The sequence below is a fragment of the Halichoeres trimaculatus genome, unplaced genomic scaffold (genome assembly GCF_033239565.1).
Source record: "Halichoeres trimaculatus isolate MK-OKI-2021-1 unplaced genomic scaffold, fHalTri1.1 fHalTri1_scaffold_15, whole genome shotgun sequence".
Taxonomy (NCBI): Eukaryota; Metazoa; Chordata; class Actinopteri; order Labriformes; family Labridae; genus Halichoeres; species Halichoeres trimaculatus.
In genome coordinates this window covers 26913994-27202351 of record NW_027437193.1, presented here as the reverse complement: position 1 = coordinate 27202351, position 288358 = coordinate 26913994, and the positions used below count along the sequence as shown (strand labels likewise).

The 288358-nt window shown below is 41.2% G+C and overlaps 1 protein-coding gene across 2 annotated transcripts; it reads right to left on the bottom strand.

Moving 5' to 3' along the window:
* Window positions 1-105469: 105469 nt before the first annotated feature.
* Window positions 105470-253278, bottom strand: epha4b (eph receptor A4b). Of its 2 annotated transcripts, none has more exons than XM_074689205.1 (19): window positions 253074-253278; window positions 227112-227176; window positions 216966-217166; window positions 215316-215423; window positions 213191-213542; window positions 180262-180417; window positions 174141-174476; window positions 172342-172454; window positions 168515-168677; window positions 164548-164656; window positions 140199-140266; window positions 137461-137586; window positions 137081-137266; window positions 123430-123491; window positions 117077-117286; window positions 113452-113601; window positions 113112-113305; window positions 109675-109815; window positions 105470-109453 (listed from the first exon to the last, which is right to left on the bottom strand). In XM_074689205.1, the coding sequence occupies exons 1-19, from the start codon at window positions 253186-253188 to the stop codon at window positions 109354-109356; spliced, it is 2955 nt and encodes a 984-aa protein (XP_074545306.1). In that variant the 5' UTR covers window positions 253189-253278; the 3' UTR covers window positions 105470-109353. The 2 variants fall into 2 exon arrangements, with proteins under 2 accessions (XP_074545306.1, XP_074545308.1); XM_074689207.1 differs by having other exon boundaries at window positions 109675-109812.
* Window positions 253279-288358: the final 35080 nt, after the last annotated feature.

The following is a 288358-nucleotide window of genomic DNA, read 5'->3' as shown; positions in this document are numbered from 1 at the left end:
ATATATATATATATGTATATATGTATATATATATATATATATATATATATGTATATATATATATATATATATGTATATATATATATATATATATATATATATATATATATATATATATATATATATATATATATATATATATATATATGTATATATATATATATATATGTATATATATATATATATGTGGGGGTGCCGATCACAATTTATTGGCCGATCACCGATCTTTAAAAAGCCTGACCTGCCGATACCGATTTTTTTTTTTTTTTTTTATAACTGACAGCATATACATTCAATGTTCTAGTCTTATTTTATTGAAAACCATTGAACAATACCTTTGAAACAATAAAATCTTTATGTTTTAACTTAAACAACTAATAAAGTTTCCTGAGTTTTAGGTCTCAGAGCAAAAATCAACAATGTCTGGCTGTCAGACCTTCCTAGAGGAATATAAGATCAGTTTCAGATTGTAAGGATGGGCTGATCACCGATCTCTGATCACTGATCCCCCAAAATTAAGGAAATCAGCACCGATCGATTGGTGCATGTCTAATATACATGTATACATATATGGCCACGCATGTTCATGGTAACGGCATTCTAGCCGACCTAAATCACAAACTTTTGAAAACGGCCTCCAGAGTGGAACTTTTCTGAAACCCTGCTACAACCAACATTGCCGTGTAAACAGCAAGCCGGCGTTTTCAGTGGAAACGCTGACGTCATGCTAAGCTTCGCGCAAGTGCATACAACAGTACTGTTGTTACGACCATTGGGGACTACTGTGTTGTGCCTTCACTGCAGAATCTGCTGATTGTCTTTCAACAAAATGTTCATCTGTTGCTCCACTTTTGCACTTATTTTTCTCCAATACACCAGATGATCGGCTCAACTGTACTTCAGTGGAAAGACAGTTATAGCGCCAACTACAGGCCTGGCATGCTTACTACAGCGTTTTCAGTCCCTCAGTATTTCTGTGTAAATGCAGTTTTTTTTCAGTGTGTTTAGCCGTTTTTGGATGAAACGTTGTTGTGTAAACTGGGCCTAATACTGGTTGGTCGATACCAAAACAGTATCAGTATCGGTATTGGGATTGGGTCATAAAAGGTTAATTCAGTGCATCCCTAATGTAGTCCACCATGAGAGAAACAAGATGCAGTTATTTCTATGACAGTAAGTTTTCACCTGAGTTATTATTGGCCATTGTGTGCACTTATTGCAAAAGCTACTTATTCTCCAAGAACACTAATATACTTACAGTCATCACACTACAGAGTCAGATGATTAGTCATGGGTTGTCAAGTATTTGACAAAAAAAAAAACAAGCTGTAAAATTTCTTACTAACTTCCTTATTTAATTTCAAAAAAGTAACCAACCTACACAATTAATATCTGCAGCATAAAGTGAAGTTACACTCAGGCATTGCTCAGTAATGAGTTACTTGTAACCATAACCTCTCTTCAGGTAGAAGTGAGGTGATTTCACTGAGACAGCGACCATGTTTTTTTACAGTCAGTGCATGAATCTGAAAGGACCACTGCTTTTACAGACTTGCGGTCGGCTGGTGTAACCCCTCAACGCGTTGTGCCTGTGCCACTTCAATAATTACAATCTAAGTGTTTCTCCTTAACTGTGCCCATGACAAACATCATCACCACTGACACTGCCATCACTAGAGTGACTAGCACGCACCCCGTGGTGGTGATTCAACATCATTAGTGAACATGACTGGCTATGGGCATTAGAGACGCAACATTACACTGCACCATGCCGGTTACTAATGTTCTGGAAAACTAGATACCATCTCCTGACTTTCCGATACCATTCTTCACTTACTGAATCCTGTTAGGAAAAAAAAAGTTGAAGACTGGCAGAAAGGAGAAGGCAGAGGAAACAAAGAGGGTTTAATATAGATGCTCAGGTTTGTTTAAAATGTGTACACACACAAGAACAGATTGAAAAACAACAACCAACACATGCTTGGGGTTTGAAGTAATCCAGAGATGCATCCAGTCTTCGGTGTTTCCGTTTTGCTGAATGTTTGCTCACATTTCTCCATCTTATCCTTTATCTTCCTCAATCATAATGGATCACACACAGGTAGCCTCCCATAGAGCCAGCCTGCTGTCTGATAGATCTGCCTTTAATGTTGCTCCTCCCTGCCACTAGATGCAACATCTGTGAAATAGACGAAATGGTGGAAAATCCCATTTTCAAAAAGACATCACAGCTTGGGCTCACTTATCTGTAAGGACTGATACAGCAAAGGCATTTAAGCGTGCACGTTCGTGTGCTCGTGTGTGTCTGTGAGAGTCTGTGGGCACTTCGTACTGTTCATTTTCGCCAAACCCAGCTTGTTTGCATGTGTGCTCGCGGGTCCGTCTGTGTGTGCATGCATGTGTGCACAGGAGCACGCCTCAGCAGCTCACAGTAAGCACTCTCACGTCAAAGCTATCATCATCTCACCTCCTGCTATTATCACCACTTCTGACAGCCCACTCCCAGCTAAATTAATTTCCCCTCGTCCAAGTGTTCGGCCCCTTTCCCTTAAATCTCTCCCTCTTTCCATCAGCACCCTGACCAACGCATTTCTCTGGTATTTGTCCCCGTTTTCTTTCCTCTTTGTAGTTTCCTCTGTGTCTGACAATTCAAAAAAAGTCAGTTTTCCACTCTGTTTTTCCTGCGTTTGCACCCCGCCTAAGAGGTTGCTACGCTTTATTGAGATGTGTCAGTATCGGGAGTCAAACAGTACCTGCTGGACACGCTCCTCACCAACAGACACCGAGGGAAAAAAGAAAGCAGAGACAGAGATTGGAATGGTGACAGGGATTGTTTGGGAATCATTTGGTTGTCTTGGCTATGCTGAAAGCCATTTGCACATCATTTCCATTAAAAAGCCGTAGACAAAGACACGGATGGTGGCTACACAGTTGCTTGAGCTTTTATAATTTACATGTTTTCAAGGACTCTGCGGAATAGCTTTTCATTTCTGTCACATGCATATTCTACTGGAAAACCCACTTATGACCGCTACACGTGCAATTTCTAAGTAAAAATTAAGTCAGAGATGGCTAAGAAATGGGATCCAGCTCAGACAATTAGATGCACCATCTGCCTCGTCTTCCACAAGTCCCCCATGTGATACCAGTAAATACCAGCCAAGTTATTTAAGTAAATGCCACAGACTCACTGGTTTATGCTCAGAATGATCAGCTGAATATGAATAAGGCTCTATTTGTTGGTATGTTTATATGAAGCAAGAGTGTGTTTGGTTGTATTTAACGAGATGGGGCGGAGGAGATCGTTAGCTTGATTAAGCCGAGCCATATGTTCCAGTCATGACGGAGGATCCAAAAAACAACCAAAACCAAACAACAGCCTTGAATCATAATGAGGATGCACTCAGTCCATGTCTGCTCACAGTGGATTCACTGTACCCGTCCAGGTCTCATTGCTTTTCTGTACACTTCTATTCGTGGGGTTTATTTTTGAGCTTGTACGTAGCTCAGATGTAGCTTTGTTCCAACAGAGTAACATTTTCCTGAGGCTGCCCAGTGTTGCTCCTTAGTGTTCTTGTGACTTTACTCCTGTCCACCAATTTGGGGGATGAAGCACTGTGGGGACTGTGCCAGAGGCTCACTGTGGTCTTATGCCATGGTGAATCAATGTTTCTGCTAACTGTAGCCCTGCTGCCCGGGGTGAGTCAGCAGGACAAAGCACATTGTGAATTCTTGTATTAAACTGCTGTCGTGGAGTTAAAGATTTGTTTGGTAAAAATAAAATAATGATAGCAGCAATTACTATGAGACACATGGCAAAAGAGTAACTATAACTCCTGTTGTCTGGTTAAGTTTACAACTGTGGCTCCACTTTCTCTGAATACTGTTCTGTTTAAGCCTCTTTACAAACTGCAGCGATTTTCCGATCTTTTTCGTTGGGAGGGACAAGGCTTTTGTTTAACTGGAAAAGAATGCCCTTAAAGTGAAGTTGCCTGTCACCGATTAATGAACATCGGCCAAAATTTAGCCGATTATTAAAAATTTTGCTCCGCAGAGATTCTGACACTCCTGTTCCTGTGTGTCTGTGTGTTGGGCTGCAAACTGCCCGAGTGCCCGCCCCCTCCGTCCACCATTATCTAATGTAAGACTATAGAATGGCGTTTCAACGTTGTGCTAGTTGCTTTTTTTGAGAGATAAACAGAGATAAATAGTACTGTTATTTCACACGTCCACCATTATCTAATGTATCTAGTGTAGTGTGGACCATGAGTCTGGAATAAAGTTTATCTATCTATCTATCTATCTATCTAATGTAAGACTATAATACCGCGTTTTAACGTCGTGTAAATTGCTCATTGTGTGTTAACAGTTTGACTTTTTTTTCTACTTTGTTTAAAGTTTGACTTATTTATTTATTATTGTGTTTACAGCTTGTTCTTATTTGTCATTGGTTAACACTACAGTTCTTATGTTGACAGTTTTAGTTCATTGTTTTAATTTAATAGTGTTCTCTCTGTCTTAAATCATATGGGTATTATAATGATTTGTGTTCATATACAGTATATATCCTGTGTATATCAATGAATTCATTATATATACCGGTCGATATATCGAATATCGGTCGACATATCAGATATCGGCTGATATATTGGATATCGGCTTCTTTTTGCCCCCAGTATCGGTATCAGCATCGGCCCCAAAAATCCCATATCGGTTGGGCTCTATTCAGAATGTTCAAAAGGATCAGTGTAAGGGCTGTTTATGCAACAGTTTAGGATGAAATGCGAAAGTATTGCTGTGTTTTGTCTGCCCGTTTGCACAGAAACAGGCTGTTTTCTAAACTGCCTACTACACTAGTAGTACCTACTATTTAGGCCAAAATTCACTATGTAGTAAGCAGTATGTGAAAACTTGCAAAATCTGGCATACTGTTTCCCACAATACACGGTGCTGACATTGTTTGTCAATGCGGGTGGCAGGTTTCGGTGAATTACTGCCATCTACTGGAATGAATCAGCACCATAACTACAACACAACAGCACTAACATTACACGGTTCGTGAGATAAAAGTGAAGTGATAAGAAAGAAACACCTGTAAAACTTGTCACTTCTAGTTTTAAAGCGGTGTTTCCTTCTACAAATTCATTAAAGCCCATATAAACCAGTATTTACCTTTTTTTTAACCATACTTGGATTATATGGAAGTGGTTTTTCCATCAGCTGTAACAATAAAAAGTGAATGCCTTCCAGATTTATCTAAATAAATGATCTAAATTTTGCTGAAAGATTAAAAATATAATATGATGTTTCTGTTGTGATATGATTAACAAAATAACTAAAATGTCACGCTCTACCCAGAGTTTGTTTTGTGCATTTTTAATCAAGGTGAAAAAAATAAAATAAAAAAAATCATCAGCTGTAGTTTAACCTTCTGAAACTGAAAACCAGAGTAGTATACTACAAAACAGACCCAACAGAACAGTCATACTACATACTACATGCAAAAGCAGTGGGCAGTATACAGTGCCTGCTACATACTACATTCACATGTAGTATGTAGTAACAGCACTTGGGCAGGGACTGATGATGTGGATGCCTGCCCACGCCCACATCAGACCAAGGCAAGGCAAGGTACCTGGGCTTTGGGAAACAGCCCAGATAATCAGCTCAACTGAACTTCAGTGGAGATCTATCAAAAATCGAAACAATTATAGCGCCAACTACAGGCTTGGCATGCTTATTGCAGCGTTTTCAGTCCCTCACTGTGTAAAAAGATTTTTTTCACTGGGTTTTAGTGTTTTTGGATGAAGTGTTGTCGTTCACACAAGTCTAAGTAATGACGTACAGTGAGAAGGTGGTTTAGTGAATTAAAATCCTGAGAGGTTAAACATGACCCCAAATCAAGCTGCTTACAGACTGCTTTTGGTGGTAGGTACGGGTTAAATGTGCAAGACTTTTCTCTGTGGGTAGATTTGAGCTGACTTGTGTGATGATGCTGTCCCTGGCATAGCTTTGGCTGTGGAGAATTAATTTATCGTGTAACATGCTTATGACCAATTAAGATGAAGTATCTAACACAGCCAGGTAATGAGACATGATCAACACACAGCCAACATGTAGTGTGTAAGAGATAAACTAAAAAACATGTGCACAGCTCATCATCTCATTTCCTAGCAAAATAGAGACATTTGAAAAAAAAAACAACAACCACGTTCAATTAAGGTGGAGAAAATGTTAAGATATTTATAGAACCATCTTGCCTGAAGCCATTCAGGCGCTGGGCAAAGACTCGGGAGATATGTAGTTCTTGGAATAACAAGGCGGCCTGACTCCTCAGATCTTTTTCAAGTTTCTGAAAAATCAGATAATGTTTTTTTGAGTCAGAAGCTTTGCTGTAGGATGTTACCCAGCATACACATCTCTCTCCATTATAGATCCATCAGCACATCATAATGTTCATTGCTCTAAATGTATAAAATATCTGATCCTAAATGGGAGGTGAAATATCTGATTTATTATTCTCAGATGACATATTCCTCCCTATCCAGCTCACGCTGCAGGCAGGATTTTCAGCAGCTATGAAAATGTCAAAAATAGATTCCCCAGTGCACTGCTCTGTGTGCTATTGTATTTGCCTGATGTAGTATGTGCCTTGATTTATGTAAATAAGGAAAGCGTCTCCCTCTTGTCATGTGGTTTTAGTCATGTTGTGTGCTTGTTAGAGAGAATACATTTTTTCTTTTACAACCTGAATGTAAAACCTGAGTTGTGGCATCAGTTGATACACAACACTGAAATGGTGCCACTGGGAGACCCAAAAAAATACCTCATGCATACTGTTGTCTGAAATATATTATAGGGGCAACAGAAAACTAAAAAGTTGAGAGATACTGACAGGGAAAAAATACCTGGAGGGCAATCTCCAGACTAATCAGCTGGATCAGTAACAGGTTCTTTACATTACTGAGGATTGAAATATGACCTCAGAGAGGCTCTCCCAGAACTAAAGATGGGAAGCTGTTCATCACTGTGAGAAACTGTGGGGTAGGGTTGCCACCTTTGAGGCTGAAAAATAAGGGACACCCTTAGCAGTGGGAGGGGGATAGTGGTGGGGTATTAGTAATGTAAATTTAAAAATATTTTTGCAATCATGAATGCTACTGGTTATCCATATTGTATTGAACATTTTTCATGTACCAATGAAATGTCTGTTTTTTTGATGGATTGATAAGAAATAACCAATCTGAGAAAATATATTCAGTAAAACACTGTGACAGCTTAAAAATAATTTATACCTTTTTAAATTCTCATTCTGTTGATTTTTTAGTAGGATTAACTTTTCCAAATTTATCATATTTTCTTAGTAAGATTACTGTATCTGGAGGTGCTTCAGGTATGAAAAACTGTGAGACTGACATTTCTTTGTCCTGATGTTGCAGTATTATTGCTCTGTAGCTACATGCTGCCCCATGTCCGACAGGCCACCATGTAGCACAGAAAGCAGATTTCAGCTTGTCCTTTGAAACCGTCTCACTCACACTCAAGTCTGTGTTTCAGCATCTTTTGCTTTTTGATGGGGCATGGGGCGGAGTACCAGATGCAGCCACAGACTGTTTACTTCTGACTTCCCGTGACTTTCTCTCACCCAATTAAATATGATCACTCGTTCCGCGATTAAAATCAACCAACCAGCTGCCGTTTTTAGTAGTGCTGCACGATTTGGGGAAAAGGTGCAATTTGCGATTTGGTGGACAATATTGCGATTGCGATTGTGCTTGTGATTTAATAAAAAAAGTTGTGTCATGATGAGTCTACAGACTTGCTTGGTTATCATGGAGAAAAATCTGATAATCGTGCAGCCCTAGTTTTTAGTGGGCGAACGTTTGTTAAATTTAGGCAGAGTGGTGCTGCCTTCAAAGCAAACTGGAAATACCGGACAAATTGCGTCACGTATTGATTTAAAACGGGACACAGCGTTTAAGTGCGAAATACGGGACGATTCCATATTTTACGGGACGGGTGGCAACCCTAGTGGGGTAGTTCTGTAATTTCAGAATAATGTCCCTCAAACTGTAAGAGATTTCCAGGTATTCATCCTTTATAGTACACAATGTTATCAAAAGATTCACAGGATATAGAGAAATCTGTGTATAGAAGGTACAAAACCGATAATGGATGGCACTGCCCCTCAGCGCCCAGCTTGCATTGTGGTAAAACCAGACAATGTTTGGGAGTGGTTGCATGGATTCAGAATCAAGTCTAAAAGTCAATGTGTATAAACACAGTTGAATGCTGCACCCTCAGGTATAGGTTAGAACTAGGGATGGGTGAGTACTGGTATCGGTGTCAGGTGTCAGGCCGACACCAGCATTTTTTCAAGGTATCAGTAATAGGGAAGGCTGCAGATACCAGCACTTAAGGCAAAAAAATGTACGTCCAGTAAGTCCGACCCACCAGTAGCTGCTGCTACATTGCTGTGGTTTGACACCATGGGGTACATGCGTCAGATCCTGTTCAGACAACATGAATGAACCAGGGAGAGTTGACAGTTGAACTGTTTTATTTTGCTCTTCAGTTTATTTTAAAAATACTAAAACTCTGGCAGTTGCTGATTTTATTTTGCATTTTTACTAATTTATGAAAACAAATTGTAAACTCAGAGAGTTTTTTATGTTTTACTTTGGACTTAATGTCAGAATGACTGTGCTGTCTATGTTCAAGATGACCGGTCACTGTTAATTAAAATTTTAAGTATCAAAAGTACTAGTAGTATTGGCACTTGGTATTGGTGAGTACTCGCACTGGTATTGGTCTGAATAAAAGTGGTATCGAGCACCCCTTGTTAAAACCAGTAACCATTATGAACGTTATCCAGAAAAGAAACTCTTGACTTTGTGATTGTGATTGTGATGATCTTATTTAAGGAGGACTCAGGTGAAGTAGGAAACTGTCCTGCAGTCTGTTAACCAAAATCTTAAGGGTAAAGTTTTTGGTGTACCACTCTAAGCCTTCATCCATCTTAGTATATGGATGAATTAGAGCCCATGGCTGGTCGTCTTTGAATGCACTAAAACACATGGTCATTGATTGAATCCCCTCGTTGAAAGCGAGATCCAACTGCCAGATATTGAACTAACAGCATGTTGAGTTATTACTGTGTTTCTGAATTTTCATAGCTCTAATCTGGATTGGGATTTTCTTGGCCCTTAAACTCAATATCTGTGTTTGATTGCACAGAAAAAGAGTACCTCACTTAGTCTAACGTCAGTGATTGAAGGGCTAGGGGTAAAACATTGTTGCTTGCATCAATATCAAAAAGTCAATGAGCATGTAATTTTCATAAAACAACAAAAATAATCTCAACATTTGATTTCTCGTATATTTGCACTTTTTCCAATTGAGTCGCCTTAAATAGGTTGCAGTCCACCTACACCTGTCTTTGCTTTTTTTTTTTACATCTTAAACAGGATCCTAAACTGTTTGCTGTAGATGATTATATTGTAAATAATTTTCACAAGATTACTGTATTCCTTTTTGCTATTGTGGGAAATATTGGAATACGAGCTAGCCTACCCCTTCCTCTCATAGCTATGGTAGCATAATGACAGTGGCATACTGCAATCTGATGCAGTCAGCTCTATTCTTTTTCTTTCCATTGAATGTTTACCCTCTGCTTTGTCTCACTGTTTTTTGTGCATTCATATGGTTCACTGTTTTCGTTTTTCTACAGCGATACGTTCTCTTTCCTCATTTTCTGTCTTTTTCTGTAGCTCTACCTTGACCTTCCTTTTGTCCATCACTTTATGCTGATCAGGAACGTATGATCCTCCTGTGGAACAGTCTCATTGTTTCGTCCCACTATATGTTTGCTTATGCTCTGGCTTGTGTGTAAATGCCACAGTGTGACTGTGGGCGTGCAGTCACACAGACTTACCAGGGGGAAAACATGGTTCAAGCCCTTTGTTTTTGCTCTTGTTTCAGATTACAGTTTTCTTTATTAATGTTATGGTAATCTGTTTTCTCCTCCTCCTTTTGTCCCTGCTCCTTTCAAAATGGGGGAAAGCTCAAAGGACGCCCATTGATCTAAGCTGCTCCAGAGACCCAGTGCCACTCAGCCAGATTCTACCGTGTCAGTCTTTCATGAATGCTGCTGGAGGAAAGTGGCCGCTGGGGAACGGCAGCATACAATACGCTCAAAACAAAGAGGCGGGGATGCAGAAAATCCACCTTTGGAATGGTGAGGCTTCTGCATACCTGCTTTGCCAGCTTGTTTCTAATTATATGCTTATTTTACACTGCAAGCTTCACTTGAATGGCTGGTTTACAAAAGCTAAAAATGAGATGTACAAGGTTTTTAGGAAAATGACCTGCTTGTGCTTCTTTCCTCATCATGGAGATAAACCCTCTGAGAATCAGTTATTCGACATTATGGATGAAGGAAAAAGTAACCTCGAGAGAGAGCTGTATTTGACTTTTAAACTTACTTGTCTCCGTGGGTTTTAGCACGAGTCGTCTTCATTAATTATGGAGAGGGCGTTAGAGAAAGGATCCCCATTTAACCTCCTGAATATTCACACACACACACCCACACACAGCTGTATGAAAAGAAAGAAACACCTGGAGAACACAAGAGGACATAAAGATGTGCACGTGCACACATAAAACCACCTCTGCGTATTTGTCCCTCTTTATCTACTTATCTGTTGCACTAAAGCATCTCTCCATCTTGTTTTCATTTCCCCTCACCTGCAGAGGAGGGCCGATGAAATATTAATTACGATGCACTATCAAGATGATGTGCTTCGCCTGCTGAGGAGCCCTGTGTGTGCGTTTGCATATGTGCCTTCTCGGGGGCTTGTGTTCTGCCTGCTAATGACCACTGTTTTCAAGACCTCTTGCCCTTTCTTTCCCTCCTCTTGTCTGTCTTTCCCTTTTTTCTGCTCCTCTCACCTCCAATCGTGTACCTCGGCCTCCTGTTTCTCCCACCACTCCCCCCGTCTCCCCACTCCCCCACCATCTCCACCCTCGACTCAAGTTTAAACAACTCGCTTTGAGCTCTGCTGACACCTCGTCAATGCAAATTGAATCTCCTCCAACTCCCCGTCTCTCTCATTTCTGTCCTGTCTCACGCTCTTGCGTTCGCTCTCTTTCAGAGATTATGTGGTAATGAGGGTGTCGTGCTTGTACAGCAGGACCTTGCTAACCTCCCTTTCTTTTGCTCTCACACTTGTTTCTCTGGCTCGGTCTCTTGCACTTGTCCTTGTTGTCACTCTTCTGCTCTCCTCTCCATCTTTCTCCTTATTGTTACATTAATTAGGAGTGAATGTGGCCCACACATGACCTCGTGCTCCTGTGAGGAGGGAGGCCATGAGATTGACTAAAAATTTTTATGTAAAGGGAACTGACAAATAAGCTCGTAACTATAAAAAATAAAAGGTTGTAATATGTTTGCTGTGTTTAAAAAAGCTTTACGATTGGGCGGAAGAAAAAAAAAGCATTGAAAGAAAATACTGTGCTGCTCTAAATATGAGACAACCCTGAATTTGATTTTTTATTTTTTAATTAAAAGAGAAAAAGAAAAAAAAACTTTTAAGTGAACTAAATAAAACAAGTAATGTTATTTTAAGTGTTTTTTTCTTCAATAAAACTATATTTTCAGTTTCATGAAAAGGGACCCACAATTTGAGATGTTCGCTGATATCCCATCGGCTGGGGCTGTTTTCTAAATGAGTACCACTGAGTGACTAAACTCAAGGCTGTCAGGTTCCCACCAGGTGGTGAGAGCAGACAGCTAAACCTCTTCACTGCTGACCCTTTCCACAGGAGCACCACAGGGATGTGTCCTCGCCCCTCTTCTGTTTTCACTGTACACCTTTGACTGCGTGGCCACACAAGCTTCTGACACCATTTGCAGGCACGCACCACCTGCCACCTCTCGCTGAATGTCTAAGGGTACGGTCACACTGGCCATCCAAACCGGGCTGTACCTAAGCATGATTGTTCCCCCCAGCACCTTTCCCCTGCTGGTTCCCCCGTACAGTCAGCAGTCACACAACTCCAGTATGAACTAAACTTCAGCAAGTATCACACACATACGCATGGCCTGCCTACGTCATTGTGAAGCATCTGTTTGCAAGGAGCACGATCTCATCAGAGGTAGATATAGCACAGTGGCTACGTTTACATGTGGGTGAAGGTCACTATTACGGTTTCTAAAACATTAGGAACAACCCGTTTACATGTGTGAACACTCTAAGTAATTTAATTTTACATAGTATGCCGATCAAAACAGCATCGCACGGACAGCATCTCGATGCACAGAGAACGTAATGACACAATCGGCATCATCTCCACTTTGTCTTGCTGTATTCATAGCAAAAACAACAACAGCAGCAGCAGCAGCACGGCGGACTTCCTGTGCTCCAAAGACTAAGATTCCAATCATATGTCATGAATCATACACGCTGTTGTGTGCTTGTGCATGAAGTGAGCCGTGCAGAAGCCCACCTCTTCAAACGTGCCAAAGCAGAGAAGTGACACACTAGCCAAACAAACTGGGCTTTAGAGTTGAAGAGTGCTTAGCATGGTATGGTTTGCCAGTGAGACCACGTCCGTAAAGAGCAAGGTCATTGTGCAGAGACAGTGATACAACAATACAAAGATTTAGCATGGACCAACCTCCCACTGTGGTTGTCATAAAAGCCCAGAAAAAACTATTTGCCCTCAGATGTCTTAAGAAATTTGGCTTTAGATCCAAAACCTTCAAGAACTTCTGTCAGTGCACCACAGAGAGCCCCTAGGTAGACTTCTGCACCACCCAGCACAACAGCTGCAGCAGCATTTTGTTTTCAGTGAAATGTATTGAAAATATAATCAGATGTGTACATGAGGTGATTTGGGTCACAGCATTTTCCCATGATACCATAAAAATGAAATTAACATGAAGTTTATTTATGAATGGGCCATCACTTCTTGTGGTGAGCTCCAAGTCTTTCCGCTTAGTGACAGCTCTGGTAGTGAGCATAACCTTCGTTGAATAAATGTAATTGAATAATTTGCTGGTGTTTGCACCACTTTGCTCTGAACTATCACTGTGTCTCTCCATCTTTTGTCCTTCTTGCACTGTGGTTGTAAGTGATGGCTGGCCACAGTCTTGAGGGGTATAATACTTCACAGATGGATGTGGCCATGTACAATGGTAATAAAAGTTGCCCCTCAACTGTGTAGACCAGAGGTCGCCAACCTGTCGATCGCGATCCACTGGTCGATCTTTGAAGCTCCCCCGGTAGATCTTGAAAATTATAGAAAAATGAATCACTCCTCATCATGCATGATGAAATTCCGCCATGTAGCTCGCACATTATAGACAAATGCAGACCATGGCTGGAACAGTTGCTTGAGGAAGTCAAATCCACACTTCTTATGATCATTTACCAGTGTTTACAGACGTGCTTTCACGTGCCTCTGTGTTTTCTATGCTGTAACGATTCAAGTCACAACCTAAATATCCCGTGAGTTGTAGAGAAAACTTCCGTTCTATGCTGTCCAGATTTCTCAGATTTAAAAGCATAATGCTGAGTGCTGTGCTCCGGCACTTGGGTGTATTTCGCATCAGCTGATCGTTAATCCTTCTGGCGCTCATACAGCAGACACCTTTCTGCTCCCTTTGGGACAGAAGTTTTAGTTTGGCTATCTTTACGCTCATTCTTTAAAAATCAACAGAGGAGTTTTCGTCCAGCCTTTGGTTATCAAACCTGAAAGCCTGTCAGCTTTCATATCACACTGTTACTGTTTTTCTCTGTGCAGGGGCGTGTCCAGACTTTCAGACTGGGGTGTCTCAAAGAGGGCAGGATGTGCACACTTACAAATTGTCACCATTTCTCTTATTTAACTTCACTCTCTACTGTAAGAACTAAGAATCAATTGTAGAAATTAAATCCCAGTTTGTGGTTTTTGTATAAAACAGTTTTATACAAAATGTGCGTCAACCAGTCTGTTATTTCAAAGCAGTACTTTTGAGACAAAATTGATAAGATAAACGTTTGAATTATTACAAAAGGGGCATTTAAAGCAGTAATGACTAGAACATATTTATGAAAAATCCTGTATGTGCAAAATTCCTTATTACTCAATTAATCATCATATTAATTTGATAGACACAGAGTCACATGCAGACAAATCAAAGTACAGGAGTCATCTTATTGTCAGCCACCCTACTGAGTGTCTCAGACTGGCTGTAAGTAGCTATTAGCCAGACTACAACACATGTTAAAGTTCCATTTATTCATAAAAGAGTTTCAGCAGGTAAGCAAAACAGCTTCTAACACTTAAATACGAGGGGCTTGAGTATAATTCATACATCTGGGTTTACTAAAACTGGAAGTACATAATGTGTTTTCCAGTTTTCCTTCAATACGTAGATCTTGCATTCACGCTGGTTGGGTTTAGAGATCTTGGGCTCAAAAAGGTTGGTGACCACTGGTGTAGACCCTACAATACAAGACAGTCTCACTCCTTCAGGTTTAAGGAACTTAAAACTTTCATCTAATTTTCACACCAGGATGATCTTCAGTTTTGAGTTGTGAGTTTCAAGGTACTTCTGGTATGTTTGAACACTGCCTTGTATTGGTTTTGTATTGCTTGTATAAATGTGTTGTTAGGTTATGAAGTGCTTGCCTCTTTGGTAAGGAAGTGATTTTCACTGGCTAATCTTCCTTTTTGTTAAAGTTCTTTTTGGCCTGTTTTTGAAGGCTCTCTTCTCCTTCTAAACTCAAGGTTTCTTTGCAAAGAGACATTTTCTTCTCATTTCAACCTGTGTGAAACTATGTCCCAATAAAAAGCCCATTACCAGCCTCCTATTTACATCTAAACACACTCTGCATGATATTCACCAAAGCTCTGAAACGATAACCAGCAGATTTTTGAGTGCCGACTGGAGTAAATGTTTTTTTTTCGCTTTCTCTATTATCATGCATTTGAATCCTAAACAAGAGGCTGGCTCAGTGTAGTAGAAAATGTCACCTGTCACGTTAGATGATAATTGTACAAAGATGAAGGCAGCAGAGGCAGAGGCCCCGCTAAGCATTTCAGCTCTTATCTCCAGCGGGGCGTCATTAGAAATGTAGGGTGAAGGATTTGAAAATTGCTCCCCTTGTAGAAAATGAAACTATAAGATGATGATGATGGTGGTATGGAGGGGTTTGGTGCTGTGCGTCTGAAAGAGATGAGACTGAATGGGGGCCATGTTTTGAGGTTATCTCATGTCATACAGCCTCTGAGTGTTCAGGCCAAGCCATGCTGCCCTCTCACTGCAGAGCAGAGGATTCCCATCATGATCAGGGTCACCCAACGGTCACTGTCGTCAGCTGACGTATGGCTCTCAAATGTGTGAATATGTGTGTGTGAGATATGTTGGATTAATTTAGGTCATAACCATCTGCAGAGGAGCTGTCACAACATGAGCTGACAAGAGAAGAAGGATTTGTTACGTATGCATCTTTGGGTGTTTAATATACTGCATGTCATTTAATAGCCATACCTTCTTTCCTTTAAATACATCCCAGTGATTCAGCACACGCTGCTAACATGCAGCATTAGATCAGAGTCCTGTCTTACTCTACTTGACGTCATTATTCATTTGTTAATGTATGTTTCCTGCTAATTCAGCAAGCTATCCTCTGACTGATTCTCTCAGGGTTTTGTGTATGAGTAAAGAGCTCGAGTCAAATGGGTTCACAACTTGTGAGACCACAGTGAGCATTTTTCCACGAAAACAAGTTTAAAAGACGTCTATTGATACATTTACAAAGATTTTAAAATAGGTTGAAAGGTTTTTTTTTTCTCCTAGAATTTATATTTATGTTTTATCCGAGGGAAATCTGCTCCTTTGTCAAGAAACTATGGAAACTAACTAACCTATCCATATAATGGTCCTCAGGGTTATAACTATGAGCCTGTTAGGAATGATGGAGACCAGGAACAGGGCAGGTATAGGAGGAATCAAGGCTGTAGGAGAGCAGTTGAGTTGTGGTGTGAGGAGAACCAGAGGAGAACGGAGCAGGTGTCCCAGTGAGTGAGCGCTGTTAGCTAGTGATATGTAGCCTAATGTTGTGTTCACATCAGCGTGTTTAAAGTTTGAAATCAGAGACACCAATTTAAAAAAATAAGTAGTATGTGTAAGAGCTGATCGTAAAGCAACAGGCTTTGAGCCGTCATGATAAAGCCCATAGAGAGAAAGACAGAGGGGTCTATCCACTGATCTATAGTCCGAAAACCAAGACTTGGCAACGGTGCTCAGCTCACGTTTCAGCCGGGTTGAATCCCATCCCATTCCGGTATCCCATCCTGAACTTCATCCATAGACTTTATAAAATAGACTCCATCATATCAATGTCTAGAAATGGGCACCATGGACGACTGCGTTTTTTTGTGACCAATGCAGAAATAAAGTCCCGTCTTGTCAGCTGCACAAAACGAAACTAAGCACGAAAGCTAATGAAAGCTAGTGGACTGGATGTGCTGTTGAGCTAGTATTTCTGCATCCGTCCATCCAAACACATTTTGATCATCTTGAAGAGCGGTCAAATTACAGTAAATAATACTTTGGAAGAAACACAATAAACACGACCCAAAATGCCCGATCTCACTTATGACAACCTGTTATTTACATTGACTCAAAGCGAGGCAAAAGAATGCAAGTCCCTTTTGTTACGTAAATAACGCAATGCTGAAAAAAGAGAAAAAAAGAGCTACACTGAAAACAGCCACTTCTTCCTCTTCCTCTAAGTTTGTGCTTTTTTTGTTGAATAACATATAAAATTAGTGAATGACTTATTCTACTTCCATTAACAGATATTAATAAAAATAATTACTACTTGCAATATGCCCGTTAAATCCAGTTTTATATAACTTACATGTTTAGTTTACAATGTGAACTGTAATTTTGCTTACAGATAAAATAATAACACATAGCACATCTGAATGAAAACAAAATATAGCTTTCCAAATAGACTCTCATGGGACACTGTAACTTTCCCTGTTTGTTTGCAGCAGTGCTCTAATCAATCAGTATGTAATCTGTTTCTCTGGGTGCATGTATGTATGAACAGACAGGGTACTCTCCTTTACAGATGGAAAAAAAAACAATGTTTATTTATCTTCTGACTTATCTATTCATTCAGTACAAGGCAACCATACATCCTTTTTACATTATTACTGGCAGAATCACCTTTATTCATAGAACCTTGAAAATCTAGTGTTGTATTTATGTATTCAGTGGTTGTGAATGAATAAAGCATGCTGAAAAAAAATGCAGTGTGTGCACACACGTCTGCAGCCATTCTCTATTCATATTTAACATATACCCAGTGGTGTTGAAAACCTGAGTTTACCCATAAGCCCTGTGAGCACCGCCTGGCCTTAGGGCAATCTAAAATACATCTCAGTAAGAAATTGACTTTTCCAGATGATACCAAACACAGTTTGTTTGACACAGATGCATGTGTAGTGATTTTGCTTACCATCGGAAAATACTGTCATGAGAGCATTGCACAGAGATTGTGTTAATGGTGTAAGGGATACATTATTATTGACAGTAAATTAAGACTTAAATGATGTTTCATCTTTTAAGCAGCTTAACTTCTCAGGGCAGTTGAGGGACAATGACCCATACATCACTGCCATTAATCAAAGTGTTCTTCAGTTATGACCTCGTGCTTGCATTGCGTCCCATGTTTGGTACTTGTACTCTCATGAGTATTTTTTCAAGTGTCTAGTTTTACTCATACTCAAGTACAATTTAAACCACGTTATCTACTTTGATACTTTTAGAATCACAGGTGGCCACTTAGAACGCCCACCATTTGAACCAATGTTCAGATCTTTCATCTGTACATTGTGGTCAATAAGGCCGTCCAATCACAACCACGCCAGTGACTTAAGGAAAGGAAAATTCAGCCACTGCAAACGCAGGTGTATGGAGATAATATACAAACACAACAAAATATCTGAAACACTGGTGGAAATGCAGCATGTCCACATGTGTGCATACATTATCAATACTTTTTTGTACAGAATTTAGAGTGTGTACGGAAATAGATTATTTGCAATGATCCAAAATTTGTTTACAGTTGTGACTTAATACAGTATTATATCTGCAAAGTTTAACCAGATTTACTAATCATTCACACTATACTAAACAATCAAACGTTATCTCAAATTGTTTCTCTGGCTGAATGAGTTTTTAAAAATATGTTTTCTTTTGCTGGTAATGGCAGTGATGTGATGAAGTAATGTTTGAACATGTGCGATAGTATACTTCTCTTGTTAGAGGAAACATCCATCAAAGATTGAGCGGTACCATGACATCACAGCAACATCTCGTCAAATCCATTTGAATGTCTGTTGCTGACAACACAATAAACATACCTAGTTAAAAGTAACTAATACCTTGAGTGGATTTCGAGTTATTTGTAATTTTACTTGTGTTTTATTTTAACACTAGTACTTTTACCTGCATTAAGTACAATTTAAGCAATGTATCAGTACTTGTACTTGAGTATAAATATCTAGTACTCTTTCTACCTCTGCTTATAAATAGTAATAAGTAGTATGCACTATGAACTGTATACTGCCTTTGAATGTAGCATATCGTTTGACAATTCTGCTGTCCATAGCTTCAATGTATGGTTAGAAATAAAGTTAACGAGTACTCAATATGGACTTTCATAACTCTCAAAGAAATGAACAGTTAGGAGCGCAGATGGCCTGAGGTTTAGGTCACGCCCCATGGGGTTCACCCTCAAACAGGTGGTCCAGGTTCAAATCCACGCTCAGCGCCTCTGGGGGTCTATGAGGCAGTGGGCTGGCCTGGACGCTGGGCTTCTGCATGATGATTGGATGATCTGTCTGAGGCCAAATCCCCTTTTGATTGACAGTGAAATGAGCCAATGAGCGATCTTGAAGTATAACTCTCCATCTGAGCATCTTCTCAGTTGTACATTTAGTTGTTCTGGACTGATCCAGAGGCTTTATCGATCCCCAGCGAGTTTACTTTTCTTAAAGCGTTGTGTTTAAAGTTTCTCTCTCTTTTCACCAATAAGCAGCTACAGCTACAGCTGCGGAGCTTCTTCCCCTGTCACTCACACTTACAGCGTGTTGTAGTCTCACATAACAGCTCCAGATGCTAGCAAGGGCAAAAATTACGTGTAAAGAAATAAATGAACAAATGAAATAAACAAATTTATGATGTAGGCCGGAAAAAAAATGAGCTTCCCGTCCTTGACTGACCAGCAGCCGCCACTGTCTACAAACCATCTATTGTCTCAATAAATTATCTAAAGCTCAAAAAATAAGAACTGATATCAATGAGCAGAAAAAATGCCAGCAGGACGGCCGGACTAGGTGTAGGAATCATGAGGTAACATGTGGTATCTAAAATATTTCCTGTAATCACAAAAATATTACAAACCAATGATTTTGAAATAATATAAGCATATCGAACAAACCAAAGACTGCACAAGGTTGTGTGGGATTTTTATCAAAAAAGCTGCCATAGGGAATAATGAAGTTGTAATATTTCAAAACATTTTTGGCATTGGTATTGGTATTCTTTTGGCACCAGCGCTACAGCAATGAACTGCATGAATCAAGAAGACAATTTCAATCAATAACTCTTCAATAACTTGTTTCACCTTGACTGTAGACCTTAAACAGTATATTTTTAAAACCCTGTTCATGTGCTCCGTGTCCTCTGATCTAATCCTCTGTTTTCAACAGACAGTACGAGACAAGAACAAATGGACGCTTGAAAAGCAGGAATGGCTGAAACATTTTAAACAAACTTGGAAGAAGCTCCTGTAGCATAATGAGCATTTAACTCTGATCTGTTCACATCAAATGGCCTGTTGCTGCGTTTGCTTGTCAGGTGTCAGGACCACAATCAGACTTTTTATCATGCTGCCAAAGAGTCACAATAAGGCTTTTTTATTGAGCCTGAAAAGAGCATGAGAGGCACTGATGGTCACATTATGCAGACATAGCTCTGTATAAAGTTATCAGACAAACCAATCACAGAAACAAACGTGAAGAGGAGCATCAGCTAATCACTTAGACTGCAGGAATAATTGGCCAACATTGATTGTTCTTATCTGGCCTTCACTAAACTCAGCTACAAAGTGTTTTCTGTGTGTGTGTGTGTCTTTGTGTGTGTGTGTGTCAGAGAGTGTGTGTTATTTCCCTTGAGTTTCAGCTTATTTGCATGATTAATCTGTTTGTTGTTCCACATTGAGGCAAAAGGTCAGAACACAAGGAGGATATTTCAATTTCAATTCACTTTTACTAGATTCCCACACTTAATATGGAGCAGTATTAAACTCAAAGAATAATTTCAGTTTATTACAAAGTTAGTTTCCTTATTAGAGTTTTCCTTTTGGAAATAATAGTAATGCAGTCTCTAAATTAACTGCTGAGAGCTGAGAAAATGACAACACTCATTGTTCTTGACGCATAATTTGACAGAGATGAAAAATATAATGCATATTTTAATTGTAATGGAACACATGTATACTTTCAGTTAGGGCTGCACGATTATCGCAATCGCAATCGCAATCGCAATGTCAGCACACGCAATTATGTAATCGCAAAAGAGGATATCGCAATCGCAATCGCAGTGTCAGCACATGCAATTCAGATTTTTCTCAACGATAACCAAGCAAGCGTGTAGACTCATCATGACACAACTTTTTTTATTAAATCGCAAGCACAATCGCAATCGCAATATTGTCCACCTAATCGCAAATCGCACCTTTTCCCCAAATCGTGCAGCTCTACTTTCAGTATGTCTTAAAGGTAACAATCTGAGTTGCTATGATCTCTTTTACAGCTCCTTTTTTTCTGTGTCACTGAATCATCTTCATTAAGAGTTAAACCAGGTAAATATGGTTGTCCTGTGTCATGTGATACAACTACCTTTTACTGACTCTAAATGTTTAAATTAAAAGAAATATTCATTGTTTTACCAGCCATATCAAGCACTGTTGTGGAATTTACCAAGACAGTGCAATTTTTCATCACAGGAGTTATTCTTCCTTATCTGAATGGTTATTGAAAAATGTGGCTTTTCATTTTGCATTTCTTCCTGGAAACAGAGAGAAACAGAAACTGAATAAGAAGCAACAGAATAAATACGTCATGGTCATCCTGCTTTTACTCCCGTTGCTCGGGTGATTCATGAGCTGGTTTCACCCCGAACCCAGGCTCCGTATTTGCACCCCTTGAAGACATCTTGTGGTTGCCTGCGTCCACTCCCTGTAATGTGCAGTGAATAACTGCATTGATGGCTGGTTCAGGTGTGCTGATAGAGTGTAGGAGGTTGAGGCGGCTGGACCAGGAGGCCAGAGGATGCAGGCAGGAGGAAGACTCATGAATAATGGATGGAGACAGAGAGCCTGTGTTGGGCTTGAATATGAATGGCCTTCCCTGCAGTCACCTGGCTTCATCGTAGCTCATACTTAACCTGAGAGATGTGCTTTGAATGTTAACTCCCTCTTTGTTAAAGACCATTACACTGAATGTGATGATGTATTGGTCCCTGGCTGAGGGTAGCAGTAGTCACAGTCGGTCTTACTCTGTAAGTGGACCCTTCAAATGGTAAATTACTTCTTTGGAGTTGGAAGAATGCTAGAATATTCTTGTATGTTAAATTACAGTTACTTTGATTACAATTTTTACTACTACAAGTCTGTTAATCTACTAGGCAAGCTCAAGCCAGTGGCTTACTTTGAAAGAGCCGACAGGGTTTGTAAAGTCAGTTATGACCCATCAAGAATAATCTCAGGGGCTGTTTACGTGACAGCGGTTTTAGAATGAAACGCCAGAGTATTGTTGTATTTCAGCTTCTCGTACGAGGGAGCCGTACGGCACAACAGAAAGAATCCACAAGAAGTCAATTTTTCTCAGACGCCGGAGAGGGTCTGCGCATACTTGCCAATCTTGAGACCTCAGAATTAGGGAGATTTTCAAAAGGGGGGGTCATATACAAACAAACAAAATGTGCACGTAGCATATCCCGTCCCCTTCATGCTGTCCCGGATAAACAGGAATTCTCTTTTCCACTCATTCTGGAATTTACACGAGTACTTTCTCTTCTTACTCATTTCTTCTTCTTGTGTTCTGTTTGCTGCTCTTGACTTCGAGCCGAGGTGTAACCGTTATAAATGTCCAGCCGGAAACGGCGCCCAGTCAGAAGAGGTGGTGTAACAATATTGTTGTCCGGGTGGAAATTGGGGGAAATTCATGAGAATTGTGGGCCCGGGAGATTTTCGGGAGGGGCACTGAAATTCGGGACTCTCCCAGGAAAATTGGGAGGGTTGGAAACCTTGGGTCTGCGTCAAGCTGAATGAAATATGATGAGCTATACTGGAAGTGAATTCCCATCTGGCATGGAGATCTGTTGTTTTTCCAAATGACACCAGTGTACAAATAAATGTAACTTGGCTCTTCTTTGACAGCACAGTCAGTCAGCTAGTAGTAAATGTAAACATGACATCACACCTGGTGACACGAGGTCGCAAAAGTGAGCAGCACAGCATCCCCTCACTCATTTTGACGACAACAATGGACCACGAAAGACTCATCCTTGAAGTGGAAAGTCATTCCATCTTATCTAACACATCCCATCCTTATTATGAGGATAATACAAGAAAATAAAAAAGTAACATTGTTTAAAATGATAAACATTAGGAGGAATAAAGTTTTGTGTATTTACTCATTGTGGAAGGAAATAAAAATTCCAAAAGCACTAGACAACATGAGCATGCAGTGTTACAGGCAAATACGTTTGACTTGTTCTTGCGTACAAGAACGTGAACTCACGTGAGCTTCTACTCTCGTGAGTGCCCTTTCCGCACCCAGCACCGGGGCCAGCCCCAGCCTCTATCTGGAGCTGATGTGAGAGGCAGCTTGCGGAAAATCAACACGGAATCTAGACTGCAATAGTCCAATGTGAGCGCTGCGTAACAGTACTGCTTTTATGATCATCACAGACTGCCGTGTTGTGGTTGTGCTGCTGAATCTGTTTAATCTGCTGACGTTCTTTAAAAAAAAAAGGGGATCTGCAGCACCACTTCTGGAATTAGCATTTGCCAGTTATCCAGATGATTGGCCCAATAGGCTCTATGCACAGATTGCTTCCACTTGGCGTGCGGTGGCATGGTCTGGTTACCAAAAGAAGCAGTAGAAAGTGACAGTAGACTGTGTTATGATGGCAGAGCTTAAGAAAATACAGTGTTTGCTGGAGTTGCCTAAAGTTTCTGTTAATGACATACAGAGAATTGTCTGGATATCTCATACAACACTTAGCAAGTCATATAAAATAGGCTTTAAAATTTCTGTTTTTATTTGTTTGGAGCTTTGAAAGTAATTTGCTAACAGTGCTAAAAGACTTGCTTTTGTGTGTAAAGTTGAGAGCTTCAGGTCAATCATACTTTAAAGTAAGTTAAATATGTGTGCATATCTCTTACTGCTTGTGTTTGTACTTTCATTAACGCATAAGGTAAAAACGGGGCTACAAGAGATCTCCCTGAGAGCTCACTGATACATAACTCTCTTACAAGATATATGCTAGTTGGTGGCATACGCCGATAAAACTTTTTCCAGCAGAATATCAACTTTCATCACTGAACACACAATTAAATGCACATAACTTCCTCACAAGAAATTAATTTTCTGTCCATTCATCATGTTATATCTCTCCTACAGCAAACAGCAGTGGTTTAGAGATGGCTGAAACAGCTGTTATCCCGTCTTGAAAAGGACACCTATGTACAATCACACGTAATCTCCTTGAGTGCGTAAAAAATTGTGCCACAACTAAGAACATGAACATAGATATTCATATTTACCATACAGCAACGACAATAATACACTGTTTTGCATTATTTGACAACAATATTTGATATTATCATTTGGTAGCATGGCATTTCCATGTCAACAAAGATTTTTATTCATTGCATTTTTTGTGTGTTTTGGATTGAAACATGTGAATGAGACCTCAAATTAATGCTTACAGAATTACCAACAGAAGACACTTACTGCATGTAGGAATCTCATAGAAACTTCTTAAATCCTTGGACATTCAAATATTTTTGTAGAATGTTTTCTGTATGGCACTTTTTGACTTTACCTCTGCCCTCAAGTCTGGCCATGCTGTGTGTATCAGCCAATGATAAGTCAGGCTATGGCTGTTTGACGAGAGGTACTCCCTTTACATAAATGTAGTTAAAATGTTTATTATAATATAAACAATATTATAATAATTATAATAAAATGTTTAATTGGGAATAATCTATGGATTAAAGTTAAAAGTGAAAACATTTTAGAAACCCACCGTTTATCCATTCCAGTGTGTTTGGTAAAAAACCTCCTCTTTGCTGTAACTTTACCGTTCTCCAAACCACATGAACGTGTTGTCTCCTTCTTTAAGTTCTCTGTTCACACTGTGTGCTCGTCTTGAAGTGTCGCTGCAAGAATAGTTTCAAAAACCTGAGTGTTTGCAGTTTGAAAGTCGAGTATGTATAGCAATAGGTCTTCTGAAGATTTATTATTTGAACAGTGCAGTGTTCCAGACAGTCACCAGGTTGTGAGTCACGGTATAAAAGAAATAAAAGAAGATATGCAGACGAGTTAAGTGGTTCAAGCACCGTCAAAGTGAATCTTAAAACCCAGCAGTGTTACATTGACATTCCTCTACCCAACGCTGTCTCACGAAGAAGAATAAAGGGGAGACAAAACATATATATGAAATAGATGTTAAGTTAAACTTTATCAAGAAAGAAGTTGCGGAGAAAGAAGTCTTTGTGAGATATTAGGTAAAGTTAAACTTTAGTTTATCTTTAATAAACAGGTCTTGACTTGTAGTGCACGGACTGAAAGAAAAAAACGGAAGTGGTTAAGGGACTAAACTGAGGAGAAACCCAAGAGGCCTGGGGTGTCAGAGTTTTTTTTTTTCTCTCTGAGGAGCAGATCTTAAGCCAAGAAAAATAAATTTTTGTTTTGTGTCACAAGATTAAAAAAAAATGTGTACTCTCCATTTAATCACCTTTCTAAATTCTTGATTAAAAGTTGCCAGAATTATTGATAATTACATACTTAACTATTCCACATGCTTCGAAACAGTACAACTTCTGTTATTCTTTATGTCTGATGGTTTTAAAAGCATTGAAGGTCACAAAAAATGGAATCTACAGTATTTTTTTCACTTATAGCTCATGAAAGAGAGAAAAAGAAAGCAGTGGTGGTTGAATAAGAGAAGAACTTCAGAGAGGATTCTGGTAAAGAAGCAAAGCAGTCAGATAAAAGATAAAGATGTAACTTGAGTCACGACAACCCTACCTCTAGCTGCGTTTTCTTTTTTCTTTTCTTTTCCTTTTTTTATTGTTCACAAGTTTTTATTTTGTGAAATTATACTTGGTAATGCTGCATAACGAGATGAAGCGGCTAGTTGATTCCTCTTTTCCCAGAAGGTGCACATGCAAGTACACAAACAGCAGAGACACAGGGATTAGTTTTTTTCGGTCAGAGGCCCCTGATTACAATATGTTTATTACACTGCAAGCCCACTGCAGAGCCCTTATCAAACACACACACACACGCACACACACACTCACGGTTTTTCCGCTGCTTGTGAACTGCAGAGTTCTTATTAAAAATTGATCTGCAAGCTGTTGTGTGTTGCCGCTCTGCTGAGGAATTCATTACCACTTTGCTGTGCACTGCTGTGTCTCGCATACACGCGTGCACACACACATAAACACACACCGTCCACACGCACAGAATGCCTGCAAGCAATCCCGACCTGTCGAATAAAACAACACCTCACGTTTAGAATATTTGAGATGCAAACAAACAAATGCTCCGGTGGGAGAGAGGTAGATAAGAGACTACAACAGAGTTTGGCTGCAGAGAGGGGAACAAACAGGCAGACAGGTAGTGATGATGAAGAGGCTGCTGGAAAATTGGTGAAGGAGAGAAGGTGTTGAAAGCATCTCTTAGTGTCATATAATTGTTGAATGTGTCTGTTTTAAAGGTAAGATTGGTCAGAGTGTGAGAGCATACACCTTTCTCTTTGCATTTCACCCCCTCATCATTCTCCCATAGCCTCTATACCTCACTTTCATCTTCTAAACCCTCTACTCCTAAATCACTGCTCTATCTTCTTCAATCATGTTCTTCTCTCTAACACTCTCCCTGTGTCAGTCTACTCTCTGTCTCTGCCTGGACTGCCGTCACTCTCTTTGCCTTCCTTGCCTGTTTACTTTAGCTTTATTTTCCAGCCTCCAAGCTGCGATCGTGTATAAACAAGATGGAGCTATAGAAATTGAATTCTGCTTGAATGATTCCCTCCATCTTTTGCCTCAGTTCTTGTGCATTAACTAAGACAGCACTGATTGAAATTCAGCCCCATGCCTGGGAACCTGCCAAGTGTCCCTGAAAACCTTGTTCAGAGTGGAGTGCAGATGAAGACACAGAAAGAGAGAGATAAGGGAAACGGAGAAAATGAGGAGAGAGACCAGCCGGTTTGTCTGCCTGTCTGCTCCTCTGTCTTTGAGTCTGCCTCCTTTGGCTGGTGTGACCTTTCCCTCTGATCAACGCACCTCAAAGACTAGCCGTTCACCTTCTTGTGGCGCTGTCATTTTCTCTCTGTCCTACACTTCGAAGTCACTCCACTGTTTCTAGTTGCTCTGCAACCGTTCTGCTGTTTTTCTCTTATCCTCTGTCCTTTCCCTCAGTGAGCCCCTTGTCCCTTTACAACCAAGAAAGCCACATTATATCTCAGAATCTACCTGCTTCTCTGTAGTCTAACAATTCTGATTGTAAATTCATTTATTTTTTTTCTATAAACTTTTCTGAATTGATAAGAAATAATTTCACATATTGATGCTGATTTGATTATTTGATGAAGCTGTATGAGGAGACATGAACCTTGTTGTCCCTGCTACAGCCAGGGGCACTAAATCAAGCACAGCTTCAAGTTTGCAAACAGGACTACCAATATGAAAAACCTTGGATCTAACTACAAGGATAAAGAAAACTGACCCAGATGGTGTCTGGATTTTGGTGTTGGAGATTCAAGTCTTTGTTACCTTTGCCAAGGAGCAAGGAGGTTACATTTCTGGGAGAGTTTATCTGGATGTCTGAAAACAACATAACTCAAAAAGTAACAAACGGATCTCGATGAAATTTTCCAGAAATGTTCAAAACGGGATAAAGAAGAGGTGATTAAATTTTGGAGGTGATCCAGATCAACGTTTGGATCCAGGATACTTTTTAAAGGATTCTTTATCGTTATGAGATAGGGCTGTTTTCACAGTATGTGTATATAACTCCACCATAAATGGTCGGATCGCTTTGCAAAACAATACAAGACAAGGTCACCATTATTTCTGACAGATGTAAAAGTACGATCCAGATCCTGCCAATATTCTGGATACTAAGATCCAGAATATGATATATGTACTGGGTTATCATAATTTTCAACACTGTCAGGAAACAAATTATCGTACAAACCTGTAGCTAACACCAAATTGTAGCAGACAGTCTGCTGAAAGGGAGTATAACATTAAAGTAGGACTAAACTGTTGGTGACAATCACAATATGCTTGGTGGAGGTTTCGTGGTACTTTTACTTATTGTATAGACTGGGTGATTTGACCTTAAATCTGTACCTCTGTGTAAGATTCTGTGTTACCCTTGTACAGGAGGTACAGTTGAGGAGAACTCTACTGAAGCTCAAGGTTGGAGACAATGCTGAGTGTCTGATTATCCACATCTACAGCATGGCACCTGACAAAACGGCCTTGGTTAATACCTTCAATGATAATTTTTAGTCCACAACAAAAGGGGAAAATGGCAAGACCAATTCAACTCTTTAGGCTTCAGCTCAAAAGTCTTTCAGTTGTAGAGAGTATTCAATTCCATTTCACAAAGTGGACTCTTCAGTGCCCTCCTGTTAGGCCATCAATTTGTAGCTCAGTTATTGGGGTGCGAAGCTGGATCGACAATGCATTTGGTGAATCTAGGCCGTAAAGACTAACACCTTTATCGACACACTGATGGGCTCCAGCACTTTCACTTAACTGGCGCAAGTGAGCCAAAATTATAGCTGTGTGGTAAGAAATCAGCAAGTTCGGTCACTCTGGACTGTGAGCTGTGTTTCAGATCAAGGTTCCAAGTGTTAAAATGACATTGTTTGCGGTTGAGGACTTTGTTATGTCTTTGATCAAAGCAGAACTTACTCTGATTTTGTCTGTGGTGAGCAGTTGCAGAGTTGCAGTGAGAAGTTTAGCTTGGGAAGTTTCAGATTATTCTGAATTGTTTTTGTTAGAACTTAATCGACTTTATGTTGTCCTCAGCTGGTGCCTTTAATGATCTTGTGCTGTGGGTATCATGCAGTGTATGTAGGGAGTGTGGTCTCAGTCGCCTTGCAGTCAGCAAAGTGCTGCTATGTGGTCAAGGAATAACATAGATGTTCAAGTGAAATTGCTTTAATGTAGTTGTTTTAGTCAACATGATGCTACGATATACATCCCTTAGCTGTGTTTAAAGGTAGGGTCTGCAGTAGGGATGTCTGGATACAGATTCTTTGACTGAAAAATCAGATTCCAATTTTTTCACGATATGTTTTGCTGATACTGATCTGATACTGATACCTTTCTCTGATAAATCCTGTACTCTGTTGAGTGATTCCATTGTAAATGATCAATCATATTTGTTGTATTAAAGTGAGCCCTGTTGGTACCTCCTTGAGGAACACTCACTTTACAAATGTTTTACGATCATTGCTTCCCAAAGAGAAGTAGTCCCACACAGCGGACATGTTTGCAATGTGGTTTGATTTTCAGCAGCCGTACAGCGTGATCGGTGCTAAAAACACATGAAAACTGTCAGTAAACACAACATTTAAACTAAGCTCCTCCTCCTCGGCTCAGTGCCAGCAGCATCACACACCCACTGCCTCTGACTGTGACAATACGTTAACAGCACATCCCAACAACCACCTGTACCAACACGTTTCTAAGTGGGAGAGACTCCAGAGCGATGCACCTGACTTGACATGTTAGTGCAAGCTAATCACGGGTGTTTGACGCGTTATTATGGAACCCACATCAGTTCTAGGTAAACCCCACCCCCGCTGCTCTCCAGCCCTGGTGACGCATTCAAACCACGCCTGCAACACGCTCACGCGCGGGCGCAACAAAACAAACTGAGATGTCAAATGCTAAATTTGTCATGCAAGACGCAACGCACGGAAAATACACTAGTAAAGAGCTCCGGGGGACTCTGCTCAACCATCTGTGGTTCAAGTGGTTAAATAAATAAGCTGATATTAGTCAAAATTAACTTGATATTTGTGTTAAAATTGCCTGTTTGTCTGAATTTACTTGCATATGCAATAGTGTTGATTCCCGCGCAATAATGTTGATTCTCGCTCACTCATATTGATGTCTTGGCTTTGCAATGGAGTGGAATAATGTACATTTATGTGATAAGCATTCTGTTGGGATGCTTGCATAAATATATCCCACTTCTCTGCCTTGAAGGTAGGCTACTCATACTAGCAAAGCCAAAACATTTGACACAAAACTGTTCATTCAATCACACACACACACAAACACATCATCTTAACTTTAAATTTGTAATAAAAATACAAAAGTCAATGTAACGTTCAGAATGGAGGTGTGTTCTGCTACGGTCATGCAGTGTGAAAAATTTCCTTTCAGAAAAGATAAAAGTCCTAACAAATGTATCAGATGCTGAAGTCTGTATGAGCGTCGGTCATAACCATAGACTGTAAAAAAATAAAAAACACACATAAAACATAACACATAACATAACACACGAGTGGAGTTAGGCTGCGCCAGTCACAGCGTGGGCGGGGTTTGGCTGCGTCACTAGGCCTTTCGGCGCAGTGGGGGCGGGGTTTACCTAGAACTGATGTTGGTTCCATAATAACGCGTGTTTGACACATACCTGGTTAGCAGAAAGCCAACACGCACACACATACACACACACACACACGCACGCATACACACACGCACACACACCCCTACGCCCCTCCCTCCTGCTGCTCTCTGACTCTGACAGGCTCACAGCGGTCCTGATCCCTTCACAAGTGACATTAAAAAACACAGACAACCCTAAAATAAATCTAGAAATAAGAGCAGAGCTGATAAAATATGAATCTGGGGCAGTGGACATGTACGAGGAGGTAAAGGAGGAGCACTGTTAAGACAACATTCTGAAAAAGGTGTTTCCATTGCACTTGTGCGACAAAGTCTAGTATCGAAATGTCTGAAAAGAGAGTGTAAGAACTTTTTATCAAAATTTGAGAGGTTTTCCGAAAATGTGGTGTTTCCGTTTCCGTTTCTCTATTGCAATATTTAGGTTTTGCACAATTCTAGGTGTAATAGAAACCCAGCTACTGACACACTTGTGGTATAGAGGCCCAGAAGTGACAATTGAGCAGGATTATTCCTGTTGAAGTTGGCGTTTTATTTTGCAGGATAATCCCGCAGAGTCTGCCTTTAAGTTACTCATTGAAAACACTCAGTCTACTCCCATAAATTCCTGTGCTAAGTGCCCGACTGCAACTGTTTGTGTTCCAGAGGGGTTTGTCCCTGAATGCACAACCAGTAGAAACAATGACAACTTGACTCCTGCGTTCACTGGCTCCATTGTTCACACAGTTACACAGCTGTGACTGAAAATCAACACTCAGATCTCCTTTTGCAATAAACCAGCTTTGTAAATGCATTTTCTACAAAATAAGCAAAATAATCTTGATCACATGCATATTCCACACTCCCACTGGATTTCCACAGCATGCTTTGATTTGGAGCTGATTAGGAGCTTATGAAATGGATGTTGACGCTCTTTGGTATGTATTCTTGTTACACATTGATCTGTAGTGCTGGCTGCATGCTGCATTAGAGCCGCTGCTTATCTACAAAGCCAAGGGCATGGGAAAATCAGTGAAGTCAACCTCCAGCTGACTTCCAGTGAGAGTGGAGAGGCCTCGCCGTGCCATAGCGCTCTGCAGTTTAGAAGTCTGTCTGTAACAGAGTTGTTGAATCCTAAGTGACTTCTTCAGGGTATGATTTTTATGGATGATGAGTCATCATGCAGAATTTTAAAAAACTAAATTTGAGTTGTTTTGGATCATCAGTATTCCAAACAACTGAGTTGCTGTGCACTTTTTAAACTCCTTTCAAAAAGAAGCAAAACTTCAATTTTTCTCTACAGTTTCCTATCTGTGTGCCAGAAGTCTGATTCCTACCTTCCTGGCAATGAATATTCCCAAATTTTGAAGCAGTGGCCTCATAAATATTCCACACTGTCATTGATTTTAATTTCACAGAGTGTGAGGTGCCATTTAGCGTCTTTGTACACAGATGAAGGAGCACACATTCTCAAGTTTGGAGACTTTCTTTCTCCAGTAAACAAAACAGCTTTTCTGTCTCTTAAAGAAAGATGGAAATCACCCAAAGGAGAGGCCCTGGCATGCTAAGATAATAGGATCTCTACTCGCCTATGTGCTGGTCTTTGGTCTTCACATGAGCCAAACCTGCCACACTAAACACTTCTGCCTTCCCCCTCATGAAATATGGATTTGTGTACAGCCAGGCACAAATGCTAATCGTCCTGTGAGGATGTGCGCGTTTCTTTGTGTGTGCCGCTTAAATACGTGGGACTTTGTGTTAAGTAGATGCATGCGTACGTAGATGCACGTGTATGTGTGTGTTTCGCCGGGCCGAATTAGATTTGGGTTCCGAGGCGAGAAAGGAAAGAGACGCATGGAGGAATTTAGCTGTGAGGCTCATAAATAGTTTAGCCACCCAGAGCAGATTCATCAAGTAGCGTGAGGGATAAATCATATTCCTCCCCTCCTCCTTCACCCCTCCTCCTCCATCCTTCGCCTTCCTCTCACCCTGAGAGAGGGAATGAAGGATGCTGGATGGTAATCCTGAGAATTGAGTGAATCTAATACCTACCGACACTCCTGCTGTTGTGATCTGAGATATATGTCTAATTGCATACTTCGATCAGCTCAAGTGCACATGTAAAGCGCGTATATGTTGAAGGCTATGCATCCACAACTACACATGTATCGCTCAGAAGGATTAGTGCACCTTCTGGCCGTGTAAAGCCGTATCAGGGAATAAGATCAGGCAAGATTGGGAGTAATGAAAAAGCATCATCATCAGCATATAGGTTAATATACTCCCACTGCTGCTCCTGCACACATTAGAGCTGACACACAGACTTCACACAGCAACTCCTTCCTTTGAGACGTGCCACATTAAACCAAAGCAGACCAATCGATTGTGATCTGTTGCTCTGCATCATCCTGTGACGTGACAAATATCCTCGTAGGCTGCCGCAAGCAACAATTTCCCCCAAATTGAAAGGCCCTGAGGCCGTTTGGGCTCTGGTGTTATTTGGCTGCTGTTTTCCCCCTCATGGCCATCCATGAAGGATGAACCTCTCTATATATCATCTCTGTCTCTTTGGGTAGAGCCCAAGCTCCATCACCATAGCAATGGGCGCTTAGCCTACGCCCCAAGAGACACAGTCATTCCACAGATTGCCTGAAAGAAAGAGATTGTACGTGTGGCAGTGGATTTTGAGGCTTTCAAAGAAAGTGTGTGTGTGTGTGTGTGTGTGTGGACGCGGCTCTTTGTTTCTTCTGATGTTGTCTCCATTTGTTGGTATGAATTATGGATCAGACTGGGTCTAGATTTATAGTGGAACTTAAAGAGTGTGCCGGGCACACACCTGAGCCTTCGCCTCTCTTTTGAAGCAGAAACAACTTTAATGCAAACACTTCCAAGAGAATAACGTCCATGTGGCTGCATGCTTTAGCTTTCTGCGACTCTTCAGCTCTCCTGCTCCACCCTAAATGTGTAATACATGCAAATGTCTTTACATCCATCACGGCACCTGTCTTCCCTCTATCTCCCTCCTCTCCTCTCCTCCCTTCTGCACTTTGTTCTTGCAGTATCCCTCTTTCCTTAGTCCTCCAGAGTCACCTCCTTTTCTCCCTCCAAAGCGTGAGCCTCTGAGCTGTTTGCTCCTTCTTTACTTCATTACTCCACTCCCTCGCTCCTCTCCCTGGCTCTGTCTCTCTGAGGACGGCTGCAGTGGGTTTTCATTACCCAACGAGTCAATCTTCATCACGGTGTCCTCTGTGTGCTCGCGTTGACTCAAACACACAGTCACTCACCTCTCCATACAGGTGCACACACCCTGCATTCCCTATACCCAGGGCCTGACATTAACTTTTCTGCTCACCAGCCACTGTGGCTAGTGGTTTCCCAGAGTTAGTAGCCACTCAGCATTTTCACTTGCCACAATTTTGTTAGATAATTATGTTTAATGAGATTGAAGCAAATGACGACATCATTAATGTACTTGAACTAAATTTAAAACCTTTTTAAATGTAAATGACCCCTGTGCACACTCAAAGATTACATAAATGTTTAAAGCCACAGGTCATTATCAGGCAGGCATGCAAACAATTAATGGATTATTGATTAATTGCTGATAAGAAATTACTCGATTAAAATAAATAAATTGTAATTAATTGCGTTTTTAACCCCGTAATTCCCTGCCAGCCTGCATGAGGGCGCACTTTTTGCCAGACGTCCTTGACGCACATGTGAGAACACAAGAGAAGCAGACCTCTGACCACAACAAGACAAACGAAAAGAAGTGGATGACTTTCTTAAAGATCCACCACCACTTCTTGACTCAATGGTGGAAGGTAAATGAAGGCATGGTTCCAAGAGTAGCAAACCTTGCACAGAAATACCTGGCCATACTTGGCACGTCTGTCCCTGCTGAGGGAGTGTTTTCAGCAGCTGGCCCAACTGTGAACTGGTTGCGCACAAGGCTCACTGACCAGTGTTTCCCCTACCACTGTATAGGGGGGTGGCCTGATCTCTGGAAGCCGAGTTAATTTTATTTTCCATAGAGTGCCAGATCACAGCAGAAGTGATTCAGAGTGTCCTCTCTCATAAATCAGGTCAATACCTTGTTGTTTCTAATTTGACAGACTAAAGAGCCATATTCATCCAATTTACATGACGTGATGTCATTTGTACATCGTTGCGTTCACATTTCTCCTCGTGCTGTTTCCAACACTCCCAACGTGTTGACAGACACACAAACACGTGCGCATATCTACACACACAGACAAGCTCATTCTTTAAAGTAAAACCACCACAAGAAACATCAGCCAGCGCCTTCTCTGTGAAGATCTGACACTGGCTCTCCTGCCCCCAGCTGTTGACAATGTCACCCCCTCGAAGGCCGTACATCATTACAGCTCAACTGTTTTTGTATTTGTTTTTTTCGCCATCTCCTTACTCAGTTTACTGCTTCTTCTTCCTGTTTTTGACTGTGCATGCTCATTACGTTCTTCTTTTATGGTTTTTCACATTTTGCTAACCCGCCACCTATCGGCCAGGCATGGCATTGCATGCTTCAGAGACAATCGTTTTGAGTTTTGCTTCTTGATATGGACTGTGATATTTCTGTTGTGTGGACAGAAATTTTTTTCAAACACAGACAAAAATATACAGTCAAGCAAATATTCATATACATGTGGTCCAGGCCTGAATGAACTCCATCTAATAGATATCCTCACTCTTAAAAAGGAACAGGAGTTTTGACACTAGTTTGTGACTCAAATCCCGGAATCTGTTTACAATAGAGAGCCTAAAAGATGCGGGTGAACTTTTAAAATCATGTTATCAGGCGCTGAACACAGGGAGTTGTCTCAGTGTCCGAGCCGGAGGCTGGAGATGAAGTCTGTCAGCAGTTACATCCGCAAAAGACTTGGTGAATGGACCAATGAGTGAACACTGTGTGCAGGCAGTGCTCATGGGAGTTGTAGTGTCTTAGTCTCATAGCTTTAGCTATAGCTTTAGTATTTCAGATGCCGTTTCAGAAAACTACAATTAAATAATTCAAACCGCTAAAGTGGCGAGTAGGAGTGGCAGTGTTACCAGCCACAGCTGGAATTCACCCGCATTTGGTGGGTTGGCGGGCGTCAATGTCAAGCCCTGCCTTTACCTGAATGTAAAGTCTGACCTGCTGACTTTGTTTCATCTCTTGGTTTAGATTCTGTGCACAGGGGATCCAATCAAAGCAGGCAAATAGGTGAGAAAATGAAAACAACACGCAGGTGTGTGTCAAACCTCACACCCTAAGAGCGGATAGTATGCTAATACTGAGCTTGATACCTTCTCCCTGAAATATATTGTGCTGCTGTTGCAGGTTTGCTTATCTGTGGTCCTGTGAGTTGTAGCCGTGGGTCTGTGGGAAGGTAAAGATGCCACATAGAATATCAATGCAGACTCAACCTCATGTAAACACTCAGTCCTTTTCTCTGCCTGCACCCCAGCTTTGTCATGTGGGCTTAGTGTGGAATCTGGGAGCTGATTTCAGGAGCTGTATTATCATCTTTTTTTATATTTGTGTGTATATCTGTGAGTTCTTCCTACAAACACACACACACACATAAACACAGAGACACTGTGCTTATTTAAAATCTGTGGTATATTTCTTTTCTCCGACCAGAAATGACTGGAAAGAGAATAAAATCTCTTCTAGCCTGCACCAGAGAATCTTCTGACAAAGAGCCTGAGGTTTGAAAATGGGGACAAAATCCGGCTACACACACACACACACACACACACACACTGACACACGCGCAGGCATCAATTGTATGTCCCCTTGTTGAGTGGCTCTGCAGAGGAGACAGTCTGCAGCCAGTGGTTTACTCCTGAGACAGATTCTTGTTTAGCATTTAGATTGGCTTGATCAACCACCAGTTAGCCCATACACTGTGTGTGTGTGTGCATGTGTGTGTGTGAAGGAATTCAGTTCGCACATGTGATTGCACATGTTGCCTTCTTGTGTGTGTGTGTGTGTGTGTGTCCTTGTGGCACATATTTTTTTGTCCATTATGCCATTTCTGCATTAATGGCTACTTCTTTGTGTATTTGTGTGTGTTTGTGTGTGTGTGTGCTTACATGTGTGTGGCGAGCCATGGCTAACAGCTCTCAGTGAACACTGGGGACCTACTGTACTTTGCCAATGAGACTTAGTGAGGCAGTGAGCTGGGGTCACACAAAGTTACACATTAATCTTTGATGGGGAGCCCCACTACCATCATTACCTACACTAACACCACACTGTACCACAGATTCCCCACACAGCAGTCTTTGTTTTTCTAGAAACACGTCATGTTTTTGTCTGGTAATACTTTGTTGTGGTAAATGTTTTTATTTTTGCCGTGTGTCCTTGAATCTGCTTGACGTATCATGCGTCGGATGTGTCGGCTGAAGGAACCCCGCTGTCTTGTTCTACTCAATAATTAAAAGGGGATTTCAGACACACTCAATCAGTCAAACTGTATTTGAGCAGGGGGTGCTCTGAAAAGGTTAATGGAATTCTGACTGTGAGCTCTGACGTCACGTGTGTGTGCAAACACACTCATGCGGGGTCAAACTGAGGGGCCGTTTCCGGCCTCACCGGGTGTATTTTCAAATCAGTATCACATCATTTGAGATCAAATTGTCCAACACCATCTGCATTTTGTCTCCAGGAACCTTTGTGCTTAGTGTGTGTCACTGTTTTTGTGGTACTGCTCTGTGGTGTGTGTCTGTGTGTCCGCTCGTGCACTGTCTCTCACCTCTCTTTTACCCCGAGTTCAACCAGAGTTCAGCGTCTCCCCTTCACCAGCGCTTAATGTGTGTTAGAGAAGAGAGGAAGACACACACATACAAAGTGTGTGTGTGTGTGTGTGTGTACACTTCATTGCCTGGAGTCTCCCCAAAAGCCACTTATGGCCTCACAAAGTTATGACTGTGCGGAGAGAGACAATTAGCGTGTGAGTGTGTGTGTGTGTGTGTTCACATGTGTATTTATGTCCTGCATGGTGTGAAATTGTGACAGATGTCCAGTCTCTTATGACTCGGGGTTGTGTGATCTGTGGTGCCTAGCAGTGTGTGTGTTTTATGGCCCAATGTGACATTAAGGTTTCAGCTCTATTTCCTGAATGATGTGTGGTGTTGTGACAAACTACATTAGCTTTTATCCTGTACAACTACAGCAGCATTGAACCCGCTAACTACATCAGAATCAGCCACCCTTCCTCCTTCCTGATCGTGTAATGTTCTGCCACAGGGTACGTCGTGTGTGTGTCTGTGTGTGTGTGATAGCACTTTGTAGCAGAGCGACACAGAGAGGTGAGGATAAATTCATTTATTGTGTGTGCACGTTTGTCTGTTTGGGTCTAAATAATTCAGCCCAGAGGTGTTGTGCTGATAATGGTGCCCTGAAAAGATACCTGCCTTTCAGAAAAACACACAGTCACACTGATGCACACCTGTTGTTGCCTGTGGGGAGACAGACAGCTTGTGTTGATGTGTGTGTGTGAATGTGTGTGTGTGATGACAGTAGTGTGCAGACAGGACGGAGAGCCAAAGCAGATTTGACAGGCTGTCCTAGGCACTAACTCTACAAATGGCTGCCTGGATGGAAATATCTTCATCATCCCCAACAAATAGGATGTCTGTCAACGCTCCAAAGCTGCCATTTCTTTTCAGTCTCTGCGTCTCAGGCCCTTCTGCACATGCACTTTTTAGTGATGTCATCACTTCTGCTATTTTTTTACTCTAATGTCATTTTTCTCCTCTGTCCTCTGTAGCGGGAGCAATCCCCCTTTCTGTGTCTGTGCATGTGTGTGTGTGTGAGGGAGAGCATAAATGAGGCTGATGCTTGGCCTTTGTTTGAAATATGAAACTGCTTTCAGCAGTACAATATAACAGCAATAGAACGGCAATCAGACGTTAATTGAATCTGGGTTATGGCTTTTCTGTGTTCTCCCTCAGCTGAGTATCTCCCCCGCGTTCCCCACTTTGTCTTCCTCTCCCCCTTTCTATCCGCGTGACTTTCATTTTCTTATTAATACTGTAACCCAACTAACCCACTATTCATGAATGTACCATAACTCTCGTGACACATCTCACCAAACGCTGCCTGTCGACGCCTCCCTTCCTCTTTCTCAGCGGAGGCCAAAGCTTGCAGCAACACCCCCCCCGCTTCACATACGCCATTCACGTCTCATTAAAAAGCCCTCTGGTGAAATGCCACCATCGTAACACTGCTTCGACATGGGACACTGACCTTCAGATCTAGAAAAGTGATGTGTGTCTGTGTGTGCATGTAAGGGTCAGCATGTGTCACTGCCACATTTCTGTTACTGTGCCAGCACCAAAAGTAAGATCATTAGTGTTTGGTAGTTTATTTCTTCATTGGAACAAAAGCCCCATTTTAATTAAGAAGTCCGGCTTCGATCAGTACGGTTTGACTCGGTTAAGCCTGGTCTTGTTTGAGTTTCCACAACCAACCATGCCCCCTCGTGATAGATGGCGTGTAAGCAGGATGCCAATAGCTGCATCAGTTAGATGATAGCATGACCCCATAGAAGCGAGATACAGTGTACCCTGCTAAATCCAATAGAGAAAAATGCGACACAGGAAAAAAGAGTAATGATGGGAAACATCCCGAAATTTGTCTTCTTTGTGATTTCCATGTAGCTCTTTGTTACAAAAGCACAATCAAGTTTTGTTTCAGAGAAGGCTGTGTGCCACGAGGACAAATACAGCTGCTGTGGCATGGTGACGACTAGGGATGGGTACCTTTTGCATTTGAAACAATACAGTACCGGTACCTGGCAATCGGTATTGGTACTCAGCAGTACCAATTTTTGGTACATTTTGTGTATTTGTGCTTTAATAAATATTATTTGTTTAATATTGAATTATAATAGTTTTTCAATTTAACACATACATTCTTCAATATACAACCCTGCAATGCTGTGTGCATGTCCAGCATGATAAATTGCCTACTCCTCCTCTCTCTAACAATCACAAGGGTGTTCAAGTACCTAAACATGGTACCCTTTGATTTTACGTGAATCGGTACTCGGTACTACAGATGGAATTAAATCAGTACCAATAAAAGTGCACAATTCACAATAGTGACAACCAATCAATGGTCTGCAGTGTTGTACCTCAACCTTCCGGGATCAGATCAGTTTATGGCTTTGTGCGGATGAATGACATCATTTTTACACCTACGCCCCCTGGCGCCGTCCCTTTCATTTGTAAAATGTACGCACCTCCCCCACTCGAAAATTTCTAACCTGCTGGATGGAGACGCGCAGACAAGATGGCAAAGAACGGGATCCTCTAATAGTCCAAGTGCAGAAATACAGGCATCTGTATTCTTCACTGAGAGATCACCACGATAACAGTGTGGTAAATAAATCATGGCATAAAATTGCAGCCCCTCTTTGCAGAGAACAGGAATCCGTTAAAATAAGCTGGAAAAATCCCCGGGACAGATATGTCATGTTGTAAACCAAAGGCAAGCTTCTTCAACTTTTGTTCAGTTCTCTGGTAGATGTACCTTTGTGATACACCGCCCCCTGCAGTTTGGGATTGGACACCAGTGGACGCCATGCGGGGTGATAAAAGCATAAAAGCCCCATGCGTTCTTTCGCTAAATCTCGTGTGTCTGATTTCCGTCACGTTCGTGCGGAAAGCATAACATAGCCTTTAGCCTGGAACCTGTATGGAAGGGTCCCAAAAAGTGGGACAGCTCAGGTCAGGTATCTGTCCCTGGATTAGTCAGTGGAAATGTCACAAAATTTGTGCAGCACTGAGATGAACCGAACTGAACCCCTTGACGGAAACAGGGCTAAAGCTCCTTGGCAACTCTTATGCTGTTAATAAATATTCCTGATCAGTTCTCTCTAAAATGGTGTCACATTTGTGAGGAACATGCATTGGTGTGATGAGTATGTGGGATGTGCCCATGAAAAATTAGCCAAATCTTCTCTGCCAAACAGCTTATTCTGTTGTTGCTATGGACTCTTGTTTTGAGCATCTGGTACCCCCAGGTGCTGCCAATCAGGTGCCTGGTTTGAACCTAGGATAGGGCCCATGCGATGGGGCAACTTCAAGCTGGTGTTACATGGACACAAAACCAAGTTGCAGCATTATTTGTTGGTATTTGATGGAGTTGGCAGCATCTTCCACAACAGAGAAACCAGGCTTGTCATCATTGAAGGCGATCTCAGTGCAGGGAGATACAGAGATGGAATTTTCTGCAACCAGGAGGAATCCTGTTTCTCCACAGTCCAGGACCAAACTCTATCCTCAAAGATTTCAACTTTTGCCCCCACAGGCCAGGGTTTCTCAAAGACTACATCCAGAATTTGGATGAGACAGGATGCCCTGCCAGCAGTCATGACCTCAAACCCAGTGAACACTAGTAGGATAAGCCTGGGTGTGCTGTTCATGCCAGAGTGACCATCACTACCAGGTTGGCTGACTTGTGTCAAATGCTGGTTGGAAAATGGGAAACAAGCATGAGGAGGAGGAGCCGGGCTGTTGTGGCTGTGTTTAGTTCTACCACACACACTTCTTAGTCTCCTGTTTGATAAATGAACAGCTTATTAAATCATCAATGTTTTGTGTCTTCTGACTTCAATCATCCAATTCACCAGACAACACAAAACTAGAGTCAGTGATAGAATAAGCTGTTTGGCATCAGCAGAGAAGATTTAGCACATTTTTCCTTGGTTCAACACACACACACACTCAGCTCTGCTACTCATCACACAAATGCATGTTCCTTACAAATGTGGCTTTTAATCCGGAAATAAACGGGCTTTTCAACAGTATAATTATTGCCAAGAAGATTTTTTACAACAAAGAAATGACAAAATGATCTACATTACTATTGTTATAAAATGATATGAGTCAATATAGAGTATCTACAGCTAATTTGTTCCCCATGAACCATGCTGGTGAGAAAAACATTGAAATAAAGCTTAAAGTACTTATTTTCTGATGATGATATACGCCTCTGGGAGGGAAAGCTAACTCTTTTCAGCACTCTGCTGCAGCACATTAACAGCTTATAGGAAAGACTTCTGGCTTTGTTTGTCGTTCATAGTTTAGTGAACAGCTTGAGCAGCCAGTGTGTTTGGACCAGAAACAACTTGAATCTCCTCCTCTTGTCTGTTTCTGTCTCTGTCTGCAAAATAAACACTATAACTTCTCAGTTCATAGCATCTTTCTGTTGAGTCTCAGTTTCACCCATAGACTGCTTATAGAGTGGACAGCGTGTCTCCACCATTTAGGTTTTGAAGCCAAAATACCCTCATCACAGATGTAGCCATTGTAGCAGTTGTGCAGCCAGAGTCTGTGCAGTAGAGACTGTGAGGGATTCTGGGAGGATCTAAGTGGAGCTTGGTGACAAAAATAATATATATATTTTTTTTCTTTCAAGAGTCTAATCACTTCTTGACTTTACCTCCCAACATATTTTACAATCCCTGAAAAAATACACAAGAACGGCAGCTGTCAATCATCGATAAACATGACGTAAAACCTCATTTTAACCTCGTATTACTAATGTAAACAAAGTTTTTCTAAAAAAAAAAGATGACTTGAATACAAAGCATCCAAATGATATCTTCAAACCACCACAACACAAGGTGTATAAATTCTTTAAAGTTTGACAACAGCCCATCTGGAATGACTGGAGAGACAATTTTTTTTGACCTATACTTCAGCCAGCCACCAGGGGGAGCAGCTTTTGTGGCGACCTCACTTTGAACTGAGTAAGATGACATTCATTTTTGTTTACAGTCTATGGTTTCACCATAGACTGTAAGTCATGCTTTCACCTCAATCTGAATGAGAAAACATTTTTCTTTTGGTTTCCTTGCATTACTTGGTTCCTAAGCTTGCTGAAAGAACATCATGATGGTAAAGATTCCTGCATATAAAGGATATGAAATCACTGTGCACTGTTATCTTTACGTACATCAAAGATTGTTGCTATTTAAATGGCCAAAGCACTTCAACTTCAAATCCACCAAATCAGAAACAAAGAGACTTCTCAAGATACAATTATGAGTCCTATAAGGTATGTTATATATATATTTATATTTATAACCTTTAAATAGAGATCATATAAATGGTAAGATTTAGGCTAAAATTGCTGTGTAAGATTTTAAAGTCAAACTTCTTCGTAAAAGAAGTCAATGTATTCACTGACCCTCCTGGTACGTCTTGTAATGCCTCTCATTACAGTATATGCTGAAGTGTGTGTGTGTGTTCCCTCACTTTCTTGAAATGCGAGGCTATCTATCCAGCCTGACCTTTTCCTTAATTGCTTGGTTTGGGTTCTGTCTCTGCTCTTTCAGGAACAGCGGTCCCCCCTGAAACGACTGCTGACTCCAAATTGTCTCTGGCGAAAACCTCACTTTACCTGTCGCAGCTGACAACCCACAGACCCACTTCTAAAATTGCACACATTTTGCCAGAGGTGCAGAGACACTTCTGCATCAGCTGTTGCCTGGGAAACTAGGAAGTAAGGCAATTTTGTTGTCAATGTCACTCAAGGTCAAAGAGAAGAAGGAAGCACAGCACATTGCTTTATGTAAGGAGGGATCGATGTTTTCCCTCCTTCCTGCTCATCAAAGACCTGTCCTTGTCATTAGAGCGTCTTTATCTTTGTCATGTCACACACTCAAGTCTCTTAGACTAAAATACAGATTCAACATTTACTGCTGTGGGAAAAATCTGTGATGAGATAACGTTCATCGAAGCACTGCTCTACATTAGCCATTAATCTGATACAGTTTCTTTGTTACAAAACCTTCTTAAAGAGCCCAACAAAACTCTCAGTTGTTGGCTGTGCTGCATGCTGGGAGGGGGAGTAAGGGTCATTTGATTACTCCTGCCAAGCCACAGGGTTACCATCTGAAAACTTGGCTCAGCATCGTCAGAGGCAGAGCCGTGGAGAGATCCCTGACATTATTTTTCATACCAGAATATTTCTAAATTCAAGCCCATCCTCAGAAAGGAAAGGTTTGAACTGTTTTAAAATATGAAGCACTTTTAATAGAGGGTATGGATGTGATGTCACAGAAAGGGGAAGTCACTATAGATATGCCCATTAAGTGGCAGGAAAGAGGGAGATGAGTGGCAGCATTGGCTAAAAACAGTCTAAACTTAAAAATGATACCAAAAAATGGAGAAGGGCTGTTGTGTGATTGTTGAACAAATGAGTCTGAAAAGCAATTTGAGCTATCCTTTGACAGGCTACTACAAGACTAACAAAAGAGAAACTGATGGATCGTTGAAATTTACAGAAACAATCTGCGATAGCTAGATGTGTGGTTCCTATTTTGTGTCAATTAATGTTAATTTATTGTGTTTTTGGGTTAAATCATTCCTTAATTTACAAAATCTCTAAATTGTGGCACATTTCATTCTGCTATATTTTTTATAACTGATTTTTTTTTCTTCCTTAGTGTGATTGTGAATGTTGTATAAAGTATATGATATTAACTACTCTTCAATACTGTTGGAGAGACAGTCTGCGTTAAATACCAAAAGTACAAGTAGATAATGTATTCCCTTGGGTCAATGCTGTTAACTGTAAAGTGAATCAAATAAGCTGTGTTTCCATAACACTTTTTTGCTAAATCAAAACGATATTTCTGAAGTTTCGATAAAGAACAATTTGGCCTCGCTGATGTTTCCATTATGACTAGAATTGTCTGGAGGCTGCACTCATGATGATGCAGATTCACAAACATTAGTGTTTTTATTGACTGGTCAAACTGTCGGCCGTGATCGCGCTAACTCAAAACCGTGCAGGAACAAAACACTGAATGAAAATCATCATGTCCAGCTCACATACTCTCCTACTCACGCACACACACATACACACACACACCTCAGCCTCTCCTTTCTGCTGCTCTCTGACTCTGACCCACTCTCAGCTGTCCTGATACCTCCACAAATGTCAGTCAAAAACACAAACTTCTGAACTGAACATATAAATAAAAGCAGATAAAAGCTGGTAAATGTGAACGCTGGAGTCTGTATATGTGGCAGTGAACACGTACAAGGAGTTAAGGGAGGTGCGTTGTTGTGATAATGTGACATGTATTCGCTAAAAAGGTGTTTCTTTTGCACTTTTCTGACAAACTCCGGAATTGAAACTTTTAAAAAACCATCTCATGAGATCGTAAGACACTTTTAATTGAAATTTGAGAGGTTTTTCAAAAATGTGGTGTTTCCATTACCATTTTTTATTCCGGTATTTATGGTTTGCGCAATTCTAAGTATAGTGGAAACGCAGCTAGTGAGGCTCTCGTAGCTTTTTACTGTGTGTTTTCCTGGCGTTAGAATCAGCTACAATTAAATGTCAGGATACGATTTCTGGCCACAAGGGGATGTCCATGGACTGCTTATTCTTTTGCGGCTATTAAAAATCAATGTTCAGCCCAACAGTCCTTAATTTAACGTCATATTCCACATATTTCCTGGTCTCGCTGTGTTACTGCCTTTGCCGCAATGCTAGGTGAAGTTTGTTTTGCTGCTCTGTTCGACTGAGGGGAAACACGTAAACACATCTCTGTAGACAGAGTGAGATAAGACGAGTGATAGCAATGTTTTCAGGAAAACTGTTAACTCTTTTATAACTTCAAGTCCTTTCTTCTCCATGGATGCTGACTAAGTGTTTTTAAATAACCTCTAAATACCAGTACTGCACAAAAGCTAAGCTATAAAGGGCTAATGTAAGCTAAATGTATTTTTTTCTGGGGGTGAATAACAGATTACAGTTTTTTATTATGTATTTTTTTAAATAAATGGTATAGAGATTTGCTGAATCCTGGAAAACATTTTCTTGAAGGAGTAAAAATAAATGTCTTTGTCAGCTGCTCTACTGGAAGAATATGTGCCGAACTGAAACCAAATCTGCAGGCTCCCAGAAGACGTCACTAAAAGGTACTGAGATTCTGTGAAAACTGGAGCAGCCTGAAAGCAGCAAGGTCAGCTCAGCTGGCTGTAGACGAGAGAAAAAAGCTGTGACTTTACTGACCGTGCTTCATCCTCTGCTCATATAATCATTATCCCCTCCCTTTAGCTCTGATCAGTTATTACTTGGAGAGGATCTTTCCTGTCCTCTTCTGAAGTGAGCCTTAAACCTTTCACTCCTCTCTGAGTCCACACAGGAGCCGCTCTCTAATCGGCTCTCTCTTTATGAACCATATTAGCTGCACCTGTAGCCTGCTGCCTCCAGCTTTTGGCATTGATGCCAACTTTTAAGCTGCAGAAACCCGAACCAAGTCGGGGTGCAGTGTGTCTGCTGATTATGAGGTTCATCTGAGATTATTAGCATTAATCACAGACTGAGCATGTGCCAGAAAAAGTAATCCAACCAACATCAACCATGTTTTACTTGTTGAAATCGATCTTTCCAGACCTTCAACGCGCAATGAAAGTAATCCAGTTTATGTACTGTGGATCTGACTTGATTACCTGTAACGATGTGTTTGATTTCTTTAATGTAATCCTGAATAAGTCTATTTTAAGTCTGAGCTGAATGTTTTCTGGAAAGACTACACTGAACTGAGTAAAGGGGAATTGTCTGGGCTTGTGTTCACCTCCCTAAATGAGCATTTCAGCACTGCCACCTTACCTGAGCTGTGTGTTCACTATCTCGTCTTCCCCTCTTCCTCTGTCTGGCTGACAGTCTAATTGTCATGTGGGCAGCCTCCGCCGCATGGATTTAGTGTCGCGCTTGCCTTAATTTAATTGAAAACCCGCGGAAAGGGAGGAGGAGGGAAAGGAGGGAGGGGATGAAAAACAGATAAATAAAAAGTGGAACCAATCTTTGCCGGGTGCGTTGGGCGGTAAAATGGCTGTGTGCGGTGAATAATGCATAGGGGAGATGGATAGGTCTGCGTGCTTAGAGCCCAGGACTGCTGGCGCTTCATTACCGAGGTGTTTGTATGCTGATGCTGTGATGCTGGCTCCCTCGCTCCCCAGAAGTGGCTGCAGAGGTGGCACCTCCCTGAGCTATCTCTCACTTTTTTATCCACTTTTTCTTTTCGGGCTCTTTCTCCCTCTCTCCTCTTTTAACACTCCGGCCCCAAACACACTTTCCTCTTATCTTTTTGTGTTTGTGTGTGTGTGTGTGTGTTTGAGTCATCCCTCTTGTGTTAGGATAGCAGAGCACAGAGGCAGATGGTATTTAAGCCTCCCTCTTGTTGCCAGTGGAACCCACACGCACACACAAACACACACACACACACACACACACACACACACACACACACACACACACACACACACACACACACAACCGCACACACGCACGCACGCACGCACGCACGCACGCACGCACGCACGCACGCACGCACGCACGCACACACACACACACACACACACACACACACACACACACACACACACACACACACACTGCTAGTTTACTAGAGAGATAACCTCTGAGACAAGACACAACTTCTGTGTTTGACCTTTGGCCCATGCACCTGTCCTGTCCTCCCTCCAGCTGTCATATCAATATTAATCTCTGCTCACTATAATTGTTGTTCATTCTCTTGTAGAAGACAGATAAAAAAGGGTTGTTGAGTTTGTACAGGGCTTAAATCTTTTGATAGCGCTGCACACAGAATCAAATTACAGAAACATTTAGAGTCTGTGTTAAGAAATCTCTTCAAACTTAAATTTAACTACCCTCTGATTAACTTATTGGTAGTTCTGATTTATTTATAGTAATTTCTTTTATGATGTTTTTAGATTTTCCCAGTTTTACTCTTCTAACTTCTGTGGCAATAGCTAGCTAGCTAGATAGCTAGCTAAATGAATAGATAGATAGATAGAAAGACAGATAGACCTTTATTGTCCTTAACAGGAAATCTGTTGCCACTGTCTGTACAAAGCTCCTGCTGAAATGTGCCTGTTTCTAGGTTATGGACTTGTTTCTGCGTCCTGATGGGAGCAGTGTGAAGAATGAGTGGAGGTGGTGGCTGAGGTTAAAGTGTTACGGTGCGTGCTCTGTGTGTGATGGCTTTGTTGGTGTTGTTGAGTCCAGAAAGAAGAGGTAGTTTGGTTTCTAAGTCTTTTGTGCAACAAAGTTTCTGCCATTGTCATAGAAAAACTGTGTAATTCAATGGAATATCTCTCTAAACTTTAGATTGGCTTTTAGATAACAGAAACTTATTGCATTTTGATTTCCAATAGAATAGAACAGAATAGAAGAGAATAGAAAATATTTTATTTATCCCCAAGGGGAAATTCAGGAGGAGTCACAGCAGCTATCAAGAAAACAAAAGTAAGAAAGTGTAAAGAAAGTGGAAAGGTCCATAAGAAAATAGACGATGACAGCTTGTCCATCATTGTCCAGTTCAGCCAGTCTCCACCTCCACAGGGTCCAGGACTGAGCTTCTTCAGCAGTCTGTTCAGTCTCTGTCTCCTGGATCCTGTCTGCTCACAGCAGGTGAAGCTCTTCCAACGTGGTGTTGGTGTCTGATGTTAGCTCTGTTAGCCATGTCTGTGAATAGCATGATGCTACTCTGCACTCTGGTATTCCCTCCGTTGCTGGGTTAGCACAGCTAGCTCATCCATCTTATTGGATAGATCTTACGTTCCCAATAACGATGGATGGAAGGGCAGGTGCAGGAAATTAGGCCTGCATGTAAACAATGCAGCCATGGTTACATGTAGGATCTCCAGACAAACACAGGCGCAAAAATAGTTACGAAAAATGATGAAATGATGAAAAAAATTTGCAAGAAACAAACAAAGAAGAGAGAGCTGTTATAACAGGCAGCCATAACACAACAGTGCCTAAGTGTTCTCTAAACAGATGGGTCTCCAGAACCTTTGATTTTTCACCTCTTTTGATTAGGGGTGGGCGATATAGCATCAAAATTATGTCACGATATTTTAAGAAAATATTTTTGTTGTTATGTTGTTACGACATGAGGGGAAAAAGTTAATCTTGCAGGTGAAAAACTTCATAATTCTCTACGACACAACACATTATGGTGCAAGTACTTTGTCATGAGTGGATTCCAGCAGGAACATGTAGTTCTCCTGGAATCTCGGGTATCCAGCTGCTATGGGCGCTTCCCTGCACTGTGCCAAAAACCGTGGAATTGGTGGGGCCCCATCGATGATAACATAGTTTTCACGTCCTCCTGACGTGTCTTCATAGCCTGTTTGTATTCGGCCGTGTGTTTCAGCTTAAGTTGGAGGAACATGTTTGTGGTGTTGCTACCCTTCACAGTAATAGTTCTCCTGCACATTTTTCATTCAATGTGTTTTGCTGCGTGTCTGATCTTTGATCAGCCAAACCACCTCAACATCACTGAGGTAGCTCCTCTTTTAGGCTCTAAATCCTCATGTGAGGATGAAGTTGATGCTGCAGTGCTTCTTTCACTCTTATCCATTGTTGTTTTGTACACAGCAGGAAGCATCAAACGTCATTGCATCTCTGCGCTGTACATAACGCGAAATGACAAATTTATATTGTAGTAGAAAATAGCATGGAACCTGGTACCTTTTTGGTGCTCTGTTAATGTTAATCCCCAAGAAAAAATCATTAAAACACAACTGGCATTTTTCCCACCACATTTCTCTTTGGAGCAAACAAGAGGGGATGTGATCACCCAAAGCACAACATCAACATCACCGACCGACGTTAGCTTGCTGCTGAAGCCTTGAAGAATGATAAAGAAATGTACTCTCTTGGTGTGAAATGCTGCAGCAGCAGGTCTCTGGAAGGCCCGGCCTATGGCGCGCCGGCATCCTGTGTAATGTATTCAGTTTCATTATATTCAACCTCCCAGCCTGCTCTCATCAGTGGATCAGGAGTGTGCCGTCTCACAGGCAAACTGAGATATAATTACTTTCTAACACATGAAGAGCAAAGAGAGGGAGAGGCAGGATGAAGGAATGAACAATGAAGTTTAATTATGCTTTATGGCAACAATTATGGAACGAAAACAGAAAGTCAATAGGCAGAAACATCATCTCATTTTCTCTGCTGAGGTGGACCGGGTTTTGCACGAGGCCTGAGGCAAACAAAAATAAGAAACAGTGAAGAGGAAACAAAGAAAAGAGGGAGAATACGCCTGATTATATTTACTGAAGCACGAAGGGATCTGGTGCAACTCCAAATCCTCCAGTGATTTTCCTCCTCTCATATTTCCTCGTGCAAACCCATCACACCACTTCACTAATTGCAACCTTTGCAAGTAATTAGGAGACTATAATGGATTCCACTTGTACTCCCTCCACCTTGATAATTGCAGATGCCTGGTTTTAGCCTGCTCTGCATTCAGAGGTCAGAGAAAAGAGGAGTGAGGAATTCAAGGAGCTCCACGTGTGCAGCGTCAAACTCAGCCTGACAGTTTTGTTTTTCGCTCACTCACTCAGACTATCAGGATCAGTGGGATTAGCAGTCTGATTACTATGCCTCATTGGCACTGAACACACACATCACACACACACATCACACAAACACCCGCTCAATCAAGAAGAGATTGATTAAAAGGAACAGTCTAATTAGTGTCATTAAGGAAGGAATAATAAAAAGGCTTGAACATAGAGACAAGAACTGAGGCAGGCTGTCTCAGTGTTTACACAAATACACACATATATACACACACACTCCTACAAGAACACAATGAGGACGTCATCAGGGTCCTTAAGAGAGAAAGAAGCCTGTATCGACTTGTTTAATGGCGTTGAATCATATTTGGTCACTGAACCGTTACATCGAGCACAAAAAGCCTCCTCTTCTCTCTTTGTGTGTAATCACGTCTTTTCAAGTCAGAAAAGAGCAGACAAAAGTGGACACAGCTGAGTTGCCATGAGCAACAAGCCCTCATTGGAAACCCAGAGTTACTCAATCGCCAAAAAAAAAAAAAAAATGCCTTGGGTGGCTTTTTGAAGAGAGGAGCTACAGGAACCAATCGTTAATAGATTAAAATTCACAAGGACACAAACAGGGAGACGTTACTGCACAAAATACAAAGGAACATGCACACACACACACGCACACACACACACTGGGGTTACAAGAGCCAAACCAGAGCCAGTGTTGAGATGCCCTGTAGCTTTGTACCTTGAACACTCTTACCTTCTTTTCTTCCCTACTTGTACTCCCTCTTAGGCAGCCAGGAGCAGGTACACACACATGCACACTCATGCACACACACACACACTCACACACCTGATTTTATGCTAGAGGCTGCATAAATATGAATCAGGGGTGACAATGACGTGCAGAGTAGAGCCCTGTGCATCCTATTTTCATCATTTACCCAAGGCTAAATGGATTTGGAACACTGTTGGATAGCTCACCTCTCACACTGGTTTGCCTACTTAACTGTGAAAAATGGTACATCTACAACCTCACCTCTATGTTCTTCCATTTTTCCCCCAGCACTCTCACTCACCTCTGCTCCACAGCTCCCTGCTTGTGACTCGAGGACTTTTTGTAAAAAGAGAACCAAAAAATTACAGTGATGTTACACAACCTAAGGACGTGTTCCTAGAGAGTAAAATCGTTTCTTTCAACAAGATTTCTCTATTCAAAATGAAAGTTTACGATGAGAAGTTGAAGAAATGAAAAAAAAAAATTGTATATTTTCTGTTTGACCCCTACGCTTCCTCCCAATGCTGCATAGCTTGACTTTATTTGCCCTTATGTCTTAGTATCTGTCCTTGGATGTACTTCTTTACGCCAGTGCAGTCGAGGTGTGGTCATTTTAATTTGCTTGAAAGAAAGACTTTGGACAGTGTGCTGGGACGAATGTACCGTACTAAACACCACCACCAACTAAATTGTATAAATGTATGGAAGTTATTACATTTAGTCCGGCTTAACAGGAGAAAAAAATTACAGTGTGGGATTACACTGTTGAAAACAGAGATTAAAACATGGAGGGCCAGCCTGAACTTAAGATAAACCATAGACTGTATAAAACATAGCTGTAATCTCCCCGACGTCACCCGTCTGTTTTTGAAACAAAAAATTAAGCACATCAGCTATAGCGACCATATTGGTATTAGCAAGGGCTTCGCGTACAGCTACAGGGCACCCCATACAGTGTGCTGATAGTAAAGTTAGCGACTCAGACAGGAGACGTTTTTTGAACCAGACTGTAAATATGTTAATTCTGCTTTGAAAACAGCTTTTTTTAACAACTCAATTAAAACTCAACCCAGTCAGTATCGTCACATTCATGTATATGTGAGCTCTGTGTAGTGACAAGTCGCATGGGTCGAAAAAGGCATGAAGTTAGCGCTTACAACTCGGCAAAGATTACTTTTATATTGCTTGTTTCTGACTGTCTGCTACACAGAGTGTGCTCGCCTTTCTCTTTCTCTTTCTGTGTCTGTGTATGTGTGTATGTGTGTGCATGTGCACATGTGTTCGTATGTCGGATCTCTGGCACGTGCAATCCGGAGCAGGGGAGGAATATAAACGCACTAACATGAAGCAAAAGTGACATCCCGTCATGTAAATAAGATTAATAACATGAGACTGTTTAGTCTGTTGAATAAAATATATAAGGCATAGACCTGACCGACAAGGGACAATGCACTGCTGCTTCGATTTCACCTCCAGTTAAAGTTATGAATGAGTAAACGCCAACAAAGGACAACTCACTCAGCAACTTTCGATTATAAGAATGATAAAAAAACATGAGACTGTTTAGCCCCTTTTAAACGACAAAGTTTCATCTGAAAACGCTGAGACGCAGTGAAAACAATCTGTGTTTATATGGAAACGCAGAGGGACTGAAAACACTGTAGTAAGCATGCCAGGCCTGGAGGTGGTGCTATAACTGTTTTCTCCAGAAGCCGCTTTTGGGAAATCTCCACTGAAGTAGAATTGAGACGGTCATCTGGTGTATTGGTTAATACTAAGTGCAAAAGTGGAGCAACAGATGCACATTTTGTATGAAGACAGTCAGCAGATTCAGTAGATTGAGCAGCACAAGCACAAGACTGTAGTTCGCAACAATTGTAACAACGGTACTGTTGTCCTGTTGTATGCGCTCGCCCAAGGTGGAGTGTGACGTCAGCGTTTCCACTAAAAACACCGGGTCACTGTTTACACAGAAACAGTGTCGGCAGCGTTTCAGAAAAATCCCACCCTGGAGGCCATTTTCAAAAGTTTGTGTTTTTGGTCGGCTGAAATGCTGCTTCCATATAAACATGAGGCTGAAACGCAAGAAAACGTTTGCATTTCACCCTAAAACCGATGTCGTGTAAACAGCCCCTTAGTCTGTTTCAAAAATGGGGATAGACCTGATCTTTGAGAGGGGAAAAGTATTAGTCCTCTAACTTTGCCTCCATTCAAATCATGAATGAGGAAACTAACAAAACAATGGACGACTCGCCAGTTTTCCTTTCTAACAATGACTGTTTTTCTCACTGATGGTTGGTCACTGTGGCCCCGCCCCTGGCCCCCCACGTAGTCAGTGCTTAGCCAGTGCTCAGCTCTGGCCCAGCAAAGAGTTGATGCTTCCCAAGCACCAGTTTTAAAAACCTGGAGCCAGTTCTTGGTTGGTGGAAACACAAAGAACCAATGCTTAGCCAGGCATTGGCCTGGAACTAGCACCAGCACCAGTTAGGTGGAAAAGGGGTAACAGTGGTGGGATGTCACTTCGTGGGTAATATAATCGGTAGGTCTTATAGGGAACAAAGTTAATGGTCAATGCACCTTTTGACTCATGCATTATAAGACAATCAGACCTCTTGAGCTCTTGCAGGCTACATAAAATGGCCCTTGAGTTTGACACAAGTGATTAAGTGGTCAAAGTTAGTGGTTTTGGATTCAAGAGGAGAATGATGTCATAGTGGGTATTTATAACATGAAGAACAGCAAATAGACATAAAACGTCTTTTGTTGCATCAAGTCAGTGGTCAAGGGTAAAAATCCAGAGTCAGCTTTAAAAGGTGATAATGCAGAAGTATAAGCTTGCATGGATGTTTTTTTTTTGAGTCATTGGAGTCATTCAGAAACCGCAGAAACAGATATATCCTGGGCAGATAAAATTCAACCTCTCTGCATGCAAAGATACCACTGAAAATAAGAATGTTTCCCTAATTTGGGTAAACTGATCCTTTAAAAGCAGATGCCCTTGACGCTGTGCACGTCTCCTCTCACTCCTCCGTGGCTCTGAGTGTAACTGTTTTTCTCATCCCTCCTGTTCCCATCAGCCTCTCTCCTCCCCTCTCCTCGTGTCCTCAGTCCTCCCTGTTTACCCTCTCTTTCAGGTCCTCTCTTTCGCTCTGTCTCCCTCCACGTCTCTTTCTCCTTCAGCTCCTCCTGATGGCAACATGTTTATCTATTATTGATATTCTGACTGGGCTCACTTCCCGCCCCCCTGTCGCCCCACTTTCCTGCAGCCTGCCCTACTTCACTGGAGCCCTCATGAGACACACTCACACACACGTAGATGCAAATGTGTGTGCGTGGAAGACAAAAGTTGTGTGTGTTTATTGAGATATGTGTGTGAGAGAGTGTCTTAGTGAGAGTCCACACACAGCAAGAAGAGCAACTCTATATTTAGCTTCATATAAGAGACTGTTCCCAGAAACTACCTCTGCATGTACGTTACACACTCCCTGGTGTTCACTCACCATCCATACAGCTTTATGATGCTGGATGTGTGTGTGCACCTTCTGTCCTCCACACTGCACTAAAGAAAAGCAGCTTTTAAACAAGTCTTTGCTAAGTTTTAATTACCCTCATACCACTGATCTCCTCAGCGTCTTTTACTTTGAAAGGAATTAGAGTTAAGTGCAGTTCACAGAGTGTCCTTCATTTGACTCAGTGTTCTTTGGAAAGCTTTCCCAACATCAAGTGTTTGCTCGTTTTCTGTTTTCCAGCCAATTAGCATTCCCAACTTTTTTTTCCCTATTACATCCAAGTCCCCTGATATCTTTTATACTACAATATGTGTGTTTTTTTTCTGTGTGTGTGTGTGTGTGTGTGTGTGTGTGTGTGTGTGTGTGTGTGTGTGTGTGTGTGTGTGTGTGTGTGGTGCTCAAGAAGCAAAACCTGCAGAAAAACACTTACACATGTGCAGAGACACATGAACACGCTGCACACACACACAGACACACATAGTGACTCACACGCGCACACACTCACGCAGAGTTTCCTAGCTTTGATATGGCAGACTGTGGAGTGTATTAGTGTGTGATCCTTTGAAGAGAAAACATGAAAACGTTAGTTGTGCTTGGAGCAAAGGTTTGTTTGGTGTGTCGCTCGACTCGGCTCCATGGGGCCCTCGCAGTAGTAGCGTTTTTTTTGAAGCAGTTATCAAATGAGATTTCTCATCTGCCGCCTTCCTTCAGCACCAGATTGGCTCAGAGCTCTGCTGAGTCCTCTTCCACATTATTATGTGTTAACGCTTTGTTTGCATGTGGGCAATGCAAAGCCGTGGTCTGTCTCCTTGTGTGTTATTGTGCATGCATGTTTGCTCATCATATTCATTAGTGTGATCTACATGCCTGTGCACTCATGTCAGTGTTGCATGCCTTGGCCGTTTCAGGTGTGTATGTGTGTGTTTCCATGTGTGTGTGTGCAGAGTTTTCCCCTGTGTTGCTCTGTAATTGTTTAGTGCTTCTGGGAGTGTGTGTTCAGTTTAGTCTCCAGCAATTGATCCTGAGAATAGTGGTCAGAGGATGGCCCCGGGTCTTCAGAACCACTGTCTAAAACCCCTTGTAATTACCTCTGAGACCACCTGCGAGGATGAAGACGGGGGAAGAGAAAGGTAAGATGATTGACAGGGAGACGAAGGAACCAAACAAATAGATATTCAGCAGCAGTATAAGAGCAATCCAGTGAACGCGTTTGACTCGTTACTTGGCTGGGCAAATTTAACATGGTTTAAAAAACAGCAGATGGTCTTCAACAGACTTTTGCCCAGATTTGAGGACACTTTATTATTTTATTATTTTGTCCTAAAAGAACACACTTATTACTACAGTCCATGACTAATAAGGTCTCAGTGTGACAAGAAATGCCCATAAAAGGTTCCTGGTATTAAAAATTAACATAAAATTGCAGAGAAAAGGGCAAGTAGTGAAATCACTTGAAAAAAGAATTAAAAGAGCAAAATGGTTTGACTGCAGATTTGTTGCTCTCCTAAAACTTTTAAAGAGGACATATCATGCTTATGCCTTATTAAATACTTACATATAATATAATGAATTTGAAAACAAGACCTTTCACCCCCTGAATTTTCAAAAAATAAGATATTGTATTTTTTCTGATATCCTTGAACGAGATCTGATGCCTCTGAAAATAGGTCATTGCCAGTTGGCTGCGAGATTTCGACCTTCGTGACGACATGGGGATCCTTTCTTTTTATTGGAGTAATCTGATAAAGCAGCTCCTCCTCTGTGATGTCAGTTAGTCACACAACCGCCACCGAGGGATACACCCACCAAGAGCTGACTGACTGAATGCTGGACGCAGGGACTCTGCTCTGCTGAGCAGCTCGGCTTTACATGGTGAATTAGCAGTTAAAACACTGTAGTTTTAGCAGACGCCGTAATACTTGTGAGACTGTGATATTTGCATGCTTGTTCCGACATGCACTGTGAACCTGGACCACAATAATGCGACGGTAATAACATAGTAACGAACTGACGGTAGAGGCGATCTTTAGACTACACTTTCAGCATGATGGATAAAACAGACAGAGAAAAGTGAAGGAGCAGGATGGAGCCCTGTTATAGAAATAGTTTATTGGTGAAGTCTGCCTATATTTCCATGTGTAAATTATACATGTTACAGTACCGGTTTGACTCACCACACTGGAGCATCCTGAGATGATCTGTGTCGAGGTGGATTTTCTTCCTCCTGAGCTGCAGAACCGTCCGGGTCTGACTCGGGGTCCAATACAAAAGGACGTATCCTACACTCTGCCATTTTATTACTGCTATCAATACCTTACGGTGAAGTTTTGGCAAACAGCAAACTCGCTTGGTCTGCCCAACAAATATGGCGATTTTGTAAATACTGCCACAAACTCCCTTCAGTGAAGGGATCTGATTGGCTACTTCAGGTCAAGAAGTGATCCTGACCAGAGCTGAGAGAAGTGCATTCCCCTGGAACGTTGAATCAACCTTGTTTAGAAAACAACAAATTTAATTTCTTCATTCATGCATTTCTAAAGACAAGAAATCTTCCTCAGTGTTGTAATCATGACTCAAAGTCAAATTTGTGTGGGCAAAGAATCCTAAATCACAATACAAACACACACACACACACACACACACACACACACACACACACACACACACACACACACACACATACATTATCATACACATCTTTATACAAAACAATCCACCAAGATGAGGGAAAATAGAAAATTCAATAGAAACAGTTCAAAGATCAACAAGTTAAAAGTATTTGTAACATTATGCACTCTGTAATGTGAAAAATAACATCTTATTAAAAGCACAATTATTGTTTTTTTTTTATTTGCTCAACACAGTAAACAACATTTGAGGAACATGGACATATGGGAAATAATGTGTTGTCGTTGTCTCATCAAAGGTTATAAAGAGACACAGACCACACAACAACAGACATGGAGGTCAGTTAAAGAGGGAGGAAAGGGGGGGTTTCATGTTTTAAGAGTCAGAGTGGGAAAGGTTTGAAGCATCTGAAGTGAAGAGGTCACTCCTGATCACTTGGTGTTCTGTTCCACCAGAAAAGACCCAGGAGCCTCTCACTCAGTGACACCTCTGGACTTTTAGGTGTTTCAAATGCTGCTGCTGCTTCTTCAGCCATCGGCCCATCAAGGGTCTCCACAGCATCCTCCTTGGAGGTTGTTGTTATCAACTCCTCTTCCTCCTCCTCTTTCACAGCAGCCTGCTGCATGTCACTGATGGTCTCCAGGAGAGTGGCCTTCTCCTGCTGCCACTGGGCCTGTTGTTTATCCAGGTCTTCCTGGGCGAGTTTCAGAGAGGCCTTCAGCTTGTAGGCTTCTCTCTGCTCTGAGAGGAGCTGTGACCTGTTGACCTCCTGCTGACTTTTGAGGAGCATCAGCTCCATTTTGGCCTGTTGCAGCTCATCTGCCACCCTGTTGTTGTCTTGTTTTTGTTTTTCCAGGAGTTGAGCTCTTTCCTCCTGCCACTGGAGTCGAGAGTTCTCCATGTCTTCTCTGGCGTGGCAGAGAGCAGCCTCCATCCTGTGAGCGTCCCTCTCTTTAAGAGCCAGGATGTGGGACCTTTCCTCATCCCACGTGTGTTGGAGTTTCTCCATTTTGTCTTGGATCTGCTTCTGGGCTGCCTGCATGATGTTTCTCTCCTCTGTCTGTTTTTCTAGGAGAAGAAACCTCTCTCTCTGCCACTCAGCCTTGATGTTATTTGTGGCTTCTTGGGCTTGTTTTTGAGCAACCTCCATCATCAGGGTGGTCTTCCTCTGATGTTCCAGGAGACAGGACCTTTCCTCCTCCCTCTGCTGCCTCTGAGTCCTCAGCTCCTCTTGAGCCTGGGACAGAGAAGCTTTAAGTCTGGAGGTCTCCTCTTGCCCCGACAGACGAAGAGATCTCTCCTCCTCCAGTTTCTGTTCAAAGCTTTTCAGGTCCTCTTTGGCCTGGCTCAGGGCAGCCTTCAATCTGCTGGATGTCTCTTTTTCTGAATGATGGTTAGATCTTTCCTGCTCCAGCTGCTGCCTCTGGGTCCTCAGGTCCTCTTTGGCCTGGGACAGAGAAGCGTTAAGCCTGTAGGTCTCCTTTTGCTCTGACAGGCGAAGAGACCTTTCCAGCTCCAGGTGCTGCCTCATGGTCTTCAGGTCCTCTTTGGCCTGGGACAGAGAAGCTCCGAGCCTGGAGGTCTCCTTTTGCTCTGACAGGCGAAGAGACCTTTCCAGCTCCAGGTGCTGCCTCTGGGTCTCCAGGTCCTCTTTGGCCTGGGACAGAGAAGCTCCGAGCCTGGAGGTCTCCTTTTGCTCTGATAGGCGAAGAGACCTTTCCAGCTCCAGGTGCTGCCTCTGGGTCTCCAGGTCCTCCTGGGCCTGGGACAGAGAAGCTCTGAGCTTGCAGGTCTCTTCTGTTCTTAAGGCCAGGCTCTTTTCTGTTTCGTCATGCCTCTGCTTCTCAGTATCAAGGCTGGCTTTCACTTTGTCCAACTCACATACTGCGTCCCTTGCTTTGGCCTCATGAGTTTGAATCTGACCCTTTAGGTGCTCTACCTCATGAAGTAAAGCCATTTTCTCTTCCTCAAGTCTTGAGACTTGTTCCCCTTTCTTCCACTCTGCAGGCTGTGAAGTTGGAGGTGCAGCAGAGTGCTCTTCCTCTTTTTGGCAGCCCTCTGCATTCAGCTCTGACGTCAGATCTGATGTCAGGGTAGGAGAGGATTGTGCAGAGCTGTCCTCCGCCTGAATTTTGTTCTTCCTCTTCTTCTTTTTTTTCCCGAGGTAATAGTTGACAACCTCCTGGTCAATGAGCTCGATAGTTCTCTCCTCAGGTTGAGGTTCAGGCTGAGGTTCAGGCTGAGGTTCAGGCTGAGGTTCAGGCTGAGGTTCAGGCTGAGGTTCAGGCTGAGGTTCAGGCTCATCTTGGGGCAGAAGCTGTGGTGACTCTGCAGGCTGTGATGTTGGAGGCGCCGCAGAGTGCTCTTCCTCTTTTCTGCAAACATTTGCATTCAGCTCCTCCTGAGTGAAATCTGACACCAGGAGAGGAGAGGATTGTGTAGAGTTGTCCTCAGCCTGAATTTTGCTCTTCCTCTTCTTCTTTTTTTTTCCAAGGTAATAGTTGATAACCTCCTGGTCAATGACCTCGGTAGTTCTCTCCTCAGGTTGAGGTTCAGGCTCAACTTGGGGCAGAGGTTTTTGTGACTCTGCAGGCATTGATGTTTGAAGCACTGCAGAGTTCTCTGTTGGTTTTCTGCACCCCTCTGCATCGAGTTCCTCCTGGGTGTAATCATTTATCAGGAGAGGAAAAGACGATGCTAAGTTGACCTGGGCATGCCTCTTGTTCTTTTTCTTCCTGTAACTTCTCTCATTGTAGAAGTTATCCAGCTCCTCCTCAACAACCTCGATGGGTCTTGCCTCAAACCGAGGTGCCTGTGCTTGGGGGTATGTGGGAAACCTTTGGAAGGTCTGATTTCTGCCTTTTCTGTCAGACCTCCTTGTCCATTGAGGTTTTCCTTCCATTGAGGCTGGTTGAGGTCCAGGCTGAGTTTCAGGCTCAACTTTGGGCAGAGGTTTTTGTAACTCTGCAGGCATTGATGTTTTAGGCACTGCAAAGTACTCTCTTGGTCTTCTGCACCCCTCTGCATCAAGTTCCTCCTGGGTGTAATCATTTATCAGGAGAGGAAAAGACGATGCCAAGTTGACCTGGGCAGTCCTCTTGTTCTTTTTCTTCCTGTAACTTCTCTCATTGTAGAAAATATCCAGCTCCTCCTCAACAACCTCGATGGGTCTTGCCTCAAACCGAGGTGCCTGAGCTTGGGGGTATGTGGGAAACCTTTGGAAGGTCTGATTTCTGCCTTTTCTGTCAGACCTCCTTGTCCATTGAGGTTTTCCTTCCATTGAGGCTGGTTGAGGTTCAGGCTGAGGTTCAGGCTCAACTCGGGGCAGAGGTATTTGTAACTCTGCAGGCGTTGATGTTTTAGGCACTGCAGAGTTCTCTGTTGGTTTTCTGCACCCCTCTGCATCGAGTTCCTCCTGGGTGTAATCATTTATCAGGAGAGGAAAAGACGATGCTAAGTTGACCTGGGCACTCCTCTTGTTCTTTTTCTTCCTGTAACTTCTCTCATTGTAGAAGTTATCCAGCTCCTCCTCAACAACCTCGATGGGTCTTGCCTCAAACCGAGGTGCCTGTGCTTGGGGGTATGTGGGAAACCTTTGGAAGGTCTGATTTCTGCCTTTTCTGTCAGACCTCCTTGTCCATTGAGGTTTTCCTTCCATTGAGGCTGGTTGAGGTCCAGGCTGAGTTTCAGGCTCAACTTTGGGCAGAGGTTTTTGTAACTCTGCAGGCATTGATGTTTTAGGCACTGCAAAGTACTCTCTTGGTCTTCTGCACCCCTCTGCATCAAGTTCCTCCTGGGTGTAATCATTTATCAGGAGAGGAAAAGACGATGCCAAGTTGACCTGGGCAGTCCTCTTGTTCTTTTTCTTCCTGTAACTTCTCTCATTGTAGAAAATATCCAGCTCCTCCTCAACAACCTCGATGGGTCTTGCCTCAAACCGAGGTGCCTGAGCTTGGGGGTATGTGGGAAACCTTTGGAAGGTCTGATTTCTGCCTTTTCTGTCAGACCTCCTTGTCCATTGAGGTTTTCCTTCCATTGAGGCTGGTTGAGGTTCAGGCTGAGGTTCAGGCTCAACTCGGGGCAGAGGTATTTGTAACTCTGCAGGCGTTGATGTTTTAGGCACTGCAGAGTTCTCTGTTGGTTTTCTGCACCCCTCTGCATCGAGTTCCTCCTGGGTGTAATCATTTATCAGGAGAGGAAAAGACGATGCTAAGTTGACCTGGGCACTCCTCTTGTTCTTTTTCTTCCTGTAACTTCTCTCATTGTAGAAGTTATCCAGCTCCTCCTCAACAACCTCGATGGGTCTTGCCTCAAACCGAGGTGCCTGAGCCTGGGAGTACATGGGAACCTTTTGGAAGGTCTGATTTCTGCCTTTTCTGGCAGACCTCCATGTTCCTTGCGCGTTTCCTTCCATTGAGGCTGGTTGAGGTCCAGGCTGAGGCTCAGGCTCAACTTGGGGCAGAGGTTTTTGTGACTTTGCAGGCGTTGATGTTTGAACCACTGCGAAGTCCTGTCTTACTTTTCTGCACCCCTCTGCATCGAGTTCCTCCTGGGTGTAATCATTTATCAGGAGAGGAAAAGACGATGCCAAGTTGACCTGGGCACTCCTCTTGTTCTTTTTCTTCCTGTAACTTCTCTCATTGTAGAAGTTATCCAGCTCCTCCTCAACAACCTCGATGGGTCTTGCCTCAAACCGAGGTGCCTGAGCTTGGGGGTATGTGGGAACACTTTTGTAGGTCTTGTTTCTGCCTTTTCTGGCAGACCTCCATGTTCCTTGCGCGTTTCCTTCCATTGTGAAAGTAACAAGTTTGCTCGGATTCACCAAGTGTGTCTCTGCGTCTTGCTCTGCTGGCTTGACTGAAGATACTGAGCTTCTGGTTCTGATACACTTATACCCCTCAGCCAAGGCCCTCTGTGACATCACAATGTACTGTGATGTCACAGGGGAAAGGGCTCATAGAGGAATTTCAAATTTGAATCAAAACAGTCAGTGGACTCTGTTTTGTATAGATTGTTTTTATTTAAATTCAAGACCCATGATGGCCTGATAGCTGAGAATAGAATAGAATAGAATAGAATTGAATAGAATTGAATAGAATAGAAAATACTTTATTTATCCCCGAGGGGAAATTCAGGAGTCACTGCAGCATTTAAGAAAAACAAAAGTAAGAAAGTGTATAGAAAGTGCAAAAAGGTCCACAAGAAAATAGATGGTGACATCCCGTCCACCACTTTCCAGCCCAGCCAGTCTCCACCTCCACAGGGTCCAGGACTGAGCCTCCCCAGCAGTCTGTTCAGTCTCTGTCTCCTGGATCCTGTCTGCTCACAGCAGGTGAAGCTCCTCCAATGTGGCGCCGGCGTCCGATTTCAGCTCCGTCAGCCACGTCCGTGAACAGCACGATGCCACTCTGCCGCTGGGCTAGCACAGCTAGCTCGTCCATCCATGTGAGACAGATCCCACGTTCCCAACAACAACGATGGATGGAAGGACAGGTCCACGTCGTCACCTCCCTGCTCACACCTGCGAACCAGCACGTCGTCCTCACCTCCTCTTCCTCACCTTGAGGGAAGTCATCAAGCCTTACACCTGTTAGCATTGACATGCTACAAGCTGCTAACAGCTAATTTCACATGTAAACAATGCAGCCATGGTTACATGTAGGATCTCCAGACAAACACAGGAGAAAAAGTAGTAAAAATATCACTGAAGCCACAAAAAGTTTGGTGTCATGACCAACAAATGAACCATACAAAGTAATGATCCACTCCAAATACAAAGATTACAAAAAAGAGACAAAAAAATTAAGAGAAACGGACAAAGAAGAGAGAGATGCTGCAACAGGCAGCGACTTGGGCAGCGCCTAGCAAAGAAACGAAAGGAAGCAGAAGCAGCAGATGATACACCAAAAAGACTGAAATATAATTTTTTTCACATCAAAGGGTGCATAAAGGTACAAATACTTTTGAACTTGTTGATCTTTGAACTGTTTCTATTGTATTTTCTATTTTCCCTCATCTTGGTGGATTGTTTTGTACAAAGATTTGTGTGTTAATGTGTGTATGTGTTTGTTTGTAATGTGGTTTAGGATGCTTTGCCCACATAAATTTGACTTTGAATCAGGATTACAACATTAAAGGATTCCTTGTTTTTAGAAATGCATGGATGGAGAAATTAAATTTGTCTTTTTTTCCTAAACAAGGTTCATTATAAAAGTTATTCAGTAACAGAAAGTTTACAAATGCCAAGGGTTCTTTTTTTGTTTGTTTCTGTCTTTTTTTTTCTTTTCACATTTGTGAATCCTTCAAGTGCATTTGTAAATATTTTACATGTTACCATTTTTTTTTAACATTTATGGTTCAGTCAATGAAGTTGCCAATCAATAAGAAATGTTTCAATCCATCGCTAGCGTTAGCCTTTATGCTAAACGATTCTCTTATCAACTCTTTACATGTGAGTAGTCTGCTGCAGCTACCTTAGCTTAGCAGTTAGATAACATTTCTCAAGAAAACTCTGGTTCAGGATTTCAGTTTGAAGTTTTAATGAAGAACTCAACATACAGAGAAATGTTCATTTTTATCTCACCAGAGATTCCCGTCAGCAAATTAAATGACTGTGTGAAGGAAAGTAAGAAATGTAGCCCAATATTTCATGAAGAGTGTGAGGAAAAATACAATGGCAAACATTGTAATTCCCTGAGATGCACATTATTCCTGTTTTCTGTTTGACGAGTTAGGGGTTCGATCCAAAAGGAGGGCCGTCCTTCAGTACAAAAAACCTGCGGCCTTGCTGTGTTGTTCTGTCTGTCAAGATTCACTTCACAACAGTCTTAGCCGTTTGTCTTGGAAACTGGGAACAAATCAAACAAGCCTTCTCACATCATGCCTTTGCTATGTGTTTGATATAGAATTGTGGAGTTGTGGATATAAGTGTGGTGTATGAGTGGAGGAGGTGGTTGACAAATAGCTTCAGTATCTGCTGTACAAACTTTATTCCTACTGGCCTAAGTGTGTTTTTTTATCGTTTGTTTATTGTGGTCAACTGGCCACACCACTTGGTGAGAGGCTGTATGAGAAAATAGTCAATTTCATCTCAAATGAAACTATCTCGAAAGAAATTGGCAAAAAAAAAACTAGGTTTCATCATTTACCATACATGAGTTAAATTTTTTTTAAAAAAGACCTGTTCTCTGAGAAATCTGACAAAACTTTTCACCTTCAGAAAATCACAGACTCCACATCCTTGGTTTTAATGAGGACAGAGACCACAAGTCCTCATCTAAGTGTACAGTTAAAAAGTAAGCGTCCCTGGTGGTATTGGTGGCTGGTTCAGCTCAGTTGGTAGAGCAGACGCCCCATGCACAGTGAACGGTTTACAAAATCCACGGTTCGATTCACATCACGGTTTTGTGGTCACAACTTCGGTACGGCGTACATTGTTGTTGTTTTAACACCTTTATTTTTACCATATACCCCAATAATCCACCAATAACAGATTATTTTTAATCAATTCTGTCATATATAGTCATACAAAACCTGAAAGAATGAGGCTGTTTCCCGTTTCAAACATCATTAAAGCTGAGTGAAACATGCTAATTTCAACATGCCAACTCCTCAGTAAGGAAAGTCACTGCTCCCAGACAGCAGAACGTCACTCAACCCCACAGGTTCACCCTCTAACTCTGTCTTCTCCACTCGTAATGTCCACAACACACACACACCTCCCCACAACTGTTCTGATGTATCCTTAGCCTCGCATTGCACATGTGTATGATCGGAGCCACTCACTTGCTTCAAACTGAGCTGTAAAACGAAGAAAAAAGAAAAACACGAACCAAAAATTTTTCATAAACCGTTCCATGCCTAACGGAAACTACAGACTTCACCGCATTGGCCAAAAGGTTGTCATTGAAACACAGAGCAGCAATAGTCAGCAGCGAAGCATTTAAAGCAGGGGTCACCAACGTGGTGCCTGTGGGCACCTGGGTGCCTTCAAGAACCACTTAAGGTGCCCGTGAGGCACGTTTCAAAAAAGCACTGGTCACAATGGAGTTACAATGAAGCTCATTGTTCTGCAAATCATTGATGATAACTGTGAAATAATAACATTGACCTGTGAGCAGCTTCTTCACGTAGTATTACCACTGCTGTAATGATTTATGTAATTAAAATGTGATGCAGTTCTGTTCAGAAAGTTTTAATCAGACAAGTAGCCCTTTGTGCCACTCATTTGCTGTGAGGTCACCCTTGGTCTCAAAAAGGTTGATGACCCCTGATTTAAAGCAATCCTTTCTTTGCTTTTTTTTATTCTAACAACAGTGGTTTTAGTTAAAAATGGTACAGTAAGAAGTCCCAGCGTGTCTGAGCCTTTCTTAACCTTAAGAGTGCAGAAACTACACGTTGTTAAAGATGCTATGAGGAGGATCTATTTTAAATAGACTGCCTTGCCACCTCCTGGCCTGGAGTCTCACGCACACTGTTGTAAAGATGTGACTTTTAACGAGTTGTGTGTTTGTTCTGTAATTTATTTTCTTTGTTCACAACAACTTTTGACTGGATACAACGTGACAAGGTAAGGTTTTTATCAGTACAGTTATGTTGTGCCACGGTTTGAAACACGACAACAAGCAAATTTAACTTTGTACATCAGTAGCCAGCTAAATGTAGCCCTACAAGCAGCCCCAGTTCCAAGACGTTTATGTAGGCTAACATGTTAATAAGCAAACTGTCAGATCTCTCTTCTCTCTTCTTAACTTTGTCAGTCGGCGGGTAGTTGTCAAAGAGACTTGGACATGCCACTAATCAATCTGATCTTGCTCGACCCGATCGGGAAGCTACAAAGAAGCTATAAAGCAGCAATTCTAAATAATCTATATTTGCGCTGATAACCTCATTTGACTGCTAAATTATGAAAATTTTAAAGCTATCCTTATCAAACATCAAAAACAAGCTATTAGTCATAATCAATACAGACTCACAAAAATAATATTGTGTATCATCTGTGTGTGTGTGTGTAAGTGTAACACACTTGTTTGTAAAGGCAGCGCTAGCTTATCAATCTGTTAGCGCCATTAAAGTCAGAGTCAGGGTACCAGGAAGTCCATTTAAAGATTCTCCTCGTCTTCAGTACATTGGTCTGTTCCTCAGGCTGTTGCGTGTGTGTGTGTGTGTGTGTGTGTGTGTGGTGATCCAAGCAACAGGAGACATGCTTTTTGCAGGCAGAGGCTGGACACAAAAACACAGGATTGGTGTTATCAGTGCTAACAAGAGAGCGGCTGTAGCCAGCTCCCAGCAGAGTTGCAGCCTTTGGAAAAATCGTTTAAGGTCATTGTTATTTCTTTGTCTGCCTGAACATGCTGTTTTCATCCTGCAGCACAACATTCAAATCTGGGCTGATTCGAATCTAACAAGAAAAGGAGGGAATTGATTCAGTGTCTCTCGCAGAGTAGTGATGCTTGTTTCAGGAGTATAAAAATAGACACAAACACCAGCACGCACAAGGACGCACAAATGAAGTTTTCACCTGCTAAAATGAACATCATCAGTAAGTACAGCTGCACAGCAAACAGCTTTGTGCTGTTTTTGAGGTTTCATCATTTCTCTTTCTCTTTCACTCCGCAGCCACAAAAAGATTACATCTGAGAGAAAATGCGGAGGGAACAGGGGAACAGGGTGGCAGAGGGATGGAGCCAGCGACGGTGCTGAAATGAAAACAGGAGATTACTGATCAATGCATAACTCAGGAAGAATATTTAATTTGGCTTTATGTGATGTTTTCTTATCTAAAAAACACATAATGCAGTTATATTGGTGTGCTCAGAGCACGCAGGTCCAGGGTTCAACGCAGACAAAAAAAGGATTACTGTCGGACGGGACATAAAAGCTGGCAATTCTCAGAGTTACTACGGGTGAGGCTGCTCTGGAGGCATCATAGGGAAATTGCATTTCATACCATAGAGATGTATCAGTTAGTGCTTTAGCTCCCCTCTGAATAAAGAAAGCCTTCTGGGTCTTTGAGTCACTTAACGCTGAATCTCCTCAACCAGCAGAATGCAGCTGAAATCACTCGCGCCAATGTGAGAAATATTCACTAGATTGGTCTAATAAAGGAGACTGTGCTGTTTTGGGGAGGTTTTATCACACTTAATATGTGTGTGAGAGTGTGTGGATTGCATTAGATGGATCAGGATTATGTCCTTGTACAGGAGATCATCAGTAAGCAGCGGTGCATGTCCTCGGGCTGATAGCGTTTTAAACATTGATGCGACTTTGAAAATACCGCATTAGAAGTTTATTGGCTTTGAGAGGTAAATGCTGGCAGGTGTGTGCGTACCTACACACACACACAAACACACACACACACTCAGTAGATAGCAGCGTCCTTGTAATTGCTCCTCTCATTGCCGGGAGGCAGCGTGAGCTGGCATATAAGCTATATAATAAAGCATATTATCCCGGCTGGTAATGCATTTCTGCCTCCTCCAGCCTGATGACAGCTGGAATTGAGCTCTGCATGTTGCAGAAGGTGATCCATACTAAATTCCTCCAGGCAGCATGGAGCTTTGTGTCACAGCCTTGACCTTCTGCTGACAACTAGCATAATGAGTTTTGAAACAGCAACGTCTTCCATGAATGAGGGGCGTTGATGTTTAGGTTTACTTCGATGTTTATGCATTCAGGACTAGAGTGTAACCCGGCAACAGCTCCAGGAGGTATTTACATTTAACAGCTGATGTGAAGCTTTACCTCTTCTTTTGGTTTACTCTCAATAAAGAGAAATCAGAGCTTTTCCCCCATCTGCGTTTAGTGCTGCTAATATTTACAGGCAGCAGCAAGCAGATGAACAAAGTTAGATATCCCGCTCTGCTCTTGTCTATTTGTTGCATCAGGATCAGCGCCAATCCACCTGCCAAGGTGTGAAGGGAGTAGAAAATAATGTTCTCCTGCCACTCACTCTGAAATCAGCTGTACCAACCAGATGTGCTCTGACACACTACAATACTTTTCCAGGGAATAAAAAAGCCTGCAGCTTGGCGTGTCTTTGATCTGAGTGAAGAAAACTGTCAGATGTGCCAGGATGACGTGTTTGGGAGTGATACAACCGTGAGACAGGGGGAATCAGCTGGAGATGGTTAGAATAATGGCACAAAGAAACCAGTGAAAGCTCCTCTTTAACCAAGACAAATTGTACAAATTATCTTTGCAAACATTGAGTGTGTGAATCTTTCCTCTAATGCAGGGGTCTGCAACCTTTACTGTCAAAGGAGCCATTTTGCTCCATCTCGCTTGGATTCATGTCATTCTGAAGCCATAAAATCTACTTTGTCTTCCCCAAAAGCTATTGGTGTTTAAAAATTTTAAACACATTTTAAATATATTGCATTTTTTTAACAATATTTTTATTAAAGTTTTAGATACATATCAAACTTTGTATCAAATGTACAAACATTTTCATTTTCATTTATGTCCCCTCAAACAAGTGCTCACTCACACATACACACACACACACACACACACACACACACACACACACACACACACACACACACACACAAATAAATTAAAAATGAATAAATAAATAATAATAAAAAAAATAATAAAATTATTATTATTACTATTATTATTATTATTATTATTATTATTATTATTACTATTATTATTATTATTATTATTATTATTATTATTATTATTATTATTATTATTGTTGTTATTAATAATAATGATAATAAGAATAATAATAATAATAACAAATATATTGCATAATTACTTAAACAAGAAGTTTTTGAAATTTTGAAATTGTTAAACTACAAAAAGAAGACCTGAATTTGATGGCATAGCCTATATTGATAATGTTGTTCTACTCATTATTTTTTATTTTCTGCTAATTTCTTGCCATCAGGCATGTATAAGCTGGCAAGTTGACAGTTAAATTAATCCATTCACACAGAATCTAAATCTGTATTTTTTTCCAGCTTTGTCTTTTTGTAGATTTAGTTATCTTGCCAGGGCTGTAAAACTTGAGGTTAGCCACAGGTACAAGGGAAGTTGGTGGGATGTTGATGATGTAGGACATAAAGTAGAGAGGTGGTAGGGTTTATTGCGAGACATGATGCATATTGAGTTCATTAGTAGTGGTAATGTGTTTTAGGGTTAGGGTCTGTGTGCTCAAGGATAAGTTTAGGGTTATCACGATTTTGTTCAGTGTCCGGGCATCATAAAAGGAGCTGTCTCCCGTCTAGATATACACCTGGTCATAATCCACACTTTAAAATGAGATTATCAGCACCAATATTACTGGTTACAGGTTATTTCAAATCTCTACTTGGGTTGACCAGGACTGGGTTGATTTACAGCATATCTGGGTCTCTATGACAACACTATGCCGGCTGATGAAGTTTAGTGGTAAGAAGAGATAAAACACAGAGATCTGTGTTTGTCTCTGCTGAAAACGATTTATGTGATTAATTTTGTAGTGATGGTGGACACAGGAGCCTAACAGACAGAAAAAGAGCAGAAGAAAGCTTAATAAGAGAGTGACACAGCCCGAGCTAAAGGCTAATTAGCCTTTAGCTCGGGCTATATCATTCTATAACACAGGGGCTAAACTGTTTGTGATAATGATCATTCCAACCCACAGTCAGCAGTTATTCTGCAGTGGTCTGTTCAAACTTGAGAGTCTATCAATAAAATGAAGAGTGAGGTTACGTTAGCTCTGCTTGGTAGATGACTGGCAGGACATAACCAGGATTCACTAACGTTACACATTACAGACATGTCTTAGAGCACCGGACTGCCAGCTGCAATAAATATAATCAAACTGACAGTGTTTACTTTACTTCGTGTCATATTAGCCTACAGATACGTCTGCGCAAAAGTAATTTATGACAGTGTGTGGAGACTCCAGGCCACAAGGTGATGAGGAAGTGCAAGTAAAACAGATCCTCCTCATAGCATCTTTAATATCCTTTGTAATAAAAATAAAAATTCCTCTCATCAATTATATTTATTCAAAGCTACAGGGAGCAACTGCCAAAGAGTCAAAGAGCTGCATGAGGCTCCAGAGCCACAGGTTGCAGACCCCTGCTCTAATGTCTCACTATTTTCAGGGAGGGGATTTCTGAGGGGAACTCAGGATGTAATACAGCAGTATTTAATAGACTGGAAGACAGTTTAAAACAAAGCATCCTTACAATCTGATTAGCTGAAGAACAAAAAATACCCCTGAAAAAGCAAAGTGCAGGATTGATGGAATTATTTACTGCACTTTGGTAAAGCTTCACTAAATGATCTATGGATTAAAATCATGCAACCTTAGAATAACTGCAAAAATACACATTTCTTAAAAAATAAGGCACATTAAAAAACACACATTAGAGCTTCACAGACATCATCTTATTATGGAGACGCAACAATTTGTACTTACTTACTTACTTACTTGATGTCAATCCAGCTGAGTCTCTTTACTCTGTTTCTTTTAGAAAACTTTCACTGTGTGCATTATGTCAGTTTGATGCATGTTGTAGTGCATTTCCTACTTGTTGTCAGTAAAATGACAGTAATTATTACAGAGCACTCCAAAGTCCACCCATCTCAGGTGATGACACTCTCTCTGCAGACTTAAGTGCATCCTCCACCTCTCCTCTTATCAGAATAAAGGGCTGGAGGACTTTTTCCCTCCTGCCTTTTGGATCTGCACACCTCTTGGCTTCTTTCACTGCTGTCATTCACCCTGTGGTCTGCTTTCTCCACATCACCCTTATTCACACCTTTGGAGTCACAAAGAAGTAATGCTGAGAGTCCAGTTGGCAGGAAAATGTTATTAAAATGATTTTTTTCCTTAAACAAAAGGGTCAGAATTTGGTACTTGCACATATATTTGTTCCACATAAGTTGGGGAGTTGCCATCTCGACTTGTCTCACTTCTGTTTCAAGCCACTGTACATTTTGTGATTAGTGGCTCATCATTATATCAGTTTAACAGATTTTATAAATCCCCAGTTATTGATATGAATACATTTTGCTTACCTACCTTTATTTCTCTTATGTATCTACCCTGTATCGCTGCTTAACCTATCAAAAGACAGATAAATCAACAAAAAGAAAACAACATTTGCTTGGTTTGCTTGTTTTTCCTGTGAGTATGTGAGTCTACTCAGCGTATTATAGCTTCCAGTCATGCTCAAAAAGTTGATTGGAATCTTAATTGCCTGTAGGTGTGAGTGAGTGTTGATCGAGGGGCAACCTCAGGTCTAAGAATATGACGATGATGTGGAAGGGCTAAAATCTGCAGTTCATTGAGTGTCTGCTTCAACTGGCTTTGGAAGTACCGTAAACCACACTCACACAAGCCAAAATAATTTTAAAAAAGCCATTTTCACAGCAGGAATAAACATGTTTACAGCCTGGTACGAAAAAGATGACAGCAACCTGAATATCAAAATTCTCTAAAGGCTCACTCAATACAGGGGTTAGTTTTTTCTAACACAGCAGTTTAGAAGATGTTAAGATGACGAGTTTACCCAATCAGAGGCCCAGCTCAGCTGATTGACAGGCAGGTGCCCTGTAGCTGTTAATGTGAAGCTCAAAGCCTGCCCCATTTCCAATGTGGCTTCTGTCGATGTTTCGCTTTAAAACTCAGTTTCAGAAACAGACAGGTGACATCATATAGACTACGTTAAATCATTACACAGTCTATGGTGTTGATTAGCTGTCTGTCTCTATGTATTGGCCCTGTGATAGACTGTCGATCTGTCCAAAGTGTACTCTGCCTTACACCAGATGTCAATTGGGACAGACCCCTGCTATCTGTGACCCCTAAAAAGGAAAGCTACACAGATAATGGACGGATAGATTTGATCATGGTTTCCCTCATTTTTCTCAGCTGACAAAGCAACAGTTAAAAACCATTACTTTCTTTGTCTTGAACTTCCTCCCATAAGTAAGGTGTTGTCTTAAAAGCTGAATTTATAAATTTATTCCAGCAAATACGTAATTTTTATAGAGATGTCCTGTGTATCTGATCCGTATTGTCACCCAATATGGCTATTTTTGGAGGATTGGATAGTATAAGATTTCGTTACGCGATCATGACCGATCCAGTTTTCCCGTGTTTTTAGCACCGTCACTCTTTACAACTGCTGTAACTCAGACCATGTTGCAAACGTCCGCTGTGTGGGACTACTTCTCTTTGGGAAGCAACTATAGTGAAGCAGCTTCTTGCAATATTTGTAAAGTGAGTGTTCCTTGAGGAGGTACCAACAGAGATAGCATTAATACATAAATATGATTTGTCATTTAGAACAGAATCACTAAACAGAGTATGGGATTTATCAGATAAAGGTTTCAGTATCGGATTGGTATCAGCGAAACACATCATGAAAAAATTCGATCAGATCAGACGTCAAAAAATCTGTATAGGGACATTCCTGGTTTCTATCTTGGTCAATTACTTGTTGAAGTTTTGAACAAATTACTTAGCAACACAACTGAACTTCACTCACCAGCCACTTTATTAGATCCACCTTGCTGGTGCTGGGTTGGACCCCCTTTTGCCTTCAGAACTGCCTTCATCCATGGTGGCATAGATTCAACAAGGTACTGGAAACATTCCTCAGAGAGTTTGGTTCATATTTACATGATAGCATCACAAAGTTGCTGCAGATTTGTCGGCTGAACATCCATGATGAGAATCTCCCGTTCCACCACATCCCAAAGCTGCTCTATTGGATTGAGATCTGGGGACTGTGGAGGACATTTGAGTACAGGGAACTCATTGTCATGTTGAAGAAACCAGTCTGAGATGATTCCAGCTTTATGACATGGAGCGTTATCCTGCTGGAAGTAGCCATCAGAGGATGGGTACACTGTGCTCATAAAGGGATGGACATGGTCAGCAACAATACTCAGGTAGGCTGTGGACTTTAAACCAGACTCAGTTGGTACTAAGGGGCCCAAAGTGAGCCAAGAAAATATCCCCCACACCATTACACCAGCAGCAGCAGCCTGAACCGTTGATACAAGGCAGGATGGATCCATGCTTTCATGTTGTTGACGCCAAATTCTGACCCTACCATCTGAATGTGGAGCAGAAATCCAGACTCATCAGACCAGGCAACGTTTTTCCAATCTTCTATTGTCCAGTTTTGGTGTTGCTGTGTGAATTGTAGCCTCAGTTTCCTGTTCTTAGCTGACAGGAGGGTCACCCGGTGTCGTCTTCTGCTGCTGTAGCCCATCTGCCTCAAGGTTGGACGTGTTGTGTGTTCAGAGATGCTCTTCTGCAGACCTCGGTTGTAACCAGTGGTTATTTGAGTTACTGTTGCCTTTCTATCAGCTCCAACCAGTCTGTCCATTCTCCTCTGACCTCTGGCATCAACAAGGCATTTTGTCCCACAGAACTGCTGCTCACTGGATATTTTCTCTTTTTGGGACCATTCTCTGTAAACCCTAGAGATGGTTGTTGGTTAAAATCCCAGTAGATCAGCCGTTTCTGAAATACTCAGACCAACAACCATGCCACATTCAAAGTCTCTCAAATCAGATTTTACATCCTGTTCATGTTTTTGGTGGTTTAACTTGTATTACTCAGTTATATCTAACAGCCTACAGATCATTTAAGCAAAAATTGTGTGATAAAACTGTTGAAGAAGTTTCCCCATTTGACCTTTAGAATAAATCCATTCCCTGAGTAAATTTGTCTCGTATGTCTCAGAGTGTTATCTGTTGCTCTGAGCCTTTCTGGTTCTCCAGACGTGTTAAAAGCAAAGTGAAGATAGTAATACAGAAGGTGTGGGAGGAAAAAAAAAATCCCAGTATGAGAAGAAGTGTGGCTGACACCAAGTGTGCTAAATTTTCATAAAGTGTGGAGGGGTGTGAATCAGTGTGGGCTCGTTTTAACGGAGCAAACTGATACTAGAGTAAACTTCGAGAGCGTGTTTTTGTGTGCGGGAACTCTACGGCGCATTTTAAGTGTGTGTCATATGAAAGAGATACAAAGACAGCGAGATGAAGGCATGAGGGGGAGTGTGTGTCTCTATCTGTGTGTGTGTGTGTGTGTGAGAGGGGGAGAAGGAACAGGGGTTATTTAATGATCAGAGCAGTGTAATTACCTCCCAGTGAGGTTCAGCCTTTTAGACAGATGATTATTCAAGGGGAGAAATCTCATTTGCATCTTGTACAGTAATATGTAAAAGTGTTCACTCTACACTAAATTAAAATGCCACATTTCTTTTTTTCATCCTCACTAAAAGTACATTTTTGTCCTCTTTCAGCAGAATTATGGTTTTACACGCAAATGAATTTATCTGCGAGACATAAAAGAGAAGATAGTCTATCTCTGTCCCGGAGTTCCTCTATCCAGCCGTGTCTCTGCGGCTCATGCAGATCATTAACAAGGTGTTAAACACTCTGCGCTCTGTAATAAGAAGGCAGGAGGCCAAGCAGTGAACAGTGTCTTCTTTAGCCGTAGAGGGAAGTATCACTCTGAACGCGCGTTTGCTTGATGTAATTATCCAAACTATTGCAACACTTAAATCTGCATTTCGTCCTCTTTAATCTCTTTTTTTTTTGACACACACAGTGCACACACACTCCTCTCTCGTCGAACACACCGCTGGCTATCGCTGTCTTCAAAGTATGAAATCAAGAATCGTGCTTTCAGACTTTGCACCTCCAATTACAGTGGGAGTAAAATAGCAGAGGGAGGATAATGACAGCAATCTACGGTGTGTGAGGAGGGGAGACGAACACCTGACTGAGCTCCTGTCACATCCAGTGCTGTACACATGGAGGGTAACCACGGGAGATAGGAGATATACAGTGGGAGACAAAGGAATGAGATTGTCATGATGGGATAAGAGAGTAAATAGAGATGGAGAACAGAGACAAACTCCAAAAGATGATTGACAGGGAGCCATCTGTTGATCTTCATGCTTATTTGTGTTGCTTTGTGCCTTTACCCTACCCAAATAGTCCCTCGCATAGCTGACTGGGGGTCAGCTGTGACTGATAGTCCCCGCTCCTGTTTTCGGCTGACAGATGGGCGCAGGGACCGACTCTGGTGCGGCTTGAAAAAAGGATTCTCCATGCCTCTGTGTGCTGCCACAGCCATTTTACTCAGCTGTCAGTCACAGACGGCACGGTTGACGTTATCAGTTGTACCCCGCTTAGCGGTGGAGGTCTGCTTCTGCTGCGGCTGGGAAGGAGCCGGCGGGAGAGGAGAGGAGAGTGAGGAAGGAAAGATGGAGACAGGGAGTAAATTGGTGGAGGCATAAAAATAAAGAAGGGAAAATGGAATCTGCTGAGGTTAGGAGCAAGAGGCAGGGAAATAAGGCAAGGAATAATGAAGAGGAGGGAGGAGAGGTATGGCATGCTAGGGTAATTAAAATGACATTGGTTGAAGGGCCCCTAACACCTTCTCAGCCTGTGGAGGGACACTTAATGAAGATGGCTTCCACGGCCCTTGGCTCGGCACCAAGAGCAAGAGCAGAGAGGCTAAAGATGAAGTGCAACAAGAGAATCAATCCTCTCCTCCCGCCTCTCCTCTTCCACTCAGGGAGAGATTTACGGGCCAAGTTATGACAGCGCACAATAACGACAGCCATATTTTACTCCGGCAGTCTGACAACAGCATCCGCAGCCAATCAAATCTAGTGCAGAACAAAGTTGTTATCTCCTCTGTGCGTGTTGAAAACTGCTTGTCATCGCTAAATGTGATTGTGCTACATTGAGTTGATCCGCTCAATTTATTGCTCTCAGAGATAAGGGATTCTGAGGATAGCTAAGATAGACTTTTATGGGAACTACATTAGGAAAATAAACAACCATAAAAGCAACAGTTTCAGTCACTCAGAGATAAACAGCTTAGAAACATAATCAGGAAATACTGCATGCTCTTAAGAGTTCACCTAACTCCTAAAATAGGGGCCTGGGGAAATGGAGAAAGTAAGAAATATGAGAGTGAGAGATGGAGTAATGGATGGTTTAAGCTTAGGCAGCCACGGCAGAGTGATGAGAAAACAAAAAAGGAGAAGTGTAGAAGCTGGAAAAAAAGGAATAAGGAAACCAGAGAGTTACTTAAAGCTGGATTAAAGTATGCACGGATCAATAGATATGGATGAGAACAGGGAGACTTTTAAATAAGGCTCTGGCTCGTGTCCTCTGATCTTGTTTCACAAAGAAACTCTAACTCTACAGATCAATACTCGGCTCGTCTCCCTGGCCTGTGTCCTGTACAGCCTGTAGGCACCGACTCCTCTTGTTGCCACTGTCTGTGTGTCTTTGTGTGTGTGTCTGTTAACAGCACTGAAAACCCACTCAAACAGCCTTTTTACCCCCGAGGCCCAGGCTTCCCTCAGCCTCTACACTACCTTTGCCACCACTTGGAAACCTGCTTGTTTATCTTTTTTTAAATCCTCCAAATCACTGCCAAGTTACAGTCTGCCAAATTTCCCTTCCAAATACATAACAATCCTGCTGCTCTATATTTGTGCTGCATTATAACAGAAGCAATAGGAAGTCATTCTGGGCCAATCAAACAAACAGCTAGCATTTACTGGCTCAGACATGTCTTCAAAGGTCATTTGACCGTTTCTTTCTACATTTCCGACAGAAGTGTAAACTGAAAGTGGAGGAGCTAAAAATGTTCTTTTACAAGAAATGCTTTGTTTTAAAAGAGAGCTTCCACTCACTTTGTCTGTGTACACAGATGTAGATGAGACATCATTAGCTAGCTGTGTTAATCTTTGTCAAGAAATATTGAAGTTATAAGTCACAGCTGCATCATTGCAAAGTTTGTCGCACCCACTGGAGTTGTCCTTTTGTAGGTTTTTAGATTGTAAAGGAAGCCAAGCTTGCTGCTAAGTCACATACTTTGAGCTGGGCTAAAGCCTGGTTTACACTTTTGGGTTGACTCTACGCCATAATGGCCAATTCGCTTGTGAGCTCTAATTACTTTTTTAAAAGATTTTTTTTGGAGCTTTTATACCTTTAATTGGATAGTAGAGAGGGTAGTGTATAGAGTAGAAACAGGGCAAGAGTGGGGAGTGTCATGCAGGAAAGAGGCCACGGGTAGTCGCTACCGTACAGTCGCTACACAGTACAGCGCGCACGCACTGGGACTGGGCCACACGACCGTTAGCACGGCCATGGCAGGCAGCCAGACACACAATGCATGGCGCACAGAGAGAAAAAATATATGCATCTTGCCTTCACCTCTGCGGCCTGGACAAACAACGTCCCGTACGGGATGCGCCTCTTTTGGCCAGTTGGCAACCCTCGCTGGATCCAAACCTGGGCCACCTGTGCAAGGCGACCCTCATGAAGCGCGTCCTTAACTAGGGCTGCAACTAACGATTATTTTTAGTGTCGACTAATCTATCAATTATTTTTTCGATTAGTCGATTAATCACGATTATTTTGAGTTTCAACCTAATTTGGCCTTTAAAAGGTGCAGACCTTTATAATTCAACCTGTGTTTTGCATTTTTACTGCATTTACCCAGAGTTAGGTTCTCACCTCTGATTGGTCAGCACACTGTCACGTTTGTTTGTTTGTTTGTCTTTATTTCATTCATGATGACGTGAAAAAATATAAGTACTAGGCTATACAAAAAATAAATAGGCTAAATCTCAAACTGAATGAAGCAGGTAACAGGGAAATTAAGTTGTTGTAGGCAGTGTTGGACAGACCGCTTATTAGTGACTTTGGGCTCGTTTTCTAATGTTTATTTGCTCATTGGGGCTTGCTTTGCTCTCTGTGCGATCCCGTCTGACTCTCTCCCAGCTCTCCATAACAACGCGTTAAGTTTCGTTTCTCTACATGCGCTACTTCCACTTCGCTCATGCGCACTCCGCCCCTCCTCCTCCACGCTGAGTGTTACCGCTGCAGTGTGAGCTTGAGAGTAATAAATGTCCTCTCTTTTCTAAAGTTAGGGGAGTTTTGACACTAGTTTGTCGCTTAGATCCTGAAAAACTGTCTGTAACAGAGAGTGAAGGGGACCCTCTAGATCACGTTATCAGACGCTAAACTCCGGGAGCTGACAGGCTCCGTCAGAGCCTCTGTCAGCTCTCTGGAAGTGGAGATTTTTCCTCATCAATATTCCTCACGTATGAACTTAGTGATCTTTTCCCTTAAAAGTATCCAATAACACAGCACCTCATGGTGTGAACTGAAGTTACAAATGAGTATTACCCCCTGGTATTTGATTTCACCATGCGACAACAACAATAAAAACAATAATACGACGCGTCGACTATTAAAATTTGCGTCGATGAATTTTTTTCGTCGACGTAGTCGATTATGTCGACTAATCGTTGCAGCCCTATCCTTAACCACTAGACCATCTGTGCTCCAGCTCTACATACTTGATAGTTATTGTGTCCGATTGTGTCCACTTGAAAATGTATGTTGTCCATAGCCCCCATTTGTACCAAGCAGCTCGGTTTATACAATAAATTGAATTTAGAACAACATCACAATGTAATAGAGTGCAATTTTCAAATCGCAAAGGCTGCAATTGAAAAAAAGAATAAAAAAATTACAGTGCATTTACTTAAGTTTGTGTTTTGTAACTGATGAGAGATCGGCAAGATTTTTATACAATTTATAATTATATTTATGTTCATACAGTGTTTCTTTTTCATTTTATAAAAACGTGCACCCCACATGTTGACACATTTCCGTGGTTGAGCCAGAGATTTTGTCTTATTTACATTCCTACTCTCTATTTGATGTGATATTCATAGAAGAGAGGATTCATATTCATTTTTTATATCATTGTTCCCACCAGGCCTCTTGTTCTGTAGAGCTTTGTTCCTTTCTCTGATTTTATTTTAGGTAATTAATGATAATTTTATTGCACATCAACAAGGCTTGAAGTTAAATCAGTCAATATTCCATTGAGATTTTAATAGTTAAAGATATGTTATTTATATTAATTCATGCATCAGTTCATCTCATTTCATCATAACATGTAGGCCTGGCCTCCAGGAAAAAAAAAATGTTTGTAGTTTATTAGCATTCTTTGTTGTGTTGGTCATATTATAGAACAGGTTATTGCCATGCTAAATCGCTTGCTAAATTGCAATCACAATATAGGTCCAAAAAAAAAAAAAAAAAAACTATTAAATTGGTTCAGCCCTAGTTTGGTTCATCTTGGTATGGCTAACTAATTCTTGGATAGATTCGCTAATGAACTGTTCCGTCGCTCTTTTTGGGAGCCTTCACCAGAAGTTGGGGCTACAACACTGCACACGGTTGATTGGATCGTCACTTACTGTGCAACAGCTGCTGTATTTCTCCTCACGGTGCACAGCCTTATCTGAAACAAAGCTTGTTTGTGTTTTGTAACAAAGAGCCACATGCCAATAATGAAGAAGACAGATTCCTGGATGTGTCCCATCGTTGTTTTTTGTTTACTGTGCCGTGTTTTTCATCCTTGTTGGATTTATTAGATTGGTACACTGTGTTAGGCTGCTATGGCGTCACACTATTACGCAACTGTTGCAGCTATTGGCATCCTGCTTACACGCCACCTACCATGAGGGGGCACGGTTGGCTGTGGGAACACAAACAGGATCAGTCTTAACCGATCTAGCAGGTGCTGAATTGTACTGATCTAGACCGGACTGCTTGGTGGAAACGGGGCTAATGTCACCCAGTGCTTAGCCTAAACTTATGTAAGTCAAGTGGTTTCCCATTACCAGGTTTTGGTCCTGCTACATTTTCTGTTTCCTTCTTTCAATTTTGATTCTGATTCTGATTTCTGACAAGAAGGAAAAGGTGGAGCTTTGATGACTGAGTGTACCACGTTAAACACCAGTTGATAAATGTTATTGTTGATCATACACCAGTTATTACAAGGGAGAACAGAGTAGACATCTGAAGAGATTGAATTTAAAGTGGATCTATAGAAATGCAGTTCCCATTGTTTCAGTTTGTTGTTACATTTTGGTTGTCACCTTTAATGCTACCTGTAAGGCCTCTGCATAAGAAACCAGTGAACACAGACGTACAGCAAAGGCTATAGTGTTGATTCAGTGCAGAAGTATTTCAAAGTGCCAACAAGCTCCTCAAACGTAAGTGTCTTCACAGTACTTTCAATTCCCTCACTTCTTTCTTCATAAACACAATGTAAAACCTTTTTTTTCCCTAAATACCTGAACTGATTTTGTTGAGTGAAAAGGACTTACATGAAGGACACTTTATTTGCAAAAGCCTTTATAACAGAGTCTCACTGTGATCTGATCCTTATTCTAATTCTATAAAAAATGTAAACTCCAAAGTAGATTCTGCTTCTGTTATAACAAATCACAAGTTAATAAAAATAAAAACGCGTTTTTCACTCCTTAAAAGCCAGTGTGAGTAATGGGCAGCCGTGGGACATGTGTCACTGAGCTAATGACACAATGCCAGTGGCTGGTTTAAACAGAGACTGCGCTTCATTGCCTCACACCAGCCTCTGGTTAAGAGTGTGTTAATGTGCAACATCAGTGTTTTGTTTGATCAGGGAGGCTTTGAATTTGTATCTGCATAAACTACAGTAGTTTGTGAACACTGTGAGCATCCAGTGCAGGATATGAGCGACTCAGTCAGACTCTCAACCATAGCCATGTGAACGGCAGGCTGCCCCACAGTTCTCACCTTTTCTTCTATTTCTCTTGTTAGAGAAATAAGACTTTTACTGAAGACCCCCCACTGAGAAAATGTCACTGTAGTCCTCTCCCCATGTCACCTCTGTCTGCTCCCTGCCGGCCCCTTTAACACCCTCCCTGACCTTTTCCTTGACAAGGAGCTCTGTTGGTAACACTCTCACACTCGCAGACACGCACCCATACCGGCAGACACACACACACATGTTAAAAATCACACACACAGGTGCGCACAGGAAATAAACTGAGAAAAACATCTGCAGAAAGAGAAACATACATCACCACAACAGACACGTAAAAGACAGGTCATGTTATGCTTCTGTGTAGGGATGCAACGACGAATCGATAAAATAATTGGAAATGGATTAGTAAAAGTGTTGACGTTTTTCCTTAATCGATGCACTGTGCTGCGTCATTACTGTATTAGTTTCTCTTCAGTTTATTTGTCTTCTTCCTTTTTTATCAGATTGTTTAGCGGTTGGCAACTAGCTGAAGATGTATTACCGCCACCTACTGGACTGGAGTGTAGATGACCTGGGCTGTGGGGCTGTATGTGTCACATGTGAACAGATCGGCGTGGCGGGGGAGAAGCAGAGCCGGCAGGTAAGGGAAACAAGTAGAGCCGTTCGTCCAAGAGATGCCAGAGTTTGGGAATATTTCACAAAACTGACCTCAGATAGCACAGCAGTACGACTGCAATGATCCAGCACTTAAACACAAACATGTTGGGCTCATCGATGATGAGCTCAACAGCGAGACGAGTAGCTACGAAATCCCACATACACTCCTTTTATATGTTGTGAAATGCATGGTATATCTTTGAGGACTCGTTTTGTCTTTTTATTAAATCGTCACCCCCTTTGAAAACCACAAGGGGTTCATTAAACCAACATTAGCATTAGCATTAGCTGCTACAGATCGTGGTAGGGCAGAGGGGATGTACTGTTTGACCTGCAGGTGAAAAGATTGAGGACACATTTTTATTTGCCTTTTTGGCCCCTAAGTTCTTAATCTGATGACATAACAATATATTTTCTGTTATTTTGCCCAAACCGTTGATTCTTTAGGTCAAAATACATTCATATCACTTTTTATAATTTATAAATGTAGCATCTGGTCAGTTTAATAGTGTTTAAATATGATGTTTCTTTGTTTATATCATCTAGCACAACGGTCCCCAGCCTTTTTTGTGCCATGGACCAGTTTAATGTAAGTCAATATTTTTAGGACAGGCTATTCTTCTGTCTCCTCACTGGCTCTTTTACCCTGCCTTAAGAAACTTTCCAAAGATGTTTGTTTTTTGTCCATTTTGCAAGCTCGGGGATTTGGCATCAAGAATGAGTCATAGACGGGTATGACTGAGAGAATCTGGTAATTTTTCAAAATAAAACATTCAGAATCAGAAAATAAATCAAACTGAAATAATGTAAGTTGATTATTTTTTTAAAGTTTGGCCCGGTACCATTTGATCCACTGGTACCAGTCCACGCTCCGGGGGGAGGGGACCACTGATTTAGCAAACAATCATCATCAACTAAAATAACAACACGTTTGGTTTCGCAAATTTTACTATTATGCGTTCTCATCCTTTTTTTTCCGATTCACTTATTAATCGTACATATAAGCCTGAGAGTAATCGATAACTAAAAGAATCATTAGTTGCAGCCCTAAATTTAAGACACTGTATGATGACAGGAGCTGCTGCTCCTCTATTCCCAGATTTGTGATATAACTCTGATGTCCTTTTCCCTGAAAAACCTTGTGTTAAAATATGTAGAGAGCAGCATCTTCATACCATGTGGTAATCAGTTGATTGCAGCCGAGCTGGATAAGTGTAGTATGGGCATGGATTTACAAATGGTCTTTCAATTACACGGCAATACAGCACTGAAGCACGTTGTACTGTGCATGGGATAATGTGAAAGCCACCGTTTATGTAACATGCTAGTTTATACAAAATGCAGGATTAAGATATTCATAGAAAAACACCAGACTTTCTCTAAATGTCAAGTTTATTTCTGTAACTCTTCCCACACTCACAGGCTCCAAGAGCTCTTCATGGACGCTCACAGTCTGATGGCAGTAAATGAAAATGCTTCTACTAATGTTACACCGGCAATGACAACAAGAGAACAAACACTCCCACGATATTCTCAGCTCGAAACAAACCTTACCTTCTGATTTTTCTTTTTACAAGAAGGCACAGAGAGCTATTCTTATTGTACAACTGGTGTTTACATTCAAAGCATGAAAAGCTTTTTAAAACCAGTGTAAACATTTAACCCACATACTTTGTTTCAACAGACAAACATCACAGCGAGTCGTTTCATTAATGCTCATCCATTATAAACTCATTTTCCTCATTAAATTTGATCACAGAATTAGATCTGGGAGATTTACTTTTATTATATCATATTGTTTTCCTCATGGTGTTGTTTGTAATGCAGCAGGCGTTTGCTGCTGCGGGTAAGGAGTGAGAAGGAGGAGATACACCTGGGTCGTCTCCCACTGGTTGCTAAAGGGAGATAAGTGTGTTTGACTCAGACAGCTGATCAAAGCCTGGCTGCTGGGTAGCATGCCCTTGCAGTAGTCTGGAGTCTTTCCTTCCATCTTGTTCATCTCGGCAGTGAAGCAGCTGCTCAGAGCAGAGTACTGAAGACAAGAGAGCTGTGGGGGGAAATCTTGCTTAGAGCGTTTGGAGCTGTGGGAGAGCGGAGTTGGACGAGAGTGAAGATTTAGATATGTGTGGTGAAGAGTTCATTGACGGAAGAAGGATCAGAGTTTTAACGTGAATGAATGGGGTGCTTCTTTCAATGTGATCTCTTAGTTTCTGGTAAAATCAGTCTGTCGTCTCTAAAGCCCTGTTTCCACCAAGCAGTCCAGTCCAGATCAGTACTGATTGGTACAGGTTGGCTCGGTTAAGCCAGGGGCCTGTACTACGAAGCTGGATTAAGGCATCCAGGATAACTCTGCGACACCTCGCTTAGCTCCACCGGATCTCCGTCATCTAGATCTGCTGTACTACGAAGCTCGTTATCAACTCAATCAGTGAATCCGGCTGGGATCTGTACGCGCACACATAAAATGGGTGTGGTTAGCGGCCCCAGAGCATTTTCCACAATGGAGAAGAGAGCAGCCGGCTTTACGGCGGAGAAGCAGCAAATAATACTGTAAAAGTACGAAGAGTACCGCAGTATTATCCAGGCCAGGAGCAACACGACTGCAGCCGCGAAAGGCCGGAGGGATTGCTGGCAAAAAATCGCCGACTCTGTGAATGCGTAAATTTCCAAAATGCTGATATTAATAGACCTATCTCATCATGTGACGACACGGGCAGTCAGGTCCTTATTCATTCATGTTGTCAGTCAGTGAGTGTGTGATCAGCATCATATCCGAATTCATAATTAGAAAGAGTCCACTCTCCTATAAATCCCAAGGAAAACGCTCATTATAGGCAGTTTGTATTGCAGATGCAATAGCAGTGGGGAAAAAAGGACGTGGGAGCAAATAAAAAATAAATACAAAAACATCCTTCAAAGTGGTCAGTATGAAAGATTCCATTAGCACACATTTCTACTTTTCCCTGACAATGTCTCAGTTATGATGATCAGTAAGATATTGTTTATTCACAGCCCATAAGAAACAATGTTGGGCCAAAAAGACGGGGTGGTCCCACAACGGAGGACTTCACTCCGGCTGAGCAAACTGGTGACTGAGTGGTTTTTTATGCCAGCCAAAGAGAAATGATTGGTCAGCGGGCGGTCTGTCACATCCGATGAGCTCTTATCCTGGAACTTAACCTGCTCCGGACCAGGTTTGGCGTTCAGCATCAGTTACCGGGGCAACGTGTCTGGATAAAAAGAGATCCACATTTGTAGCGCGGAAATCCCAAAACTTATCCAGGAAGTTATCCCTCTAAGAGCTAATCCAGCTTCGTAGTACAGGCCCCTGGTCCTGTTTGCGTCTCCACAGCCAACCGTGTCCCCTCATGGTAGGCGGCGTGTAAGCCGGATGCCGACAGTATCAGTGTATCATTGGTTCATTCCATATCCGTTTTAGAATCCAAAATAGGAAAACAAATAACAGCCTATTTTTCGCAGTTTTGATTTTGTTTCCTGAGAAAAAAGTCAACAACTTCCAGGTCACAACACATGAAAAATGATACAAACTAAAAACGAATAGAACAAAAATCCCATGATAATTCCATTCTCTCATATTTTATTTTTACTTTCAAAACAAAATCAAAACTGCAAAAAAATAGGCTATTTGTTTTTCAATTTTTGATTTCAAAACGAGAAATGAAATAACAAGTCAATACCTGTTTTCCTATTTTGGATTCTAAAATGGATATGGAATGAACAAATGATTCACTGATACTGTCCGCATCAGTAACATAATAGCATGACACCATAGCAGCACTACACAGTGTACCCTGCAAATGAATCCAACGAAGAAGAAAACGCGACACAGTAAACAAAGAGCAATGATGGCAGACATCCAGCATTTCGTCCACTCTGTGATTGACATGTGGCTCTTTGATAAAAAGTGCAATCAAGTTTCGTTCAGAAAAGTCTGTGTGCCGTCAGGAGAAATACAGCCGCTGTTGCGGTAAGTGACGATTCTTCCGACCAATCAACAGTCTGCAGTGATGTAGCTGTAGAAAAAAATATCACAGAAAAATCCACCAACAACAGCAGGTGATCATGGAATAAACAAAAGTTAAAGTGAGAGAAGAATCGACACCAAGGTAGTGATAGATTCCTTTCAGAAGAATGGCTAACTGTTTCTTTTTTTAGCTTCCCATTGTCTTCTCGTACCAAGTCAATACTGTTTGTTATCTGTGACAATAACAGCCAAATGATGTCTGTACTTACAGTGATGAGTGCTACAGAAACTGTTGCCCTCAACTAAAAAGGATAAAAAGAAAGAACGCAGTAATTGCTGGTGGTCTGCTGGGGGTCAATTATCCCTCATAGAGTGAGCATGAAGAGGAAACAACAAAGGAGTGATTCCTCGTCCTGTTTAATGGCGTATTAACCTTTCACCTCCAGGCAATTATGAATTTCCTTGCCATGTTTAATCAATGTTATCGATCGCTGTCGTTAGGTCTGTATTAATTGGACTTGTCAAAACGTATAATCCTGGTCACCGTCTGCCCAGGAGAGGTTATCAGCAGGAATCAGACTGAATGGTAATGAGGGTGTATGGGAGCGGGAGATAATGCCAGAGAAGTGTGTGTGTGAGTGTGGAGAGGTAATCTGCGTGTGTCTGGAATTCAAATGAAGTCACCAACTAATGAAGACGGCACTATTATTATTATTCACAAACACCAAGTTTCCCCTGGACTTTTTCCATTTTCTCATTTTCAGTGAGCGTGTTGCACTTTTTTTTCTTATTCTTCTTCTTTCATCTGGGAAGGGCTGCTATCTTTAACTTACTGAAAATATTATCCCTTAAATGTTAACTAGTCTGTTACAGCTTCCAAGGCACGCAGGAGAGAAAAAAAATGGTATAGTGAGATGATGGTGTACTACCATCTGATAAATATTTTTTATTAAAACAAACAAGTGTGACTGAGGGTGAACTTACGAAGTATTTCCCCCACCATTCCATAACCATCAGTGGCCTACACATCTTAGCTTTCAGTGTCAGTGTTATTCTGTTGGCTTATGTCTTTTTATTGTTGCCTCCGCCAAAAAGGTTATGTGTTTGGGAGTTTTTGTCTTTTTGTCTGTAAACAACATAACTCAAAAAGTAACAAACAAATCTTGATGAAATTTTCAGGAAATGTTTAAAATAAGATAAGGAAAAAGTGATTACATTTTGGTGGTGATCTGGATCACCATCTGGATCCAGGACTTTTTCTATAGGATTCTTTATCATTGTGAGATAGGGCCGTTTTCACCATATGTGTATATAACTCCATGATAAATGCTCAGATTGCTTTGCAAAACAATACAAGACAAGGCCACCATCATTTCTGACTGATGTAAAAGTACGATCCTGATCCTAGAAATATTCTGGATACTATAATCTAGAACATGAAATATGTACTGGGTCATCATAATTTTCAACACTGCCAGGTAACAAATTATCATATAAACCTGCAACTAACACCAAACTTTAGCAGACATTCTGCTGAAAGGGAGTATAACATTAAAGTAGGACTTAAGTGTTTGTTACAATCACAATATGCTTGTTGGAGGTCTGTGCTCTCTGACTGCTTTTCTAGTTACTATTATTATTATTGATATTATTATTATTATTGTTATTATTATTATTATTATTATCATCAGTAGTAGTAGTAGTAGTAGTAGTAGTAGTATTTTCTTTAACCAGTTGGAGAGTCTTTGAGATTAATATCGCTTTTCTAAAGGGCCATTTACACAACAACAGTTTTAGGGTGAAACACAAAAGTTTTGTTGTGTTTCAGCCTCACGTTCACACGGAAACGGCGTTTCAGCCGACCTTAAACGCAAACTTTTGAAAACGGCCTCCAGGGATTTTTATGAAACACTGCCGACACTGTTGCTGTGTAAACAGTAAGCCGGTGTTTTTAGCGGGAAACGTTGATGTCATGTTCTGCTTCGCAAGAGCACATACAACAGTACAACAGTACCGTTGTTACAATCGTCCCGAACTACCATGTTGTGCTTGTGCTGCTTAATCTACTGAATCTGCTGACTGTCTTCATACAAAATGTGTATCTGTTGCTCCACTTTTGAACTGATTATTCCCCAATACACCAGACTCAACTCGGCTAAGCTCTTCTTTGGTTGAGATCTCCAAGGCCTGGTATGCTTACTACAGCGTTTTCAGTCCCTCGGCGTTTCCGTGTAAATAGATTTTTTTACACTACGTTTTAGCGTTTTCAGTTGAAGAGATGTCGTGTAAACAGGGCCTAAAAGTGTCCTGGCTAAGACAGGGAGCAACACAGCTAAGACACAAATATACATCACATTCAAATTAACAAGTACAAAAAGTACACAGTAACCACCTTCAGGATTCAAAACATCATGAATTAGACAAAACATCTACAGACATTATTGATGAACCAATACGTTTGTTATCCATTTCAAAAGTTGTATCTGGTCTGTTGAGCCTTATACAGTGTTTAATTTATTTCCTACTCTCTACACGGCGTTAAATATGAACGTGTTGAACAAAGCTGTACAAAAAATAGCTTAATACCACTGAACTAGAGTTGTCTGAAATGTATGAGACCTTGATACCAGCAGTGAGGTTGTATTGACAGCATTTAAACACAATAAGGTGTGAAAAAGGAAGAAGGGGAGGGAGAAACATGTACACACATTGATTTTCCTTTTCAGCTGGTGGTATATATGGATTGATGCTACTTAATGCACAACGCTCCCTCTTGCTGTTCTCATATTGGCTCAAAATTATGATTCAATGCCTTGTGGGAAATAATATCCCTGGTGTTTTGTAGATTTAGTGTTAAGAAGCTGATATTCATACTTCTGTGTTTGTCATTTATTGAAGGGAGTAACTGCAGAGAAGTTTATCTTCAGGCTTTGGGGCCTGTAAAAGTCTCCTTCTCCCTCATTCTTCAACACTTCTTGACTCATTCACACACAAAGACGTAGGTACATAAAATCATGCTTAATTATACTGATGCTTACACACCAAACACACAACAGTGTGTGCATGACTGAAACTGGATCAGGTGTCTTTAAACTCCAGCTCCAGCTGCAGGGCCCTAAACTCAGCTCGGACCATCCATCATGCTTTACAGCACATCACTCGTTACGTCATGAGCGCAGCCTGAGAGAAGGAGGCAAGTTGTGAAGCAGCTACAGAAGGAGGCCTGTGTTACAAAGAGCCGAACAGCAAGGGAGAGATGGAAAAAAAAGGAGTGTGGAAGAGAAAAAAAAGAAGCATCAACCTTTTCTAATCAATATCCATTTCCCAGGGCTGTCATGTTGTTGCGAGAGTGGCTGTTGCATTACCAAACAGCAGGCGTCTGATCCTAAATAAAATATCACCTTCAATCCAAACGATCCCATTCATCTTCATTTAACAAACGCTCAGCTTTTGGCAATACCTTTTATGCACCCTCTTTGCCATAGTCAGGATGAATATGTCAGAATGACAGAGCTGGCACCTGCACACAGGCACTTTCCCCCCAGCAGACGCTCTACTGTTGCAGGCATTGTTGCACTGCACAATTCAGAAAGGTGATTCCACTGCAGCGGGAAGCAAAATGCAATTAAATTCACAGTTTATGGCTCATTAGTTGAGGACAAAAGAAATTCCAAGAGGGTGATTTTTAGACGACATGACGACGAAAATAAAACCAATAGAAAAGACAGAAGAGCATTTAGTAAAAGTATGTATTCAGGGCCTGTTTGGAGGAGGAGTGTGCTGCGGTTGTGTAAAATGAAATGTGTGCAAGATTAAATCAGCTTCAAAATCAGTTTCTGCATATTGCAGCGAATGTGTCTGTTTTTGCGTATCTGCTCCTTTAAATAAGCGGAGACTGACAGCTGACCTTATCAGCAGAAAGCAGGACCTAATTTGTGTGATGATAAGTCTGAGGAAAACATGTGAATGCACAAATTGGCTTCCCTCTCCTTTTCTCCCTATCTCTCCTCAACCCTCCTGCTTTTCTCCCCCGCGCTATTCTTCCTCCTCTCGCTGGCTGTCATGAGTCTGCATTAAGTAAATCATCTGACTGTGTACCAAATGATAAAAGAACAGTGTAATGTCATTACTGACAGTCAGTACTGCTCCTTCTCCTGATTCCCACGGCTCTCTATCAATAGACACTTTTCTACATAAGGGAGAAAGGCTGGAGACTGACTCCTCTGAGACTCATCATATTTCCTGCTTGTTTTGGACAAACGTCAATTCTCTGGGAAACAATGATTCTGTTTTGTTGTCCTCAAATGTCTCTGATCACTCATTTTGTCTGTGTACCACGCCAAACCCAGCTGTTTTCATCACATACATCCATACTCTTTGACAGACTCTATCTTAATGGAGCCATAGACATAATTTAATTGTTCTTCTTTCCATTTTTTCCATATTCTGCTGTCAAACCATTCAATGAGCATCAAAAATTGATTCAATTTCGGCTCCACTTGCTACCTTTGAAGCTGTGTTGTACTTAATGCACTGTAGCAAAGACATATCAATGGTATCCTGACTGAATCAGTGTTTTAGGCTTGTTTAGTTGCCTGACAACAGAAGCAGAAGCATCCATCAAAGAGCACAAATAGGATTAGAGCCAGTGTTTAACATTGCGTAAGAGGTGAAATGGAGTTTTAATCAGCTGAGACTCACTAAAGTAACAGCACCATGTCTGTTCCTCTATTTACCAGATGTTCTCTGTGATTTGTCAGTCGTAAGGAGAGAGGGTTTGTCTGTTTTCCTCTTGGGTGGGTGTCCTTGGTTTGTCTTAGCTGTGGTGTTTCCAAAGAGGATTATGCCAAATGTGGTAGAGATGTGAAAAAATATTGATATGGCAATACATTGCTAACCTTTGACCTGTAATAAAATATCAATATTTCAACTCTTAATATCAATATTTTAGTTTAAAATAAAAATTGGAAGTACAACATGTCTTCTGCACCTCTGTTGCGGTGGATGGCGCCAAAGAGCAACTCCACTGTATGTTTCCCATAAACCGTATAGAAAATAAATTCTCTAAGTATATTCAAAAATTTCATAACTAAACTTGATGATGTGGGTTTTGATGCTGTAAACATCAATGTTTTCTCTCTATTTTTGGGTCATGTAGTTTAAAGATGCGATAAAGAGGACCTGATTTAATTGCACTCCCTCGCCACCTTGTGGCCAGGAGTCTCCACACACTGTCATAAATTGCTTTCAGTGAGGCGTGTGTTTGTTTTGGAATTAAATGGAGATCTGATAAAAACAAATTTTCTCTGTTCAAGACAACTTTAACTGTATTCAACACGCTGAGGAAAGGTATTTATCCGTACAGTTACGTAGCGTTAAGGTATGAAATGTGACATCGCAACCGGCTATATGTTAGCCCGGTGCTCCGACATATCTGTAGGCTAATGTGACAACAAGCTAACACTGTCAGTTTGTAAGAAGTTTAGTAGCGGTTTGTATTTAGCTCAGCTGGCAGCCTGGTGCTCTAAGACACGTCTGTAATGTGTAACGTAGTGAATCCTGGTTAGCTATGTCCTGCCAGTCATCTGCCAAGCAGAGCTAACGTAACCTCACTCTTCATTTTATTGATAGACTCTCAAGTTTGAACAGACCACTGCAGAATAACTGCTGACTGTGGGTTGGAATGAAAGTTATCACAAACAGTTTAGCCCCTGTGTCATAGAGTGATACAGCCTGAGCTAAAGGCTAATTAGCCTTTAGCTTTGGCTGTATCGCTCTCCTGTTTAGCTTTCTTCTGCTCTTCTGTCCTTTTTCTGTCTGACAGTTTGGCTGCTGTGTCCACCATCACTACAAAATTAGTCACAGAAATCTCTACTAAACTTTGTCAGCTGCTGTGGTGTTGTCATAGAGACCCAGATGTGCCGTTGATCAAACTGGTCCTGGACGACCCGAACTGGAAGCTAAAAAGTAGCAATTTAAAATAACCTGTAACCAGTAATATTGGCGCTGATAATCTCATTTTAAAGTGTGGATTATAATCAGGAATATATCTAGAAGGGAGACTTTTTCAAGATCACTTTCAAAATCCTCACAGCCCCTTTAATGATCATTTTAAGTTTACTTTTTACAGTGTAGTCAACTGATAGAATAACCATATTCATGTTTTGTGCAATATTAGAAGCTGTTTTCAATCGAATAGTTAACTGTGTAGAAAAGGGCAATAAGTCACAATATTGTGATATTGTGATATTATTGTATCATGACCTGAGTATCATGATAGTATCATATTGTGTGGTTCTTGCCAATACTCAGCCCTAAAAAGTGTCTGAACAAACACTTTGCTGACTCATGTCATTTTTCACAGAAAGAGGGAGAAAAAAAGGAGAACTTGTGGGGAAAGGTCTCATGTCATCGCATTTGTCTGTCTTAACCCTCTTCTCCTCCTCCTCCACCTCCTCCCCCTTCTCCTCCTCTCCCATGGCATCCTGTTGCTCTGTGCTCTGATCTGTGCAGCCGTGACAGGAGCCTGATCCTTAGAGCTGCTCCTCCACTTCAAACACCGAGGCAAATGACCCGCCGCAGCACGGGAGGGTGGCACACAGGATTATATGCAGGCAGGCAGACACACACACACACACACACACACACACACACACACACAGGCGCACTCACACACCTTCACACAGATATATATGAGTGCTTGGGATGTCTTAACTCGTCCTTCGGGGGTCCGCCTGAGATGTCATCTCCTCCAGCAGCTGCTAACAGTCCATTTCAGCCTCTAACCCTGCCCGGGGCCACAGCCTTACAGCAGACTGCTAATGATCTCTCTGCTGCAGTCTGTCCCGCCTCCTCCATCCGTTTATCTCTCACACTTTTCTCACTGCCTCTATCACCATACAGTATCTCCCTCATTTACTGCCCCATCTCCTCATTTGTGCCCGCCAGTACCTGCACTTATTTAGTATTCCTGCTCGGGAACATGCCTGTAATTGCACACACGGCTTTTTTGGCAGCTTAGCACGTCTTTGTTAAGCCTGTCCATTAACGCGCTGTTTACTGTCTGTGTATCATTAAGATCCAGGGACGTGTGTCCTCGTGGAAAGACGAGGACATAAACTGAAGTGATGTAGCCACAGTCAGAGTCACATTATTCTCTGTTCTATTTCCAATGCTGCCTGTGAGCCTAAAAGCCTTCATAAATTACTCTGTTATTTGGGTCAAACCTCTGTTAGTGGGCACGTGGCTGATTTAGAGCCTGCCAGTGTTTGTGCACACAACCACACATGCACACACACACCTTCATATAAAAACTCCTCTTTTGTATCATCATATAAACCATTCTTTTTCCTTCCTATCACACAGAGTATGGCACTGCTATCTATGGGAAAACGTCTTAGACTCTTTTTCTGCACAGACCACAAGATAAGTTGAAGCCTGCTGGAGCAGGAGCACGTCTTGTGTGGTCAAACATCAACTATCCCAGTGTGTGTGTGTCTTCACTGCGTGTGGTTAGGGATAGTGTTTGCTCATGTGTGTGTCTCTGAAGTTACTGTTAGGTTTCTATGACATCTCACAAACCATGTGATTGTGGTTTTACACGACAGAAACCGACCAGCTGGTTTCTCTCTTGTGACTGTAATTTAACTGTGCTGCTGGTTTTCTCTGTTTATCTTCACCACTTCTCCCCAAGAAAGTCAGACTACTGCTTTTATGTTAAGTGTCTTTATGACAGGTTTGGTTTGTGTTATTCAGTTCCTTCAAATTTACTTTACAGTTTCCAGCATTTGAACATTTTGTTTAGTAACTGTTATTTCCCCAAAACAAAATGCAATCTTAAGACTTACTTAAGGAATTTTGATGAGTTTCTACATGATCTTGACAAAGTCTAACTTCTTTATATGCCTGATAGTGATCTACAGTTCAAAATGAAATTATAAGTGCCAAATGCTCTTTCTCGGGCTGGGTATCCATTAAAAATGTTCAATTCTGCTACCAATAACAGTACCCTTACAATTATACCTTGACTTTAATACCTTCACTTTGATACTCTTACTCTAATACTCTTACTTTGATACCCTTACTTTGATACCTTCACTTTAATACCTTCACTTTGGTACCCTTACTTTGATACCTTCACTTTAATACCCTTCCTTAAATACCCTTACTTTGATACCTTCACTTTAATACCTTCACTTTGGTACCCTTACTTTGATACCTTCACTTTAATACCTTCACTTTGATACCCTTCCTTAAATACCCTTACTTTGATACCTTCACTCTAATACCCTTACTTTGATACCTTCACTTTAATACCCTTCCTTTAATACCCTTACTGTGATACCTTCACTTTAATACCCTACTTTGATACCTTCACTTTAATACCCTTACTTTGATACCCTTACTTTGATACCTTCACTTCAATACCCTTACTTTGGTACCCTTACTTTAATACCTTCACTTTGATACCCTTACTTTGGTACCCTTACTTTAATACCTTCACTTTGATACCCTTACTTTGGTACCCTTACTTTGATATCTTCCCTTTAATAATTTTCCTTTGATTTTTTTCGCTGTGATACCTTTACTTTGATACCCTTCCTTTGATACTCATACCTTGATTCCTTCCTTTGATACCTTCACTTTGGTATCATTACTTTGTATCCTTACTTTGATACCTCTACTTTGATCATTTTACTTTGATACCCTTCCTTTGATACCTTTTTACTTTGTACCTTTACGCTTTACCTTCACTTTGGTACCCTTACTTTTATTCCTTCACATGTAAACCCTTTCTTTCATACCTGCTTTTGATACTCTTACTTTTATACTTTACTTTGGTACTGGCTCCTGAGTAAGACTTTTTTTTTCGAAACCAATTTTTTAATGTAAATTTAACAAAAAGAAAATGTCATCACACATTACTAGAGCTGGGATGATCTTCTATTCTTGTGAGTTGAGTCTGTAATGATTTTTGAGGTGCTGATTTGATTTGAATTGAATTGCGATTCTTCAATATTTATGATTTTTGTGATTTTTAGTTTGCTTTTTTGACACCATACCATGTGAAATAGTTAAATGATGACGATTAAGTCTACAGACTATATCTGGAGCCACATTTTCCCATGAAATACACATCACGTGAGTCAGAGAAAAACATTTCACCCTCTGCTGGAGAAAAGTGGTCACTTTCTCACAATCCAGTTTATAAACAAAGACTTTGACTTTGAAAGATTCTGGTATTGCTAAACAAAAACAAATCTCAATATATTGAATTTCTTTTTTTCCCACCCCTACACATTAAGATACAGATCTTGAGTCTTATTTTCTCTGAGCAGTTTTCTTATGAAAAATAAACAACAAATAATTCCTCTCTGCAAAGATTAGTTGCAAACAAGTGACAAGTCAGTCACTGAGTGCACCTTAAATGCATTTATAACTGTAAATCTTAGAGGTCTTAGCAATAAGAGGGAAAGGGGGTTTTGACGGGGGAAGCCTGAAAGAGACAAGAGGCTAAAAAAAAGCACTTCAACAAGAGGCTGAAATAAAAGTTTTCTTCTACACAAAATTGAAAAGGGGAATTAAAAAACTGTAAATCATGTAAAGTTATTACAGGGAAGCCAGAGGGACAGTTTAATAATGAAAGAACGATAGCCCCTCTTTGATTAGAACAGTCATGCCATTGTAAATTTTTCGCCCATTATACATTCCAAATGCAAAGATCCTGGACTAAATAAAATGGGTTCTTCAGTTTGATTCCAGTATTTATTTCCATCTTCATCTTTAATAAGTCTATTTTACATGAATCATATCATAAAAATATGCAAATAATTTCTAACTACCATTCAATAATCAGCATTGCCTCAGAAGTGGCAATTTAAATGCAGATGAAAAGTCAAATGACTCAGTTAGGTCATTGACCCTTGACGACCAAAATCCTTCTCATCAACTTTAACTCATCGACCTGCCCGTCACACACTGATTGATCCTTCGCTGTACCCGCCTCTTAATTCACCACTTCTTCTGAGAAGAGTCAGCGCTGGCTACTTGTTTACAAAACTAGATGTCACAACACAAGGTCCGACAATACACCAGTTCAAAACGTTCAATTTTCCCTTTTTTTCCCTTCATGTGAAATTTCCTCCCTGGCACCCTGTAATTTTCCAAACACACCCACACATATTCAGAACAGCTCTGCTCAACCATGCTCTGTTTCCTCTTGTGTCACAAGTCCAATCCCCTGTGACCACCAACTAATCAATGCCAAGTAGACATGCCCACTAGTCAATGGCAACCATTACCTAGATGACAAACAGGCGGGAGGACGTCGAGGAGTTAAAGCAGATGAGATGAGTTGATTGAATAGGAAGAGATGGAAAACCAGGAGATGAGTGTTTGCAACCATTTTTAGCTATTCTCCAAACTGATTTATGAGGGTTTTAGCATTGGTGACACAGCTTTCCTAAACTTTCCTTCAAAATATGTTGCCTTGAGGCATTTCTAAAAGCCTCTCCAGCTGTGGAAAGAAAAAGAAATCCTCCCCACTAGTGTTTTTGAATAATCTTATCACAGAAAAACAAAAAGTCCTCTCTGAGGCATCAAAGCTGTGATTGAAAACAGATCAGATTCTTATTGGAGGAAAGTTGTGAGGAAATAATCTTTTGAATTTGCATTTTTAATCCTTGGTACACATGTATGGCCTTTTTTCAGAATGAAGAAAATGAATTTTAGAAGTTAAGTGCTTGATTTTAGGAAGATTGGTTTGATTTTTTTTCCCAGAGTAAATTTTCATTAAAATGGGAGATCCCTTAAGAGTTTGTTCTGAAACTTTTGGTTTGGGTTTTTTCCATTTACTCTAACTATGGCTAAATAGATGAAGTGGGTTTTCCTTAAAATGAGAAATGACATTCAAAGCTTCTCTTTTGTCACTTAATGAAGAAGGGGACCTGAACAACAGTTTGTTATAGTGCTACAGCCGGTTTCTGTCACCTTCACCTTGATATTTATTTTGGTATTTGTGGTACAGGTAGTTTTGTCCATGAGCATTGGCTGCCAGGTCCATGTGAGTTGCTGAAGGGGGGAAACACTATTCATCAAGCCTTCAGCTGATGACTGATAAAGATTTAGATTTAGATTTAAATTCAAATTCATATCCCTAGACCATAGACTGTACAAAGAGTGGATAGCGTGGCTCCACCATTTACCATTGTATGGTTTTGAAGCCAACATTCCCCCGTCACAGGCGCAGCCATTGAAGCAGTTGTGCAGCCAGAGTCTGCGAAGTAAAGACTTTGAGGGATTCTGGGAGAATCTGAGTGGAGCTGGGGGACAAAAATAATAATTATTCTTTTTCTTTCAATTCTTGACTCTACCTCCCGACATATTTTTACAATCCCTGAATAAAATACGCAAGATGGCAGCTGTCAATTATCATTAGACGTAACATAAAACCTCGTTTTCAACCTTGTATAACTCAGAATAAAGAAAACCTGAATACAAGGCAGCCAAACAATATTCTTAAACCGCGGACGTGAGAAACATTTCTAAGAGGTGTATTACTTTTCTAAAGTTTGGCCACAGCCCATCTGGAATGACTGGAGCACCAGATTTTTGACCTAGACTGCAGCCAGCCACCAGGGGGAGCAGTTTTTGTGGCGACCTCACTTTGAGCTAAACAAGATGACGCCTATTTTTTTTTTTTTTTTTTTTTTTTTACAGTCTATGCTCTAAACAGATATCTGCATGTCAGTACAGTCAACAATTGGCTCCTGATGTGATTCCTTAACATCAGCTCCACTCCAGTAGTTTACAGTTTGGTGGATAAACTACAAATAATTGCAACCCACAGAAAAAAATGCAAAAAATGCAAAAAAAAAACTCCAAAAACGTCACCGCCTTATTAGACTCAGTACAAGTAACATTCATCAGACAAGTTCAGAAAAATGACTTCGTACAAAATGACACATAAATTATTGCCTGAATAGTTAGTGTCGAGTAAAAAAAATCTGACAATGGTGTAAGAGAAATTCAATGAGGACATTTTTCTTGTTTCAAGTATGGACAAGTGAATTCTTCTTTCACACATGTATTATGTGTAATGAAACTTTTTAATCTCCACTTTTAAGACACTTGCTTGGCCTTTTTAGCTTTACAGTGCACTTTGTGTTTGTGTGTGCTTCGGTTGTCCTACTTTCAAAGTGCTAAACTAAACCAGACCATTAAGCATTTGTAACTTTAAAACCTCCCTTTAAAATGTAAATAGTGTTCTTTGTAATAATGGCACCATTATCCTTCAGTACTCGATCAGTATGAGGTGAACGCCTCTGTCTTTACAGTGAAACTTCACTGTTTTATATTCTTTCTCCTCAAATAAAAAACAAAGCAAGACAAAAGTCGTTGATGATGAAGAGTAAGAAACGATGATGAAAGGATCCTGAGTATGCGGGCTGAAGCTCACATTGAAACCATACCGCTTTAATTCTTTGATGTTATAGCAGACTGTCTCAATAGAGGCCTGTTGTTCCAGCAGCCCAGACATTAAACAGTGCTGTGCAGTAACACATACCTGCTGGGCCACATAGCACAGACAGTTAACAGCAGAGACCTGTTTTTACACTTCTGTTCAGTTAAGAAAGGAAAAATCTTTTGCATCCACCAACAGAAGACCGGCCCACCCCGCTTGTTCAGTCTCAGCTCAGAGCGTCGAGCAGTTTCTAGGCTCTTCCTTCAAACATCAAAGCTTGATTGATGGCACTTGAGGAGCTGCGTTTGATTATAGAGGACACGAAGCACACGTAAACACATGGTGTGTACAGAGGAACACCCATGTTTCTCCTTGGCACATAGACATGCACACAACGAGGCAACATATGCAGGAAATCATGCAACGTTCTGCAATCATTTGTGGCACAATGGGATTATAATGGGGTATCACAGAGAGGCTGAATACACTTTTCAGCGTTTGTGAGTCAGAAGACAACAGCATGGTGTTTACTCTGAAGTAATCAGGGCTTCTATTCACACCATCACCTTGTTTCTTTAGTTAATACTGGAAATATAGAAAGGCCGTGTGTGTGTGTAATTTAGACACTTAAAGATCAAGCCTCGCCACATTTGCTCTAAATTTAAATTTTTCATAGGCTTACCGCCGTCAGTGAAGAGCGCAGTCTGAATGAGAGGGGGTTTGTTTTTGCTCAGAGACCCTCTTCAGTCATCCAATAGCAGTTCAGCATGTCTGCCAGGCATTAAACAGTGATTTTCACATCACATCTGCGAGGGATTATGTGGTCAATATTATCTCAGTCCCTCGAAGCCCTTCCAAGTTTTTCTTCACCTTTTTTTTCAAACACTGTTTTCTCTCTTCTCTTCGTATTCAGCTCATCCTTTGTCTGCTTCCACTCCAATTCAGAGTCTGTAGCTTGTTTTGGGTGCTGACAGCTGCCCAACACAGACACAGTTCTGGCTTATTGTCTTTTTTTTTATTTTCAGCCGACTGAATTAATATTGATATGATGCAGTTTTCAGAATAGGTGAAACTGACAGTTGTGGGTGACACTGAGCCTTTGTGCTGATTTTTTTTTCCTTTTTTCTTTCTTTCAATGTTCAAACTTAATACATCTTTTTTATACTACAGTCAGTGTTTTATCTCTTTTGCTGTTCGTGTCTCTTTGCTGCCTTGCTTGTTTCACATCTTTTTGTTGCAGTAAAATGTGTTTTTGTTCTTGTTGTGCAAGTTTTATGCCTCTTTAAGGTTGTTATGCATCTCTTTGTCGCTGTTTTTTGTCTTTTTTGCTGCTGTTTTGCATCTTTGAAGCTTTTTGTTGTTCAACATTTTGTCTTACAAGCTTGCTTTTGATTTTCTTACTTGTCTCTGTGGTACTTGTTTGCTCCTCTTTGCAGAAATTTTGACAACTTAGAGTTTGATAAAGACAAAGTGAACTTAACATCACCTATTTTTTTAAACAGGGTTTTGAAGCACAGACATGGCAGCCATGCCCTTGGAAAATCTTGAGTTTAAAACTTTGAAAAACAAGGTGTTCATCCCTGTCGAACATGTGCCAATAGAGAAAATAGTTGGGGTTTTTTTTTTAACTTTAACACTGTGTATTTTTTATGTCAAAATCAGCTCTTTTAGCTTCAAGGTTCAGTTTGTAGAGTTTGGCAGCAACAGAAATGGTGGAAATGAGATATACACCATATTACCAAAAGTATTCGCTTACCTGCCTTGACTCACATATGAACTTAAGTGCCATCCCAATCAGTCCACCTTTTGCAGCTATTACAGCTTCAACTCGTCTAGGGAGGCTGTTCACAAGGTTGAAGACTGTGTTTATAGGAATTTTTGACCATTCTTCCAAAAGCCCATTGGTGAGGTCACTGATGTTGGTCGAGAAGGCCTGGCTCTCAGTCTCTGCTCTAATTCATCCCAAAGGTGTTTTATCGAGCTCAGGTCAGGACTCTGTGCAGGCCAGTCAAGTTCATCCACACCAGACTCTGTCATCCATGTCTGTATGGACCTTGCTTTGTGCTCTGGTGCACAGTCATGATGGAAGAGGAGGGGGCCACTCCAAACTGTTTCCACAAGGTTGGGAGCTTGGAATTGTCCAAAATGTTTTGGTATCCTGAAAGTTCCTTTTACTGGAACTAAAGGGCCAAGCCCAGCTCCTGAGAAACAACCCCACACAATAATTCCTCCTCCACCAGATTTCACACTTGGCACAAAGCAGTCTGAAATGTACCTTTCTCCTGGAAACCTCCAAACCCAGGCTTGTCCATCAGATTGCCAGATGGAAACGCGTGATTCATCGCTCCAGAGAACTCGTCTCCACTGCTCTAGAGTCCAGTGGCGGCTTGCTTTACACTACTGCACCTGATGCTTTGCTTTGCACTTGGTGATGTACGGTTTGGATGCAGCTGCTTGGCCATGGAAATCCATTCCATGAAGCTCTCTGTGTACTGGACTTGGGCTAATCTGTAGGTCACATGAAGTTTGGAGCTCTGTAGCACTTGAGTGTGCAGAGAGTCGGCGACCTCTTTGCACTATGTGCCTCAGCATCCGCTGACCCCTCTTTGTCAGTTTACATGGCCTACCACTTTGTGGCTGAGTTGCTGTTGTTCCCAGACTCTTCCATTTTCTTATCATAAAGCTGACAGGTGACTGTGGAATATTTAGGAGTGAGGAAATTTCATGACTGGGTTTGTTGCACAGATGGCATCCTATGACAGTTCCACGCTCGAATTCACTGAGCTCCTGAAAGCGGTCCATTCTTTCACAAATGTTTGTAAAAACAGTCTGCATGCATAGGTGATTGATTTATACACCTGTGGCCAGGCCAAGTGATTAGGACACCTGATTCTGACCATTTGGATGGATGAGCGAATACTTTTGGTAATATGGTGTAATGTCTGAATATGAATGTGAAGTATCTTAAAATAAGTGAACAATTACCCCATAAAACTTCTGTTCTCTTTTTATTAAGTTAGAAAAAAAGCTTTGTTTATATTTTAGTTACTGCTGGTCTTGTTTATGGTACAGCCATGTTTGTCTATCGCAGATTTTTCATTTTTTTTCAAATTTCTAATTTAAGACTGTTCCTTAGTGAATAGTTAACACAGAAGGCAAAGAGCAACAACAGAGCCTGCTGGTATAAAAGAACTAATGACTTTCCTCTGTAAAGTTAGTACAACGTTATAAAAAACACCAAATAAAGTCAGATTTGAAGGTTCTGTTTTATTAGAGCAAAGCTAGTCTGTGGTAAAAACAATATCTTGAATACATTTTTTCTCCATGTTTATATTTTAGTAAAATGTTACTTTTACTTCTACTAGCAGTGTAGCTTTAGAGTAAAATCCCTCTAACAACCAATCTACCAGAGACCTCCCACTTCTGCTGCCTCTTTTTCTTTTATTGAATTAAGGAGTCTTTCCAATAAAACTGGCTCCCTGTGATGTTTATTAGCTTAACAGCACATCATTGATTTCTTTGTGCAGATTTTTCTATAATGAGGCTAAAAACTCTCAAAAATGTGATGGAACCAGCTTTGCATGTGTGTCATCGCTGGGTATCCCAGAATGCTTTGCGCAGGCAGGCAGACAGTTGTGTTGCATGATAAATGCGGATGAATTTTCAGAGTTGCCATTCTATACCATAAGTTAGGTTATATACTGGATTTGACTTGGCTGGGTTCTCCTGAACCCTTATGCTGCGGCCACACCGGACGTAAATTGGAGAATTTAAACGAGCGTCACGCCCGAGGCTGGACGCTGGACTATTCTGACAAGCTGAGGGGCGATGTACGTCACTGCAAAGGCGGAGTAGAGAGCCTACTCTTTATAGATTGATACAGATATCTTTAGAATAAGTTGGCAATACTTTATGTGTGTGCATATTCATCTCTCATCAAACCTCTTCACTCAGTCCCTGAGGGGCCTGCTGCCTCTCCCTGGTAATCCACCTCCACTGGCCCTACCTGGCTGTTCCCTGTGACCTCATCCTCGACCCCCCCCGACCCATGTTCCCGGAGGTCTCCCTTGGGATAACGAAGGGGTCGAGGAAAGAGAGGACCGCAGAGAACTTCCATCTTTTCCCTGGTTCTGCTCCTGCCCTGCTCCTTCCTCCTCTCTATCAGGCTCTTACAACTTCCAAAACTCCACTGAGGAAAACACAGTCAGACTCAGTGATGACCCGTGCAGGCAAATCCAGCTGGAAACGAATGTTTACAGAGCTTACCTTCAAAACCCGTCTCCTCAGCGACTTTCACCCAAGCCTGCTCCTATTTTTCCGGTCTCTGTAGAGTACACACGTCGTATCGTATAACTCTGGATGATGACACCTCGCACAGATTATTTCCTCCTCCATCTTTCGGAGCAGGTGGGGTCATCAATTTAATGATGTCGTGGAGGAATGTCATCGCTGATTGGCTGCCGCGGCACAGCCTCACACAAATTTGTGTCGGAAGTTCAATATTTTCAACTCGAGCATAGAGGCGTCTGACGCCCCAAACGCGCCAACGCTCCAAATGCGCTCACGCCCCAAGCACGCTGTCCCGAGCAAATCTACATCCAAACACGTCTTTACATTGATTTTATATGTAATCTTGACGCCAATTTGTGTCCGTCGTGGCCGTACCATTTGACAACTATCCATAACAATAAGAGTCACATCATATTCACCTCCTCTGACTGTATCATAGCTTTGAGATGTAAAGATGGAACAACATCAATCTGGTATCTACTTTAAGAAGAGAAATGCAAAGAGTCATTTCTAAAAGAAAAATTCAGAAAAAGCAACAACCCCTGGTCTAAATATATGAGACAGTACAGAAGTGTTAAAATCTGCTGTTTCTCTAGTGTCTGCTGGAGGCTGACTCTGGATGTACCAGGAGTCACATCAAAAAAAGCAGTTTTCACAGCAGAAATAAAAATATTTACAGCCTGGTACAAAAAAGTACACAAAAGGCTCATTTTGCACTCAGCACACACTGTGCGGGGTTGACTTAACCTAACTCACCGGTTTAAAAGTTATCAAGTTTGCATGTTCGCCCAATCAGAGGCTTAGCTCAGCTCAGGTGGCTGATGGGCGATGTATTGCTGTTAGTGTGGAGACTCACTTCCACTTCCACAATGTCCACACCAAATTGGCTTCAAAAATTTGTTTCAACATTTCAGGATTTAACATCCAGTCTATGTTAAGATTCTGTGTATTATCTCTACCATCCTTTCAACGTTCATCTCTCCTTTTTTGGATCATCTGTCCCAACAAAAACAATGATTGCATGGATCAAATCTCAGCTCTGTCAACATCCATTTCTCCGTCCCACTGTACGCACAGGAACACACTCACACACACACAGAGACCACGCAGCAGACGCACACCCGGGGTGGCGTCTTGTTCCTGTGGCTGATGAGAGCAGGCATGATGGGAGTGAGGCATGTAATGTGATTTATAGAGCCGGGCTCACTTTTCAAATTCAATCAGGAACTTTGATTACTGATGAAAATTTGAAACAGGAAATCACTTTGATAGCAAACTAAAACCTCATGAGACTGAAAAGCACTGATGTGTGCATTTGTGTGGTTGTGTTTTTGCCAACCAATACTGAGCATGTCTGAAGTCAGCCATGCTTGATTAGAGAGGACGCATGCAATGCAATCAAGAGGGACAAAGTGGGACCATTTAGCCAACAGCTGATAAAATCGCTCCTCTGCTTTGGATCCTATCTCTTCTTTTGCCTCCATTTTTGATACCTGAACCCTCACCCACACACAGGCACACACACACGAGCATCTGCTTTGGGCTCACGATGCATTAGGATCCACACATCTACGAACACACACACATGTGCACACATATGGCTGACCCTGCAGAGGTCACAGTGGATCTATGGCTGTTTGGTCTCCTGTGTTATTTCAATGTCTGCTGTTGCACACGAGGGGACACTCAAGCCATCACCTGACAGCATGACAGAGGGGCCCAATTACCATTCCCACGGGACTGTGTGAGCATGTGTGTGTCATAAAGAGCGTGTATAGAAAAGAGGAAGACGGAGGGAGCAGACACATACAGAGCGTTTGTGCATGTATGTGATACAAACATGACAGCCTCATCAGTCACCAGTGGCCTTTTTAAGAGCTCTCCGTAGGGACACCTGACCTTTTCACATGATGCCAATAGCAGCTGCATGATGAATCAATCGCCTAAGCCTTTGGCTCCTGCCTGCCTCCATGTTAGCCAAAGCAAATACGTGAGGAGACAATCTTCCAATGGTGACACCCGGGGATAAAAGCCTCCTTATAGATCTGCGTTTAATAGCAGAAGAAAAGGATGAGACGACTTGGACCTCAAGGAGACACTGCATGTGTGATATATCTGTCTGGATGCACTGATGGATGGATGTAGGGAGGAAATTAGACAAGGGGAAAAAATAATGGTGCATTCAAGGTCAGGGGGCTAGCCACAACCTTTTTTTTTGTCAACGGATGGATAGAAGAGGAGAGAAAAAATGGGGATGCACAATACGGGTGAGCCACATCAAACCGTCTATGATAATACGGGTATAATTTTTTTTGAAGATACTAATTTGTAATTTCGCGATATTTACAGTGCAGACACTCCATGCTTTGTACAAAACATAGCCGAGAGCAAAAGTAGCACTGCTGGATCAACTTCGTCCTCACATGAGGATTTAGAGCCTAAAAGAGAAGCTACCTCAGTGATGTGGAGGTGGTTTGGCTGATCAAAGATCAGACACACAGCAAAACACATTAAATGCATAATGTGCAGGAGAACTATTACAACGAAGGGTGGCAACACCACAAACATGTTCCACCACCTAAAGCTGAAACACAGGGCCGAATACAACCAGGCTATGAAGACACGTGAGGAGGATGTGAAAGCTACGTTATTATCTGTGGAGTTTTTGCCACTACAACGGACATGTGGTCGAGCCGAACGTCCTAACCCGATATCAGCATTACCCCTAATTCACAGATAAAGTGTGAGCACTGCGCAGCGCAGTTCCACAGATTTGAGGCGCGTGCCAATACAGTCTCTGGAGCGCCGTGTAGCACAGCTCTGTGCATCACAGCGCAGGGGATAGCAGCTGGATACCTGAGATCGCAAGATCATAGGAGAATCACGCGTACCTGCAGGAATCCCACCCATGACAACGTACTTTCATGGTAATTAATTAGCATGCTAAGCTAAACTTCAGCAGCTTCAGTCCATGCCTTCTCCTTTCTGTTGGTGTCCTCATAGAAAGAATGTGTCGTATAGAATTATTCAGTTTTTACCCTCCAAGATTAACTTTTCCTCCTCCAAAACGTCAGATTTCCTCTGGATCTGACCTACTTACTATGTTTACATTTCAAGCTTGTGTAGTCGTAGTAAATGATTGGAAAAGTGGCTTCATACTGTGTGCGCAATAAAAATGCTGTCATTAAGAAGCAGCAACCACTATTAATAAGTTGTTTGTTTTTTTGCCATATCTTGAAAATATCGTGATATAAGTTTGAGGCTATATCACCCGCCCCTAATGCACAAGGCCACCGGAAAGGATAAGGAGGAGGAGATAAACACTGAAGAAATGGAGAACCTTGAATATTCCATGTCTGGCAGTGTGTGTGTGTGTGTGTGTGTGTGTGTGTGTGTGTGTGTGTGTGTGTGTGTGTGTGTGTGTGTGTGTGTGTGTGTGTGTGTGTGTGTGTGTGTGTGTGTGGAAAGACGAAGTGAGCAAGCGATATGGGAATATGGACCCTAATATGATGGGCTAAATGAGGTGTAATGGCAGTAACATAGAGTGACAGCAACTGGGCCAGTGCATTAAGGGGTTAACCAAGGCCAGGAGTCACTGACCTGCCCCCTCCCCCGAGACAGAATTATCCCTCTGTGAGGAGCAAACACACACACACACACAACACACACACACACACACACACACACACACACACACACACACACACACACACACACACACACACACACACACACACACACACACACACACACACACACAATCCATATGCTGATAATGAAGATGTGGTTGCAGGAATGGCCATTTTTTATCATTGAAGAATGTTATGATGAGAATTTCACCACCACTATCACCATCAGAGCAGAGCTGGAGACAAATGAGACTCCCCTCAAATTTCCCAGTCATGCACTGATTTCCTGCAACACTAGTCAGACGCTCACCAAAACAAAATTTGATACCCTCAGGCTTTGTTACCAAAAAAAATAAAAGGTTAAAAAAAAATTAGCGAGGGGCTTCATAACACTTTTTTTAGACAGACACTTTGAATTGGTATGCCGGCCTATTCTGCCCGTACCAAAGTAATTTTACCGTGGAACCTGTGAAAATGAACAAGCGTGATTTCTTGTGTGTCTGTGTGTGTAAGAGAGAAAAAAACAGCAGAGCATGTGTGAAAGAAAAATACACTGCAGGCTTCAGGTGAGAAATTAGAAATATTAGCATATTTATTACAGCAACATGAAAGACATTAGAATGCCTACACTCTTTACAACAAACAACGCAGAGGAAACTGGCATGGGGACAAAAAAGCATTGTACGGTGGCCAAAGAAAGACAGCGAGCGAAAGGAGAGAGGAAGAGAAAGGGAGCTGAAAGCCTCGAATGAGAATCACTCATGAACACTTACAATACAGATCTGTGGGAGATGGAGGACAAACACTGTATTTTGGATCAAGCAACCCACATAGCTGACCTTGAAAATGGTGATTAGTGACACACATCGTTGAGAGTGTGGGTAGGACTTCACTTTTTTGAAGTGGAGGTGTTAAATAAATGTTTCATAGAAAAGATCTTGAAAATCTTGCACATTAAAATAATCCTGCAACCAAATGCAAACCACATCCCCTATCTGCATTTCCTTCAGATCAACAAATTTCTTCAACGACAAATAAATAAGAACAGGTTCATCAATCTCTCTGTCAGCTTTTACAGGTCATCAGATTTTTTTTCAGTTTTTATTTTTTAAGAGAAATTAAAGTGAAAGTGCTGTTGGAGGGGGTCTCTGGGATGTACAAAACCAGGGTGCTGATGTGAGGTCATCTTTAAGAACACATAAATACTACCTGTACATACACTTTACTCTTAATATCCCCTCTAATGGGCAACAGAAAAGAACAATAGCTCAGTAAATAAGGCATCTAAAAGGCCAGCGGAGAAGGTAGTCCGCTAGAGTGAAAACATAGAGTTAGCATAAGTAGAACGTACCAACACTCTCTGACTCTTAATTTGTAGTTCTGTGTGGGAATGATCAGATAAAACAGCAGCCATGTACACTTTTCATTCAGTTTCTTCTATATTTGCTTTTTTTCAAAGAACTGTGGAGCATCAGGGCAGAAAAATCATTTCCCAAAGCTTTTTGCTGCTTTTTTCCCAGTCTGACATTACACTAAACCAGGCAGTTTCTAATATAAAACATAAGCTTTATACCCCTGAAAGATACTCTTAGCTTGATTGTAGAGAGATTGAGGCATAGACCAAAGAGAAGATGCAAAAATCTTTTGGTTTAAGGAAGCATACAAAAAAACAAGGTTTTTCAAACATTAAAGAGCAAGACAGCTCTGAGTCCTCCAAGCTGTATCTGTGTCAAGCTTTAAGGCTTGACAGCAATTTTTTTTTTTAATTCATCTTAGCATTAGCTAAAAGACAGATGCTTTGATTTCTTAAGAGCAGTGCTAATATTGATGGTGGTAATGTTTAAGGTCTGAGGATTGTGTTGAATTTTTTTAATAGGTGGTAAGATGTTGCTGGGTAGAAAAGGTTTAGTACAGAAGCTAGCAAAGCAACACAAAACGAGCACAGCAGGCATGTCACGTGCTAGCTGATGTTTTCACTGTAGCACTGGAATGTTACAGCTAAAAACAAAGACATTAGCATTAGCATTGTCTGGGAAATCACTGTTGTTAGTTCAACACAGGAAACTAGTACATTACCAGTAATAATAGTGGAAGATTGGCAATCTTTTAATTCTTAAAAAAATTATACCACCTCGATTTGTTTGCCTCAAATCTTTGACAACTTTGTTTTTTAACCTGTACTTTACCAACAAATAAGATGTTAAACTCCTTTAAGTGATGCCTTATTAATACCAATGGGGTTTAGCTAGTTAGCCAAACAAGCTGACAAATACAGAAAACAACTTGCTAGCTAAGTTCTTTTGATTTTATGACACAGAGCAAGATAAACATCCAAACACGTGCTAGCCAAACATGTGCTTATTACTTTGTTTGGTTTTAAAATTGTAAAACATGACACGTTGGCTGCACCTCATTGGAGTTGTTTAGCTATGATTCCACTGGATGTAAATTTTGGGGAAGGGTTAGTGTAATATAAACTTCCTTTTTCCATCTTTTCTAAACAGGGGTTATTGAAGGTGTGTTGTGTGACACATCTTAAAAAAAAGCGTGTCTAACTCATTGAGAAAAGTTTGCAGATGAAGCCAGGAATGAAGGTCCATTTCACTCATTCTAACACTGTGTTAAAACTGCAGTCACTGCCACCTGTCAATCATAGCCGAAGCTTTGCACCATGCTACATTCCTTTGTTCGGACCGACCAATCACCTCTCTTCACTTTTTCCTGTATGACCCACCCCTCCAGAAATCTCTTTTTCACAATAAAAGTACATCATAGTCATCATCATTGTTATCATTACAAACATTCTAACATTGGAAATCAACACTGTACATATTTTACACTATGATACAATCATATATACTGTACTTTATGCCACTGTTGGTCCTATAGAGTACCACATATATTAAAACGGAGCTCAGGATCACACTAAAGCAGGTTCAGTGCCATCGATGCAGTGCACACAGAGAGGGTACCATCATTTTAAACCCTGTTTTTAAAGTGAAAAAGCAGCAAGTGAAGACCAACCAATGTGTTTGCTTTTGCTGTAAACATCGTTTTCTAAAACACCTCATGGGTGTCTGTCTGAAAGTAGGGATGCTTGAATAAGGTGTGCATGGCTGATAACAAGAAAGTGAGACATAAAATTCATCATTCTCAGTGAAATTGACCCTCTTTTAGTAGCACATCTGAAAATCAACACACCATATTTCATCTTGGCAAAAAAGAGTCTATTTGGAAAAACCACTGTTATCACAACCTCTGGCCTTGTGTTCACCATCCAGGCTTGGGAATGGATTAAAGGAAAGTGTAGTAAGACTTCTCACATGTTGCCCAGATGAACATGTCAAGGTAAGTGTACATTGGTACAACACTGGAAAAACGTTTCACACGGAAAAGTGTCACCTCTATCACGACCATGGCACAACCTTTGCTTCATACGAAAACACCTGAACTTTTCTTTAAACACCTGAAACACAGAAAGGCAAACTCTTGGGCTGCAGTATCCACAACAACATCATTCTGCACCAGCTGATTAAAAATATGTTGTTTGGAATAGACAGTCACTTATGGAAGATTATGCTAAGCGAGCTGTTTTTGTGCACTGTTACAACTTAAGTAGAAGCAGACGAGCAAACATACGCTGGAGCTGCTATGGAAGAGTGACTGACTGTAGTGACTAGGGCAGCCCTTGACCTGGTCAAATTTCAAACAAAACGGATTATATTCCCGTCCTACATGAGCTAGCAATATCTACATCCCTGCCTATCTCTAAAGGTCCATTTCCTGTTCCCCTCACCTCACACATTCATGTCATTCCAACTCTTGGCTCGTTCATTGTATGCCTACAGCAAAGGAAGGGGCCAAACATGGATAATGACTCGTATTAAGGTTAGGCAATAATAAAACCTCACCAACAATACAAACGTTAGGTCCATCTCTACGGTTGTGGGACGCACAGCCCATATAAACATATATCTACACATATACATATCTTTCAACCCTTTTTTAACTCTCAAAGTGAGAACGGAAACTAAATGACAGTAGAAACCAACTGTACACCTCACAGACAGTGATGATAATTGTACTCTAATTACTTTTTTTCATTTCATCAGGTAAAAATCTTTTTTTTCTTCTTTTCTTGAACTGATATGATGTGAAATGTTCAGGTTTGTTTGTCTAGATGTGGCCTTGTTGTCGGACATGTGTGTCTCTGTTGCTGTGTGGTGCTGAAGCAGGTAGTGCCCATCGAATCAAGGATGGAAGGAATAGTGAAACTGCATGAAAGTAGTGAAGGAGTCAAGCGTCCGTGTTGTCTCCATCTCAGTGTGTCTCAGAAGCAATGGGAGGGCCTGAGCACAGAGTATCTGTTGCAACTCCATTTCAGTGGGGAAACTCTTCACAGGAGCATCCATTTTGGCTCTGTCCCACTGTGTGTGTTTAAGTGGAAACTGTTATACTTGGATGTGCGTCCCCTGGGTCTGCAGGCTCTGCACGCTGGACAAAATCTTCTTCTGGTGGCCGGCCAGATTTACACCCATCTTAGCCAACTCACTGCAATGAAAACAGAAAAAAATAAGTTTATTAATGCCACTGCTGGAGAAATAGAATCTCTTCTTTAAATGTCAAGCAGCGTCTGAGTTCTTTTGTCCATGATACTGAAAATCCCCTCCTTTAATTTCAAATGACACTCAAGTAGAACAAAATCCTTTCCTCACTGACAGTGGTGATGCTTTGAGTGTTTAATTTTTGGATGAGTCACCAGCCGCCCGTACCTGACACTGATGTAGAGGATTGAGTCCAAGCTAACATATCCAGCGCTGGCGAAGTTCTCCTTGTACTGGCCCATCTTGATGTTCTCCAACCACTCATCTACTGTGCTCACGCTGAACTCCGGGGTGGACGGGTCCTCCCTGCTGAGATACAAAACACACTCACATCTCAGTGAAATGTTGCTTTGCTAAGTGGCTAAAAAACTGCTAAAGTCATGTGTTCTGTATGTCCTCAAAAAGTCCTGTAATGTCTCACTCTTGTTAGGGCATTCAGAATGATAAAAACAGTAAGCAGCACTTAAAGCGCTACTTAATACTTATTCATGGTGATGGTTCTGCATTCAGACAGAAAAGCTTTAATTATGCAAAAAACCCTGCCTGGCATCTCAAATCTACTGTGACCATAAAGCCTTAGCTTAAAGTAGCCATTAGTGTGTAAGTATGATTAATGACTGATTCACCCGTTTGTCCCCTTCATACACAGACTTCCAGCAGCACTAGGGAAACCCTTTGACTTGTGTGTGTGTGTGTGTGTGTGTGTGTGTGTGTGTGTGTGTGTGTGTGTGTGTGTGTGTGTGTACTTTCTATTATCATCAGTTGTTGCATGTTTATTAATTTGCTTGCTCAAACTCACTAAAACCCTGCATATGCTGCCTGGTTAATTAAATGTGCACTTACAAATGATCTACACAAACACTGGGCTGTACTCATCCATTAAAGCTATGGTCAATGCTCAACATATTCCTGACCCCTCTTTTAGTTTACAGTGTGCAGGAATTCATCAGTAATGTTTGTGTGGATCTGATGAGCTCTAAAGAAAACAAACATATTGCTTCATAATGTGAGCGTATGCTAGTCTTAAGTGCTGATAGTAGATGGCTGGCTTTGGCAAATGTAAAAAAAAAAAAGTTCATGCTAATAAAGCTCATTTTGAATTCAAATTTGTAGGTGTCAAAATTTTGTATTCTTTGGCTACTTTTAGTGCCACCTAAAACCTTATAGTCACAGACAAAAGTCATTTGATTGAGGAAAGACAAGAATGTGGCTGTTTTCCAAACCGCATACTACACTAGCAGTGCCTCTCATTTTGGCCCAAATTCAGTATGTAGTAGTCAGTATGCGAAAAACTGGCAAAATCTGCAGTATGCCAAAAATCCATATATGTCCTACTGATCCAGGAGGATATCTTAAGCCCAAGTGGTGTTTCCACCGACTTATTGCGGGACAGATCCCAATTAACCGAGACGAGCCGTCCCACTTTTTGGGACCCTATCGTATGGGTGCCAGACTGAGCCGATCTGCTCTTGGAAGGTGGAGCTACAACACTGCAGACCATTGCGACAGCCGCTGTATTTCTCCTGGCAGCACACAGTCTTCTATGAAACAAAGCTTGATTGCACTTTGTATCAAAGAGCTACATGTCAATCACAAAGAGGACGAAATGCTGCATATCTTCCAACCATGCTCTGTGTTTACTGTGTTGCGTTTTTCTTCTTTGATGGATTTGTTGGCGCTGTAAACTGTGTCGCGCTGTAAACTGTGTAGCGCTGCTACGATGTCACACATCCAGCATCCCTCTTACACACTGCCTACCACGAGAGGGCACAGTTTGCTGTGAAAACGCAAACGTGATCAGGCTTAACTGTACCAAATTGTGCCAAACCTTACTGAACCGAACCGGACTGCTTGGTGGAAATGCGGCTTTAGTATGCAAACGACCAGTCTACCCGGCATACTGTCTCTCACAATGCATGGTGCTAACACTGTTTCCCTATGCGGGTTGCAGGTTGATGATGATTATACTTTTATTTGTCATTGCACATGTTTCAGAGCAACAAAATTACATTTCAGTTATGTCCCATCTCAAAACATGCAGTAGCCACGTTTACATGAGGAGTTTTTCGTCTTTCCAAATGGAATTTTTTGGAATGACTTTTCCGGAAACAATAGTATGCATGGACAGGAATATTCCAATCTCTGGTCTACATGCACCACTATAATCAAACAGAATAGTCAATGGGGCATGCGCAAAAAACGTAAACATCGCATGATTTATCAAAGACGGAGGACAACAGTTTTTTTTATCACTGTATTGCAATACTCCGTGTTGCGAGTGTCCGTCCAGTCTTGAAATTATGTTCAGTTCTTCAAAGCTTGGATCAAAAACAAACTTTCCTCCGGTGCTGATTGCTGGCTGCCATTTTTAAAATTGAGGAACGTCTCTGGTTCCGTCTTTCGTCATATCTGAGCATGCGCTGAAAGAACGCACCTTGACAACTTTCCGTTTGAATGAATACATGATTCCTCTATCGGTTTGGGGAAAGGAATATTCCACCCCTGTGAAACCAATTAAATGTCCATTCGGATTGGCACTTTTCTTTTGGAATGAGGTGTGTACAAAGGTTAAATTCTTTCCGTTTGAGCAAATAAATCGAATGCAAGCGGAATGTTTGGGTCCATGTATACGTGGCTAGTGACAGACTGGGGGGAAGGACAAGAGTGGGAGAACTGGGGGGCAGCAGCGCGTGCAATGCCCCCAATCAGGTGAGAAAAGGGTATACAAGAGGCGAGCAGAGGAGAAAAACAACAGAGCCAGCCAATCCCAGACTATGCTCTCTAAGATGAGGGCATAGTTTGAGATTAGGAACAAAACACCTCAGCATATAAGCACATAAACAACAAACAAAAAATTTAAGGACCTGCACATATGTCACTGCACAGACACCGCAGCCTCACTTGGGCGCGTGCGCATCAACCCTCAGCAACCAAACTGTTTTGGTGAATAACCCCCATCTACAGGAAGGAGTCGGCATTATAACTACAATACAACAACACTAAGATCTGAAGTGAAGTGAAGTGAAAGAAACGCAAGTAAATCTTGTTACCTCCAGTTAAAAAAGAGGCGTTTAGGTCTACAAATTCATTAAAGCCCAAATAACCACTAAATTACAGTAAACAATATAACCTATGGTGTAAGATTTAAAGTCAAACAGGGTGATTCTGCTATGATATGATTAACAAAGTGACTAAAATGCCAAAATCCACCCAAAATTTGTGTTGAACATTCAGAACAAAGACAAAATAAAATCCTTCACCTGTAGCTCTGCTTTCTGAAACTGAAAACTAGAGTAGTATACTACAAAACAGACCCAACAGAACAGTCATACTACATACTTTATACAAAAGCAGCAGGTAGTGTGCAGTGCCTACCTCATACTACATTGTCATGTAATATGAAGTAGGCGGTTTGGAAAACAGCCTCTTACTGGTGGAAAAAAGACATTTTCTACTTTCCAAATTTTCAAAACTAAGAAACCTCTTTATAAAAGTAAATCTGTCTTAAAACATCCAGTGACCAATAATCTTGCTAAAGTGACTTCATGATGTGTCAGTAAAAGAGTTTCATGCACAGCATTAGTCCCTAACTTTCTCCCACTGACCATGCTGAGCTGTTGGCCAGCTCTCTCAGGCTGGCTGGGTTTCTGATGAGCTTGTCCAGGATTGTGACAATCTGTCCAAACTTTGGCCTCTCACTGCGACCCTTCTCCCAGCAGTCCAGCATGAGCTGGTGCAACACCACAGGACAGTCCATCGGAGCGGGCAGACGGTAGCCCTCGTCTATTGCTTTGATCACCTGCAGGGAGAAAAAGAGAAAGAGAGAAATATTAAACAGGGAAACATTGATTTCACTCTGAGAGCTGAGATGAAAATGGCAAAATAAGAATCATTTATGGTGTTGGTTGCAGGAGATGGATGGTGATGTATGTGTTTGTGACTCACATCCTGGTTGGACATCTCCCAGTAGGGTCTCTCTCCATATGAGATCACCTCCCACATGACGATACCGTAGCTCCACACATCGCTGGCTGAGGTGAACTTCCTGTAGGCTATTGCCTCTGGAGCTGTCCATCTGATGGGGATCTTTCCTCCCTGGAGAAGGTTCACAACACAGTCAACACATCTGAGATATACTGAACATATCATCCTTAACTCCTCGCTCGAGCTTGTCTGCTCTAGTGTAAATATTTAAAGTCTTTATTAATACATCTGTGGCTAAATACTCCAAGAAATCACGCTGATAAAATAGATTACAGGCTGGTGCTTGCGGGGATCTTGGTGCAGAGCTGCCTGAAGACCAGCAGTGGAGATTACAGAGCTACATCAGAAAACAGCACTCCTCTCTAATGTGCTCACAACACACTCTGGCTCCAGTGTTTGTTCTTACATCGACTTTCTTTTGCTGTCAGTTTCATCTTCCATGCTGCTCCTGCCTTTGTTGTGATGCACAGATCAAAAGGATTCAATAAAGCTCACTGTATGGGTGCAAAGGGAAGTGAGACACCTCTACTCTCCCTCCCTCCCTTTCTTTCTTTTTCTCTCCGTCTGCTGCACACACACACAGTTGCACACAGACACACTGTACCTCTATATGGCTCGGTTCAGCTTTTTAACATGCGGCAGCTGCCTCTGCACCACCTAGCATTCCCCCTCTCTGCTTGGTCAAAGTCAAATAAAAGACAAAGCTGCCAAGTCACTCGGCACTGTACTTTTGTTCTCACCGCCCCCTGTCCACCCCATCCCCGTCTCTTTTTTTTCTTTCTCTTAACTGCTCTCACTGGATCCTCCCCCTGCCTTCCCTTATTCTCTCTCCCACTCTCCCTGCCTCCCTCGATCTCAGTCTTATTTGATACCCACTCCTCCCTGCCATCTCTGCCTCGGCCTCCTGCCCCCCCCCTTTCTCCCCAATGCCTGCAGCTCTCCATCTAGGTCTCCTGACATCAGTGGGAGTGTGTGTGTGTGTGTGTGTGATTGCAATAGAGCAGTCAGTGGCTGATACACTCCTCCCAGGGCAATGCTAATGCCATATTAAAAATAACATCCCCAACACTTCCTATGAATATGAATAATGCCATCTCCTTGTGGGCATTTTAGATGAGTTACTCCATAGTGGTTTAACTCACTGACGTTTGAGTTTCCTCAGTTTCTCTGAGCTCTGTGAGAAGATGGGCATGTTTACAAAGACTGGGAGTGCAATAAATACATTTTCTGTGGGATAAAGACTCGTCCTATAAATGAAGGTGTACCAATGTATCAGTCTACAGATTGCAAGGGATGGCGATCCAATCTGGGAGTATGACTTTAAAATGAATCAAAACACTCTGTGGTTCAGTTTTAAAGGTGTATGTCCTCAACTTTAGCAAAGCATTTCAATATCAAGAGAGGAGGCAGCTAGGAATGGATACTGTTCACATTTGAAATTCCACATAAGGTATCAATGCTTGGTACCTGGCAATCAGTGCCAATTTTCAGTACTTTTTGTGTCTATGTGGTAAGAAGTATCAATTTGTTCAATATTAAAATATATATTTTTTTCAATTCAACATATTTATTCTCCAGTGTATAATGTTGTAATGCAGAATTCATGTCCAGCACGGAAAATCCCCTACTCTTCCTCTCCCTCACAGTCACAAGGATGCAAACCAAAAGGTACCTTAACCTTTTGGTTTTACGTGAATCGGTACCCAGTACTTTTGACAGAATTCAGTCGGTACCTATAAAAGTACCTGATGCTGTACCTATCCCCAGAGGCAGCACCTTCTTACTTTTGGTGGAGTGATCCTAACTAGACACACATTCCCTCGGGCCACTGATTGCAGTTCTTTCCATTTTGATCACTTCACTTGAAATGTGCTTTCACGCATCAGTTTTGATTCCAGGTAGTTTGGTTTAAGCTGTGGGAAGCACTTAAACCACATGATCATCTTTATCCCACTGTTGGTTCAAGAGCACTTTAGCCTTGGAAAAGCAAATAAGCACACTCGATATATCCATCCCTGCATTAATCCGTAATCCGAATCACATTTTCTCAGTTGGGGTCCCGAGGACTGGAGCCAACCCCAGCCTCCAAAAGGCAAGAGGCAGGGTACAGACTGAACAGGTTTCCAGCCAGTTACAGGCCAGTCTTGGTGTACCCTGAAGACATTTGCATAAACTTCTCAAAATTAAACCTTTATTTTAGTGCATTTTTAACCTCTGAATTAGGGCTGCAGATGTTGTAAATTTTAGTATTCGAGTATTCCACTGTATTCCATTGATTAATCGAGTAATCGGATAAAACAAAATTTTGATTAGTTAAAAGCATTTTTTTTTTAATGAAAATTTGATACTAACAAGTGGAAAAACAAGTGAATGAATTTGAAGATATGAGACATTTTAACTGGGAATAAGACATTCCCGACAAGAATTTGAGTCTCTGCAGCGTTCTGACTAAAATGATGATCCCTGCTGTATTGGCGCACATTAGGCAGTAGGCACCAGTGTTACTTGATGTTTTTATCCATCATTGACCTGTTAGCTCAATTTTACAACTGCCCAGTTAGCTATATCATGTTTTTGATCTTCTTCACTCTACAGCGCAGTTTTACAGATTTAATAAGTCGCTAAATGACACAATCACCTAGTTTGTATAACAAGTCCTTTGCAGGACACTGAAGGGGAGAGGAATAACATCGTAGGAGAGACAGAAAGCGTATAATGACACACTGTTAATGTGTTTAGAACTACATATGAACTTTAACTCTTTTTTTAATGTTAAAATATCAATCCTCCTCCACTTTTCATTTATACAGTCTCCTGCGCAGTCATACTGACTATTCAAACCTGCTATACTCTGGCATGAATGCCTACTACAACTGCTACAACTTTAGTGACTTTTAGGCTCATTTTAAGTTGTTCTGGTCCCAACCAGCCCTCTAACACCCCCATTTTTGTAATCAAATTACTTGAATTATTCGAGGAATTGTTTCAGCCATACTTTGAATGGCCGAGCTAGTCCCAAAATGCTATTTAAAGCCGTCGTTTTTTATTTCATCTGCTTGTTGTGTCTGTACTGTCAGGTTCATGTGGTGAGTGCTTTGGATTGATCAAAACTTAGTTTTAATCCTTTTGGAAAAATTTTCAAGGTCTTTTAAGGTTGTTTTAGCTGGTTAAGAAATAGACCGTGATGAATGCTGACACCTTTTTCTGACCTGCAGGACACAGTGAGGAAGTGTCTTTGTTTACATTTTGTCACAGATAAAGATCCAGGTCTAAAGACACGTCTGATTGTTGGAGTAATGTGGATGGGTTGAAATATGTTACAGGATTGAAAGTTTCTCACAGAACCTTTAAGTTTTGGCTCAACAGTTAGATTAGATCTGATATCTTTAGGTAGGTTAAGGTCAGGTTGAGATCAGCCCTCCTCATCCTCAGGCCTTCTTAAATCAGCTTTCTTCAAAAATGATGTGAAGTCTGTTGATTTTGCTGTTGGACTTAATTCAGCCACGTGGAGAGGTCAGTGGGTGAACAACTTGACTGAGAGTAACATTTATGTAAGACAGCTGCAGCCACTGAGAGCGTGTCTTACCCTGGTGGTGTAAGCAGCTTCAGGGTCGTCCTCCAGAACTCGACTCAGGCCAAAGTCCGACACCTTGCACACCAGGTTGCTGTTGACCAGGATGTTCCGAGCTGCCAGGTCTCTGTGAACGTAGCTCATGTCTGACAGGTACTTCATACCTGAGGCGATGCCACGCAGCATGCCGACCAGCTGGATCACTGTGAACTGGCCGTCGTGTTTCTGAGGGGAGGAAGGGAGAAAAAGAGGGAGGAGGATGATTAACACACAGTAGAGAGTTGAAATGCTGCAGCAGGGATGCAGAGTGATTACAGCAGGTTTGTTCAACAGCCTTAGCTGGAAGTAAAGGTTCAATCCAGGATCCAAGGATGTGTGGTGTCAGCAATCTGCACATCCGACGTGTCCCTGATCAAGACTGAATCCCTGCCAGCTCCTGCTAACCCTGTGTCTTGACCTCCCTCTCGAGGGCCGGCTAAAAGATGAATTTCTCCACCTGGGGATCAATGAAGGCTCACAAAAAACCCTACTCACAGAGGATTGGATCTGACAGAGAAGACAAAACTTTCCTCTCTAACGCTGACCGTGTGCCCAGGCTGAGCTCACTGGATTCCAGATTTGAGCTGCGTCTGGCACAGACAGAGCCTGTTGATCGATGACGGTCCAGCTCACCTTCCTCTGCCAATTATTTCTGCCCTGGGCCAATGGTCCCCGTTAAAAAGCCATCCATGTTATCAGTCACCCTCTCCCTTTATATCATCTCTCCTTGCCTCTGCCTTTTTTTCCTGTCCATCCATCTCAGCCTCTGTCTCAGAGAGGGGGAGAGACAGAACTCTGTGTTACTTTGTTCCAGTCTCCCTCCATCTATCTATCTTACTTCATCTTTCTGCATCTGCGAGCCTTTTCTCTGTCGTTGCTCCCCGCTCCCCCTCGGCAGCTGTGGAGTAAGTTAATTAGCCGGTGGTTTTGTGAGATGCTGATTGATTGGACTGTCTAACAAACCTACAGACTTCCTCTATCAATCTGCCCACCACAACGCACTGCCAGGAAGAGGGGAGGAAGGCTGGGCAGGGCAGGGAAGGAGAGGGGAGACAAATGCAGGGCAGGGAGGATCGACAAGGAGGTGAAGGAGACAGACGAGGGAGGTGGAGGTGAAAAAATGGGACTTTTTTTTTCTTTTTTTCAAAACTTGGCATATTACTCAAGTTTTCATTCAGAAGTAGGGCTGGGCGATGTGAGAAAAAGAGTTTGGTAGAGCAAAGTAGCTGATAGAGGTGTGCCATATCATACCGTCTACGATAATAGCCGTATAATTGTTTGAACCATATTAATTTGTCATTTCGTGTTATTTACAGTGCAGAGATGCAGTGACGTATGACGCTCCCTGCTGTGGATAAAACAATAATGGCTGAGAGCGAAAGTAGCACGACAGCATCAACTTTGTCCTCGCATGAGGATTTAGAGCCTAAAACAGGAGCTTCCTCAGTGATGTTGAGGTGGTTTGGCTGACCAAAGATCAGACATGCAGACAAGCAAGGACTTGAAAGCTACGTTAGTATTGATGGAATTTTTTTGCCTCTGCAGCGGACGTGTGATCAAGCTGAGCGTTCTATACCTATATCAGCATTATCCCTAATTTACACATATAGCTCCGCGCAGCGCAGTTCTGCAGATTTCAGGCGCTTGCCGATTCATACTAGATGCGTCTCTGAAGAACCGCGCAGGGTAGCACCTATAGCAGCTAGATACCAAGACCACAGAAGAACCACATGTTCCTGCAGGAATCCCACCCATGACAACGTACTTTCATGGTGATTAATTAGTATGTCAAGGTCATCTAGTCCTCCCAAAACTTCAGCACCTTCAGTCCATACCTTCTCCTTTCTGTTAGTGTCCTTATAGAAAGAATGAGTTGTGTCTTGTAGAAATATTAAGTTTTTCACCTCCAAGATTAACTTTTCCTCCTCCAAAATGTCAGATTTCCTCTGGATCTGACCTACTTACTATGTTTACATTTCAAGCTTTAGAAGTCGTTGTAAATGTTTCGAAAAGTGGCTTCCATACTGTGTGTGCAATAAAAATGCTGTTTGCTGTTATTAAGAAGCAACAACCACTAATAATAAGTTGTTCCTTTTTGCCCCCGTATCGCCATAAATATTGTTAGCGCAAATTTCCTTAAAATATTGTGGTTTAATTTTGAGGCTATATTGCCCACACCTAGTAACCATAAACGAAAAAATAAAGGTTGAAGCCATGAAGTTGGAGAAATCAGACGTATGGGTTCAAGGCTGCTGCACAGGAGGTGAGAGCTGTGTCAAATGTGGTGCACGCCCTCTGCCGTGACACTCAGCCATCGTTGTGCACGCAAAGCAGCTGGCCGGTGCTGTGTCTGGGCTGACATTGATAGTAAATGCCTTGTCTATAGTCCAGAGGTCATTCAGTGACAATGGTCCTTCAACTGAGTCGCCGGCAGATGAAGGGGAGGTTCATCTCCTGTGCTCTCCAGCGAATTGCAGGAGATGAATGTCCATTATGCACAGGTGGAGACCATAGACTGTATTAAACATGGACATAGTCTCCCTGACAACGCCCATGTGTTTCTGAAACGGAAAATGAGCCATATCGGCCATAGCGGCCATATTCGTAGAGGCAAGGGCTTCAGGTACAGCTATAGGGCACCTGTCAGTCATGTGACCCTGAGCTGTGCCTCTGATTGGGTGAGCTCAGGATCTTAATATCCTCTGAACTGCCGAGTTAGAAAATAATTCACCCCTTATTCAGTGTGTGCTGATAGTAAAATTAGCGACTCAGACAGGAGATGTTTTTGAACCAGGCTGTAAATAGGTTAATTTCTGCTTTGAAAACGTCTTTTTTGACTTGGTGTGTATGTTACTTCCGGTGCTTCAATAGGCCAGCTTCAAGTGGACACTCGAGAAACAGCAGATTTCAACACTTCCACATTGTCGGCCGTTTGTGTGTAACACTGGGGGAGTTTGCATCTGCCTTTATAATGTGCTACATATAGGGGGCGACTGTGGCTCAGTGGTAGAGTAGTCGCCTCTTGATCGGACAATCGGGGGTTCGATTCCAGCTCCTGAAGTCACATGCCGAAGTGTCCTTGAGCAAGACACTGAACCCTGTCTGTCAAGGTATGAATGAATGAATGACTTCCATCGAAATTCTATCAGCCATGACTCATATTTCTATTGAAGATAAGTTGTTTTGCGACTTATATCTATTCTATTCAGAAGCTAACAGAAAATGTAGCACAGGAAAAGCTCGACTGACTGAATAGAGGTTTTGTTATTTCTGAGGGACGGCTGCTTAATAAACGGTGAGCATAATTAAAGACACATATGGATGCAAGGAGCACGGCTGAGCTGTAAAAAGCCATAAAACTGATCCTGTAATTATATTGAGCCACTGTGGACACTCTTTACGAGCCTCATTACAACACATACTGTAACACACAACATGTAGGAGTGTGTCTTTGTGTGTTTCAGGACTTAATGCCATTTTTTATCTGTCGGATTTCATTTCATTTTGTGTCTGCGTCGCTGATGGGATTGGTGTCTATTCAGCGACGGGCCTATCATCACAGGCTTAATGGCTTTAGAGCAGAGCAGTGATTTTACTGGCTGACAAACAACTCTGAATATGAATCAGGGGGACTTTAAATGTGAGGCACACCAGCACTGCAACCAGCTATTCATCTGGCTGTACACATAAAACCCGGCTCAGTACAGCACATTTGCTACCTCTGGCATATGCTTTGAGTGTAGAAGAATCACAAATCTTACATTTGTCAAAAAGCACATTATCATTGGCTGGATAAAGAAAGATTTGTACTTTTGACTGACACTTTGAAATTGCTTCAAACCTTTCTGTCAATTTTGAGCACAGACATTCAAATTTCCTCAATAAGCGTAATATGGGGTCCAAAGGTCCAATTTTTTAAAACATCAATTCCTGTAATTACATATTGAGTGACGGGCTGGCCCTTCAGCACGGAGGAAAATCCTCCACAGCCTTGCATGGATTTTTAAAATCCGTTCACTGATGAGAGATTCTGCTAAAATCTTAAGTATAATCTGCTTTTCAGGAATTACTTTTGTAATAATTAGTCATAGGTGTTAACTCTTTCTTCCATTACTCACTCCACAAATGGTGTTTTGTCAAACCAGCCTCTGTCTTTGTAAAGGTCTCCCTGAATCTCACTGCTGACTGTGTATTAATGGCATTATAGAGGCAATTTTTTGTATTTTATTTCTTTGCCATCTGGAATTTTGACAACCTTTTATCTTTTAAACTATTCATCACATTTACCAGGAAGGTTTACCTTTGTATACCCTAGAAAGCAAAGTTACAGAAAAGCAGTTTGTATTGTTCTGTCAGCAGACTGCTGCTGTTTCAGCTCTGGGTTACAGAGACACTAAGTGCATTTCATCAACCTGGCATCATTCATCATACAATGAAACTCTGCATGCGTTCATACTTGGATAATCATCACAAGGACAGTAAATCAAATTGAATTTGTTTGTTTTGATATGAAACTTTGACGAGCCAGTCATTTTTTTATTCTTTATAGATGCTCACCAGCCGTCTGCAGCTCATTTAAGCATTTAAGCTGGCCAGCTATATCAGCAAACAAGATCTTTGTTTTGTCGTCCAGTGAAGTAAAAGTAGCTGCAGCTCAGCTCATGTAGTGCTATAAACCAGAAAACAGTACAACTTTGTTGGTGTTTCTCAACCATGTTTAACTATTGGATCCATTTGTTCTGGAAAGACAAAAGCATCTGGTAATAAACCTCTCAGGCCATGTCCACACATATTTTTACATGTTTACACCTGTCATTCACATAGACTGTATATAAGGTGGACAGTGTGGCTCCACCATTTACCATTGTACAGTTTTGAAGCCAAAGTAACCCCGTCACAGGCGCCGCCACTGGCAGCTGTTGGGCAGCCACACAAAAAGTGATTTTCTTTTCTTTCGAGAGTCTAATCTCTTCTTGACTCTACCTCCCGACATATTTTACTTACAACAGCCCACTTGGAATGGCTAGGGAGATAGATTTTCTGACCAATACTGCAGCCAGCCACCAGGGGAGCAGTTTCTGTGGCGATCACACTTCAAGCCAAGCAAGATGAAGTCCATTTTTTTTTTAACAGTCTATGATCGTCCATATGAAACTACAGCTTCATGTCACTACAACAATGCTTGCAAAAAACTCCAGCTAAATTGAAGATTTTGGGAAAACTCTGGTTCCATGATTCATGTAAATGTCAGTAAACTGAGTATTTGGTTCTCAACATCACATTCTGATTGGCTGGCATGGGTTTCATGTCTGGAAAACACTGCCAAATATGGGTTTGATATGCCTAGAGCCGCACTTATCAGTAGATTTGCCTGCTGCAAGTAGACAAAAGTATTTTTAAAGACGAATGGGGGGAGATATTCCTTTTTAAATATGCCCGGCAACGTGTATATGAGGCCTTAAATGGCCAAGACCGAGGAAATCATATCAATCTTGTGCACCTTGAAACCTTAACAAAGCAGCTAAACTGAACCTCTTTTTCTCATGTATAAACCTAAAATTTGAAGCCTGAAATGTTTTACTCTGTGAAAGATAAAACCAAGACCATTTCAGCAGAAAAAAAAATAGTTTGTCAGTTAGGCCCATATGTTGATTTTTAGGGGCTATGTCAGATGATGGGTTCAACACACAGATACAAATATTTACCTACCATCATTACATCCAGCTATGCAGTAAATTGAAAGCCTAAATCTTGCTGTTCCGTTTTAGAAAGTTTAATTTCTAAACACTGCAAATCACCCTGTGACGTACTCATATCTTTTATTCAAAGATTTACTCCTCCATGAAGTAAACATGCCCCTGACACAAAGAAGGTTGGCCACCGCAGCTATAGACATTAGTGTGTAAAGATATCAGTGTGAAATGTGATCATTTGACTCTCCTTTGGAATGAGTTAAAGCATCTTTTATACTGTTAATGAGGTTAACGTGGTGACATTATGCCGCTCAAAGCTCATACATTAAGTCTAATCAGCTGATTTAAAGGAAAGCTTGAACCTCAGCCTCTGATTGAGTCCTTTGTCGGCTTTGTTAAACTTCCATAAATCAATTTCCCCAGCTTCAAAAGATGAAGGACAATTTCAGTGAGGTAGCTTTTATATATTTTTTTTACTGAATGTGCCTTCTAGAGCATCACTTTTGGGGGGATAAAGTCCTTAATTTCAAACAGTTTACAGCTGGGACATCATTTCCCACATGGCCTTCGTAAAGATTTGTAGCCCTGACCTTGGGAGGAAATGTGAGCGCTGTGTTCCTTCAAAATGTGACTCACCTTGAGGAAAGTGTCCAGAGATCCGTTTTCCATGAACTCGGTTATGATCATCACCGGCTTACCTACGGGGCAGATAACAAGGCTGCTGTTAGTGGGTCAGAATTACAGGGAAGGAAGACACAATCTATAAAAGAGCGGTGGACAGAGGAGAGGCAGCAAAGTCCACAGCTGTGACCGGCCTTCTTCTCTGTCTGCCCGTCCCTCTCAGGGGGATAACACGGCATGTCGTCATCAGTCACACTGACAGCTTCTAATCAGCCCTCTCCATAAACGCCAGGAGATAATTAGAATGGACCAATCCACCACAATACGTGTGTGTGTGTGTGTGTGTGTGTGAGTAACAGGGCCTCCTGAGAGCTCATGAATACTAATCAGCCTCAGGGAGGGAGGGATGGGGACTTGTGGTGTGTCGCTGAGCACCTGTACCTGCAGGAGTGTGTTTACGGGCTCAATTGTGGGATGAAGGAGTGGTCGACTGACAGGCCCAGTGCATTCTGGGCCCCTGCATGGCATCTGGTCAGGCTTACAAATGACTGACTAAGTATCTACACACACACACACACACACACACACACACACACACACACACACACACACACACACACACACACACACACACACACACACACACACACACACACACACACACACGCACACTAACAGTTGTTGTGTCTGTTTCACTGGGGCATCTTTAGAGGTATCCACCAACAACAGAGCTCTGCCAATCACAACCAAACAGCGTGCAGTACAAATGATGAGGATGTGTGTGTGTGCGTGTGTGTGTGTGTGTGTGTTTGTGTTTGTGCATGGCTTGTAAACACAGAGCCCATGTCAGCTGTGATGAATAGGTCACATTTTTCCAATCAGACCTCAGAGACGCTGGAAAAACCCGGGGGAGAGATAAAAAGAGAGAACAGGAGAAACTGAAGAGTGAGAGATGGATGAAGTCCCTGAGATTTTTTTCTCACACTGAACCAGGAAAAACAACAAAGAACAATTTACTTAAATCCAGTAAACAACAATTTATTCTTCTTCCATTTGCTTTTTATCCTTTGTTTGTTTCTCTCTGTCTTCTCTTTCTTTACGGTCGATTTTTTTGTCGTTTGCTTTGTTTCCTTCCATCGCTTCCTTTCTTTTTTCCCATCATTCACTCTTTTTCATCTTTTCTCCTAATTTGTTGTACTTTCTTTTTCTTTCTTTCTTTCTTTCTGTCTTTCTTTCCATCTTTCTTTCTTTCTTTCTTTCTTTCTTTCTTTCCTTCCTTCCTTCCTACCATCCTGTCTTCCGCCTTTCCTTCTTTCTTTCTTCTGTCCTTCTTTCTTCCTTCCTTTCTTCCCTTCTCTCTTTCCTTCCTTCCTTCTTTCTTTCCTGTCTTTTTTCCTTCCTTCATTCTTTCTTTCTTTCTTTCATTTTTCTTTCTTTCTTTCTTTCATATTTTCTTGTTTTTCCTTCCTGGCTTCCTTACTTCCTTTCTTTCTTTCTTTCTTTTTGTCTTTCCTTCCTTCCTTCCTTCCTTCCTTCCTTCCTTCCTACCTACCTTCCTTCTTTCCTTCTTTCTTCTCTTCTTTTTTACCTTGTTTCTTTCTTTCATTTTTCTTTCTTTCTTTCTTTCTTTCATTCTTTCCATCCTTCCTTCCTTTCATTCCTTCCTTCCTTTCTTTCTTTCATTCTTTCTTTTTGTCTTACCACCCTTGTTTCCTTCCATCCTTCTTTCTTTCCTGTCTTCCTGTCTCCCTTACTGACTGCTTCTTTCTTTCTTTCTTTCTTTCTTTCTTTCTTTCTTTCTTTCTTTCTTTCTTTCTGCCTTATTCCTTTCTTTATTCCTTTGTTTTTTCTTTCTTTCTTTTCAATTTGTCCATTTTATTTCTATCTTTCCTTTCTTTTCCCTTGTTGTCTTTTATCTTTCCTCCCTTTGATCTGTCTTTCTTGTATTTCTTTTTCTGTTATCCTATCCAGGTATTTTATGTCTTTCTTACAGTTGTTTGTTTGATCTTATTTCCTTTCTTATTTCTGCCTTTTGTATCTTTTTTTCCATTTTATTTTTCATGTCTCTGTTATCCCTCCACTGTTTTCTTTCATTTTGTTTCTTTTTCCAGTTATTGCTCTGGGACTAAATCACAACTTTCTCAATTATTGTGTCTGTGCTGCTGAATTCCGTGGAAGAATTGATTCATCAAATTGATTGAAGCTGTAAAGCAATAAACAACAAATTGAAATCAAATGAAAAGTCAAACGAGGTTTAAAGACGGGAAAACAATTTCAGAAGATTTGGGGCTGTGGAGGAAAACATCAATGTAACAAAGAAATCATCTCTGTGAGATAAATGAGGGAGAAAAAAGATGTTAGAAAATGAATACTGTGAAGGAGGAAGACAAGGAAGAAGAAAGGAAACAAAAGTTAAGGGAAAGAAGAGGAGGAGGTGGAGGGAGGAGAGGAGACAAGGGGTCAAAAGCTTGTCTGGAAAGGCAGGAACAACACCGAGGAGGCCTACAGTGAGATTGTAGGTAAAGACAGCAATACATCACCTTAAATGAATTCACTATCTCACTGCAGCATACACACACACACACACACACACACACACACACACACACACACACACACACACACACACACACACACACACACACACACACACACACACACACACACACACAAACAGAGTGGCCTGGTCTCTGGTGGTGGTGTCTTCTTTGACAGTAACATTAGTCTCAGGGATAAAAGTGAAAGAGAATTGGATTTTCTTCTGCTGGGGGTGAGGACTGCTGGTCACATTTATCTCCACACGGGGCCTGGCTTGCGTGTGTGTGTGTGTGTGTGTGTTTGTGTGTGTGTGTGTGTGTGTGTGTGTAAAGGGAGAAACAGAGACGGAGAGAGCTGGTTTCAGGGCACAGCAGGTTGAAGCGATGGCAGGACGATGACCTCCTGATTTAAGCTGTGATTAGAAGGGTTGACGTACGTGTGTGTTTGAGTGTGTGTGTTTCACAGCGAAGGGATAAACCAGTTGATGGGATTGATGCTGACTGAAGGGGGGTCTCACTCTTTACAGCTTAGAGATGTGTGTGTTTGTGTGTGAGCTTGAATTTTAATGCTTGGTTGTTAATTTGTGTACAGGCAGACATCGTCCATCTAAACGTCATATTCTACAAAGTACTGACCGCGTCAAGTAAAGGATCTTTAAACCTAACCATCTAAAACAATTATGTGTTTCAGCTTCATGTGTGTGTGTGTGTGTGTGTTAGACCATCAATGAAAGCGGTGAAGGAGTGTGTTACCCACAGCCTCACGATGTTAGAGGAACACACAATACAAAACATTTATCCTGTTGTGTCAGCTTAGAGCACCCAGTGAGCCCGGCACGAGTTCACACACACACACACACACACACACACACACACACACAAACACACACATTCTCTGATATCTCTAGCAATCATCTGGACACCTGCCATCAATCATTTGGACACCTGCCATACAGATTTATCAGCCCGGCTCTGAAAGACAACAGAGGTAACCAATAAAGCCCAACCACATGCACTCGTGCTGCACATTAGCTCATTTAGCCTCTTTTTGTCAGTGCTCACACACACACACACATACACACACATTCATGCATGCCCTCAAAGAACCATTGAGTCCTTTTCACTTCTTGTTGCGATATCATCAAATCCAAACACACACACGCACACATGAACACACTAGCAGGACGGTTCCTCTCCAACCGCGTCGTGCAGCTCCTCTTCGCCAAACAGTCAGTAGCTCGCCACAATTTGCTCCTGAAAGCACATAATTAACTAATCACATTCACATTCATTGAAATCTATTTCCTTTCATCGCCTTTCAGAAAATAACACAGCCCTCAGCAGAGAGTATGGCTCTGTGTGTGTGTGTGTGTGTGTGTGTGAGTGTGTGAGTGTAGATTGGGTATTGATGTTCTGCCAGGTGGAGTGTGTTATGGAATGGATCAGAGAGGATTTTGCTCTTTTTGCAGCTCTTCATTAAGAAAAAGCAGAAAATGTGGTCTCGGATCTGACGTTATAAAGCGAGGATACTTCAGGCCTTGCTTGTGTGTGTGGTGTGTGTGTTGGAAGTGAGCAATATAAAGTGTGTACAGTATATCTGGTAGATTTCATTAAGAGGGACTGTCTGTGTGTGTGTGTGCAGGTGAGCGTAAACACATGTGATAAGAGTCTGTATACATCTCCACAATTGCGTTGTGAGCGCCTATCTGTGTGTGCGCGACTCGGCTGCATTACCGCGTTATTGAATGAGATGACCCAAGGTACCAACAGGAAAATGAAATAACCGCTCTATTGATTAATGTTAAGGCTCTGAACTAAGTGATACAATGCTTTTAACACACAGGACGGATCTGTGTTCTGGGAAGCGCCTGGATGTGAGGATGCAGAGGGGGCGGAGACAAAAACTCAATAACCTTATCTCCACTCCTCTCCTCGCTTTCTCATCTCCTCTCATTTCCTCACGTTTGTCTCCTCTCTGTCTTCTTCCACCCCTCTCCTCTTCAAATCTCCTCACACATCTTCCCCCCTGTTGCCCTCATTTGTTTTCAAGCCCCATGTTCTCCTGTTTCTGTTATTTCCTATCTCCTCCATCCATCCTCTCCTCCTCACTCCCTTTGTCACCTTTCCTCTACACTCCCCTCTGGTTAGATGCTCTTCCTCGTTTGTCTCGTGAGTCAATCTCCCAAATCTGCATACATATTCAAAACCCAGAATAATTTCAAACTGTCAGACAGGAAACATTGAAACACTTATTGTTCGGCGCACAAAGACACGTTGTTAAAACTAATCACCAGTTTCTTCAAACAGAAGACGGCTGGAAAATACGTGTGGCTCTTTCCACTTCCAACAGCACCTTTGTAGAGCTGCTTTCCACATATGTGTGTGTTGGCGTGTGTGTGGACTGATGAGATGGAGCTAGGTAATTGAGGGTTTTCCAAATGAGCCGATTGTTGCGGCGATTGTAAAACACATAAAAGACGGATGGATAAAATGAGGGACTGGGGAGATGAAGGGGAGATAAGGAGATGGAGGATGGAAGGGAGTGGGAGGAGGTGAGAGTGGGAGGAGATGGGGGACAGATTGCTGCACTTTCCTGATGTGTAGGGAGACAGATAGAGGGGGAAAAAAAGATCTATTTTTTCCTCTTTTCAGCATGTGGTGCTCTAATTAGCATGACAAAAGCAACAATCAGGTGACAGACAGCAGTGTAGGTTATTAGAGTGGCACACGGCAGGGGCTGGGGGCTTATGAGGTTTTAAACGGAGTGAACACACACACACACACACACACACACACACACACACACACACACACACACACACACACACACACACACACACACACACACACACACACACACACTCACACACAAAGGAGGAAATGAAAAAGGAAAATGCAAACAGAGCACAAAGTAGATGCTTATGCACATACATGTCACAAAACACAACTATGCAGAATCAAAATGAATTTCTATACAGACTCATGTGCTATCACTACCATCACAGCCACACAGAGGAAAAACTACTGTGTCGTCGTTGTCGCCTAAATATACAGCAACTGAAGGCAAGACTGATATGCTAACAATGTTCCCTGTGTAACTGTCAATTATTCTCTGAGCCACAACAAAGACTGAGATTATCCTGTTCCTGCTTAATAAATAAAAACACTCAAACCTCTTTAAAGCAGTATCACTACAATCTGTACTGATCAAGCCTAAGGCTAAAACACTGAGCCTATTTGATGGCAACAGTTCATTAAAAAAAAGTCAAATACTGTATACATCTATAGCTATAGCCTTTTTTAAATATTATATATTTTTAATTTATTTTGCTTTTATTTGGAGAGACTATGACAATGAATAGGGCAGAAATCAGGTAGAGAGTAAGAGCAGCGCTATGGACAGACCTTGGTGTTTAAGGCCCGCCCCTTCAATGTGTCAATGAGCAAGTTAGGGGATCCTAATCCAATGAGCTCAATCATTTCAGTCTCACGTGGTTAAAACAAATCTGCACTCATTCAGAAGGTCATCCAGCATTGTTACTTTGTAATGGGAAAGCACAATACCCTCTCTTTAACTGCTGTGGTACTAATTTATGGAAACCACTTTTAATGGTTAGCTTAAAGCTAAAGGCTAACTAGGTAAAATGTTTCATTATGTTAATTCAATTTGAACATAACAGTGCTGAAACCACACACAAGTTTTAATTAGTGTGTCTTCATGCTAATTTAAGCTAACAGTTTCCTGATTGAAGAGGCATGTTTAAAAGAGGTGTGCAAAAATATTGATACAGGAATATAATATAATACTTTGAACTGTAATACATTATCAATATTTTAACTCTTAACATCAATTTTTTTGTTAAAATAAAACTTCATATTTCGGTGTGTTGGAGGTAGGGATGGGCACCGAATTAGGTACTTTTATGGGTACTGATTCATGTATCAAAAGGTCAAATCAAAAGGTACTATGTTTAGGTACCTAAATGAATCTTTGTGACTATGAGGGAGTGGCAGGGTAGGTGATTTTCATGCTGGACATGGACAAAGCATGTAGCAAGGTTATATAATGAGGAATAAAAATGTTAAATTGAAATTTTATTATTAAACAAATTGACATTTTTTACCACATAAACACCAAAAAAGTACCAAAAATTGGTACAGTTGAGTACCGGTACCAATTGCCAGGTACTGGGCATCTAATAAATGTGAAAGATACCCATCCCTAGTTAAAAGTACAATACGTCTTCCACACCTCCACTGTGGTAGATGGCGCCGAAGAGCTTCTCCACTGTATGTTGCCCATAAACTGTTTAATAAATATAATCTCAAAATATATTTAAAATGTTTTATTTCTTAACTTGTTGGTGTGGATTTTGATACCATAAACATTAATGTTTTCTCTCTAGTTTTAGGTCATTAGTTTAAAAACATTTTATGTTTAATTTTTACAGTGTAGTACTGATAAAAAATAATAATCAGTCATGTTTGTGTAATATTAGATTTTTTGAGTAACACTGGTTACACCAAGTGGCTTTTATCAGTTTTACCTACTGACCACATCTTGACAAACTTGACACACTTTATGTTTTCAGTGTATTTATGAAACACTGCATCTGACTTTCATTATTTCAAACACAACAAAATAGAAAAGCTGTAGAATATAGCAATATATCACAATATTGTGATATTATCGTATTGTGACCAAAGTATCATGATGTGCATGGTATCCTGAGGTTTTTGCCAGCACTTTTTACAAACAGATGTGAGGTTGTAGATTTTAAGGAGAGTTTTTCAAAGTATTGTCAGTTAGATTAGCTTTTTTAGTTTAAGGCTTATAATATAACATACACAAAATAAGCATGTTTCAATGAAAGGACTTATTGTCTGATAACGTCACCCTCAAACTTTTACTTTGATGCTGGGAGTATTATCACTAGTTCAACTTAAAGTTCACACCAACACATCGACTTTAACTACTGCTGACATCTTTCCCACATCAGACCCATGACAAAGGCAATTATTACTAGCACTCCAACTAATATCATCTCCAGCTGCCCATTCTGCTTCTTCATACACCTACACAAACCAATCCAACACACCTGAGCCCTGAGCAGTCAGGGTCAGCCTGCCTGATTACACTGAGGCTGGTGTGAAGGGACCAGCTGGTGCTTGAGAAAAAGGCCTGGAGGAATTATTGACCCATCTCAACTCTCACCCCCTCGCACCCACACACACGCGCACCCGGGGCTGTGACCTGTGAAATTACTGCTCTGCTGGTGTGATTTGTTTCTGAGGGGCTCTATCAGCTCCTCAATGTGCCGTGAAGGCAGGTGAGAAGAGAGACACAGAGACACGCATGTAGAAGTAGGCAGTCATTACAGGCATGCAACAGAAAAACAAAACACACAAGCAAAATCTCATAGAGCCTGCGAAATAAACAGCTCCTTATTACGTTTAAATAAGATGCTTGTCAAGCTGATTTTCTGCCACTTTGCCATTTTTCTGTCAGTCCTGTTGTCCTCTGAAACAAAATTTCAAGGATTTGGCACTAACTTCTGAATTTATAACAGTATTTTAAACTGAAATAACGTGTGCTGCCAAAAAGAAAGTGCCATAATTACACATCAGTCTGTCAGATGGCAGAAAAAAAACACTGCTTATTCAGTTTGCTGCTGTAGCACTTCTACAAACTGTCGCAATCCCACTAACCAAAGGTCACAGCTCACATCCAGCGTTTACAGACAATGAGAGAAAAAGAGACGGAGAGAATGGGAGTGACGATGAATAAGAAATGCAGTGCAGTTTAGAGCTGCAACTATCGAGTATTTTTGGAATCGAGTACTCTGTAGATTATTTCTTCGAGTACTCGAGTACTCTAACGAGTTATACTATTTTGTTTTTTAAACAAATTAATCAATTATATAGAATAAAACATGTTAAGGCTTTTAAAATGAGCAACCAAATACTGTTTTTTCCTCAGAAAAGTTTTTTTTAATGAACAACTTTCAAAGTTTTAACCAGTTCTGGCCTAAAATCAAAGCCAATTCAATACTGCTTTACAAAACAGTAATATAATTCTGCAATCCCAAGCAGCTTAAAACACAAGGCATAAGAATGTAGTGTATTAGTATGAATTTTTCAAACATGTTTAAGGAAGGCTAGGAAGAGAGAGAGATTAACTCTCAAGTCCCTGTAGAAAAAGAAAAAATCACAACACTACATCAAAACATAGTTAAGATATGTGATATGAGAGAGGGGGGCTGCAAAGTGCTGCTCCTCCCCTACAAAAGCGCACCCTGTAAGGCAGGGGTGTCAAACTCAATTGCACATGGGTCCAAAACTCAAAACACACACTTTAGGTCAAGGGCAGAAAAAGAAAAGTTGATTGAACACATTAAATCTAAAATGTTTTGTTAATAAATATGAATAAATGGACACAAATACTATCATTATAGAAAAAAAGAAAAATATGGATAACTATGGATAACTTAAAAAGCTTTTGCTCTTCCTAAAAGTGTCTCCTGTCAAAATAAAAAGTTGAAAATATGAACATGAAAAAAAAAAGAAAAGAAAATATTATATAAAATTGTGCTTTTGTTTTCCATTTGTCTATTGTTCAGAAAGGCAGCTGTTCCACTGCATTATGGGATCTGTATTTTGTGTGTTATCAGCACTTCATAGGGCTAGACCATTAGTAAAAACAAACAACAAAAACAAAACAAAAAAACAATATAAAACTATCGCGTGGGCCAGATATAATTGTCCCTCGTGCCCCCTGGTCTTGAGTTTAACACATAAACTGTGAGAAGTGGTTACAGCTGTATTTACGTGAGTGAGTAAAACTTGTCATGCTTCGTACTATTCCGCAGAGTCCTGCGCGGGTCCAATTTTCAAGATCCGACCCGCCCGCCCCGACCTGGGACCTGGGGACGTACAAACCCGCACCGCAAACTCGCGCATCAGCCTGATCAGTACCGCAACCCGACCCGACCCGTTGAAACACGACCCGCAGCCCGACCCTTAACCTTATTTAGAGTAATCATTTTGGGTCATATTGTCTGAAAATTGAACGGTATATCGCCATAGTTCAGATGCCAGTGAGTAAACAACGCACCTGAATGAAGCAACTCATCCAATAAAAGCCTGACTTCAGCTCCATCATCAACCGTCTGTGATCTTCTCACATACAACTTTAAAATCACTCGTTTATTACGTTTAATGCTTTTAAACTTTTAATCTCTAAAAGGACCTTTACATGTGTAATAGTAGACTTACTTTCTGTCCAGACTTAAGCGACGCTCAGCAGGTACGAGCCGTGATCATGTCACAACCATGGATGTATTATAAGAACTGGATCGCGTGGCTATATGGTCACAGCCCTACAACCAGCTTACAACTTACGTTTTTATTTTATTGTATTTATTATTATTTTATATTAATTTTGATGTGTCAACGAAAATAAAACCCGCGACCCGATCCGCATGTTATTTTTTCCACCCAGATCCGAACCCCGAAAAAGAAAAGTTTTTAAAAACCACCCGCAAATCAGCTGTTTCTGCGGGTACCCGACCCAGCGCAGGACTCTGCTATATAATGTGCAGGCGCTAGGGTTAGCAATGTTAGGTAAGTTACCCGGTAGAACCTCCTCCACTTGGAGTGGTGTAGTGAGGGTGTTTGCGTTTAAGGTGCTGCAGTATCGCCGACGTGGTGTGATGGTATGCAAGTTCGGCTTTGCAGTATACACACTGAACGATATTTTCGGCACTTCGAAGTGTGAAGTGGTCCCACACACCAGACGTTTTCGGTCTTTTTCGTCCACCTTCCGCCATTGTTCAAGTCCGGCATCACTGAGATATGTCCGTCAATTAAGACAGTCCGGGTGACACACGTACACATACACACACACACCTCCTCTCTCTCTTTCCCTCTCTGTCCGTCAATCACAACAGTCCGGTGACACACACACCTCATCTCTCTTTCTCTCTCTCCTTTTCTCACACCATCTCTCTCTCACGCACACATACATACACAAACGCGCGCGCACCTGATAGCTCTCATCGCCATGTGATGTTAATTAAACGAAGCCTCGAGGTAAAGAATTTGCCTCGATCATTTTTTGTACTCGAGGTACTCGAGTTACTCGAGTAATAGTTGCAGCCCTAGTGCAGTTTCATTCTTAATATGCAAGTCACTGAATATTCATGAAGCTAAAAAACACATCCAATTAACTTTATGAATTATTAATATTCATGGTAAAAGCCTATGCATATGCATTTGCTCTTTTATTGTTGGCCTAAGTGCCACTGAGCGCTGGTGTGTGATGGACTGAAGATCTTTGTGTGACTGTGTGACAGAAATGGGAAGGGGGGGGGCAAGATCAGGAGGAAGTGGGGTTTATTTGTCTGTCTGCATGTTTACAACTCGGTTTCTTTGAAGCAAGTGTCTCCTCTTCCCTTTTCTTTGTCTGTGGATCTTTAACAAACATCGGCATAACAAGGGAAGAAACAGAACAGCGGGATGGAGGATCAGAAACAGCAGGAGAAAGAGGAAACCGTTCTTAGACTGAATTCACCAGCGTGTTTTCAAATTTAAGACTTGAGAAGAAACTGTGTTCACTAACTGGTAACTAAAGGTTTTCTTTATACCCGAACAACTGCAAATGTTGTACATTTCTGCTTCCCGTGATCAACTGACCTGTTTTTTTTATGTATCAGCTCTGGAAGCTTTAACTGAATCAGTGTCGAGATAAGGAACTCGTTGCCACATTTGGGAATCAAGCATTGCCACACGGCACAAAATCAAAATAATGACAACACCTAAAGTCAATAATCATTGGAGTTGCCAAAGAGCTTTCCAATTTAACCTTATTGGTAGGGATGAGTATCGAAAACTGGTTCCAAACAAACAAAATAGCGCTAGCTTGATGCTGTCGTATTTGGGAAATCACAGTGACATGCTAGCTGTTAGCTTCTATTGGTATAACTTGGGCTACTAAATCCAACATGGGTCATGGCTGGCTTCATAACTATGGCAAGGTTCCAAACAACTTAGAGTAATGCTATAATCACTTCAAGACACTGGATGGCCTACCAAAGTCAAAGTATACCAAAGTCACATGACGTGCAATTTTTACTTCTTTCTGTGCATTAACGCCCAGAGATATCTAGATCCAGAGACCAGTTACATATTTATTCTCTTATCAACTTAATTTAATGGTGCTGACCCAGAAAACATGAGAAGCTACTTTTTTTACCGTGAAAATTCACAGAAGAAATTGATAAGGGAATCGATAAAGAATTGAATTGACAAAGATAAGCGAACACTTTAAAGAACAAAAGTCTTAAATTAACAAGAATCAGGTTATACATTTACAATAATTTAAGTTTGGATAATATTAGTCAAAATGTTGTGAAAATAAAGTTGTAGATTTAGACAATAAACTTTTCATTAAGGCTATGATTAGCCTTAATGATATGTTCTTTTAATGTATCTTTGAGTACATCAGTATCAGTACTCTGGTTAGACTGTAAAGGTAACAGTCCATCTAGAAGAGTGATGAGCTTGTTGGCAGCCTGTGCACTTCTGTTACCATTGTTTATCCTCAGCTGTTGATTATAAATATTGTGAATCTTCACTGATTCGGTCTGTGTTCTTCATTTTAGTTTGTCAGGCTTCTCTTTAGATATTCCTGTTATTTCCTCAGCAGTTAAACTACGGCTTGTTAGGTCAACTTCTTACTCATAAATTTACAGTTTTATAGGGCTCTGGTTTACCTTGCAGTTTGCCCATGCGCCCCATGTACAGTTCAACTCCAAGCCGTGACCCTCTACTGCTCCCCCATACACTACTTCCCACATTTTCTCTCTTCAGCTTTACTGTTCTGCTCCTTTTTTTTTTGTTGGAATGCAGATGGCCTTGTGGTTTAGGTTGCGCTCCATGAGGTCCACCCTGCACAGGTGGCCCAGGTTTGAATCCAGTCTGTTGCCTCTTTCCTTCATGTCACCCCACGCTCTCGCCCTGTTTGCTCCTCTGTCCACTGTCCTCTCTACTGTCCAATTCAAGGCATAAAAGCACAAAAAATAACTTAAATAAATCCTTTAATTTTTCGGTGCCTCTTTTGGCCCTCGTCTTTCACTGTACTTTTCATGATTCATACACCTACAGACAACCAAAAGCTTCTGAGTAGATAAACAATACAGGCTTACATGTTCAATATCATTGGGTCTTAGATCAGCTGTGGTCTTAAGACATTTATTCCAAATGAGGCTGTCTCAAGCTAATCAGCTAAAAGACAAGAAGTTTTGGAAGAACTCAGTTTGAATTCTTTTTTTTCTGTTTTTGGTAAAAGCAAACTTTTTCACTCCTTTTTTATCTTAAAGTCAAGTTATACTGCATTACCACAAATAAATGTAAGTTAAATTGTGGCTTTGTGGGTCAGAACCACAAATAAAGATATAAAGATCAATTGATTACCATCATGTTACACAAGACTAAGTGTTGGAGTCATGAGGGCAGACATTCCCAGCTTACAACAAAGTCTGCTCTTTCTTTTAGATGTTTCTGTTGCTTATAACTGTGATGGTAGGACCACAACTGAAAGAGGAAACTTCTCTGTGTTACTGAGAAAGATAGAGATAGAGAGTACTGGAGGGACAGGTGGAGGGCCCGGGTCTGCCATCAGCGCTGACACAGAGCATGTAGAAATAAGAGAAATGTGGAGTGATTGAATGAAAAGATTAGACAGACCCTGACAGAGGGAGAGAGCAGGAGCGTGAGATAAGACACAGAGAGGAGAGGGGGATGGATTGACTGAGAGACAGCGAGGCCATGTGATAACAAATCAGCCATCTTGTTAAACCAGACCTGTGTCCATGAACACACACACACACACAGGCAAACACAAGCACACATACACACTAATTGCTAACACAATCACATGAAGAAAACAAGTGGCTGTTTGAGAGGCTGACGGTCGTCGCTTACATGTTCACCGCACTGCGTCATCTGTGTGTTACCATGGTGCCAGAGCTTTTATCTGATTCAACTCCTGTCCACATCAGCAACACATCTGCTATGTGACACACACACACGTTATCAGCCTAGACACACACGATGTAGTCAGCACTCACATCTCGTGACGACTCCCTCCAGACGGATGATGTTGGGATGATCGAACTGTCCCATGATGGAGGCTTCAGACAGGAAGTCCCGCCTCTGTTTGTCTGAGTATCCCGCCTTCAGACTCTTGATGGCCACGTAGATCTCTCTCTTTCCCTGCACGCGTAGCCGACCACTGCACACCTCCCCAAACTCTCCTACACACACACACACACACACACACACACAAATCATACAGAGCAAATGAGATTCATTGACATTCTACGACAGATAAATCAACATCCATCTATCCATGGAGTGCACTGAAAGTATCCTTAAAAGTCCAGCTAGAGTTGAAATACTTGGAGTGTCTTTGAGTTTGAAGGTTTTTCTTAACTTCTGTCCAACTCACCGGCCCCTATGACTCTCTCTATGCGAATATTGGACGCATCAATCTCTTTGGCAAAGTCCCTGACAGCTTGGTTCGGGTCTTCGTAGGTGTGAGGGTGGATGTAGGTCCTGCTGCCTGGAAGCTTCACTGGAATGAGAGAAAAAATGGCAGAAAATGAGGAGAGATAAATAAAAAAAGACAAGTGCGAGATGTACTGACAAACAGCCAGCTTCTCCAGAGAGAAGAGTTTTACATTTCTTTTATAAATCTTCAAAGTTGTTTCCTCTGTGCAAATGGTTTCCTGGTTTAAACCTGGACATTTGAGTGTAGATCTGTGTCGAGATGAAAGCTTCAGCGTGGTACACTGTGTTTGAGTGACATTACCAGTGATTACATAACTGCACACATATCGACTTGTTGTGAGGCATGGTGTTAAAATGAGTCATAATTTTAACAGGGGCCCATAAGGAGCTTTACTCTGCCAGCAAATATTTATGCAAGAAAGTGTCAAACAATGTGATTTTCTTTATTACTGGAGGATGCTAGAAAGACTGAGACGTACAGTGTGTATAAGCTCCATTTTCTCTTTATTGAGCCTCATTCAGCTCGGTTTAAGCTACATTTGTTCAGTTGTGATGTTTGATTTAATAATATTAATGTTGTTTGTGAACCAGTAGTCATTTTTTAAGATCTAGAGATGAGATTCTAGATCCAACATTAACTTTCTTTTGGTATCAGTGCAGGGCCAGATCCAGAGGGTGACTGTGACCACCCACAAAATTTGATTGGACACCACAGAATTCCTAAAACTATGAGCAATACCTTTGTTATATATATTTAAATTGTTACTGTTCTCCTTCAACTTTATTTAGTCAGTGCCCTGCCTTATTTATTGTTGTGATTTGTTATTTATTGCCTTAAACTTTAACATGCACTTGCATAGTTATGACCTGTGCTGCTGACCTCTTGGCCAGGTCACCCTTGTAAATGAGATCCTGATCTCAATGGGTTTTTATCTGGTTAAATAAAGGTATAATAATAATAAATAGGAACATCAGACTGTATATAGAGTGGACAGCATGGATCCGCCATTTACCACGGAACGGTTTTGAAGCCAAAATTCCCCCGTCACAGACGCAGCCATTGGCAGCCATTGTGCAGCCAAAGTCTGAGCAGTAGAGACTGTGAGGGACTCAGAGAGAAGCCAGGTGACAGAATAATATTTTTTTTACTTCTGAGAGTCTAATCTCTTTTTAGCTATCCATCCCAACATACTTTACAATCCCTGAAAAAAATACACAGGAATGGCTGCTGTCTATTGTCCTTAACATGACATAAAGCCTTGTTTTTAACCTCTAATAACTTATGAAAGCGAAACTTCTCAAAAAAGAGGATGTGAATACAAGGCAGCCCCATGATATCTTCAAATCACCACAACAATCCTGTGTGAGAAACATTTCTACGAGGTGTATTAATTTTTTAAAGTTTGACCACAGCTCATCTGGAATGACTGGGGAGATGGATTTTTTGACTTATACTGCAGCCAGCCACCAGGGGGAGCAGCTTTTGTGGCAACCTCACTTCGAGCTGAGCAAGTTGACGTCCATTTTTTTTTTTTAAGCCTATGGTTATACCTCATGGTCAGATTCCAGATTGAAACTCCGTAAGTTAAGCAATGGTAGCCTTTGAGGACAAGAAGCTCCTGACATGCACAACATGAATGATCCTCTATATCAGAAGTTTTCACCATAAATAATGACATCAAAACAAGTTGTCTTGCACCCAACAACCACTCTCTTACACGTTGTCTTCCAATTGGTGCATTTCATTCTGCCACTAATGAAATACAAAAACATCTGTGTTACTCATGCATAAGCCATTGTAACCTAAACAAACCATCTGCATGCTACAGAATGTTCTAAAGCAGACCTCCGTGAGGCTGAAATAACGCACTGTGTTGCTGCGGTAGATTCGCTTCAGGGCCAAGTTTCAAGAGAGCACCAACTGAGAACCTTTACCTCCAATAAGACATGAAATCAGCCTGTGCTGCAGATGTGTTTTAAAGTAGCCTTACTTAAACTGAAGCCAATTATAGTCATTTTCGCCAGAACTTTCAAAAGTGACTTTTGCTAATTGTTTGTTGTTGCCTCCCCATTCAAAGAAAAACAACAAAAAACTGACACCCTTGGCATCACCAGTTAACCTGTTTGTACTGTGATAAAAACCGTAAAAGCTGGCAGCCTCCTTCTTACTTAACGTAATATAACTGATTATTATTTACTGGTGATTAATCACTGATATAAACATACTCACAAATGTTGTGGTTCTGCAAAATGCTGCTAATTACTTCTCACTGCATCACTAAGAAGGTTAAAGTGCTACCTCTGTGTGAGTTTTCAAAGTAAAAACAAAAAGTACACAGGAGTTTCAGATCTTTTGGATATTTTACAGTTAGCAGCTTCAGTATAGTAGGTGGTGAATAAAAGCTGTTTATCGTGTGTGTACACACACTAATTACCACTCCAGTATGGTACAGCTCGACCTGAGTGTGTTGGTGAAGTTTTCTTTAAAGAAAAGTTCTTCTTTGATAAAAACCTTCATTAAAATACATCATTAACTTTAAAGATAAAAAACTTAAGATGTGATGTTTTAGTTTTGTGATGATGTAAGGTAAATTACACGTAAAAGTGAAAAAGTCACATTTTTGAAGGCAACTAACACAAAGATATCTGCATGTGTGTGTGTGGTGCTGTTCTTACCTCTTCCATGTTGGAACTGCATCTTCTCCTCATCAGGGTCCTGCTTGGCTTTGATATAACCACAGTGCCTGAGAAAAGAAAGCACAGCTGAGTTATGATGTGTGTGTACACACACCTGTATATTTTCCACCACTCTGATAGTAATATAGTTTTATAGCACTTCAGAGGTAGATCACATATCCTACATTTCTCAAGTGTGTATGTGAAACTGCACTCAGGTGTTTCTGTGTTATATTAAATCTGCATTTCCAGGACATACTGTGCTACTCTTCAGCGCAGCCCTGAGGTGTGTGTACGAACAACCAGATATTTCCTTCAGTCTCCTCACACCCTTTGTATCAGATGAGCCTGAAGGAGAGAAAAGACTTCTTTTCCTCTTTCTCTGATTCAAGCTTCCAGCTCCCCACAAGACGCCGCGTCTGAGACTGAGGGAGAGGATGTGTCACAGATGTTCCTACAGAAGCAGATCTATACAGAGAGTATTCCCTCTTTACGCATAATGCCCCTCTGGCTGTCAGCCTCTACTTTCAGCACCACTGTGAGGCTCACACACATGCAGCTATGCCCTTTTCACGCCCCCTGCACACACACACACACACACACACACACACACACACACACACACACACACTGGGGCGAGGGTCAGTCCAACAATCAAGAGGCAATATTGACAAATTGATCAACTTCATCCTGCCGTCCAGCTGTGAGGAAGTGTTAACTTATTCTGGTTCAGAGACATCACAGGGGACTGTGGAGCTCCGTGTGTGTCTGTGTTTTTGTTTGATGTTGGAAGGTTGTAAGCTGGAAACACCACAGTGTTTACTCGCCGTAACGCTGTCTGCGACATTTAGTGCACCAATATTTTAGGACAATAACATAAAACTGTTCTAGTAAAAACTCTTAAGTCGAACGAGAAACCAGACACAGCATAAATGCTTCACAGCCTTTTCTCTTTTCCTCTTCTTATCCTGCTCCACTCAGAGGTAAAGAAGCTACAATCCAGTTTGTCCATCCATCATGAGGAGGCATTGATTAGGGCTTGGAGCCAAGACTAACTAGGAACGAGCAGCTCAGACTGATTTAAAACCAGAGCAGGGCATGAAAGGAACTGAAAGCAGACATTTTATCTCATCAACCAATCAATTTTTATTTACTTTGCTCTAAATTTCAAATTACTTTTCCTCATGACACTTTTTATTCAGAGCAAGTCTAGACTGTGGGTTTTATAAAATTCTTAAAGGCAAACATTAATCCACTGCCAGCACCTTGCAACAGTAACAACAAAAACTTCCTTAAAAAGGGTAGAAACCTCAAGCAGATCTCTGCAACAACCTGATAGACTGAGGTAAGGGTCTGCAACCTGCATCTCAGGAGCCTCGTGCAGCTCTTTGACTCCTGTGCAGTGGCTCCTCATGGCTTTAATTAAAAAAATGTTGAAATAATAAATTTTTATCAGATATTGTCAACATTTGTTATCAAATTCAAATATTCTTCCACATTTTTTGGCAAATTTTTGAATTTTGAAATATTTTTGAAATTTACAAGTTTTAATTTATAAATCTGAAAATTTTGCTACTTTTTTTAATGATAAAATTTCAAAATTGTTTGACATTTTTGACATTTAAGAAATGTAAAAAAAAAAGGTGAAATTGAGTTAATTTTGTGAAATTTCTTTTTTCCATTTTTGTTATTTCAAAATATTGTGAAATGTTTGAAAGTGTATAAATCTGAAAACTCTGCACATTATTTAAAATGTTTAATAATTTTTAAATTTCAAAATTGTTTGAAATTTTCGCAAATTTTTCACCTTTGAAAAATGTAGCTCAGTTTATTTTCGGAATATAATTTTTCTTCCATTTTTGTGCGTTTCTTTAAATTTTGGTATAATTTGGAATTCTCACAATTTAAAAAAAAAAATCTTTTTTTTTTTCAAAAAATGTCAAAAATAAAAAAAAACAAACAAAAACAAGACAAGACACCATATTTTCAATTTATTAAATTAAAAAAAACACTTCTCGTTTAAATAATTTTTTCTCAGATTTCAGCTTAATTTAGAATATCATGAACCATAAAGTCTTTATTGGTGACTCTTTATTTTGAAGATACAGTAGATTTTGTGTCTTCAGAAAGACTTAATTCTAGGTGAGCTGAGGCAAAATGGCTCCAATAAAGGTAGAGGTTGCAGACCCCTGGGCTGAGAAATAGGTTGCTACACACCTATAGGATTTTTATGGACACTAATCAGGCTGTTGAGCATGTTTTTGGACTGTGGGTAGAAGCCTAAGTACCTGGGGAGAACATGCAAACCCGAAAAGTCCAACCTGGAGCCATCCTACTATGAGGCGACAGCGCTAACCATGGCTATAGTAGCAACAAAAGCATCCTTTGAAATGCAGAAACTTGCGCAGAATCTGACACATTGGTGGTGAGATGGACCCAAAAATCAACAGATAATTCAGACTTAGCGTAGCAACGGCAATAATAGAAGAAGAAATATGAATATAAGAGCATTGAAAGGAGAATAATCTGAACAAAGGTGTTAATAATGATCATAATTACACAGAACAAAAAATATTGGCAAGGGAGAAGTTAGAAAAAGAGAGAGCAGACTAAGAAATGGGACTGAAGAGTAAAGAGTGAAAGAGAAACTCAGTAAATCCTTTCTGAGGGTGAATAAGAGAGAAAGGTTGGGTCTCTGTGGGCTCGGTAAATCTAAGTCATTTGGTGTTTAATCCTTGTGTTGATTTTACACAGCTGAATGCATGGCAAAACCCAGACATCAATAGGCTGTCTTGGGAATACACACAGACACACACACACACATAGACACACACAGGGGGATAGAGACTGTTTGCTGGTTTTTGGGGATCAAGAGGAGGGGGTTTAATGTTCCTATGAAGAGGGGAGTTACGTGGGCCCCACCTGGTTATCAGCTGGGCTCAAGCCAGTCAAACACCAAGGGACTATCATTACCCCCTTGACACACTCTCTCACACACACACAGTGCTCTGGGGCATGTGTTTAGAGCATATGGGGAATGGGGACATGGGTCACACCTCTGCTCCAACTGTGATAATCCCACGGGAGCAGACGCCCACACACAACACACACACACACACACACACACACACACACACACACACACACACACACACACACACACACACACACACACACACACACACACACACACACACACACACACACACACATGTTCTGCACAACACCAAAACCTTCATTTGAATCACTTCCCCATCAGTGCTGGTGTGTATCCCCATCAGTGTGTGTGTGTGTGTGAATGTGTGTCTATGGGTGGATGGCTTCATATGAAAGTGTGTGTCTGATGGGAAATGAACACATTTCCATAGTAATTACAGAGCGACTCATTTCTCCTCTCCAGTTAGAAGTGTCATGAATCATTAGCGCTGCAGTCTTAAACACGGCCCAAACCCTGACATGACTGTGGCTTTTCTTTCGCCCCGCAGCTGTGTCCATGTGTGTGTGTTTGTATGAAACAGATACTTCGTTAAAAAACACAACACTGACCCGTAGCTCTTCCAAAAACTCAGCAACTGGAATTTTTAAATCTCTTTTCTTTTGTTTTGAATATTAAACTCTTGTTGATTTTTCCCTGTTAAGTGTGGTAACAAGTGGCACTTGAGCAAAACAACAGATTCCAATAAATAGTCATGGGGTAATCCTGCATTTACATGTGTTATTCCAATTTGCAAGTATCCCATGTTTGACAATTAGGCTGCTGTTTTCAAGAAACATTACACAACAAATGTCGAGAGTCAAGCTTGTTTTCAAAAAATGTTAATTAAAAACTAATGTGCATGAGCAGAAATGATGCCTCCCTTATTGTTAGCATCTGCAAAACATGCTCTTTTCCTGCAAAAGCTGAGCTGTCAGACAGAGCATGAGCTATATTTTACAGTTAGCTGGAATATTTACACAAACAAACAAACAAATGAGGGTCATCTCTAACTCGTTCTTCTTTTTACTTCCCACTCATGCAAGTGTGTGTTTTTTGAGGGGGATTCTAAATCTAAGACCAATGGGATGAGAAACACATTGTGGCCTGAAGCGTACATCTTTTCTTCTTTTTCCCCAGCTCTCTGAATGTTTGTTTTTGGGGTATTTTTATGAAGATAAGTGTTTCCTCAAGTTTAAGGTTTTAGCATGTTTAATTCTATAATTTCAGTCAGTCCATGCTTTTGTATCACCTGTCTTGCATCCATTGTAAATTCAAACATTTGAGACTGCAATAGCCAAAGGACAGTCTGCAAAATCCTAGATGAGCTGATATTTACCCCCGCCAAGGAGGCTAGTGTTTGTTTGTCTGTAAGCAATGCAACTCAAAAAGTAACAAACCAACTCAGATGAAATTTTCAGTAAATGTTCAAAATGAGATAAGGAAGAGGTGATTTAATTTTGGAGGTGATCTGAATCACCGTCTGGATCCAGGATATTTTTAAAGGATTATTTATCATTGTGAGATAGGGCTGTTTTCACCATATGTGTAAAGAACTGCACGATAAATGGTCGGATTGCTCTGTAAAACAATACAAGACAAGGTCACCATAATTTTTGACAGATGTAAAGGAATTGAGAAAAGGGCTTTTTGGTGCTTAGCGTTTTAGCCTTAGCTTGGAACCGGTTGCACAATGACCCAAAGCTCAAGGAGCTGGTGTCCTCAAAGGTTTTTAAATCTAAACTGAAAGACATGAAGGCAGATTCTATAATATATCTGCCAAGGAGGTTATGTGTGTGGGAGAGTTTTATTTAACCTTTATCTAACCAGGTTGGTCCCATTGAGATTAAAAACCTCTGTTTCAAGAAAGACCTGGGCAAGACAAGCAGCAGCAAAAATATAGAGTTACAGACACGATTCACAAAAAGAGACAAAGTACAGTCAGTAAAAACACATGATAATGGATTAAAACCACGTTCTGGGAAACAACTGTTCAAACAACCAAGCTAAAACACTGGCATCTTATAGATCCTGCCTCCAAGTCTTTTATTTGAGATTTAAAAACATTCAGACACAAGCTCCTTGAGATTCGAGTCATTTTGCAGCTGGTCTCAACATGAGGGTGCAGAGCACCCAAAAGCCCTTTTCCTGATTTCAGTCCGAGCATTTGGAAGAGAGAGCGCAATGAGGTCCTGAGAACGCAGAAAGTACTGTCTGATACTTTTCTGCATGATAAGAGTTTTTCTGTCTGTTTGTCTGTGAACAATGTAACTCAAAAAGTAACAAACCAACTCCGATTAAATTTTCAGGAAATCTTCAAAATGGGCTAAGGAAAAGGTGATTGAATTTTGGAGGTGATCTGGATCACCGTACGGATCCAGGATTGTTTTAGAGGATTCTTTATCATTGTTAGATAGGGCTGTTGTCACCATATGTGTAAAGAACTGCACATTAAATGGTCAGATTGCTTTGCAAAACAAAAGAAGACAAGGTCACCATAATTTCTGACAGATGTAAAAGTACGATCCAGATCCTGCAAATATTCTGGATACTAAGATCTGGAATATGAAAATATGTAGTGGGTCATCATCATTTACAACACTGTCAGGAAACAAATTATCGTACAAACCTGCAACTAACACCAAATTGTAGCAGACAGTCTGCTGAAAGGAAGTATAACATTAAAGTAGGACTTAAGTGTAGTCAGCGCTCTCTGAGTGCTCTTCTAGTTCAAACACGTTTTTTTTTTTTATCAATGCTTTTATGATATTATTGATATTTACCAAACAAAGACTTGAGTTCTGTGTAACCAGTCACTACACAGAGTTGTTGAGTTGTTATTTAAGCTATTGATTCAGCCCCCACATGAGCATTCAGAGCCTCCTGAGCTGGATCAGACTCTCTAATGAGATACGCTCGTCCTCCTGCATCGCTGCCGGCTGCTTCTTTATGCCGCCGTGCTGCAGTGTGAAGTTAGCACTATCTGTCACTGAGGGAGGAATCATTGTTCCATTTAGCTGCCGTCAAATCGCACTATACTCTGCACTTTCATCCCACACACACAGACAGAGGTACAGTCATGCAGATTTAAAGCACACACACCTACACCAATCACGCAAAAACACACATCCTAATGGAGTGCAATATCACTATCACACCAGGGCTCTCACCTTTCCCTCTGCCTCTCTCTGTTCCACTTCAGCGAGGACAACAGGCTATCCCTGTCCTCCAAAGCCACACACTCCACATTTGCATATCAATTTACTTTTTAATATAATACTCTGTCACTCGAGACCCATTTTTCATTCTGCTAGCGAGCTTCCACCTTCACAGAACTCCATCCATATATTACTGTTGCTGTAGCCCCTCCTCCATTCTCCCCTCTTTTGCTGCCCTTTATCTCTCCAGGGTGTTATATTCCTCTTTAATTCTTCCTTTAAGTAAAAACATTCCCTTGTCAAATAACCCATATCCTTTTCTCTATTCCTCATGTTTCCATCCGTTTTAATCTCACCCAACAGGCTCCGTCCTCTGCTCTTTATGCTTTGCACTGTTTTCGATAGAAGGAGTGGACACCAAGAGGTGGAAAGAAAGCAGGGAGAGCAAGGTGGAGAGGGAAATGGAAAAAGAGAGTGCTGACAGGCAAGAACACACAATGGGGGTCCTAGCCTGCATACCAACTAACAAGCAATCAGATGGAGCGGGGGTGAAGGGGGAGGCTGCCATAGGGAGAGAAACTCAGAGGTTGACGTAAAGAAAAGGGGAGAGGGAGAAAAAGACGTGTTAGGAGGAGAAAGAGCCAAATAGAAAGGGAGTAACTGGGAATGCAAACAACATGTCAGTTCTTTACAACAGGAACGGCAGCTGGCTTCATGTGCAGACAAAAAGAAACAAAGAGGGATGGAGACATCGACTGCAGGCTGCATGGAGCCAGGAGTACAAAAAAAGTTAATCAGTGTGTGAAGAAACCTAAAAATGTCAGAATTCTAGATTAATGTAGCCAAAACTAAAATGTGACCAGAAAGAAAAATATCTTTCTCATTTTGGTAACTATGGTGTACAGCTCAAACATAGAAAAGAAAATATCTATTGTTTCAGAATAGTTTTTCAATAGTGTTTCATTTTGAGTTGTGTGCGTCTCTTAGTGTAGTTAGTGCAAACAACCACAATCAAGACCGCAAACAACCACAATCAAGACCGCTGACTTGACAGTTGTCTGGAAGAGGATCATACAGACTCTTATAAAGAGGGTCAGCCCTCCTAACAGGGAGCAGTATAGAAGCATTTTAGGCCCCGTTTACATGGCAACGTTTCACCCGAAAACGCTAAAATGTAGAGAAAATGCAGTGAAAAAAATCTGTGATTACACAGGAATGCTGAGGGACGGAAAACACTGCAGTGAGCATGCCAGGCCTGTAGGTGGCGCTACAACTGTATGGTCCAAAAGCTGCTTTTTGGGGATCTCGACCCAAGAAGAGTGGGGCCGATCATCTGGTGTATTGGCAAATACTAAGAGCAGAAGTGGAACAACACAAGCACCCAGTAGTCCATGACGATCATAACAATGATACTGATGTATGCCCTGGCGCGAAGCAGAATGTGACATCAGCGTTTCCACTAAAACCGACTTGTTTGCACAAGTTGTTGGCACCAAGTTTGTATTTTAGGTCCGCTAAAATGCCATTTTTGTGTTAACACAAGGCCAAAACACAACAAACCTTTTGCGATTCACCCTAAAACCGTTGTCATGTGAACGGCCCCTTAATGGAGAATAGACAGGAGGAGGAAGTGTGGTAGGAAAAGGTATACAAGCAACAGGGATAACCACATACTGTCAAAAAAAGTTGATTCAAGAGTTCTGGAAAACTTCACAAGGAGTGGGCTACAGCTGATGTCAAAACAACCAGAGCCATCACACAGATGTCTTCAGGAAAGAGACTACTCTGTGTCTTTAAGCAGCTCCTGAACCAGAGGCAACATAATAAGCATCTTACTTGAGAAAAGAAAGCTCCAAAGAAGTTTTGAGTTTAAGAGATATTTTACAAATGCTGGACATTTCTGTATTGTTTTTAATTAATTCTTGATTCATATTAAATGTAAAGGATTTATTTCTGAATATCAAAAACTGTAATCTTTTAAACGAAAGCAAATAAAAAAATTCAAATAGTCCACTTAACATGTTAATGTTAATGAATAAATGACCATAAGAACAGATGATAGTATACCATTTTTAAAAATAAGTCACAAAAAAAGAACTTTTTCAAGATGCTTTAATTTGTTGAGCTGCACGAACGATTCAAGATGATGCAACAAAGTGTTCAGAGAAATCAGATCGCAGCTCCCCCCTGAAGCAGGGTAAGAAGAAGGATAAGGGAGCTGATGGACAGATTTAGAGCAGATGACAAAGAGGAGAGTGTCAGTCAGCCGTGTGGCTGCAGGACTTGTCCTGATTAGGACAGAAAGAAGAGGAGCAGACTAAACCTCTGAGTAAAGGAGGGGGAGTGCAGCAGGAGTGAGAGGAACTACTTGATAGAAAGCATTTATAAACTTCAAGTTCTCCTACAGAGTTTTTCCACTGATAGAAAAAATCAAGAAAGCTGGATTCTCTCCCAGGGGGTAGAATGAAGAAACCAACTCAGACTGGTTGTCAGTCCATCACAAGGTAAACACAAGACAAATAAACACAATCAGATCAGAGCAGTTTTCAGTCCACATGATGCGGCAGAGTACTCTGAAGTCATGGGTTCTGAAGTCAGCTGGACAAGAAACTACAGACTGCGTTCCTCTCAGGTCAGAGCCTCAACCATAAATATGGAGCTAGCATTAACCTCACTAACAGCGTGTTAAGAAAAAAAACGTCCACCATAATATCATTATTGTTGTTTCAGTGAAAACTGAATGATAAAGAGGTTTATTACAGTGGACATATTTCCCCTCAGGTCAGCAGAATGATTCACTCTGTCCTCTGTTCTCCTCAGCTTTAGCTTACACATTGTGCGCCCTTTGCACTCGCCTTCACATTTCACATCACATCCTTCACATCACATTTGACTTGCATGTCAATGCTTCTGCTCGAGACTGTTATATTTTACACTTTGCTCTGCTCAGAAAATGATCAGACGTCTTAGTGCTGCAAACATTACATTACACACTGAGGCCATTGTTATTAGGAAGAGAATCCTGAGTATGCTGTACTGTATGTTTACCTCAAATGAAACTTTAAACTCTAAAATCTAAAGATTGTGACTGAAATCAGATTCCAAGCACTCTATGAAAATACACTGAGAATACACCAAAATGTGTTATAAAAGTTTAAGTCTACCCAGCAACAAAAAAATGATATCTAATTGAGTGTTTTTGTCTTATTTTCAGTAGAAAATGTCTTTTTATACTTAATATGAGCCACATTCACCTGACTAGCCCAGAAAAAAATGTCTTGTTTCAAGTAATTTAAAGAAAAAAATGAGGTCTGAATTGCTTGTTACAAGTTGAAAAAAATCTGCCAATAATACAAGAGAAAAAAAAATACTTGTGTTAAGACATTAATCTAGCTTCAAACAATTCTATTAGTAACTTTTTTCTTGTTCCATTGGCAGATTTTTTTTACTTATTACAAGCAACTCAGACCTCGTTTTGGTCTTTAAAAAACTGGTAACAAGACATTTTTCCGGACTTTGAAGTTAGATGTAGCTCATATCAAGTGTAATAAGACATTTTCTCCTTAAAGTAAGACTTCAGTTTTTTTGCAGTGTAGTCATCCACATGAGAATAAACATAGCTAAATGATAGGATGAAATGATATCTCAGACGGGTAAAGTTTCAAAATGTGAGGTAAAAGTGTGTTTAGGTAATACCAGGATAAGACTGCAGACTGTTCAACAAACAAAGTGTTATAGACCAAAAATAAAAAAAATCTCCTTAATTTATCTAGTTATCCATCCATACAATTATTCATACATTTCTATGAATTATATATATATATATATATATATATATATATATATATATATATATATATATATATATATATATATATATATATATATAATTATTAAAATTATTATTATATAAAATTAGCCAGGGAGATTTTGTTTTATTTCTTTTTGTCTTTAATACTTTGTTTGTTGAGCGTTTCGATAAATGGATCTATGGGGACCGACTTTGCGATCTCTCCAGCCTCCAGTGGCCATTCTTGGAACTGCAGCACCAAGTGGCACTTCTTTGTTGGCTTCACTGTTTCGGCCCTGGAGGTTGTCACTTCATCTAACACCACAACAGCCCACAGCTCCCAAAATTTCTCAAACAAAAAGTGAAAACAAGGGGAGGAATTGAGAGAGTGTGGTCGACTGAGGCAAATAAAAAAACACAGGGAAGGAAAACGACTGCGAACAGGCAGTGACAGAAAAGAGGACGAGTGTTAAGAGAAGATCAAACGAGAGGAAACTTTGGCAGGACAGGTTGAAAAATGATTATGCACACCAGGAAAGAGAAGGGAGTCGAGTAAATATTGATGGAGGAATAACCTTGAAACAAAGAAGGAATAAGAAAGTGACCAAACAAAGCTGTTTGTGAATCATGATGTGCTGGTGACGAGGGGAGGTATGATGGAGCGATGGGAAGAATAACCTTGGATGTTTACCTGAGACGTGGAGGGGGCTAATAAAGTGTGAGTAGCTTTCTTAGCGGCATGGTTTGTTTTCTTTGACTGACCACTTTTTATTGGATTAGAGGCTGGGTGCTGGCTGCGAACAGACATTGATACACTTAGAGACAAGAAAAGGGCATCATCACAGGGCATCATTCACACACAAACACACTACGCTGTCTCCCATCTTTTCTTTTCACTTCCTCTCCGTCCTCTCCTCTTTCATTTCCTGGCTGCCTACATTATTTTCCCACTGCTAATCAGAAAAATGAAATCAGTAAATCATTAGTCACCCCTGTGGCATGACACAAAGAAATGACACATCTATCTTTTTTTCCCCTCTCCTCCTTACCCACCTTTGTCACACATGCACACACACACATACACAACCCCCACTGCTCCTGTCATTACTCATGATAATGGTGATTCCATTTAATATCAAGCTATTAAATAAAAAATAATTACCCGGAGAACAAAATCAATGGATTAAATTCAGTCTCATTATTTCACTGCAAAATTAGGCCTTGTTCACCAACCTGAAACTGAAAACACATTCACTGATAATCTGTGAGGGTCACATAAACTGATTTTAGGTAATTAATTAAGAGGCGAAACAGCATGACAACAACAACAACAACAAAAAAGCTCTGGGTGGTGTTGTGGAGGGCGATCAGGAGCACAAATGGCTAAGATTTTGTCTCCTTCCCTTTAGTCTTGGCAGCGTCTGGCACCGGCTCAGCACTCTCTGACCGCACTGCAGAAAGATTTACTCAGCTCGAGCTAATTATTAGGAAAGGGAAATGATTAGCCGAGGAGTTATGACTAATAAATCTGTCTATGTTTCATTAACACCCTGTTTGGAAACATTTCATTTAGCTCCTGCTCATTAAAGAAAGTGGTAATGAAAGGAGAGAAGAGGGGAGGAGAGGAAAGGAAGAAGGTGGTGAGCAGTAATTGGTATAATGTTGCAGCTTTTTTCAACAACCTGGTGAGAAGGTCAGATACGTGAGGGTGAAAGGAGAAGAGGAGAAGCACAGGAGCAGGAGCGTGTCATCTGAATGATTACATGAAGTGTATCTTTAAATCTGCTAACGGATCAGTGTGAAGCTAATTCCCTTAATGATGCAACAGCAGTGACACAACTTGATTAGGTCAGGGTCGTAAACGGCCGCACCTGAGCTCAAGTGTGCGCATCATCCCACAAATCTATTTTAACGTGCTAAAAACTTTAAAACCCTGAATTAGTCTAATGTTTATGGGACACTTTTGATCAATCCCACTGCAACATCTGCTCATTTGCATAAAGCCTGTGTGAAATCGCTCTGCACCTGCGGCAGCGCGCTGCTGTTATTGCACTTGTTTGCGAGCTTCTTTTTGAGGTTTTTCTGCAGACAGGGCTGGATTCAGCTACACCCTTCAGCTTTGCCGCATTAATTGAAAGCACAGGCATCCGAGGAACACATACAAATCTGTCTAATGACATTAAACACACTTCATTTGGTGGCACACACACCTTCTCATTCAGGCAGATTGGTGAATACAGAATCTCCTTGCAGCCAAATCATTATGAGCACCATTACTGAGCAAACAGACCAACACCACCCACAGGGACGAGGCTGCATTGGCCACTCTCTACCTCCACAAAATCCAAGTAAGAACCAACTGGCAAACGCTGATATTTTTGTGCTTATGCTCATGTTTTCTCTCTTTTTTTTGTTATTCGGCGGCTCAAAACAAAGCTTTAAAGCCCTTACTTTTTGTGTTCTTTTGCGCTTCTTATTTCGACTTCTCACATCTCCTTTGAAACAAAAACAAGCTCGCACAAACACCCAAATATTTTTCAGCTTTTTCCCCCTCAATTAGTGCTTTTCAGTTTCTCACAAGCCTCTTTCTTCTCTGCTCTATCCTCTGAGCAGTGTGTTTTCATCAGCACGCACTCCCCCCCTCCTGCACCTCTTTCTCCCCCAGCCTTCCTCCTCTCATTTGTGTCATTAAGTTTTTAAGAATAACCCTGGGCTGCGTAACAGATGCTGCGGAGGTAAAAAGAGCTTACGCATACACGCGCACATCAATAGGACATATTGTTGTTAGAAAGGTAGAGCTGTTACCCCTAGCTATTAGCGACACTGAGGAGTCTTTCTGCTAGAATTAGCCAGGTTTTAATGACATCTTACTCTCCTGTGTTGCTTTCTCTTTGCCTTTCACCCTCTATTACTCAACCCTCCTTTGTGAAAATGGTTGTTTTTCTCACTCAGAAAAAAAAAGCACGTCCTCTGGAAACTTTGTTGAAGATAAAAAGTGAACTATCAACAGCTTAATGTCGCTTATCCCGACGCTGTGTGAAGAATAACAATAAATCTTTACATCTTATTTTGCAATAATATGAAATGAAACCCCCCTTTAAGACTTCAGACGTTTTCCTTAACAGATTGTGTCTCTTGACTCCCAGCTGAGTATCTACAGCTCTGACAGCAGATGCACTCTATCAAGGCTGACTTTGTAATACATCACAGACGAGATGGCTTTAAAGAAAAAAAACAAAAAACAAAAACAGGCCTCACACGGATGGAACAACTTCCCGCTGACTCCTCACCAAAACTTCGACATTAAAACCACGAACATAGAAAAACACACGGGGAATCTGGCATGTAACCAAAGCCTGCAGCTACTTGAAGAAGGAGATGGTTGTAAGGCTGAGGAATCATTAGACTGCAGACAAAACAGACACACACACATACATACACACACACACACACACACACACACACACACACACACACACACACAGATGCTGGGAGGCAGAAGCTGTTTAACAAGGAGCGAGAGAAAGTGAAGACCAAAAGGAGAGGATGCGTTTTTTGAGTGAAAGGCCATCTGCTAAATCCACGGCTATGCCAGTCGCTCACTGCCTCCCCATTGCTCGCACCTGCCAGGCTGCCAAAGCACCCTCAGGAGAACAAAAGCACCAACTTCACACACACTAACACACACACACACACTCACATTCATGCACTCACGGAGCAATAATGGCACGCACATGGCAATAACTGGTGTGATTTGTCAGCAGCGCGCTGCGTTGGAGGAGCTTTCTGACATTTTTTCATGTTTCTCCTCCTGCGGTAACAATAGCATAACAGCACTTTATTAAACGAGAACAGGACAGAACAGAATGGCCTGCAAATCAGCTCGTTTATGAGGCGTAGCTGCTCAGTTCCCTGCCAGCAAAGGCTGCTGGGACGGTGTGAGCCACTGCTGCTTTGTGTGAGTAAGGATCAGGGGAACTGTATAGGAGTAAAGTTATTTTAGAGTTAAGTGTAAGGCTGCAGCTATCAAAAATTCCATTGATTAATCAAGTTATTGGATAAAACACATTTTTGCGTAGTTAAAGAGCAATTATTTTTTAAATAAAAAAATGTTTAAAACAAGTGGAAAAACAAGTGACTTTGGGTGATGAATTTAAGTCTTGAGTCTTTGCAGTGCTCAGACAAAAATGATAATCCCTGCAGTTTAAGAGCACATTAAGCTTCAACACTACTTGATATTTTATCCTTCATTGACCTGTGAGCTAAACTTAACAACTGCCTAGTTAGCTCTATTATGTTTTTGTTTTCATCTTCTTCATTCAACAGCGCTGTCTTTTACACGTTTAATAAGTCGCTAAGTGACGTAATTGCCTGATTTGCATAACAAGTCATTTGCATGTAACGGTTGTGGACGCTGGAGGAGAGGACGGAAAGCGTGTAACACTGAATTTTTTTTGGTTGACTTTTATTTCAGATTTTAAAATAACGATGCTCCCCCACAATTCATTCATACGCAGTCTCCTGCGCTGTCACACTGGCCATCATCTGAGCCATGCCATACTCTACCTGCCTGCACAGTGAGACTCAGAGAACACTGCTACAGGTTCAGTGACTTTTAGGGGCCGTTTATACAACAACTGTTTGAGGGTGAAACGAAAAAGTTTTGTTGCGTTTTGGCCTTGGGTTTACACCAGACATGCATTGATTGATTGGTGCCGATTTCCCTTAATTTTGGGAGATAGGTGATCTGTGATCACTGATCGGCCCATCCTTACATATGAAACTGGTCTTATATACCTCCAGGAATATAAGACAACCAGCCATTGTTGCTTTTTGCTGTCAGACCTAAAACTCGGGACACTTTACTGGTTGTTGAAGTTAAAACATAAAGATTTAATGTTTCACAGGTATTGTCCAATGATTTTCAATAAAATAAGATTGGAACATTGAAGGAATATGCTGTAAGTTATAAAAAACAAAAATCGGTATCTGCAGGTCAGGCTTTTTATAGATCGTTGATCAGCCAGAAAATTGTGATTGGTGCACCCCTAGTTTACACGGAAACGACATGTTAGCCCACTTAAAACACTAACTTTTGAAAACGGCCTCCAGAGTGGGATTTTCCTGAAACTCCGCAGACACCACTGCTGTGTAAACAGTAAGACGGCTTTTTTAATGTAGAAATGCTGACGTCACACTCCGCTTTGTGTGAGCACATACAACAGGACAACAGTGCTGTTGTTACAATCATTGCGAACTACCGTATTGTGCTTGTGCTGCATCTGTTGCTCCACTACTGCACTTAGTATTCCCCAATACACCAGATAATTGGCTCAAGTCTACTTCAGTGGAGATCTAACAAAAGCGACTTCTGACCAAGACAGTTATAGCGCCACCTACAGGGCTGGTATGCTTACTACAGCATTTTCAGTCCCTCTGGGTTTCCGTGTCAACACAGATTTTTTTCAATGTGTTTTCACAGCGTTTTCAGATGAAACATTGTCATGTAAACTGGGCCTTAGGCTCATTTTGAGTCATTTTGGTCGGACACAGCCCTCCATCACTGCACTGCTTCTCTCAACACTCAAATGACTGAAGCAGTCGCAGCGATCATATGTTATTGATCATACATGATTTCCGCGTTTGTGCAGGTGCATGAAGTGTACCGCACTGAAGCCCACTCCTCCAAAGGGAGAGGAGAAATGAATCTTGCAGTCACAATGGCCAAACCAACTGGACAATGAAGACTGTTTGAGCAGGTTCAGGTGGCCAGTGTGACCACGCTCTGAGAGACTGCTGCGAGTGGTGTTGGATGAGAAGGGGCAGTTTTTGGAAAGTAAAGTCACTGAATATAGCATCAGCTCTATTTGCAACATCAAAAGTATACCACTTTTTGATCTATCAAATTAAACGATTCCTTTATCCAAGGAATTGTTTCAGTCTTAGTTAAGTGACAAATCTGAGCGCTCAGACTGGTAGATGTAGGGCGTCAGACAAGGAAAAACCTCTCCAGCACTTCTCTCCAGAGATTATTGGTGGAATGGTTTAAACAGCTGGCATTTAGGAAGAAAAAACAGAATCTTACAAATGTCTGGTGGGAATCCATTTCAACCCCAGCCCACACTTAGAGTCAATTTCAATTCCAATTTAATCTTCGTCCACACTGAGCCGCCTGCTCTCAGCAAATACATCACGTTCTCGATACCTCGCACATTTCATCCAGATGTAAATTTAAAGAACGGAACAGGAAATGAAACCCAGAGCGAGTGGAGGACGGGTAAAATGAGGAAGAAAGCAGCAGCAGCAGGGGAGCTGAACAGAATGATTGACAGATAAGATGGATGAAAAGAAAAAGGAGGAGGAGTGGACCAATCCTTATTTCTGTTAGATTTTTCCCAGAGCCGCCAAAACCTCGAGCATGACCCTCTTATTGCACCTCACCTTGCAATCCCCCACCCATCATCTCTCCTTCTAATCTACCTTTTCATCTTTTCCTACCTTCCTCCCTCCTCTTCAACCCTCTTCTTCCTCTCTATCACTTTCTCTTTCACACCATCTCAGCTCTCCAGTGGTGCTACCATATTTCAGATGTATACCTCCCCCTCCTCCTCGCTTCTGTCTGTCATCCTCACTGCCTGCCTAATGTGATCTCATTCAATCCTCCACTTGTGTCTCTCCTTTACCTCGCTTCTGTCCATCGTTCTCCCCCTGAGCTCCCTCTTTCAATCTCCTTCTCCTCCTCTTTTCTCTCTAGTGATGCAGCTTTGATCCTCACTTCATTCCCCAGTTACAAACACACTCCACCTTTACACACACACACAGCGGTGCACAAATTAACAGATGAACACTGTAAACCCCAAAGTTCAATTAATCCATTGGATTAAGCTATGAAAACTTGAAATTTGTTAGTAGCTTCAGTCTACTCAAATGTCTGAGTTTTCAGAGTTGAAACTGATGATTTCTGAGTAGATTTAACTTTTGTTACTGTTTAGGTAAGCACATCTTAAAATCATTAGTTTGTGACTGAATTTTGTCACCGTGAGTGAGGAGGGGACGCAGTCGATATGAGACCCTGCTGTACTTCTTGACGTGCAGCAGTGGCAAAGGTTGTCTGTGCTCCACATTGTACTAACTGTTTGTCTGTGCATCACAGCATGGACCAGCTGTTTGTGCTCTATGTGGTGTGGACTCGCCGTGCCAAAAATAAATATATCTTTTTTACACTTCATTGAATTGGCCAAGATAGCACAATAGTCCAGTCAAAATTTAATCTATTAATAAATAGGGCTGCACGATTATCGCAATCGCAATCGCAATCGCAATCGCAATCGCAATCGCAATGTCAGCACATGCAATTCAGATTTTTCTCCATGATAACCAAGCAAGCCTGTAGACTCATCATGACACAACTTTTTTTATTAAATCGCAAGCACAATCGCAATCGCGATATTGTCTACCTAATCGCAAATCGCACCTTTTCCCCAAATCGTGCAGCTCTATTAATAAATCAACCATAAGGCGCAGGTACAAGACCCCGTGCTATGGAGCACAGACCACCAGTCAGTGCCATGGAGCTCAGACAACCTGTGTCCCCTAAAGAAATCTCTCTTCACTGGCTTCCAGTAGCAGCTCAAATAAAATTCAAAGCTCTTCTTCTGGCTTACAAAACACTGACAAGAATGGCTCCTGCCTACCTGAGGTCCCTCATCCAGGTCTACGCTCCTTCTGGCCCACTAGGCTCTGCTTGTGAAAGACACCTGGTGCTCCCAGCCCAGCGCGGCTCCAAATCATTAGCCAGACTCTTTACATCTGTTGTTCCCAAATGGTGGAATGAATTACCTAACTCTATACAATCCACAGAATTCTTTTCTACTTGATGTCTGAAAAGTCATCTGCTCAGGGAACACTTGAGCATCTGACCCTTCTCCTCTTTGTCCTCAGGGGTAGAATTAGTCAGTAGGTCTAAGACTCAGCTCTGTTTTTTTAGCACTACTACTGAATGTTGTTGAAGATTGATGTATACTGTTGTAGCAATTAATTGTGGTTTGTTGGCTTGTTGGGTATTCTACCCACCCACAACCCCATAAAAAAAAAAAAAAAAAAAAAAAAAAACCTGCACTTGATGGCAGCACCTGCAGCCAAATAACTTGTAGCACTGTTGTTGCACTAACTAGGTTTTCCTTCTGTCTAAATGCTTGCTTGTGTTGTACGACGCTTTGGACAAAAGTGTCTGCTAAATGAAACTGTAAACTGTAAGAACATATTTTTTACAGTGATATGCAGCATTCTTTATCATTACATAGTAATTTAGTTTGTAACAAATAAGCATCAGGTTTATTTGATTAAAGACCTTCAGTAGAATGATTTTCCATAATAGACACAACTACTTAAGATGTTAAATTAACTTATTTCATTACTCAGTTTTTTTAAGGTAACTGGTTTGTGAGCATTTTTCAAGTAAACTCAACTTATCCAGTTTTACAGAGTAAAGATGTTGTTTAATGGAAAGCAGTGATATATGCTGCTTCCTCCTGAGCTTCCCACCTCATGTGGGAGAAAGGATGGATAGATGGGGACAATCTGAGGAGGAAAATAAAGACAGGAAGAGACGTGGAGTTGATGGCAACACATCGACCCCTCAGTAAAACCTAGTTAACACCTCCTCCGCCAGTGAAACCTGATTAGTTGAGTGTGTTTGTGTCAACATGTGTGTTCACAGCGCGCCACATTTAACAGGTTGTTTTGCTTCCACACACAACCTCATAATTCCTCTCTGATTAAAATAAGGTTGATGTTTTCCTGGTGTGTGTGTGTGTGTGTGTGTGTGTGTGTGTGTGTGTGTGTGTGTGTGTGTGTGTGTGTGCTCACAAGGGCCGTCTCAACTGATTACATCCCTCCTAGTCAATAGTGAATAGAGCACTCAGCCTGATAAGCAATCACCTGAATCAATACTAATGTTTTTTAGTGTGTGTAGATTAGTGTGTGCACGTCTGTGTGTGCATATGTGTGTGTCGTTTCCTAACATGTGGCTAATCTAGTCGGAGCTCAAAGACGATAAACATTTAGTTCCAGGCATGGTAAATCACAGATGCCTGTCATCCCTTCCTTCTCTCCTCTCCTCTTTTCCCCCTCCACTCCCTCCTCAGCCCAAAGAGCCTCTCCTAACTCCCGTCCTTTCATCTTCTTGCCCTCTCAGAAATCAGCATTCTTTTATTTTTCCTCCTGCTCTCATCTTCCTCCTCTCCTCTTTGGCCTCCTTTGAGTCGCAGCATTAACAGCAGCCTAACCTTCAAAGCGAGTGATCATGAGGAGTCTGTGCTCTTCACACACAGAGTAACGCAGCCTTTACATCGGCTTTGGCTGCAGTAGAAATGTCAGAGTTAGAGGGCCTGGCTTGTTGTACAATGACACACATGTAGCCCTTCAGAGTGACGTGAAGAGCTTCAGCTGTGTGCTTATGTGTGTTGACTTGTGTGTCAAAGTACAAGCATGTGCTTATCATCAAAGGTTGGCTGGAACCATTCATTTACTGATATTTTTCTGCTGGATCACATGGCTGGGCTCTCTTTTAAGTAACACAGAGGAAGTCTGTGTTTCTGTCTGTGGGCATGATTGTCAGTGACACCAGTAATTTTGTTAAAAATCATTAAAATTGTAACTTTGAGTTGAATGTGAGCATGTGTTTGTCTATTTTTGGATGAAAAAGCCAGAGCTTATTGGTGTTGCAAAATCACAGTGCTTCATTTATTAGCAATATGATATAATGATGGTTTGGTAAAAAGGCACAGGTAGTGTTCTTGTTTTCTAGCTCACACAAAGATCTGCTGTAAACCAAAAGCAGTGTCATGATATAAGGAAGTGAGAGAAGGAAAATCTTTCCATCTGCCATCTGTCTGTTCCATTACACAACTTTATTTGATTGTACACTCCTTGTATTTCATTCACATTTTTTTCATTTTATACGAGTGGATCATAAGCAGGTTGAACTTGTTGAACACTGCACTTTAACTCAGAAAAAAAACAGTCTTTGTTGTTCAGACATGTATTAGTAACACTGCTGAATGTATCTATTCATAACAAGGAGAGGATTGTGCATTTTGAGCTCTCACCACCTTCCTAATATCTCACTAGTGGACCCTCTAAACACCAGAAAAGCAGCATAGACGTTAAACCATAGACTGTATAAAAATGGGCGTAATCTCCCTGTCGTCACCCTTCTGTTTCTGAAACTGAAAATGAAGCACATCGGCTATCGCAGCCATATTGGTAGTGGCAAGGGCTTTGCGTTCAGCTATCGGGCGCCTGTCGGTCACGTGATCCTGAGCTATGCCTCTGTTTGGGCAAGCTCAGGATTTTAATATCCTCTGAAAGGTCCAGTTAGAAAAAAAATCACCCCCCGTAGATTGTGTGGTGGTGTATGTGACTTCCAGTACTACCTGAGCCACCCTGAAGCGGTCACTCCAGAAATGGCAGATTTTAGCACTTCCGCATTTTCTTGTATTCTTAGACTGGAGGTTGCCGCTTGGTTTAAACATCAGACCAGGGTCTTTAATGTTTTCATACCGAGGACCCCCTAACTTATCAAGACACAGCGAAGGGACCCCCTTCTATCTATCTATCTATCTATCTATCTATCTATCTATCTATCTATCTATCTATCTATCCATCTATCTATCTATCTATCTATCCATCTATCATCTATCTATCGATCGATCTATCGCTCTATCTATCGATCGATCTATCGCTCTATCTATCGATCGATCTATCGCTCTATCTATCTATCTATCTATCTATCTATCTATCTATCTATCTATCTATCTATCTATCTATCTATCTATCTATCTATCCATCTATCTATCTATCCATCTATCATCTATCTATCGATCGATCTATCGCTCTATCTATCTGAAAATAGGCTTATGAAGGTCAATGTAAAGGCCATTGTCTATTATATATGTATATATATATAAATATATATATATATATATATATATATATATATATATATATATATATATATATATATATATATATATATATATATATATATATATATAGGCCTATTACTATAAGCGAGCCTTGCTTCTGCATATTCACTATTGACCTACATCTTTAGCCTCTGTGTTGCCATCGATGTGTGTACAAAGATAACAGGACTAAAAATTGCAATATTTGGAAATATTTACATGAAAAAATAAAAAACTGCCTAAGGGACCAAAAATGTCACAGACCCACTGCAGTACTTCTACAACCCCATGGACTCCCTGTTGATGGGCTCTACCGTAGATTATGTTGTAGTTGGTCTATAGAGCACAGTGTCTTTCTGTGTAGTCAAGCAAAGCAGCACTCCACCTGTACCTGAACACACTTTATTTAAAGACAAACATTTACTACTTACACAATATACACAATACATGATACAGTCATCAATATGGACAATGTTAATCTGTAAAGACATTCAAAAACTTCCATCAAAGATTTTTCACCAGTTTGCATTTTTTAACATACATGTCTTCATTCTTTGAGTTATACAATAAAACAAACCAGAAGCCACAAAGCAATACCTCAGTGACCTGTAACGGGTCTGTCCACCATCCTGTTTTTTTCTGAGAGAACCAATCAGAGGTGTTCTTACTGATCTCAGAGGGAAACTGTATAATGTGATAGTAAACCCTCCCATCCCTGACCAATAGCTATTCACCGCAGCTTTATTTGGTTTTTACTCAATTTATTTGGCATTCTGACAGCCATCTGGAGGAATGTCAGAAGCGAACAGCTGGCTCAGCCAATGGATGGCTTTATTTACATGTCCCAGTCTGTCATGGTGGGTGTAAAAAAGAAGTCTGGAAATGTCAGAAGCAGAAGCTGCTTAAAAAATCAGCCATTCAGGGATTCAGGAGACTGAAAAATACCTCATATTGACTGATAACATGGGCCAGACCTTTCCTTTGCACCCATGGGTCTACACAGGGCTGGACTGGGAAATATAGCTCAAAATATCACCACTTTTAAAACACAGCCTATGTGATGCCTTCATTTTATGAATGACTTAATTTCCTGATCTTTTGATTATTAGTGCAAATGAATCAGAAACTAGTAAGTCCATAGAGTTTAATTGGGAGAGAAAACACAGAAAATAATTTCAACATGGTTTATTTAACAACAACAAACAACAAAAGCATAGAATAAGTAATACTGTGGTGGCAGGAGTCAGGAGGGATGGACGGCTGCTGGAGGGTGGGCTCAGTCTTCAACACACTGTGGAAGACACAATATAGGGGTCAGATGTGTTGGTTTATGTATGTACTGGTGCTTCACTTTCACCACTACTACTCTTTCAACTATTACTTTTACTGGTATACACTACATAACCCATTACAACTACACCTGCTCAACAAAAGGTTTCCATGTTTTAAAATGGCCTTCATATAAAGCTAAAATAAAACAGCCTGTTTAGTACCTTTAGTTTGCTCTGTAATAGTGGAAATCTCCATCTCTTGTCCTTCTGCGACATGACCACTGCTGCTCCCTCCACCTGTTCAGAGGAGACACAGAGGAAAGGCTTTTATACTCTTTGGAAAGAGCTCATATCAGCATAAATAAATACATCACTCAGCTGTAAACAAAGCTAATATATCAAGGAAAAGTTTTCAGTTTGAATCCTTCACATGCCCTTAGGCCTTACTACGGCTCAGGTGCAACTTCACACACACCTGCCTCATTAAGGATGCAGACATCAGCTGATCTGCCTGTTAGCCTTCCCACCATCCGCCTGCTTCCCTCACTATATCTTCAACCTCTGCTGTGGTTGTTTGACGTTACTGTAGCTACACATGACGGATAGTGGTGAAGGGATGACTAAGGGTCAGGTGGAGCACTGCGGAAAGCCACATCCCCTTAATTATCTAGTTTGATCAATTTTGTTGTGTTAGTTAACAAAATTGGCCTCCCCTGTGGGGGTGCATCATACTTTGAAAGCCTCTGGTCTGTAGTGTTTATACAGAGAGTGTGTGGTTATATCAACACAACTGACACATTTTCTATGGCTTAAAATAGTCTAAATTATACATTATGTCTCTTTTTCTTACTAGCACTGCTATGTTCTAGCTAGCTGTTCTGTTTAGCTTACTTCATGCTGTATTACTTCACATCACTGACTCACCTGATGGATTGAAAACATCTCATCGGTCTTGGAGCATGTTGCAGCATCCTCTGCCAGAGCCGTCTTTTTTTCTTTCTGTCCCTCTCTGCTCCACCCTTCCTTTTCTTGATCCTCCACAACTGTCCATCTTCACTTGTGAGTCTGAGTCGCGAATGTGTGCAGTGTATTTGCATCACCGAGTTGTGTTCACGTAACCTTGCCGAGCAGGTGGAGCTGCCTGATTCGGTTTCTGAAATCCTGCAGATCCATCTTGCCAGACGCCATTGACCAACGAATTCACTCGGCCAAATTCTTAACGGCCCAATCAGACGGGAGAGTGGCGGGAGCAGCGGAAGTGACGAGCAAACGTGGCATCAGCAGACATTCGTACTTGTTAACCCCATTATCACAGCTGTTTCTCATGTTTCTGTACTTGTTGAAGTGTTGTTTCTCAGCAGCGGCGCAAGCTACGTCATACCTGGGTTTGATGTGGATCGGTCTGAGGTGAGTGTTTCAATCAGAACGGTCGTTCAATCAGCTGCTGATTTTTTGTGAAGGTCGCGCTTCTGAAAACAAATCTGAAGGGCTGCTACCATAGACTGTATAAAACATGGACAAGGCATCCGCGACGTCACCCGTCTGTTCCTGAAACCGTGAAATGAAGCCAATCCTCGGACGCAGCCACATTCGCAATCACGCTGGCCGTTAGTTATTCTTCGAGCAGCTACAGGGCACCAGGCGGTCATGTGACCTGGCAAGTGTATCTGTTTGGAAACTCAAATGATACTAATAGCTTTTAAACCGCAGGGATAGAAAAAAATTCACTCACCGCACAGTGTGCCGATAGCGAAATCAGCATTTTAGACCCAAGCTTTTTGAACCAGATTGTAAATATGTTTTTTAATGCTGTAAAAGTCTGTTTTAATGGCTGGGTGTGTCTGTAACTTCTGGTCTTTCTGCAGCCAGCCTCAAGCGGATTCTCGACGAACAGCAGCTTTTAGCACTTTCGCATAGGCTTCATTTTTACTGACCGGATGTTGCCCCTTGGCTGCTACCCAGATGGACAAGTGAAATATTTCCATGGCGGATATATGAAATTATCCGTATGGCGTGTCAGGTTAGTGTTCACGGACAAACGGAGGAAATCAAAACAAAAAAAAGCAAGCGTGCTGCTTAGCAGGCCAGGCTACCAGGAAAGCTCCCGGTGCACCTGGCGGCTAAAACTGGCTTTGCCTCAAACTGTGGTGCATACACAAAGGTTAGTAACGTATCAAGTGTGTCTTTACCTTCCGCTGACAACGAAGCAGGTCACCAGGAAGATGAGGAGTATGATTCCCCCAGCAATGGACACAGCCAAAATAGTGGACTGGTTCGGGTCCCCAATGGCAAAAACATCTACCGCAGAAAAAAAGGAAAACATTACATTAGCAAACTAAAGAACAGAGGAAGATAAAATCAGTCCAGGTTGTTTTTTTCTCTGCAGTGTGTTAAATGAGATGAGAAGAGTAAATGAGGGAAGCAGTGAAAAAGACAGCAAGGTGAAAGTGGCAGGGGAAAGAGAGCAAGAGAATGAAATATGATGGTAATAGAAAGGGAGATAAAAGATAGAGGGTGAAGGAGAGGGAAAAAGAGGGAGCAACAAATGAGTAAAAGAGGGAGAGAGGTGGATTGAATAGTAAGTAAGGTCCTTGATGAAAAGCGCTCTCCCTCTTTGCATCGTCTATGAGGCTATGAGAGTGGACGTGAAAGCCATTCCCATTCGGCTGCGCTGTCCAAATGGATATGTTAACACTGCGCATAACAAGGCTGCCGCCGAGAACTTTCTGCAAAGATGCATCGATTTTTACGCCACACCAATCGAGCCATTACTCAAAACAAATACCCCATTTATCTGGCTTAGCTAGGCATGAGAAGATGCGTGTGTCGGTGTGTAAGTGTGTGTGTGTGTATGGGTATATGTAAGTATGTGTGTGGCGAGGAGGCAAATGAACGCCGCGAGGCAGTCTCAGATAAGCATTGATCTCCTGTTACATTTACAGGCGCACACATACACACCCATCTTCACCAATCAATGGGATTGATCCGATCAGATAACCTTAATATGATCGCTAAAGGCTCCCACATCTCAGGGCGTTGAACTTGAACATCAGGCTGCTCGGTAGACGCTCTAGACAAGAAGCTGCTTTCCATACGCTTCAAGAATATTCATCCTTTTTTATTTTTGCATATGTTGCGCATAAAAACAAAACCAGCTCTGTAATACTTTTATTGATTATTGAATGATTAGTAGGCTAATGTGTTTCTGCTGTATGCTACTCAGATAATCTATAGCTTAGTGCTATACATCTACTGATTCATCTCCCTCTGCCTGCCTGTTCGGGAATCAATGCTCACTTTTAAGAGCACATTATGGGGCCTCTAAGGCAGAAAATCCTCCAGCACGTAATGAAGCGATAATGAAAGTGGATGACGGCAAACAAAGAAGAGGGTGAGCGACAGGGAGCTTTGACAACATCATGACGGAGATAGAGATCAGTGAAGACTGAAGCTGTCTGAGAGGCAGGGATCAAACAGGAGCTTTCACTTATGTTTCTTCTGCTTCTCTTGTAAAGTTTAAGTAGGAAACATTTTAAAAATGTAATTCCTCTGAGCAGGAAGGGTAGATAAAGTCTGGTAGGAGTCTTACTGGGTTTTCTAAGGTTGAAGTGTTAAGGCTTCACTCTGCAAATATTCAGTTCACTCCTAAAAACTACTCTCTCAGTGTCATTATTTGTAGTAAAACGCGTCCTTTATAAAGCACAAGGACAAAAAGTGAAGTGGGTGAAGCATGAATCAAATCTCTCCCACTCTCATTTGAGTAGTGTTTGTCTAATATTAAAATACTTTTGGATAAAGGGAGTTTTAAAAATGACTGTAGAATACAAACCTTGTGCCAGAGGTTACTTTAATTTACAGTTTTATTCAACTTTCCTACACAAATAAGTGACAACACAATTCAATCATGAAACTGTTCATGAGAATAAACCGGGATACAAGAAACTACGGTTTAGATGATCAAAGTTTCCTGAGAGACCTTTAAATGAATTAAAATAAGCCCTTGTGGTTTCTACATTAATACAACAGAGAGCATGACTTAAAGATTAAATAGTTTCAATGTATGGAAAACACATCTGGACACTAGGGCTGCAACGACAAACCGATAAAATCGATTAGTCAACAGCGTTTTTCCATAATCGATGCACAGTGCTGCGCCATTACTGTATTAGTTTATCTTCGGCTTTTTTAGTCTTCTTCCTTTTTGTTGGAATATTTAGCGATTATTTAGCGAAGGTGCGTTGCCACCACCTACTTGACTGGGGTATGGACGTCAAATGGACGTCATCTTGCACAGCTCGAAGTGAGGTTGCCACAAAAACTGCTCCCCCTGGTGACTGGCTGCAGCATAGGTTTAAAAAAAATCCAGCTCTCCAGTCATTCCAGATGGGCTGTGGTCAAACTTTAAAAAATTAATACACCTCATAGAAAAGTTTCTCACGTCTGATTGTTGTGGTGATTTGAAGATGTGATTTGGCTGCCCAGTATTCAAGTTCTCTTTTTTTGTAGAGTTTTGAAGAGGTTAAAAACAAGGTTTTGCGTTTCGTTTAACGATGATTGACAGCTGCCGTTCTTGTGTATTTTTTGGGGGGTTTGTAAAATATGTCTGGAGGTAGAGCCAAGAAGTGATTAGACTCTTGAAAGAAAAAAAAAATAAAATATTATTTTTGTCACCCAGCTCCACTCAGATTTTCCCAGAATCCCTCACAGTCTTTACTGCACAGATTCTGGCTGCACAACTGCTACAATGGCTGCATATGTGACGGGGGGAATTTTATCCTTCAAAACTGTACAATGATAAATGGTGGAGCCATGCTGTCCACTCTATATACAGTCTTATTGCGTCACATGTAAACAGATCAGCGTGGTGGAGGAGAGGAGCCGGCAGGTGAGGGCAACAAGTAAACACCAAATAATGACAGAGCTGGAGAAGCCGTTGGTATGAAAAATTCCAGAGTTTGGTAGTATTTCATGCTGAGAAAAAGCACACTGCGTGTTGATTGCAACATATGCAAAATTGACGTAAAGTGGCATGGCAGTATGACTGCAGTGATCCAGCACTTAAAACGCAAACATGTTGGGCTCATCGATGACGAGCCAGGAGCTCAACAGCTAAGAAATCCCACATACACTCCTTTTATGTGTGGTGAAACGCATGGTTTGTCTTTTAGGACTCGTTTTGTCTTTTATTAAATCGTCACCCTGTTTGAAAACCACAAAGAGTTCATGAAATCAACGTTAGCATTAGCATTAGCTGCTACAGATAGTGGTATGGCAGAGGGGGTGTACTGTTTGACCTGCAGGTGAAAAGATTGAGGGCACATTTTTATTTATTTGCTTTTCTGGTCCACTAAGTTCTTAATCTGATGACATAACTATATATTTTCTGTTATTTTGCCCAAACTGTTGATTCTTTAAGTGACAATACATCCATATCATTCATGTCCTTTTATTTCCCGATTCATCGATTAATCGTAAATATAATCATCGGAGTAATCATTAGTAGCAGCCCTAGAGGACACTCCATGTTTTCATTGTATATCAGGAATTCATTGCTGACAACATGAGATTTTCAAGGTACAAATATCTATTATCATGCTTTTCACTGGCAGTTGCTTTGAAACAAAAACCTACAGCCCAGTTATTCTGATTCTGACTCTTGTGGCATGTCTTATTTCACCCCACTTATATTCTAGGATCATCATCCTTCATCCTGTGAAGCTACTGAGGTATTTCTGTCTGACAACAGAACTGAGGAAGCCATCAGGAGAAGGAGAGAGCTATTTTATAACCATCCAGTGAATTGATTTACACTGCAGGAGGGATGATTCCAACTCTTTCTATCTGAGAATATAATATCCAAGAGGCCTTTGCTCCAGAGTTTGCCTTTGTGCTTCTTTTAAGCAGGATCCATTCACCTCTAATTTGGATAAGTATTGGCAACACTGGGACTGCAATTCAAGAACTAGCGTGTCACTATTTTCTATGCTGCTGCTGCCAAGCTTTGAGCTGAAAACCACAGGGAAATTTAAAAAACATGGGGAAGAGATAAACAGAAAAAGCAATCCAATTTCACAGAAAGAAAAGAGAATAAATAAACAAAAGCTTAGATTACTCATTCATTACATCAAAACAAATACTCTTTATTCATCCCTTTACCTTCATGGCTGGTTTCCAACTCGATCTCTCCCCCATAGCTCCCGTAGCCCCCGTCAGTGCGGGCTCTGACCCTGAACACGTAGGTGGTTCCTGGCTTCAGCCCATCCACTGTCATCATGTTGGAGCGAGTCTTCAGCACCGTGTAGTTCTGCTCCCGCTGATTCTGGAGAAAGAGTAAGAAGGGAGGTTTAAATGCCAAATTCAGCAGATGATAGAAGGAGTCAGACGGATGAAGTGGTAGAGGAAAGAAAGGGGCTGAAATCCCCCATTTATTCTAAAAGCTACATAAAGAGCAATGGGCTTTAATATCAGGAGAAACTGGATAAAAAGGAAAGTCTGAAAATAATAGAAAGCTCAAATGGTTTAATCTAAATGTCTCCAGGGGCCACGACCGCCGCGCTCCTGTTTCATTTGTTCATCGCCGGACCATTTGCTCGCATTTATACATGAGCATCTGTCAAGGACCAAATCTTATCCCCTTTGCACTTGGGGGCAATATGTGGTTACTTCAGTCTCGCTTTGTTTCTCTTTACAACTACCATGTCAGTGTGTGTGTGTGTGTGTGTGTGGTGTGTGTGTGCTTACAAATAAGTGTGTAGGAGGATGAATAAAGAATAAGTGTTTCTGTCAGTAAGCTGATTCCCTGCAGAGCGGCTGATACTCTACCTAATGGAAGACACTCTACAACACGGATTAACACCAAGTTACTGCTAATGCCCTCCAACACACGCACACACGCCCGTGCACGCACACATGGAGGCTTAATTTCATCACCTTGACCATGTTTTACGAGGTTTGTTAAACAGATGTGTGCTTAATTGGCTTGGTGTGAGCGGTAGGGGAGGCGTAGAGGATACAGGGACAGGGGGGGTGAGATTTGAAGGAGGAGAGAGATGTTAGGGATGAGGAGGTCGTTACAGATGTGCCTCAAGGCGAAACTCCCGTCCTACGAGCCCAGACGACATGTAATTAAAGAAAGAAGAGAAACATTTCGAATGAACCTTACAGAGGGTTTTTACTAAAAGATTAGCATCTCACTTGCAGTAATAGTGACACAGAAATACAAACTCAGCACTTTCTGACAAAGACTTTATATCATAAGATTTATTCCCCTCTCAAACCTGTAGTTAGAGGTCAGAAAATCAGGTGTTTCAAATGTATTCAAAGTCATAACTTTCTGGATCATCTGTGTCGATTCTGATGAAAGCTCATTCTCGTAAACAGGTGCTTCATGATGACGTAGGCAGGAAGGGAGATTGTAATTCGAGCCAATCCCAGTTGTCATTCTTACCCCTTCCCCGTCATCTTACCCCTTCGTCTACCTCTCTGCTTTAAGGTCCAAGGGTAAGGGGTTAAAAAACATCTCTTAGAAATGAAACACTGCTTGATCCCTGCTACGTCATCGCCCCTAATTGTTGTAGGCAGAGTGACTGTTTATTCTAGGGATGTACCAATCTGATTTTGGTATCAGGTATCGGCGCTGATCCAGCCCCTCAGAGCTGGACCGGGTATCGGTGGGAAAGGATCAGTCCTAACTTGACACTTAGGCTAAACTATGATTTAGTCTACAAGGTATAAAATTTTACAACCAAATAGTCATTTCTGTAAACTCTAAAGCATTTTTAACCAAACTGCTGTTAAACATTCAAACATTTATAGTTTAAATAAACATTAACTTTAGTTATTCAATATGTTCTCATTTTTGTGTTTTACTCAAAATATTACCAGTCTTATCCCACAGTAGAGCAGGCAGGTTATTATTTAACACTGGTATCAGATCAGTTTTGGTATCAGTCGATACCCAAAGCCCAGGTATCGGTATCAGAAAAGCTGGATCAGTGCTAGGGCTGAATGATTTTGGAAAATAATGTAATGTTTTTTTTTATTGATAAATTCGAAATGAAAAGAAAAAAAATTGAAAAATTTGTGATTTAGCAAAGGAGAAAGGAATGACAAAGGACTGATTGACTGACTGATTTAACTTCAATTCCTAGAGACCTGTAACATAATTATCAAATGAAAATGAAATACTGAGTAAACATAAATATTAAATGTATAAAAATCTCACTGATCTTTCATCAATAACAAAACACAAACTAAAGTGCAGAACTGTAAATAAAAATAGTTTTGGCTCAACCGCTGAAATATGGCACCTAGAGCTTTTTTTCTTGATTGTAGCCTTTGCAGTTTGAAAATTGCATTCTGTTACATTGTGATGTCTGTTTAAATGTGATTAATTGTTCAGGCCTAATGGGTGCATGGCTAGTTTATTCACTTTCAAACAAAATATATTTTTACAAACCGGTAATAAACTGATGTCAGATTATGGTGACAGACTCACAGCAAACAGACACCACTGGGATGCACCGCATCACATAATTAATGGGGCAGCTAAACCATGAAAAGTCAACTTAAAGCGAATGTTATGGTACTCAGAAGTAGAGGTAGACCGATATGGGTTTTTGGGGGCCGATGCCGATGCCGATGCTTTCCAAATTTGGGCAGCCGATGCCGATATGCATAGCCGATTTTTCCAATTTGATATTCAGGCCGATTGTTAAATAAATATATATTTATCACATTTTTGTGAAACCCAGCAATTTCTGAGCAACTAAAAGAAATCTATTACAACAAGTCGTGTCCAGTCCTCTGAACATTTATTCAGCTTTCAAAACAATGAAATATTTTGTCTGAGTAAACACACAATGTAAAAAGCAGTAGTAAACATTCACACTCTTCTTAAAATGTCAAAAAAGAAATTTAAACTTATTAATATAATTTGAACAAAAGTATGTAATGTATCCAAGTGGTTCCACAAGTTTGAAGTGCTCATCTTTTTTGTGTCTGATTAAAAATTGCATCATTTTATACAACGGATCAAAAATCAGCTTTTTAAAAGAAAATATGGCCGATGGCCGATAGAGACAAATGTCCAAATATCGGCCCGATATATCGGTCTACCTCTACTCAGAAGCTTTATTATGTAGCTTCTATATACTTCAACGTTATTTTTTCATTGCTTATGTAGCTGATGCAGCTCTTGAATGCAGCTTGTCTGTCCAATCACTCATGAAACACAGCCCACTTCAGTGAACTTGGTGTAGCTATTATTAGCTTTGGCTGTAGCTGTCACTATTGTAACGTTAAGTAAATTGTTACAACGAGCGATTTCAAAATAAAACCAACAATTTAAAACATGGCTTATATAAATGTGAAGTAGCTAAGGACTGGATATCTGATGATAAAAAATATTTTTATCGGTATCATACGAAATTTGTCATACCCTTGGTTTCAAGTGAGGTCTTGTTTTGTCTTCGTTTCAAGGACTGTGTAGCATTTCTCCTTGATCTCACAGAGAATTGGAACACCCCTTCATTACATGTGCACATGCAAAACCAATGGCGAAGGGCTAAGACACAGGCTAAGGGGCAGAATTGGGATTGGCCGTAAGTCTGGTTCATATTGGAGTATATTGGTGACCATGTATCAGCGAGCGGTGGGCCAATCGTGCTTGAGTACTTCACAGTACGGAAGGTCAGTGTGACCGCGCCCTAAATCTCTAGAACTTTTCCAAAGATGGTGTACACCAACATCAATGTACACTTCAAGCATTTTGCTAGACTAAGTCAATCAATCAGCTGTGAGAAAACAGCATCATATTTATTTCACAGACACAAGAGTGGTATTGATCATCTCTTTTGTTGAAACATCGTCCTCTAGCTTTTGAGATTCTCTTTTTGGATTCTAAATATTATATCTTAACCGATCTCCTTGTATTAATTTGCTTTAGTTGTCCTTTAAATTGATTGTGTGTGTGTGTATCTCACCTTCTCATAGTAGATGACCTCATACTCCACTATCGCTCCGTTGGGTCTCTCTGGACCCTGCCAGGCCAAAGTCACACTGTCTTTACTCCTCCTCTCCTTCAACACCACACTCACTGCAGCAAAGAAAAAAAAAGTCAAGTTCAACTACGTGTGGAAATGATCAGCAAAAAGGCAACGAGAGGCGGGGGTGGTGTGAGGAAAGAGAATTACAAAGATGCCTACTGTGCTCTGATGAGGACTTCATTACATTTACTAATTATTGAGCCTACAAGGTGTTTTAGACATGTGTGATCACAGAATCTAGTGAGTGCATGTGTGACCTCTGTGTGCACGTGTGAACTGATGGTGATACTCATGTGAAAACCCCAAACCCTCCGACTGATCCCCAGCTCTCTGCATGCTGCTTCACACACTGTGTGTGTGTGTGTGTGTTTCTGTGGGTTCATGTGTGAACGTGACATCAGACGGTAGCCGAGTAGAGCATGTGTGACATCTTAATGAGGTTAACAACCTCCTACACCCTCCTCTCTCCTGTAAGTTCACGCACACATCCGTGGTACCGGCAGTATGAGTCATCAGCACCTTGTCATGCGCCCTCCTTGAACAACTTTCCCACAATCCCACTCTGTGAAAGGTGCACGCCTGGTTTTGTGTGAAGGCAGACGTGCTGAGGTGTCATGAGAGTGATGCAGCACAGAGGTGATAGTTGTCATGCAGAAAAGGGTGTTTTCTACTATTTGTGTTCATACTGTAAAAAGAAGACAGCTTTGGAAAAATACCAAATCCATGTTCCTCGTTATTTCCTCACGTTGAGGGTTTGACAATTTTTAATCCCTGGAGAACTTTGTTTCCTTAGCACTTTTTAAATTTGGCTATTGGTGATATCCTGACGAATCATTTTTGACTGTAATTCAAATCTGACCAGATACTTAAAAATAGTGCCCTATACTCAGAAAGTGTTGTGTATAGATTTTGGAAACCAACATTTCCTAAGTCTGTTTCACATATCAATATTCTGGTGAAATTGAAAAACTATAACCAGCTTTGTATTGAAATAAAACAATAAATCCTTTATAAGTTTGACAGTTATTTATACACAGTGAAAAGAATGAATGACATTTTAATATTGCAAAGATTTTAATGAAAAATCTCTTTTACTTGTCCAAAGCCCTGGAGAGGCTTCAAACGTCTTCTTACTGGTTTTGTTTCCTTTGGTCTTACTGTTTTCGAGAGCAACAGCCCTCTGTAGATAAATCAGCTTTCATTAAAAAAGCCTTGGGGGCATTTAACAGGAAGAACTTAACAAAACAAGCTAAGCTAACGTGACAGCGGCTTTGCTTACCACTTCGCTGATTTGGCTGACGAGTTGTAGAAACACTTCAAACTGCTTCAATGAGAGGACTCGGACTGAATACACACCTGCACTGCGCTCTTGTTGTTGGCTACAGTCCAGAGATACACTGAATAATGAGTCACTTGTGTTTTGATGCTTTTAAACAGTAGTTAGTGGTTGCCTCAACACATAAATGATGGGAGTGCAGCTTTCTGTTAGACAACTGTTGATGAGGTGTGAAGAAGAGTTTTCTGTGAAACAAGCTGATTTTATTCTGGACGAATGAGTTCACTGCTTTCTTAAACATGTTTCAGCTCCATAATTGGTATCTCTTATTTTTTCTATCTTTATATATTCCTTTTTCAATTTCCTGTTGATGATCTTCTCTAATAGTAATCATATCCGTGGCAGGGTTTTGGGATCAAGGTGTTCCTTGGCAAACCCAGGACAGCCCCTCTGCTCTCACCTGTCTGTGATGTCGTGACATTGATGATCACGGTTCCTTTTGGTGTAGGACTTAAGTCAGAGACCCCGTTTTGGCTCTCGATAGTGAAGCTGTAGTTTGAGTCTGGCTGCAGGTCGGTGACCAGAACAGAGGCCGACATGAGACCAAACTGTCTGGGAACGAAATGGACGCTGCTTCCACAAGGGGTGCACTTCCTGCCGTCACCAGAGCACTTCCTGCAGTGGAGGCTGTAGGTTATGTCTCCACGGCCTCCCGCGTCTCTGGGAGGGGACCACTCCAACATGACGCAGGTCTCATTCACAGTGGAGATTGGGTTTTCTGGAGCAGAAGGAGGACCTGAGGGAAGACAGATGGATAGAGTCTTTTACAATATGACACATTTTTATAAACCTTGTTTGTAAAATCAGTTAGATGAACCTACAAGACCAGCATTTTTATGGGTGATGTGGAAATATGTTCACTGGGAGTTTTATTAATCAGAACCAATTCAAGCCACTTTAAGTGGACATCAACCAGCAGTTAGACTCTAAATACAATAGTACGACTTGGGATGGGTACCGAATTAGGTACTTTTATAGGTACAGACCAAATTCTGTCTGTAGTACAGAGTATCGATTCATGTAGAATCAAACGGTACCATGTTTCGGTTCCTAAACACATCCTTGTGACTATAAGGGAGTGGAAGAGTAGGTGATTTTCCATGCTGATCATGTACACAGCAGGTTTATATATTAAGAAATAAAAATAGGGGTGCACCGATCCCAATTTTCTGGCTGATCACTGATCTTTAAAAAGCCTGATCTGCCGATACCAATTAGGGCCGATACTGTTTTTTATTATTTATAACTGTCAGCATATACCTTTAATGTTCCAATCTTATTTGATTAAAAATCATTGAACAATACCTGAGACACAATAACATCTTTATGTTTTAACTTAAACAACCAATAAAGTGTCCTGAGTTTTAGGTCTCAGAGCAAAAAACAACAATGACTGGCTGTCAGACCTTCCCGAACGTATATAAGATTAGTTTCATATGTGAGGATGCGCCGATCAGGGATCCCCCACCCAGCAGATTGATCAGTGCATGTCTAAATAAAATTGTTAAATTGAAAACCTAGGGATTTTATTATTGTAAAAACTATTACTTATTACCACAAGAACACACACAAAAGTACCAAAAATTTAAAACCGATTGCCAGGTACCAGGAGTCGTTTCAGATGTGAAAGGTACAACTTACATCTGAGCCAGTAATTGTTATTCATTGAGGCCCTGTTTACACAACAACATTTCATCCGAAAACGCTAAAGCACCGTGAGAAAAATCGGTGTTTACACAGAAACTCTAAGGGACTGAAAACGCTGTAGTAAGCATGCCAGGCCTGTAGTTGGCGCTACAACTGAAGCAGCTTTTGGTAGATTTCCACTGAAGTAGAGTTGAGCTGATCATCTGGTGAATCGGGGAATACTTAGTGCAAAACTGAAGCAACAGATGGACATTTTGTATAAAGACAATCAGCAGATACAGCGGATTGAGCAGCACAAGAACAACACGGTAGTTTGCGGCGATTGTAACAACGGTACTGTTGTTCTGCTGTATGCGCGCACACAAAGCGGGTTGTGATGTCAGCGTGTCAGCTGAAAACGCTGGATTACTGTTTACACAGCAACGGTGTCGGCAGCATTTCAGAAAAATCCCACTCAGGAGGCTGTTTTCAAAAGTTTGCATTTTGGGTCAGCTGAAACGCCGTTTTACGTGTAAACAGGAGGCTGAAACATAACAAAACTTTTGCGTTTCACCCTAAAACCGTGTAAATGGCCCCGAAGTATATTAGGAGTGTTAAGGCCACATTTATTGAAGCCTGGGTGACATGGTGACTGGTCTGTCAACTAAATAAGTTAGGTACTGTTTACTCTGACTTTCCAAGTCATTCTTCTGACTTCAGGGAGCCTTCGAGAGAAAATACCCCATAAGTCTAAGGTAAGCGTTTCAATCAACCTTCTGGGTAATAATAGGAAGTGAATGAAGCTAGTTTTGTCTCTTAAAAAAAGATTTTTTGCAACCTAGACTGTGAACAGCAAACCTTCAAAATTTTCCTTCCTCGACTTTGTTGGCTTGTTGCTACATTTTTTGCAGGTTATTTACCAGGTGGCAACAGCTCAAAACCATGAAACCAAGGACCATGTAAATCCATAGCAACACGAGTTATTAGTCGTTGTTCCCTCTAAGACATACAGTCCCAGCATACACTGCGGGTGAGCGTGACACAGCCAGAATATGACCAGCTTCTCACCACTCTTATCTAACCCATGAAGACAATTGTCCTTTGTCTGAATATTGGGTCTGTACATTCTTAGTTCAGTTTCTATTAAATAGAATTCATAGAATTTCAATTAAAACTAAATTAACCAACTTCACCCAGCGGTTGGACACTTAATGCTCCATTAATTAATAACTATGGAACAAACTGTGATTGAATAAATGGGCTGATCATTACTGTGATGGTAGGAGAATGTATTATACATTAAAAGTTTGAACCCATCCTTTTAAAAAGGTTTGAACCACATTTAGTCACCTGAACCTCTCGAGGGCTCTACGGCACAGTTTTAATTTAGAGTGGACAATTATCTATAGGAAGTGTCAATTTCTCATGAGTCAGGAACATTTTATGATTTAAAGGATTGGTTTTAATAGCCCTGAGCTTCAGCTGAAATGATGAGTGTCCAGAAAGTGTCACTTATCATTCTCATGAAGTAGAAACACAGTGAAGACCTTCAAAAGGTCTTTAGTGTCCCTTCATTTAAAGACTCACTCTTTTTTATTTATTTAATGTAAATCGTTGTGTTTCTGAACCACGTACTCCTGCAGAAGCCAGACTTAGAGAAAATGTGAGACTCTATATTTGGATGTGTGCGCACATGCATCAAAGAGCCATCGAGGAGCAGAAACAAACAAGGCAGAACAGGCTAAACAGCAGCTCTGGGGCATGAAAATGAACATTTCCTCACACAAATTTGTGTTTAAACTCACTGAACTTTAACTGAAGGCTGAAAAATGCTTATTTTACACAGAGGGTTCATTACCTCGAGCACTTGTTCATCCACCAAACATCCTGTATCACACTCTTCAACGTGATAACAGGATGCATTCAGCTATCACCCTCGTTGCTTTTTATATTCCCAAAGTTTAATTTTTTTCTGAGCTTTGTCTGTTTGTTTAAATGCTTAATCCCTAACTTTTCCCACGGTCATCTTTCCCCAGAACTCTCTGCTCTCTCCCTGCTGTGAAGCAGACTCAGCTGTAGGGATGGGTACCTTTCACATTTGAAACAATACGTTTCCGATTCCCAGTACCTGGCAATCATTATTGGTACTCAACTTTACCAATTTTCGGTACTTTTGTGTGTTTATGTGGTAAAAAATATCAGTTTGTTTAATAATAAAATGTAAATTCTTTTCAATTTAACATATTTATTCTTCAAAATATAACCCCTGTAATGCTGTGTTCATGTCCAGCATGGAAAATCACCTCTTTTTCCAACCCCTCACAGTCACAAGGATGCATTTAGGTACCTAAACATGGTACCTTTTGACAGAATTCGGTGGGTACTAGGGGTGTGCAATATACCCTCAAAATTATGTCACAATATTTTAATGAAATTTGCGATAAAGATATTAATGATGATATTGGGGGAAAAAAACGAACAACTGATTATTAGTGGTTGCTGCCTCTGAATAAAAGCATTTTTATTGCATACACAGTATGAAGCCACTTTTCCAATCATTTATTACCACTACACAAGCTTGAAATGTAAACATAGTAAATAGGTCAGATCCAGAGGAAATCTGACGTTTTGGAGGAGGAAAAGTTAATCTTGGAGGGTAAAAACGGAATAATTCTATACAACACATTCTTTCTATGAGGACACCAACAGAAAGGAGAAGGCATGGACTGAAGGAGCTGAAGTTTTAGGGGGGGGCAGGTAAACTTAACATGCTAATTAGTTAGCATGAAAGTTCATTGTCATGAGTGGGATTCCTGTATGAAGTGGCACATGCCCAAAACTGTGAAACTGTGCTACAATGTGAATTAGGGGTAGGGCTAATACAAGGTTTGGATGTTCGGCTCGACCACACGTCCATCGAGGCAAAAAAACTCCACCAATAATACGTAGCTTTCACGTCCTCCTCATGTGTCTTCATAGCCTGGTTGTATTTGGTCGTGTGTTTCAGCTTTAGGTGGTGGAACATGTTGGTGGTGTTGTCAACCTTCACGGTAATTCTCCTGCACATTTTGCATTTAATGTGTTTTGCTGCGTGTCTGATCTTTGATCAGCCAAACCACCTCCACATCACTGAGGTAGCTCCTCTTTTAGGCTCTAAATCCTCATGTGAGGATGAAGTTGATGCTGCCGTGTTACTATCGCTCTCAGTCATTGATGTTTTATCCACAGCAGGGAGCGTCATACGTCATTGCATCTCTGCACTTTCAATATCCCCTTGCTGGTACCTATAAAAGTATCAAATTTGGTACCCATCCCTAATCAGCAGATCCGAGCTTTGTCAGCAAAGTAAGTAAAACAGCTCAGTTGATCTCCAGTTACGACCCTGTTTAAGCAGTTTGATTTGTTTCTTTGGTGGATCATCTTTAATATCATCAAAGTCAATTTGAGCGAATCACAAACCACGACACATCATCAGGTTAAGGGAGCCGCTCTAATGGAGACCATTGATTACAGCTACCCACAGCAGGATGCAGGTATCTCAACCAGATGGAGATTTGTCAGTTGATGCCCATTAAACCTGACATCTCATCAAGACCTGGCTGTGAGCCCCCAGAGACCGCCTGCAGAGCCTAGGACTTTCCTGATTAGCCTTCCCAGTGGCGAGCCTCTCCGCAGAGCGGCAGGATTGAGGGGGAAGCTGGGTGTTTGAGGGTTGGAGGCCACGCTGGGGATAATTGCAGCTGCCTGTCATATATCTCCTTAAAGGGTGTGCTGACTGAACCTTCTAATTCTGCCTTTGTCAGTTCTCCATCCCCCCTCTTCACGGGCCACACTTCACTGTCCATCCTCATCGTTACTGATCGGCCTTTTATGACATTTAGATTATATGCCTCTGATGGTCTGCAATTTCCTCCTGCTGTTCTATTCTTCGCATGAGTCTTCAAGTGCCATTCTCCACCCCTCTCCATATCTAATTCCTTCTCCTTTTCACCTTATTTCCTCATTTTTTTTGCCCTCTACATCCTCCGCAGGGCTCTTCTCTGGCAAGTGTGTGCGCATACAAATCTGAACTAACCATTTCTCATTTCCCGCTGATAACACCAACCGTTACACATCTCACCTGCTCCAACGATTAATGAGTGTAATCTACCATAACCTGATAATGGCTGTGCGGGTATGTTCGCGTGTACACGTGTGTGTATTTGGTCCTTTTTCCTCTCGTTTAGTTCCTCTACCACCGTGTCACCATCCTTTTCCACCCCCCGTATCCCTGTGTCTATCACAATCAATCTTCCTTCCCCTCCTCTTTCCCTCAATCCTCCCTCTTTATCCTTCCTCTTCTCCTCCATCTCAGCTCATGAGGATGTGGTCTGATCTCCCTGGATCTGTGCGCTTGTGTGTGTGTGTGTGTGTGTGTGTGTGTGTGTGTGTGTGTGTGTGTGTGTGAGAGGGTAAGAGAAGCACACAAAGAATAAGAGACATCATCAAATTTCTACCAGAGTATCACCCGTATCAGTGTTCTCATCGGAGATGTCTGTGGATCATAACCACAGTGAACACACCGAGCTGTGGGTGTGTTTTGTGTCAAGAATGTTGCGTGAACCAACAGCAGCGGAGGCGAAGGAAAATGCAAGGAGGGATTACAGATAGAAAAATGAATAAATGAAAAGCAGCCATGCAGGATAAAGTCTTACAGGAATAAACTGGCACCAAATTAAATCAAACGTAATCCAGTCATTGTCACCTAATACCATTTATGACACAAAACCTGAGGAGCTAAATGTTTGACTGCAGCGAAAACACTCATTATATAACACGTTATGGAATTATCTTTTCACTGAGTCGCTCTGTTCGGAGCTGATGGGATGTGTTTGTGGTGGTTGTTATTCACTCACGTGTGCAGGCCATGGAGCGTGGGTCCGTCTCTGCTCGGTAGAAACCTTTTTCACACACACACTCGACGGCTTGTTCCTGTGGGGACGAGCTGTGAGGAGGACACTTGGTGCAGTATGCATCTGTGGCTGAAGCTTTGTAGGTGCCAGGTCTGCAGGCTGAAGGGAAGAGACACATGAAGACAAGGTTAGAGGCTGGAGGCAAACCAACCAGACAAAAAGAAACTCAGTTTAATGTACTTCATCACATAAACCATAAAATCACAGCAAAGTAATTTGTTGAATTAATGTGACGCATGTAAAACCTTCAGAGACTCAGAACTACAACAAATCTCTTTGTTAGAAGAGATACAACAGGACTCTATTGACTTCATCTCATAAGTATAAAAAAATTGATCCAGTCTTTTTATTACATTCCATAATAATAATCTGAGAGTTATAGATGGAGTTATGACCCTTTTAAAGCCGTTTCCCTGATCAGGCCAAAAATTCCAAATCTCCAGAAACGTTACTAATGAGCAATTTAAGTTGATTATACCCTGGACCTTATTTTGAATCCATATTGGGAGCGTTACACTCTACACAGTGCCTGCTCAGCTCTGGGCCAACTCTAAAATTTGCCAAAAGGCAACAAATCTGTACAGTCTGATGATCAAACGTGTTCAATTACCCTGATCTGAATGGCGTGACTTTGATGACTCAGAGGAAACCTCTGGTCTAAGAATATGAGCCAGAGCTAAAATCTGCTCTAGTGTCCGCTGAAATTAGCTCTGGAAGAATGGGAAGTCACACACATACCAAGCCAAAAAAGACGTTTTGAAAACAGAAATAGACATATTTACAGCCTGGTACAAAAAAATGATTCCCGTTTCATAGGGATGAAACGGTCCACTAAATCCACGGTTCAGTTCCTATCACAGTTTTGTGGTCACGGTTTTCGGTTTGGTTCGGTGTACAGTGTTGTTGTTTTTAACACTTATTTTTACCATATACCCCAATAATCCACTATTAACAGGTTATTTTTAATCAATTCTGTCATATATAGTCATAAAAAACCTGAAAGAATGAGTCTGTTTCCCATTTCAAACATCATTTAAGCTGAGTGAAACGATGCTAGTTTCAGCATGCCAACTCCTCAGTAAGGAAAGTCTCTATTGGTTGTCCCAGAAGTTACTAAAAGTCACTGAATGACGCTGCTGTGTAATTTGCATAATAATCCATTTGAATGTAATATTCATGGACTCTGTAAGAGAGAGAAATAATGTGAGAGAGACAGAAAAAGCAAGTAAAACACAACCTCATAAATATGTTCAGAACTACACATTAACTTTCTTCTGTTCATTCTTGTTTTTCAATGTCTAAATATCAACCCTCCTCCTTTATCTGGGCTGGGGACCGGCAGAAGTGACCAGAACGAGACACACTTGTGTGGTTTCATCTGCTGAGTGAGGACTGTCTGTCTGTGTTTTGTAGGAGAGGGGCTCACGGTAGCACATGCTGCTGATTTAAGCGATCAAAACACACGTCAAAGTCAGACTCCAAAATCCAGAAAAGTCGCTTTTAAGAAAAGCTCGACAGAACGGTCTGAAATTTAATCTAAAGTGCTCCCAGACAGCAGAACAACTCCACTCCACAGGTACACCCTCTAACTCTGTCTTCTCTGCTTGTCATGTAAACAACACACACACCTCCCCACAACTGTTCCACTGTATCCTTCACTTCGCATTGCGCATGCGTTTGATTGAACTGTATGGGGGTGATTTTTTTTCTAACTCAGCAGTTTAGAAGATATTAGGATTGTGAGTTTGCCCAATCAGAGGCACAGCTCAGCTCACATGACTGATGGGCATCCTATAGCTGTTAATGTGGAGACTCAAAGCCCGTTCCACTTCCAACATGGCCGCCAGCCAATATGCTTCAAAAATAAGTTTCAGAAACAAACAGGTGACGTCAGGGAGACTGTCCATTCATCATACAGTTTATGTGATGACTTCAACCAGTATCTTAAACCATTGATGGTAAAGCTCAAGCTGAGTGGATTCAAGCATTTCATCATTCAGGTAGTGGTGGTGATATAGAGGAAGTTTTATTTTCATGGTGAGGAAATTTCTTCAGTGACATGAGGGAAAAGACAGTGAAGTTTTGAAAAGGCAATGTCAATGTGGCCACGGTCTGTTTATGAAGTTTTGATTTTAAGGGTAGAAAGACTTGAGAGGTTGGCTAATTCTCACATTAGGAAAAGTTAAGGCTTCTTCTGTGTTTTAGTAGTGTAGTATTCTAAGAGATGGGCATACCCCACCTACAAATAACTACTTACACAGAGAAGTTTAAGTGTGCAAAGGTCAGGATAGAGATGTTGCTGCCAGGTGCTGCCAAACTTGTGTGGTTTGTAATTGGGCCCTAAATCTTACTAGAGGGAGGAAATGAAACCTGGGAGAGGCAACACGGGGAGCAGAAGCAGCTTTAAGTCACTCAGAGATTGAACAAAGCAGATCCTGAGAAAAGAAGGAAGCTGATAGTGGAGCAGGTCAAGTGTTGCAGGTGTTCAAAGGCAGTGGCTCAATCTAAGCAAGGACAGTGGTTTAATTGGAGAAGAGAAGAAAAGAGGAAGCTTAGCTGGAGGGACTTGGGTCTAAGATAAGCTGCTACCACCCCAGAACCCAAAAGACTGGATAGAGGGACCAGTTGTTCCTGTTGAGTTCAGAGACTGCAAACTAAAAGGCAGCAATGTTGATATACATGGTGACAAATCAGGATTTGACAGCTGGAGACAACAGGTGAGCTCCACCTGAGATCTGACGTAGATCAGTCAGTGTAAACATTACTTCACTGAGTTGACAGTGCCCCAGGTTTTCACAACAGGACTGGGTTGAAAAGACTTGTTGGAGAAAAAGTTTCATTTCATAGAATAAAAGTTAGGCATGCTGGGAGTTTATAGCACAATCAAGCATCACATCACTGGGAGAATTTAGTGGATACAGTTTGCAAAAAGTGGCAGAAGAGATGTCAAACAGAAGAGTAAAAATGAGTCAGTGGATTTGAATGATGAAAAATGCATTCACTTAGGAGCCAAAAAATGGAAAACAGTTTATTTCCTGTCCTCTGTTCTGTTCACCATGCAAATGAAGGAGTAGGCGGAGGTAGATGTGCACAGACTAACCCAGCGAGACTGAGCTCAAGCCCAAACAAGCTTTCCACCCTGACTCTGCATTCCCTGTCCCCTGTCTGCCATTTCTCTAAATGTCTTTCTCTCTGTTTGTTTTCTTCATGTTGGTGGAGGGTGAGAGTTAGCACAGAGGGAGGGTTGGTTTCGTGATGCTGAAGTTAACTGTTGAGCCTCCCTGAGGTGATGGGAGGAGGTTATCATATGGTAAACTATGTAACTTCTCAGAAATGTTGGGGTTTGATTTGTACATTTGTGTTTGTTGGAGATTCAGGAGAGTAAAATGATGCAAGGGAAGTCAGAATCAAGAAGACATCAAGAGTGAGAGTATTACGATGTTGTACTTCCTCTAAAAAAGACAGTATCTAAAAATGAAAAGATCACCAGGTGACTAGATTTAATATGAGTTCGCTGAAAATAACTGCATCCATCGTTGAACCTCTGGGGATGAAGAACTACTCAGCATGAGCCAGCACACAGAAAATATGGCTAAAACCAAATATGGCTGTAATGTGCCAAATGGGTTGTGGGAGAAATCGTAAAAGACTTTAACCCTCTATGGTACACATAGTGATACTAGTTTGAAAGAAAAAAATGTTTTTAGTGTTTTTTTTTGTCAAAAAATAGATCAAATAAATATAATCCAAAGAAATTTTAAAAATATATATATTTTGGGGTGTTTGTTGCCTTGAGGCCACACTGTACCATCATATTCAGCAATGAAAAAAAAGGGTTATTGATTTATATTTGAACACATTTATTTTTTTCCAAAAACACATGGAGGATACTTGATGGTCTCAACAGTTTAAAATGCACACTATAAAAAAGTGTATAAACTTAAGATTTACCGATTGAACGATGCCTGCAGGCAACACTGTAACCTTGAGGAACGCCCCATTGGACTGAATGTACAAAGAAGTCTAAACATGTTTTTTTTCTAAAGTTACATAAACTATTTAATGAAAGGCTTCACTTCTGTGGCTTTTAGGAGACTGACTTTTCATTGTGGGAAAAATATGTGGAGGATCAAAGTATGTGCTCTGTAAAGATAAGGTTCACAAAGTTCACTCAAGTAGACCAGAGCCTAGAGTGTAAGTCTGAACTTTACTAAAACTGACATTAAATTCATCTAAAATGTAATGACCGGTTTGTTTTTGAATAGTTTGTAAACCCAAAGACAGTATACCAACATGTTTTCATGGTGAATCTGTGTTGGTACAGTGTTGCCTCAGGGCAACATATGCAGTAAATTATAACTAGAAGGGATTAGGTTTGCCTTGTCTTTTAATATGTACATATATATATATATATATATATATATATATATATATATATATATATATATATATATATATATATATATATATATATATATATATATATATATATATTAGACTAAAAACACACAGGATAATACCTATTGGACAGTTTTAAGGAGAGAATTGGCCAAGTTGGTGCTTGCAAAAAAGTCAGCAAAAAAGGATTCTTTACAACCTTCAGAGGGTCACATAGCAAATTCAAACACTGTTAATGGTTCCTTAGGGTCTTTCCTCTCTTTTTTTTTCAAAATATTTTTAATTGAAAAGATAATACAAAACAACATCCCCATTCATAAAAATATGAATTACCTTTTCCTTTCCAAGCATGTGCATATACACATAGAGAACAAAAAACTGATAGAAATTTGTAGAAAATAATAACATTAAATCTAAATTACTGAGTATACTGTAATAAACAAACAATGAACCCCCGTCCCCAGCTGATCATGACCAACACACATATAACTGTTTATATGTAGAATACAAAAAAATGCATGAACAAAAGGTACACATTCAATCAGGAAGTACCTCTAAAGTAGTGAAATAAGAAATAAAGGGTTGCCATTTTTGGAAAAATGTCATAGTGCATCCTCTTAATGTATATTTAATTTTTTCAAGTTTTAAGAAAAACATGACATCTTTGAGCCATCGGGAGCTAGAAGGAAATTTAGCAGACTTCCAATGCAACAAAACTTTCCTCTTTTTTTAAAAGAATTTCATGACAACTGGGATGTATTGTGTGAGTGTAAAGGCCAAAAATAGGTATGTTGCCTGGAGGCAATGAGGTACCATAGAGGGTGAAAAAATATTGAATGATTTAAATGAAGTCTAGGTTTAGTCTTGATATTGGTTATGGTCATGTACAAGAGTTCAAGAAATTCTGAAGAGCTGGTCTCTGCCAGATGCTAATGCTACATGAAGCTCCTTAGCTGAGGGAACCCCTGCTCTTAGACACATTTGGAGATGAAGATGAGTCAGAAAACTACAAGAATAAAGGAAAGCTTCAGCAGGGAAACCTGATCTGAACCCAGCCTTTAGAAGGGAAAGAGCTACGAGACCATGAAAGCAAACAGACGTTCTGAAGAAGTTACGCTACAGCGGAGTTACTACAGATCCTGTTAGATCATAAGACGTTTCGTGCAGCACCCATGGTAAGAAATGAGAAAACAAAGTTTGATGTGATACATTGTGACATTAGGTCTACGTGAGATTCTTCTGCATCAGGCAAAGGGCCCGTATAACCACGGGGCCTTACAGAGCAATAACACGGTGCAGCAGCAGATCAACTGTCAGTCCTGTTATGTAAGCTTTAGATCTTCAGGCAACCAGGGGAGCAAAAGCACACAGCCACAGCAATAATCACAATAACATAATATGACTATTGCTACTGCTGTTTCAGTGGCTGCATATTAGTCATTATGTGCAGTCATAAAACTGGGGAGTGAGAACCGTGCTGCCGCTCAACGGGAGCAGCTCGCTGAAATGGATTGGGGACTTGAGTGATTTCCCTTTTGCATCCAAGGCAGTAAAATGAAATTTCTGACTTTCCCTTTGGTAATCTGAATATAGATTACACATGTATTTATTTATACATTCACAGTCCTGGTATCCCCACCCTCATATGCTTTTTCAGCCACTGAGGTAAACAGTATAACACTGTACAAAACCTCATGTCAGGAAAATGAGGGTGCCTTTAATGCCATACGTACATAGATGCACTGTATGTATGCATTTCAATGTGTGTGTACATGTGTGTGTGTGTGAATAGATTGGATCAATGACGGGATAGAGCCCACCAGGTGCTGATTGCATGTTCGTGTGCCGAGCGCAGTGTGGGAGAAGGTGTTAAGTATTCGGCGAGTGTGTGTGAGCGTGTGCGCTTGCTTGCTGATTGCTTGTGCTGGTGGTGAAGGTCATGGATTTAATCAAGCTGCACGTCACTTGTCCCAGAAAGGCTGTAAATTATCACGCTAACATTCACAGGCACACACACACACACACTAATACGTATGTTTGGCGCCATGGTTAACCTGCAGGTAGAGGAATGGAAAAGTGGCCTAAAAGGAGTGCGATTTTTCACTGTGGAGGTAAGTTCTTCCACCTGGACGCTGTGCTTGCTCAGATACAGACAGTATTTTTAGGCAAATCATTCATCATAAGGGAGCAAAGTCCACTAGCACAATCCCCTGAAGACCTGAGAGAACACTGGAGGAGAGATGTGTGTGTTTGTAGCAAAAGAAGGAGAGTACGAAAGAAAGAAAGAAAGTAAAGGGAGTGATAATTCTCAAAGGGTTTCTGCTCCCTTTCCCCCTTCCTGTCAGCTTCCAAGGTAATGGGTGCCTATGCGCCGCATCACAGACTGTGTGTGTGAGCATATTTGTGTGTGTTACGTGTGTTGCATGTGTGTGGCATGTGTGTGTGTTCTCGTTGGCTGGGCTGAAGGAGCAGGGTGGAAAAGCAGCTTTTCTCCAGGGACATTTCATCCGGAGAGTCCTGGCTCCAGGCGCGGGCCAGCTTCAGAGCCACAAAGGACCCCGCTGCTAGAGGACAGACAGGGCGGCCCATGCCAGGCCTGGCGTCCAAACAACGCCTAATCAAAAAACTTTCTGCAAGAATGGCGGCTTGGCTGCTTGAAGAGGCGCTTCCTTCTCCTGATCTGCTGTTTTCTTCCCTGCTTTTCCACCTCTCTCACTCTTTTGTTGCCTCTTTTTTTTCAACCTAAGCTACTCGCTGTATCTGCCCCATGGGAAACGTGTGACTTGACTTGGTTCCCTTATGATTAATGATTTAGCATGAATATGAAAAAGGGACAAGCAGGCTGAGGTAGTAAGACAGTGCTCTTATGAACACAAACTCATCCTCAAAGCAAGCACACAGGAGCACAAAAGTTGAGCCATAAAAACTTTGTTGAACAACTCGAAGCTGACTCTAAATCTGCATCATCGAACAGTAACAGTTGGCGATTGCTGCACAGAATACAGGACATGTGTGTGCTCCTGCTAAAGACACAGAGTGGCCTCAGATCCTGTGTCTTATCAAATATTAATCCAGTCACCAGAGAGACTTAGTGTATTTATGCCAATCGATAGCTCTTAGATATGATATAGTACCTCTACTCGTGACACACCCTCAGTCAACACGTGCTGATTGAGAGGGGAACAGCCCGGCGGTTTCTTATGGGACGTTATGAATTGGTTTGATTCAGCTCATTGCTTTTATATTCTACTTTAAAGTCTAGAATAAGCTTTAATTAAATAAAATAAGATTTCATAGATATGTTACTAAATCTATGAGAGGTTCATCAGAAAACACAACTTAATGGGATCGATCTCTAAAATAGTGACATTCAAGACTTTGAATCTTTTTTCTTTTCACAGGAAAACAAGAAGCAGGTTTTATGGAAATGACTTGTTTTTCTGCAGCAAACATTTTGTGTTTGGCATGTAACGTAACAATAACCCCCGCCCCAGTCCAATAGAGGGTATGCGCTTACATCACCTCCCCTCTGAGACACGCCCACTTCAGTCAGACTGAGTGGCAAAACAAACCTCAGCATTGTGGAGTTCGGCTGTAAACATGACAAAACTGGTAAAATGTCAAATAAGACATAAAATTATGGAGAGTTGGACTCGACATTGATGTGTTAAAGCTTCCAAAAAACCAGGGGTCCACGAACATCGACATGTGGACAGAAATCATATCCTGACATTTATTTGTACCTGATTTTAACGCCAGGAAAACTCACAATGTAAAACCTGGAAGCTACAAAAGCCTCTATATGATTCACTTTACAGTATCAAGTGTATTTGCCCAAGTGAATACACTGATTATCTATTTGTACTTTTGGTATTTAACATAGACTGTATTATTAATGAACATTTAGTCTCTGCGACGGTATTTAAGTAAAGATAATATCAAATACTTTATACAACACAGCTACAGCTGCTCGTGCTGTAGTTCTCCCCCATTTAGAAAACTGAGTTTCAGTTCGAGTTAGTTTACCAATCATGTCAAGCAAGGGTTCATAATCAAACAAGGACAAAAATGTTTCAGTTATGAAAAATATAATGAATGAAAAATGCTAACATTTAGGGATTTCATAATTTGAGGAATGATTTAACCCAAAAATACAGCATAAATTAATGTTAACTGACACAAAATGGGAACCACAAGTCAAGCTTTCCTTGCCTGGATTGTTTCTGTGAAATGCAGCGATCATCAGTTTCTCTTTGTCTTTCAGTGGCCTGTCAAAAGATAGCTCTGACTCCTTTTCAAACATGTTAGTTCAATCAAACGAGCAACAGCTCTTCCCTATTTTTGATTTTGTTTTAGAGTTTAGACGGTATTTAAGCCACTGATGTCACTCATCTGCCTCTTTCTGCCACTCAGTGGGCGTAACCACAGCGACTTCCACTTGCTGTGACATCACGTGCATACCCTCTATTGCAAAGGAAACATGTCATTGACTGGTTCCCAGCGCTAAATGAGTACTCCACCTGTGATAAATTCCCACAATGAACCGTGATCTTGTTAACGCATCATTTTCTGGTTTCACTTTGCATCTTTGCAAATTGAAGCCCAGCTTTCGATCACTTCAGTCTCTGCACCATGTCTTTGGAATTCTGCTACTGACTGACTGACGGGCGTGATTGACGTGTGGCACATCACTTGACATCAACATGAGGTCCAGCCACTCCAGAATAGTGTAAAGAATCGACAAAGGAATCATTAAGCATGAAGGCTAATGATGGATCGATGGATTGAATCATTTTTAATATATATCCTCAACAGGGACCAGTTATCGATACCCAGTCCTACTCTGGCTGCAGGTGAGCAGTCACTGATTAAGGAGTTGAATCAATGAAAGTAAAGTATTTTAGTAATTCTCCATTAACGTAATGTTTGCCTAGTGACTAAAATCACCCCAAAATAATACAAAGTAATTCTGACAGTCAATCAATGCAAAACCTAGCAAGCTAACATGTTAGCTAGCTATGTAACTTTGTAAGAACAACGTGTCAGTGTCAAAAGCTTGTCCTACTGCCTCATAATGGATGAAAAATGCAGTAAAGGGGAAAAAATCAGGTTGAGGTTCTGAATAAAATCACAAAAACAAACCCTTTTTCATATTTCTGAGGCATCAGTGTGTTTAAGCCACAACCAAAAAAAGTATTACTCTGAGAACTTTCCAGGTTTTATTTTTTTGGAGGCTTTTATGTTTTAATGAGAAGACAGGAGAAGTGGATGGAGTAAGAAACAGGGAAAGAGGATTGGAAGTAATGTGGCAGGCTGAAACGCACACACACGCACACACACGCACACACACGCACACACACGCACTCACACGCACACACACGCACACACACGCACACACACAATGGTGAGTAGAAAGACTTGCACATTGGTTGAAAGAAAGCTGCAGTTCCCATTAATAGACTAGCTAGATGCTAGATGACACTTTGGACTGACTTCGCCTTTGAACCTGAGCTGAATTCACGCCTGAATGCTGACACGTCACCAGGCACACAGAAGACTTATTGAGTGACAGAAGCTGCTGACTGCTCAGTGAAAGTTGAGGAAATGTGTTGAAGTGAGGCTGGAAGGGGCCTGTGCTGATTCAAACACACGAACATGAAAAACCTGATAGCTCATAGTCTGAATCAATACATTCTAATTACATTCAACTAGGCCAATTTGTACGTTTTTAAAACCCCATCAGCTGCACTTTTCTGAAACAAACACTTCCTCTGCCTGGCTGGGGGGCCTCCTCCTCCTCTCCCCTCTTTCCTTTCTAAAGCTCTTGCTAGTTTAACTGTTAATTGCTCTCTTCTCTTGCTTTCTCTCACACTTGCTTCAAGTCAAACATTGGCTCCCCGCCGGCCTCGCCATAAAGGGCAGAAAGAGGAGAGAACTCAGTGTGTGCTTGTGGACCGGTTGGGGGGTATAGTGAGAGAGTGTGTGTGTTCTGTGGAGAGGGGAAGTTGTGCAAAGCTCACTGGCCCACGGGAGATGGGCTCCATAATGGTCACCATGGAAACAGGCTTTCAAGATGGAAACCTTCTAGTACCCCTTGAGTGCCACAGCTCCTGGAGCACAGGGCGGCCTGTGTGAGTGAGTGTGTGAGTGAGTGTGTGTGTATGTGTCCAGGCGTTAGCTGAGGCAAGCTACTTAAAAATTGATACATCAAGCGTCAGTGGAGAAATCTGACTTGATTGAATTTGACGTCCTTTACTGCCACTGGGGTCGGGTCTGTGTGAGTGTGTTTGTGTGTGTTTGTGCTCATGTGAACATGCCCGTGAAACATGCTTTTGTTCAGCCTGACGTGTTTTCATGGTAAACTAACTTGGGGGAAAAGAAAAGGAACATATATATAAGTGGGGTTGTATAGCTGAAAAGCATGAAAGCGAGAAGAAAATCATTCAAATCTTTGACTTTTCATGAAAATCTTTTCACCATCATTCTTCTTCTGTGGACGCAGAGCATCTTTAAAAAGCTGTATTACAACATGTTATCAATAATCTGGCCTGTTGATGAGAGGAAGTGCTGTTTTATGTGTTTGTGCATGCAGTTTTGTTATCAAAGATATTTATTTATTTAACCTTAATTTAAACAGGTTGGTCAGAATGAGATTAAAAACCTTTTCTTCCAGAGACAACTGGCCAAAAAGAGACAAATCAGAGTCAACAAAACACAAGATTACAGATTAAAATCTAGGAGTCATTTAAGGAATCAGCTGTACAAACAGCCAAGCTAAAACATTAACAAACTAGAAAAGCACTCAGAGAGCGCAGGCCTCCACCAAGCAAACTGTGATTGTCACCAACACTTTAGTCCTACTTTAATGTTATACTCCCTTTCAGCAGACTGTCTGCTACAATTTGGTGTTAGTTGCAGGTTTGTTCAATAATTTGTTTCCTGACAGTGTTGAAAATGATGATGACCCAGTACATATTTCATATTCTGGATCTTAGTATCCAGAATATTGGCAGGATCTGGATCGTACTTTTACATCTGTCAGAAATTATGGTGACCTTGTCTTGTATTGTTCTGCAAAGCAATCTGACCATTTAATGTGCAGTTCTTTACACATATGGTGAAAACAGCCCTATCTCACAATGATAAAGAATCCTTTTAAAAAATCCTGGATCCAGACGGTGATCCAGATCACCACCAAAATTTAATCACTTCTTTCTTATCCCATTTTGAACATTTCCTGACAATTTTATCAAGATCCGTTTGTTACTTTTTGAGTTATATTATTCACAGACAAACGGATAAACTCTCCCAAACACATAACCTTCTTGGTGGAGGTAATAACTATAGAATCTGCCTTCACATCTTTCATTTTAGTTTGAAAAACCTTTAAGGACACCAGCTCCAGCTCCTTGAGCTTTGAGTCGTTGTGCAACTGATTCCAAGCTAAGGTTGAAAAGCTAAGTTCCCAAAAGCCATTTTCTCGATTTCTGTCCGAGTGTTTGGGATAGAGAGCATAAAGAATTCCTGAGAATGCAGAGGGTACTGCTATAAAAAGTGAAGCAACCTGCATGTGTGTATTTGTGTGGGTGTGGGTGGGTGGAAAGTCTGGTTGAATTGATGTAGAGATGCTAGTGTTAGAGTCCAGCCCTTTACCGCAAACCTGCAATTCACCAAATAGGTTCATATAGCCTTTAACACTAATGTTCATCATTACTGATAATTCTATAAAACACACACACACACACACACACACACGGGCTGGACTATTTACCTGTTATACGATGCATCTGCCTTTTCATCCTCTGTCTCTGATCTTAGGGTTTATTTAATTTACTCTTCACTTCTTCTGCTTTCCCAGTGAAAACAAATCTACACTACATTACAGCCTTTGACTGCCATACTACTTTGCTTTCATAGTGTTAAGATATGAATCATATAAACGCTAAAACCATCTGTCTTTCACTCTCAGACCAGGAGGTTGCTACAACCTCCCAAATAAGCACAAAAAAACTCACAAAATCTACATTTTTACTCAGTGGAACAGATTTATCGGCGATGCCTCATTTGCTGTGATGATGACACAAACGAAAATACCATCAAGCTGTCTCTGTTACATCATTAACGCCACGTCTCCAGAAGCATGAATTATTTTGAGAAACACTACAAGACATCATTATTTCCTAAGCTGTCAGAGAATGAGCGCTCCAAAGATAAAAAGTTGATCTACGGTATATTGGAAGAAACATTGGAGTAGCTTTCCAGGGTTCCCCTCTTTCCTTACGATCATTATCCGGGATATTTTCTGACAATTAAGCCAGTATGACACACAGTACATGACACACCATTAAGTAGAAATTTTGACGCTGCAGTGACACTCAGCCACAGAAGTTACATTCATATACAGTTCATTTTATTTAATAATGCGGCCGTTTCTCCAGGACAGTGCAGCACTGCATTGAGGAGTAGATGCAAACAAAGGTGAAAATAAAGACATCTTCCTGCATTTATCTGTTTTTTTTTTGCTTCTAGTTTATTGTGACTCTCCCAATAGTGCCTGAAAAATACAGTAATTTAAACCAGCACTTTGAATCACAAACTTAAAGAGGGGGTATAATGTGTTCCTATATCTTAAACATGGATATAAAATAACAATGCTGGATGTTCATACTGAACGTGCAGACTTTAAAACATTATTTTTATGTTGTAGATATCGTTGAATCATTCTGTAAACTGCTTAAACTGTTTTTTTCTAAAAATAGCACAAGATATATTGTGCTGTAATGAAAAGAAAATCGCATCAGGATCTCCTTATGATTCATTACATGTAGGAGGTGTGGGCCTCAAACACTAGGGCCTGCCCATGGCTCTACTCTAAACAGGCCTCCAGAGGGCTGGCCTATCAGAGTTAAGGGGGTTTGTGAAGCAAGGAGCCTTAAAGAGACAGCTGTTGAAACAAAACAGGGGCTGATGTGAGGTTTTCTGAAACACCAAATTGGGGGGGGTGAATTTCTTAGCTGTCGACCATTTAAAGGTACTATAGTGATAAGTACCAAATCAGGTTCCTTTATAGGTACCGACTGAATTCTGCCAAAATTACCGGGTACCAATTCACGTAAACCAAAAGGCACCATGTTTAGGTACCTACATGCATCCTTGTGACTGTGAGGGAGTGAAGGAGTAGGTGATTTTCCATGCTGGACACTAACACAGCACTGCAAGGTTATACACTGAAGAATAAATATATTGACTTGAAAAAATGTAATATCTTATTAATGGAGTTAGTGTAAGTTCATACAGGACACAGAGGTCATACGTCCAGCTGTGATCAGCTGACAGGCTGATGTTCAATCTCTAACCCTTCTCAACCAATCACAGCATGTCTCTAACAACAAGGCGGTGTATTTGAATCATGTCTTCACTCTCTCTTATCCCTGCTACCTCTTTGCTACCCAGCTGCTGCTGTCTGAATAGTTCCTCCTCCACCCCAGCCTCCTCCTATTAAGACTCTGTACATATCCTATTGATATGTATGCATCCTTCTGATCTGTGGGGGGTTTTGCTAAGCACTCCCTGGAAAGCTAGAGCAGGCTGCTAAGCTAACCCAGGGAGTACTCTGAAAAGCTGAGCTGTAACGCCAATTCTAACTGTATCCATTTGGCAATAAATGGTTTGATCTACGACAAGAGTGTTCCTGACTGAATTAAACAAATTGATATTCTTTACCACAGAGACACAAAAAAAAGTACAGAAAATTGGTACAGTTGAGTACCGATACCGACTGCCAGGTACGAGGGATGGGTACCATGTTGTTTTCAAATGTGAAGGGTGCCCATCCCTAAGTACAGGGGTACCAAAGAGACACTATGATGCCTAAAAGAAAGCACAGTTTACCCTCTCAAAACCTCTGTATGTGACACAAGCTAGCTAGACTTCAGCAGCTGAGCCATAAGTTACAACTATGAAATCAAAGTCCTCACAAAGATTAAATACAGAGCTGAATACAGCCAGCCTCTCTAACAAAAAAAGAAAATTTGAAAACACAACTCAACAAACCCTTACAAGAGGGGATATTTTCCCAGTAAGGTGAAAGAAAAATAATCTTTCATATTATGTGTCACCAGAATAATTTCAATAACCATGCTTTAGTTCTCCAAACATTGACCTAGTATGTTATCATCTCCTTTTTTATCTTTACTGAACCCTTACAGTTTGTCTTATCAGACTCAAGAAATGTGAAAAGACATAAAACTCTGACGTACGCCTTTAAAGAAAATGTGATTCCTCATAGCAGCAATTAATTCTGCCTGAAAGACTTTTTTAAGAGAAGGAGTCAGAATCACATTCAGAGCTGAGGAGAGAAATGAGGCATGTCTGGGCAAAGTGAGGACACAGACCTCCATGATTGGCACCTGAGGACAGACCCTCACTGTGTTCAGAGCATCTGATTACCTCTGTATCACACACACATACACACACACACACACACACACACACACACACACACACACACACACACACACACACACACACACACACACACACACACACACACACACACACACACACACACACGAGTGCAGTCAGACCGGATATGAGATAGTTTATGTCCAGTACATGGAGTGCAGGAGTGCACTCAGGCTTCTCCCTGATCTGCCCTCTGTCCTCTGGATACCAGCCAAGTAGTCAAGAGAAACTCAGTGATGAAGCAGTTCTTCTTCCTCATTTTCTTAATTGTGTCCATCTTTGTCTTTTCTCTGTCAGTCTCCGTCTTACTCTCTGTTTATCGTCCCATCTGTCTGTTTCCACATCTATTTCTCAATCCTCTCTGTCCTTCCTGGCTTCCTCTCTGGACGTCTCTTTATTTTCTCTACTTGTGTGTGTGTGTGTGTGTGTGTGTGTGTGTGTGTGTGTGTGTGTGTGTGTGTGTGTGTGTGTGTGTGTGTGTGTGTGTGTGTGTGTGTGTGTGTGTGTGTGTGTGTGTGTCTGCCTTTTTTGTGTGTGTGTCTTATTTCCCAGTGGGCTGTCTGTCATGCGTTGACCCTGACCTTCTCCAGAGCTCCTGCACAAATATTTACTCTCTTGCTGACAGGCACACACACACACATGCACACACATGCACACACACACACACACACACACACACACACACACACACACACACACACACACACACACACACACACACACACACACACACACATGCATGCACACACACAAACCCTTAAAAAATCTGAGTGGAGGGGGAGCTCAATTTCATTGCAATTAAAGCAAACACACACGCGCACGCACACACTTTTCTGGTGGTAACCTAAGCTGATAGCTCACTAATTTTGAGCTGGGATGATTATCCTCCAAGTCTAAAAACAGATTAAATAGACACCAGGTGCATGTGTGTGTCTGTCTGCGGAAAAGGAGTCATGGGAGACAGACAGACAGACAGAAACAGAAAACATAACGGGCCTATAAAACAGGTTTGATGGAAGTTTTGTTCACAGTTTTTATAACTTAATCTGTCTGCCTGTTTTCTTATCCAGATGAAAGGACAGAGACACAAACAAAGCTTTCAACATCTAACCTAAAACCAAGGAGACACCTCACAACCACACACACCTTATACTACAGCTGCACTCACACACCTATACACTTCAGCAACAAACGTGCCGCCATCATCTGGCCCCGTGAGCAGCAGAGTGTGTGTAGGAGGAGCGTTTCCTCACCGACGATATTTTCAGTTCATCACTCTCAATAATTCATTCTCTCAGGCGGAGGAGGGAAGAGGAGCCCCGTGCCTTTAATTCTGTGTCACAAACACTCACACACACACACACACACACACGTATAGATGTACCTGTCTTAATCAGTGTGTGGGCAGACGTGCTGTGTTTTTTTTTGAAAGAGGAGTGACAGACACTTCAGAGTCGATTCTTTATAACCAAACAAACACAGCAGAGGAGAAGACAACACTTAATATCAGCCAGTTTGCTGGTGTGTGCTCGTATTGTGTTCCTGAGTACATCCGGACTAATGTATGTCTGTACATTTACGTTTCTGTGTGTGTTCCTAAGTGCTGCCTCCCACCTAACAGAAACTAGGTATGAATGCAGAGCTCCTCTTATGCTCCTCCTTGACTCCTCAGCACCCTTTCAGCACAGTGCAGGAAGTCAAGAGTGTCACACACAAAAGCTTCCCCTTTGGGAAATTACAGCTGTGTATGCCTTTTGAGCTCTTCCCGCAGTCATAAAAATCTGCACTATTCAGAGCTGCAGGAGCTTTTCATCTAACAAATAAATATTGACAAGAGAATCAGATCTATGGGCAGATCTGCTTCAGAGGCAGCCTTGAAAGGTGATGACACTCACGGATATCCAAGATGGCTTCTGCAGAGTGATGAATCAAACCAGGTGGCAAAGGTTTTTAAAGAGATTTGCGTAAACACTTCAGATTTCTTTGTCAGGTGCTTGTGTTTTTTGTGCTGCATGGTAACGTGACTGTGAATACGTTTCCTTGAACCTGCACGCTTTTGTATAAACTGACAAAAGAAGTTACTCTCTACTTTTTTCACAATGAAGCCGAAATCAAGTATTGGAGGGTAGACTGTTTCCACGCCTACGGAGGAAATGTAATGCTTTAGAGTAAGTGTTTGTTAAGTCATTCACAGTTTAAGATCAAGCACAGTGTTCACTTTCACTCTACAGTTAAAGTGAAGCACTTATTCAAAGCATTTAAAGAGAAACTGATGCTAAAACACCAAACACAACAGACTGAAACTGGAAACAGCAAAAGAATAAAACATGAATACTGGAAGTATATTCAAAATGAAAACTGTTTAATGGAGATCACTGGGTAACACAAAGCCCATCCACTGCCCTCAGATACAATCATACAATGACACATCACAGCTCCTGTTTTACTGAAGTTGACAAAATGCCCATAAAAGTGCAGATTGATGGGAAGTGGTGAAAGAATGGTGTGTTGAGTCAGACTAAAGGAGAAATCAGTTTTTTATAAGAGCCCGTTTTCAAACTGATACATTGATATTTGGCATTTGTGATGATGAATGTCCACTTCAAGTCCTCTTTACAAATACATCTAAACATCATGATGTATAGACAAGTTTTGCACTAATATTAGATATATATACATGTTTATATATATACTGCAGTGTATTCCAGTAAAAACATGAAGTAGGTTTTCAAAACCACTGGTAGTATTTGTGGTTTTATAGGTAAAGAAAACCACAAAGTGAAACAGTAATCAGTGGCCTCAGAGAAATTAGCAACCCTAAAAGTTAGCTAAACTAGCTTCTAACAGTTCCTTTTAGCAACAGCTGGGCTTATGATAGCTGGCATAGGACTGAAATTAACATTTTGAAGATGGGCTGTTGTAGTGTACAAGTATTGTTAATAATCATCGATAAAATGTTGATATTGTTCTAAAGAAAACAACCCTTCAATAGTTAGTCCCACGAACTGGTTCTGAGTCAAAGGCCTTAAGCTTATTGCCAACTATCAAAAGCCCTTTGCACATCAGATGCTTATTTTTCATGTGAATATTTTGCATCTTATTTCTTTTTTCGAACCAACTGTTTTTCAATTCAAGCTTTCACACCAGCAAAGTTCATTCACTAAGCGAAATTGGGCCTTTTAATTTTCCGACCACTGTCAGTTTTTCCAGAGTTTCACTTGCCACAAGTTCACATCGGACCAATCAAAACACTCCTTGTTGACAAGTCACATACCAAAACATTCAACATTGATTGTGTTATGTCCCAGCACCTGGTTCTTTACAACAAAAGAAATATAAAAATACAAAGACAACGATTATAAAAACATTATTTGGAAGAGAATAGCTGCGGAGATTGAATATAACACCTCCAAATTTTTCGCAATTTCGTGCCATTTATTCAGGTCACCGTTGGTGAGCAAAGGCCTTTAAAAACAGAGAAAAGAGAACAGCAGCAGAGAAGAAAAGTGAGGTAATCAACATGCACGCAATAGAGCTTGAGTGTTTTTAGATGTTGTATGAAGGATGGGGTGTTTGTGGACAGTAGGGGTGGGTACTGAATTAGGTACTTTCATAGGTACCGACCGAATTCTATCGCTGGGCACCGGGTGGAAGAGTAGGTGATTTTTCACACTGGACATAAAGACAGCATTTCAAGGTTATATATTAAAGAATAAGTATGCTAAATGGATTTTTTTATATTCTATTATTAAACAAATTGATATTTTTTACCACATAAACACAAAAAGTACTAAAAATTGGTACCGTTGAGTACCGGTACCGATTGCCAGGTACCAGGCCTTGGTACCGTATCATTTCAAATGTGAAAGGTACCCATCCCTAGTGGACAGTCAGATACTGAATGTATGTGACTTTTTTTTCTCCTTATCTGTGAGGAATAACCTTAACTGGAAACTTTTCATCCATAAACTTATCAACAGAGTTATTAGTAACATGTAGTGTAAGTAACACTGATCCTAGATTTTGCACACTGTGTGTGTCTGCATTAGACGGGACTATTATTCTTTCTTTTGGAAGTTGTGTCAGTCAAACACCAAGAGTTTTACAGTCTCTTAATTGCCTCCGTGAGCTGAGGCAGCTGCTGCTGCAGCTCAAAATGCTGACAGTGTTGATAAGCGGGCCAAATCAGCAGGCCAAAAATGCAATAACTAACTTCCCGTTGTTTTCAGAGCAGTAGCACACACCTGTCTCTCCCACCCTCTGCAGTAGTTTTCCTCACAAACAAATCATTAGTGTTAAAAACATATACAGAAGGAGTTGCTGGTGTATTTAGCTGCATTTCCATTGGAGGACTGCTGCTTGTACAAATGTTTGTGATCTGTCACTTCTCTCATCAGGCTCTGTCGTCGGGTGGTTGTAGAACAACAGTGCAGCTGGACTCACTGTGTATGAAGGCAGCAACAAATTTGACCACAGCTACATCTGCATGTCGTGTTTCAGGGCTGAGCAATAAAGCCTGAGCAGCGTTCAGCCCAATCAGTGTGACGGGCTGATCGCACATCTGGAAGCCATCCATAAAGTAGAAAGAAAAAGAGGAGGGGGTCAATGGCTGCCTTCCTGTTCCTGTAGTTCCCGTGTTTCCTGTTCTGCAGAGCTGCTGGCTGCCTGTGTGCCCCCTCTGCTCTCACATGTTCCTTTTTTTCCCCCCAAATCTTTAGATCTTAAGTGGAGCCAACTCAACACTCATTCAACACTACAACAATGTGAAAATTATTAACTTTCCCATGAGTGCGCACATGTTTATCCCAGAGCATATTGAACAGAGCCAATTAATGGAGACTGAACCCAAAGGAGACAAACTCTCCCTCTTACACGTCTCCCTCCTCATCCTCGCTGCGTCTGTCTGTGGGGAATCGTGCTATATGAGTACATGAGGAGCTGAAACATGCGTTAACAGTTCCTCAGTCCTTGGCCTGTTTTTTCCTCCGTTTCTCTGGAGGGTTTGTTCACACAGCTCAACCCACTGCACCAGACTCTGGAGTTATACCAGGTCCTTGTTGAAGTCTTCCGATTTCATTGTGGCTAACGTGTCGCAGTGCTAACGTGGCTGTTAGCTGCTCAGCGTACGTCTGGAAAGTGATAGGCCATGGCTGTGCTGCGAGGCTCCATGTGAATAGACATTATCTGGGTCAGTGCCGTGTGGGTATGTAGACGGTGACTATGGCGTGTCGAGGATATAAGCCTTTGTGATTTTGTGTCATTTATTCAAACACAAAAGGAAGGAGATGAGAAAGAGGGAGAGGGAATAGGGATGAAGTTTCAGAGGGACCTTTGAGGGAGAGGAGATAAAGGGGGAAAATGGAGTAAGAAGACGTTAAGCATTATCCGAAAAAAATTAGACACACAGACCTGATCAAAATCTTAAGACCAGCTGAAAAAAATTGCTAGAATTTATCTGTAGAAAACATCTCAGGTGGGATCTCCTCGTCATAACAGTAACGTTGAAGCCATCTGGAAATTTTTTCTCATCAGAGAATCAAACTTTTTTCCACCTTTCAATCTCCCATGATGCTCCCTGGCAAAGTCTAAATGGGCAGTTTTGTGGCATTGATGGAGAGCAGGTCTTTGAATTTGTTTTGGTTTGATGCTGTCTGATGGTTATTGCGCTGCAGTGGGCTCCAGTAAGGGCCTTAATTTGGGGTCAAGGACCGCCCTGATTCTTGACAGACAGCCAATCAGATCCTCTGGCTCAGCGCAGGTGTAAATTTTGGGTCTACCACTTGAATTCTTTGTTCCATAATGCTCAGGATCTTTTTAAAAAAATGTAGGATGACTGTCTTATTGCGTCCAACCTCAGCAGCAATGGCAAGCTGTGAGAGGCTTTGCTTATGCAGCTGGACGATCCAACCACGTTCAAGAAGAGACAGCTTCTTAGCTTTAGCCATCAGGAGGGACTGACCGTGTGAATGCCTGACAGAAAATGAACTTTTTGAGCAGATTTCGGCCTTAATAGCTTGTGGTTTTAAACATTTGATCAGGTGATTAACAACCTATTCCGTTTTTTTTTTTAATTACAAGTTCCAAATGTTTTTTGTCACACTCCCCCTTCTTGCTTTTCCATATTGTAGCTCTACTTAAAACGTCATTAAGGTCCAAATGTGCATATTCTAGCAATTTTTCAGCTGGTTTTAAGATTTTGATCAGATCTGTAAGTGAGTGAGACGGACAAGCAAACGGACAGACAGGTAGAAGGACAGATGATTGGCCTTGTCCAGGCTGTATATCCGTGGCTCTTTGAGAACATCTGGTTAGTAATAACACCCTGCTGCCTGATACTTCAACAGCTTAATGCCCTAATGCCTGCAGCAGTACACAACCCACAGACACACACATGCATGGACCTTACACACTAAAATCTCTTGACTCACTGTCTAAATCCGTCTGTTAGCCACCCACTCCTCATACCCGCACCTTCACGCTCTCAAGCTCCCCGAGCTGCCACTAAGAGAAGGGCAAAGAAATGAAAATGTGTGTGTGTGTGAGAGAACGTATTACATGCAGGAGGGAGCGCTTGACCTTCAAAAGTCTGTGTGATCAACATAAAAATGCTCACTTTACCGACTATACACACATGAACACACACACACACACACACACACATACACACACACACACACACACACACACACACACACACACACACACACACACACACACACACACACACACACACCTCTGCTGTAAGGCTCGAGGCAAAGATCGACCTCAGTGCTGGCGAGGCAAGAAAGAAAGCAGGTTCCCTACTGAGTTTTTAACACACACACACACACACACACACACACACACACACACACACACACACACACACACACACACACACACACATACATGCAGAGCCCTCTGCAAATGAGCTCAATCTCTTTCACAGGTGTGAAGATTAGTCTTTTCCTACATCTGTTCCCGGCTCAAACCTTTCATTATGAACACCGGCTACAATCCTCTTATGAGGTATAAAGTCTATTGTGTGTGTGTCTGCTTGTGCTTCTAGTGGTTTTACATGTGAGCAGTCATAGAGTAGAGTGCACATCCTGATTGAGCCTCGACAGGAGGACATGTACAGAATAACTCTCACGTCTGTGCACGGTGTGTAAGTTCTCTGGCAGAGAACAAACAAGGCTTTTTTAGAAAATCGTCTCCTGCTGTGCTGCGGTCACAGTCAGGTCTGATCGTCTAAGCGGCTGAGCCTTTGATCGCATCGCTGAGCAGACAGAAAGCCAAATTCACCCTCACAGGTTTCCACATATATTTAATTTTTCCCTCTCCTGACTATGATATTGTACAGCGCTCTGTTATCCTGCCCAAATGTTATGATCTCATAGTTGTGGTCAACTGAGGTTTGGGGTGTGTAAGGATCTAAAGCTGTGTGATGTTTTCCTGGCTTTCTGGGTTACATGGCTTTGCCTTAAAGGAATAACTCAACATTCATCATCTGGTCCACACTTATATGAAGTCCCCAGATAGAGTCAGTGAGCACATGTTTTTCTTTTGATTTCTGTGCAGGCACAGAGAGAGAAAACCTGGCAACCAAACTGTGAAAACACAACCTCAGGATGTTACAGCGCTAAGTCATGAAACATTGCACAGCATTTGGTCACTAGGTCACATGGCAGCTGGCTGTTTTACACTCTGACACCAAATGGTGGCAGTGTAATAGGACATGCTGACTTAACCTGGCTTTCAATCAACCAAAAAAAGACAAAAAGGGTGGAAGTGAGGCTGGTTCTGGCAAACAGCGACACTGTGCCTGACTGTTAGTCGACTTAGCCATGCCCCTCATAATGAAAGTCGATGCATTGCTTGTGGTCTTTACGTGTCAAACGATGAGGATTAGAAAAAAATGAGGAGCTTAAAAAAGAATCCCTACCACTAAAGACCTCAGATATAAAAAAGAGTAGATCAGGCCAACAGCATTGCATGAAAAAAGTAGAATTTCGAGCAGTTGTTTTAACTGTGAACTGCTGCTGAAGATCAGATTTACAGAAATGTACAGACAGCACAGACCAACGCTGTGAATTGCACTTACATAGAAGGGTAGTTTCATGAAGGGAACAAAAAATGTAAACAGTCAACCATTTTTTGAACCAGATAGTAGGGCTGAACAACTAATTAATTTTAAACCAACATTGCAATGTAATAGAATGCAATTTTTAAAAAGCAATTGCTGCAATTAGAAAAAAAAAAGTTCAATGGACACAGACCTGGAAGGAATAAAGCAACTTGAACTTGTCCTCCCTTTAAACCAGCAAAAGTCAAAATGCTGTTTTTCTGGCAAAAAAAAACCCCTGTGAGCTACAAAGATCTGTCCAATAGAATGATCGTGGCTGACAGAGCACATACCCCTTGTTTACTTTTTTCTGTATGGTTTGTTACTCTTACCGACAAGAGGTCAGTAAAATTTTACACTGTTCTTTTTTCTTTTTCAATTAAAAAATGCAAAAAAGACTTGTTCAAATGTTAACAGTATCTTCTGTCATGTTAGTCATTTTATAAAATGACTCAAAACTTCTGTTAAGTAAACAATGCAGAAGAAAACCCCCCCTCCATAAAAAAAAAAAAAAAAAAAAAAAAAGGCGAAATCACAATCGCAATATTGGTCTAAAAAAATCACAATTAGATTTTTTTTCAAAGTCGTTCAGCCCTACCAGGTAGTTTAGAAATATGCTTTTCAACATGGGTGTCAATGCCTGTTCCTTGACTTTTGGGGCCAGCCTCAAGTGGACACTGAGGGAACTGCAGTTTATCTGCTTGACTACTCAACACTGCAGATTGCTCCTTGGTAAAATCTGGGGTCGCATAAGTTCAGTCAGAACCACTTTGCCAAAATTATCTTGATTAACTTGCACAGTTTCATTTGGCAGTATGGTTCTGTTCTGGGACTCCCTGCTCTTCCACACGCTTATGTGGAAAGCTTGAGGCAGGTAGAGCACACCTTCCTGCCTATCACGAGCCATCATGAACGGCATAAGCAGGGAGCGCAGCAAAAATAAAAACCAGACAGAGCAGAGCAATCAACATGAATACATTGACAGAAGAAGCTGGGGTGGAGGTAGGTTGCAAAATGCCAGCAGAGGAAGCAGGAAGGAGGCTGGGCTAGAGCTGTTTAAACACCCCGCTCTGAATGCACTTTTCCAATAGGAGGCGGACACGGGGTCAGTCGAGCCATCCGCTGATCTGCACTGATGACGTCCTGGCCTGCTTGAACTAATGCTATGCTTGATTTGTGGCAACAATCAATATGCACAGGGTTCCTTAAAGAAATAAAGGCTGTAATTACAGAAATATGAATGCCAGGAAAGGCCAGTAGCTGGCGCTGTAACTTGACGAAGACCACCACACCCTACACATAAAGACATTCCCCAACAGGGCAGTAAATAAAGTCGTGTCACCTTTTCTGTAGTTTTTCCAAGGTTTTACTGCAACAAAGAGGGCTGGCATTTTCACTCTCAAACTTGATTTGAATAGTCTGTTTTTTTCAGCAGCTCCAGCGTGGAGAAAAGTAAAAACACAGTAGTCGCTGTTTTTTATTGAATACGTTTCAGCCTCTAAAAGCCATTGTATTCATCCTCACACCCTCCAAACAAACACGTAGTCGACCAGACAATTCACACTGGATCTGATGCATGTTGGACTTGTTCCTCAGTGATTCACACTTTGGTTTGAGTCCAATTTAAGAAGTGAAAAGAACAGCAGGAGGGCTGAGAGAAGTCAGTATGACGAATGAAGTGTGACTTTGAAAAGTTCCTCTTGTAAGATAAGATCTCTCTTTAAATTGGCTGCATCAAACAGACAAATGAATACAGAGAGGAAAAACGACGGTCAGAAAGGTAGAGACGGACCAACGGACGTGACGCAGACCAAATGTATTACTTCAGCCTGCTGAGACGGAGAGACGAGGGCCAGGGAGCTCGTGTTGAGGTGACAGGTGTCTGTCCTTCCTCACTCTGTGTCCTCCATCTCCTCGGCATCTGAGGCAGTAATTGGTGCTGTCAGACTCTCTCTTACACACACACACACGCACCCACAGAGGAGGACTGGACACACGCATTCACACACACACACACACTCCTGCCCTTCAACATGTACCTCTTGGGCTTAATGCAGGAGAGGTTTTTGAGAGGAGAATTCGCTACATCCCCTACCAGCTGGGAGACAGAGACACAACAGGAGCAGGTGAGGGAGTGCAAGGTGGAAATGGAGAGGTGCAGAGGGAACAGAGAGGAGAAAGAGAAGGAGAAATTTAAAAAAAGGGAAGAGGGGCAAGGGGCTTTGGCTGAACAGACAGGAGCTTCTACATGGGGCGGAGGAGAACTGACGGGGCTAAGCAAATGTAAGTGACAGGGAGATAGAATAAGAAAGAGGGATTATGTAACTCTATAACTCCAGTAGTGACAGAGCAGATGAGGATGATTTTATATGACTGAGCAGCAGAGCCGGTCGAGAAGCTCTGTCCAGGCTGGAGTTCACAGAAAACAAACGGTGAGAAAAACAAATATGTCTGTTAGCAGAGACTTTAAAGATTAATGACGCTGTCGGTGATATCTCTGGTTTCGTTTTGAACAGTCATCAAACCATATAAAGAGAAACACAGAGCTGTGCTGATGCCACTGATGTCAAATTCAGATGAAGCTTTGTCGGCATCCTAGAGCTCCCTAGCTGTGCGTTTCTCTTAGTAAAAATCATGAGGTTTACCTTTAAATAAACAACTCATTATGTGCTTAACTTAATGGCAAGGACATTTTATGCTATACCAAAGAAACTACAAAACTCTTCATTTTGCTCCATTCGTTCCTTCACAGTGTTGGTAAAAATCACTGACAACATTCGCACGTGTTCAAAACCCCTGAAAAACCCTGACTTTGAGCTGCATGTGTGAACACAGCTGGTAGCGTTTAGGAAAATGAGTTGGAGACCATGGTGACATGTCATGCATCTCTTTTTCTGTTTTCTTTCCTAATTTTTGATGTTCCTCACCAGTCATACGCCGCTTTTTGCCTTTATTCTACAGGATAAATAATAATGGACTTGTAAAGTGGGGAGCAGAGACCACTTGTGACATGTAGCAAAAAGGGAGGCTAGGAGAGGACTCCCATGAGGACTTCAGCACACCTTAACTGCTGAGTGAAACTGACACCCTGTAACACTGGTGTAACAGCAAAACTCTGAAATAGACTCAGAATATGCTGTTGTGTCCACCACTTGGATGAAAAACTGTGATTCCTTTGGAGCACTTTTTACCTCATCATTTTGTCCCCCGAGACCGTCAGCTGTTAAAAAACAAATCGGGGGTTTTCAAGGATTGGCCATGGGGCTATTAGATTAAGGGTATTGAGGAATGATCCGACCATTTTTGATTTTTTTTCACCTGTAAGAAAATCTTGAGTGATGTCTGTTACCCCACAGTCACATGATCTGAGTTGCCTCTGTTAGCTTTGTGTGACGTCAGTGTCAGGATGACTGGGAGCCTCTGTCATAACCTAAACCCACATTTCCCACAAATCACATTAATCTCTCTTCCATAGTCACTGACTACTGAGCAAATGTGAGCGTAAACCACAGACTGTGTAATAAATGGGCATGGTCTTCCTGACGTCACCCGTCTGTTTCTGGAACAGATTTTTACAGCAGATCAGCGGGCGCGGCCATATTGGAAGTGGGACAGGCTTCGAGTAACCACTATAGGGCACCATTCGGTCGCGTAAGCTGAGCTGTGCCTCTGATTGGGCGAACTCAAAATCATAATATCTTCTAGTCTGCTGAGTAGGAAAAAAATCCACCCCCTGTACAGTGTGTGCCGGCAGTGAAATAAGTGATTCAGATGGGAGAGGTTTTTAGTACCAGGCTGTTGTATGTTTATTTCTACTGTGAAAACAGCGTTTTTTGGCTTGGTGTGTATGTGACTTCCGGTACTTGCCGTCAGCCTCAAGCAGTCACTCAAGAAACTGCAGATTTATCACTCCCGCATCGTCTTATATTGTTAGACCAGAGGTTGCTGCTTGTAGTAAGCTCTCATTGTCTAACTTACAAAACTGTATATAAATTTAAATTAAGAACATGATTTCTGATAGGGATGTCCCAGTACAGATTGTTCTACTTCTGATCTGATCTGATTTTTTCATGATATGTTTTGCCGATACCAATCCCATACCGATCTGATACGATTCGGTTCTCTGATAAGTCCAGTAGTCCATTGAGTGATCCAGGGTAAATGACAAATCAGATTTGTTGTATTAAAGTGAGCCCTGTTGGTTCCTCCTCGAGGAACACTCACTTTACAAATGTTGCAAGACACTATTTTACTATCATTGCTTTCCAAAGACAAGTAGTCCTACACATTTGAAACAATACGGTACCGATGCCCTGTACCTGGCAAAAAATAACAGTACTCATTGGTACCAAATTTCAGGACTTTTTTGTGGTTATGTTGTAAAAAAAATATCAATTTGTCAAATAACAAAATATATATTTTTTCACTTTAGCATATTTACTCTTCAATATATAATCTTGCAATGCTATGTTCATGGAAAATCCCCTTCTCTTCCACTCCCTCACAGTCACAAGGATGTGTTTAGGTACTAAAACATGGTACCTTTTGATTTACGTTAATCCGTACCCGATACTTTTGACAGAATTTGGTCGGTACCTATAAAAGTACCAAATTTGTTACTTATCAGCAGTTTGACTTAACAGCAGCTGTAAAGCGTAATGGTGCTGAAAACACATGAAAACTGGATCAGTCCCAATCACGTAATGAAATCTGATATCATCCAATCCTCCAAAAATAGCCATATCGGGAGCAGGTACTGCCCTATACAGTCGAAGAAAAAAAGTTAGAAATGGGTCTAAACTGGTAAATCGTAGTTTGACTTCTTGAGTTCATTTTTTGTGTGTTTGAGTAATATTTTGGGCTTTTATGGTTTAAATTGGACAGGAGAGAGGATAAAGGATAGTGGAGGAGACAGGGTGAGAGTGGGGCGTGACATGTGGGAAAGAGGCCCCAGGCCGGACTCGAACCCAGGCCACCTGGGCAAGGGCGCGACCTAAACCACTAGGCCATCTGCACTCCTACTCAAGTTCATGTGTCTTTGATTTTGTGATCCAAAATTAAAGGTAGTCTGGACACTGTCTTTTTGTGGTCAACTATTTTTGTTCAGCGGACACATCCCTCTTTGTTATAAAACAATTCACAGGATTTGTTGAATTTAGCGCCCCATGCTAACATACAACACACTCAGGCTCTTAACACACTTGGTGAGAATAAGAGCTCGGGGCGGGAAATAGAAAAAGAGAAAGATGAACCCGTGATCTATAAATGTTTAACGAGTACTGGCAGAGAAGATGAGGCTATGAGGAAGAGGAGGAGGGAGTATGGAGGACAGAAAGAAAAATGGAGAGGTGAAAAAGGAAGACAGTATCATAAAGGATGGCAGAGGAGCAGAATGGGGGGCTTGTGGTGGAGAAGAGTCCCATTATAGAAGCAGACACCAGAGCAAGGTTAGAAAATAGCAGACAGGAGGGGAGAAAGAGCCAGAGATTGAGGGGAAAAAAGCCGTAATTGGAGGTGTCTGGTGTTTGTCTAACACAGAGAGGCTAGTAATGATTCCATTAGCGCCTCACATCCAGAGAGACAGACAGGCAGAGGGAGAGACAGACAGAGGGAGACAGAGAAAAGGAGTGACACAGACAGAGGGAGAGGAGGCTAAAGAGGCCACGACAAGACAAGAAGATTCACACAGAACATAAACACACTGAGCAGCAGAGCAGCTAAAAGGAAGAGAAAACCACACACAAAAAGAACAACGCTCGGCTTCCATTAAAGGGCTAGTTCACCTGCACGGTGATGATGATTACAAACCCCTTCCAGCTCCCTCTCCTCACCTCCTCATCTCTTTGTGCGACAGCGAGCAGGAGAGGGAGAGAGACAGGGTGATTTAAATGCATTAGTCGAGTGTGTTTTCCCTATGGAAGACCCACAGTCTATGTCAGGGCAGGAACCTTTTGTTTGGTGCTGACGCCGAGCGCTGAGAGGACTCTTTTAAAAGCCTGGATCCGTTCTCTCAGGGACACATTATGGTGCCATGCCAAGGGTTGTTGTACTTCTCTGTGTCCTCTCATGTCTTTGTTAAGAGCAGGCTGATTAGAGATGCTGAAGGGAACAATGTGAAGAGGCACGTGCAGGAGGAGGAGGACGGGGGGGGGGGGGGGGGGGGGGGGGGGGGGGGGGTACAGGTGTCACATTCATTTACACAAAAAAAGCTGAGAGAAGTTTGCATGGTTTCACAAACACGAGAGATGTTCCCCTGACATACGTGGGACAGCACGTTCGTCTCCTGCATGTGATTGTTATGCAAATCCTCCCAAGATCAAAAATGTTTTTGCTGAAGGTAGGAGGAACAGACGACCCTGCAGGCGAGGAATCTTCAATTTAGCAAGATGGAGTTAAAAGTTATTGGAAAACACGAGTTGATTGTTTTGAAAATAATTGTTCTGCCAAAACTGTAGACTAAAATGAAAGGAAAACAAAACTTTGATTTCCTTTGTGTACTTCTCTTATTAGACACATTTAGCCTTCAAGCACACACACGCATATGCACTCGGGACATGTATATTTGAGAAACTAAATCTGTCAGCACCATAGACTTAAAAAAAAGGACGTCATCTTGCTCAGCTTGAAGTGATGTCGCCATTAAACTGCTCCCCCTGGTGGCAGGCTGCAGTATAGGTAAAAAAATCCATCTCTCCAGTCATTCCAGATGAGCTGTGGTCAAACTTAAAAAAAATAAATACTCCTTGTAGAAATGTTTCTCACGTTGGATTGTTGTGGTGATTTGAAGATATAATTTGTCTGTCTTGTATTCAAGTTCTATTTTTCTCCTAAGAGTTTTGTTTACATTAGTTATTAGAGGTTAAAAACAAGGTTTTGCGTCACGTTTAACGATGATTGACAGCTGCTGTTTCTCAAGTATTTTTTGTGGGAATTGTAAAATGTGTTGGGAGGTAGAGTCAAGAAATGATTAGACTCTCAAAAGAAGAAAGATTTATTTTTTTTTTTGTCACCCAGCTCCACAGAATCTCCCAGAATCCCTCACAGTTATTACTGCGCAGACTCTGGCTGCACAATCACCTCAATGGCTGCGCCTGTGACAGGAGAATTTTGGCTTCAAAGCTGTATAATTGTAAATGGTGGAGCAACACTGTCCACTCTATGTACAGTCAATGGGAAGCACAAGGTGGATCAAGAGCGACAGGAAGTTTGGTTCCAATACAAAATTAAAACATCAAGTTGATTTTCAAAATAAAATTACCTGACACCAGATCGTGTTTCACTTGACCAATGCTCCAAACTGTCATAATGAGAGGAGTCCAGTCTGGAGTCAACAAGTTAGAGGTTGTCAGAGTTGTCTCGGCACAGCATGCATTTTGTGGCGTTTCCACCGACTATTCCTGGGACAGTTTTGCAAGTAACCCTTCCGAATTGCTGGATGTCTACCATAGTTGGTAGTAGTTTCTTCTTCGTCAGATTTATCAGCGGGTCATACTGTGTCGCAGTGCTATGGCGTCACACTGTTATTAAGGATGTCCCGATATTACATTTTCACTTCCGATACGATACCGATACTGCAGCATTGAGTATTGGCCGATACCAATATTAATCTGATACGATATCAGCATTAAACATACATACTTTTATTACTTATTTTGTAGTATGTCTCTCATGTTAGAAAAGGCTTGATTAAGTGATATTATTCAAACAAAGAACAGTAATCAGCAACAGTAGGTATGAGGAAAAACTGACCCATTTATTATTAACCAATGGGTTACAGAAACTGCTTACATCGGAGTGATTATATCGGAGATTTTAGATGCATTCCGATACGATACCGATATTTGTTTTTTTGCTGATATCGGACCAATATCCGATATCAATATCGGACTGGGACACCTTACACGCCCCCTACCACAAGGGGGCACAGTCGGCTGTGGAAACGCAAACAGAATCAGGCTTAACTGAGCCAACCCGTACTGATCTAAACTGGACTGCTTAGTGGAAACAGGGCTATAGATGTCTTGGATAAGGGGAGGCTTATCATACGGGGCTGGAAAACCACTGATACAGTAATAAGCCCGGGAAATCCTTGGTCTCGTGACCCTGACGGTCCTACTCTAAGCCACATTCAGAAAACAGATCCAGTGGGTTTTGATGGAGGAGAGAGCAAAAAAACAAATTAGCCATACGATAGAAATCTAAACATTGTCCACCAACCTGAACTGCAATTCCATGTTTAGCTTTGTTAATAAAATATGTTCAAATTTGGATTTCAGGTTAAACAACTGAAAAATTACCCGCTAAAGAACACCCCTAACACACATATGTAGTGACCATAGGTTATTGGACCAGAGACACATATAAATCCTGACCTCTGACCATTAGTCATTACCTCAAGCACACACACACACTCACACACATGCACACACACACACAAGCTGTCACAGAGTTAAAGGCTTGTTAAAGGTGCTTACACTGTTTTATTTTGTCTCTGTGGAGTGATAAGACTCAGGGAGCAGACTGATGAGGTCACAGGGATCACTGAGGTCAACCTGCTCGGCTGCGTCAGACAGACTGGGAATAACGTTTGAATCTAGATCTAGATGATGACGGCGCCACGTACTGAGAAGTTATTTAAAACCCCGTCAGCAAGTTCCTCTCGAACGTCGCGTTTTACATGAGAGACGAGCAGCTCGACAGTCTGCGCTCTGTGATTGAGATGCACTCTGAGTTCTGCCACAATCTGTGCACATTACCATCCTGCAGACCGCCGAGTACAGCTTCTGTTCCCATTCGCTCGTCTCTGAGGCCCCACAGCCAAGTTTCCTGTGTGTCTTGGCGGCAGATTCTCTAAAACAACTGAGATTGCATTATGTGCACCGATTTCCAAGTTTGCAGTGATGAATATCTTAGATTCCATTTTCTGTTTTGGGACGGGAGTGAGCCCATAGGGACAGGTGACAGGGTGAATCCAATACAGATCGCACACACACACACACACACACACACACACACACACACACACACACACACACACACACACACACACACACACACACACACACACACACACACACACGCACACTGCAGAAACCATCTGCAGAGTTTTATGATTCAATAATCTGCTTCCTAAGGCAAACCTTCTCCCTCTACTACAGAAACACATCACTGAGCATCTTCTCTCTCACACACACACACACACACACAATCATACCACTCTCCCCTTCTCTGCAGAAAGAAATTAGGTATTCATCCCTGACAAACACACACACACACACACACACCAGGAGGAGATGCCTCAAAGCAACTCCTACCTCTGTCTTTGCGAGAATTGTCCTCACAGCTGTTTCAAAGTCACTTAGAGTTTAAAAAAAAAAAAACACCAACGCGTTATCAGTAACCTAAGCACACAGAATCATTGTCATTCTGTCCTGAGATTCACAGTCAAACTCAGAAAGTGCCAAAAAAAAAAAAAACAGCACAAACTTGTGCTGCACAGACACACATGCCCACACAGAAGCACACGCACATGTTTAAAGTCTCCCTCTGCAGAGAGCAGAAGGGATCTGATTGCCGTGCTTTGTTTTTAGGAGTGATTTTGTGAGCTGTTGGAATATCTCACATGCCTCACTGTGGCACTCCAGCTTCTTTCCTTTCACAAGGCCGGCCTTTATGAGATGTGTGCATACAGTGATACACACTGTAAAACATGCTCTCAGGTGTTAATGTGTAACAACAACGTCCCATGTCCTCAGACTCAAACACTATAAAGCAAACACATGAAAGCACTGTGCATGTTTCTCTTTATCTCAGCACTTTTGCCCTTGTGTGGCTCTGTTTTTTGACTTAAAAATGAATCTCACACATGCCCCTCCCCCAAAACCCCCAAACCCCCAGCCTACTCACGCTGGCAGACGTCCTTGTTCTCCTCGAAGCCTGGTTTGCACACACACCTCCCTATAGGGACCAGCCAGCCTCCGTCTGCGCTGCAGTACATCTTTGGAGCCTCGAACTCCTCTGAGGCGTTAACACACACACCGTGTACCTCCACCAGAGCCGTGTCTCCACCTGTGATTGTGTCAGGGAACTGGGCCAAGTTGAGCACAGTGAGGGGACACTTCTTGTAGAAGACCCTGACAGAGACCAGAGCGATGCAGGCACCCAAATCCTGGAAGGCCAGGTAGAAGCCTTTTTTACTCAGGTTGCTGATGTCACGCACTTCAGTGTTCAGCTTCATCACTCGGTCACCAACGTCCACCTGCAGGCCACAGAGAGTCCATTTTAATGGGAGCTTTAAATGAAGCACCTTCCAGTCCAAAAACGTGTAATCTGCATTGATCAGAGCTGCTGATTCATAGAGTACTGAGAAAGTACTGTTAATACTACTTATAACAGATCCAGGTCTTTAAGAATCAGATGATCACGTGTTCAGAAGAGGCGTAAAGGGTGTAAAATCACTGGAGAAGTAAAACTCAACAAGAGATAAAGAATAAGGCTGAGAATGATACAGCCCTTCATAAATCATTGTTCAGGGCAGAAAAAAACGAAGTGAAAGAAAACAGTAACAGATCTATGGAATGTTCACTTTAATGAGTGTTTTTTTTTCCTTAATATAAACTTATGACCAAGCTTTTTTTCAGTATTTGATTCTGATTGGTCAAAAACCAGCCAACAATAAACAAAAGTGATTCATTCTCAAGAGCAAAAGCAAAGTCAGGGACAACTTAATCACAGACATTATATCAGATTAATCTTAGGAAATGAGTCCCTCATATGTTTGTTTATGTTAGCATTCTAAATCAGTAAAAAATGTTCCTATCTCTGATAATGAAAAGAGAAGACAGATCCTGTCCTGCAATCCGGCCAATTATCACAAATAAGCAAGCTCATTTTTATAAAATGACCTTATATTGACACTAACATTGGTTCAAGGATGCAGGATATTGGATTTTTTGCTGACATCTGTTATGCTGGTATTTAACAACTAATTTTAGCCGATACTGATATCTATAGCGATATTTTTCTCTGTGCACATGATTGCGGAGATCATCAACTCTCTTCTGCATTGGAAGTAGCATATTGTATTAGTGCATACTCTTATCACATGTGTTAAGTAATTTTAATTTCTTGTGGAAAATCAGAAAAAAATATATTCTAAAACTGTTTTTTTATTTATGACAACTGCGTTCAAACAAAAAATTCCAGGAAAATAATTACTATTTGAAAGCTGGATGATGCCCTTCCTGAGAGAATCAAAATAATACCCACAACCAGGGAAAATTTGACCTATTTCATAAACTTAACCTCTTTCCACAGGGAACATATGAGAAGTGCAGCTGTTCAGCAATTAAATCTAGGGGTGCACGGATAAAAATTTTCTGGCCAATCACGGATCTTTGAAAAGCCTGACCTGCCAATCCTGATTTTGGCCTATATTGATTTTTATTCGTTATTTTTCATAACTGACAGCAAAAATCTGTAATGTTTCCATCTTATGTTATTGAAAATCATTGAACAATACCTGTGAAACAATAATATCTTTATTTTTTAACTTAAACAACCAATAAAGTGTCCTGAGTTTTAGGTCTCAGAGTAAAAAGCCACAATGGCTGGCTGTCAGACCTTCCCTGAGGTATATAAGATCAGTTTCATATGTAGGGATGGGCCGATCACCAATCACCGATCACCCAAAATTACGGAAATCAGCAACGATCGATTGGCCAGCCGAAGTAGTCAGATGCATGTTCCTCACAGACTGCTGCTTTAATTCAAGTTTAACTTGAAACAGGGACAGCTCAATCTGAACTGTGCAAACAAAACAACAAAAAGTACAAAAAAAACTATCTGGAGCTTCATCTCATTATTTTATCGGTTATTATCTCTGCAAAATTTGGAGTGTGTGCGATATCTGATGTTTCACTTTTAAGCCAATATCAGCCAATAATGCACCAATAATATCCTGCATCCCTAGTTTGGTTATTGTAGCTGTTTATGAGTGTAGTGCTTGTTGGTGCCGTGTGTGTGTCCATACCTGTGTGAAACTCTCATCTGCAGCGATAGTATCGATCTTGACATACTGGCTCTCCTTGATGAACCACAGGTTTGCAGTGTTGGACTCATAGTAGTACATGTTAAACGTCTGCAAAACAAACAGTGTAAGTGATCAGACCCAGGCCATTCACACTGAGTGAATGTCGAGCAGAAAAATAAAGTGAGACAGTCCATTAAATGTGAAAATTTAACAAGATCTCTTTCAGCTCTCCAACTCCTCTTCTGCTTCTCTTCCAATCACAGTCCATCTGTCTGCACGGCCGCACAGAAACACTGTCTGCAGTCACATGAAAGCCAGCTCTACACTGTCTCATACAGTATTATCTGCACTACTCTATTCTGGGGATGTAATGAGAGTGAAAGAGGCGGAGAAGGCCAGGCGAAGTGGAGAGGATTGAATACAGAGGAGCAGTTGTATCGGGCTGATATGGGAGAATGGGGGACAGTAAAAAAAAATTATATTAGAAGTTAAAATATACAGGGAGCCACAAAAGAAGCCTCTGGAGCATCGTCTGTTTCATTGTGCAGCCATCCTCTCATGTCATACTCCTCCCGCCTCGTGTCTATTTATCTATTCATGAGGCATCAAAGGGAACTTCCATCTGCGTGTTTGCGCTGAATGGAAAAGACGGAATAATGAAATTAAAAAAGATGTAAAATGTCCTTTTGCTGCTCTGTGTTGTGATGTCGCACAAAGAGCAGGCAAAGCATTGATTTCATATCAAGCAACAATTACAGCAGAAAGAAACAAATTTTGTCGCTATGACATGGATGCATATGGCAGCATACTTCTACAGTCAATGCATTGTTTGCAGAATTCTGAGTAAAATGAAGAAATGATCCAGATTCTGTGAGACGCTGGGGAAAAAAGTTTGGAAGTCCTTGTGTCAACTGTGTTGTACGCGTTTAAGATATTCACTTGCAGTCCAATCAAGTAAATAACATCTCACATTTTCATTAGATGTAATACAAAGGTCAGGAAAGTTTAAATAAAATGCACAGCAGCATTCTTGAAGTTAATTTGTTGACTCGGTTAAGCTAAGTGCTGTCGACGCTGTGTTAAAGCAAATTTGTTGCATTTAATGAACCCTGGATTGTGCTCTGTAATAGCCCTCCAGTTTTAGGACAAAAATAATGTGCCTGTAAGTAAATAAGTACATACATTTGATGAAGGACGGATTATATTATAGTTGCATTCATTAGATGTGGAAAGGCTGAGAGCACGGCGCAGTCAGAAAACTCCTTTGTTGCTCTGCAGAAATGATTTTCCCTCAGACAAACCCCAGACTTCAAACACCGTCTGCTCCCGACATGTTCCAAGTTAAACTCACTCCTGTGATATTGATCTTCAAAACTGAAATGTGTCTCTTTTTTTCTCACATTTCTTCTGCAGAAATTCACTCAATGCACACAGCAGCACAGGAGCGCCCACAGAGCTGGTCAAAACCTGATGTTGTGCTCACCAGGAAACAAGACGAGCAGCACAGATGGAACAAAAGGACGGTTAGTAAGGACATTTGTTCTTTGCTACTAAACTCTGCGTGTCTGTGTGTGTTTGTGTGTGTGTGTGTTTGTGTGAGCATGTTGTCTGCTATCCCCTGTATGTTCATGTTGTTTGTGTTGTACACACCTCTTTGCAGGTACCAGGGACCCCTGGCAGGCTGTTGCAGTCCCTCAGGGTGAACTTGATCTCGATGTAGACCCTCTGTGCTCCTTCCCGGCTGATGTGGCGCGTCCTCAGCCAGTTGTTTTGGCTGGCCTCCATGACGTTGCACACCTGGTAGGTCCTCATCGGGGTGTTCCTCTCATCCATCACACTGATCTCCTCCCACTGAGGACCAGACAGAGGAAGTGTCAGTTCATCAGGATCAAGGGTCTTTTTCCAGCATATTTAGATGAAAAACTGAAATAACTGATCTGTGTCTGTCAAGTTAGAGTTGGGAGTTTTCAGTTTTACTTAGAGAATGACAGAGTATTTATGGGTGTATGTCCCTTAAGAGTTCATCACCCTTTAATCTAAACAATGCTCTAATGTATGGGTGGGTAAAAATATTGATGAATGGGTGCATCGCAATATTTCCTCGCACAATTCAATGTCAATTCAGCAAATCCTCTGAATGGATTCACCTCCTGGCAAGTGGGGGGCGCTGTGCCTGTTACTCACATTGTATGGACAAGGGTCGCACAAGACAAAACAACAACAAAATGGCAGCCAAAGCAGCAGCAGTGTAAAGCGAGCTCCTTCAGCTTTGAAGTCTGATGTTTGGGTTGTTATTGCTCCACAATGTGAGGTGACATATCACATACCTTCACATGGGCATGGAAATCATAAATCAAAGCATTTCAATCAATATCCAATCGAACAGATATTGAATCAAATCACAACCCAAAGAATCAAAATCCAATCAAAATCCAATCCAATCCAATCAAGTCCAATCAAATCGGAAGGTTCTTAGCAGTACCTTAAGAATAACTCAAATTGCAACCCAAAGAGACATAATCCAATCCAATCCAATCCAATCCAATCTAATCCAATCCAATCTAATCGTATTAAATCTGATCAATTCATTCAAATCAAATTGAATCCAATCCGATGAAATCCAATTCAAGCGATTCAAATCAAATCTAATGAATCCAATCCGATCAAAACCGATTAAATTGAATCTAATCCAATCCAATTGAATCGAATCGGAATGAATCCAGTTGAATCCAATTCCAATCGAATTGAATGGAATCTAATTTAAATGCATCCAATCGAATACAATCAAATCCAATTGGAATGAATCCAATCAAATCAAATCTAATGGAATTGATTCGAATTGAATTGAATCCAATGGGATGGAATCCTATCGAATTAATTCTAATCCAATCGAATCAAATTTAAGTGAATCCAATCTAATCCAATAAAATCCAATCAAATCTGGAGGTTTTTAGCAATACCCAAACAGTTACCTAAGTTGCACCCCAAAGAAATGAAATCAAATCCAATCCAATCCAATCAAATTGAATCAAATCAAACTGTGAGGTTCTTAGTAATACCCAGCCCTACTCTAATGTATGGGTTTCTCAGATTTTGCAGCCTGTGACCCCCAAAATAGTGGGTCAGGAGACTGATGACCCTGCTGTGGGAACACACCAACAGGCCAATCCAAAAACAGAGAAAGCAAAAAAATCTATATCTGTTCAAGCTGATTAGTATAAAACTAGACTACCTATGTGCACATATTACCCAGTTACCAAAATGAATCATGCCACCATATGTTAGTAATCCTGGTTTAGTCAACTGATCAACTAGCTTTAATGGCTTTGGTCTTGGAGGGCATTTTGTGAACCCCCTTCTTGACCTTCACTTTGGGAACAACTTGTCTAATATAAATAAAACTAGAACACCAGATTATGTTCCCCTATCTCTGGTCTCTGCTTCTGCCCAGAGCATATGATTTTCAGTAGAGACCCCTCTGTTTTCACAATAGAGCAGTTTTCTTTGACTTAAAAATCTAAAAGTAAAGGAGACATTTGACCTTTTTGGGTCAAGATATGTCATCATTTAATCCTGTTTGGCCTTCATGTGAAATTTTGCAAAGTTATGTCCAAGCACATTTTCAAAAGGCATCTTCAACTTTAACTACTGAGCATCAAATTCTTTTCAGTTTTGAGTCAAAGTGGACATTTTGCCATTTTTGGAATGTTCCCAACAAGCATACCTTAAATATCTTATTATAAACAGGACAGATGGATGAGCAGACAGCAGAAAGTGGAATTTAACCCAGAAACAAGGAGCCTCATGGCGAAGCTGTGACTGAACTGAGGCATGAAAATGAAAACAGAAAGGGAAGGGAGAGTACAAGGATGAGTGAGAAAGGAAAGAGGACACTAAAGGGAAGGGGAGACAGGAGAGAAGTAAAAAGAAATGCTGAGGAGATTAGCAATGACGTGGAAAATCCTTTAAACTAAATATACTTTGCAAATCTGACGTTAAGTGGCCACGAAACCAAAGAGCAGAGTGACGATCAGGAGCAGCAGCAGCTTGACAACAGATCCACTCTGCTGCGTGATCGTCTCATTTCATCACCGGTCAATGGACAAAGGAGAACTCAGTCCACAGATCGCTCATGGGAAACTGGGCCCAGGTTCAATGAGCTGCGGTTTTCGTGCAAACCAACATTAAACCAGCATGTTCTGTTTTCATGTCTGACTGAGTATGAGTGATGATCTGTGTCAAGATGACTGAAGGGCCGTCTTTGTCTACGCAACACGAGGGCACAGAGCGAGCGTGTTTTCTAAAGTGAATGCAGCATTTAGCGCTCCGAAGGTGGGAGTGTGTTCGAGAGAGACAGACAGAGAGAGTGAGACAGAGAAAGAGAGACAGAGAGCTGGAGTAGGTAGGACAGAGCTACTTTGTCTCCCGTCATCTGCTACCATCTGTTTCCACTTCTGAATAAGGCAGTAATTGAGAACACTTCTCGCATGAGCAGAAAAACATTTCTATCTACATACACACACACACACACACTGACTGACACACACACACACACTGAAAAAAGAACATTTCTATTCCTTAAAGAGAAGAAAAGTAAACGAATGTGGTTTCAGTGTCTCAAGATATCTGATCCATTCAAGGGGAAGCTTACTGGATTTTCTTGGATATACACACATGCTCCGACATATATATATACACACACACACAAACACACACACAAACTGGATAAGTCCTGATTTCTGAAGGATAAGAGGACCACCGTCTTTGTTCAGAGCTACTGTCATTATCCTAAAGAGAGAAGCTGTAAGATCTCAAACGTTGAGCGGGTATCACCTTTCAGAAGTCCAGACCACAGTACACACACATGAACACAAACTGTGCACTGGGAATGCTGGGAACACATCTTGTCCTTTCTGGTACCTGGATTTATTTAACCAGAATCAATCTGGTACAAGTGTAAGACTTAAAATATAGGGATGGGCAAGTACTGATAACAGGTATCAGTATCAGGATGATACCAGCCTTAAATTAAGGTATCAGTACTCATGAAAGCTGCCAATACCAGGAGCTGATACTGAAGTCCTCCTCGCCAGTAGTTGGCGCTACATTGCAGCAGTTTGACACCACGGAAAATGTGCATCAGGTCCAGTTCAGACAATATGAATGAACCAGGGAGAGTTAAATTTTTTATTTCCACTTTTTTGCAATTTTAAAAAATCATTTAAACTTAGACAGTTGTAAGTTTTTTTGTACCCTTGTTAATTTATTCTAAAAAAAATGTAAACAAGTTGTTTGTGTTTTATTTTGGACTCAATGGCAGAGTGGCTGTGCTGTCTTTGTCCTTGATCAGAATGACCTTTATTGCCATTATACAGAATGTTCAACGAGATTGGAGAGCTTCTCCTTTCAGTGCAATAGATATTTAAGTTAGAAAGTATACAATAATAGTACAAGCAAAAAAAGGAAAAAAGTAAGAAGTTGCAAGGAGGCTTTAAATGTACAAGATATATACACAATGAAATGCAGTCCTTGTGCACAGCACAGTTGAGGCTCAGTGTACAATATGGGTTAGAGGACAAATATTAATAGGAAAATAGTCCAATTTCTAGTTCTCAGTGCTTCTAAATTGTTTCTAATTGTATTGCACGGACAATAGAATATTTATAGTGCAAGTGGTGGATAGTACATACAGATGTTTATATGTAACATACAAATGTATTGCACAGAGAATTGTTAAATAAATCAATAATAATAATCCAAACCTAATGTATCAAAACTACTAGTGGTATTGGGAAACTGTGAGTACTCAAGAGGGAGTACTTGTACTGGTATCAGTCTGAAAAAGAGAGGCATCATACATCCCAATTAAAAAATGTACCACAAATCTTATGTGGACAAAACATGATTCTTTAGGTTTTGGGGGACATTTTCAGGCCACAAAAATAACACTGTGATTGAACAGTGGTTTGAGTGGAAATAGGGAGGAGATAGTGGGTCTACTCTATGGCAAAGGCCAGGTTACAGCCAGGGTTTACAGTGAGAACTCTATTGTGATTTATTAATAAGCAACAACCCCCCAGGTCACTTTTTGACAATGGACATAAATCAAAGAACCAAAGTCCTGGAAAATAATAATTATGTAAAGAAAAGAGATTAATGTAAGAAATGAAGAAGACAGGCTGATAAAATCAAAGACAGCAGAAAAAAAAGCAAAAAGAAACTTTTAAACCAGAGGGGTCCAGACTTAGATTGGATCCCTGAGGTTAATCTGATGTGACAGCCCAACAACCCGGCAAAAGCTTGACGCATTTCACCTCCGAGTCCTGAGCGCTAAAACAGACCCATATAAAACACACATTCACACACTGACTCACACTCCTGCTCTTTCTGCTCCTGCATACTCAGCTGTTAATCTCCTTCGCTGAAACATCTACTGCGTACGAACACAAAAAGCCGCTCTCTCTTGATCGTGACCCAACAGTCCTTCAGGAGGAGAGAGGACGGCAGCCGCAGAGACGGGAGAAGAAAGGAGGACAGAAAGGGAAGTAGGCAGAAGATTGTTTAAGCTGTCGACGGCAGCTGACACAAACGTCCCTGACAGCCAGCTTTAGAGTTTCACTCATAAAGGGGGGTATTGCTGGAGTCTTGCTCGACATTGCGAGAGGCTTTGTGATCACCCTCCGCTATTCAATTAAAGGAACAAAACAGAGGATGGAGGGAGAAAAGCGAAAGAAAAGAGGGAGAGGAATGAATGTTGGTAAATTACAGACACGCCTGGCAGCTAAATAGATCCATCTGTGCTGAGCTGAGACCAGTCGGACATCACAGGACGGCTGCGCACACACTTCCACACGCACACATAAACACACAAATCTGCGTCCCCTGGGAGCGGTGATTAAAGCATTTATGGGAATAGTCATTGAGGGATAAAGAGAGCTTTATGATGTCTTTGTTTATTTCTTTGTCGGTAGAGTTCGGAGTGGCTGGATTACTGCCACTTCCTGGTGAGCAACTTATTTCCCTCGCTGGTGACTTTGTTCATCGTCACATTTTCCTGGAGTAAGAGCACAGGTGTGCACGTGAAGACAGAAACAACCTGCTTGCCTCCATCTTTTGCCAACGATCCACCGGCCCCTTGAGAGAAACTGAACCAGAAACTCAGCTGAGACAATGTTTGGATAGGCTGAAGAGTTTAAGCTCTGGCTCCTGAAACAAACACACAGAAAGAACGTGTGTCTGTTCAGTCTGAAGACAAATTAACATTCAGGATGAAACCCTCCTCCTCCCTGAACCCTCAGTCACCTCAGCCAATCAGCAAGGAGCGAGCTTGATTGCTTTGAAGTGAAGCAGAGATGTCGGATCAAGGTTTAAGTTCAGCCATTCACCAGCTTAACATAATATCCCTCCTTCTGCAATCATCTGATGAGTACACCTACGAAGACCACGCAAATGGCCTCCAAACCAGAAAACTGACTGTGGTCTATGAAGGGGGAGGGGGGTCAGACGTGGAAGATGAGGAGGGGGGCTGTGGAGCCCAGGGGGAGATGGAGATGCTGTTTTGGGGGCCTCCTATATTTAAACATCATTAAGACGTATCTGTTTTGTGTCCCTCACAGGGAGCACCCCCGCTATGTGACAGAAGTGGGTCGCTCCCCTCAGTCTCAGGCACATCCGGCCCTGCACGGCTCAGATTAGGTTTGACCTGTGGGGGTCAAGTGTGGTTTGGGACTAATGCAGGTAGACAGTGAGCTCGGCTCGGTGGGAATTGCTTCTTGCTGAGACCAATCTTTGGGTTTAAGGGTTAGAGGTCAACTAGATAATCCCCTTGATATGAAACATTGGATCTGCTCACAGCCTTGGCACTTTTATCCCTCTCAGTCTGACACTTTCCCTGTCTCTCTCTACTCTGACTCATGCTGTCTTGTTTGATGTCATTACACAGTAAAACCTGATTGACTAAGTCTGAACTATTTGCGGGCACTGGTGGCTTTGAACCTTGTAAGTTGATTTGCTTCATTTGAGCTTTTTAATGTAATTGGATTGAGAATAACTAACTCTTGTTTAATTTAAGGAAACCCAGTTCGGTCAGGTAGACGGTACCTGTTTTATCAATCCTGTTTTCTTTAATCCTGTGGTAATCTGAAAACTGTATTGCGCCTATGGGCTCCACCAGAGATTTTTAGTCACATGATTAAACCTAAACACCACAAATGATCAACTATTTACAAGAGACCTTAGTCAAGGGCTTTCCACGAGGGCTGTCACTAATGATTACTTTAGTAATCAATTACTCTGACAATTATATTTACGATTATTCAAAGAATCATGAGGGGGGTTGTAAAATTAGCAAAACCAAACATGCATTGTTATTTTAGTTAATGACTATTGTTTGCTTAATGATATATACAAAGAAACAACATATTTGAACATAATTAAGCTGACCAGATGCTACATTTATAAAATATAACAAATGACATGAATGTATTGTCACTGAAAGAATCAACAGTTTGGGCAAAATAATAGAAAATATATTGTTATATCATCAGATTAAGAACTTAGTGGACCAAAAAGACAAATAAATAACAATGTGTCCTCAATCTTTTCACCTGCAGGTCAAACAGTTCACCCCCTTTTCCCTACCACTATCTGTAGCAGCTAATGCTAATGCTAATGCTAGTTTGATGAACTCCTCCTGGTTTTTTAACGGGGTGACGATTTAATAAAAAGACTAAATGAGTCCTAAAAGACAAACCATACATTTCACAACATATAAAAGGAGTGTATGTGGGATTTTGTAGCTACTCATCTCACCGTTGAGCTCCTGGCTCATCATCCATGAGCAAAACATGTTTGTGTTTTAAGTAGAGGTCGACCGATATAGGTTTTTTGGGGGCCGATGCCGATGCCGATGCCGATGCTTTCCAAATTTGGGCAGCCGATGCCGATATGCATAGCCGATTTTTCCAATTTGATATTCAGGCCGATGTTGAATAAATATATATTTATCACATTTTTGTGAAACGTAGCAATTTCTGAGCAACTAAAAGAAATCTATTACAACAAGTCGTGTCCAGTCCTCTGAACATTTATTCAGCTTTCAAAACAATGACATATTTTGTCTGAGTAAACACACAATGTAACAAGCAGTAGTAAACATTCACACTGTTCTTAAAATGTCAAAAAAGAAATTTAAACTTATTAATATAATTTGAACAAAAGTATGTAATGTATCCAAGTGATTCCACAAGTTTGAGGTGCTCAACTTTTGGGCCTGATCAAAAATTGCGTCATTTTATACAACGGATCAAAAATCGGCTTTTTAAAAGAAAATACGGCCAATGGCCGATAAAGACAAATGTCCAAATATCGGCCCAATATATCGGCCAACCGATATATCGGTCTACCTCTAGTTTTAAGAGCTGGATCATTGCAGTCGCCCTGCCGTGCCATGCAAGTTCATTTTTATCAATTAATACGCTATGTGCTTTCACTCAGAGTGAAATACTCCCAAACTCTGGGATTTTTTGGACTAACAGCTTCTCCGGCTCTGCCATTATTCGCATGTTTACCAAGCAGCTTGGCAACCTCTGGTCTAAGAATATGAGACGATGCAGAAGTGCTAAAATCTGCTGTTTCTCGAGTGTTCGCCTGAGGCTGGCTCCGGAAGTCACATACACACCAAGCCAAAAAAAGACATTTTCAAAGCCAAAATTAACCTATTTACAGCCTGGTTCAATAAACGTCTCCTGTCTGAGTCGCTAATTTTACTATCAGCAAACACTGTACGAGGGGTGAACTTTTTTCTAACTCTACCGTTCCGTGGATATTTCGATCGCAAGCTTGGCCAATCAGAGGCACAACTCTGTACAACTCTCGCACCCTATAGCTGTACACAAAGCCCTTGCCACTACCAACATGGCCGGAATAGCCAATGTGCTTCATTATCCGTTTCAGAAACAGACAGGTGACGGCGGGAAGACTACATCCATATTTTATACAGTCTATGGTCTTTACTTGTTTCCCGACTAAGCTTCTCCTTCGCCACTCTGCCTCTGATCTGTTTACATGTAATGCATACAGCCCCACAGCAAAGGTAATCTACACTCCAGTCAAGTAGGTGGCGGTAATGCACCTTCAGCTCGTTGCCAACCACCAGATAATCCGACAAAAAGGAAGAAGACAAAAAAAATTAAGAGAAACTAATACAGTTATGACGCAGCACAGTGCATCGAATATGGAAAAACATTGTCGACACTTTTGTTAATCGATTTTTATCAATTAGTCATTGCAGCCCTACTTTCCTCTTCTCTTTTTTTCTGGGTTTCAAAAAAATATTTGACTTTTAATGTAAGATAAGTCATCGCTGACGGGAATAAACCGTCCATTTTCAGATGTTTTTCACAGAGACTGGACCGAAACAGAGCAACAACGATCATGTTTATTGAGAAGAAAAGATATCATCGCCAACGCTAACCACAAGACAAAACAGGAACCACAGCGACAGCTTAGACTGCTCCATCTTTAATCAGTTTCATCACTTCTGCGGTCAGATAGAGCGGCTGATAAAGCTTGAGCCTGACCTCAAAGAGAAGAGACACAGGGAAAACACTTTTGTTTAGACAATTTCTCAGTCAGCGCTGTTTTATCAGGGATCTGTTTGTCCTATTTATTTGACAGGGGAGTTGTGTGCATGCCCGTGGAGCCGGTTTCCCATCAATGTCTGTACACATTCATTGAGGAGATGCCAGATCCCTGCTTTGTTGACAGCTCGTGAAAAAAGATATTATACAGGATGGAGTTTATTATATATGTTTGACTCAGAGCCAGGATTTTTCTTTGAGGGTAAACTAACAACACATGTGCTTTTGCAGGCCCTTCTTAATAAAAGTGTGTGTGTGTACTCTTTCTGTCAAAATGAGATTCAACCTTTCCGCCCAGCCACACATGGAACACATCTCTGCAATAAGGACCTTAAAGGAAACATAAACAAACATCCACAACACGGCCGCACAATCAGAGCATTTCAATAAGGTGAACTTGATCCCCTGGTCTGCCTGAGAAAACAGCCCTTGCTCCACTCTGCTCACTCCTCTGCTGAACACAACCATGAAACCATGTGTGGCATCCTGCAATTTAACACACCGACGATGAATAGTGGGAAGGAAGTGTTACTCAAGGGGAAATAGAATTAATTCAGCGCCATTCACCAGCTTCCGACATACAGAGCGCGCTCTTATTTCTGTACGGGATGCTCCTGCTCGTGCTTCCTCCCTCCTCCTCTTCCTCTCACATCTCTGCTGTCATTTTCTGACGCACGCTTGCTGCACACTCCCTCCTGTGTCCCTATACCTGCAAAAAGGGGCAAGTTACGCAAGACCCCACTCACACAAAAACACACCTTCAGATCAAACCAACATGCACACAGAGCATCTCCACTTATGTAAGAAGATCTGCCCCCACGTCCTGTCGCCTCACTTCACCGCAAAAAAATCGCAGCCCGTAATAAATGGAGGCTCCACTGCCACGGAGCTTCAGTGCAGCGGAAATAATTTGTAAATTCCCCCTGCTGACTCCCGATTTAGAAAGAAGCTCTGAAGAACTCAGTGCTCTCTACAACACACACACACACACACACTCCAGTTCAGCAGCCAAAGTCCCCGCTCCATCCCTGAAAATACAACATGTCAACACAACCCACCAGTCGTGATCAGATTTATACTTCTGGTGGCACAAAGAGAAGAGCATTGATTTTCTTTTTGTATCAGTGTGTGTTTTAGTTGTGCTTCAAACACTTACCCCTTCATTTGGATGAGCCTCCCAGCCCAGGTCGGCCAAGGCGGACATAGAGTCCAGTAACGTAACTGCAAAAAAACACAGAGAAAAAAACAAATAAGTCAACAGCTCCTTTGATGCTTTCTCTCCATCTTCAGAGGAAATTTTTCACTTTACAGAATCCTGTGACGTGATTTTGACCTTTAAACATAAAGAACTAAATGTGATGTATTCATCTCTTCTGCGATGCTTTCCTTTGTTGTGTTGCAGTACACTAGCAGAGGAATCACAGCAGCAGTAAACCTATAATTTAAACTATAAGACGACTGCGGTTGTGCTGCAGCTGTTGCTGCTCAAGGAGACACAAAGTCAGTCAGTGAATCAGCAAAACAAAACGTTTATGTCACAACTACATTTACATTTTTTTGACATTAAAGTGAAACCAAACACCTTTCAGCCCTGGCAGATCAAAATAAAAACCAGCCTCTAAACTTTTGACTGTCTTAAACAGGGGAAGAAACTGTGGTTGGGTTGTGTTTATTGTGGTTGTTGGGAAGTTTTCATGCCACTTAAAACGCTCGCTAATCTTCTCCCACCACACACGCAGAACAACCTTCTACTTTTCTTACATCCCTGTATGTTTTGTACATTTTTAGCTGTCCCATTTTGTGACACAGCTGCATAAATATTTTCCTTTTGTGCTAATAACCATCACCCTGAGAAGCCGATAAAGAGCAGGCAGAAAAACGACGTTTAAAGCAAAGTCCAAGCGAAGCTGAGCGAGCTCTGATCCCGTGGGAAAGTTGTGAGGAGTTTACATACGTTTGACTTGTCTCCAAAGCTCAGTTACTTTGTAAGATCAAGAGTTTAGCATTTTGAATCCAAGCTCCAGGCACGATATTCTCCCCTTTTTAGGTTCAATTGATCCAAATAGCTAAAACACCCACACACAAAAAAGAACCTTCAGCAGTAAAACACCCAGCAACAACAGCAAACACCCACGGAGATTTGTATTTCGTATCCTGTGTCTCGACTCAAAAAGTAGTTCCCTTGACAGAGTGCTGACAACACAGTCAGTGAAATATCCACACATGGTTTTTGGAGGTGGTAATCTGAAAGCCAAAACATAAATCCAAACCTCTCTCCAAGGATCAGTGAGAAAATATGTATCCTTTTGTTATTTCGCTGAAGCAAACTTTTTATTTTCTCAACAACTTTCGAGCGTGTGAGTTGATAAAACACAACACAAGAATTGTTGAAGCGAAATAGAAAAATTTTATCAAGGACAAAGTGCATGGGTCGGATGAATGAGGGTTTGACTCTGACTTACGTGTGTTATTTCCTGTGTGTGATCTCTGGGTGACAGGAGGAAGTGAAGGAAGGAAGCGGGGAGGTGAGAATGAAACGTGGACAGAGGAAGGTGACCAGCGGGGCGGCATAATGAAAACCTGCTCCTAAAGTAAGGTCCTCCACCTGTGTCTGTGAGTGTGTGAGTGAGTGCGTGTGTGTGTGTTTGTGTAGCGCTTGCTCAGTTGGTCCCTAATCAAGCCTTCAACACCGCTGACCATCAATATTTAATCAGCATCCATCTGCGGAGGCTGCTGCTTCAGTCTTTCTTCTCACACATGCATTGTGGCGCTCTCAGGTTATCCTCGCGCTGTGGGAATCTTTAAACGTACACTCTCAAACCACAGACCCCAGATCAGACGGGCGAGTCGCTGACCTGAAACAATTTAAAATGACTGCATCACTTTAAAGCAGCACACTTTGTAGCCCTGTCAAATTTTACAGGCAGTGACCTGGAAAAACCATTCCATAGGAAAACGGGAAGAGTGTGTCCTCTGAATGCAAATGAGCCTGATCTCTCCATGAAGTACCCGTTTTACAAGCCCCTCTGTGTTCACATACTGCCTGTAGGTGAAACAAAAGCACTGTAAAATCAATCTGACCTCCTCTTTTTCTCTCCTTCCCTCCTCTTTTTTTTCTTCCTCTTCTGGTCATTAGCTATCCCTGAATCCAAGCATTCACCTTAGCTCAGCACACCGTGACAGCAGGGAGGTATGTCATGCTGTATGGGTGTGCATGGACATGTGACAACAGCGTGTGTGTGTGTGTGTGTAGCCTGAGTCAGAAAGAAACTACATGAAAGCAGTGCATGTGGTATAATGAAGCAGAGAGGGAAAGGTGGATTAAATGAGAGGGACGACACAGTAACAGCCGAGGAGCTGAACACTGAAAGGTTAGAGGCAGCCTCCAGCTTACGAGTGTATTCACACACATAAAAGAGCACTATTAGAGAGCTTTCCTCAGTTCATGGGCATTTCAGTGAGGTACAGAAATAGGACATAATGGTATAATAACCTGATTTCAGGACCACACCCACGGCACACTCACATTATTTCTACTCATAGATAAAAGCCAGTTATCATCAATCTTCTTCAAATTTAGCAAAATTGTTTCACATACAGGTCTGATCATTATACTCTGTCTGACTCACTTACTGTAATACCCCTTTCAAGGGTTGTATAAAGAGCCGAACCGACTAAATCGATGATAAATTATATAATAAGAGTGTGTTTGCTCAAATCATAACATAGAAGATTCACTCCATTACATCCATCACTACATGGGTTCACAAAGAGTTTGATTTCATGTGTTCAGTTGTTGTATAATGTCTGAATGAAATTTTCGGTGCCTAAAACTTTAAATTACTCCCACCCATTCCCCTTCAACAACAGCACAGCTTTTGTTAAAAAATAATAATATCTTGGTTCTTCTGTCTAAATAATAGAGAGGCTGTACTATGATCATTTTTCTTTGAAGCGCTCTCTATGATCACAGTGTCCCTGATAAGGCTGTTAGAAAGTGTTAGATAAAACAGATAAATTCCATGTCCACTTCAGGAAATCAGCTCTACAGTCAGCGCTGCAGCCACACAGAAGATAAAATAACAGATTAAAGACAATAACACAACACACTGATAAAGGAGAAACATCTAAATGTCTTTTGGAATATCATGTTCAGAGAAGAGTTGGATCTGACGGTTAAACTGTCTGTTTTATTCTTTCCAGAAAGCCGATTTATCGCCTTTAGCCAACAGATGTTTGCTGTTAGCAAGCTAGAGTGCACACGCTGACCATGTGTGTGAATGTGTGAGTGTGTGTTTTGATTTCAAAGCTTGTCAAGTTCTGGCTGTCTTTTTTCTTTAAGTCTGTCTACCTACTCCTCTTCTCTGCTTCTGTGCATAGAGGAAGATTTGATAAACCACCAGTGAATTATTTTCAACTGGGGCTGAAAAACTTTCAAGATTGAGTTCATGTTACGAAGGATGTGCTACAACACTGAAAGAAAAGTTTAAGACACTTTCTTGTCAAAAGACAGAGTAAATTTTAAAAAGGCTGAGCTAGCTTAAGAAGAAACTAAGCTTAATAGGAAGTTAAGCTAGCCAAAGAAGAAGCTAGCCTAGCTTGGGCAATGGAAATAGAGCAATCCATTTATTTAGCATTGCTTCAGAGTGAAAATATATCTATATAGGTTAGCTCTCAAACACTTCTGAGCCCTATAGCTGTACAACAAGAAATATTTTGTACTTCTTTGTTAGTTTGCTTTCAATTTAGAAAATAAACAGCAGTAAGTAGCAAAGCTTCTTGTTTCCTTGCTAGCTCATTTCCTGATGTCGAGCTCACTCCATATTTTGAACAATAGCAGTAATCTCAAAACTGGAGGGGATTTCTGACACTTAATCACAGTCTCTGAAGCTAGTTTTGAAAAAACAAACTTTAAAAAAAACTTTAAGCACTTACATGAGCCTTTTTTCAGGGAAAGGATACGAGCTAGCTAAGCTGCAACCTCTGGTCTAAGAAAATGAGACAATGCTGAAGAGCTAAAATCCGCTGGTTTTCTAGTGTCCGCTTGAGGCTGGCTCTGGGAGTACCAGAAGTCACATAGCCAAAATAAGCCATTTCCACAGCAGAAATAAACGTGCTTTTGCTAATTTTACAATGGGCTAACACTGTAAAGGGGGTACATTATTTTTTAACTAATTAATTTTTTTAGCAGTTTAAAGGATAATAAGATCCCGAGCTTGCCCAATCAGAGGCACAGCTTAGCTCACGTGGCTAACAGGCACCCTATAGCTGTACTCGAAGCTCATGTCCCTGCTAATATGGCCGCTATAGCTGATTTCCTCCAAAAATCTGTTCCAGTAACACACGGGTGACGTCTGGCAGACTACGTCCATTAATTACACAGTCTATGGAGCTAACCTACCATTTAAGAGACCCCTACAGTGTCTGGAGTCACTCTTTAAATTCTGTTTAGTAAGCTAATGTAAAAACAGAAAAAGGGCCCATTACATATTCCCGAGCTATTTTGCATCCCCCTGGGAAAACCTTCACATACATAAAGCTACACATCGACACTTTTTGTATCCTCCTCACACCTCCTGTCAATACCACTTATCACTTGTAATCAATGACTGGACTCATCAATTATGTATTAGCTATAGCTTCCTGTCTGCTGACACAGCCAGTGTGCATACACAGCATGTATTGTATGTGTGTAAATACATGTGTGTGTTTGTGTGTTAAATTAAAAAAAAGAAACAGATAAATCAGGACAGTTTATGTTCCCCAAAGAAAACAAAGCCGCTCCTCTATCTGTTTTTATATTAGTCTTTTTTGTTTCTCCTCTGGTCTTTCGCTCTTTCACCAGGGATTTATGTGTGTGTGTGTCGTGTGTGTATGTGTGAGTGAAATCTAAGCCTTGGTTTGGTGTGTTTTGGTCCTGGATAAAAAAAACACCAAGCTCATCACTCGGTCACTCAGACTGGGCTCATGTTCGATCTAATGACCGCTGTCTCCATCTCTTAGACACTCACACACACACACACACACACACACACAAATCTCCAATTTTGTTAGCTGCTAAAATGGTAAATAGGTCCCACAATGGAGCACCTTCTTAATCTAAGCCCCCACTGACAAACGTATCCACCATCACGGCCTCCCCCAGCCTGCATCCCCTCCAAACAAACAAATTCTCCTTCTTTCTCTCTGTCACACACACACACACATGTAGACACACAAGCACACACACATATCTAATTCTACCTAGGCTTTCTTTCACTGGAAATAAATGCACTAATCCATACTCGGGCACATGTGACCTGCTTACTCTGAGAGTTGCTCGCTTACAGAGAGACATGTTGTTTTATTGATTTTCAGCACCAAACTATGAGGTTTACATTGTGAGAGTGAAAGAGGAGGAGGAGGAGCTGAAAGAAGAGGAGGGGGAGTGGTTGATCAGGAATTCATGCAGCAACACAGCAACATGTTAAAAGCCCAGCTCCAGCATGTAAAGAGCCACGAGCAGAAAATACTTTCAGTCTCTTCATCTCCTCATGTCTGTTTCCACCCTCTCCGACTTTGACTCTCACTCCTTCTGTCCACTCTTTTTCTTTCTCCTCCTGTGTTTATGTCTTTTATCGCTCTTTCTTTCGCTCCCTCTTTCTCTTCTCTTTCTTTGGTATCCAGTTCTTCAGCTGGGCAGCAAGAAGCTGTGATCCACCTGCCAAGAATCAAACGGCGCTGCCAACAGCCAGACTGGCACACAAAGACACCAGGATGCTTACACACACTCTTTCACTGGCACACAGAACGGACTCACACACCCTCGCATGGTGCCAGCGCTGCACAGAGAAAGACTGCTCAATAAGACCACCACACAGACCCAATATAGAGCACAATATGTGACTACATAATGAGCTCCTTTCAACCAGAACAAAAATACTACACTGGGAGTGAGAAGTCTATATAAGCATGTTCCTTCATATTCAGCTGCTGATACACACACACACACACACACACACACACACACACACACACAAACACACTACAGGAGTTTTTTTTTATTTTCTTCCGTATTAAAAAAAGATTTTTAAAAAGGCCACATCAGCGCAAATAGATTTCCACAAAGGTTTATGTCCCCACACACCCCAAAGTTATTCTGCTTCACTTTGCAAGAAAATGCTGACAGCCTCAGTTTACAGTCATCAAGGTAATAAAGTGAAGGAGAAATGGAGAGAAAATGCAGATAAGATGCTGATCATTGCTTTAAAGGACAAAATTATTTCTGTGTTGCAGGGGTTGTAGTGGTAAAGCTTTCAAAATGATATTAAGCAAACCACTGCAGGACTCCAGAACTGCAAAAATGAAACAGAAATCTACTGCTGTCAGCTCAAAACAAAAAGAATAATGTTAGTATAAGCTTAACTTGGCTTATGATGATACACAACCAGCAGCAAAGCTCAGTCTAACAATTTAACCGTTCAGAAATGATCCTGCCTGAGGTGAGAGATACTGGTTAGATGCTCAGTGTTTCCCCTAGGTTTACAGCCTTGGGAGGCGGTGACGTTGTTGGCAGCAGGGGGCGCAGTGCACGAGAGCAAATCTTCACAGAGAAGGTGCTGGAACCTGCCGTACGTGATGAAGGCTGTGTTAAGCCTAGTTTATGCTTGACGCAGTCGCATGGTCGCATGGTTCGCGCGCCACAAATGACGTCAACGCGCACCTCGCGACAGTTGGGCGCCCTGGCGCTTCACGTGGTCGTGCATCTCCAAAATTTTTTAACGTGTTGCAAGAGCTGCGAGTGGCGCTTCTAGATTTTCAAAAGGGACGAAATAGAGGGTAGACTTGCTGAGCTGGTACGCTCATACGAGCATTTATTTTAATCCACGTGACTTCACTTATTCGTCTTTTGGTTGCGTTTACTGCTTTCTGTAACATTTTTTTCTTTACCAACCCGTCTTTGCGGCGAATATTACAACGGAGAATGCGCCAAGCATAAATGCCTCTGCGCTCTATTGAGGTGTGCGCGCCACCCGCGAACGGAGCCAGGCGAAAGTCACACATTCTCTCCCCGTGAACGTGACTCGCAGAAATCAGATGCACAAGATCTGTATGAGCGTGTGTGAATGCGCGCGCGTGTTTGTGCGTCTGTGAACGCGTTGGTGCGGAACTTCACAGTGCAAGAATCAGCGCGAGGAGAAATGTGAACGCAACAATGTCCAAATAACATCCCATCATGTAAATTAGGTAAATGACATAAGGCTTTTGGTCTGTTGAATCAAAATACATATAACTTTCAGGGGGGCTGGTGCCCCCGTTGGGGGGCACCCCCCAATACAATGGTAGGGGAAACACTGATTCTGTTTTTTAACACTGTCAGCGGTTTCAAAAGTATTCACATTCATTACTCAAGAACAAGTATAGATACTAGGGTTTAAAAAGACTTTTGTAGAAGTTGAAGGATCAACTCAAGCTTTTTACTTTAGTAAAAGTATAATTGTAAGGGTTTCAAAACTACTTGAAGTATCAAAGTATAAATAACTTAAAGGGGGGGGGGGGGGGGGGGGTGCCTTTAAGGTCGAAAGCTTAGGCTCAGCCATAGGGGCTTTTAGTTCATATAGTTCATCCCCCCTCCTGAGTCTGTGCTACAGACATCTCCATACTATACGTTATACGTCTGTTATGTTGTTGCTGAAGTGTGGCGTGAATTGCGTTACGTCAGGTGTGATGGATCCGTACAAACCAATAGGGTTTTGGAATGGTATTAAGTTCAGTCATCTCATCCATCCACAATCAAAATGACTCTTTGATTTAAACAATATTAGAATGGGTTTGTACTAGGGGTGCCCTGACCACAATTGTCTGGCCGATCACTGATCTTTAAAAAGCCTGACCTGCCGATACCAATTTGGGCCGATATGGATTTTTTTATTTTTCAATCTTTTATAACTGACAGCATTTACCTTCAATGTTCCAATCTTATTATATTGAAAATCATTGAACAATACCTGTGAAAAAAAGAAAATCTTTATGTTTTAACTTAAACAACCAATAAAGTGTCCTGAGTTTTAGGTCTCAAAGCAAAAACCAACAATAGCTTGCTGTCAGACCTTACCTGGAGGTAAAAAATAAAAAAAGATCAGTTTCATGTGTAAGGATGGGCTGATCACTGATCCCCGATCACTAATTAAAATTAAGGAAATGTCTAGCTTTAACGTTTTCAGTGTGTGTTATTTTGGATGATGAAAAGTTGGAATCAAACAGCAGTAGTGAGGCTATTTCTAAAACATGCAGAGTAGGAAGTACAGATATTTGCCTGAACATGTAAGGAGTAGAAGTGAAAAGTTGGCTAAAAAATACACCTCTGATCACTGTTAAATGTTGAGGATGCTGTACCAGTTTTTTTTCATGTTTCCAGGAATATTTTTTTTACCTAGCCTCCAAACTCCAAAATTGAACCATTTTTCATAAAACCCAACGAGTACCAACCAGGATTTCAAAGATGAAATCTGTTTGAAGAAAGGTTGAATATCAGTCTGAGCACAGAAGATGTGATTTCAGCCAATTTTCCACCAGCATAAATACAGTTATGATATCCTCATGTCAGAAAATTTTGATAAACTGTTTGCATCAGGGGTGAAAGAAGGACAAAAATATTTGTTGTGTAATGATTTTCCAAACTCTTTTCCAATTTTCTTTTAAAAATCAGTTTATGCAACAATAAAATGTCAATGCACTTTGTTTTTCTCGGGCTAACACAACAACAGCGCAGCGTGTGCTTTGAGATGTTAACAGGAAAGTTCAGAGACATCATAAGGGAGCAGTTTCAAACATTCCCCACAGATGAGGAAAGAGAAGAGACTGAGCGAGCGCACACTCAGGCAGGAACTACAAAGGCAGAAAGACAACTAGATGCTCACATAACTCATTAATGCACAGGGAAAGCCTGCTGATACACTTTTATGTGTATGAAGTTTGTATGCCTGTATGTAGCGCAAATAATGGGTCAGCTCAGGTCGGAGGGAACAGTGATTTACTGCTCTCTTCAGTCAGTCCAATCACAAAGTGAAGGACTGCCAGTGTGACTGTGCATGCTTGTTGACTTTCACAACACAAAATCTATTCACACACCAGGAGTTGAGAGTTTCGCAAGCACAGACCACGGAGAAAACAATCACATGCTCAGTCCGGTTTCTGCACGTGCTCAAGATGTAGTTTTCTCCTCACAGGCTGCAAAACTGCACTCAAGAGCAGGGAAATGTTGCATGTAGCTGCTGTGAGAGGATGCTACATGTGCACAGTTAGATGTGTGTGCAGGCTCTTTTACGTCCTTGTGCGTAAATCTTGTATGTTCTCTAATTTTATTGGCATCATCAAGGTGCCATAGGAACTTGATTTTTAAATGTCTTTCCAGCCGTAGCCAAAGTCATTTTTTAAACATTATTTAAAAAAAAAAAAACAAAAAAAAAACGCTCTTTATAATCTCTCATCATGCAGGAGGATGAATAAAATTGTTTTGGGCAGGTTGGGCTCAGCTGTTGCTATAGCTAGTGCCCGATGCTCAGAGTCTGTCATTTTGCTGCACGTTGTCCTTACTCTCTCTCATGTTTCTGACTCTGTTCATTGTCATATCCAGAACCACAAAATGTCAAACTGATTCCTTTACTGATCATCTAAGTTCACAAACTAAATAATAATAATTGAAATTGAAATTAGGGCTGTGCCAAATCATATAAATTTGTCATTTCGCGATATTTACAGTGCAGAGACACAATGACGTTTTACGCTCCCTGCTGTGTACAAAACAACAACGGCCGAGAGCAAAAGTAGCACGGCTGCACCAACTTCTTCCTCACATGTAGATTTAGTGCCTAAGAGAGGAGCTACCTCAGTGATGTGGAGGTGGTTTGGCTGAACTAACATCAGACACGCAGCAAAACACATTAAATGCAAAATGTGCAGGAGAACTATTACAACGAAGGGTGGCAACACCACAAACATGTTCCACCACCTAAAGCTGAAACACACGACCGAATACAACCAGGCTATGAAGACACATGAGGACGACGTGAAAGCTACGTTATTATTGGTGGATTTTTTTTGCCTCCATGACGGACGTGTGGTCGAGCCAAACTTCCGTCATGGAGGCATTACCCATACCCATACCCATATCAGCATTACCCCTAATTCACACATAAAACATGAGCACCGCACAGCGCAGCTCCGTGGAATTTGGGCACGTGCCAATTCATACTGGATGTGTCTCTGGAGCGTCGTGCAGTACAGCGCTGTGCAGCATAGCGCCATGCAGCACAGCGCCATGCAGCACAGCGCCATGCAGCACAGCGCCGCCCAGCACAGCGCCGCCCAGCACAGCGCCGCCCAGCAGAGTGCAGGGCAGCGCCCATAGCAGCTGGAGACCCGAAATCACTAGATCACAGGAGCACCACATGTTGCTGCAGGAATCCACCCATGACAACGTACTTTCATGGTAACTAATTAGTATGTTAAGTTTACCTGGCCCTCCCTAAACTTTAGCACCTTCAGCCCATGCCTTCTCCTTTCTGTTGGTGTCCTTATAGAAAGAATGTGTCATAGAGAATTATGAAGTTCGAGATTAACTTTCCTCCTCCAAAACGTCAGATTTCCTCTGGATCTGACCTACTTACTATGTTTACATTTCAAGCTTGTGTGGTCGTAGTAAATGATTGGAAAAGTGGCTTCCATACTGTGCGTGCAATAAAAATGCTGTTATTCAGAAGCAGCAACCACTATTAATAAGTTGTTTGTTTTTTTCCCCCATATCAGCATAAATATCGTTATCGTAAATTTCCTTAAAATATCGTGATATAATTTTGAGGCTATGTCACCCACCCCCTAATGGAAATAGTGCTCAAACAAGTTAACTCTATGCTGTAGTGAAACAAGCTAGAAGCTCCCTCTATACTGAGACACTCGCCGTCCTCAAATATAGAAAAATGCAATAAATAAAACAGCCATACTACTCCACACACTCACACCACACACACTCACACTCGCAGACCTCCCCCTGCTTCCACTCCACTGAGAGTGCAGTTGAACGGCTGAGAGTGTTGTCAGGGCAACAAACGGGCCGACGGAGAGCAGGATGAAGGAGTGGGAAGAGTTGAGCTCTGAACTTTGGGAACAAACTGCCGTGGTAGCGAGTCTTTCCCTCTCGCTGTCTTTTCATCAGTCGTCTCTCCACTCATCCACAAACCACCAGAGGCTCTCAATTTCTCTCCTCTCCTTCAGTTTTCTCTCCTCTTCTGCTCTGTCATCTTCTGTTCGGACTATTTTTATCAAAGCTGTGCGATAGTGTACGTCCTTCCTCTCCTTACCTCAAGTGACTTAAGCTTCCATTATTTTTTTATACACAAGCTTTTTTTTCCCCTCTGTAATGCTTTTATCCAGCTTTCTCCATTAAGACGTAATTCTTTGAGGAGGGAATATTGAACACGTGCGTTACCCCCTCCATCAGGTGAGCTATCAGCTCTCCATCCTTCTACACCCTGAATCTACAGCCTTACTCAAATCCTCCATATAATCCTTTTGAGGTGTTGTGTGCAATTATTCTCACATGAAAACAGGTTGAGTTCATCAAATCCGTGATGATGAGAAGTTTTCACAGCATTTGTATTCACACCTCACATTTTCCAGCTCCATTATGTGCTATTTGTGAGCGTGGGATGTGTTTTGCCTCGAGCAGCCGCAACCCAATTTAAAACATTTTTAATTTCATGTTTCAATAACAGTTTTTGGTGGGAAGCGGGGGGATCTAGCAGGATTTCAGAGTAAAAACATTATTCTCTCTTTGAGTACGATAGCTGTCTGCAAACTAAACGTGTCTATGAATAATTCAGTGGATTTAAATTAAATTCTTATCCTGATTCTTCTTTGATTCAGCTCGATTGCTCCAGCTCTACAACTTTCCTCATCTGCTCTGTGAGATATTATGTTGATCCTCCGCACTTGGACAAACACAGAATTAAAATTTAGGTTGGACTCGTCATAAATTAAAGACAGCCATACATGGAGATACAAATGAGCAACAGACGAGAGCAGATCAATGAAGGTTAATACTGATACTTGAAACCCAACAATAAAATTCAATTAGCCTTTTTTATGCATGGTTGGATACGAACTGGGTGTTTGAATCATGAGTTGATAGAAAAGTGCACCAAAGCTTGCAATTACTTATCTCTTAAATGTTCATTTGTTGTGACATTTACTGTTTAAATATCAACGTTTATTCACTTTTGTAATGAAAATCAAGCGTAATGAACGAGTAGGTTTTAGTAATGAAGGTTTTAATGTCCATCCCCCACATTTAACAGAGACAAACCCAGGGATAGACGTGACATTTACCATCACGGTGTAAAATAAACTCACTCAGTCCCTGAGGAAAGACACTTTCACTCAGAAATACAATAAATACACTTCCGAATAGTTTTTAATTATTTCAACAGCATAACTTATGCCTCACAAAGAGTAAGACAAAAATGGCCAGTGAGGTAGAGTTTCTGGAATTGAAAATAAATCATTCAACAAACTAAATGTAAGTTTTTATGACCAAATTATGGATTTTTTTATGTAACCCAAGCAATTCAGGCTTCATTTTTGTCATTTAACATCTTGAAATAAGGTATTTTTCTGGACTTTCCAGACAAACGTAGCTCACATTCAGTGCAATAAGGCAATTTTCTACTAGAAATAATAATAAAAAAAAACACTTGCTTAGTCTAGGGTTTTTGCAGTTTATCTCTGAGCAGTCAATAGCTACACAGTAATTGAAGCTATCTGTGATATGTTGGGATATTAATGAATCAATCTTTATGTGTGTATTAAGATGACAGCTTAAAAAGTGAAAATACAAAGACGTGAAAATCATAAAAAAATGAAAACAGTAGACAATCACTTTTTAAGATTTTCAGTTTACATGAGTGAAAAAGAGCAGGAAGAAGTACCAACTTATCCAATCCTACCCCTTTGAATTCTTCTATACTAAAATTATAGCAGTGTCTTACTTTTGCCAACAATTTTAGATGTGTACAGTGAATATGCAACCTATCATTTATACAGAGAAATACAATCATACCCATGTCCTCTTCACGATACCCTGTTAAATTCTGTTTTAACAACAATTTGACACCTAGTAATTCTATCCATCAATAAACTTTTGGAGAATCATTTCTTTACGTCTGTTTTTGAACAGACCTGTTTTAGTTCTGCACTCGGTCTGTTCCACAGTTTAAATCCATGAACAGTGATACTGAAACTTTTTAACGTTTTGCTCACCCTATCAGGATTCTTATCTGCATAAACACCTGTTCACAATATATGGCCGTAAACTTAGTAATTCTGCATCAAATACAGCTTTGAATTTCTCTGTTTTCTCAAGTTGTCGGCGTTTGTGTCGCAAAGGAGGGGCAACATCCAGTTCGTAAAAATAAAGCCCATGAGAAAGTGCTAAAAGTTGCTGTTCATTGGGGATCGGCTTGGAGCTGGCTGCAGAAAAACTGGGAGTCACGTACACACTAAGCCAAAAATCAGATTTTTATGGCATTAAAAAGCATATTTACAGCCGGGTAAAAAAAAAAAAAAAAAAAAACCACCTGGGTCTAAAACACTGATTGCACTATCAGCACATGCATGATTGATAGGCGCCCTTTAGCTGTTAGAAAGGAAACACAAAGCCAATGGCTGCGTCTGTGGGATTGGCTTCATGTCATGGTTTCAGGAACAGACAGGTGATGTAACAGAGATTACATCCATGTTTTATGTGGTTGCATGTGATAAACAGCTTGATTGATCCAGTCAGAGTAAAAACTTGGGAAACAACACGGACAGGAGGTTTTGTGACTCACTGCATCCCAAGTTGACTTAATATGCTTAGTAGGTTGTACACTTCAGAAAACAAAAATCTTACAAAGTGTTTTTTATCTTATTTCAGTGAAAATGTCTTTTTTAGACTTAATATGAGCAACATTCACTTCATCAGTCCAGAAAAGTGTCTTATTTCAAGTTATTTAAAGACAAAAATGAAGTCTGAATTTCTTAAAACAAGTTAAAAAAAATCTGCCAATGGGGGAAGAGAAACGTACTTGTGAAGACTAGAATAATGTCTTAAAACTAGTAGATTTTTTTTACTTATTAAAAGCAATTCAGACCAGATTTTTCTGTTCAAGTGAATGTGGCTCATATTTAGTTAGTTAGTTCAATTGGTTTGACTGAAAATAAGACAAAAACACTTGGTAAGATTTCGTTTTTTTGTAGAGTAGTTCACACTTTTACCAGGGGCTTGATGGATCACGTCATTGTCTGTACAATAAACCCCATACTGTGTCCTTCCAATCGTGTCTTTGTAGTAGATGAAATATACTTGTGTTTTCACTGATGAGTCAAGCCTTGTCTTTAAATTTAAAGGCACAAAATATTCAGAAACTTGGATGAATGTGTGACTTCATGCATATGTCCACTAAAATATCAAATATCAAATTAAAATATTGTGTGAAGATTTTTTTGTCACTGACTTTTGTTTCTGTCAAAACCTTTAGAAGAGTTTTGTCACTGTAGAGCAACAAATGTGTTAAGCAACACAGAAAAGTATGTTTAATGTCATTCAGTGCCCTCTTTTGACACAACCGACTTCAGGGCCAGTGTTTAATGGAAAAATACTTTAACTGATAAATGTAAGAGACTTCAGTCACAAAATTGACTTAAAGTCTTATCTTTGTGTCGGAGAGGCAGATTCAACTCTAAAAGCAGAAACTTTTAGTAACAAATATTCTGTTTTTTCTTTGATGGACAAAACAGGAACAAGCGGAGCATATCTTTCCTCAAAGAGTAAACTAGTTAACTAGTTTCAACAGTGAGATTGGATTTTCCTGAAAAACTAAAGCAGCCGAATTGATCACAAAGATGCAGATAAACAACAAACAGCAACTGGTGCAGTGAAATAGTTAGAGGATGTGTGTTGACTGTTCGGCATCACTTTTCAAAGCAGCTGTTTTAGTAAAGTGAGTTTTTTAAGAGCTGCCTGTGGGACATAGAAAACCTCATTCTCCAAAACCTTGAGAGAAAATGTCAATCTGAAAAGCAGATGCTGCACAAAGCACAAAATGTTTATGAAAATATCCCTCTACATGAAGAATTGTGCCCCGTTGATTTTGCATTTTTAGAGCAACCCCTCCCTCGTCACTTTGACAGGAAGTACATTAGCCGAGTCTGCTGTTTCATATACAGTGGCAGCTTTAGCTGAACAGAGGAGATGCCATGCTGACAGGCTGTGACAGGAGCACTGCCCTAGTTTGTCACTTGAAGAGGCTCTGGAGTGTGTGTGGGTGTGTGTGTGTGTTTCTGTGTGTGTGGGTGTGTGTCCATGGTTCAATGGGTACAGTGTTGAGCAGTGGCTCCAAGTCACATCCAGACACTCATTTTCAATCAGCTTCGTCCACCGGCTTCTCGTCTCGGACGAAGAGTAGCAAACACACACACACACACACACACACATGTACAGTACACCAGCACACACAGAGCAGAGACCTTGAACATCCAGAGACGACTTGTAGAGTGAGACGCCTCCATACAGACTCGAGCTGTGACGCATCCCACCATTCATTTAAAGAAGTGAATTAAAGGAGTCTGTCAGGAGTGAATGAGGAGTGAGAGATAAAGCGTTTTCTCTTAATAAGACACAGGAAGGCTTTTTCTTCAGGAGGGTGTGTGTGTGTGTGTGTGTGTGTGTGTGTGTGTGTGTGTGTGTGTGTGTGTGTGTGTGTGTGTGTGTGTGTTTGTGTGTGTCTTTACAGGCTTTCCCTTAACCTTTTTTCTGCTTTGTTAGTTATTTGACATTTCTGCTGATAGAAAAAGCGCACACTCACACTCTCTTTCACACACACATAAACACACACACACACACACTTGGGCCTGTCACACAGTGGCTGGTCACAGGAGGCTAAATTGGCCAGGGATCTCAGGAGTGAGCCGCAACAGTGGAAGCTGTTAGCAAATCACATGTCAGATAAGAGAGTGCTTGGACATGTCTGCTTCTGTGTGTAAACACCGACAGAACATATAGACAAACACGCCAACTATGGCTGTCTGTCTCACAGCTTTTCTGTCTGCCCGGCCGCCTCTGTCAATCAAAGTTAAACCAATTTACACTGACACTGACACCCTGAACAGAGAGGAAAAAATGGCACAACCAGCGTACTGTAGAGCTAAAAGAATACAGGACAGATGTAAGAACAATATGCAAGCAAAACACACCAAACAGAAACATGAGTTAATTTCCTGCATTTCATTGCTGTTGTAGTGTTAGCATAGAGGAAGGGTCAATGCATTGAATAACAATTTTTGATAAAGGATGAATAGATTGGGCTACTAATGTGAATTACTGGAAGTAAACCAACAAAACTCCAAAGAATTCATTCAAAGTTTCAACCACAACCAACATGTAAGTTTGCTTTCACTGTTTCAAAACAACCAGTACGTAGCCAGACTACAATCTACACCAGGGGTTGTACAATCATTTGTTAAACCCTTAAACTGATAAAGATGTTTGGTAGAAAACAAAAATAAAGTTCAACAGTATTTCGCCTACCATTATATCAGGTTAATTTTATTTTCCATATAGTGCTGGATCACAGCAGAAGTAATCTAAAGTTACCTCTCTCATAAATCAGGTCTATACCTTGTTCTTTATTCAACAGACTAAATAGCCCTATGTTATTTATCTTATTTACATGATAGGATGTCATTTCTCTGTGTGTGTTGTCATGTTCACATTCTCCTCTTGCTCACTATTGTGTTCATGGCAAAGTTCTCCCCCAGCTCCCCCCGCCCCTGCTGCCGATGCTACCACACCCGAGGCTCTAAACCTAGGGGAATCACTGCCGCATTTGACTAAGTTAGGGCAACATCAACTATTTTTTTATTTATTTTTACTGATGGCTTGGTAAGACTTTGACAAAGTTTTTTCTTTTTTCTCTTGACATTACCCCCGAAATTTCCTGAAGCCTTCAGTTGTATCATGTAAAACATAATAGGCCTAGTCATAAAGGTTTATCATTTTGCATGAGATCTTAATTATGCATATCAACAAACTGGGTACTAAAGAACTTGGTAAAATTAAATAACAAAAATTTTTTTGTGGTGGGTTGTGATTTAATTTCAAATAAATTATTTGCTAATCGTCACCTTCTTATGTTGCAATTTGGAGTAAATTTCAAAGAAACTGGAAAAAAACAGTAACCTACCAATTATGACTTGGGACAACAAATCTGGAAATTATTTTTAAGAAGTTATGTGCTCATTTCAAAGAAATAAGAAAAAACTGTGTCTCATTGTTTCCTAAGTGCAATGTAATTTGCAGACCTCTAAAGTAAAGTGTTACAGATGGCTTCGAAAATTATTTGGTCACTTAGGCTGTTAACATACACCACTACAGGGCTACAACCTCAAGTTAATGCTGCTTGTGCCTCTATGCAAAGAAAATGTCCAAGTTTGTACCAATATAAGTTAGTACAGCGTTACTGGTGATGAATACCATTTGTACCATGGAGGGATGTTGAAACAAGCAAGCGATTCTATAAAAGCATAAATAAATACTAAAAAAAACTAAATATATCTTCAATTTGTCACTTCATTTGCAACCGTTTGGTTTGCGCAAAAGTATTTTTTGTTTGCTTTCTAGTCATTAAGAATAAAAAAAAAACACCTTGGAGGACACCCTTCAAACCATCAAGAAAAAGTTCAAGACTCTTTTTGCGTGCTTCGCCTTCTGGTTAGGTCTTTCACCCATAAAGGAGGCGGCCCTTGTCTCTGGCTTCTTTCCTCCCCTCACTTTCTCTCCCAGTTCCTATCACTATCTTAGCCTCTCAAAATAAAGGAGTAAACCCCTAAAAATACAACTAAAAACAACCAGAAGAACTGATGTTTATCAATGACCTAACAACAGAAAATTCCAGTCAACAATTTACTAGTCCATCATAACTACCCAACTGGAGGAGAACCCAACAAGCATGATCAACCCAAAAACATAGGAACCCTGCAGAACCCTCCACAGGCACTGTTCCAAAGTCAAAGAGTCCTTATGGAAAAAACAATCGCCTTTAGATTTTAGTCTCCATTTTGAGTTGATCATGTGGTTTCTGTCAGGGGATTCAAGGCTGCTGATTGGCTCTGAGGTGTAAACAGTTCCCATGCGTGACTCTAAGCCAGATCCATACAGACATTAAAAGTGATCGGTGGCTTGTTGCAATAACTCTGAGGAAGGTGTGCCTTAAGTTAGGCCCCACTAAAGCCCCACGAAACCATACGTTGAGCCATCAACCATTGACTTCGCTGAGACAGTCTTTGGAAGTAGCTGTGCTGCTCGGGTCCTCATATCTCAGCAGATGAAATATCTGAGTGTATCTTTGTCATGAGGATGTTTATATATGTAAATAAGGCCAGAGTACAATCGTAAAGAAAGGTAGGCAACGAAGCAAAACAACAACATTAATGCTTTATGTGATTACAAACCAGGCAGATAAATACCACCCCCCCACCCCCCACCCCACCCCCCACCCCCTTTGTCATATGTACTCTGCTGGCATAATTTACCTTCCCACTCATGATGGTCCTTCACAGTTGTTCACAAGCAGAGAAGAGATAGGAACACTGGTCAGCAAACATCCTATTCCTGCTGCTGACCCAAATCCATGGCTGTTTGTTTATAAAGCTGGCTAAATCAGCCTTTCACAGCTGCTGCACGAGCCAAACCCGCAGAGCAAACAACAAGAGAAAAACAGAAGAGAGGCAGAGAGGAAGGAAAACAACCAAATTCAATTTAGCAATATTAAAGGTCAGGAAAAAGGGGTGCAGGCTGGGAATGAGGAGGAGCCGGGGGAGATGGAGAAGTCGAAATGGAGTAAGCCTGTGCGTGTGCATGTGTGTGTGTGTGTGTGTGTGTGTGCATGTGTGTGTGTGTGTGTGTGTGTGTGTGTGTGTGTGTGTGTGTGTGTGTGTGTGTGTGGTGGGCAGAGGGTGGTCAAGGCCCAATGATCAGTGATTTGAGCAGCAGTTAAGGGCTTGTTCAGAGGGGGAAGGGGTCAGCAGGCATACCGAGCTCCATTTATTCTAAAAACCTGACTACAACCATCAGACGTCACACACCGAGGAGCTTCCTTTGACATTAATAGACTTAGAAATCATTCAAGCCTAAAAACATGATGGATGTCCAACTGAAGCTAGTGAAAATACATGCTAACCTTAGTGGTAGTGAATTAAACCGTAAGGTGAGTTTCAGTAGAGTAAATCTGCCTGTGAGTTATCCAGAGTGTTGAATACACAGCTACAAGCTGTCAACTGATGCTTAAGTAGAAGCTTTAGTAAATACTACTATCGAGTACAAAGTAAGTACAAATGAAATCTTTGTAATTGTTCATAAAATAAGTAAGCTTTATCCTGTTTATTATGTTTACACATTAAGCTTTGTTTTTTCACCGTTTATCCATATATTTATATATTGTTTGTGTTTGATTTTTGTTAACCCTGTTTCTGATCATATGTGCCTTTAAACTGAAACGAATGCCTTTATACTTACTGCTCCCCGTGGTAACACTAGCATATCAACACCTGTCTTTGCTAGTGATGATCAAGCTTGGAGCCTTAAAAATTTTATAGTGTTACCATAGCATAGTTTAGCTAATCATAACGGTCTGTGGATATGGTTAAAATACCTGGACTTACATGAATAATTTTGAATTCCTGAAGTTGGTTTGTAAAATACTTAAAACTAGACATGCACCGATAGATTGGTGCAGATTTTCTTAATTATAGGTGATCAGTGACCAGCCCATCCTTACATGTGAAACTGATCTTATGTTCCTCCAGGAAGGTCTGACAGCCAGCCATTGTTGCTTTTTGCTCTGAGATCTAAAACTCATGGTACTTTATTGGTTGTTTAAGTTAAAACATAAAGATTTTATTGTTTAACAGGTATTGTTCAATGATTTTCAATAAAATACAATTGGAAGATTGAAGGTATGTGCTGTCAGTTATAAAAAAATAAAAAATAAAAATTGGTATTGGCCCAAATCGGTATTGCAGGTCAGGCTTTTTAAAGATCAGCAATTGCCCAGAAAATTGTGATCAGTGATCCCCTACTTAAAACAAGATAAAACAGAAGAAAAACCACTTAGCATAGCTTTTTAGTGTAAAATGACAGATAAGGTCTTGGCAAGGGGAAGAGACCTCCTGGAAATATCACTTCTTCACAGGACTTGAGGCAACTCAAAGTCACATTATTAGTTTGATTGGGAATGGGTACCTTTTACATTTGAAATGATTTGGTACCCATGCCCAGTACCTGGCAATCAGTACTGGTACTCAACAGTATCAGTTTCCGGTACTTTTTGTGTTTATGTGGTAAAAAATATGAATTTGTTTAAAAATAAAGCATAACTGTTTTTTAATTTAACAGACTTATTCTTCAATGTATAACATTGCAACACTGTGTTTATGTCCAGCATGGAAAATTGCCTACTCTTCCACTCTCACAGTCAAAAAGATATGTTCAAGTACCTAAATACGGTACCTTTGATTTTTCGTGTGACGATACTCTGTACTTTTGACTGAATTTGGTTTGTACCCATAGAAGTACCTAATTCCATACCCATCCCTAAGTTTTTATTACCTGTGTTAACCGCTGAGCTTTAGGGTTGGCAGCAGGTAGATTTTATTCTATTCTATTGTGAATAATTCTGTCAAGTTTCTTTTATTCAGTGTGGCATAATTTAAAGGTATATTTCCTTTTGGTTAGAAAGGGAAACTAAGTAACCCTAAAACACTTAACCAGTAAAAAATGAATTGAATTCGCGTACAAAACCATCTTAAGCCCATCATTACCACTGTTGGTTTGTGGGCTCTGCTTGGTGGAGCGCGGAGGAAAGGGTGTGTTTCTGTTTAGAACAATGTCTGTTTCTTTGTTCTTTTTACCCCCACACTTTCTCTTTGTCTCACAGATTCTCTCTTGTGGATTCATATTTTCTCCTTTTATCTATAATTCTAGTTTCTCTCTTTGTGTCTCCTCTGAAAACACAGATACACACACACACACACACACACACACACACACACACACACACACACACACACACACACACACACACACACACACTGAGTCCTTGAGGTGAAGCCCTCACAGCAGAATCCTTCTCTGTCACTGAGCTGTATTTATAACCCCATCTATCAGCTAGCACCGGGAATACGTGACACTATTCTCTGGACCAAGACCACCAAACTGCCCCCCAGTCGTACATTACAAGAGCATGAGTGTACACGGAGGCGTGTGTGCATCTGTGCGCACGTACATCTACGTGCTCAGGGGTACTGCAAGAGTTAAAGACATATAGGAGCACAACCTTGTGTTGTGGGTCCTTTCCAACTGTTCCACTGCCACAGGAGACCAGAAATAGAAAGAGACAGGAGACAAACAGAAGAGAAAAAAACTGAAAAACAAGCGGGGAGTGAGAGACAAGGGCTGATAGAAAATTGAGTAGGGGATTAGAGTGGAGGAGGTAGAAAAGAAAAACAGGAGGGTGCCTGCGATTGCTGTCTCTGCCTGATGAGAGCAGAGATCTATATCCTCCGCTGTCCAAGGTCATGGTTGTTACATGGGAGCACGGCAATCTGTAAGACTCGCACACACGTGCACACACACTGACACATACTTAATGAGGTATGGTTCTGCCGATAACTACAAGCAACCATTATAGATTAAAGCAATTAAACCAGGGCTGACCTTTGACCCAACATTATACCACAGTCAGGATCTTGTGTGAATCATAAGAATGAGGGCACGCTTTACATATGCTTGCCTGTGCACTAACTGCTCACCCTCATGATGACCTTACAAAGCACTACAGTAATCCCTCCTCCCAAAGCACCTTGAGGCCAATCCAATGAAAAGTGTGCTGGAGTTCCAGGACCAATTAGAGGATACAGTAAACCTCAGGACTATAATGTAAACCACAGATGAGTCACATCATCAGCTCATTTTGATGTTTTTCTCTGTGTCTGGGCACATTGTCTTTATGAGCAAAAAAGAGAAGCAAACTCTGAATTTTACTTTTGATAGTTTGTATTAAAGGGACAAAAGTTGAGGAGGATACATGTTCCTGTGTGTGTTTTGGCTCTTTGTTTAGAAGAATATGTATGTGACCAACTTACAAACAGGAGACAGTTTCATAACAATTATTCTGTGCAATACTGCTTTCTCTACATTTGTTTTTGTTTTGTTTTTAAGAAAACGCTGTTTAACGCAAAGAAATGAAGGAGTGCATGCTCAAAATTACTACTGAGAAAGTTTTTAAAAGACGCCAACATCCAAAAAACTCAGTTAATTTAGCATTTTCACTTTACAGGAGTTCCAGTGTAGTTGCTCTGTATCATAAAGGCTGTGTATGCACATAACTCATGTGATCCAGCTCACTTTATGCCAATCTGAGGACAACCCCCACAGTATCACACACTCAGAAACAGGGCTCTGCCAGCTTTTGTGATGCACTGCCTGCTGTCACCAATAGGGATGGGTACCTTTTATATTTGAAACGATGCATTTAGGTACCTAAACATGGTACCTTTTGTTTTTTTCGTGAATCGATACTCTGTACTTTTGACCTAATTTGGTTTGTACCTATAAAAGTACCTAATTCAGTACCCATCCCTAGTCACCGGTCAAGTTAGCTGCACCTGTATGCTTAGCTCATAGGTTGCAGTTCATACTCTGAACATTTTGGTAATTTTTCTAATTTAATTTAGCAAAAAGGACAGATTACCCACCAAACATTGCACGTCAGAGAGACATGCAGATCACATCAGTATTGGGTCGGTTCGTTGAAAGCCATACCTAGACGTCAGAGCAATGTGCAATATAGGCACAAATTTTGACACCCAAGTCTGACCTTTTTTGGACGTTGCAATGACGTTCAGCATTTGGACATCATTTGCAGACCAAATCTAGCCATCAATGAAACTTTCAAGATGGATCCAAACATTCAGACATCATTAGGAGACATTAATCTGACCTCCATACGACATGCGAAAAAGACGTAATAAAATCTTTCATTCTGCACCTTAGGAGACCTGATGTGGACGTAAAAAATTACGTTAAATATACGTCATTTCAACGTCACATTATGCAGTGGGTAGGGCCTAACTATGCACTTTAACTTGGGAATTGCACCAACTTCAATTTTTTAAAGTGAAATTTGCCAATTACAAATAAGGAAGTAATGATATTTAACATCATGGTTCCAGCAAATGTAAAATAAAGGTCACATTATCAAATCATTTAGAATACCTTGTTAACTTAATAGTTAAAACTTTATCACTGAACTCCTTCAACCCGCAGGAGTATCTCTGTTGCTGTTTTTGATTTTCTGACATAGTTTTACTTGAGATTTTACACCTTTCCACAGAAAGTTGAAATAATCAGTTTTCTCCTGATGCCTTTGTAGATCCTTACAGGAGCTTTAAGTGCCACACAGACATAAAAACTCAGCCCACTCTTGATTATTATTCGATTATAAATCCATTTCCACACTGCCTTCAGGAAGAATTAAGACTGCAGCATTCATTTACCTCTTAAAGTAAACTCCAATCAACAGACCCTGGCTGCGAGAGGCAGCACAGTGCTCTATTTGTGCTGCTACAGTGTGTTTTCTAGGATTGGGGGGTATATTTAGAGTCAGTGGGAAGACACAGAAATAGAAAGTAGTGATGCTCCTCTCCCCGACTGGGAAAAAAAGAAGAGTAGATGCAAAAGAAAAGAAAAACAACAACAAAATGTGAAAACATGTGCTGTGTTCCTGGGTTAGATGATGGGATGAAGACAGCAGGACAAAAAAAGGTGCCCTGGGAGACCTGTGAGCACCCACCCTGCTGTTACATCAGCGTGCCCTCAGGGTGCAGACAGACGGGGTGTAGGGCGCCCTCTGCTGGTGCAGAAAAACTCATCCACTCCTCTTCCCCACACTGTCTTTAACAAAGACCTTTACCGGCTCTTCATCACAACCACCTCTGAATGAACCTCTTTCAACTCAATCCTGGGTTATTCAGTCTGTAGTTAGCAACAAAGTCAGAGAAATCTGTCATTTCTCCACAAAGGTCCACTTCCACAACTTTTTTCTGCTAAATGCCGTTTCTTTATGAGTATCTCTGGTTGTAAACTAAGCTTGTTGTCAGCTTAACACTGCAAACACTATCAGCTCTATCAAAAGGCCTGAGCTCTTAATTGAGCCTTGAGAGCTGTATCTCTTCTTTTTATGACAGCCTCGCTTCTGCTCCCAGACACACTCAGAGGGAGGATTTCCTGGAATAACTCGACTACAGAGATGCGTGGGTGGAGAATATGTGCACTCATAGACAAACACAAGGTACAGACACACACACTTACACACACACACACACAGGCAGTAAAGAGAGCAATCCCTCTGCTAAGCGGACAGTCACAGCAGGAAAACTGGCAGGCCGAAAGGTAAAAACGCAAAGCAAAGAGTGCAGGGCGGACAAAAATGGCTTCATTGGATTACTGTCCCATCGGGGCACATGCACACACACACACACACACACTCCACACACACAAGCACGAGCTGAGCAGTGGACTTAAAGGTGCCAATTAGGCCAATAGTCTGACACAGCAGGATAAAGAAATAACCAGAGGATGAAAGAACAAGTGAGTCACACACTCACACACCTGCCTGGGAGATTATTTCAAAGAGTGTATTAGTGATGAAAGCCTCTCTAACCTGTAAATCAGTTAGAAAACTCCCAAACTGAAGATGTAAACACACAAACACACACACTTAAGGATGCCCCTCCTGTCCATTTATCTAAATCAACAGGAGTTTCCTTCAGATTCCAGCTGGTTTCATCACTCCTGCTCGTTTTAATGAATATTTCAGCAGTGTGTTAGAGTCACCCTCACATGCGTCGTCTCCCGCTGTTAAAACACTCCTCACTCCTCCGCTCCTGCTCCCTATCTATCCTCAGGAGCCTCCTTTGTTCTGTGTGAACTCCTCTGGGCTGTGACATACATTCAGCGCCATGTATACGCACACATGGGAGATATCCCGTAGAAAGCTTGTGTGGTCTGACAAAGTGTGAGTCTAATTCGTAGAGTTTGAGTATCGAATGTGTGCCTTAAAGGCTGGAGTTGTGGAGTGTGTTGTAGTGTGTGAACAAGAAGATCTCAATGGTAGCTGTCATCCTGATCATTTCATCCAAAGCTTCACTCAGTCCTGCTCTGCAATCAAGTCCCAGCTGTATCATCTGCAATCAGAGAGTCTGACGGACAAAAAAAAAAAAACAAGACAAAACCTTTTTTTTCCTCTTCAAACATCGCTTCAGGAACTCACAGTTTTAACTTTTCTGCTCATTTTAGAGCAACTCTGTCAAATTAACCAAAGCAGCCGTCCATGTTTCAGTCTAGTACACAGTCAGGAGTAGTTAGTGAGTAAATGCATTGGCTCATTTCAGGCCAAGCATCAATGGTAATACAATAAGTGAGAGGGGCTCAGCATTAGCGTGTGACAAAATTGATGTAATTGCTGCTCCTTATTTGCAGACTGAGATAGTCCTCAACATTTGTCAGTGTTTGAATTCAGATATCTCTAACTGAGACAGATTTTGGCAGAGATGTCAATGGTGCTCAGGCGTAATCATTATAAGTTAGGCTAATTTAAAGCAGGAAAAATAGTCCCACAGATTAATTAGACGTCAGAAAGTAAAAATGTCCACACCAGGCTCCTCTATCTTCAGCATGGCAGGACTCCCTCTGTGTATGTCATACAAATTTAATGTCAGCATCCTCGGAATAGAAAAACGTGACCAACAGTGTTTTCCCTCTCTTTTCCCTCCGCTTTTCTTAATGCATGATTCATAACGAGCCGAGCACTTAACGGGAGTCTCCACCGCCTCGCGCGCTCCTTCCCCCGGCGAGAAGAACCGCGGGATGCCCGGGCTCCTCATCCATCCAACCAACCGACCAACCGACCCACCAACCAGCCAAACACCGCGCACACACTGAGCCACCAGGAGACACCACACACACCGACCCCGTCAGGACACCTACCTTCATTCTCCGGGTAATTCCGTAAAGCTCTGCTCGGCGTCAACGCGTGAAAGAGGAGCAGGCAGGTCAGGAGGTAAAAGGATGGATAGATCCACAGGACGCGTGGTGTTGCCATTTTTCAGGCTGCGCTGCGCCCTCGCTGCATCCCTGTCGGCGGTGTCGAGTCGGTGAGCGCAGCCCTGCGATTGAGGAGAGAGAGGGAGCAGAGGAGAGGAGAGGGGAGAGAGCGAGAGGAGGAGGCGTCGGGAAGGAGGGTCCACAGTCAGCCAGCTCCTGTCAATCAGCCGCAGGACTCCGAGGAGCTGAGGCGGCTGCTGGGGACTCCGCTGAGTGTACCAAAAAAAAGTACGTTTAGACTTTCACTGAGTTCAGAAATTTCCATTTCATAAGACTAACAGTTGAGCGGAGATCCTATTTTTTATCTCAAAACAAACAAGTTATCAACACTTATTAAAGCTTTAAAGGAAAGCTGCGCCGCAGTTTACTTTAAAGACTTTCAAACAGAAAAAGCTGCATCTCTGAGCTTCGAGAGTGAAAACGCTAAAGCTGTCCATTCCAGAGAAAACATTTATTAATTTATTTTTCCACAAGATGTCCAGCAAAAAAAAATGAAAAATATCTACTTTAATTAATAAGTTACACATCCAGTAGGTGGCAGTGTGCAATTTGGCATTACATGTGAAGAAGAAAGCAAACAAGCCCAGCCATAGCTAGCTAACGGTAGGAAACAGCTTAACCTGTGAGTCTTTTTTAAACAGTTTTGTCCTTTAAGTTATATCACAAGAAGGTGCGTGTTAAAACTTCAACTTGAAAAAAGTCATAGTTAAAAGTTGTGACCTTTGCATAAAAATGTTTCAGAATTTTAATGTATCATAATTATAGCGTTCTGCACTATTGTCTTGTTGTTTTTAATGAGAGCCTTAAAACTCAAAATTAAAAAAGCTTTTAAATGCATCTTAAATTAAAGTGAATTATGTTTGAAAATTAAAACTATGAATTTAATACAGACATTTAAGTAGAATGTCACAAATATCTGCAGTAGCACACACTTTTCTGCTCAGTTTGGAGAAAGTGCATCATTTTAAAATAGGTGAAAAATAAAGCCAGTAGAGAAAACTTATATTGGTAAATATATTGGTAATTTGGTGAATTTGGTCCAGTAAATGGTTCTGGTTAAGCTATAGCATCTTGTGTTTGTTTAAACCTGAACAAAGTATTTTTACCAAGGATGTATTCACATCTATGGCTCGTTTGTTTTGTTCAGATTCAGGGGCCAAAATGATAACGCTGTTGAAGTTGTCAATTGGTTCGTTTGTGTCCACATGACAAAAGTCTCTTGTGGTCCAGATTTGTGAAGAAATGCCAGGTGGGATCAATTTTTTCTCTAACTGGTGAGAAATCTTACTGAGAAAATGAGGAAGTTTCCTTATCCTCATTCATTCGTCTGTTCAGGTTGTTGACCATGTTCCACGGTGAAGAACAACAGCCATGGAGCATCAGCCACCTGCGTGGGCAGTTTGTGGTATAGCGTTCTTCTGGCTAATGTACCGGTGTTCATTATCATCAAAACATGTGTTTTTTTTTCATTGATTTGTAGGCTACGTCTAGAAAATAAAGACTCACCTGTTAAGGCTCACATGTTAAGAAGGAGACATAGATGGGTTCTTCTTTTCCTTCTTTTTCTATTGTTTTGACTGAACGGTTGGCTGCCTGGTGCATCACTGCCCTCCATTGCTGTATGAACCACAGTTATGAGTCAGTTGTGTTGTTTGCTGAGCTGATTATGTTCTTACTGCAGAGGAACTACTACAGGGCTCAAACAGAAGCGAGCCAGGACTGCCCTATTTTGGCAATCTCAACCTACTTGTTGTGTCCCTCATCTGAGCATGATTGCTGTGTTTACATATGCCCAAACAAACTGGACTTTAGCGGGGAGGGTGAGCTGTTTTGGAACAACTGCTCCAAATGATCCAGGTGTGTGTACACTCAAAGAACTGTACATAATGAGTGACACAACGCTAAACAACAGGATTTAAGAAGTTTGGAGCAGCTGGCATTAGGATAAAACTTTGAGTAGCAAAAGTCACAAACGCACCAAGCCCAAAAAAAAAGCTGTTTTCAAAACAGAAATTAACCTATTTACAGCCTGGTTCAAAAAATCTCTCCTGTCTGAATCACTAATTTTACTATCTGCACACACTGTACAGGGGGCTGAATACTTTCTTAACTCTGCAGTTTAGAGGAAATTAAGATCACGAGCTCACCCAAACAGAGGCACAGCTCAGCTGACGGGCGCCCTATAGCTATAAGTAAAGCCCCATCTCTTCCAATGTGGCCACATAGCCAATTTGCTTCAAAAATCTGTTACAGAAACAGACGGGTGACGTCGGGGAGACTACGTCCATTAATTGTACAGTCTATGGTTTCGGACTGATGTCATCGAAACTGGAGCTAATCTACTGAATCAGCAGCTCGGAAGAGTAATGTAGGTAAAGAGGAAGTAGATTATTGTTCATTCTATTTTAACCTGTCTCACCCTCAGGTGTGCATACTCGAAACACATTTTAAAAATTATCAAGTAATGAGCACTTTGAATCTGCTGAACAGAGGATAAGGAGCAAACTTCACCGTTTACTGTGTTATAAACATTAGTGGACCAGTTTATGAAGATACAAAATATGTGACAATATTTTTTTATGATACAGGAAAATAAAATGCTCTTACATTGATCTGATGGATCTTGCATGAAACACATTTCTGGTCAAAACAAACACAGAAGATGAAACCGTCTCATTACTGATTCAGTTTTTGGGATCCAGAGAAAAGTCTGGTAGCACCAGGATAAACACTTCCATCTGACTGTAGAAAACACTGTCAATTATTTTGATAAGCAACACAGGCACATGGCAATTACTGGATTAGTGTCAGCTCAGGCATGTCTCTGTGTCTCTTCCTCTTGTTGAAATGGTTTCTGGCGTTGCTTCCAGCAGCAGACAACACTGACATGCACAACAGATTCCAATCAAACACTTTATGGAGATTTATTCAGCCTTTACATGGCTTTGACTGCGTTTTGGACGTCAAGAATAACATGTGGGTGTGAGTGTGAGAATCTGAGCATTGGTGTGCCTTAAAGCAGACCGTGTTTAAACATGAATAAATAACGCGTGCAGCCTGTCATGTGAAATGTGCGAGGAGGAGCAGGAGGGTGTGCAAGGTCAGCCTTTCAATCTTCTTCCTCAGCACAGCCTCCTGACAGAGCTCAAACCTCTGCCCCCTGCTGAGGGAGACTGCACTGAAGAAGAAAGTGTTAACTCTCGCTTAACCGCTGGAGTGTGTTGCATGTGTATTGTGGTTCATAGAAAAAAATGGAGGGCTTCTCACCCCTGGAGTGCCTCTCCATCTGTTTTTACCTCTTTGGTTACCTGTTGGTCAGGGAGGCTTTGAAATCAGATTGTAAGATAAAAATATTCAGAGGCTGACAAACCATGAAAAATATATTAAAAAAAAAAACAAAAAACTTTGTCATTGTAAAAACTAGAAAAGCACTCAGAGAGCGCAGACTTCACCAAGCATATTGTGATTGTCACCAACACTTTAGTCCTACTTTAATGTTATACTCCCTTGCTGCAGACTGTCTGCTACAATTTGGTGTTAGTTGCAGGTTTGTACAATAATTTGTTTCCTGACAGTGTTGAAAGTTATGATGACCCAGCACGTTTCATATTCTGGATCTTAGTATCTAGAATATTTCCAGGATCTGGATCGTACTTTTACATCTGTCAGAAATTATGGTGACCTTGTCTTGTATTGTTTTGCAAAGCAATCCCACCATTTATCGTGGAGTTATGTACACATATGGTGAAAACAGCCTTATTTCACAATTATTAAGAATCCTTTTAAAAAAAATCCTGGATCCAGACGGTGATCTAACCGTGCAGAGCAGATGGATCTGTCTTCATTCAGTTTCTGAAATCCTGCAGATCCATCTTGCCAGGCTCCATTGACCAACAAATCCACTTGGCTAAATTCTTAACGGCCCTATTAGGGAGGAGAGGTGGGAGCTGTGTAAGTAAAAGACTTTCATACTTGTCAGCATTCCTTTGATTCTTAATTTAACTTAAAAACAGCAGCAGTTGTCTATTATCGTGCCATTATCACAGCTGTTTCTCTTGTTCCTGTAGTTGTTCGTCTGTTGTTTCTCAGCAGCGGCGCACATAAGCTACGTCATACCATGGCTTGATGTGGATTGGTCTGTGGTGAGTGTCTCAATCAAAACGGTCATCCAATCACCAGCTGCTGATTTTTTTGAAGGTCCCGCCTCTGAAAACAAATCCAAAGAGCTGCTACCCAGATGGACTAGTGAAATATTCTTGTGGCGGATATATGAAACTGTTCATTTGGCGTGTCAGGTTAAAGGTGATCCAGATCGCCTCCTAAATTTAATCACTTCTTCCTTATCCCATTTTCAATATTTCCTGAAATATTTTTTTTATCAAGATCTGTTTGTTACTTTTTAAGTTATGTTGTTCACAGACAAACAAACAGCCCCAAAAACATGACCTCCTTGGTGGAGGTAATAAAGCATGATGTAGTTTGACTACAATACACTACAAAGAATCAAAAGTGGTAGGGATATACAGCAAAAAAAAACAAAGTGGTTTTCATGCAACGTTACTTATAAGTGGAACCAAAAAAGGCTTCCAACTGCTGCATGATACAGAAATGGTTAAAATGGTTAATCTACAGACTGTTTCTCTTGTTTTAAGTCTGAATGCTAAGCTAGCAACTAATGTTGTCACGGACAAAGAAGCACGCAAGCCAATTTACCAAAGTGTCAAACCTCGCTGTGCTATGTTTGAGTTTTCATTTTAGTGTTTGTGTCTGAAGCAGAATGTCATTCTGCTTCCTCTGGTTGTAAATTCTCTTCAAAGCTGATCAAATGAGGTAAAGAGATGTTATAGGTCTCTGAAGCACTGGGATTTCTTCTTCTCTGCAGCGTACCGGTTTGTGATGTAACCATGCTGTGATTTATGTTAGGATCATGACCACAATTATATTTACCACGAGCAGCGTTCTTCTATCACGCTTCTGTCCCAAATGAGGCTCCTGAAAGAGCCATAAAGCTGTCAGACGTACCCTGATTTATGCTGAAATTCTGTTTTAACCACTCGCTGCAATGTGTGAAGCTTTTCACGTGCATGTCGCCTTTTGTGTTTTTTTTTGCGGAGCAGCCACCTCCACAGATTTGTTAAGGCTCCAATTATGGTGATGATTTGTTCCCTGCAATGGCTTTACTTGGATGACCTAATTTCCTCACTGAATGTAGGGGGAAGAAAAATAAAATACTGGTCCCTTTTTCTTCTCCTCCCTTTGCTTCCTTCCCTTTCTTTTCTCTTCTCCCTCTTCTTCTTCTGCTGCCATGACGCTGCATTCATCCGTTCAGTGACAAAACATTGCTGTCATGCATTCCAGCAGTGACAGTGTGACACGGCCCCTTAAACCCTTGTCACTCCCTCTACCACACACGCATGCATGCACCCAAACACACACACACACGCGCGCACACACACACACACACACACACACACACACACACACACATATCCGGCATTCCCTTGTGGAAGAGTGGTCTCGTCTGCGTTTGCCACTGCTTTTACATAATGACATTTCGGGGGCTACACACACACACACACACACACACACACACACACACACACACACACACACACACACACACACACACACACACAGTGACAGTAACCTATAACTAGCATTGGAATTGTATTGTGCACTTTCTTTTCCTCTTTTTCACATTGTTCTGATTTTTTTCCCTTGTGTTGTTTCCACGAGGAAGTCTTGATCCTTTCTCAGATCTTTTTTTGTCATTTCAAAAAGAATTCCTCTTTTATTCACCCTCCCTCCTCCCTCGACCTTTAGACTCTCACCCCTTCACCCCGCTCAGCCTGGATGGGTCAGCTTTTTTTCCTGGGCCAATCCCAATCTCCACTCTAAAGCCTGCACACTATACTGGACTGTTCTTGGGGTTTAGTGCTCTGAGTCTGTGGGTTCATAAGGGCTTGACATGTATAAGGAACAGGACAAGGCATGACACATTATGTGAGCTAATGCAGCTAAAAACAGGAGTTAAAGCCGTGAGTTCGTGGTGTTTGAGACGACAGTTGGACCAACGTTTCCCAAACTTTTTTTCAGGTGACCCACATTTTTGGGGGCAACAGGTCACGGTGACCCAATCCAAAATATGTCTAATCTGTAAACTAATTGACGGGACAACTGTTCAAAGATAAAAAGGAATCTTTAATTATGTTTCTGCATCATCTTAAATCTTTTGTACCAGCCAACAGGCCCAGTATATTTAACAAATGCATTACAGCTTTGTTAGGCTCTGAAAATACTTGCATTTTTACAGTGACAGGTTAGCCTGCTTGCTTTTCAGGATTCTATCCCAGTCATGTGATATTCAGGACAAGATATTAAGATGGGATGTTCATCCAGATACAAAATAACAGCATCCATCCATGCCTCGTTTTCAGCCTGACGTCACTGTACAGCTGTAACAGCTGTAACATACAACAATATCCTTGTTTCTGCAGCTGTTGTCCGTCCAAGATCCAGCAGTGACTTAGGACTTTCAAACTCAAAGGGGTTTTAAATCTGACTTCAAATCTTTCTTTTGGAAACTAACGATCAAAGTAATCAATGGGTCAGCTCTTTCATTTGTGTGATGGTGACACAGTGACAGTGTTTTCCTCTGAGTGCTGTAAAACAGTAGGAAACATAAAGTAGTTTGAGCAGTGCCAGCTCATGGCTTCAGACTTTTGAAAAACAGCTACAGTCAACATTGTGGCGATGACTCTTAACAATGAAAACATAACCAGCCATGACAGTGTGAGGAGCCAATCAACAGCAAACAAATTGAGGAGGAGAGACTCCTTCTGGTGTATTTCCTGTAAACATTTTGAAAATTAATTTGGTGACCCATAAAAAAATCTCTGGCGACCATCCTTTGGCTCAGGACCCAGACTTTGGGAATGATTGAGTTAGAATACACTGTTGCACACAAAGTTTGAAAAAGTAATCTTCTCGTGTAAAGATTGTGATTTGCAAAGGTTAATTTCATGAGAGAAGATAGAAATGAAATATTCCAACTTAACAGGCAACAGTTTATAGTATTTACCTGCAAACTTTTAAAAGTGAGCCCAAAGTGTTAATCAATTAAGCTTACATGACTAAAATGAAAAAAAAAAAATTCTCCTCCCTGCCCAATAACTTTAGAGGAGTTGTCTTGAAAACTTTTTTTAAGGGGCTGTTTGCACAACAAAAATTTTAAGGAGAAACAGAAGTTTTGTTGCATTTCCATTTCCAACATCGGTGCTGTATTAACGGTAAGCCGGCATTTCCAGTTGAAACGCTGACGTCGTGCTCCACATTGCATGAGCACATCCAACAGGACAGCAGTACCGATGCTATAATCGCCGTGAACTACCTGACTGTCTTTATACAAAATGTGCATCTGTTGCTCCACTTTTGCACTTAGTATTCCTCAATAACCCAAATGATTGGCTCTACTCTACTTCAGTGGAGATCTCTCAAAAGCTGCTTCTGGACAAGACAGTTATAGCGCCACCTACAGGCCTGGAATGCTTACTACAGCGTTTTCAGTCCATCAGCGTTTCTGTAAACTCAGATTTTTTTCACTACGTTTGCAGTGCGTTTTAGTGTTTTCAGATGAAACACTGTCGTGTAAACGTGGCTTAAGTCAGCTGACCACAGTTACATACTTGTTAAATGTTACTTTGAGGTTGGTACCAAGAAGTCCAGCTGAGGACAGTGTTCAGTGATGCAGCTCTGTGATACTGTGTTTTTGTAAGTTTTGTGCATGTGTAAATGCAACTATTTAAAGATCACCTTCAAAGCTCTTTTCTCACCGGTCATGTTTCCTCAGCCCCTTCTACACCGCCTGTTATGTCTTTGTATCCATTTGAATTTGCAGCAGCAGAGCATTAGGGCAAAGTTGTTCCACTACTTAGCGTGTGTGTGTGTGTGTACGGGCCAGAGTGTGACACCAGGCACACACAGATTGTTTACATATCATGCCTCTCAAGGTCATAGTGCTGTTTGGAAACACATGTGACACCAGCATTACACTGATGAGCAGTTCAGTTCAGCTTTGTCAAAGCACTGCCGCAGAATCTCAGGGCGCACTCACAATAGGAAATCTGTACCGTGTCTAAGCACGTTTCGCCTCAAAGTCCAGTATGATGGCTAATGTGAGTGCTCTGTGCCATGCTCAGACACGGTTACACCTCCTGGCTCTGGCCCAATTTGAGGAGGTGGGCTTAGAGGAGACTGTGAGGAGTTTCTGATTGATCTTGCATAAGTCTCCCTTTGCTTGATTGTAATCCACACTTGAAGTGCCTAAAAATTGACTTGAACAAAGAAAATGTGTTTCTACCCATTCTACATTTAATTCCAAAATAAAGACACGCCTTATTAAAAGTCATGTCTTCACAACGGTGTGTGTGAGACTCCAGGCCAGAAGGTGGCGTTGCAGTCCAATCAAAATAGATCCTTCCTAACATCTTGTAGCCCCCCATTTATTTTTCTAAATAGATGTAGATGATAAATAATGACTGTACTGGTTCATCCATATGAGGTCTACACTTCTGTTTGCCAGCACAGGCCCACTGTATGTTTATGGTGGTGAAGTGAAGCACTTTCACTTTTTGTAAAGATGGGGGATGACATGGAGGAAGGCCTTATCATGCTCAAGCCTGACTGGGTCTGGAGTGATCTGAATACATGTCAACAAAACAGATATGAGGACAATCGTGCCTGCCTCGGCGTGGTGCAACCTGGCTCGGCCTTGTGAGAACATGCCCTCGATTCAAATTGGGTTCATGTTTATGTTTGTTGTTGTTGTGTTGGACAACCATAGCTGCGATCACAATGCAAAAGCTGTGCTGAAATGAAGCTCAACTGCTGCACTTCTACATTGAGCCACACAGTTCACTGGTGTCCCAGAGTTTAATTCTTCACAGCATATGTGGAAGCAGAAAATGCCATGTGACCATACCAGGCTTCACATATGCACCAAGCATTTCTACATCCTACCAGCTCTGATGTTTACTTGGGGTGGGAGAAAAAAATGTTGTATCGTAGTATCAGGATTTTTTTTTAATGATTTTAAATCAGGATCTTTTTTTTTTCTAATTTAAATTTATCATTCTAGTCATTGTTTATAAGTTGTGTTGGAAAAAAGTTGAAATGTCAGATCCCCTAAATAAATCTTAAAAACTTACTTATATGTGATGTAAAACTTTTTGGGAAAATGTGGCTCCTGATATAGTCCATAGAAATGTTCATCATCATCTAACTTTTTCACATGGTCTGGTGTTAAAGGAGCAAACTAAAAATCACAAATTCGAATCACAATTTAAATCAAATCGGCACACCAAAAATCGAGAGAAGAATCAAATCTGGAGAAAAGTGCATCATCCCAGCCTTAGTGTTTACAGCCAGGGTGCCCAAATTTTTTTCAGTAACGGGCCAAAAATGAATCCGAGTGGAGGGTTGTGGGCCAAAACTAAACATTCATGTTGCAGTGCATGATATTAAATATGCCTATAGCATAATCATGCAAAATAAATACTCATGCAAGTAATTCTGAACATGAAAACACTTTTCTTTACCCTATTTCACAGCATGAAACCACTGAACATCCATATAGCAGAAATACTAGGCCTATGTCTACAAAGACATTTAGTGCAATATAACCATACAACATGGGACACAGCATATGAAACAAAAATACTGCATGTCCCATCCTTTTAAAATGAGATATACTAATAAAACTGGACACCTGCACTAGATTTTTTCCCTATAAATGACCACTTTACTAATTTATATGGATGGGGACCAAATTAGATACTTTTATGGGTACCGACAGAATTCTGTCAAAAGAACCGGGCATCGATTCACGTGAAATCAAAAGGTACCATGTTTAGGTACCTAAACACATTCTTGTGACTGTGAGGGAATGGAAGAGTAGGTGATTTTCCATAGTAGGCATAAACACAGCATTGCAAAGTTATGTACTGAAGAATAAACATGTCAAGTAGAAAAAATTTGAGATTTTATTATTAAACAAATTGGTGTTTTTTTACTACATAAAACACTAAAAGAGCACCGATAATCTGTACTGTTGAGTACAGACACCAACTGCCAGGTACCGGGCATCAGTACTGTATCATTTCAAATGTGAAAGGTACCTATCCCTACTAATTTATGAAGATCATACTCTATTAAAACGGCAACTTTCTGCCAACATATATGGCATACTGCTGTCAAATCCATTTATGTAAAAAAAAAAAAAAAGTACTCATTTTCCCAACTAGTTTTAAACTTCCTCTTGTCAGGGTGCCACTGTCTCATGCACTCCATCCCAGCCATGACCTTGCATCCTTTCTCTCTGGTCATGGACGTCCAGATTTGAGCTGAAAGAACCAGTGCCACGCTACTCCAAAAGCAACACAGTGCAGTGGCGTGGCGTCGAGATTTTTTTTGAGGAAGCCAAGTGAGACAAAGCCTGTTATCTGTATTTTTTTAGGGAGTGGGGTACATAAAAGGCTTTGTTGCAGTTTGTATCGCTATTTCATGTAACGGACCTGTTAGAGTGCCCAGAGAGCGCTCGTTTTACTTACTTCAAACACCGACACACGCCCTTTAGCTCTCCCACCCTCACTCACTCATTCACACACATACATTGTCCTCTTGACTTAGCTTAAACATCGTATTAATTAATTCAACCGCCCACTTAAACACACAGTCGGCCGCTTCATGCACGCTGCTAATGTGCTAACCTCCCTGATTTCATTCTGTGGCTCGAGGATGACAATACTGTGATTTGATTGGTTTGAGGCCAAAGACAGGGTGGCTTCCCTTGGCACAGTCTTGGTCAATCACAGATGAGCAGTGTCATGACCAGGGCCTCATCTGATTGGTTAATCATTCTTGTTTTTTTTTCACCAAGGGATGCCAACTCTGCTTGGCTTCCTTGCGGACAACAGCGTGCAGTATCGTATTTTCACCACTTATTTTCACCACGCATTCGCCACAGAACATTTAGGAGGGCGCTGTTTTACACATTGCAAAATGCTCAATAACTACAGGAGAGGAATAAGGAAGAGATGACGGTGACAAAACACAGAAGAAGTATCGAAACTGTTAAAAAGGAATATTTTCATTAAATCACAGCTACAGTCTAAAAAAAGAGAGGAAGCATGGCTTCCCTTGGCCTCCGGGAAAAAACGCCACTGACACAGTGTTAATTTGTGGTCATGAGAAATAAATAAGGAGTCAGGAGTATGACATGAGAGATTCAGGCTGCTGGCAGTGGGAAAATAATAATGATAGTTTAAAGATATGTATAGATATAATACAAATTCAAACATGGGGCCAACTTTGGCCTGCGTGCCCCAAATGGACAGCCCTGGCTTACAGTAAAACCGTTCCCTTTCTCATCCTGCCTCAGTGACTTCTGCAATGAGAGTCAGGTGTAACAGTCTCATCTTGAACAGGCAACATAAAAGTGGCTAACGCTCCTTATAACCAATTCATAACTCTTGGCAGGTCTTTCAGGAAAGTCTGCAGATTCTCATTGAATCTGGCAGTAAAAGTCAACATGAGCGCTCTCAGATGGATGATACGCAGCAAAAGAGCCCGAGGCTTCAAACGATTAGCTGGAACAAACCTCAAAAGATTGTCACTTTTTGAGTGTTGAGATTGCGACCGGGCCTCTTTATCTGTCCTGGTCAGCTAACCAGCTACCCTATATCTCTGTCCCCCATCCCCGTGTTCCCATCAGAGCTCCTGTCTGCCAAAATAAAAGACTGTAACCAAGCAGAGAGGAAACTCAGATGAGGCAGCACAGCAGGATTGTGCACAAGTGAGAGTGAGCAAGTGTGTGTGTGTTGTGTGCATGTGCCATGGACGTCGCTGGCTTGTTTGACAAGGGGCAGAGGTGATGACAGGGTCGTCTGCCTTGCCAGGAACTCCCCCCACAGCCACCACCCTCTATATACACACACACCCTCAGCCCTATTCAGAGCCACTCACTCATGTGGTAATGTCTCTATTGTGACAGCCTGAACGCTTTATGGGCAACAGCTTGGTGCTGGCATTTGGGCAGAGGCATTAGTGTGCATAAGAGCATGTGCGTGATTATGTGTGGAAGTGTGTGTGTGGCTCATCCGCTGTGGAATCTGCCCATGTAGAGTTTAGAGCATTTAGACTTCAACTCCTCCGCTCGGGAGCGAAGAGAGACACGCCGAGAGTTGTGGGACAGAAATTTGGAAGCAGAGGCAGCTTCAGGATTAAAGGACAAAACTTACACACACAAACAGCTCTGTAAAATCACACACATCATTCTCTTTCCAGCCACTCTTACTTTCCCACTTCCAGCGTCTCAGTTAAGCAGCCGGAGCAATTCGTCATGTCAGAGAGCCTCGGTGCTGCCATACAACAAAAGGTGAAAGGGAGTGTGGGAAAGGGCTGATGCACAAAGCCCTCCCTGCCCCCGTCTGTCTCCCTGTCTCAATTGCATACACGAGGCTGAGAGATCCTCTCAGAAACCCCCAAAACTGTAGTCCTCAAGGCCTTTATCTGCAGAAACACAGCTTATCTCCTCGCTGCTGTACGCATCAAATTCCCTGGTTTTGTTTTTGATTTTGCCGCCAATATGGCACCAAATTTTTAGGCTCTAACTGAGCAAGAAGCAAGGTTAACACTTTTACTGTAGCCACTAATCATAAAACGTATGACTTCACAGATACTGTCCGTAAAATATCTCAACATCAGCTCTCCGGAGACCCTGAAAAATTCCTTCAGCTCAGTCCAGACGGTCATTCATCCGCAGAGATAGAGGGAGGAAGAGACGGAGGCACGGAGGGAGGGAAAACAAGATAGAAACAGCTATTTAGGGAGGAAAATCCTGCCAGCTCCAGCCACAAATAAAGAGAGAGGAAGAGGAGGAAGAGGAGGAGGATCTCCTTGAGAGTGACACCAGCTATGCAGACGGAGCAAAAGAACAAACAGAGAGATAAAAAGGAGGGTATTCACTCTGTTCCAAGTCTATTCTCATCAGGGCTGTTTTTCTGAGGCCTGATTTTTCTCTGGATGCAAGAGAGGAAACATTGGGGGTTCACTCACACACACACACACACACCTAAACACACACAGACAACTGCTGACTTGAAGGCAAAGTGAAAGCTGTCTGGCTTCTAGCTGGGCCCAGAGGAAAGATATTTACCGTCAGTCTGCTGGGGGAGGAAGAGCAGTCAGTGTTTTACCGTCTCAATCGTGTCCTTCTCAAACAGAGGGAATGATTTAACAATCAATGAAAACCGACCTTGCCTTCCTGTATCACATTCCTGTCAGAGCCAATCTATACGCCAACGACAAGACTACATGGAGATAAACCAGGAAAGGTGAGGTGAGCGACAGTAGGAACAAGGGGAGGCGAGGTCGCTGTTGGAGCTTTAAGGCTATTTTTATTCTCCTCTCAAATTGATCTTGAATGTTTCAAAAGGTGAGGGCGCTTGAGGACGTCTGTGTCGTGTGCTTCAGCCAGTGTCACATCATATCAGAGGCGTTAAAAGAGAGAGGGATGGAGGGATGGAGGAAGTATGGACTCATCATGACGAATTGGACTTTGCCCAAGCAGAGACAGTCTGTTGGCAGAGAGAGGAGGGAGAGATGCTCGGCTCAGAGCTCAATCATTTCCTTGCTTGCTTTAGTGCCGCACATCGATAGCTCTTCTGAGATCACAGGGAATATGAATGGGGATTTAGGTTTGACTGTCATACATATGGATCACACAGAACTGCTGTCATTAGGGCTCCAATCTTATTAGGATTTGTGGCTGCTGATGCCGTAGTGACAGTTAATCCGTGGCTGTGTGTAGCGCCAGAAACTATGCAGGGCACGGGTAGAGGAACGAGGGCGCCGCCGAGGGAGGAATCGGCCTTAAATGGTCATTATTTCATTAAATGGGAACATTTGGGATTGGTACACTACAAAAACTGAAATCTTATCAGGTATTTTTATCTTATTTAAAGTAAAAAATGGTCTTTTTATACTTGATTTGAGCAACTTTAAGTAGCCAGTCCAGAAAAATGTCTTATTTCAAGTTATTTATAGACAAAAATGAGGTCTGAAATGCTTTTAACAAGTAAATAAAAAATCTGCCAATGGAACTAGATAAATTTGCGTTAAACTAGAAAATTGTCTTGAAACAAATAACTTTTATCTTGTTCCGTTTGCAGATTTAATTTTACTTGTTACAAGCAATTCAGACCTCATTTTTTTCTTTAAATAACTCAAAATAAGATGTTATTCTGGACTCAACAGGTAACTGTGGCTCATATTAAGTCTAAAAAGGCATTTTCTACTGAAAATAAGACAAAAACACTTCATAAGATTTCATTTTTTTCCAGTGTACATAAGGATTTTTTGAAGAAGAAGAAATTTAAACATGGGCACAAGGGAAATTACCGGTGCGCTTTCATAGATCAGGTGCTTTAATACTTTTATTACTTTTACCTAAGTATAAACTTGATTGGTTGATACTTCAACTAATCAAGCTTAGGGTTAGTTCAGGCAGGCCACAACCATAGACTGTATATAGAGTGGACAGCTTGGCTCCACCATTTACCATATTATAATAATTTTTATTTTTTCTCCAGAGAAAGTCTAATCACTTCTTGACTCTACCTCCTGACATATTCTACAATCCCTGAAAAAAATACACAAGAACGGCAGCTGTCAATCATCGTTAAAAGCTGCGTAAAACCTCGTTTTTAACCTTATAACTCATGAAAAAAAGAGGACTTGAATACAAGGCAGCCAAATGATACCTTCAATTCACCAAAACAATCGGACGTGAGAAACATTTCTACGAGTATACTTTTTTAAAAGTTTTTCCAGTCATTCCATCTGGAATGACTGGAATGCCAGATTGTTTTACCTATACTGCAGCCAGCCACCAGGGAGAGCAGTTTTTGTGGCGACCTCACTTTGAGCTGAGCAAAATGACCTCCATTCTTTTGCAGTCTATGGCCACGACGTCAAGCTCTAACAGCTTAGCTGTCATCATCAGTGCAGATCAGCTGATGGCTCAGCTGACTCCTGTGTCAGCCTCATATTGCAAAATTGAATTCAGAGTGGTCTATTTAAACAGCTTGTATTCATGTTGTTTGCTCTGCTCTGGGTTTTTAGTTTTGCTGCTGTGCTCCCTGCTTATGCCGTTCATGATGGCTCGTGATGGACAAGAAGGTGTGCTCTTCCTGCTTCAGACTTTTCATGCAAGCACGTGGAATAGCAGGGAGTCCCAGAACAGAACCAGACCGCCAAATGAAACTGTGCCAGTTAATAAAGATTATTTTGACAAAGTGGTCCTGACTGAACCACAAAAGTCTTTTAAATCCTAGTATCTATATTCTACTTGAGTAATGAATGTGAATACTTTTGACACCTCTGATCAGGTATAATCTACTTTTAAAAAAGCCCTGACCTGATAAGACATCAGCTCCTCTGGACCTTTGAAGGTGGCACCTAGACATTAGCAGCAGATTCTCTAAGTCCTGTATGTTGTGATCTCTGTGGACCACACTGGGTTGTCCCAATCTGCTTGAATGAGATCTGGTGAGTTTAGAGACCAAGTGGAAAATCAGTTGCTGGCATTTTGACAGAGGAAAGAGGACAGAGGTCACCCTGACTGGTCTCAGTGTGTCACAGTTTGTAGCAGATGTGGCTACACAGCAAATTGCAATGCAGTGAGTGAACTGACTCTACTCTGTCAGAACCAGCACAAACTTTTTAACTGTTGCTGAGCTGCAGTCACTTCATCAATGGATCAGACCACAGGGACCAACCTGCAGTTTTCAGTGGCAGACCAGCTTTTCAAGACAGTTTACCTTTATGGCTTCTGTTTTTGTCTTTGTTTTCCCCAAAGAGACAAGGCCTGAGAATAAACCAAAGGAATGATGGCCTGATCCCACTGAGCAGCCTCAGTTTCAGTCTCCTGATAAAGCACATATTCAGTCATCCTCACACCATAATGACTTCCTGAGGAACTTAAATACCACAACACCATGAGTGAATGAGCAAAATGCTTTAGTTTTTTTTTTTTTTTTTAGGAGGAGTCAAAATATTTTCTGATAAAATAACTCGACTTTCAACCAGCCCAAGCAGCACACGCCATCCGCACACGTCATCCCACTGTTAATCTCCCTTCACTGGCTTCCAGTTGCAGGTTAAATGAAATTCAAAGCTCTTGTCCTGGCTTAAAAAGGGCAAGAATGACTCTTTTCTATCTTGAGCCCCTTATCCCAGTCTACACTTCCCCCCACCTGTGAAAGACGCCCGGTGCTCCCAGCCCAGTGCGGCTCTGAATCTCTAGCCAGACTCTTCTCCTCTGCTGTTTCCAAATGGAGAAATGAATTACCCAACACCACATGATTCGCAGAGTTCCTCTCTACTTTTGAGAGATGTCTGAAGACTCAACTTTTCAGGATTGATAAAACACTTGATTAAACAATCAGAGGACTTCATCCGACCCTTTGTCCTTAGTGGTAGAATGAGCTCTTAGTGAATATTTAGCACTGATAATTAAATTTTGTTGAAGATTGCACAATACTGTTATAGTTGATTTTTAGTTGTGGTTAGCTGTGGCTGCATTATCTTAGTTGGGAGACATTAAATTAAATTAAATTAAATTAAATTAAATTAAATTAAATTAAATTAAATTAATTTAAATTAAATATTAAATTAAATATTAAATTGAATATTAAATTGAATATTAAATTAAATATTAAATAAAATTAAATTAAATTAGTTATTAAATTAAATTATTAAATTAAATTAAATTAAATTAAATTAAATTATTAAATTAAATTATTAAATTAAATTAAATTAAATTAAATTAAATTAAATCAAATTAAAAGAGCACTTTGTCTGGCACTAGATGGCAGCACCAACATGGCAGCCAACAAAACTTTATGCACTTTGTCACACTAAAGGAATTTTTCCCTCTGGTCTAAAGTCCTGCTTGTGTTGTACATTGCTTTGCACAAAAGCGTATGCTAAATGAAATAAGAGATCCAGACCCAGCAACAGTGGCACAACCATTTTTCCAGATGAGTTATCCGTCAAGTTCTCTCTTCTGTTTTTCCTGTTTTATTGATGGTCCCTCAGTAGAGACCTCAAAATTAACAAGACAACCAGATAGATATCACCCATAAAACTACTCTTATGAATATCTGTGGTTTAAAGTTAAGAAGTGAAGCAGATATTCTGATTAGAAAGTTTAAGGTTTTTAAAACAGGGGTTAAAAGTCAATGAGAGATTTTTTTAAACTTTTTTTCTTGAAGTACCAACAAATTGTGATAAACACCTGCAGTTTATTGTGAGAGTAAGATTTATTGGAACTGCACAATCTGTGGTTCTTCAGGCACAAACACCTTAATTTGATGTGCTAATGTGCAAGTTGATGGCAGTAAGTGGAGCCACTATCCTGAGCCGCTACAACTGCAGACATAGCACGGAGGAAGAAAGACACAACCAAAGTGAAACACTGAACAGCCAAAGCTTTTTCCTAAATGAGGGTAAAGCTTTGCTCTACTTTCACTCGCTTTCAGACACTTTGAGTGCAGCACAAGATGAAGAGCAACACAAGTTAGCTTACTGCTAACCAGGTATGTGCCAGATACCCCTGATTAGCTAACATGCCAAGTCAGGTGCACGGCTCTCAAGTCTCTCCTACATAGAAACGCGATGCTTCTGGTGGTTGCTGGGCTAGTGTGTGTGTTCATGTAGTCATGGTCTGAGGCTGTGGATGTGCACTGCTACTGGTACTGGTAATGGCCAAGACCAAGGGGGAGGAGCCCAGTTTGAATGTTGTCTTTAAAAACATTTAACAAAGATTTGTGCAGACCCTACCTTTAAAGTATCAGATACTCAGTGGTATGGTGGCCAGTGGGTGTCAAATGATTAGCAAAAGCCACAATACAAATGCAAACGCCACAACACACCGGAAGTTAACAGTGGTTAGTTATCCCAACAGACTGTAAAAGTTGCAAAAGTGAGTAAATAATTATCTTTCTGAACCTCATCAATGATAAATAAAGCTTTGTAGGGGTCTCACCTTGCAATTTTCTTTATAGAATTTACGTTTTTTTTTATTTACCTGAAAAATTCATCATCTTCTATTTAGCTTCATGAATCTTTAACGTTAGCATTAAAGCCATATTTATCATAGCTGAACGTAAAAAAAACAAAAAATTTAAAAAAACAATCATTACTTACTTTCACAACTTTTCCGTGCCCATTAGGAAAAGTGTCCCCTAAACTTAAGCTGTGGCTGTGCCTCCATTGTGCTGTGGCTTTTGCATTCGTGTTGTTGTTTTTACAAATCGGCTTATACCTACAGGCCACCGTACAGTTGTATGTAAGTTGTATAAATATGAAGGGAAATGCAGCAGAAACAGGCTGTCCCTGGTACACAGTGGAGTGTCTCTGTAAAAATAACGTTTTAAAAATTTGCCCTATGACAGAAAAAAGTCTAATATTGGAAAAAGAAACTGTTGTCAAATAACAAATGGCCTAAAACGTAGCAGAATGAGGACTTTGAACAAAAAAAAAAAACTTATACCAAACTGTTTTAAGTGATTAAAGCTGCATCAGGAGTTGTTTCCATAAAAGTAAAAGCATTTACAGGTATGAGCAATGTAGTAAGGCTTTTAGCTCTGCTTATATAATCAAATAAAATGAAGTGCAGGTGTACTTTAAGTCAGTCTGTTAGGATGGAAAACTGAAAAGAGCAGCTCAAGAAGCCTGAAAGCTGCTTTGATCTTACATACTGTATATATTTTAATAGAATAAGTCCAAAGAAACACGTCTTACATTTAAATAAACACTTTCTCTGCAAGTAAAACCTCTTCATCCACCTTTCCTCCTTACAGTGTAAACACAATGATGTACACAGGGCAGACACACACACACACACATACACGTCGCTGTGATTTGTCACCATCTCTCTTGGCACGAACAGGCCTGTGCTAATGGACAGACACTCTTTGTGTGCTAAACAAATTAGCTCCATTACCCAGAGACAGGCAGCAAGGGTGAGAGGGACAGATAAAGAGAGGGAAGGAGAAGCAAAGGTTCAAAAAAGAGGGGATACGGAGGAAGATAAATGCAGTGAGAGGTGAGTGTATGGAGGAAGAGGAGCAGGGAAGAGATTTATGTTTGGCGCACATGAATAAGAGGGGAAGTCATCTTATCAAACACATTTCAGTGTGAGCGCGTATGTGTGAGCCGAGCTAGACATCTAAGCCCTGTGAGAGGCTAAATGTGCATTATCGTCCATCCATCACTCACTCATTACTCATTCACTTACTTACACTCAGATCCACACACAACTTACTCACGCACACACACACACACACACACACACACACACACACTGCACATACATGGATGCTGATACTCCCTAATACGTGCACTTAACACCAGACTGGATGCGAGCGAGACACATTTATCTCCATGCAAGTGTGTGGAAACGATGCTGAGTGCCTCTCTGAACATGTCTGTGTCAGTGTGTGTGAGTATGTGCGAGTGTGTGTGTGTGTGTGCAGGATGAGAATGTGATCCCCCAAGTTCCAGGTCAAAGCAATCCTCTGTCAAATGATTGGTTCATAATCTGATTGACAGGCAGACTCCCTCCTCTTCACTGTCTTCACCTGGATCTCTTATCGTCCATCATCCATTTTCATCTTCTCTCATTATCCCTCCGTCACTCCTCCTCCTCCTCCTCCTCCTGCTGCTGTAGACATTCCTCCATTTCTTCCACTCGTCTCCTCTCCATCCTTCCTCCCCTTTTAAACGTCATGTTTGCCCTTCCCCTCCCCTTTTTGATTCTCCCCTTCCTGTCTCAGTCTTTATCGTATAAACACATCATTCAGTCTGCTCTATGATCACATTACCTGTGGTGAAACGCCTCTCATAGCCACAGCACCTCTGCTATCTGCACGACTCTGTGTGCGTGTGTGTGTGTGTAAGCTCCTCTTTAGAAACATCGCCTGTGTGGTCAGCGTGAATGGAGGCAGAAGCACAAGGACTCTTGTCTCTGAGTTGGTTGAGCGTAGTAGCCTTGAATGTTTTCTCTGGTGTTACTACAGTCACGTAGAGACGCTTTTCAGAGCTGACTTGCCGTGTGAATGCAGAGATATTATCACGACTGCCCTGTGAAAAACCAATTTTAAGCACTTCTCACACAGTGTTCCTACAAATGCCAAGCTGAAGAAATCTCTGGCTTTTTGAAAGATTATTGTCAGGGCTTTACAAACTTGGAAAAAGGTATTTACAAATCTTTGTGATGAATCAAAAGGTGTGTTTAAATATTTTACCCACGGGTGTCAAGGAGGCAACATCTTCTGAATAAACAAGACACATATCATCTTACCACTCTCAGGTATAGACAGGGAAACACATTAACAGGGCATAGTAATATTAGCTAGCCCACATGTTTTTAGTTATGCTACTTGAAAAGATACTGGGATAAGGAGAGTCAAGTCAAAGTGGAAACCTTGCCCACCTTTGGTTCAGCATCACATACTTATTAGGAACACCTGTCCAGCTTCTCGTTGACACAAATTTCTAATCAGCCAATCACATGGCAGCAACTCAATGCATTTAGGCATGTAGACATGGTCAAGATGATCTGCTGCAGTTCAAACAGAGCATCAGAATGGGGAAGAAAGGTGATTTAAGAGACTTTGAACGTGGCATGGTTGTTGGTGCCAGACGGGCTGGTCTGAGTATTTCAGAAACTGCTGATCTACTGGGATTTTAACCCACAACCATCTCTAGGGTTTACAGAGAATGGTCCCAAAAAGAGAAAATATCCAGTGAGCAGCAGTTCTGTGGGACAAAATGTCTTGTTGGTGCCAGAGGTCAGAGGACAATGGACAGACTGGTTGGAGCTGATAGAAAGGCAACAGTAACTCAAATAACCACTGGTTACAACCGAGGTCTGCAGAAGAGCATCTCTGAACACACAACACGTCCAACCTTGAGGCAGATGGGCTACAGCAGCAGAAGACCACACCGGGTGACCCTCCTGTCAGCTAAGAACAGGAAACTGAGGCTACAATTCACACAGCAACACCAAAACTGGACAATAGAAGATTGGAAAAACGTTGCCTGGTCTGATGAGTCTGGATTTCTGCTCCACATTCAGATGGTAGGGTCAGAATTTGGCCTCAACAACATGAAAGCATGGATCCATCCTGCCTTGTATCAATGGTTCAGGCTGCTGCTGCTGGTGTAATGGTGTGGGGGATATTTTCTTGGCTTACTTTGGGCCCCTTAGTACCACCTGAGCATGGTTTAAAGTCCACAGCCTACCTGAGTATTGTTGCTGACCATGTCCATCCCTTTATGAGCACAGTGTACCCATCTTCTGATGGCTACTTCCAGCAGGATAACGCTCCATGTCATAAAGCTGGAATCATCTCAGACTGGTTTCTTCAACATGACAATGAGTTCCCTGTACTCAAATGTCCTCCACAGTCCCCAGATCTCAATCCAATAGAGCACCTTTGGGATGTGGTGGAACGGGAGATTCTCATCATGGATGTTCAGCTGACTAATCTGCAGCAACTGTGTGATGCTATCATGTCAATATGGACCAAACTCTCCGAGGAATGTTTCCAGTACCTTGTTGAATCTATGCCACGAAGGATTAAGGCAGTTCTGAAGGCAAAAGGGGGTCCAACCTGGTTCTACAGACTCTTTTTCCCATGAGCACCAGCACCCATTGTCATGAGGATGTGACTCTTATGAAGGTGTGCATTTGCATACCTGCAAACTTTTGACTTTGGCAAAGTGTGAGATCCAGCCCCAGCTCCAACATTTTGTCTGCTTCTTTACCTCTGTGTTCTACGCTAAAATCTGCACATGCTCCTTCCTGCCATGTTGGGTTGCCAGGTCTGACGACAGGTATCCTGCACAGTACTTTGTAACCAGTGGTGGTAACTTTGTTGGGACACTGCAACAGGGCTCTCTGGTTCTGGTTCTGACAGAGTGAGATCCAAGCTCCGCCCCATCACTGGCTTTGAAGGCTTAACTAATCAATAACGTGTGGCATTAATCACTCCAGGCCATAGCTCAACAGGTAGATAAACAGCCTGTCTTATTGCTGAATAATAATTCTGTGTGATATGTGTTCTTTTCTGCTGTTTAATGAACTTATTCAAAAGTTCTGTGAAAAAAACTTTTTGCACATCCTGTTAGTTATTTGTGGTCTCAAAGGTTTAAAGTTTGTAAATTTAGTTGATTACTTTGACTGTTTTTCTGGCTGTAAGGAGAAAATGTTTGTTAATCTGAGCCGTTTGTCACGTTGGAGCTGCACGGGCAGACATTGCTTTGCTAAACTTGTGTAATCAGAACTTAGTTTACCAGGTGGATATGACTTCCTGTAGGAGTTTCTTCTGTCCGTTATTGATGCATCAATTTATCAATCATTCATTTCATTAAGCTCAAAGCTGTTGTTGAATGCTGCAAAAGATGCTACAACCTGTACCTCTGCTTTCTGTGCCATGGTTGAAACCCACAAAGGGTGTCCAGCATGTGGACAGATTCAGGTGCATCTCACTCTGCATCAAACATTCCAACAACTAAAACACGAGAGTTGAAATTTACAGATATCTAAGCTCTTAAGACCATGATGTGTTTGTCACTGGTGATCACCTAATCCCTGAGCTTTTAAGGGATTGGTATTAATCATTTTGACAAAAAGGCCTCTATTTGTTTGAAGGATTGCCTTCGAAGTTGGAACAGATATTTATGTCCCCCTCAGGACGAATTGTAAGAACACTCAGACTTCCTTTCACCTTCATTTAGTGCCATCATCTCGTGAAAGTTTCACTTTGATTTATTACCATATATTATTAAAGCTTATGTGAAATTCTCATCAGCCTCAAATGATGAGACCTCAGATGGAGAATATGGTCAGCATCGTCTGATAGATAGATCTATTATTTGATCATTGTTGCTAGTGATGTCAGAATTTAAAACGAACACTGCTATGCTAACGTCACAGCCTCACGGAGACGTTAGCACCACTGCAGACTGAGATCAGAGAAGAAGCTTTAAGCTCAGTTATAAAACAGGCTGGAAAACTGAACCATAACACTGTGATTAAAGATGGTTATAAACAAAGTCGTGATAACCATATTTAATTTCACTTGTCTAAATGGAAACTGTGTGATTTACTAATGCACTTTAATTGTGTTGCCAGATTCATTTACTTGAAATCAATTTGAAAATATTGACATTTAACGCAGATGGGGTTGAAACATTCTGGCTTTTAGTTCCTATAATAGTTCCAGCTTCAGATACTTCATCAGACCTCACAGCCCTCACATTAAAATGGTGGATTGACCTTTTAGGACAAGTTGTCACAGAGCGACACTTTCTAATAGCAAAGATGTTTAAACATCAATGAACGTATTTCTGCATTGAATCATGGTGATACAGAAGTTGCTGCTGAACTTATGTTCAAGCACAAAGTTCCTTTTATTTGCGTTTTGAGAAGATTATGAAAGGAAATGGAAGACACACAGAGCACAAGACTGTAGTATCAGAGTTAATGGCTAAAATATAATGCTGTAGATTTCTTTCTTCTTCATTTTTCTTTTTTTCGTCTTCTTTTTTTTCTTTTGCAAAACACAAAGAAAGTACTTTGGTCTATATTTCACTTTAAGTGTCAACCTCAGGAATGTTAAATACTACTGTTAAATACTTACCCACAATGTTAATACCGAATGCAGTTCAATGAGTTTTTCCATTTCTAATTACATTTCCAAGCAAAAATCTCAAATCAGTGCGCCTGAGTCTGGAGTTGGAGGTGTTCTGGTTTCCGTTCTTAGTACACCTGTAGTCCCAGTAAACTTAACCAATCATGTGTCAGCAGGCCTTAGCGTAATGCAGGTAAAACAGAGGAACAAAAGAAGGCTGCAGGCCGGCATAACCACATGCTTGGTGGTGATGATGGGTACCTTTCACATTTGAAACAATACAGTAATGATGTTCAGTACTGGTACTCAACGGTACCAATTTTTGGTACTTTTTTGTGTTTATGTAGTAAAAAAATATCACTTTGTTTAATAATAAAATATTCAAAAAAATAATTTAACATATTTATCCTTCAAAATTCCTGCCTCCTAAATCTCTAAATTGCCCCTCACTTAAGTTTTACAGAAATAAAGCAGGTAAGACTTAAACAGCTGGTCAAATCCCCCACAAAAGTATGAGGTTAGTTAAATCATCAGTGCAAACGTAGCCTCCACTCAGGTGCTGTAACGCCACACACAACAAACAGTGTTATCCATGGTGCTGGAATAAGCTCCGATAACAAGTGAGGCTCATAAAAACCTCTGTAAAGAAACAGGCACGTTTAAAATCCAAAAATTTTCAGAGCTCCCTGTGAATGTGTCAGGTAATGGTTTTAGGGGAGCGCCTGACCCTGTGCTCCCCCATAAATCAACCCTGGTTGTACGCGAAGCCCTCACCACCACCAATATGGCCACAATAGCCAATGTGATTCATTTTCCGTTCCAGAAACACACGGGTGAAGTTGGGGAGACTACGTCCATGTTGTATACAGTCTATAGATAAGCTAAAATAAAATAAGATAAAATAAAATAAGATAAAATAAGATAAGATAAGATAAGATAAGATAAGATAAGATAAGATAAGATACGATAAGATAAGATAAGATAAGATAAGATAAGATAAGATAAGATAAGATAAGATAAGATAAGACAATGCTTTATTGTCCAGTTATTCAGAAATTTGTTTTGCAACATCCATCTCATCCAACAACACAGTATCACTCACATTTAAAATAAGAGAATCGCATTAAAAACATCCTAAAAGATTAAAAAAGTCCAACTATCCAACTGCAGACCAAATACAAAGTAAGCCTAAAAGTCCTTAGTTTATTTTCCTTGAGAACCTAAGAACCTGATTAAGAACCTGACCACCCGCCAAGGGCTAACCTCACAGGGTCGGTGACCTTAACGGCTTGGCTATACTGGCACCTCTTATAAAAGTTTTTTTAAATTATCTTTATCGACATGTCAGCTAAAGATATTGCACCAAAACATACACCGTTTTCAAACGTAGATGTTTAAAAATATTGTTTTGTTATCTCTTACCTTAACTATCTAAAGAAAGCACCATGTAGAATAAAAAGCCTGTATTTTCTGGACTCCTTTTCATTTTGTGACTTAAATCCTCCATTTCCACACCAGGTGTGAACTGTGTGTAACTTAGAATAGGAACAAGCAGTTTAAGGCTGTAATATCTGTCTTCTTTGAGGCTGATATTCAGCTTTGACTTTTTCCTCGTTTGTGAGGAGATTCACGAGGAATTACTCCAAGGTTCAAGAGGAGCTCGGCCTTTGCACTTCTAAGGTTGATGCCACTGCACCCCAAACAACGCGAGGGTTAATGATCATGGTCCTCTCTTAGTGCGGGCTTACTTACCTCTGGCCTACCACCCTCTAACCTCTGTAGATGCTGCACTGACAGAGCAGGGAGGGAACGATACCGACATTAAAAGGAACACGCAGAGTCTGAAGGGTAAAAAGGGAAAACACTTTAGGAGAGTTTCCCTCGACACTACCACAGAGATTTAATGATACGTTTTAGGCCTCATTTAAACTCTTAGCAGCTGCTTGGAATCTATACTGCCATGTCACTCAACAATCAATACCTCTCTTCCACACAAACACACACACTCTCCTACAAACACATACACACACCCTGGGAGGAATCTCTCTTATCGGGAAACATCAGATCAAGCAGATACACTTGAATGGCTATTGGGGCCAGATTGACTCACAGTGAGGGGACGCAGATCAATGTTTGTGCTCGCAAGCCAAACTCCTTCTGTTGTGTGTAAGTGTGTTTCAGTGTGTGTGTGTTTGCCTGCTCGGCCAGCTGTCTGTTTATTCACGGCGTATTAATGTAAGGATGGTGCTCAAAGAGGGGCCATGAGACCCCAGGACGGGCCGAGTGCGTCCATGGACTTGCCTGACAAGAGAGGCCCCAGATCAAGCTCCCCCACTGGGCTTTGGAGACAAAGACAAGTGCCTGTGTTTCCAAACACGGGCCCCTCTCACCACCCCGAGGTCAGCAACTTAGAATAATCTAGCCAGAGCAGGAGGAACCGTGCTCTCTCCTGCACACACACACAAACACAGTCATTTAGGCATATAGGCTTTAATATGACCCAGCTTAACCCACCAGAGGAGCAAACGGGGGGTGTCATGGGGAGGAGGGGGGCTTCAGGCTGAAGGTTTCCAATGGTGGGAGGTCTACATGAGCAGAAAGACAAAAAAGCAGTTGTGGTAGGGATGAAAAGGAGCTATCATGAGACATGTGCTTGACAGACAGAGAACAGACAGAGCCAGCTAAACGCGCGGATGCTGGAAGACAGAAACATGAAGCAAGAGGTTGCGAAGTGGACTTAATGTCCTGTGAGATCAAAGCAGACAAATAAAAAGAGAGATGAAGGGCGAAGGAGACCTTGCCACGCTGAGTAATGAATGAAATCAGTGGTCTAAAAGGGACACAGGCTCTTTGATCCCTCCTGTAATAATATTCCTCAAGTACGGCCTCTTCTCAAATGCCATCACCAAAGGGAGACAAATGAGTGACGAGCAGACACCGAAATCAATAACAGGCTTCATCACCTGCATGTTAAAAGACACATGTCACGTTTTTCAACACTTCTGAAAGCACAACGTGACACGAGTAGCCCGGTCTGAAATAGAAAGCCTAAATTATTCAGGACCAGCTGACATTTATCTCTTTACCTCACAGTTTACTGTTTTGTCATGGAGAGCAGAATAATGTCTGCTGTAGCCTCGGGGGCTGCAGTGGTTGTATTTTTTCCTCTGTAGACCACAGGGCTAAATTTGGATGACTCTCTCAAAGCCTGTCAAGCTCCTGCTCAGCTCTGCTCAGTGTAGAGGAAGTGTGCCATCTAGTGGACGAGTGTGGAGGAGTGAAAGGAAAGTGACACTACAGAGGAAGACACTGCTGTGTAGAAGCAACATTATGAGGTGTTTTATGAAAACTAAAAAAGATGTTATCTTGTGTATATTTAAAGTAAGACTGTTGTTGACAGTTCGTAGCCCCCGGTCTCCACTTTAAAAACCAAAAATGTAAGAGCCAGATGATCCTCCTGAAGGGCCTCAGACAGCAGAGGAGGGACAGGGACAAACAGATATACACAGCTGTAACTCAGTTCATCATGTTTTGTCATTTTCAAGAGAAGAAAAATGTGAAACTGAGTCGCAGTTAAAGTGGAAACACTGGATAACCAGACTAGACATGATTCAATTGGAAAGGAGCCACAACTGTTGAAAACCACCCGGGCCTCCAAAACTCAACTCTATAGGCAGGACCACAGAGTGTATGGTTTTGTTACACGATCAAGGGCCACGATCACTGTTGACTGTAACGAGTTACAAAGAAACAGGTTGCAGTAAAGAAACTACTTTTTGGGGTAAAAAGTAGTGTAACATGTTAAAACTAAAAATGTAGTAACGAAACGTAGTTCCTCCCTCTGGGACCAGGGCCGGCCCGTGACATAGACAGTAAAGGCAATCATGGGGGCGCCAGTGCGGCTATCTTTTTTGTATGAAAGGATTTCCAGACTTAAATTTAGTAATGTTACAAAAGAATCCAGCAAAACATGACAATAACTTAAAAAGGCTCTATTTTCCTGCACTCGGCTTGACCCTGAAAGGCACATGATCACAACACCAACCCCGCTCCTCCTCACCTTGTCGTTTGTGGACGAGATGGACAGGCAGTTTATGCTGCTTAAATGATAGTGACTGACAGTTTGCTAAAAAACAGGTATCATGAAGAAAAAAAGCCAAAGTCTTCAGGAGCCCAGGGGTGAAAGAGAAGAAGAGAGGAGGAGGAGAAACGCCAAAAAGACAGAGGTATGTGTGTGATGTTATCTCGAATTTTAACTCGCAGTTATGCTAGCTTGTTATTGGTTGAGTCACGTTTGACTGTGTAAGTCCTAACTTATAATAAAGTTAAAGTCAGTGACTTTCACTGCTTTTTAATCAGGTAAACAAACATTTTATACATGTAGATAAAATAACCAGGCATAGAATTACAGTTTTTCTTTTGTGAGGCAGGTATGGTTAGAGTCCTGCTTCTTATTAACATCCATGTGCACTTAGTAAGCTAACATTCAGCTGATTTCAAATATAAATATTGTAATAAATAGTTTGAAGAACACTTGCTCTGCTGCTCTGATGAAGAAAAAACATACCAAGTAACCTCTGGAATTAAGCTTTTTAACCGTATGCTTGATTATCAATAAATATTCACAACTACTAACTTGAATGATATATGTGACTAACATGATTTCTTATTTATTGTATTTCATTATAAGTTCCTTATAACAAAATACATCCTGATAAACACATTTTTAAATCTTCAATTTGTATTTATAGAACTTAGTATTTCAGTTTCTTATATAATATATATATATATGTATATATATATATATATATATATATATATATATATATATATATATATATATATATATATAAGTGTTATTATTTTGTATTATTTAAATTTGATTTAAGTGTTTAATGCAGGTTTTTCTTTTATAAAAAAAAAAGTCACTAAAACATAGAGCTGTATGATCGTAAAAATTGTTATTGGTGTTGGAATACAAGGGGCGCCAGATGAAATTTTGCCTAGGGCATCAAATTGGTTAGGGCCGGATCTGCCAGGGACTCATTTGACAGCAGCTCTGCCTCAGCTGCACTCTCATTCTACACTGAAGCTGGTTTTCACAACAGCATGCAGAGAGCAGTCAGTCATCATGGCATTATTGTTTCTCTTGTCAAGTGCTCTGTGGCAATTTTCAGAACAAAGAGCACAAGAGAATGACCTGTTATGTCCTTCATAGTGGAATTTTATGTAAGCCCATACACATTTAGGAAATGAGATGGGGTTCTGCCCAAAGTTGAGCAGTAACGTAAAAAGTTTCTTTCTATAGAGGGTAACTAAGTTAAGTAAGGGACTACTTTTTCTAGAAGTGACGTGTAACTAGTAAAAACTACGATGAACCCAAATATGTTCCAGCAGAAATTATCCAAGACTGTTTCTGAACAAAACATTGAAGTCTCTATGTAAAAATTATTATATTATTCAGTGTTTACAAAACAGGAAATTAAGACATTGCACGTCTACATTTTTGTCTTCATGTACATATTTTGGTATGTACAAGAAGATGAAGAAGTTAAAGGAAGAGGTTGTTTGGGGTCTTTCAAATGGCAAAGAACATCAACAGCTGATGTAGGTAAAGCTAGGCCCTATCAATTAAACAAAGTGAGTCATTTTCCCGAGTAAGATCAAAGTCGAATGGAATTAAGGAAACAAAAATTGGAGCTAAAGAACAAAAACAATAAAAAACCCAAAAGACTTGAGTTTCAGCATTTAATCCAAATATCAGTATAAAGTAAGTTCAATTGTCATTCCATGACCCTTAAATTATAATTTAAAGCACAACTTTGTCTGCAACATACCATCACTGGCTCAGTTTAACACAAGCAAGAAAAAAAACAGTCATTTTGACTTTTTTATTGTCAACAAATATGAAGGTGATACAAGTTTTACAGTTTTACATGTCACAATAGACTGGAGTGTTTCTGGACAGTAACAAATTATCAAGCAGTCAAGACAGAAATGACACAAAAAACAAACAAATAGTATATTTATATGGGATATATATAAAGGACTGGCTGACAAGAGACCAGAGGAACAGGGGAAAAGAAGAAAAAAATCATTGTTTTCGTACACAATGATTGAAACTTTTCTACAGCTTTAGACAACTTTAATTTCCTCTTTGAGACTTTAACAAGTCTAAACTAGAAGTTAAATGAACTGCGAGCTGAGTGCTGTAGTGCATTTAACAAAAGAAAGCAGCAGCCCTCTCCAGTCTGACAGCACCAAGCAGAAACACAAAAGAAAGAAGTGTCCGCCGCCGCCTTACTAATCGACCCATTTTACCAAAGCTAAGGAGAGGGCTGGACAATTTGCTGTCTATAATAGCCCCAGCCTAAGGAGACGGGTTACTGAGGCGTTGAATCCCCTCTCCATCTGAAATGATCATGCTGGATCAGCTGGGGTATTGCGCACCTCCCAACCATGAAGAACTGCGGCCCAGGCCCCGCCATAATTAAAGCACTTATTGATTGGACTTTACGCACTCCTGCGTCCTCTGGACCGTGAGCCGGAGGCACGGGGCGGGTCACTCCCTCTCACTATGCTAATGTCTATGGTAATGAAGCTGCCTGGTCCCAGTCGATTATTGACGCCTTCCTAAATGGACGGTTGATCCACAATTGAAGCTTTGTGCTGAGGGGTCAATAGCGTGGAGATTGATACCGGGGCAGGAGGTCAGTTTCATTTCTACTCTACCGCTTTCAGAGAATGAATTGAAAATGACTTTGTTAATTGAAATATTAATTGGAAAGTAAATGACATTCCACACCCCCAAGTGGTATTCCTGCTTATCCCCTCATATTGACGAGAAATATATGAGAGCCATCTATGGAGGCCCCTGGGAACAGGTCAGAGACCTTATTGCTGGGGATCAACTCCTCACTGATTTCACTTTGGTGGCCTTTATGTCTATTTATGTTTTCCCAAGCAGTGTGTGCATATACAAAGCATCATCCTGTTGAAATGAAACATTTACCAAAGGGAAAAAGAAAATTGAAATGGCCACTGAGGGCTTGGCCCAAATGTGAGTCAATTTCTGAGTCATTATGTAGGAATGCACGACTTTAAAGCAGAAAACAAAGTGTTTACAGCCAAGAAAAGAGGCTGTTTGCCTCTTTCGTTTGTTGCTCTCTGATAATGTCAGATGTTAAGGGACATATTGAACATTTGTAAGGCCTTGCAAATCTTCCTTACTGTCTGTGTGAGGACGTTGAGTGATACCCAAAAAACGCTGTCTGTCTGTTTAAGGTCAACACGGTGAATTTAGAAAATCTGCAAATGTGTGTTTTTGGTGCATTTCATGTGGTCATGCTATTATTAGAGAAGTAATGTGGCTGGTTGTACTGTTTAGCTTTAGGTAACAGCCACAGTAACCCAGATGTGTCTCCAGTCTGGCTCCGCCCCATCACAGCACTGGCTCAGATAGGTTTCCATTCAAGTCAAAGGCTGTCTTACAAACCACCTACTACATACTACATGTGAATGTAGTATGAAGTAGGAACTACATGAAGCTTAGCGGAAGTTCAATCAGAAAGACTATCTTCCTGGCATGCCGCTTTTCTGTCTCTGTCTTTAACCGCTTCCTCATAACTCCACCTCTCATCTCCTTTTTCTCCCAATCACAGTCAGTCACCTATTCTCTCTCAGCCAATCCGTCGTAGCTGTCATATTTAAATATGCTCTCTCTCTCTGCAGCCGGTCAGCTGTCATTCAGCGAAAAGGTCCTCAAACCCACCTCCACCCCTTCACCACCCCATCAGGTCTCGGTCATCCCTCAAGTCTCAACTCAAGCATCTCACTCCTTCACCACCACCAGTGTCTAGGCTCCGGGGGGAAGTTCACGGGAGCATCAATCATTCCTCATGCTCCCGAAACGATCACTTCCTGCGGGGTCTAAGCGCCAAAGACTTTTTCACTCATCAATTCTTTATCTGTTTCATTAAAATTGGTCACTCATACTATTTGTCTTCTCTTCCTTATTAGTCTTTCCTGATTGAAATACTACCTACTGCTTTTGCTTGTAGTATGTAGTATGACTGTTTTGTTTGGTCTGTTTAGTAGTATACTAAGCTGGTTTCCAGTCTCGAAAGGTGGAGCCACAGATGATGTTTTTTTGTTTTTGCCCTTGATATAAATGTCAGGTCAAGGTTAAATTTTTGAGCCAGGTTCTGAGTAAGGTCTGGAGTTAGATTTAGGTCAGTGTTAGTGTCTGGGGTGGGGTTAAATATTTAGCTAGCTAGCTTCATCAGTCTATGATCTTTCTTAGACGTTTTTAAAAACCTGAAATCTTATCAAGTAATTTTGCTGTATTTGCAGTAGAACAATGTTTTTTTGGACTTAATATGACCTATATAGTGCAGACAAACGTCTTGTTTCAGGATGTTAAAAGACAAAAATTAGGTCTGAATCGCTTGTAAGAAGTAAAAAAAAAAAAAAAGCTTTCGATGGATCAAGAGAAAAGTTACTTGTATTATGACATTATTCTAGTTTCAAGCAAATTTTCTTGCAAATTTTTCTTGTCCCATTGGCAGATTTTTTTACTTGTTACAAGCAATTCAGAGCTCATTTTTGTCTTTAGAGAACTTAAAACAAGACATTTTCAGGACTGATCAGTTGAATGTGGCTCATATCAAGTGTAATAAGACAATTCTTACTTAAAGTCAGACAGAAACACTTGATAAGATTAGTTATACAATTAGTTTTTTGCAGTGTAGTCCACATGCCTGTCACAACATTCTAGTTGCAGCTGTGCAAGACCTGTATCGTGGTCATACATTGATAAAAACTTCACATTCAACCAAGTAATAATTCCAGTGCTGACTAATAAGGATGACATTTTATGATTCTTAAACTGACTGACAAGCACATCCCAAAACAGACATCCAAAAAAAATTGTTAATCTTTTAAAAACTGTGTGTTGCATATTTGTGAGTGTTTGTGAATGAGAGACAGAGTGGAAGGCAAAACAAAATGATTCTCCTGAAATAAAAGAAGAGATCAAAGCACAGGAGAAAAAGTTGTCATTCCTGCTGCTGAAACACAGAACAACACCGCTTGATGTTTGATGGACCTCTGGTGGCTCTGGTGTGAAGGGCAAAGCACAACATCACGCAATCACTCTGACAAAGGTTGGCGTATCGATCAGTGTATATTTCCACTGTTACATATCAAAAACATCTCTGCTCTTCCCTGCGCGTCTACGACCCTTGGGATGACCTGAAGTGCATGCTCTTTACAGCAGCCCATCCCTGGATGGCAGTTTGGCCCGTCACGTGGATGCTCCAGTGCCTCACAGAGTCACACACTAGACACACAGGTCTTTGTTACAGTGCACCTGGCCTTTGTGGAAGTTTCCTGACTGTTTTTTTTTTTTAGTTGGATGAACTTTTCAATGTGTGTACACAGACAGACATGACGTCGTGAGAATAATTCAGGAAGACAGAATCCTATCTTTATCTTTCAAAATTAACCAGTGAAACATGTCAGTATTGGATTAAGGATAAAGTTAAACCTGTCTGGAGCTCACTCTTTATTACACAGCGAGCGCAGACAAAGCCAAACACATCCATCTGATGAGACCCTGCTTTAATTACTGGTCTCAATCGAGACGTGTCACTCATATTGTGTCCCAGCGTTTGAGCTGTGTACCACCAAGTGATGTGTTTCATCTAAGAAACCCATTTTCTTTAACATGATTAGCCTGATCCTTAAAGCCCAGCTTTTAATGTTAGAGGCTGGAGTGGAAGGTTTTGCAGATGATTTGGGGTGTGTGAGCGGTGTGTGAGTTGGTGTGAAAGCGTGGGGTGCGACAGGAAACTTGTGGTTTTCGACAGAAGGTCTGAAGAGATCTTGTTATGTCTTTTCTCACGGTTATTTATATTTCAATCTGACACAGCCTCTGAATAAACATCTATATTAGGGTGACCATATTTTGATTTCCAAAAAAGAGGACAACGGCACTGGCCTCAAGGCACAAATTCAGACAGGCTTCTTATATTCTTAATATTTTCACTGCCCCATGGTTACTCCCGTCTGTGGAAACACCACAGTACTGTTTTTTTTTGAGTGCTTCATGAGTGACTTCAACAGAATGGGGGGCTATTACACCTAGAGATGGGTACTGAATCAGGTACTTCAAAAGGTACCGACCGAATTCTGTCAAAAGTACCGAGTACCGATTCATGTAAAATCAAAAGGTACCACGTTTGGGTACCTGAACACATCCTTGTGACTGTGAGGAAGTGAAAGAATAGTCGATTTTCCATGATGGACATGAACACAGCATTGCAAGGGTATATACTGAAGGACTGTTAAATTGAAAAAAATATATATAACATTGTTAAAGAAATTGATATTATTTACCACATAACTACAATAAAGTACAGAAAATTTGTACCGTTGAGCACTGGTACCGATTGCCAGGTACCAGGTATTGGTGCCAGCACTCCTAAACTTTTTAGCAACGTCAGAGTCAGGAAATGTCTTTTTTTAGCAAGGCACTGGTGCAATCCATGGACCTGTAGCTGTTGTGGTGTTTTACAGTATGAAATGCCAAACATGCCCTGTCATGTCATGTTTTTCGGTGTCCATGTGAGCTTTGAGATCTCCAGCACCTTTATTGGACACTGAGACATATGTGCCAGCTTTGCACACGGTTCACTCCGCCTCCCACTTGTCCCGATCGAGACGGTATGTCGGAAATTTTTTTTTGCAGTTCATCTGTGAAGCTGCACTTACGCTTAGGCATCTTCCGTGCAATACAGCTCCGCTGACTAAACAGCCCCGTCTTCTCCGCTCTCCGTCTATGTCTCTCTCTCTCGCCTTCTCTCTGACCCTCTCACTCTCTATGCGTGTGTGTGCACGCGCTGAGCAGACCTGCCCACAAGGCAGCCTCTCGGTAAGTGATGCGCATGATAGTATTGTTTGCGAGCGCCGGTCAATTAACGGATGTGCGTAATGGTCCTATGAAAATCAGTGAACACCGGACATTTTCGTGAATTTATTAAACCCGCCCGGACACCCCGGACAGGACGTAAAAAGTGGACATGTCCGGGCAAAAGAGGACGCTTGGTCACCCTAATCTATATGGACATGTGTTTTCTAAGTATGCCCTCGTGAGCATGTATAGGGGCTCAACTGTGTGCTCCTCATTGCCATTCCTAATCGATATGGGATGAGGATATGAGAGTCGTATTGATTGTAATTTCCTGTGACGCTGCGTTCCGCTCCCTAGCTTTATCAGGAGACTAATTTCTATCAGCCACGCTGTCGGCCAACCAACAGCCCAGGCTGCTGCCCAGGACAACAACTAATGAATAAGAGAAGGACAAATAATCCAGCAGGGCATTTCTGCTCTGACAAACAGGTTGC

Bases quoted from the DNA above. Each gene is read 5' to 3' on its own strand.
- epha4b (XM_074689205.1), bottom strand. From the start codon at position 253,188: ATGGCAACACCACGCGTCCTGTGGATCTATCCATCCTTTTACCTCCTG. The intron at 168,678-172,341 runs GTGAGATACACA...CTCTTTCTCCAG, and splicing joins AGGTCATCTACTATGAGAAG to AATCAGCGGGAGCAGAACTA. The intron at 113,306-113,451 runs GTGAGTCACAAA...TTCTCCCTGCAG, and splicing joins GGGAGATGTCCAACCAGGAT to GTGATCAAAGCAATAGACGA.